The 288358-nt window shown below is 47.4% G+C and overlaps 1 protein-coding gene, 1 long non-coding RNA gene and 1 other non-coding gene across 3 annotated transcripts; 1 reads left to right on the top strand and 2 right to left on the bottom strand.

Moving 5' to 3' along the window:
- Nucleotides 1–58797: 58797 nt before the first annotated feature.
- LOC140218639 (uncharacterized) lies at nucleotides 58798–146512 on the bottom strand. The gene is made up of 4 exons (XM_072288479.1): nucleotides 146342–146512; nucleotides 144801–144866; nucleotides 137604–138870; nucleotides 58798–58877 (listed from the first exon to the last, which is right to left on the bottom strand). Exons 1-4 carry the CDS (start codon nucleotides 146510–146512, stop codon nucleotides 58798–58800), a joined length of 1584 nt encoding a protein of 527 aa, XP_072144580.1.
- Nucleotides 82093–82165, bottom strand: TRNAR-CCU (transfer RNA arginine (anticodon CCU)). Its single transcript has one exon. It is a non-coding gene; the product is annotated as a tRNA-Arg (tRNA).
- Nucleotides 146513–168070: 21558 nt separating the features above from the next.
- LOC126548459 (uncharacterized) lies at nucleotides 168071–174624 on the top strand. The gene is made up of 3 exons (XR_007602922.3): nucleotides 168071–168550; nucleotides 168906–169002; nucleotides 174551–174624. It is a non-coding gene; the product is annotated as an uncharacterized lncRNA (long non-coding RNA).
- Nucleotides 174625–288358: the final 113734 nt, after the last annotated feature.

The raw sequence follows: 288358 nt of genomic DNA, 5'->3' as shown, positions 1-288358 counted from the left end.
TAGATGGAAATTACTTAACAAAGCGAAATGTTCATGCTTGTCGTTCCCCTCTTTGTTTCAAAATGAAAGTTTAAACTTTGTCTCAGTTAATAATAGTTCACAGGCTCCACACTTGGTCTCAATTCTACAATAAATGTAACAACATTATTTAGTTATATGATTTGGCAATTGCAAGTTATAAATTTCCCGAGTATTGAATCACCAAAGTCATAACAAACTTTACACAAGTGAACAGCAATGAGCCACGGTACGCCCATTTTATGGGAACCTTCTACGCGTGCTTATTTCGCTCATTGCTCCAGGTCTTGCAGCTTTCAAATGCCTCTGCTCTTCAGCAACAGCGAAAACACTTGAAATTGCCTCTTTGGTCCGGTTCAATGCGGTGGGGTGGTGCACCAGGTTCTGTGACAGGAAGCACGGAACGTCTCTAAAATGCGTTGGGAAAACACTTAAACGGCACAATCTACCGTTTTAGTGGCATTTCTATTACCTGTAGTTTTGGAAGGCAGGCGTGTTTCGTAAGGGCTGACTGCTGTTAAACTTAGGCCTGTCACACAAGCTCATCCTGCTAAACAGAAGCTCCATAGACCGCTAACTCGGTGGTCAATGCCGCATTGTCATATAAGAACCAACTACACAGTGTGCTTGCATTACCCGCACTCCGTTAACTTCCTGGAGCAGGCCACATGAGTGTCGCCATCTGTGAGTGCGGTACTGAAATGCGACTAAAATGGCGCGACGGCGCGATTTCGAAAGAACGTTCGTGAATGTGAAAGCCTATCAGGCGAATTAAGTGGCGTGTTAAGGTTGCGGGATTTCGAAAACACGCGCGCGCACACGCACACACGCACAGCTAGATGCGTATACCACACATGTCGCAAGACTCCTTTACAAACATGTACGAACAAAGAGTTCAAAGTTTACTCAAACACTCACGTGAATGTGTTGCAGAGGCCCAGAGGGCTATGTATAAGCTTTCTCTTTAGCTTCGTGCTGGGTATACATGAGTAAATGGTGATAATTCAAACCGAGAGCATAAACAGCGTATTATACGGTGGGATATGTAGAAAACAGTGATCGAACTTCTCTAATAGCGAGCAGGAAGACAGTTAAGCAGGAGCCGCATGCAATTCGGCGGTAGCTATAACGACGGCGACAGCAGCAACATGACAACGAGAAGATGAATGACAAGGGCGATGTCACGAAGGCCACGACAGCATGACACCGACAACGAAGAAGATAGCGGCATGACAATGCAAATACTAGCGACGATAACGGTTGCACGAGAGCTACGACGGCCTTACGATGACAACGCATCGACGATACTTCGTTTACTGATATTTCAGACAACGACAAGCCGCCTTTGTAGGAGGAACGCTGATAACAAATACGTTTCAGCAACCACGTCCCGCGCTGGAAGCCACGCTGCGAACGGCCGCGCTTCACTTTGACCCACGACACCACAACCTCTCACGAGCTTGACATTTTGAAATAGTATCTCATGTGGACTCGCTATCTGCCACTATTTGTATCCGTACCTGTTTTAGCTCGGTGAGCGGTGCTCTACAGCGTGGTATCACAACGTTGTGTCCAACTCAATTTCGCATAACATACTACGGCTTTGCGCAGTAACAAAATGATTAGTTACTCGTATAGGTACCGATTCCACGCACTCTGAGTGTTGCGGGCGCAGGTTTACGTACTCTCTGAGTGCGCGGTTAGTGACAGAGGGTTTGTTTGGTTTTCTTATCTAGTTAATGAGCCCCACATACTGCAGACTTCTGCGCTCTTTGCCTAACGAGGGACTTATATCCGGCGGTAATAGCGCCATGTACACGTACAAGCTGAGCATCTAGAAGAGGATTTAACCAAACGTTTATCAATTGTAGTACGTAGCATGCCGATACAAATGCTCTGCAATCTCAGGACCTGCAATGACTGGCAGTCACAACTCCAAGGTTTGCATGGTTGCATACTTATGCACGTAAACACTGATAAGAGTATAGAGCGGAGGAAAGCCATCAACTCTGCAGCGCAACCCTTGGAGACCATGGACTCAGTGCTCGCCGGCGCACATTGCATTACATACCTTTTACCGTCTTTCGAATGCTTTGATTTATAATAAATAAATAAGTAAATAAATAAATAAATAAATAAATAAGAAAGACACATCCGCAAGAACTAGAAATGCTGTGCAGTAAAACTGCGATCCACTTAGTTAAGTTCGTTAACAGATCCCTTAAATTTAATTTACAATGCTATCTATTCTTCCTATCCTGCGTATGATTGAGACTCGAAAGAGCGCAAGGAAGACAAAGAATAAAAATAAATAAATAAATAAATAAATAAATAAATAAATAAATAAATAATGAATAAATAATGACAGAAATAAATAAATAAAGCTTTATCGTATTTTCTTTCTAGGACAAAAATAAAGCAGGCCGCATTTGTCCAATATAATGAGGCGTTCTGAGAAAAAATAATGTCAAATGGACCTTGATGTCTCTTTTTGAGTAATAACATTCATGTAAACGATCATTTTAGCTACTATTTTTGATGTCAAGTGCGGTCACATCCATAACTTTTCGCGGACCCGGAATCCGATCCTTTACGTATGAAAAAGGCTGGGAAGGACAGTTCTGGTAACGTCATTTACCGAGACGCAGCACACATTGGCTTCAAAAGCTGCGTCGACAATACCTTCCACGTCTCACCATGAACGTTGCGGCCTGCCCACAGAACGGAATAAGTCCTTGATATCACAGTGCTTACGTGCACTCGAGGTCAAAGACGAAGACATGTGCTGGTCACTTGAATAAGTTTACGCCGTACTTCTGTTTCTTGGTGTCAATCTCCTGGTACCATGGTGGCAAAAAAGTTGGCTTGAGTCGATATAAAAGAAATATCAGTAATAACTGTTCCCCAAGACAGAGAAAGGTGTACCACAGAAAACCTGGGTGTATTGCTAACATAGATCGCTCCTATGAGGGCCTCATTGAGCTTGGTTTGACTTTCGGTTTTATTCCTACAAGGAAAGGCTTCACAGGGAAACAGTTCCTCGCTCATTCCATTTTCTTCGTCGCTGACCTTTACTTCTGATTTACCCGGAAACCCTCATGCCGTCATTTCCGTTGGCAGGCCTTCTGGCTGCGCAACGCGAACGGACGCCTGCAGCGAGATTTTGAAGATGGTACCTGAGACAAGTCTTTTAATTATCTAGACATAACGTCAGGCACATATACTTTCAAGAACCTAAAACGTGCAACTGCAAGAGAGCGGCTATAGGATGAAATCTACTTACGGATGCCGCTTTGCCACCATTCAAAACGTCTAAATTTGTCCATATGTCCTACCTACGTCTTTCCACAGTGAACAGGCAACATAAAATTTACGACGCAACAAAACATGCTCGGTATTGTTACAGTTCACTGTGTGCGGCGATGAAGGAAACGGATGCCAAGCGCCTGAGACACGACGTGCTTAATCGTCGCGCTTGTCAACATGAAACGATTTTTCCGTCAGGTGCGACGGGATTATGCACCAGTGCAACTCCTACTCTTCTTTGTCCTACGTTCACCCTCTCTACGCCGGGGAGTGGTTTCTCTCCAAATTCCTGTGAGGGGGTTGACCAGTGTGTTTACAAGGCCCTCTACCAGGGAAAGAGAGAATGAGGTTGCCCGGATGACATGGCGTATGAGAAGGCCAGCGAGACACCGCGAACACATCTTCTCTGCCCTTGCGTGCAGGAGCACGCACGCCGAACGTCTCCGTTCTTTTTGTCTTGCAGCGCACCGCTCACCCGCATTGATAAATTAAACCTTCTATTATATGTTTTTACATTATCTCGTGTTCCCTGCCGGACCCTCTCCCATGGTCAGTCTGGTTCGAGCTCCAAGCAGACGCTGTTGAAGGTTGCTGAAACCCCATCCCCGTAACAACTGGAGGTACCAGCTGGTAACAATTGGTGGCAGCCGTAACAGTATACATAAACTGCTCCGAGAACTGCACGCAGAGGCAACGTGCCAACCTTCTCTGAGAGAGCAAAATAGCGGTTTTCAAGGTCGGAAACTATAGCTAGTAAGAAACTGATCGAACGAAGGTGCCGAGATCAATATTATACAATGTGCTTTAACCAGCGGAAATACCTCCTTGCAGGGAATGAGCCATCGCTTGCAGTTCCTTTCATACCACTACACTGCAAGATTTTCGGACATTTCTAATGTTTTCTAGTTTCTGGAGAGAAAAGCTTATTTGCACGTTTCTTTCGCAGGCAATATTTTCGGGAGTTTTACTTTAGCTATGACTTAGTCAAGAAACGGAGTGGAGTCAGTTATCAACCGCAATAGGGTGCACATGAGGGCTAGTTGGCTACATATTACGGCTAAGAGACAGCGTGAACGTGGGACAGCATGCAGTGGTGTCTCATTTCTCCTTAAAACGCTGTCCTCTCGTCGCGCCGTTTCTTCATCGTGATAAGTAACTTGTTATGTATCTCCTGGCGCCCCCTACACATCCGACAGCTTAATAAAGGCTAGGCCAGTCGTCGCCGCCAGAGTCGTTCCCCTCAATGGAGCCTGTCACTCGCGGCCACGGAGGAAGGAAACTAAGGAGAGGCCCTTACGTCACTCTTTGTGAAGCAAAAGTGAAGCCGGAATTTGGCGTTGCTCATGGCGATGCTCCGCCTTTTGGGCCACCCTCCTCTCTTGTTTACATCTTCCGCGAAACCACGCCGCGCTGCGCGTGGTGTCGCGCGTTCGCGCAACATCTGGCAGAGCACGGAGCAGGTAACAAAGCGCAACAAGACACGGTGACTAAAGCAAACCCGCCCACTCAGCACCTTTGCCACGGCCCGAAACCTACCAGAGCAACACGTGTGAGCGCTCAAAACCATAACAACGCCGCCATTGTGACCCAAAAGGCGTGACCATACAACAAAAAAAAATAAAAAAGCAGCAAAAAAAATGAGAACCTACTACGTCATTTCCGCCACACTTTTCTCCTAGCGCGCGGAGGGGGTAGGGCCTCTCCTTAGTTTCCTTCCTCCGTGCTCGCGGCTTCGTCAGGCCCCGCACACTCTCAAGTTCAACAAATGGCCACAGAGGGCGAAAAATCAATCGAGGCGCGTTTCAGCGTAAGCGCGCAAGTGGAGCTACTGTAATTTGGTCGAATACTTTAATTTGTGCTTTCTCTGCTAGGGGCGCTGAACATGCTGAATTTTTTTAATTTACACAAACCATTGACATGAACAATCGAGGTGTCTAAGGATGCTTTTTTATCTCAGGCAAATAGGCAGTTGATTTTTTAAAAATTTGATTGTTGAAACTGCTTTTTAGTCATAGCGTCAAGGTTTTTGTGCTCGCTTAACCACCGTCAACCGACAGCCTATTGGTATCGATGTGTTTCCTGGCCGTTGGCGTTCGAATACTACGGCGGTAAAACATTTTCGAAAGCATGCTGGTTTCGTCTGCGAGTCATTACATAGACTTGCTGTAAAAAGGTCTACTCTTGGCAAAGAATAGTGCCTCATTTTGTTTAGGCGTTGATTATCATAATGAATGCGGCGGAGGTTGAGGGAGAACGCTTGAAGGTACGTTTTTATGCCGTTGATCTCCATAACACCGCAAGTACGCAAACCGATGTCACAGAACACCCGATGCATCATTGTGTGTTCTCCGTCATCGCTTGTTTGCTGTATGCCTACTAATTCTTCATTTCTTCAAGTGTTGTATCCTCCTTTTGTCCTTGCTCTCTTGTGCTTCACTTACAGTATGTCGTTCCGTCAGCTGTAATGCGCATTTGCAAAACCAATACGTTTGATAAGACGCAGTGGTTATCATAATTTCACTACACGTGTATTAAGCTGGCACATATGGTTCAGATACAGACACCTGTATGCGAACTTGCACGACGTTGATGCGGAGATTAGGATAATTATGACACCCGTAAGGAATAGGCAGCTGACGGCCGTATAAGCTGTTGCGTTCTTTCCGCCAAACTACCCGGCCTGGTAGAGCTGTAAAGATGCTGTATAAAAGTGACACGCGGTGACAGGGAAATTATTATACTTAGCAGCCGACCGTACGTTTTGTAGCTTAGGTCTTCTTTCTTGTGCGTTTGTGCTACCCTTATTAATGAGCCATTTCTTGACTATGTTCTTGACTATGTAACCGCGTTTGTGTGGATGCGTAGACGTGTGCTTTTTGTTGTACTTGTAAAATGCAAATAAAATATTTTCAGGCTTACTCAATCTTTGGTGTCGTGTGCGTTTATTCCAATCGAGGCCATCGTGCCACCTGGAAACCGCATTCTGTCAGTAGCCCTACACGAAATGCAACAGCTGGAGCGCGGCGGCACAATTTAACTCAGAGTAACGGCGGCGTAATAAACGAAAAACCGCTCGGGATGCCCTTAAAAGTCAGTTCAGAGTGTGCCTTAACTCCATATGACTTAGCGCTACATGTATTCTGCTGCGCCTCGATCGTGCTCCCGCCAGTTTGGTTGCTGTGTGGCAAACGTAGCGCCTACATGTAGGCGCTACGTTTGCCACACAGCAACCAAACTGGCGGGAGCACGATCGAGGCGCAGCAGCCAGAAACCCAGTAAAGCCACAGAACACCTGGTAAAGCGTGTGCGAAACCCCGTTTCCGTTTCCTGTTGTACAGCGCCACCTGTGGTCGCATACTTTAGTTCACGACGCCACCGCTATGCTTATTTCCGTAGCACTGTGGAAGGTACAGTTTCCCTTCTCTAAATTTGTATAGGTGTTCTGTGGCTTCGTGTCGCCGCATCTTTAAGCCCATCGCAACTAACCGAAACATCATTACATGTTGTCAGAAGTGTAAGCAGATCGTCCCCGCAACGCCTGAAATCAACAAAATGGCCAACGTTCTCATCCAGCCCCCGGCTCACTTCGAACCTGGTGACTCTCCTCAGACCGCATGGGAAGAATGGCGGGAAGCATTCACCATATATGAACTGGCTTCTGAGTACAACACTAAGCCTAAATCAGCGCGGTAGGCATTGTTGCTTCATGTACTTGGCCCGCATGCTCGTCGCATCGCACAGACATTCCCTCCAGACCCTGCCGCCGAAAACGAAGACGCAGACCCAGCGAAATACATACTTGACAAGTTTGATGAGTTATATCGCTCGTACAAGAACGTCATACAAGCAGCGGCAGTGTTCAACTCGATGGTACAAAAGCCAGGTCAGTCAAATGACGATTTTGTTACTGACCTTCGACGACAGACGCAGAAATGCGACTTCGGTGACAAGTGCGACAGACTCATCGGCGACCGCGTGGTTGTTGGGGTCCTCGATGGAGCTCTCCGCGAACGGCTCTTTCGGGAGTGCGACGTCACTCTGGAAAAAATCGTCTCAGCGTGCAAAGCAGCGAAAATATAACAGAAACATGTGCAAGATATCGTAACCAGTTATCAGCAGCCAGAAGTGAATGCTGTTCACACGTATAATCGGAAACCCACGAAGACAACTGGTCGTCCGCTAGGTCCGCTAGGTATCAACAAGCCTCAGCAGCCTCATCGCTCGTCTCAAAAGTCTAATCGTTAATGTTCTCGCTGCGGAACCTCGCACCCTCCACAACAGTGCCCAGCTTTTGGCAAAAACTGTTACAACTGCGACAAACTTGGCCATTTCGCGCACCTGTACGAGCAGCCACGTCGGCAGACAGCAGCGCATCGACCGCGAGTCGGACTGCTTCATGAGCATCCACAACAAGACTCGCAGGAGGAATTATACTTGGGCTGCTTGACTACGTGCAGTGTTAGTGCCGACACAACAGACTGGAGCGAAACTGTCAGTGTTAATGGACACGAGGTGACATTCAAGTTAGACACCGGTTCGGACGTCAACATAATTCCAGAACATATGTTCAAGCAGTGGACGTGCAGACCAGCAACCAAACCAACCACAGCTAAACTGACTACGTACAGTGGCCACCAGCTTCCAATAGACAGTGAATGTGAACTGTCTTGTGCGGTAAACAACATGGAGTGCCGCCTGAGATTTCTTCTGGTGAAGGAGCCCCTCAAGCCGATACTAGGAGCCGCTGCATGCACAACTCTGTACTTGCTTTCCCGTGTGAAGACCCTTCAAGCAACGACAAAGTCCACTGACACAGTGCTGCAAGAACAGTTTCAGAAGGTACTGAATGATTTCCCTGACATATTTGAAGGAATCGGCCAGCTTCCGGGACGTTATAGCATCCAGCTGCGTGAAGGTGCAGTACCGACAGTTTGTGCTCCTCGCAGAGTACCTAGTGCACTCGAGGATAAGGTCAAAGCAGAGCTGAAGCGCATGGAGAAGAATGGCGTAATCACGCGAGAGTCAGGACATAGTGAATGGGTCCATCCCATAGTGGTGATAACCAAAAAAGACGGAACTGTTCGTTTGTGCCTTGATCCACGGAACCTCAATGCAGCACTAAAAAGGAAACACTACCGCATACCAGTACCAGAAGAGCTTTTTGCAAGCCTGAATGGCTCAACAGTCTTCTCTGTCCTTGATGCCAAGAGTGCTTTCTGGCAACTGACTTTGGATCAACCAAGTTCACGGCGTTGCACATTCGCAACACCATGGGGCCGTTACCGTTTTCTTCGAGTACCGTTTGGGCTTGCGACAGCCCCCGAGCTGTTCCAGCAGGCCATTGACAAGGTATTTGAAGGGCAGGCCATTGTGAAGCCGTATTTTGATGACATACTGGTTGCCTCAAGGACTTCGGAAGAACACAAAGTCCATCTCAGAACTGTCCTGACCATAGCTAGACAAAACAACCTAAAGCTTAACAAATCAAAACTGAAGTTAGGACTTTCAGCCATTAAATATCTGGGTCACCAGCTCTCCTCAGATGGGCTATCCCCAGACCCTGACAAGGTCAGATCGATTGAGGCCAGGTCACCTCCATCAAACAAGTCAGAACTGCAAATATTCTTAGAAATGGTGACATATCTCACGAAGTTCATCCCTAATTTTTCGGCAACTACCAGTCCTCTGCGTGAGCTTCTCAAGGCAGATGTAGCGTGGCACTGGACAAGCCAGCACACAAAGACTTTCAAGCTCATCAAATAGAAGCTCACAGCAGCACCTGTGTTGCGTTATTTTGACCCATCCAAGCCGATCACACTTTCAACAGATGCCAGCTCATACGGCCTGGGATCGGTTCTCTTGCAGGAAGGCAGACCAATCGCATATGCTTCTGCAGCCCTTACACCTCCCCAACAACGTTATGCACAAATAGAGAAAGAACTCCTAGGTGTGGTGTTCGCATATGAGCGGTTCCACTATACACTTTTGGAGGCTCTGTAACAATGGAAACAGACCACAAACCTCTTGTTGGACTGCAGACAAAGGACCTAACAAAAATGTCACCAAGACTGCAAAGACTTTTGCTCCGGCTACAGTGCTATAGCACTTAACTTGTGTATGTACCGGGGAAACAGCTAACTGTGGCTGATGCTTTGTCAAGATCCCCAAACCCCGAATCCAAGATGGAAACTGCAGACAGTGATCCAGGACTGTTGGTGTCCAGTCTGGTTCAAGCGTCGCCCACCAAGCTCAAGCAGATCCAAGAAGCAACAAGTCGGGATCCAGTCTTGCAACAACTAACCAAGTACATTCAACAAGGATGGCCTGATTACCCGTGTGATGTTCATCCTATAGCAAGACCATACTTTCACATAAGGAGTGAACTGTATATCACAGACGGCTTCATTTGCTGTGGTCAACGGCTTGTCATTCCAGCAGTTCTCCAGGCTGATGTTCTTGAGAAACTCCATCAGGCACATCGTGGCATTGTGGCTTGTAAAGGACTAGCAAGCCAGAGTGTTTATTGGCCCACACTCAAAAAGGACATTGCCACCCTTGTCTCAAGCTGTTACACCTGCCAATCCACCCAGAAGGCAAACCCTCAGCAACCATTGCTTGACAGAGATCTGCCAGCACGACCATGGGAAAAGCTGGCCGTTGATTTCTTTCACTGTCAAGGCAATACATATATCCTTGTTGTTGACTACTTTTCAAAGCATGTTGAAGTGAAACGTATGGAAACCACTACGGCAATTTCAGTTATTTTGGTCCTGAAGGACATCTTTTCACGTTTTGGACTCCCCAATGTACTTATCTCTGATCAGGGACCACCGTTTGACTCGCAGACATTCAGAGCATTCCTGCAAGAATGGGATATTGCTCATGAACCGTCATCACCCCACTACCCGAGGTCCAATGGGCAGGTCGAGAGAACAATACAGACTGTTAAGTCCAAGCTGATCAGGTCGCACAGCGATGGCTTTGGTTCTCCTCAACTACCGTGCCACCCCAACTATTGGAGCATCTTCCCCAGCAGAGTTGTTAATAGGCAGGAAATTAAGAACGTTCATACCGACCTTGCCCCATAACCTGAAACCACACTACCCCACAGATGCACATCAGAAGCTCCTCAAACGCAGACAGAGTGCTTAGCACAGATATGGAGACAACCACACTCGCATACTTGGACCTCTGAAGAAACATCAACCTGTATGGGTGAGGCACAGGAATGACTGGAAAAAAGCAGTCGTCACACAGGTTGGTCCTCAGCCAAGGCGCTATACAGTGCAAACCACAAGTGGAGCAATTTATGTGCGTAACTGTGTGCACCTGAGGCCACGCACTCAGGTGGTCCGTGAAGCCACTCGTACAGCAGAAGACTACACCCTGGATGAATCGGGGCCAACAAGTGCCAACGATGCTACGCCTCACAACTATCCTGAAGAAGCAAGACATGCTTCGACATACGTGACAAGGGCTGGAAGAGCTTGGGTGAGCGTGACGCCCAACCATAGTCTGCATGAAGTGGTTGCGTCTCTTCGGGGCAGTCCTGGTGGTAACCGATCGGGTATTATTCGTGTGAAGTCGGATAGTGGAAAGTGGCGTGCAAGTCTACGAAGTTGTCTTGCCGCGTCCATCCTTGAAAGAGGGATTGATATACGGTGGTTTTCCCCGTTCCTCCTTTTTTCTTCTTTTTTTTTTTTAAATTCTGACGTTTTACGTGCCAAACGCAACCGTATCACTATAAGGTACGCCGTAATGGGGCCTCCGTATTAATTTTGACCACGTGAGGTTCCTTATCGTGCACCGAATGCACGGTACACGGGCGTTCTTGCATTTCGCCCCCATCGCAATGCGACCGCCGCGGCCGGAATTTGATCCCGCGCCCTCGGACTATAGCGCAACCTTAGCCTTGCCTAATCGAGCTCCTTCATCCACACGTTAATTGCCGATAATGACACAATAACTTTGCCGCCACTGAAAAACAACCATGTCCGCATTCTCATTCAGGTGGTGTATACACGTATTGTTTCAGCAATTTCCAGTACCACTTCTTTGTGCGGTTCCCGACGCAAGGCTGAGGGAAAAGCTGTCAAGGTGGTAAGGCGGATTTGTTGGCTGTTGGAGTTTGCATTCATATCCGCAGCGCAAAATACAAGACATGCACACGAAGAAAGAAACGAAATAGGCGGACGAGAGCTCCTCCCGTTTATTTCGTTCTTGTCATTGTGTGAGTGTCGTCTTCAATTTTGTGCTGCAACGATGAATGCAAGCTAAGCGTAAACACTGGTGCGCCGCCTTCGAGTAACGGAAAATCGACTATTTGTGAAGTTGTTCGCCATCAGTAAAACGCAGCGTGACATGAAGTGCGGCAACTCCTGCAGCCATAGTCAAATGAGATTTTTTGAAATCGATCGACAACGTCATCGATCTCGTGCCCTCTGTGCAGCAAGATAAATCGATGAAACGTCTCTCTGCAGCGCTATTTCTTGACGTGAAAGGCGCTTATGACTACGTCACCCATGAAACAATTTTTAATGCGTTAGATGCTGTAGAACTGGGTGGTCGCGTTTTTCTGTAGGTACGAATTAAGCCCTCTCACACGAAGGTGTTTCTTAGTTTTCACTGAAGATGAGTATGACCTTTGTAATGCGCCACACAGGGTGCCGTTTTGAGTCGCACTTATTTCAACCTCGTCCTTGTAGGTCTAATGCCACCGCTGCCATAGTCTGTTAGCGTCAAATTACTCAGACGATATCCGCATTTGGGCATCAGGTACGTGCAGATGTTTTCACCTGCCTGCAGATAGAGTTCAGAAGGCTGCATCACAGATGTGGAAGTACATACCGTGCGAGGCAACGATTAGAAATCCCAGCGAAAGAATGCGCATTGGTAACGTTAAAGGGAAGCTGAAAGGTTTTCCAGAAAAAATGAGTGAACATCTGTACATAGTGGTTTTCAACCCTCCGAATTCGAGTATCGTATCGAAATTGAGCGAAAGAAAGCGCAAATATATTTTATTTCGACGAAAACTGCAGCAGCGGACACGCCCAGCTCGCGCGTCTCGTTTCCGCCTGTGATTGGTCGGGCGCCTCGTGACGTCAACTCTAGTAACCGACAGCTGCCGCTACACATGAAGCGCGGTGCCAGGTTGTTTGGTGCTGTTTTTCTGAGACGGTAATGGAAAATTTAGAGAGACTGCGTTTTTCTGAGGAGTTCGGCGTTACTCCCTACATGTACGAGCCGATTGCGAAGAGCCGGCCTCTCGAAGAAGCAAACGATGCTGGTGCGAGCAGTGCTTTGTCTTGGGATCTCCTCGTCTTGGGATCTCGTGTTGGAAATGCTCTTTGGTGAGTATGTTTTTTGCAAAGCGATCTAGTGATCTCGCCGATCTTTCGCCGATCTAGTGAGCTCGTTTCGGGTCAAACAACTGTAGTGTTGTGTGCCTGCATGCCTCCTCGTGGAACGTAAGCGGGGATGCGATCGTCGGCATTTGTGCGCTGTCCAAAGCTGTCGGCAATCTACAAAGACGGTTTAAACGCGTGAATAGCTTCCCGGTTCATGCAGTACGTGTAGTGACCTTCATCTGTTGACTACCACGTTGACTACCACTCACGTTGATTACCACTCACGTTGACTACCACGCACGTTGACTACCACTCTACGTACACGCAGACGTACCAACAAAGGAATGCAGGGTCGATCGAAGCAGATTACGATGGCACGCACACAGAAACAAGCGCTGTCAGGCACGGTCGCAGACGCTGCGAAGGAACGAAACACTAGAGTTGACGTCACAACACCGCGGTTTCCGGTCTCCGCTCGCATCGTCAGCGTCAGCAGCAGCGCGCGGCATTCGACGGGGGGCGGAGCTACAGCGTAATTTCAACCGACGATTACGTCGCTCCTAATTGAAAAAAACCCCCAAATTTTACCTACATTGTTTATAAGGTTCCCGCATCCGTATATGAGCGTCTTATTGAATTTGGCAGACTCTTCAGCTTCCCTTTAACGCGCAAACTTATGGCGCGCTAGAGCGTGTCTATTGATGGCCATATGATAGCCTATTAAGGAGACTCGCCGGTTTTGGGACCCGCTGTGGTTGCTTAGTGGCTTTGGCGTTGCGCTGCAAAGCGCGAGGTCGCGGGATCAAATCCCGACCTCGGCGGCCGCACTTCGATGGGCGCGAAATGCAAATACGCCCGTGCGTACCGTGCATTGGGTGCACATTAAAGAACTCCATGGGTGGTCAAAATTAATCCCCCAACTGCGGTGTGCCTCACAACCATTTCGTGGTTTTGGCACGTAAAACCACAGCTATTATTATTACCGATTTTGGCGACATTGTAGATTGCGACCTCTCCGCAGCCTTCAGGTCGCTTACGTGAAGAGGAAACTGATTTCCATTGTGCAAGAGATGGTGAAGGCCAGTGGTTTTTATATTGTAGCAGTACAGACCACTTCTTAAATAATGAGTCTCAGCTTATTGAGAAATCTGATACTTCCGGGAAAAGTTTTCTTGAACTTCTCTGTTTTTACCTTGACTCTACCTTAGTGTCTTGGCAGGGCGATTTGTTTGTTCAAGCCTCTGGTGTCTGCATAGCATCCCGAGTTGCCCCTGTTTTCAGCGATATTTTTCTAAGATCCGCCGTGGTTGCTTAGTGGCTATGGTGTTGAGCTGCTAAGCACGAGGTAGCGGAATCGTATCCCGGCCACGGCGACCGTAAACACCTGTGTACTTAGATTTCATCATCATCATCATCATCATCATAATCATCATCATCATCATCGTCGTCATCATCATCATCATCATCATCATCATCAGCCTGGTTACGCCCATTGCAGGGCAAAGGCTTCTCCCATACTTCTCCAACTACCCCGGTCATGTACTAACTGTGGCCATGTTGTCTCTGGAAACTTCTTAATCTCATCCGCCCACCTAACTTTCTGCCGCCCCCTGCTACGCTTCCCTTCCCTTGGAATCCAGTCCGTAACCCTTAATGACCATCGGTTTTCTTCCCTCCTCATCTCATGTCCTGCCCATGCCCATTTATTTTTCTTGATTTCAACTAAGATGTCATTAACTTGCGTTTGTTCCCTCACCCAATCTGCTCTTTTCTTATCCTTTAACGTTACACCGATCATTCTTCTTTCCATAGCTCGTTGCGTCGTCCTCAATTTAAGTAGAACCCTTTTCGTAAGCCTCCAGGTTTCTGCCCCGTACGTGAGTACTGGTAAGACACAGCTGTTATACACTTTTCTCTTGAGGGATAATGGCAACCTGCTGTTCATGATCTGAGAATGCCTGCCAAACGCACCCCAGCCCATTCTTATTCTTCTGATTATTTCAGTCTCGTGATCCGGATCCGCGGTCACTACCTGTCCTAAGTAGATGTATTCCCTTACCACTTCCAGTGCCTCGCTACCTATCGTAAACTGCTGTTCTCTTCCGAGACTGTTAAACATAACTTTAGTTTTCTGCAGATTAATTTTAGACCTACCCTTCTGCTTTGCCTCTCCAGGTCAGTGAGCATGCATTGTAATTGGTCCCTAAGTTACTAAACAAGGCAATATCATCAGCGAATTGCAAGTTACTAAGGTATTCTCCATTAACTCTTATCCCCAATTCTTCCCAATCCAAGTCTCTGAATACCTCCTGTAAACACGCAGTGAATAGCATTGGAGAGATCGTATCTCCTTGACTGACGCCTTTCTTTATTTAGATTTTGTTGCTTTCTTTATGGAGGATTACGGTTGCTGTGGAGCCGCTATAGATATCTTTCAGTATTTTTACATACGGCTCGTCTACACCCTGATTCCGTAATGCCTCCATGACTGCTGAGGTTTCGACTGAATCAAACGCTTTCTCGTAATCAATGAAAGCTATATATAAGGGTTGGTTATATTCCGCACATTTCTCTATCACCTGATTGATAGTGTGAATATGGTCTATTGTTGAGTAGCCTTTACGGCATCCGGCCTGGTCCTTTGGTTGACGGAAGTCTAAGGTGTTTCTGATTCTATTTGTGATTACCTTAGTAAATATTTGTAGGCAACGGACCGTAAGCCGATCGGTCTATAGTTTTTCAAGTCTTTGGCGTCCCCTTTCTTATGGATTAGGATTATGTTAGCGTTCTTCCAAGATTCCGGTACGCTCGAAGTCATGAGGCATTGCGTATACATGGTGGCCAGTTTTTCTAGAACAATCTGCCCACCATCCTTCAACAAATCTGCTGTTGCCTGATCATCCCCAGCTGCCTTCCCCCTTTGCATAGCTCCTAAGGCTTTCTTTACTTCTTCCGGCGTTACTTGTGGGATTTCAAATTCCTGTAGACTAATTCTCTCTTCGATTATCGTCGTGGGTGCCACTGGTACTGTATAAATCTCTATAGAACTCCTCAGCCACTTGAACTATCTCATTCATATTAGTAATGATATTGCCGGCTTTGTCTCCTAACGCATACATCTGATTCTTGCCTATTCCTAGTTTCTTCTTCACTGCTTTTAGGCTTCCTCTGTTCCTGAGAGCATGTTCAATTCTATCCATATTATACTTACTTATGTCAGCTGTCTTACGCTTGTTGATTAACTTGGAAAGCTCTGCCAGTTCTATTCTAGCAGTAAGGTTAGAGGCTTTCATACAGTGGCGTTTCTTGATCAGATCTTTCGTCTCCTGCGATAGCTTACTGGCATCCTGTCTAACGGAGTTATGACCGACCTCTATTGCACACTCCTTAATGATGCACATAAGATTGTCGTTCATCTCTTCAACACTAAGGTCCTCTTCCTGAGTTAAAGCCGAATACCTGTTTTGTAGCTTGATCCGGAATTCCTCTACTTTCCCTCTTACCGCTAACTCATTGATCGGCTTCTTATGTACCAGTTTCTTCCGTTCCCTCCTCAAGTCTAGGCTAATCAGAGTTCTTACTATCCTCTGGTCACTGCAGCGCACCTTGCCGAGCACGTCCACATCTTGTATGATGCCAGGGTTAGGACAGAGTATAAGGTCTATTTCATTTCTAGTCTCGCCATTCGGGCTCCTCCACGTCCACTTTCGGCTATCCTGCTTGCGGAAGAAGGTATTCATTATCCGCATATTATTCTGTTCTGCAAACTCTACTAATAACCCTCCCCTGCTATTCCGAGAGCTTATGCCATATTCGCCCACTTGCTTGTCTCCAGCCTGCTTCTTGTCTACCGTGGCATTGAAGTGGCCCATCAGTATAGTGTATTTTGTTTTGACTTTACTGATTGCCGATTCCACGTCTTCATAGAAGCTTTCGACTTCCTGGTCATCATGACTGGATGTAGGGGCGTAGACCTGTACGACCTTCAATTTGTACCTCGTATTAAGTTTCTTATTTTCTATTTCTATTAAGTTTATTATTAAGTACTTATATTTAGGTGCACGTTAAAGAATCCCAGGTGGTCCAAATTTCCGGAGTCCCCCACTACGGCGTGCCTCATAATCAGAAAGTGGTTTTGGCACGTAGAAACCCATAATTTATTTTTCTGAGCAATCTAGACTGACCTTGAATGCGACGTTGAGGGTTTGGCGGCGCCAATTTTTCGTTTTGTTGATGATTACAAAGTTTTTGTAAACAACGATAAACACACTTAGAGCAAGGTGAACGTTCTCAAAACATTTAGAGAAAGGGGCCATGGCCTCTACTTCACGTGCGTGGTTCCACAGCCTCCGAGTTACTCACTTATTCCTTCACCTTCAACTTCCTCCTGGGAGGCTGCGCTGACCAGCTCAGACCCGCAAGAGCAGCGACGGCTGATCCGGCGAGCACGCGGAGTGGCGCGAGCCAATGGGGCCCTGAACTAAGGGCTCCGCCCTACGAGGAAGTCGCCCAATCTCATTACAAATAAATGTTTTTTGTATCTCTCTTCTCGCCCTCTCTTGGTGCCGAAAAAGAACTTCAGTTCCTCGACTTGAATTTGCAATTTCAGCCCGGGCACTTTTGTTGGATGTACGCTTCAAGATCCGCAAGCCCCTGTTAAATTTTAAACCTGCGCATTCCAACCTAGTAAAAAATGGAATCGCAACATCATATTTGCGCTTGGCGATTTCGAAATCCTGCTTTCATGCCAGAGAAGCAAGCTGTTTAAAGCAGATTGGTCGCCTAAAGACTGCCGGCTTTCTCGCTTCCTTTCTTTTGACTGCTTTTGAGCGTTTGTTAAAGAAGCTGAAAAGTAAAGCGTCCTCAGATAATCAGCCTGTTGCGTCACATAATGAGCGAAGAAGAGCTGCTGTAATTCCTTGTGTGCACTCGATTTCGCACATGTTAAAGAAAGTGGCCGGTCATTATGACGTTGTTTTTTCGGGTGACAAGAAAGTTGGTGGTCTATCTGCTGCGATTGATAGGCTTGCAAGGATTGGCGCAGGAGTGAGTGATAACGCTTGCTCTGTTAAGCATTCAGTACACTGATCGTTCCTCTGGAGTGGTGTATAGGATTCCTTGCACGAATGGTAGCATCTACATTGGATAGACTGGCCGGTGTTAAAATATCAGGCTACGCGAACATGCCAATTCCTTAAAGGTAGTGGTGTCGTCGCATCTTGCCAGCCATTGTCGTGATCGCGGCTGTATGCCTTCTTCTGAGGATACTTCAATTATTATGAAACATCACGATCAGCGTACACATGAGATTGCTGAGGCGTACAACATACTCAAGAACAAGAACATGTGCATAAGTCAGCCGTCAGTTTCTCTATCAAATGAAGAGATCGCCTTTATTGATTACTCGTGAATGTGTGAAGATTTTTTTACACGACCTTAGTAATCACTCTCTATCTAATCTTTTTCTTTCAATGAAAACTTTCACTTGTTAGACCAGCGCTTGTCCTGTATGCTTCCTCGTATTTCGTATTCCTGGGCAGCGCACATACAAATACAATGGGCGCAAATACAATGGGCACATACAATTGGCGCGCCCGCTTTTCGATCCTTCCCCTGTTGGGGGGATTTCTCCGCTCTAGATTCCCTGTGTTGCCCGAACGCATGCAGGAGTAATCTCCGCGGACTACATAGCGCAGAAGCCCAATCACTCCAGTTTGTCTTGTCCTTCCGCGATGCGCTTAGCTGCAACGATTGCCATTGCCAAGAACATCCGGTGTCTACACACATAGCCATCGAGGCACTCAAAATTCATATACGCATCATTTCGCCCATGTCCGATCTCACCACCTACCCAATTACCTTGTATGTGTGGGAGGTAAATCATGCGGACATGCGTGCAAGATTGTAGGAATATGTCAGGGCCTTTTTGCATAGTGTTTGCTGTAATGAATATAATATTCGGAGCAGACGCCGTGTGACAGATATCCAACAGGCAGAACACCCACACAGCAAGGACAGAAAAACAATTATGACGTGACAAAACCAGGATTCGTTTACGTGGCAGGCAGTAGTGGGCTCCGGATTAATTTTAACCACCTGGAGCTTTCTAAGGTGCAGCCGATGCAAGGTCAGATACATCGCGCGCACACGCATGCGCACGCTGGCATGCCGCAGTGCAGCCTACCCCTCGTTCTTATAGGTCAGAAAATACGCAAAATACGATGTACACGTGAGATTTAAATACATGATGAGAAAACATAGTTCATTCACAAAGAAATTGAAAGCTAAAACCTGTGGGATGAGGGGGGGGGGCAATGGCTATTCATGTGCTAGCGGAAAAGGTCCAGACACAATATCGTTGGGAAGCAGTGGCGTAGCTAGGGGGTGGCTCACTGGGCACGTGCCCCAACCCGCGAAAAAAACGATTCTGGTTACGACACCCTTGGGACGTCCTTGACAGAATATCTAAATTGGACGTCTGGCGGAAGTCCTATTTGTCTCCGAAACGGTGCACCGATATTGGGACATGATCTGGATGATCTACGAACGCAGTGTTCTCACTGGGTAGCTGCTCTGCCCACGCGTAGACCAAGTGCTGCATTATTCAGTATTGTGACGGCTCAACCGTGCGTCACTTACATAAGGCTTTACGCACTGTTAAGAATGGCCAGCTAAAGTGCAAGTTTTGCCAGCCACTTGCGACCGGGGCGGCAACTTTCCTTGGCGTTACGTTCTAGCCTCGTCGCCGTTGTGACTGAATGAGTTCGACGACGCAGGCTTTGTGTTGCAACACGACACCGCCAACCGGGTCGGCCGCGAGCGGGGGAGATGCCGCGGGAACGTCTACTACGGCTCCTTCCCACGCGCCGTCCGAGACGCAAGACAAAGGGGCACCCGGCCGCGCTGCGGGGGTCAGCCCCGAGTTCTACGAAGTCCGTGTGACGTCGGTTCCGGACCGTGAACCTGTGTGTGCGTGTGTGCGTGTGCGTGTGTAAGCCGTCCCGGGGAGAGGCGGCGTGTTTACAATGACTGGACGAACGTTTCCATCCCCTTGGAATCGGGGGGAGGACCGAGTGTTTATAAACCGCTGTTGTGCGGCTGCTCAGGACACTCTCTCAAGCAGTCGTGTTAGACTGACGTACTTTCTCTCGCAGTCATGCTAGACTGATGAACTGCATGTAAATACTGTAAATAAACCCGTATTCCTCATTCTAGATGAGAAGCAGTCCTTCCCTTCATCAACGTCCTCAGCGTAGATAAGTTGGACGACGGCATGGGCCAGCTACCTTCTAATTCATACCGGACTCTAATCGTGACAACGGGTTACGAGCGATGGGATTGAGCCCCCAATCCTGACAGCACACGACTCGACTATCGACTGCTTTGTGTAGCCTCAGACAAACTCAGTAAGTATTCTCCCATGCCACAACATCAATGTGATCAGAACCTGCGGCCCTCTAAGGTGCTGTTGACTATATATGTCAAGAGCCACCTAACAGGAAGGCATGTCATAAGAAGCCAACAAACGCAGACACCAAGGACAACATATGGAAAATTACTTGAACTTGCTAATTGAATGAAAGAAATGATAAATTAATGGAAATGAAATTGGATGAAAAAACAACTGGCCGCAGGTGGGATACGAACCCACGCCTTCGCATTACGTTTGCGATGCTATCAAATTTCGCATCGCACGCGTAATGCGAAGACGTGGGTTCGAATCCTATCTGTGGCCAATTGTTCTTTCATCCACTTTCATTTCCATTAATTTATCATTTCTTTAATTCAATTAGTACGCGCAAGTAATTTTCCATATGTTGTCCTTGGTGTCTGTGTTTGTTGGCTTCTTATGATATGATTAATAAAAATCGGGCCCCTCGGTTCCCTTTAAGTGGAGGGCTATGTTTTGTGACTCCAAGAAGGCCCTTCAAACTATGCAGTCAAAGCTACTTCACGGCCCTCATGAACAGCTGGTATCCGAAATCATTGAATCTCGCTTCAACGCTCTTGAAACTGGGCACAATATCACATTTCTGTGACTTCTGGGTCATTGCGGCATCGTCCGCAACGAAAGAGCTGTTGAAGCAGCGCGTTCCGCGCGCATACAAGTCTAGCGTGCACCTGTGCCATTGTCAAAGCTGATGCAGCGCGGCACCTTCACCTACTTCCTCGTCGCAATGCATTGAAAATGCATTGCACTGTATTGGAAGAATACAATTCAGCCGAATGTGTCAGGTCGGGACTGCACTGCCTTGACCTATCAGCCATAGAATACCACCTGGTCTATATCGATGCAACACAAATATTTAAAAAAGAAAAATAGATTCTGTGGGTTTACGTGCCAAAAACACGAAATGGTTGTGAGGCACACCGTAGTAGGAGACTTCGGATGAATCTTGTACATTTGTGGTTCTTTAACGTGCACCGAGTGCACGGTACACGGGCATTTGTGCAATTCGCTCCCATCGAAGGAAGGAAGGAAGGAAAAAGTGGAGAAGGAAGGCAGGGAGGTTAACCAGTTTTGCCTAACCGGTTTGCTACCCTACACATGGGAGGGGGATGGGGGGGATGAAAGATGGGGAGAAGAGATAGAGGGCACATAACACGGCACACACATCGTTGGTTACAGTCTGTCACTCTTGTGTGGTACGTGACATCACTGTCACAGTCGCTTGTCCAAGCCCGTATCCTTCATAAACCGAAGTAGTCCCTTCGTCGCCTTCAGCTGCGATGTCTTCAGTCGGCGATATGTGAAAATGGTTGCAACTGACAATGGTCTACTGTCAAGGTGCGCTAGAACGGACGCCATGGACTGTCTCTGAACATTATATTCAGGACAGTCGCACAGAATGTGTTCCAGCGTCTCCTCGCAAAGACAGGCATTGCAGAGAGCGTTGTCGGCCATTCCAATGCGAAACGAGTAAGATTTCGTGAAGGCCACCCCTAGCCATAAGCGATAAAGCAGGGTGGCCTCACTTCGGCGGAGTCCGGTTGGCATACAGAGATGCATCAAGGAGGGCAGGTCGTGTTGATGATCGCTGCGGTTGGTCTGGCTGCTTGGTGTGCACCATAGAGAGAGCGTGATCTCCTGTGCAAGCACTTGAAGTCTGCTGGCTGCGTCGGAACGTGAAAGTGGTATGGCCTCTTCCTGTGTGTCTTCAAGAGCTGTCCGAGCGGCTTTATCGGCGTCTTCATTTCCGATGACGCCGCAGTGACTTGGCAGCCACTGAAATGTCACGTGATGTCCTTTCTCATGTGATGTATGAAGTAGGCATCTAATATCGAATACGAGCTGTTCAGATGGCCCGCGACGCAGAGCTGATAGTACAGATTGTAGGGCTGCCTTTGAGTCGCTGAAAATTGACCATTGTCGAGGTGGTTCCCGATTGACAAAACAAAGTGCAGCTCGAAGAGCAGCTAGTTCCGCAGATGTAGATGTCGTTGGGTGGTCAGTCCTAAAGCTGATGGTAATACCTCTTTCTGGGACGACTGCAGCACCGGACGAACACTGGATGTTTGTGGAACCGTCAGTATAAATATGTGCACTGTCTGCGTACCTCTCGTGCAGAAGAAGCAGAGACAGTTGTTTCAGCACAGGCGACGACAGCTCAGACTTTTTCCCGATTCCTGGCACGTTGAGATGGACTGTGGGGCTGACAAGGCACCAAGGGGGCATCGATGGTTTAGATGCAGCGGTGAAGCCCGAGGGAAGTTTGTCGTTGTACTTGACAATAGTTTTTGAGAATGATGCTTGGTGCCTGTCTGAAGGTAGTGTTGCAAGGTGGTGATAGGGGGCCCGTGCCAAATGTCTGATATGCGTTCTCAGGGTTTCCACCGTGATGTGAGTCTGCATTGGATGGTCCCGAGCAATCGCAATAGTTGCCTCAGTTGACGTGCATCTCGGCAAACCAAGACAAACTCTGAGTGCTTGAGCTTGCGCTGCTTGCAGAACACGAATATTTGTCTTGCAGGTGTTGTTCAGTACAGGTAGACTGTATCTTAAAAAACCGAGAAAGAGAGCTCTGTAGAGTCTCAGCATTGCGTCTACTGACATCCCCCACGTCTTTCCTGTCAGGTATTTAAACAACTGGGAGGTTGCTGTTAGGCGTCGTTTCATGTAAGCCACGTGCGGGCTCCAACAGAGGTCTCGGTCGATAATTACGCCTAGAAATCTGTAGGTTCTGACATAGGAAATGGTCCGCCCGTTGATTGAGATGACATAAGGCGTCATTGGTTTGCGAGTAAACGCCACTAGGGCGCATTTTTCTGGCGATATGCTGAGACCTTGTTCACACAAGTAGCTCGCTGTCAAAGTAGCCGCTCTCTGAAGCCGTGCACGTATCTGAGGACGTGTGACTGCCGAAGTCCAGAGACAGATGTCGTCTGCGTATACTGAAATTTTGGTGGTAGTTGGCAAGTGTTCAGCAAGCCCAATAAGAGCGAGGTTGAATAGCGTCGGGCTGAGAGCACCGCCTTGAGGAACGCCCTTGCTGGTATAGCGTCGCGTAGTTGGGCCATCGTCAGTTAATACATAGAATGATCTTGCAGATAGGTAACTTGCAATCCATAAAAATACTCGGCCACCTAGGCCAACCGTCACAAGAGCGTCGAGAATAGCCTCATGCAATACGTTATCGTATGCCCCTTTGACATCTAAGAATAAAGCTGCAGATAAACTTTTACGGGACCTTTCGTGCTGGACATATGAAACGAGATCAACTACATTGTCGATGGAAGAGCGGTCACGTCGGAAACCAGCCATGGAACTCGGATAAATCTTGTAGTGTTCAAGGTACCATTCCAGGCGGCCAAGGATCATCCGTTCCATTATCTTTCCTACACAGCTGGCCAACGCTATCGGGCGGTAAGAGCTGAGCTCTAGTGGGGATTTGCCCTGCTTCAATATTGGCACCAGGCGGCTCACTTTCCATTCGTCAGGAACATTTCCCTCCTGCCATGAGGTGTTGTAGAGACTCAATAGTGCTGTCCGTGCGGATTCTCCGAGATAGCACAAGGCTCGGTATGATATACCATCTGGACCCGGAGATGATGAGCGCCTGCAGAGAGCTAGTGCCGCCTCGAGCTCCTCCATTGTAAAAGGAAGGTCCATGCGGCAATCTCGGGAATGGGGGACATCATCTCGGGCTGGAGGATCTGGGCGTGTCGCTTGGTCTGCCATTCGCACACAAAAGTCTTCTGCGACATCGATGTCTTGCCGCCCTTGGAAAAGCGCGAGTGCCTTGAATGGAAAACGCTGTTCCGGAAGGCAACGCAGACCTTGCACCGTTTTCCAAATGTGAGACAGCGGCTTGCGGGGGTCGAGTGTTTGGCAAAACGTTGCCCAACGTTCCGACGCTAATCTATTCATTCGACGCTGAATCTTCTTTTGTATCCTCCTGGCTGCCCTAAGGTCAAGGATTGATCTTGTACGCCGATATCGACGTTCCGCCCGGCGACGAAGTGCGCGAAGTCGCTCCAATTCTATGTCGAAGTCGTTTCGCGTGTGAGAGATCGTCGCTCCCATCGAAATTCGACCGCTGCGGCCATGGAGCATTTGATCCCGCTCCCTCGGGCTTAGCAGCTCAACGCCATAGCCTGGCGAGTGCGACGTGCGACGCCACTTTGATGTGTCGCTTGTGGCTGGACGTCGCCTTAACGAACGCCTCCTATTTCCGTGTAGGTATGATGGACAGTAACGCAACATTTGTGATTTCTACAAGAGACCATAGAACACGTACATCGCTATCTACCGCTCTTCTATTCATCAAAAAAAAAAAGCCCTTGCGTGCCACTTTAAGCCGAGTGGACGACAGAGCGTTCACAGAAAAAAAAGGGTATCTTGGGATTATGGACTTGGACAGTGATCCGCGCCTGGCGCCACAAGAGTACTGCGGCCATTTTAAAGATGACTTTGTGATACCCTTCACGCGGGAAACGCTATGTGTGTGCGCAGCTATCACTTTTATCAATTTTTCTTCCTCTAGTTACTTTTTTCATTTTTCTGCCTTCTTCCCCCTACATCAGTGTATGGCTACAAACTAGGTGCAACTTGGTTGAATTCCCTGTCTATCCTTTTTTTCTTTTTGTCTCTTCTCTTTAAAATTGATGGTGGTGACTTGTTGGGATAGCAACAGCTGCCGTCGAGCTGTTCGACAGGACCGAGTCGTCGGTGTATATGTATGCAAACCCTTGTACGTGCTGATATAGCTGGAGCAGGGTAAGCTGCTTGAGAGCTGGCGATGACAACTCCGGGTTTTTCTTTCTGAATGCCAGGTATAGTGAGGCGGATCTGGCGTTTAATGAAGTATCAAGGAGGGAGCCTCGAATGTCGGGCTGCAGTCGTGAAGACAGGTGGTAAGGACTCACACTGAACGGATACCGTTCGACAGAATGAAATACGTGTTGTGTTAGTAGGTAGAAATCCTGGATGATGACAAGGTGTCCGGGGAATATTGTTATGCGTGCGTGAAATTCTATTTCTAGGTGGCGTCAACGTAAGAATCTTCTAATAATTACTCGCATCCCCCACGCCTCTTCCGTTCAGAGAAATGATCAACAAATGAAATAAATTAAAAATGCAATGAAAATCAAATGCAACCGGCACCCATTGACCCTCGTTGCAGCTATATTAGCGCATTTGGCTGCGTAAATGTATTTAAATGTATTTTATCGACTCTGTCACGCAGCTGTTATCTTTGTCGCACGCCATGTTTGATGCCCAAAGACTTACCAGTTCCGAAAGCTGTTGACAAGGCTGTAGCTGACATTATGTTTGCATGCCTTAATGCCGTTTTATCAAATACCCCTGGGTATCGGATTTGCAGCCTGTGGTCTCACGTCATAGTTCCTGTAGTATAGATTGGTATTTTGAAGCTTATCAAAATGGACATTAAAATGGCTTGATCACTGCATCATGGTAAAGGTCAGGCGATCGTTTGATTTCAGCCTCCAAATCACAATAACCCAGAGTGCAGAACTATATATATAGTAACTTGTTCTGATTTTCCGGTGCAGCGAATTCTCCGCCCACGAACATTATCAACCTGTAGTAAAGAAATGTCCAGTTTTCCGAAATTTGGAAGTTCAGTATCGTTTTTGCTCCTCTTGCGTCTACGTAAGGGAGTGAGTAAGCGACTGAGAAATATTATGAAACTGGAGATGTTGGCATAACCGTAGTTCCAGCATATTGGTTAAATTAAGGGTGAAAACCGCACCGCATTTCACTTTCACCAGAATCGTACAAGTGTACAATCGAAGATATTTGAAGAGACTCGATGGCTCCTGTGACACTAACAAGGAACACGCGGAGCGCCTTCATTACAAGCGAGGCGCCAGGGTTGGTTTTCGGCGGCCCACCAACGTATCAAAGATTCCAGCACAAGTCTTGATGCACATATAAAATAGCATTTACTGATGACAAGCAAGAAAAGCAAAAGAGTAAAGGCAAGGAGGTGAACCGCGCATACATCCAGTTTACTGCTCCATAAATTGGGAGTGCAAGAAGGGGAACTGAGGACAAAGCATAACACGGGAAGTACAGAAAATCGCGCTCAACGAAAAAGCGGTTGTGAAGGCCAATAACATGGGGTCTTGCGAGCCGGGCTCGTTGGTCAGGAGAGAAGGCAGGGACGTTAACCAGAAGTGAGTGCGTGAACTCCGCTTTAAAACCGAAAACACTTACCCAAGACCGCAAGATTTTGTCCTTTCGTCTTTTGTCATGTTCCATCTCCTGTATGCCTTGCAGTCTTCCAAGAGTTGTGGGTCTTCCTTAAGTTTCCGCCGTCTAGAATTTAAAGAAATTTACAGCAGAAACCATGCTCGCTGACTATCTAAGTGAATACTAAGCATTTCTTCCCTGCACGCGTGGTACAAAGCCCGAACGAACTCACGTCCTCCCGGGCAAACGCTCCCTTGAGGGTCGCCACATGCGCGGGTCGCGACACTGTGACGACGTACGATCAAAACCAGAGGTGGTCGCAGACGCTATATATCGCACCAAATTCGTCTTCGACGAAGTAATTTTGAAAGTACTTGTCTGCTTCCCGAAAGTGGCGGTCTTACAATCGGCGCCCTTTGGTCTCGGCCGCCTGGTCAACGGCCGTATGCTTGACATGCCACTGTCTTCGGCCGCACGTCGCTTTTCTTGTTTCTCGCGCTCTACGGCCACGCTTATCTCGTCGGTGTTATATCTCAAAACGACAATGGGCATTCCTTGGATGTTCCCCACGAAGCGACCACTTGACCAGCGCCCACCTAGATGATGACGAAGCCCGTCGCCGACTGTAGACGGGTCGACAAAGAAGCTCCCTTCGAGGTGACAGTGACCAGCACATTCTGTGGGAGCGGTAACAACCCTAAGGACAGGCTTCTGAACTTGCTGCAAGCTGACCGTCACGGAGAGCTCACTAATCGATGCAAGTGGCCAACGTCGAGGACTTCTGTGAGAAGAGCGTCGACTTCAGTTTCCCAAATGCCACGTGGTTCTGTCGTATGCGGGACGATCGCACAACATCGGAGGCGGAGTCCTGCGGAACGGTGCGACGTCATAGGTGGGATTTTGCGAACAGTCCGACAATTATGAGGGGCCGAGACACAGTCACGAGACTTCCTCGTCCATTGATTTAAAGGAGGACACCTTTGGTGAAGAGAGTGTGCTGATATGGGCGTGCTCATACATGTGGTGAGACAAGACATTTAAAGTTCTCCGACCTGGAGTGTGCTTCCATATCTGGAGCCAGTAGCGTAAATATGTAAAATAAACCCGTTTCTCGTTTCCTTCAACCTCCTGACCTCATCTCCTCAACAACAAGAAACTATCGGCGATAGTGACGGACGATTTCGTGGGTCCGGTTAGCCAGCGTAATGATACGCCCCGGTGTAGCGCAGGCCAATTACCATGTATTAGGCGCTCCGGCAGCGTAAGCAAGTGACCCTTTTAGCTACGTCTGATTCCGAAGTACAAATCCGAGAACCGGATTACAATGTCGGCCCGACGCTTTGCCTCCATGCCTCGCCGCTTCGGTACACATAGCATACCTCTGTAGTTTCTGCAGAACCTTTGCAGTTTTACGCTCCTCTACTTCTTGATACATTCGAGGGCCCGTTGTTGCATCTAAAGTAGAAGCGTACGCGCAGCATGGCGCCGCTAGCGCAACCGAGCCGTGTCTATTTTGGTAGAAATGCGGTTTCTTGCGTGGGCCGGCACCGGAGGTAGTGCACAACCGCGACCAAAAATTACATCATTTACAGATTTATGTTTTTGTTTCGAACTTTTACTATTGAAGTCTGCAAACATTTCACATAAAAGACATGCGCTGTCGGTGGTTTTCATCTACACATGTTTGTGGGCTGTCAAACAACTTTGTCAAGAATGTAAGACAAGGTACGGGCAACTCTAGTAATAGAATGGTGCGACAATGTAACCGGCATATACCGCATGTCATATAGCAAGGCGTAGCATACACACATACCTAAACATATACAAGACGGCCTCAATAGTTCGCCTCTCTGAGGTCTACTGCGTTCAGCACATGGGAGGCTTCAACTTCCAAGTCACTGTCAAGAGCATGGCTTCCATGGCTCTGATCGTCGATGCTGGCTGCCTTTCATCTGTGGCGAGCGTTATCCTGTCGTTCCCGTCGGCACGCAGGTCAACAACGTAACCTATCTCTTCTTACCGCCCTTCTATCGGAATGAAGTCCTCGTCCAGGCACTATCACCATGCCGCAAGGTTCTGAGAGAGAGAGAGAGAGAGAGAGAGAGAGAGAGAGAGAGAGAGAGAGAGAGAAAATAATGCAGAGAAAGGCAAGGAGGCTAACCAGAGGTAGTTCCGGTTGGCTACCCTGCGCAGGGGGAAGGGTTAAGGGGGATAAAAAGAGCAACAGACTGGAAGTGGGAGATAGAAAGAAAGAGTGACAAGCACGAACAAAGCGCGTACACTACAGAGCGGTAGGGGGCAGCATTCTTAGAGTCTGTCGTGAAGCCCCGTAGACCGCGTTGAAGGCCTTAATCGCGTTATTAAGGTTCCTGCAAGGTTCTGTCTGTCAACGCTGGTCTTAGGAGCGGACGACGTGGCGTGCTCACAGGCACCCACTTCGTTCGGATGAAAAAGAGCACCACGACCCCTGTCCGCAATTACCTGCGAGTCTCTGGTCATCGTGTGACGTTTGACTATCGCGGCTTGCAACGGGTGTGTCGTCGATGCGGCTCGAGCGACGACTACCGTGCACAGTGCACCGCATCGTTCTGTGGCCGTTGTGGCATCCATGGCCACGAAAGCGACGAATGTGACCATCCTTGTCGGCGATGCGGGAATGGTCACCCTACGATCGTGTGCCCTGAGCGGCGCTCATATTCAGACGCTACTACTGGACCGCAGCTGACCGCCAGTGTCAGCTGCGGTCGCGACTGCGCATGACGCCGTAACAAAAGCGATTGCCTTGACACCGCGTCGGCAAATGACAAAGAAGCAGCATGCAGCTCGAGCAATCACAACACGCCGTGTTCGCCAGCCTCCTCGACCGAAAAAGAAGACCTTGCTATTGATGACGTGACTGATGGAAGCATGCCATGTTCGCTGGCCTCCCAAGCAGCGAAGGACACGCATGTTGTGGCCGATAGCGCCTCCACTTCGGCTGCTACCATCAGTCCTGATCGCACCGAGGTTTTAAACACGGATAAAACACCTGGTCTTGTGATTTCTACGCTCGATATACCCATGAAATCTGCGTGGCTTCATCCGTGTCAGCTGCGTCACTTACAACGCCACATCCAATTTGTGGCTTTTCTGCAAAAGCCACTGCGTCGTTGCATCTGAATGAGGCCCCGGCTGCCGAAGTTGTCGGCGGAGATGACGTCGATCCCGCAGCCCCAACCGCTACCTACATCATCATCTGACATCATCGCCGACTTCAATAGCACAACCAGGTCAGTTCGGTGACACTTTTAATTAAATATGGCTGACACCCCTAATATTATTTCATTAAACGCACAGGGGTACCGAAGTTCTATAAAACAAGTCGAAATTATCAGCGTCACCAGCGCTAAATATTGTGGCGTTCTGTGTTTGCAAGAAACAAATTTTTTCGCCATTGGACATGTTCTTGCTTTCAAACGCACTTTCAACCTAGATTGTTTTTTTCTCTTTCGGGACATCCCGCTCTAGTGGAGTCGGTATTATTGTATTCAACAGAGGCTTACTGTGAGATCATGTTGTTTAATATATTGGCATTTAATGGTGGGCTATTTTCATTTAGGTTACGTATTTTGGGCAGCTATGTAGCCGCGCAGGCCACTTAGTCCAATGATTTTTTTCGTGACCTGGACGTGTCTTTTCTGGACGGTCGTCAGGTGGTTCTTGTTCAGGTTTTTAACTGCATTTTAGACACGCAAGTAGATGTGGAAGGCGCGGGCTGTGGTCGCCCTGATTGGAATGCACGAGAGTTGCGTCGCCTCGTCCAGCACTTTGCGTTGCTGGACGAATATCGACTTTTTCATGGTTCGTCCTTTTTCTGGACATTGTGGCGCGGCGCATCGTCAAGCAGGTTAGCTCAGGTGCCAAGCAATTTAGCTCAGTATGTCTCGCAACCTGATGTGATAACTTTACCTCTCCTGCTTATATTTCCGAACACAGACCAGTTATGCTTGAAGTTTGCTTCCTTGCTTTTTCATCAGCAAAACCTTGGCGCCTCGACATTCGCGTTCTACATGACGCGCACTCGCGCTATTGTTTGTCAAGAGTCTTGCGCACTTCTCCTTCTAGACTGGAACCAGAGTCATGGGACGCACTCAAGGTGCAGTGACGTCTGCATTGTTCAGTTGAAGGACGTGCACACAGACGGCGTATGTTAGAAGAACTGACGGATACTGCCACGAAGCTCCGTATTGCCCTTCGGGTCAATCAGTTGACTCCGCTGATGCGGTCATGACAGCGTGAGCTACGGAGGCGTCTCCAATACCTCATCGCAGCATTGTCTTTGTCAGCTGCTTCTTGGCGATGCAGACGTAATCCTTGTGCACACCCTGGAGTTCTGCGCTTTGTAAGAAACTCGCTTTTTAGACAGCCGAATGCATTCGGTTCTGCGGCCCCAAGAGCCTTTCCTGTTATGTCGCCTCCCGCGCGTGATTATTCGCTCTTAGTATCGCATTTTGAAAACATGGCGCGTATGACTTTGGGAATGGATCATGGTAACTTCGAAATGCTTTGTGGGCTGCCTCAGGTTACACCTGAGGTCGCTGAACGTCTTTGTGTACGACCGTCAGCTGACGAAGTGAAAGCAGCATTATCCTCCATGAAGAGTGGCTCGGCCCCAGGGCCGGACGAGTTACCCGTAGAGTTTTATCTAACATTCTGGGAAGATATTGGTGCCACTTTTGTGTTTGTTATCAGCCGCTGCTTTGAGAACTTTGAATTCCCGTCTAGTTTTCGTGACGGTTGTATTGTGCTGATACCTAAGCACGATCCATCATCAATTCGTCCAGAGGAATCGAGGCCAATCACGCTTCTCAACGTTGACTACAAAACCTTCCCAGCTGTTCTCACTCAGCGCTTGGGAAGCCTGATGCCTTCCTTAATAGGACACCATCACGCATGCTCAGTCCCTGGCAGAGAGATACATAGTCTCTCGTTCGTTACGCGTGACATAATGACATACACGGTGACCAGGTCAGCACGTGGTCCCTTAGTTTCACTAGATCAAGAAAAGGCATTCGAACACCTTGAACATAGCTACATATTTAATGTACTGACCTCGTTCGGCTTTTCGTCATATTTTGTTGAACGTATTAGGACTGCCTATTCAAATATCCGAAGTACATTGTTTCTTGATGGTCGGGAAAGTGCACCATTTCCCGTTACTCGTGGTGTTCGTCGACGGTGCCCTCTATCCCCAGTGCTCTTTGTGCTCAGCCTTGAGCGATTTCTGCGCTCAGTACTGAGAGACCCTTAGATGGTGCAATCTCCCACTGCCTGGTAGCGGTGTTCTGAAAGTGACAGCCTTCGCCGATGACATCACATTGTATCTCAGGAATGAAGATAGCTTATCTCGCCACCTTCCAATTTTCGCTGAGTACTGTTACGGTTGGCGTGCAACACCCTGGGCAAAAAGGCTGCTCAAAGACCATGCCTAATCGAAAGGTAGGATGAATTCCTAATTTGCTATTGTTGTCTCTAGTGGTTGCTGGTCTGGCAGGCGCTCCGCAGTGATGACAGGCCCTTTAATTTGTGTGTGTGCGACTCTAGGGGAGAACCCTTTTCACAAACTGTGCGACTCTAGGGGAGGACCCTTTCCGCAAACTGTGCGACCAAGGTGAGAACTTTCCGCGAATTGTCCGACTCTGGAGAAAGGATCAGCCGCCCATCCCCGATCAGACTCCGCGGGTTGCCGCCGGAGGAGGCAAGCACGTGCAACGTCGCCCAGGTGCAAACGAGCAGCCGCAAAGCAACGACGGGGACGTGCAACATCGACCAGGAGAAAAGGAGCAGCCGCAAAGCAACGAGGGAGACTCAGTACATGTCACGTGACGTTGACGTGTGCAAGATCCCGCCTACGATTTTAGTGGGCCTATTTAAGGGGCCCCGCAATGTACTTTTTCAATTACTTCATTCTCTTCTTCATATCATTCACCAGCCATTGAATAAACAGTGCAAGTTTCCCACTAGAAATCGTCTCGTCCCGGCCTGGTCGCCATGGTCTACCAGACGCCTGCAGCCCGCCGACAACGCCACGCTACCCAATAGTAACGCTGGTCGAGGTTCGAGAAACGGCGCTGGTCGAGGTTCGTGAAACTGGTTGGCAGCGATGGGATACGCTACTCTGGAGACCCCAACTTTAGACGACATCTAAGGGATCGTCTGCTCTTCGTCCTGGTGACAACTTTCGGAAGGAAGGTGTCAGGATTCATGGCTGCACATGGTGAGTGCACGGCTTTTCTTCACTAAGATATCACTTGGCTTTACGTATGTTTTTTTTTTTTTTGGGGGGGGGGAGTACAAAGCCGTGAATTTTCTTTAACCGTTGACGGAAGTTTTGAGTACGTCGAGGTTGTTACAGAGTGAAAAGTTAGCAGCACTAAGGGCAGCCATGAACTTGAAGGCGCTAAAGAAGCCGGAGTTGTTTAACTTGGCCAGAGAATCGGGCCTCCAAATTGCCGAATCAAAGAGAAAGCCGGAGATCATTGAGGCGATCGAAGCGATCGGTGCAGACGACAATGAACTGAAGGAATGCCTAGAGAGCATTGCGGATAAAGAACAAAAGGAAGAGCGTAAGCGCCTAGAAGAAAAAATCTCGTAAGCGCCTAGAACAAAAAGAGCGCGACCGTGTTGCACGCGACGAAATAGAAATCAGGCGCTTTGAGATTAAGTTTCTGAAGGCTCAAAATACTGAAAGACCTAGCACAGAGGCACGATAAAGCGAGCGCAGAATGACAGACTTGATGGCACCCTATGCAGTAGGAGGGGACATAGGTCTTTTTCTGGTGCAGTTTGAGCGCGTGTGTGAAAAGGCGGAATTCGCGAGAAACACGTGGCCGCAACGCTTGCTTACGTTGCTACCCCGTGAGGTATCTGATAACATTGCCCGCATGGGGAAAGAAGAAGCAGAGGACTTCGATGAAGTCAAAGTGAATCTGCTTAAAATGTATGGATTATTAGCAGAAACATTCAGGCGAAAATTCAGGGAGGTCGAGAAGACCAAAATTGAGTCATACTCAGATTTCGCATAATCCTTGGAGGTAAACCTGAAAGAATGGCTCAGAGAAGAGGGTGCACTCGGCGACGCCGACAAGACAATGCAGTGCGTTGCATTAGAACAGTTCTACCGCCGGCTGCCAAAAAACATCAAGTATTGGGTTCAGGATAGGCAAGGTGTGGACATTATATCGAGAGTGGCCGATCTCGCTGAGGAGTACTTAACTCGCCATGCGTTCGAAGGTAACGAAGCTCATAAGAAGGAGACAAATAAATACAGACCCGACAAGCCAGAGCGATGGTCGACGTCGAGTCGGTATAAATCAAAGGAAAGGTCAGATTCGGTGAAAATTAGTGGCGAGAACAGCAAGAGAAAGGAGGAGTCACCCGAACAGGGGGCAGAAAGGCAAAAGAAAGAAAGCTTTCGAGGCAAAGAAACCAGTAGTTTGCTACAACTGCCAGCAAACTGGGCATATCTCTGTGGGGTGCAAAAATCCCAAACAAGTGTTGATGTCGCTAAGTAGTAACGAGGAAAATCTGAAATTGCTAGAACCGTACATTCGAGACCTCGTGGTAAACGGCAAACCGTGTCGGGTGCTTCGCGACTGGGCAGCCACAATGGACGTAATGCACCCGTCGTACGTGGAGGAAGGCCAGTTCACGGGAGAATGTGCTTGGATAAGGCAAGCCGTAGAGGCCTCCAGTGTTTGTCTCCCTGTGGCAAAGATTCGCATCGAAGGCCCTTTTGGAGTACTGTACACTGAAGCCGCCGTCTCGGCACATCTCCCTCCGCAGTATCCGTATTTGTTTTCTAACAAATCCGAGGATTTGCTGCGACGCAAGGGAATCGGGTTTAGTGATGGAATAGTACAATCCCTAACTCGTTCCAAGTCAAGGGAGCTCGCGGCCAAGGCAGTGTACGAATGTCCAGTGGTGGAAGAAACAGGTTTGACGGAGGATTCGTCAACTAGCACCAAACAGGACAGCCCTATAGGGGATATTGCGGAAAGTACACTAGCTAATGAAAAGGTCAGGAAAGCACCGGAGCCTAAAGGGTCTCGAGAGGCAGAATGCAGAAGAAAGTTATTGAATGTAAGACCTGCCACATTAATTGCTGAGCAGTAAATGCGCAAGGCCCAAAGCAACGCTAAGCATTACTATGACAGACGGCTCGAAGGCGACGCTTTGAAGTTGGGGAAAAGGTAATGATTCTCAAACCCTAATTGAAAAAACAAACTACAGGTTCAATGGGAAGGACCGGTTGACATAACTAAGAAATTATCTGAAACAAACTACGTAATCACGGTACTGGGAAAACGAAGGACACTACAAGTGTACCACAGCAATATACTTAAACCCTACCGGCAGAGGGAGACCATTGTGAACATGTCCCTTAACCAACCTGAGGAGATACCTGTCGACTTTCCGGACTTAACATCAATAACAGGGGCAGAAGACATTCACGAGACCATTGACAAGCTAGTAGAGCATGAGGAGTTGAATTCCAATCAAAAGGCCGAACTGAGGGAACTCGTGTTCGAATTTAAAGAAATATTTTCAGACACACCTGGCAGGACCGCTGCGATAGTTCGCGATATCGAGTTAACCTCATTGGACACAGTTCGCTCGAAAGCTTATCGCGTTTCACCTCGTCAACGTCAAGTCATCGCCGCTGAAATAAACAAGATGTTAGAGCTAGGTGTAATCGAACCAGGAGAGAGTGATTATACCTGGCCTCTTATCTTGGTTAAGCCCCCAGGAAAGGAGCCGCGACCGTGTATCGACTACCGCAGGCTCAACTTATCACGAAGGACCAGACCTACCCAATACCGCATATCGAAGAAAGGCTTGAGAGAGTGAGCAGTGCTAATTTCATCTCTACGCTCGATTTAGTCAGAGGGTACTGGCAGGTTCCGTTGACCGAGAGGGCAAGCAGGCTTGCGGCATTTATTTCCCCGATGGGAACCTTTCGGCCGAAAGTCCTGAGCTTTGGATCGAAGAATTCTCCCTATTGTTTCTCTAGCCTTATGGACCAGGTGCTACGGGGAATGGAGGCCTTAGCACTTCCATATCTCGATGACATAGCAATCTTTTCTTCCTCATGGGCGGACCATATGCAACACTTGCGAACCGTGTTGTGTCGTCTACGAGAGGCCAACTTAACTGTCAAGGCTCCCAAATGCCAATTGGGGCGCGCGGGGGTAGCTTATCTAGGTCATGTAATAGGGCAAGGCCATCGTCGGCCTTCAGAGGTTAAACTGGCCGCAATAGAAAACTTCCCGCCGCCACGCACCAAGCGGGACATTAGGTCATTCCTTGGTTTGGCACGTTATTACCAAAGATATATCCCGCGTTATTCCGAGATTGCAAGTTCTTTAACAAATGCTCTCATAAAAACAGAACCGCGAATGGTAAAGTGGGATGACGCAAAAGAAAAGGCTTTTAGTATGCTGAAAAAAGCACTAACGAGTCAGCCCGTGTTGAACGCGCCCGACTAGTCTAAGCCATTCATTCTTCAGTGTGATGCCAGCGACCGGGGTATGGGGGTGGTGCTTTGTAAAAAAAGAGATGTCGAAATGAACACCCTGTACTGTACGCCAGCAGAAAGCTTTCAATTTGTGAGGAAGAATACTGTGCATCAGAAAAGGAATGCGCCTGCGTAGTATAGGAGGTGCAGAAGCTAGCTTGCTATATCTCTGGTTCCAGTTTCACCATAGAGACTGACCACTGTCCCCTCACATGGCTGCAGTCCATGCCTACAAAAAAACAAACAAAAAACGGCCATCTTTTGCGCTGGAGCTTGGCTCTGCAACAGTACACCTTCGATATTCGCTACAAGAAGGGTAAACTTAACGGCAATGCCGACAGTCTGAGTCGTTGCCCCTAGAGTAGCCAAAGCCTCATGCTCACTCTGGTTTCCGTGGCATTTTTACGTTGGTATTTTTTTCATGTGTTTTTTTTTTTATTATCGCGAAGTTGTAGTTGATCGTTAGCTGATTTTAGTAACCACGTCTTAACGCTTTCAAGAAATGGCTGTTTTTAGTGTTTAGGGGAGAATGACGCGCGTAAGGTATGGGAAAGCAGTAGCGGGTTTTATTTCTTTATTTTTGTAAAGCCTGGTGTGTCTTGGGGGAAGGTGGCCTTGTTCTCGCTTGCTTTTGTAGTTGTGGGTCCGGCACTGTTCTGGAGGGATTGTTTGCCCAAACAGTAGATGAATTGTTGCGAGACCGGCTTGCAAGTCCAGTTTCAGCGGACCGGACGCGGGAGAAAAGACACAAGAGCACCACGAGGACTGTTGAATGACTCCCAGGAATCAACAAGCTACGAACCATGGGTTCGTCACCCCGAAGGGAAATTCTGCTGTTGAAACGCCGATCCCTCGCTCAATGGCTGCTGGCCCCTACGCGTCGGGATCTTCCTGCCCCGCCGGAGATGCTGTTACGGTTGGCGTATAACACCCCGGGCAAAAAGGATGCTCAAAGACCATGCCTAATTGAAACGGAGGATGGATTCCAAGTTTGCTATGGTTGTCTCGAGTGGTTGCTGGTCTGGCGGGCGTCCCGCAGTGATTTCGGGACCCTTTGTGTGTGTGCGACTCTGGGGGAGAACCATTTTCACACACTGTGCAACTCTAGGGGAGGACCCTTTCCGTAAACTGTGCGACCAAGTGGAGAACTTCCCGCGAACTGTCCGACTCTGGAGAAAGGATGAGCCACCCATCCCCGACCAGACTCCGCGGGTTGCCGCCAGAGGAGTCAAGCACGTGAAACATCGCCCAGGAGCAAAGGAGCAGCCGCAAAGCAACGACGGGGACGTGCAAACATCGTCCAGAAGAGAAGGAGCAGCCGCAAAGCAACGACGGGGACGTGCAACATCACCCAGGAGAAAAGGAGTAGCCCCAAAGCAACGACGGGGACTCAGTACATGTGACGTGACGTTGACGTGTGCAAGATCCGCCCTACGATTTTAGTGGGCCTATTTAAGGGGCCCCGCAATGTACTTTTTCAATTCATTCATTCTCTTCTTCATATCCTTCACCAACCATTGAATAAACAGTGCAAGTTTTGCACTAGAAATCATCTCGTCCCTGCCTGGTCGCCATGGTCTACCGGACGCCTGCAGCTCGCCGACAATGCCACGCTACCCAATAGTAACGCTGATCGAGGTTCGAGAAACAGGCGTCGCAACAGTACGAAAATATTTGAGGTGCTGCCCTAAATTTTTCAAAATGTCGTTATTTGTTCATTGGTTCACCACAAACACGCCTAAGTCCCCTTTTCTGTCTTCAAAAGAACGATTTTCTTCGTATGTTAGACCTTGATTACACCTGTGATGGCATATCAGACTATGTGTGGTTCTCAATTCTTGAAGGTGTAAGGCGAAATATTCAGGATGTTCAAGGGTTCAAGAAAGAAGGTACTTAGCACAGTCTATATTTTGTGGCTGGATGTGTTAGGTTGGTCACGTTGTAAAGCAACCATTACGGGTTATTAGGTCTTTGCAGTCCTTTCTTGTTGCTTCTTCTGGTCGGGCAGTACAGAACTGGTCTGTCGCGCGGCGCTTGGGAAACCACTCTTTCGCGGTAGGCTCGCGTTCGCATCAGTATCTGTCCACTGCCAGCTTTTTCTTCTATGATTTCTGCTTCGCCGTTTACAGCGTGATCAGTGTCCTGCGCGTGAACTTGCCTGCTACTTCCTTGTTACAAAAATTCGTGATATGTTACCGGACGTGCACTTAAATCGCGGACCACAGGTGTTAACCGCACTTGCATTTTACTGTACGGCCGTGGAATTTTATCGCCAAATACAACAGGCGTCTCCTGATGTAGGCGTTCTCGTAAACCGTTTGTAGATACTATGTTAGCCGTACTGCTTCGTCAAGTTTCGCCAGAGCGCCGTGCACGTTCCAGTAATGTGTCGTGGGATGCGATGACGGGGTCATTTCTGCCTGGCCACCTACGCGATGTCATGTGGCGTCTAGGGTGGCAAGTGCTTCCAACTCGGGACAGGCTAGAGCGGTGGGGTGTAGTCCCATCTTCGCTGTGTCCCAATTGCCCCCCCCCCCCCCTTCAGAAATCCAATACACATCTATCTGCTGCTGCAATGCCTCGTTGCCAGGGTGTTTTGGAGGGCCGTGCATACTGGTTTCCATGGCCTTGGAGTTAACCGCTTTAGCCCTTCTGGTCGCTGCTCACGTGGCCGCTTCGCGCAACTTTTAATTACTGCGGGGCCCTTTTGTCTATGGCGTAACCGGTGCGAGGCAGTTGCCGCGGGACATCGTCGCCGCGCTCTGTTTCCACTTCTGGAGACGCTCTACTCTGAGCTACTGTCGTTTCTGTCAGAGCAGTTGTTCTTCCTTGGGGAAAAAGAATTCCTTCGACAGTGGTCATTATGTTGCCTGCCGGTGGCTGATGGACGCGTATGGCTTAATTTTCAACTAGCCTGTTCTTGTAGACAGGCCATCAAAAGTATTCATTGAATGTGCATAGAATGTAAGTTCATGTGATTTCTGTGTGGCCGTGCTCTCGTATACATGATCATTTTTGTATATACATATCTCATAGTATCACTACAAAATTATGGAAAGTGTCTCTGTGACATCATCATTGTACGTAACCATTGTGTGCACTGTATATATTGAACATCATTTTATACATGTTACAATTAGTTTATGGATAACTGTGCCTTTCGTGGATCTATGTGGTTATATGTTAGTGAGTGAGCACTCGGACACTACTTTGAAAACGTGCCGTGTGTACAATGCTTCGTTTTTTGTATATTTTATCGTCCTGGTGGAATTGTGCCGGGATTGTGACTCAGTGTTCGTATCGCCGCATGTTGAAATAAAATGTTTCTTAACACATACGGAAATTTTCGCTCACGGATAACTCCGCCGACGCCGACACCGACACCGGATATTCTGCGACACGGGCTCTTAACGCTCTCGCGTTAAAAATAGGGTTTATCGGAACTAAAATGTTTCAAGGACTGCCTGTAGGTCCTTAGGTGTTGACATAAGAAGGTGTTAGGCTGCTTAGAACAAGGTCGCGGGATCGAATCCCGGCCACGGCGGCCGCATTTCGATGGGGGCGAAATGCGAAAACACCCGTGTACTTAGATTTAGGTGCACGTTAAAGAACCCCAGGCGGTCGAAATTTCCGGAGTCCTCCACTACGGCGTGCCTCATAATCAGAAAATGGTTTTGGCACGTAAAACCCCATAATTAGTTGACATAAGAAGAGAAATAAAAGTAAACTCGAATGGCAAAGACCACGAACCTCTGAGTTTCAATATGCCCGTATTCTGCAGACTGCTTGCAGTGCTTTTCCACGTATAGGTGCTGTTACACTGACCAAATGGACCTACTGTGTTTCAGTAGGTCCATTTGCGGGAGCATAGACTCACTAAATCGGTCGGCTGTGCGTTCCATTATTAGGACATTGCCTCAGGCATGATCTCCTGTGCTTCGTGAGCAGTGCAGAATGAGTAAACCACCGCCTGCAGCGAAGACTGAAGCAATAGTGGGAAGCAGCTTCCATTGAAGTGCAAGTGTGATCCCAGGTCATGATTGTGTGTTGAGCGCGGTGATATGTTTTCGATGTAGCCAAGTTGAACTCTCAAGGCTTTGTCAACTATGTCCTGTTTATCTTTTGCGAAGCCAATCCTAATGGGTGGTCATTTCACTGGCGCCGTACATGCGTAGTGACACTGCTGTTCGACGCGAATTTGGCCCGCAAATCCCTAATCATGTGGCCAATGTCGCCTACTACAGCGACAAAGCCTTTCGCATCTGACTATCGTTCGGAAGTCGGAATCAGCATCGATCACGCGGAATGAATGGCGAAAACAAATCAAATCATCACGTTCGAATCATTCTTCAACAGCGCATCTATCGAATGGCTCATGTTTTCGGTTGCTAGTGTATCGTGAAAACGACGCGTGCTGGTTAAATTTAGAGGCTGTCGTTTTGTACTGCGCTCATTTACCGTGGACCCCACACTGTTCATGTCTCAGTACATCCAGTTATTTAGTGCAAAACGGCACTGCTTCGATTCCACTCGTTCAGTGTTTAGAGGATGCTTGTAACATCCCCGTTCACCGTTTCAAGCATTTCAGTCCTTAAGTTTTCGGCGGCACGTTGCACAAGACGTATGAACGTGCGTCGTCTAACATGAATGTCACTGCTGGCAAGTTTTTATAATCGGGAGCATGTTCACAGAAATTGGCGAGGAAGAAAAAAAGTGATTGAAGGCATGACTGGATATCACAGGCTTTGCAAATTGATTTGTTAATAGTAATCTGCTCCCTCTCCTTCTTTTCGGCCTTTTATCCCCTTTCCGCAAGGCAGGGCAGCAAACGGGAAGTGCGTATGGTTAACGTCCTTGCATTTCCTCTCTTCTGTCTCTCTCTCGCATTTATCAGCGATGAAATAACGAATACGAAATTTGGCTATTAATAATCTGGCCATCCCAAAGTCTAAGCAAGGAAAGTACAACTATAAACTAAAGGAAAAAAAATAAAAGAAGGAAAATGACAAGGACTTACGAGACAGCTGTACAGACTAAGAAAAACAAAAGACTGACAGAAACAAAAAGAAAGGAATCTCGTGCATAGGAGTTACAAGGAGCAATTACATAACATGCACACAATATGCAATCACAAGAGGTGTCCTGCACTCTACATAAAGCCAACTCAAGCTCAAAAACAACAAAAACGTCCTACATGCACGCTGGGAATGCTGCACTGGGACCCGCCCTATTCTTTCGCTACGGGGCTACGATTGAAAGCAAAGAAATCAGCTGCTTTTGTGACAGGTGTCGCTCAGCTTCATTATAGTCGCGGACAACTTTCTGTGCCAACGACGTGAAAGCTACAGAGGCAAAGTGCGTACAAGCGACAGCGCACCTGAATATAGTTCCCCATCTTGATCCACGTTAGTTTAAACTGGGGAAAGAAAACATAAACACTTTATTTAATGCAGCTACAAAAGACATGCGACACCATTGAGTGTTGAAGTTAACTTAATTTGCGGCTGTTCCCTTCCGCCGCTGGGCAATCGCGAAGCCATCGCACGTGGAAACTGCGTCGATTCAGCGTCTGTTCCGAGAGCCGAAAAGCGCTGCTGGACTACTTGACGCGGTAACACATGGGCAGGTGCTCCGCCCCCCTAGGTTTCCCTTGATTGCCACAGAATCTTGTCCGCGAGTAGAGTAAAAGTTTGCACGACACTGTAGCACATTGAACGAAGTCAGCGAAAAAACACGGTTGAAAAAAAAATACACCGGACAGAAAAGTATGTTTCCTTTCGGCCATAATTAAATAAAAATATAAATTATCGTAATTAATAAGCGCTTTCTTGCGCGACTGTGAAGTGCGTAAACGTACTGCGACACAAAACTAAGAAAATTGTAGGGACGTCTCACTTCGTGAACGCGGGTTACGATCACGTGTATGGGTGCTGTTCCGGATTTTCTTAGCTATGCCGTCTAGCCTGACACATCCGCATTGTCGCAAGCCGCCTAGCACGTTCTTCGGGAGTCTCCTGGGCCCGCCTAACCCGCGCCCTCTGCCGGTCTTGTTCAGCTCGTGCTTGGTACTTGCCGACGACTCCGGGGTCGGCCGCCGCTTGCGTGGCTGTTTCGTCCTTCTTGCTCGGCCTCTCGATCGCGAAATGAACCCGGTACATCCATAGCGCACACAGAGGCCGTAGCAACTCCCAGAGAAGGTGAGCCCAGCGCGCCTCCGCCTATACCCTCCCCGCCGCCGTATACTCCTCCGTACCTTTCACGGCCCGCGCTCCTTCTCTCCACGTCCAGGCGCCCCCCTCCTCCGCCACTTGCTTCCCTCACCGAGGTCGGTAGTCGTAGTAGTAGGATACGTTTATTCGCAAAAGAGAAAATAAATGCGGAGAAAAATATACAACGAGTGGTCGGCGGCCGCCGACTTCACAGACGGGACATGTACGCTTGCGCGTAAAAAGTCAAAGGCCTGCTCGGCGCACGAAGCACAGTCACAGAGTAAGCCGGAAGAGCGGCTCCATAGGAAACCGTCGTGAACTGCTTAAAGACAATAACTGCAAATACTGAGTATACGGAAAGTACGACCTGTAAGACACAGCCTGTGACGGCGACCTGTGGCTTGAGCTTCTCGCTGCTCTCTGCACAGCGGTCTGCTGAGCCCGAAGTTGCCTGGTTGCAGCTGTGTGTGTCGCTCTATGATTCGCTTTTTCAGCATCGATTCGTACCTTGCGAGGACGCGCCATAACCTGTACCGAATAGTAAACACACATATCGAGGCTACGAGGTGCACATGTCACATCCCTTGACACGTGGCACAATACGATCCAACTGCTGCATGTTGTGACACCTGGCGGAATACAATGCAACTGAAATTCAAAGTGTGCACGCAGCGACAGTACGCGTCGCGCATCTCACATCGCGTGGCAAGTGGCACGATGCGATGCAACTGCTACATGGCGTGCCACCTGGCGCATTAATATGTAACTGTAATGCACAGCGTGCACGAATCGACGCTGCGCGGCGCGCATCTCACATCGCGTTACTCCTTGCGTGCTAGGACACCTGGGCAGGGCATGTTTTCGCAGTAGCTAGCAGGCGCTGGCGTGGCGCCAAGGTAGCGTACAGCTGACTCCCGCGCAGAGGGCTCAGGTTCGACCCTGGCGGGAACTGGGTATCTTCTTTAAATTCCTGGGCCGATAGCTGCGACCATGGAGAAAGGGAAAAAAAAAAAAAAAACTGAGAGGCCCTACCCCTTTCGCGCCCTGGGAGAAAAGTGCGGAGGAAGTCACGTGGTATTTTTCAGCTGTAGCGTCCATGTTATCGGGGCACAATGGCGGTTTTGTTATGGTGATGTGTGCTCATGCGTGTACTGACCCGTAGGTCTCGTACCGTGGGAAAGGCGTCGTGTGTGCATGATTGTGTTAGTCTCTATGTTTTGTTCTACTGTGTTATCTAGACCGTGCTCTCCCGGCTGTTGTTGTGACCAGGTAGGACTGGAAGAAGTAAAAAGCGTGAAACAAGCACGCATGCAACGACTTACACCTCCTACCACGCCACGGACGAAGGACGATATGGGAATATATTTCCCGTCTTTGGTAGATTCATGCTAACGTGTCATCACAGACTGAAATCGCTCTGATTCAGAATATTCCTCGGGCCGCAGTCGGTGTATTTAAACGCGTAACGACGTTCTCCTCTGCGGGTCTCTTCGTCAGCGCGCTGTGGCTTCTCACATCTCCGCGGTGTGCAGCCGCTCGAAAATTGTTCAATAAAACAAAAGAGATTCCTATAAAGACACGACCTAGGGTGCTATGCAGGATGCGCCGAGTTTGTCGTTCACCCGAGTTTTACCCGAGTTTGCTCGACGGCAGTCAGTGAACGGAGATAGCGTGAAACGCGCAAAGGCTGCAGGCAAAAAAATATGTAGACAAAAAGCCGCGTATGACAACATGAGCGCACCCTGCGCGGCACGCTGCTTCCACGTTTCAAGCGCAGAGGGCTGCACAACGAAACTCGCCAGCGCCGCGTATTGTTATCAACGGATTATCGCAACTTAGCAATACCGTTACTGTCCCGCTGTCTGTCTGCAGACTTGCCGTGAGCCGCTTGCCACGCCTTTCCCGGGCGCGTCAAGGGCGTGCCTCCTCTTTCGTCAACTATCTTTATATCCTCGATCGAATGCGAACAGGGTACATGCGGCGCATTCTTGCACCTACGCTTTCGCTCAAACGAATACGTTAAAATACAACAAATAAAATAACGAACATTTTTATTTCTTTAAGTGTCTGTTTTTCGTTTTGAATGGTAGAAATTTCTGATGACAAACGGAGATCGAGCAAATTATTAAATTTTGCACTTTTTGCCGGGAGTGGCGACAGTGAGGCGAAAGCTTAGAAGCGGATACATTGAAGCGGGTCGCACGCACGAGGCAGTTCATACGGTGAGAAGTCGCCTAGGGGCGCTACAGTGCTATTCTCAATAATGTCAGTGATCACCACTCTATTAGGGGAATAGAAACGCAGCGCCGTGGTACGGCTGTTCATCGCAGGCGCCTTAAAGGGAAGCTGAAACACTTTTCGAAAAAAATCAGTTCTCTGCGGCATTCTACAGTTTTGAGTCCCCTGAACACGAATATCTGGTTCAAAAAGGGCGGAAACAAACGCAAACGGCTGTTTTTTCAAAAAAACGTGCACCAGCGCCTCAGGGCATCGCGCGAACGCCGCTGTTGCCCGTGATTGGTCGGGGCCGCTGTGACGTCATTCGCGGCAGTCGCCGGTCGGCGCCGCCGTTTCAGAGCGTAGCACCGTGTTCTGTGGTAGCATGCTGTTCTGTCGTGGCTTTATAGCTGAGTTGTAAGCATTATGGAACGTTCTCGCTGTCTCGGACAGCTTGTATTTTCGCCGTACATCTTCGAACCGACAGCCGATACGGAAAACGATGGCGGCAACGACGATGTTGAGTGTGCCAACAGTGAGAGCGATGTGTGCACCTTCTCGCGCGTTGGAAATCTGAGCTGGTACGTGTTTTCTTTTTTTCATGTAGCTGCACGTTCCAATGACGGGAGAACAAATGCGCTAAAGTATCACTGAGAACTTGCTGCTGGAAGAATGCCGAAGCACTAACTTCTCATTAGATTGGAAACATGGGTGCGATTCCGCGATGTCAAGCACCTTGCCGCTGCTTGTCTAAAGTCGCGTGGTTTTTTGAGTGTTGATACACGATCGCGAACATAAGTGCCGCGTTTCAAAGCGCGCACATGCAGTGCTGCGAGGTACATTTATGGAAGTTGCTTATCATACACATCCAGAGATGGCCAGAGGTATTATATGCGCAGTATTCATACTATGGTTCGACGACTTTGCGATTGTGGCTCGATCAAGAATCGGTATGCGTGCTCCATGCTAGTGTTGACACAAAGATATTAGGCAGTTTTAGCACCGCATTGTGGTAAACACGATAACTGCAACCGTACGTCGAACGTCACTAGGCAAGCTTATACTCCATTTCATACCTCAGGTGCAACGCTGTGGAAGCTACGCATGAAGTCCGGTCACCAAAATTTATTACTGCGCGCGTTTCCGTCCATGCTTCGCAGTGTGCCAGCGGCGTTTGCTCGCGCGAGCATGCACGTGAAGCTGCCGCGACGGGCTGCGATTAAAAAATGCCGAAAAGAAAATTGATTTAAAAGAACGTGTTAGCAGCCGTATAAGTACACGGATTGTTGCTATGGGTAAATTCTTTTTTTTTCATTCAGAACTGAGCTTATATATGGAAAATTTTCTCAAAAATCGGGTCAGGAAACACCGAACTTTTTCTAAGTGCGAACGCAGCCACTGCGAGAAGTATCTCAAGCCTCCACAGCGTTGCACCTGATGTATGAAACGGAGTATAGCAACGCTAGCAACTACGCGTTTCCGCATTTGTCGTAAGGCTATCCGGCTATCGCGGAAATGGTCCGAGCACAGCACAGTTGATTTCTTCGGCACAAACTTATCTCTCCTCACCGCACGGACCCACTGCGCTGCAAGCTTCTTGTCCTTCGGCAACCTGTGAATCGCCACATCGTCTCGCCCGCCTGTGTTCGCGCAGCCGAATGCTGCACAGAACGAGGGCATGTTGGGCGCCCTTGGCTGTAGGCACTCACGCAGCACAGAAGGAAAGAACAGTTTACGAAAATCGCAAAAGAAAACAAACGTGAGCGGCGGCGGCGGCAGATCTCTCGTAGCGTCGTTAAGTAAAGCGCAGGACGGAAAGAGGCATGCCAGCACATGCCAGCACGCCAGCACATGCCAGCAGCTCGGTCCCCGCGAATGACGTCACTCTCGCCGGTTCTCTCCTCTGGCAACCACCTCACCCGGCGCTCCGGGAAGCGATGGGGGCGTGTCCGCGGGGGTGATTTAGAAAGCGATTTCCGCCCCTTATATTAACAAAACGAAGAAAAAAATTTCGGAACCTTAATTTATTAGGTCTGTTCTTCCCAATCCCAGCAATTCATGGAAATTGAAAACCGTTTCAGCTTCCCTTTAAGGCCCCCGCTTTACCAACTACAAACGATACACTAGTCATAAATACGGGAGCAACGGCTGTCGCTGCAAAATGGTGGTACGTAGTGTCCGTAGTGACGCAGTTTAGTGAAAATGTACCAGTTTATCTTTGTGCGCGAAGCCTCGGCGATGCATTGCGAAGAAGTGCGTGCTTCCCATCGACACAATTCATCGCTTGCCCAGTGAAAGTGCCTCTGAGCGCATGTACGCAGTATTTGAGTGTTTTGTGCGCACCAAGGTGCTTGCGGATTACTTATGCTGGAGCCAGCAGCGATCGCAGAAGGATATAGTAACGACACCGCAGCAGTCGCATTTTGGCAGGTGAGGGCTCTTGTGTGCGGTTATGAAATGAGACTTCGAACTGAGGAAGGTGGTGGAACTGCTGAGTGCGCAGTGCTTGTGATGAAGAAATGCCATTGCACTGGGTCTAGAAGAGCGAGCGATTCTCGGACGCTGATCGTATTTACGACGTTGTGGCTCCGATATATCACCGATGACAGAGCAGCCATCTCAAACGACTGCTGCGATACGCACTCCTCAGCATCGTAGTCACCCTCGGCGCATCGACGCCTTGCAAGCAGTTACAGTGACGTGCCGATAATTATTAGACAGTTTTAGTTACACGTACGTACAGGCTTCACGTACGCAAACGTGAAAAGCCTACGTGCCTTACGTGCACGCCATCTGAAACGCTTTTAGCTACACGTACGCTACGCACGCCAAGAGGGACCCCGTAGCTACATCTATCGGGAAATGTGAACACGGCGGTAGCCAATTCAATCCTGTCGCCGCGTTTCGATGCAAGCCGTCTGCGCGCGCGCGGCCCGCTATCGCTTGTTCGTGATCTCGCGGAACTCCCGCGCGAAGCTGTCTACGTGCGCAAGAAACGCACGCAAAGAATTGAATCTCACGTACGTCCGTGAGACGCGCGCGCACCCGCTACGTTGTACGCATGCGCACTGCTGACACGTAGAAGCTCTACGTACGCAAAGCCTCTACGTACGTGTAACTAAAACTGTCTATTTACTGTGCGCTACGTCGCCACAATGCAGGCAGCGACAGTCAACGCTTTGTTTTTGATATTAGTGCGCAGTACATCACCGATGACAGTGTGTTGTGCGTGTTTTATGTCGGTGGTGAATATTGTTGATGCCTCTCAGCTCGGCACCGCGTCGCTGTTGCCGAAAGAAAGTTGGGCGTGGCCCAACCGTGGTGGGTGCGCGCACAAGTTACATGCCTCGCGCGGGGCGTGACCTCTGGCTTTGATTGACAGGCGAACTCGTGCTAAACTCGTACATCGCGAAACCCCCTCCGAGTTCAACTCGGGAACATGGCGGCGGCAGCAGCAGCCTGTGTTATTGCAGCCAGCGGCAGCAAGCGTCAGTATGACCGTCTGGACCCGTTCGCGTACATGACCGTCTGGACCCGTTCGCGTACATGACCGCCGTGGAGTTTCAGCGTCATTTTGGCCTGTCGAAGACATCAGGGCGCTGGCTGTGTGACGAGCTAGGCGAAGACTCTCGTCTGTGGAGACAGCGTGGCGGGCTTCATTCGCTCACCGTTGAAGGGCAAGTCCTCTGCGCCCTCCGTTTCTACGGGACTGGGAGTTTTCAGGGAAGCGTCGGCGCCGAGCGTTACATTGGACGTCATCAAACTATTGTGAGCTTCTGTGTCAGAGATGTTTGATGCGCTTATTGATGCGGCAGTGCGGAAGCGGTGGCTGGCTTTTCCGAAGACTGCGGCTGAGCGGGCATTTATAAAGAAACGCTTCTTACTTCGCGGAAACATTACGAACGTAGTCGGGTGTGTCGACGCAACGTACGTAGGAATTAAGGTGCCTTCAATGTCAGCGTTACTGTGATCAGCATTGAAGCAATGTCTAGACGCACCATATTGCCAAATTTGTCACTTCTCTGTAGCCGACTTAAATTTTGTGTTTCCGACGTCACACATGCGGCAGCCTATGATACTGACTTTTTCGCTGGTTGCTGACTTTTTACCGATTGTTCTACTTGTCTATCAGGGTGCCTTCCAAATGGCTCACTTTTTTGGGGAAAGAGGTTAACGAAGTATAAATAGATAAATGGACATCACAAATTGTGTGAAGTACATTGCGAATGCTAATCTCATAAAGAACTTGGGTTTCTTTATGAGATTACTTAGTACAAGTTACTTAGTATGCATAATGCTGAATTTTGGTCATGCGTCATCTATCGGCCACACTATGAAACAGCAAGGCATTGCACAATTTGTTGCAGTGCGAGATGCGGATGTCGCGCCAAGCCGGTTGTGCCTATGCATTTATGGCAAAATGAAAATGCATTGAGAATCTTAGTGTGCTGGCTTCTTGCATGAAGAAAATACTTCAGAGTGTTTGCTGTGTTCACTGTTGGTGCATGTGCCAGTGGTTCAGTGTATTACTTTTGGGGGGGGGAGGGGGCAGCGTTATTCTGTATGGACAAATCGTATATTTTCGTCTCATAATAGGGCTCTAATTCTTCAGCAGTAGAACAATGCAGATCCAATGCTCTGCAGAACTCGGTGTGTGTGAAGATGTCGTGAACCACCAAGGCAAAATTACATATCGGGAGAAATGTGGTGCAGATGCCAATGAAAAGTGGGTCTTTAACCCGCCATGATAAAAATAAAGATTGCAGAGCGAATAGACCTTTTGTACAGCTTTAGAGCAATGATTACACGAACTGTGACATGCTCAAACGTGTAAAAGCTTGCCGCAATGCCAAAGTAGGATGAGCGATATGCAGCATATTTTGGCATTGAACATGTCTTGTAAATGCTATTTTTATTGTAAGCCTCAAGCCTCGCTGTCACGCCTTTCCCTCCCGCGCTCCCTTTACTGAAACGCAGCACTGTCTTTCTATTGGTGTCATGATGATGATGGTAACGGCAGCAGTAAGGCTGGTTAATGCTTGCCCCTTTGATTCCTGCGAGTTTAGTGGTACAGAATATGGCACGTGCATACACCTGTGCAGCAAAATTTTATGCTTGCGGTGATTTGTTGGAGAGCTAATTCGTGTTGGGACATTTCAAAGATGTGCGCCATTGTGGCTTAATAACTAGATCATTGGTGAGGTTGAAGACTCGTTGTATCGGTATAGAAGCTTGAAGCTGAATTGCACCACAATTCGACGGGACACAAAGAAGAGAAATACACACAGCAGAACGCTCTGCTGTGTGTGTTTCTCTTCTTTATGTGCCACCCGCCGCAGTTGCTCAGTGGCTATGGTGTTAGGCTGCTGAGCACAAGACCGCGGGATCGAATCCCGGCCACGGCGACCGCATTTCGATGGGGGCGAAATGCGAAAACACCCGTGTACTTAGATTTAGGTGCACGTTAAAGAACCCCAGGTGGTCGAAATTTCCGGAGTCCTCCACTACGGCGTGCCTCATAATCAGAAAGTGGTTTTGGCACGTAAAACCCCATAATTTAATTTTTCTTTATGTGCCGTCGAATTGTTGCGCGGTCCAACTTCAAGTAGAGCATTGGGCCTCTTTGGTGCAGGACTGAGGAAGAGAAATACACACAGCAGAACGCACTGCTGTGTGTGTTACTCTTCTTTGTGTGCCGTCGAATTGTTGTGCGATCCAACTTCAAATAGAGCATTGGGCCTCTTTGGTGCAGGACCGAGGAAGTGTGAGCTATTCGACACCATGCCAGTGCCTTGCCACACAATTATGGAAGTCTGAAGGTTTGCAAACAAAGCTTTGCTTTCAAATCCACCTGCTCATGTAATACAAGCACTGATTGAAAGAACCATCATACAAAAATAATGGTGAAATGAATGCCCTTTGAAAATTTGTATGTTGACACTAATGACATAATAGGTGCCACAGCAAACTCGACAGTTGTACTGGACAGAGCACTTTGTTTCCTATGTGAAGCACAAGCTTTCATTACATGCTGTGCAGATAACCAAGCTCAGTTTGTTTTAATGTGGTACACAACATTCACTGTAATCTGTTTTTGATTCTAAAGTGCCAAACACCACCTCTTTTTCAAGGATGTCATGGGAATATTTGGCGAGAACTGTTTACAGCCCCTCATAATGGAAGTGTGGTCAGCCAGCTTTACTTGGGTGCCTTTATAGATTTCTGTTCCTGATCATTGTGTGCTATCAAGTTGCTAAAGTTTATGCAACCAGTGCAAGGCATTACGTGATTCTATAGTCGGATACAACTTTAGGAGGCCGCAGAATCTGCACTTCAACGGCAGGTGAACACAAGCCTGCACCAATGGGCACACACTCTACACTGACGTCGTGCCGCTGGACGCACTAATACCCGCTCATTGGAGACGGACTATTTCTTTAGACGTGGGGGCAATCGGCTGCTGCGCTGTGGTCATCTGGGCGGGGCCTCTCCTGTCTTGTGAAGTTGTATCCGACTAGAGGATGCCGCTTTTCATACAACACAAAAGGACAAAGTGTACAATTATTTGGCCTATGAAATGGGTACATCACAAGTGAGCTATGCATGCGCTTAAGCTGTGTGAAAATTAGTACATGCAAATATATGACATTGTTAAAGAATATGTGGTATCGAACATGCATGTAATGGCACGTTTAAATCGGGGAGTGTTGCATTCATGTGCACAGTCTATAGGTGATAGCATTATTAAGGTCATGCCGTTTCCTGTCGTTTCATTGTGAAATACACACACCGTTCATCTTGTGGCTAATCAACACCCACTGTATTCTTGCACATAGAAAGAACAAACAGCACAATGACGTATATGCTGCATTAGTGTCTTTTTCATTTACACGGTCCAGGTTGTCTTATGTGTTTGCCCATTTTGAAGAGACATCAAGTGCATGTTACAAGTGTCCCAATATGCACAGCACAATGTTTACTGCAATAATTTTATTCATGCTCTTGAATAATAAACAAAATAATAAACTTAAAGCTCCTTTATAAGGTGTGTTCTGGGGGCTCGACTGGAAAGCAGTGAGTGCACTGATCCTACTGTTGCAGAGCAGTCCTCTGGACCTTGCCACACTCTCAAGAGCACGTGCCTGGCGCTCGCCTACTGCCACCAGGCGGTTGAATGCCTCCAGCAGCAGAATGTTTTGCTGCAAAAAAAGTGGATTGTTGGAATGAATCAACCGCATATAAACCATTATTTACCAATAAAAATGCTCATTGCACTATTGGTACTAACTGCCCTTGACTGTGGAAGCCTTTAGTGTATGCATAATAAAACAATTTGTCGGGACAACATTGCTTTACTTTTCATAACGGATTGTATTTTTCAGAGCCAATTGTAATGTTTATTAGTGTGCCAACAGCTGACATGTCCTCGAACCTTCACGAGTCTCTACTGTCAGCACCACAAACCTATTTTTGTTCACTGCAAAGTCAATGGCTATCCCTACAATCCCGTCTTATGCGAGCTGATTGCATCCTATGGCTACAAACATATTTTTGTCCCATTACTCAATTTTCTACCATCCTCGGCTGCAGTTCTCTCTCCTTGACATCCATTCTGTCCGCTTATGTAATCACCTGTTATAAATTGGCAACAAGTGATTGAAGATGTGCATGGCCTGCCCACCGATTCCATTTTTTTTTCTTAATCTCAACTAGCATATCAGTTGCCACGGTTTACTACGCCACTGTCTTCCAGCCTTAATGCTATCTCCAACAATTTTTGTTACTTTGCTTTCTGCACAGTCCTCGACTTCTCAAGTTTCTTTGTTAACCTCCAGGTTTATGTCCCATATTGCATAACCGGTAGAATGCAACGATTCTAAACATTTTTCAAGGATATCGGTAACGTGGCGATCACGATTCGGTAATGCCTCCCATGTGCTGTTCAACCCATGAAATTTTTGTTTAAGTTTCCTGCTTTATATCAGTACCTGCTATTGATATTTCACCTGGATAAAGATACTCTTCCATAGATTCTGCGGGCTGAATGTCACTGATGAAATTCTGTTATATCACTAAGTTAGTGAAGGTTACCTTTATCTTTTCCATATTTTCGCGGGCCCACGTACATGTAAAAGCACGAACACTCATTGGCTCTCAATGCCTTTTTTAAACTGCAGGACATTCAGTTCGTTACTACGAAAGTGACTTAATCCGTCCACTATTATTATGCTAAATATGAAACAGTAGAAATATACTTATCTGCAGTTTGTCGATGTCTCCGTCACTGTGTTGGTTGCGAGATCCATCGTCGGCACCACCTCCTTGTCGCATCGTAGCTATATCGGCTGTCTTCCTTTTGCACACACTATGCAATATTTGTGACGCTCGCAGTCACGCAGAGTGGAGGAACTCAGCGCACTCACAGAAGCAGCACCAGATAAGTTGTTTGTTCAGGATTGTGCCATGAACAGTAAGTACCCGTTGCGATCTGTAAAATCGCCTAAGCTATTCGCAGTCTTTCGGGGTGCACGGAAAGATTGCTCACGGAGGAACAGAACTATCCAAGAAATAGTGGTCATCGTCGAGCCTGATCACTACGTCGCGCACTGCAAGCTCGTTGTACGAATTTGTTTACACTGGGCCTCTTCGATGTTTAGCCGCCATGCTCGCCCGATGAATGTATGTATGATGACGCCACCACAGCGTTCCCTCGTGGTATAATGCGAAGCGTACTAAATTACAAATTAGTCGAATACACATTCAGTGTACATCTTCTAAGCTTCAAAATGCTTTTAAACCACGTTAAACTAACTAATAATATTGTATTAAAAGCATTTGTTTTATAACTCGCTTGTGCGTGTAATGCACTCGGTGGAACGACAAACAAGTGAAAGAAGGCGCGACCATGCACCGACGGTACGATCACGTGAGCCCCAGTTTGTCGACCGCCCAGAAGGCAACGCCCAAGGAATGATAGCCACCCAGAGTGAATCTAGATAAACCAATGAAACTGGAGGCTTCTCGAAAGATAAACTGTGTCTCGGTACCGTTTGTGCTTTCATCTTGGGGTGTCGCCAGAGCTCGTGAAGATCCCGAGTTTCGCCTAACTCGGCGCATCCTGCATAGCACCCCTGCATACGTGTTTGTTCATAAACTGCAGATGGGCTAGCCATAGGTTGTCATGCGCGTAAAGTGTGCTGTCGATCATCGGCTGTACATTCTTGCAGTGCAGTGAGAATGCACAGATTTATTTTCTGAAAGAAAAAACCGGCAAAAAGACGCTCAAAGACGTCAAAAAGCACTTCCATTCCCAAGTAATGCCTTCAATGCTTACCACCAATGTTAAAAAATTTTGGCGTGCAATTATTCCTTCTTAACCGACTCTTCCGGTGTTCCAATTACTTCCGACATTTCTGCCACCATACTAAACCGTACATTTCCAGAAACTTTCACAGCCACGTCTAGCGAACATATGCCAAGTGCACATCACTTTAACTATGGTAACATGCCCTCCATAATTGTTGCTTCATCCGGTGCCAGTAAGCTTATTGATAGACTATCTATTCATTCTGCTCTCGGATACGATCGTATTAACTAAATGTTCGTAAAAAACACTTCAGATTATTCTTCCACCATACTATCCAAACTTTTCCAGCAATTCCTTGACCATTGCACGTTACCTAATGAGTGGAAAATAGGCAAGGTGATTCCAGTGTATAAATCCGGCAGCAAAGCACCCCCTAATAATTATCGTCCAATCTCTCTCACCAGTACATGCTGTAAAATGCATCGAACATATTATTTTTACCAACCTGGTTAATCCCGTGTACTTAGATTTAGGTGCACGTTAAAGAACGCCAGGTGGTCGAAATTTCCGGAGTCCCCCACTACGGCGTGCCTCATAATCAGAAAGTGGTTTTGGCACGTAAAACCCCATAATTTAATTTTTTTTAACCTGGTTAATTCCCTTGAACTGAACTCATTTTTTACGTCAGCACAACACGGTTTTCGAAAATCTTACTCTTGTGAAACCCAATTAAGATCGTTTACACATGCACTACACTAAATTCTTGACCAATCATCACCAGCTGATTGTATGTTCTTAGATTTTTCAAAAACATTCGACAAGGTGTGTCACAAACTATTGCCTCACAAACGAAAACAACTTAGCATTGACAGTAATCTTTTGAAATGGATTGAGTGTTTTCTTCTCAACCGGTCGCAATTTGTTTGTGCTAACAGCATTAACTCCGGTGTTACAGAGGTCTGTTCAGGTGTTCCACAGGGTTCCGTCTTTGTAACCTATTGTTTCTAATTTACATTAATAATTTTCCCTCGCTTATCAACTCCCATATCCATCTGTTCGCTGATGATTGCGTCATTTTTAGAGAAATTGCCAATACTAACGACATTGCATTACTTCAGTCGGACCTTACCACTATAGGGAACTGGTGCAATGAATGGTTAGTGGAGCTAAATATTAACAAATGCGAAGTCATGTGTGCGTCTAGGAAAACATCTACCATACCGTCGTACTACATTGACAACATGTCATTGGAATCAGTTTCTTCAAATAAATATCTTGGTGTTTACGTCACTTCTAACCTCTGCTGGTCTCTTCAACTAAGAAGATAATTAAAAACGCTAATCGCATGATTGGCTACCTACGTCGCAACTTTATCAACGTACCTGATAATTTGAAACTTTTCTTATATAAAACTTTAAATACGATTCAAACTCGAATACGCGACTCCGGTATGGGACCCTACTCATGAAAACCTAATCACTGATCTCGAGATGGTTCAAAATAACTCTGTACGCTTTATTCTTGCTAACTACAACCGCACAGTGAGTATAACTAACATGAAATCTAATCTTTGCCTCCCATCACTGGCATCTCGTAGAAAAGTGTTTCGTATTGCCCTCTTCCACAAGTTGAACCATCATCATACTCCACGAGATCACTTCATCCCCCATGCAATTTGTGTATCCCGTCGCATTGGTCATCACTACGAAGTCGGTATTTTGTCATGCAACACTGAAAGTTTCTCACAATCATTCCTGCCGCGAACCTCACGGGACTGGAAGCATCTTCCCGCTGAAGTTGTAGGCCTTACTAATTATGAACAGTTCCGTGAAGCCTTAGTTAATATTGTATGTACAGGTGCCATTTAACCATTCATGTAAACAACTGTATTTGTCTTCTTCATTCTTTTGTATTTAGCACTCCCCCTCTGTGATGCCCTTGGCCAGGAGGGGTATAATAAATGAAAAATCAAATGAAATGAAAAGTAGCGGGTAACCGGTCACACAGTCTAAATTGCGGAGTTTGTTATGTATTCCTTTCAACGCTAGAACACAATACTCGGACGAAATGGACATATGCAACGGTATTGCGATGGTATACACCGCGAATGGATCTATTGGTTGGATCACTACGACGCGCGCAGGTGGGCGCAGTCCGGCGTGGTTGCGCGCCGAAGGCGAGAAATGTGAACAAGAGATGAATATCTGCCCCGACAAGATGGCGGAGTAACGACAACTTCCGGCGTCAATGAGCTTCACAAAGAGTGACGTCAGCTGGGGCCTCTCAGTTTTTCCTTCCTCCATGGCTGCGACGGACACCAGCGACGGCGGCGGACATCGCCAACTGAAACGGCTATTGGATTCAGAATAACATATTACGCTGTAATAAAAAAAAAGAAGAAGAGGCTTACAATTACTGGCTAGAAACCAGGCTGAACTTCCGGGTAGTGATTAAAATTACAGAAAAATGTCACCTGTTTCATCTTGGTATGGTCGCGCGACCTCTGCGTGTATTTGTTTGCTGGCGCAGCTCGCTCGTTGCCATCGCCGACCCCGTGGACCTCTATCATGCCGATCTTGCAAAGAACGATTTCGGGCAGCGTGTAACTGAATCAGCATTTATCGTTCAGCAAACAGATGGTCCGAAGCCACAATTGCCGAGTGGGCGCAAACGAACATGGCGAGGAATCCTTCAGCAGCGCATGACATCTGAGACTTACTTCGTGGTACTTGCAGTGTTGTCTGCCAACCGGTGGAAAATGGTTCAACAGCCGTAATATGTTTCTTCGCGGCGTCCGTGACTAAATTCCCGAGTTTTGCACAACGTTCTGCTTTGAAATAGCGGCACTTGGCTCGTCTGGCGTCACCTGCAACTTCTATCAACCATTCTTTAAGCGCTGGTTCCTGCAACCATTCCTTCCTGAATGTTTGGATGTATTTCACCGGAGCTATGTAATGAGGCAAAGTCCTCTTAAGTGCGTCTGCGAAAATGGCGAAGAGTGAAACAGCTGAGAACTGCCAAAACTGCTAGAACTATAGTCCAAAGCAGGAATGAATACATGGAGGAACAACTGCGAAGTCCGCTGTTTGTTTTGGATGAAGATGATAATTCCCTCAGACTTCCAAAGGGGCGTGCATAAGATGCATGTCTGCGACACGTGAAAGACGAATTATTGTAATAAACACTGAAGTTCTTGTACTTCCAAAAAAAGAAGCTAACATTAAATGAAAGAAGCTAAAGTACCTGCCGCCCGCAAGAGAAGTTTTCCCTCTAGGCAGCGCAAAAAAATGCAAAATTTAGCGGGACAACCGTTAAATTGGCAAGATTGCTACACGGCTTAAATTTGAAAAATCGGGAAAACGCTGAGTGTAAATATAACACGTTGCGCGAAAGCGTAGTGAAGAAACAATACGACGAAGTCTAGCACAGTACAGAACCAATGCAACTGCCGCGAAACGGTGAAGGAATGCAGACGTGCGAAGTGTCTTGCCTTGAGCCGATGCGGGAAGCTCTGTCGCTCTGTCATTGAGTCGCCGAGAGAGCCTGATTTGTGTTATTTTGCACTGTGAATTCCCGCGGTCGGCAGGCAAGCTTTCATATTCAAGAGCTATCCATGTATGTTCGCATGCATGCGCAGCTTCTTAAATACTTTTTCAGAGTAAGATACTGTGATGGCATTTTGCTGTTTGCTGTTTATTAACTGCATATAAATGGAAGGTCGGATCTAGTTAAAGACCAGTTCAGAAATTAAGGCTACTCCTTTCTGCATATAACATCCGTACATATATCCCAGGCACACAAACATTCTGTCTACAAAGCGAGAGAGAGAGAGAGAGAGAGAGAGAGAGAGAGAGAGAGAGGAGAAAACGGAAACGAAAAGAAATAAAAACGAATCCCGTGTGTACACGCGTTAAGTAGGAAGAGCGTATACTCACTGTGCAATAAAAGCACTATTATACAGGCGCGCATGAATGACCATATTATTGAAGTAGTCCTGGAAACAAACACTTAATGTACGCAAAGTTATTAAAAATCTATAAATGAGATCAAATTAATGAGGTTGCTACAGACAAGGAGATGCCATAGGGCTGTCATATTTCGCCTCTACTTAGCGGGGTATTACCATGGATGAGTTAGTTTTGTTCACAAAAAAAGTCTGTCTGCCTAAGTGGTCTAAGTTATCACGCATACGAACTGGCCGTTGACCATATTGCGGGCAGTTCATGAGAAAATGTCCGAGAGAAGCGTGGGGGGTGACAAAGTAGCTGCCAATCGGAGGTGTCTCCTTTCGCACGCTGTCCAAAAAGCAAGTGTATATATGCCACGTTCAGTAGCAATGCTTGTAGAAGGGTGAGCAACATGTGGTCAATATTTATATAGTTACAGAAAACCGTAGAGTAGGGTCTACTGGACACAGCAATGTCGTCGTTCGCTCGCTGAACCACATTTCTTCAGACTGTGTCCTGTGCAGTTTGCGTTCCAGATGGGTCATCCTGTTGTTGCAAGAAGTGAGCAGCAGCCATCAGTCGATTGCCATCACTTCATTTACACGAATGTGAGCAGGGATTGAATTAAATTGAACTCGATGGCCATACGATGAAGTTATGGTAAGTCTTTGCAACCGCATATGACAGAGAGCAGGAATAAGCACAACAGGAATATTGAGCCAATGACTCCAGTGCTACTTTTGAATCAGAATATACTACCCAGTTTAATTGATTTCGTTGGCAGCAATGTATCTTGCAACTGGAGAATCCTAAACGGTTCTGCCGAAGTACATGTCATCTTGGCTGACAACGGTAACTTTTACATTCATTTTGCGCAAGGACGTGAAAACCAGACTTTACTCTCTGTAACTTGCCAGTTTACTATTTTCCTTACCCTCTGTTGTAGATCCATCAGTAACCGTGAACGTGCTGCCGTCTTTCACTCGACTAATGCGCAGGAGCGTCGGTAATTTACCCTCTAATGGATTCGATGATATTTTTTTATCAATCACTGGACTAGTGAGAGTCAAGAGAAGGTACGATACAACTGCTAATGCGCGAAATTTAGGTCCGGACAAGGTGACGGTTGTTGCTGAGAAATAACGGACAGATTGTGAAATTGCAATGCATCGCATGTTCGGCCAGATCTTTTAAGTAGATCAGCTGGCAATGGAAGGTAACAGTGCTGCGTTGTTAGCCTGATGTAATGTCGGAACGCTTCTTGAACACGTGCAGCTTGGAGAGGTGGTCTCCTGACTTCACCTGTGACAAGGCTGCTCAATGTTGAGCGAGAGAATTCAAGGCATATACTCAGGCACCGAATAATCAGGCTTAGATGGTATTTGATCACACCTCTCAGGTAGGCCATACTGTAAAGACCGTGATTAGGCGATAGTCGGGTAAACAAGAGCAGAATAAATTTTAAGCAGCAAATCTGAGGCCGAATACACGAAGATTTTCGTTCGTAAGAGCTCTTTGCCATTGGCCGGCCGCCTACGATAACAAAATATCCAGAATCAGGATTGGCTGGAATTTTCTCTTACGGACAATGTTACCGTAAGAACGTTTTGTGAATATGAGCCCTGGAGGGGTATTCCGTAAGAGTCGACCTAGTGGACTGTCCATTTCGGCCGCTGCTGATGTGCTGATTGGATGGAGTTCTACGAGCGAGGAGACGAGCGTCCCCAGCCAATCAGCAGCGGTTGAAATGGACAGTCCACTAGGTGGACTCTCACAGAATATCCCCCCCCCCCCCCCACCTGAGATCCTATTCACAAAAAGCTTTTACGATATAAGTTTTTGCAAGAACACTTTTCAGCCAATCCTAATGCTGGACATATCAATAGCGAAGGGTGCCAGCCAATGGCAAAGAGGACGTACGAACGAAGAGCTTTGTGAATTGCCCCCTGATATGCTGCACCATTCAGCACCTGCAATGCACCGTAGCACGTTGAGAGTTCTATTGGCACGCTCCTATAGGTAAGATACATGGGAACTTCAAGGAAGAATGCGGTTCAAGGCAATTCCCATAAGTTGACGTGTCCGTACAACAGGCAAATATATCAGTCTGAGTCTCAGGTTGGCGAGGTGTCTTCTTGTGAAGTGCAATACAAATGCAGTGCAACTGTTAGGTGTAACACAAGCCCCGCCGAATTCAACAAAAAAATAAAAAGAAAACCGGAGCAGGGTGCCAATGCCTTCTCAATGGAGCCTACGTATTTCAACACATTCTGAGAAGGGGCGCTATAACGTAAGGCTATTACAAACTTTTATATTCAATTTCTGCAGTCAGCACTTCACGATTGGTCAAGATCCTCCCCCCTCCCTTCGCTTGTCCGTCACGCGACGTCAGCAAAACTGCGAGACCTCCCCATTTGATATGACGTGTACACGCTTACTATGCAGATTAGGTCGAAAAAAAAAAAAGAAAGACAATGATTTCCTATTCTGTGCTTTGTCACCATAACGTGTATGGACTATGGCTCTAAGTGGCCTCATTAGAAGAAGGAAAAGGGGGGAGAGGGGGGAGGCAGTAAATGACGTAGGATTTTGCAACATACGAAAAAAATCAGGGGCCAAGTTCATAAAGCTTTCCCTATGTAAGTGGTCTTTGTCGTTGGCTGAGATGTCCAGCATCAGAATTGGCTGAAATGTTCTCTTACGAACAATTCTAGCGTCAAACGCTTTTTTGTGAATATGGGCCCATAGGACCGAATTCACATAGCTTTTGTTCGTAAGTGTTCTTTGCCATTGGCCGGCTGTCTTCTCCAGGATTGGAGCATCAGGATTGGATGGCATTTGGCACTTACTAAACATTCTAGCGTACATACCTTTTTGTGAATGCGGGCCCTGGATCCGTGTTCACAAAAAGCTCTGACGCTAACATTTTTGTAAGAGCGAATTCCAGCCCATCGTGATATTGAATATATTACTATCGCTAAAGGCCTTACTCGTGTTATTAAGGTTCCTGCGGTCTGCGGGGCTTCACGATAGACTGTAAGAACGCCGCCCCCTACCACTCTGTAATGTACGAGGTTTGGTCGTGTTCGTCTCTATTTCTTTCTATCTCCCCCTTTCGCTCTCTTTCTCTTTTTATCCACCCTTCACCCTTCCCCCCGTGCAGGGTAGCCAACAGGAACTGCCTCTGGTTAACCTCCCTGCCTTTCTATGCATCCTTTTCTCTCTCTCTCTACTATCGAAGGCGGACGGCCATTGGCAAAAAGCATTCACGAACGAGAATATCTGAATTCTGTCCCTGAGCCCGTATTCACAAAAAGTTCTTACGCTAGAATTCTTCGTATGAGCGAATTCCAGCCAACCATGGCGGTGCACATATCCTTAGCAAACGCAGCTGACAAAGGCAAGGAACGCTTACGAACTAAAGGCTTTGCGAATTTGGCTTCTGCATTTTTAAAGATAAGTTAATGTACTATGTGCAAAAAGTGTTCGAATGGAGTACTAAATAAAGAATTTACAACAGTGTCGGAGTAGGGCACAAAATATCCGGTAAAGGAATTCGTTATTTGCAAATACTTGCAAGACAAATTTTGTTCCGAAGTTAAAAATAAATGAAGTTGTGGGGTCTAACGTCTCAAGACAACACACCTGCTATGAGGGATGCCAAAGTTTCGGGTCGTGGTTAACTTCAACGGCCTGGGGTTTTTTTACCGCGCATCTGAATCCCCAAATTGAAAAGAAAGCGAAACAAAGCTATTTGCTGCCCAATGACTTCACTGGATCGCAAAAGGAGTTGCTTCCAAAAGTTGTTTTCTCAGTTCGAGCTAAACTGCGATCGTTCACACACTTTTAAATGACCCGCGCTGCATTATGCACCGCCTTCCCTTCCTCACTTTTTAAGAGAGTACCAAAACATTCGCTCACGAATCCCGCCTTCCTCGAACGAATAGTTTGACGCTGTGCAGATTTGACATTTATTTCGCTGTGGCCATTGACGGAAAGATTGATGCGTGCGACGCGATTGAATTACAAAAAGAAGCAATGCGTCTCGAGTGAAAGCCTACGCTATTTTCACTCTTAGTGTGTGTGCCATGAAGTTCACGACATAAAGGGGCTTTTGGTGATGATTGAACCATTCGTTTCTTTTCTGTCGATAGAAATCTCTCCCTTGCTGCTGGTGCAAAAGAAAAGGCTCAACAAAAAAGAAAGCAAGATGCTGCTTGGTGAGAAAGGGGGTTGAGTTGAGTTGAGTGGTTGTAGGCTACTGGTGGGATTAGCCTTGCAGTAGCTGCCGGCAATTGCTCCACCGTAGCGACACTTAAAATACATAAATCATATAAATCAGACACAGACCTCACAACTACACTACACATAGTCACACCTAAGGTCACCATGTGGAGGCCAAATCCGTGTCCTGCAGGTAATTTAAAAGAAGGCGAGAAACCTCCTTCCTATCTAACCGGTTCCCGCGCGGGAAAACAATGTCCTGTATAGAACTGTGGGGAATTCCTGTCCTCTTGAGGGACCCGAATAACACGCTCCTTTCCGCGTCATACAGAGTACAGCACATAAGGTAATGTTCTATGTCACCGCACACACCACACGTTGAACATAATGGTGACAACGCCAGGCCAGTCTTACACATCCACGCAGGGGTACGAGCAGAGCCCGTGCGAATGCGGAGCAGTAAAGTGGCTTGGTTTCTTTTGAGACCCTTAGTCACACATGGCTTGTGAGGTGAGCTCCACAAAGAGTGGAAGTGGCACGACACCGCTTCTCTGAAGAGTCTCTTGTCCTCTTGAGGCACTTTTCTCAAAGGATTCCCAGACAGCGCTCTATGGGCAAGGCTGTCCGCCATCTCGTTGCCTATGATACCTATGTGCGAGGGCACCCATTGGAATCGTATGGAGAAGCCTTTGATAAGGAGAGTGTGCACCGAGCGTAGGGAGCTTAGACATAAAGCATCAGTAGGGAACCCATACTCTAACCTTTGAAGGGCGGATTTCGAATCTGTAAGAATGACTACGGGTTGAGGCGTACAAAGCCGTAGCTTTTTTAGGGCTGCCTCAATGGCAACGCTTTCGGCCGTTGTGGAGGACACGACTGTAGTGAAGCGAACCGACCAATCATACTTTAAAGCGGGAATATGAAAAGCAGCTGCACTAGATCCTCTGACCTTGTCCACAGAGCCATCAGTAAAAATATGAAGATGACGTGCATATTCAGTTTCAAGATGTTCCAGTACGAGCGAACGTGTTGCCGCCAAAGGAGAACTCCGCTTAGCACGAACGTGAGGAATTGTCAACGAACAATCGAGGCTCGCGAAAGACCAAGGTGGATTCAACCTCTTAGTTCGACCTCTAGCGTCAAGACCCAGGTAACCAATAGTATTAAGGGCCAAGTACGCTCGGGACTCGGATCTCTTTCGAAGGCTCTGTAGAAGGGCTCGACCGGCTATCGTCTGTTTGAGGCGGCCAATTTGCATCAATAGCCTTTGTGAAGCGACTAGGCTAAGAGGTCTCGATAGAGACTCATAAAGTACTGCATTATTAGGAGCAGACTGCGGAACGCCAAGAGCCCTCCTTAGGCCCTTTCTGTGCAAAACCTCAAGTCGTTCCAGCTGTGATAGTGAGGGGGAAATTAAAGGGAGCTGGTACATTATTCGATTCGTCACTAGTGCATCGTGCAGCCTGATCATTGAAGAAGGGTGATTTCCCCATTGCTCACTTGCAACTCTACGGATCACATTGAGACGCGGAGATAGTGATGTCACAATAGAGTCCACAGCTCGTCGCCACTGTAGACGGTAGTCAATAATTACGCCCAAAAAGCGTTTGTACTTCAATTGACGAAGGCAAGATTGATCAATGTCTATCTTCAGCCACGCATACCGTCTTCCTCTACCTGGAAACATGATGAAGCCAGATTTTTCCACCGAGAGAGTCAACCCTACACCTTGAAGGTAATTTTGAACTGAAAGTAAGGCCTGTCGAGCTATCAGAGCTAAACGCTTGTGTTGATATCCGCTTAACCAAATACAAATGTCGTCCGCGTATATCGACATATGGATATGCCTGCAATGTTTTTGCACTTCAGCGGGAAGACCAGCCATTACAACATTAAACAGCGTCGGGGAAAGAACACTTCCCTGAGGTACACCTCGCGATACCGCCCTTTCGGTGCTTATGGTACTTCCTAACCGCACTTGGATTTTACGATCACTGATAAGTGAGTGAATGAAGCGCAGAAGATAGCCCTGTACGCCTATGTCCATCAAGCTATTTAGTACTGAACTTTGAAGTACGTTATCATAAGCCTTTGATACGTCTAGGAAAATAGCTAGTGTTGAGAGGCCGAAAGCTCTTTGATGTTCAATGTGGCTTATCAAGTCCAAGACGCTATCTTGCGCGCTTAGACCTGTGCGGAATCCAGTCATGCATGTTGGCAGAGCCCTTCTATCTTCAAGCCACCATGATAAACGCTTACTTGCCAGCTTCTCCATGAGCTTAGCCACACACGACGTCAATGATACAGGTCGATACGAGGCCAAGTCTGTCATTTCTTTGCCGGGTTTCAGCACTGGGACAACACAAGCCACCTTCCATGAAGGAGGGACGTCGCCAGTCTCCCATACTCGATTGAGAAAGCTTAGGAGCATCTTCCGGTGTTCTAGAGGTAGGTTCTGCATCATCTGGTTGGTAATGTCGTCAGGACCTGGTGCACATCGACGCCGCAGGCTGCTGAGTGCTGTCTGTAGCTCTCGAAGTGTGAACGGGGCGTCCATAACAGACGTAGATGTTGCAGGCCGAGCGCACTGATGAATTCCTGAGCTTGCACGTACAAATGCATCTGCAAATTCCTCTGCCAAGCAAGCGAGAGGTTTCTGCTTTAGCAGTGCAAGCGCTTCGAAAGGCTTACGAGGACGAGAATCACCAGCAAGGCTGCCAATGACTCGCCAAATTCTCGTCATTGGTGAAAAAACAGACAAGCTGGCGCAGAAGGACGCCCACTGCGACCTACAGAGCTTGTTCGTATGGCGACGAATGGCAGAGTTAAGCCTGTTATAGGTCGTCTTCAAGGATCTGTCGTCCTTCTTCCGCATCATTTGTCGCTCCGCCCTTCTGCGCGCTGCGCAAAGGTTCCTGAGTTTTAAATCTGGAGTCGGAAAATGATTAGGCAACTTGACCGCCGTGGTAGCTGCCATCTTGCCATAAATCATTTTTTCTATCACATCTCCAGAAACACGTGCAAGTTGCTCCCTGTATTTGTCCCAATTAACAACATGGCTTCTTTTAGTGCCGCGCGTATTGAAGTCGGCAGTAAACACAAAAATTGGGTAGTGATCACTTCCCATGCGGTCAGGTGCAGTTGACCACTTCACACGAATGTCAGGTGAATGCAGAGTGAGGTCTATAGATGTGGCTGAGGCGGGAGGCCGGAAGAAAGTGGGACTTCCGTCATTGGCCACGCACAGGTCCAAACTGTCGATAACTTCTACCAGTTCGCGTCCGCGGGAGTCTGTGTTCCTGTCACCCCAGACCGAGTGATGGGCGTTGAAGTCACCGCAGATAATTCGGGGCGCTGGGCAACGGTCACAAAGCTGCTGGAGAAACAAATCCATTGCTACCTTCTTCCGCGGAGACACGTATACGGATGCAACTGAAAGAGTTCGAAAGCCGAGCCGTATCTTCACAGCCGCTACCTCAATGCTATCGGTGCAAAGATCGGTAACGTTCACAGCCACATGAGGAATCTCTCTTCGTACGTAAAGGGCGGCACTTCCTGTGGGAAATGACTTTATGCTGCAATTCTTGTGCGCAACATATCCAGTCAAAGATCTCCCCCTTGGTAGGCCAGCCTCCGAGAGCGCCAATACTGGAACACAAGTTTCTTTCAAAAATAATTTCAGTTCTGCTAATCGACTTAGAATCCCAGCGCAGTTCCATTGCATAATAAACGGCACTTTTCGGTGATTTTTGGTTGCACGAGGTTGAAGAAAACTAGCCATATTATAAGGCAAAGTTCGCTGCGAAGGCGGTAATCATGGACTCAAACGAAAGAACGAGCTGTAGAAAGGTCTTCAGGGTGCCAGCCTGCATCGCTTGAACATAGGAGCGGAGGACTTCAAACAGAACTCGCAGAAGGTCGGACAGATCCCGATTTTTGAGCTCCTTATTTTGTTGAACGCACTGCCTCACCACTTCAACAAAAGATGCGGACTGGGACTCACTCTTCGTCGCTGCAGCTGGTTTCTTCGTCTCTTTTGAGGCAAGGGAATGTCCTCCTTGGCTTCGAGTCTGGTTGTGATCTGGTCGCTGAGGAACTTGGACAGTTTTGGTTGAAGCAGATCGAACAACCGACTCACTCACAGAGGACTTTGCCGTCTTGCTAGGGTCTGGTCGCTCACTGACGTCGCTTGTTACCAAGCCACGAACTTCCGACTCTAACGCAGGGAACTCAACTTCCGACTCTAACGCAGGGAACTTGTCACTTCCAGGTGTCGGCTTCTCAGTAGGTCGTGGTTTGGGACCACTAATGAAGGACACTCGACGGTGTAAGGCGCTTACACGGAAGGGGCAGCCACCGAAACTCGCTGGATGGTCGCCCCCACAATTAGCGCAAGCAAAATCTGCCTTGCAGGCTTTGTAATCGTGGGCGCCACCACATCGTTTGCAACGTTGATCTTTGATGCAAACTTTGGCGCATCATACGTGAAACGTATGATGCGCCGGGTGGAAACTCAAGAAAAAGAATGGGCAGCGAAGCCTACTACCTCTGTTGTGCTAACGTTTGCTCCCAACACCGAGCGCCCAGAGAAAATTAACCTCGGTTTCACCAAGCATGCAGTCAAAGAATTCGTTGAAACTCCTCCCCGATGCTTTAAGTGCCAACGCTTTGGTGAGAAAGGAACACACCTTATTTTATTACGAGCCAACTCTGGTGCAGCTTGCACGGCCGCTCCTGCGAATAACTGTGCGCGGGCACATGGCAAAACTATCCTGTTTCTTCTTGCTCGCGCACTCTCAGAATGAAACCACTGAGGCGAGTTATTGCCGTGGCGCGTGATCCTCGCATCTAAGCAAAGGCACAGGTGGGACGGCCAGAGCAGGTGCGTTGGGCGCCGGCTTTAAAGGGCCTCATCCTTCGCGGGAGTCTCACAGGGCGCGCCAGCGAGGAAGGACGGACGTTACATCTCCTCGTGCGCGCTCCATGCACTGATTTAACGCGGGCGTTGTTGACTGCTGCTACGGTGCCAAGTGGCGTCTTATGCTCTGCTGTCGTATAGAAGCAGAAAAAAGTTAATAAAGAAGCAGGCTAAGTCATGTAGCTGTCGTTCTATGTTGAATGTTTCCACAAATACAAATTATATTAACAAATTTGCCAGCTGTTGTATCCGTGAAAGGTGCAACGTACAATATCATATGTCCTCGTTGCATGCAGATGTTATACCACGAATGCCTAGAGGCACAGTCTTTATTCATCGCTACATACCTTTAGCAGAAAGGAAATTCACTCTCAGAACATCTTCCCATAGTTTGTATTGTGGCGTTCGATTGTAATATACTGATTAGTTAGCAGTAATTAGTAATAAGGTCATGTTAACGGCATCTGGTTAAATAAGCCTCATAGGCTATGCCATTTGGAGTAGTATAGGAAACAGAGGCCTCGTTTTTCGCACCAATTCAAACTTCACTTGCTCAAAATTCTGTACCCGCGCTGATAACAACAGTTGTTTAGGAGCTAGCATAACTGGACATTTTGTGAGTGTTTCAGCACGCCGAACACCTGGTAATGGTTGTAGCGGCACAACCATCAACAGCACGGCATCCAAAAAAGACGATAATAAAAACGAACAGCTGTCACAGCAGCTCGAGCATCGTCACCACGTCCAGCCCGCCTCACTAAGGTTCACCGGACGACCATGGCCTGACGCCTTCGCGCTGAACGACGTCTGCCGCCGCGCATGAATTTACAAAGACAATCTCCTACACGATGTTGGAATATTTTCAGGCATTGGATGCTCAGCTGCGCACATCACTGTCGCGTCTTATTCCTTTTTTTTCTAGCTGTCAAACTTTCTCTTCTTTCTTCTACCGCGAACCTCCATCCATACACCCGCGCAGATGATGGATAGATTAACTGAATGATTGATGTTCTCATTCATTTCTTCAATCAGCCGGTTACTGACCGACAGCGAAGAAAGAATATCGGGAGAATTGCAGCGAAAAAGAAAACACAAAGGCGCACTGCGTTGAGGACAAGTTGGTTCACATTAAAAAAATAATGTACAGCGCAATATTCTACAAGAAAGTGGAGAGGAGAGATAGGATAGGACCGATCAGTTTGCGTTCTTTCCGATCCTATCTCTCTTTTTTATATCCTATCTCAGTTTTCGCCCTTCCTGTTGCATTTATCGCATTACAGTTAGTCACGCTTCACTTACGTATGCAATAAGAAGGAAGCTCCGAACGGAGAGGCTAACGCAGGTACAGTAAAACTTAAGTTAAAGTCGACCGGTTGTCCCTAAAATCCTTGCGCTGTCGTCGCGCTTCTCTGCAGCCAGCAATTTTTGCTGCTTTCGGTTATGCCTGCTACTTGCCTGGGTTCGCACAAAATTGCAGATCACTCTTCTGTTTGGCTGCACTTTCGGAAGCAGTTCTCGAGAGTGCCGTGCGCTGTGCCGTACACACTCACGTTGTTGAGTGTGCAGTGCGCCACCTGCGGGCCTCGGCGGCTCTTGTACTAGCCCAAAAACGTGCTAGCCAATCACGTTCCCTCATGTAGTTGGCGTCACGGTGGAGGCGAACGTCTCTCAATGTGGGTGTCTCTCAGGAACTGTCTTGGAGAGCAGAGGCACAGAGGGCAGGTGAAATGCAGTTTTGTGGACAGAGCTTGAGTTAAATTCGTATGTTGTATCGGTAGGATAGCACACCACCGATCACTGTACGTCTTTGCCCATCAGTCTACTTGAGACGAGCGGTTGGCAAAACGAAAGCTTCTGCCAGCTGCTATGCCTGCAGCGCTCATTTCTGCCTTTATCACTCTGCGCCACTAGCTGCCTTTTAACGCGACAGCGTTAAGGGCCCCGTGTCGCAGAAAATCCAATGCCGGCGTCGGCGTCCGGCGCCAGCGTCCCCGTGAGCGAGAATTCCCATATAGATTTAGGTGTATGTATAAGCCACGACTTGCTATATATGACATGAGGTATATGCGGGTTATATTGCCACACCATTCTATCACTAAAGTTGCTCATACCTTGTCTGAAATTATTGACAAAGTTATTACTCGGAATTTTGAGAATGACAGCCCGCAAACAAATTTCATGAAACAAGACGCTAACAGCGGATATCTATTATGTTAAATTTTCTCACGCTGAAATATTAAAAAATGCAAAAAAAAACCAACAATGACCTCAAAATGATGGAATTTTTTTGGCGCGGCTGTGCGTGGAATCGGCCCACGCAAGAGGCCACGTTTCTACCAGAAAACTCACCTTCGTGCATGGGGTTCGCTAGCAGCGTTTCTTGGTAAACATTACGTTTACATAAGCTACAGTTGCCGGGAATCGTCAGAAGCAGTCAGGAATCTTTAAATGCTATCGCGTTCCACTCGTAAAGGCGAAGCTTAAGCGTCCTTGAAATTTTTTATTTGTCTTGGCCATTAAGACTAGACAAGTCACCATTTTTGGTTACTTTAATCCTAGCACTATGGAATTTTGTACATTTGTTCGGAAAGGCAAGCAAAGTTAATTCTGCAATGTCGCGTCCTTGGTTGTGTCTTAACATTGCGGAATAAAATGAACCAACTAGCCCAACAACAAGTATTGAAATAAAGTTAATTTAGTTGCATGTACTCGTATCAGTGAAGTTTGTTTGCAGTTATTGTTAAACACTGTGCCAAAATAATGCAAGAGGGTATGCAGAGATCCGCTTGAACTTGTTGCATGATATCACCTATTAGCACTCTTATAGATGTGCCATTTGGTGATTGACTGCAAGTAATGCGCCGCAAGTTCAGGATATTTAGTACACTAAAACCAATCTGAACCGGGATAGTAGAGAGTGCAGTTGAGCGCCGTTAGTTGAGTTAGTCAGGGGATTGGTTATTGCTCAGAGCAAGAAACAAAGTTACCCTCTGAACTAATGGTCGTGTGGGCTCACAATAAACTGACGTTGCCCTATTTCAACGTCCATGTCTTTTCTTTTCAATTCATAGAGGCAGTCTTTGGGCTATAAGTGTGGGTACAAAGCCTTGTCTAAGAACGGGTGCTTTAGTTCGACGTTTTTGCATGCGGTTTTTGTTCTCATGATTCAAATTTGACATATGCGCACGCACTCTGAAAACTTCTACACCCTTTGGGACTATCCGGTCCCCAAGCAATGTTCGTCATCTCTCTCGCCTGCATTTGTTTGTTTTACCATTCTGCACTGACTACTTTCCTGCCAAGAACGCTATGTTACGCTGATACGCGCGTGCTGATCGTGACCAGCATGTACCAGTATAGCGCTGCGCTAAAGCAAGAAAATGCACCCAAGATAGATGAATATTATTGTTTGGGGACAAGATAAACCCCAAAGGTGCATACTTTTCTCAGAGTGTAAGACTACTCTTGCGGCTTGTGAAATACCAAGGCGCCTGAATGTGATGAAGGTTCGTGACGTAAAACTTAACAACTGCGCTCAGCAGCTGTAAGATTATTTTTCATTGTTATTTTACCCGTTTAAACACAAGTAACATTCAAAACGTATTTCCTACATAGTAATTTCATAGGATATTGCACCTCGTTTAGTATAACCTGGCTCCGGGAACAGTATACATCGAAGCTGGCGTAATGACGCGCGGGATTATGGCTCCGAATTGCGCACCTCTTAATTACAGACGTCGTAGGGGCGGCTATCAGCTCGCAGCGCTGTGCCAAAACACGCTTGGGTTAGATTTTGAAAGGTCGGTTCGCGCGAAGCAACAACGCATGGCTTCAGGTTGGCTTTCGAGGTTGAAACAGTAAGGCTTGTCGCATTTATTGAATTTAACTAACCCGCGGTGAACAGCGCTATATTTGTCGGTGGCACGCTTACCAAAACAACAACATGGCATATCAAAGCTTCACAACGCTGAATCAACCAGGAAAGGGCGCCTTTCACCGCACAGCCGACTTCGCCATACCGCTAGCAATACACAAGGGATGCAATTCGATTAGAAGCCTAGGCGTGGCTTGCATCCTGCACTCCACTAGACAACCGGCGGTGTGGTTATTATCAGAAGCGAGCGGCGGGAATCACATTAGCGAGGCGCAGCTGCCCTTGACCCGCGGAAAACTATCCGTTCTATACGATTCGTCAGGTTGCTTCCATCACGGCGCAGGGCGTGTACGACCGCATGTATCGGACGTGCTTGTTGACAACGGCTGGGGGATGCGCATGAAAGCGCACACTATGAGAGGTGCACTGCACACACCGCAATAGCCCCCTTTCTCTCTCGCGACTTCACAGAAAGGTCTGAGCCTCGTCCCTTTCTCTGGAAAAGCAATGCTCATGCCAGCCGGGAAAGCAAATTGGGTTTAGGAATAGGGAGATCACGACACTGGCACGAAAAATGTTCCAGATGATGAATGCAGTGGAACTGACCATACTTCTTGTTGTCATTCATCGCATCACAAATTGCCTCTGCAGAAAGCTTGACAGAATGAAAAGTGCGAAAAGCGTTACGCAGTGTGAAAGCAAGCATACATCAATGGGAACAACGGCTTCAGTGAGCAGGACGACGGGGCCAGGGTCATTTCAAAGATAACGAGTAGAACACGTAGACGGAGAAGACGATCTGTGGTGGTCGTGGCTTCATCAAAGTTGGGCACAAGCGATGACCATCTTCCTATATATTTTTTTAGCTTGTGTACCCGTTTACTCAAAATACTATGCATTCTAATGCGTTTGTTGATTGCAGCCCATTTTAAAAGGTCTTACAAACGGCTTTATCTAATAAGCTATAGAATAACGAAGAAGAAAAGGCCATAAATTAATTTTATGTTTTAAAAGATTCCGTAAAGAAGTCTCGATTCACTGTGTCCGCCACTAAAAGAGGGTCTGCTAACCCTATGTGGAACACGGAGTGATCACGTGGTTGCAGGATAAGAAAAGCAACGCTGCGAAAAGTAGTTCAGAACCAGTGTCCTAGCAACTGGAAAGTGTATAAGTTCGTGGCAGCAACACACATCTAAAAAAACAGTTGAAATACGAAATACAGCTTTGATTGTAAGCTATTGAACTTTAGTTCAATGTCCACCAACAGAAAAGCTTTCTTTCGATTTTTGAGAAGTTAAAAAGGTCATTCCGTCACAAATAAAAGTTGTCTCTGTGGTCCAAACACCCTGCGGATTGGCCAAATTACTGAAAGATATTGTTTTTTATTGATATGATATAAGGAGATGTTGACGCACAATTTAAGGTGCCGGCTGCTCCTTATCTCTTGAATGGTTCCAGCATACAACATACAGGGTTGAAGATTACATATGGAATAACCTTTTCACACAAGCACCAGGACTTATCACGCAACCATTTCACAGGAAGACTATGACGTAAGAAACACATGGTCCATACAATATACAAGTTAAATGACGCCACAGTTCTTTAGAAGAATGTCTCAAAAATACAAATGATACTGTCGCCTAATAACACAGTGTCTAGTCTGCGGGTGGTACATACATCATGTAAATGCCTTATCACATATAGTCACAACAGTACAATCAACATAACATAATTCACAAACACTTGCATATATACAGTGACATTGAAATGAAGGGAACAATAAAAGCGTTAATAACGTCCAACAATGCCGCTGTCTTCAAGAAAAGTCTTTAGTGCTTTTAAAGCGCTCTTCTGCAAGGACGTTGTTGGCCAAGGACCCGATACTTTCTTTAAACTAAAAGGTTTGCGGTCTAATTTAATTAGGGCTGACTTAAGTCGGCATCTCGGTGTGTCGTGATGTGGGCGATCTAGAAGGAGGTGATATATATCTTCGTCTACAAATCCACAATCACATTCGGGGGTTTCCGCACTGCCAATTCTGTGTAAGAAATGCTTTGTGTAGGCAGTACCTAGCCTTAATCGATCAATAAGGGTTTCCATAGTTCTGTCTAATGACAATGAAAATTTGAATTCAATAAACGGATCAATATGGTATGAGTCCGAGCTCTTAGAATTCTGGTCAAACCAAGTGTTTCTACACATTTTGAAAGCCGTTGTCCTTATAATGCAGCGTAATTCATTATTTGGTATTGGGAGCGGAACCGCATCATCTTTGAGGGGCAGATGTGCTTGTCTTGCTGCTTCATCGGCTGCTCTGTTGCCAGGAATGTTACAATGCCCTGGTATCCACTGGAATGCTATTGTATGTTTCGCTTCGCTTGCCTTTGTGAGGTGTTTAAGTGTTTCATATATTATACTATCACTGAATGTTTTCCCTTTTGTGCTGCAGAGTGATGTTAGAGCCGCCTGTGAATCGCTGAAAATTACCCGTTTTTGTGCATCTCTTACTGGCAACGTAAATTTTATCGCACATAGGATTGCGAACCGTTCAGCCGTTATGGACGAAGTCGGACGAAATAACTTAAATGATTCTTGTTTGTTGAGGTGCGGTACAATGAATGATGAAGTTGAAGAGGTTGCTGTACTGGAGCCGTCAGTATAGACGTGTGTCTATCCTGAATACTACCGCATATATACCTGATAAAGTGCTAGTTGTTGAGCAGCTTAAATGAACATGTCTCTTTTTCTGAATATCCCATCTACTGACAATTCGATTTTTGGAACTGTAAGCAGCCATGGAGAATTTTCGAGGTCTGAGTTCCAAAATTCATTTCTTCGCAATATGTGAAGATTTTCTCGAATGTCTATATGAACATAACTTCTATCTCGTTTCATTATGTCGAGAGCCAATGGGTGGCTTTTATGCTGTGTTTGAAGACGGAAATAATGTCGGCATGTTTCTGTAGTTCGCATACCTGGAAATAGTGATTGGCGAGCCTCAGCTATTACAAGAGAGCTAGAAGTCGCTCGTGGAACTCCTAGACATATGCGTAGTCCTCTAGCTAAAAGTCTTTGAAGTCGCTCTTCTGACGTGTGGGAAAGTCCGTGTAAGATGGGCGCGGAATACGCAATTTTTTGTCATATTAATGCATTGTAAACAGTCAGCATGGACCATACTGATCCGCCCCATGATGTGCCTGCAAGTCTGCGAACTACAGTCACTACGGAATTGACCTCGTTTTCGAGTTTTTTTATTTGGGGTGCCCCGTATAGCTGCCTATCAAGTATTATGCCAAGAAATCGATGCTTTGTGACAATCATTAGAGGGTGCCCTTCCAGATTAAGAGTTAAATTTGTTAACTGCCTCCGAGTGAAGGGCAATACAGCTGTCTTTGCGTGTGATAAAACTATTCCTCTCTATCTCTCTCTTGGTTAATGATAACTTAATGAATATAATTAATGATAATAATTAAATTGGTTAATGATATTTATGCCGTCTTGCAATGCCATCTGAAGTAGTTGAGCCCCTGATGTCACTCAGATGTCCAAATACACACATCATCTGCATACAGTAAAAACTTTAACTGTGATAGCAGTCTTCTTGTTAAATCAGCCATGACGCAGTTAAAAAGAAAGGGGCTGAGCACGCTTCCCTGTGGTACTCCCTGTTTGACAACATGTTCAGCACTCTTTCCTTCACCCGTCTGAACAAATATATTGCGACCTGATAAAAATTCAGGAATCCATCGCAAGGACCTGCCAGACAGTCCAAGTTCCAACATACTTAGCAGAACATGAACGTGACTAACAGTGTCAAATGCCCTCTTGATGTCTAGGAATACTGCCATCATCATGTTTCCACGTACACGCTCGTGTTCCACACAGGTTACTGTATCTAATATTGCATCCAATGTGCATCTATGTTTTCTAAAACCTACTAAGTAGTTGGACAACACATCCGTTTCATTACACCACCATTGAAGTCGCGCGTCAATCATTTTCTCCATTACTTTGCATAAACAACTTGTCAAACTGACTGGGCGGAAGGATTCAAGGCACAAGGGCGTCTTACCCGGTGTTAAAATTGGTTTGATTTGAGCGACTTTCCAAGAGTCAGGTACAGTTTCTTCTATCCATAAATTATTATAGATGTCTAAGAGAGCATTTGTACCTGTTGGTCCGAGGTTTCTTAGCATATTGTACGTAATGTCGTCCGGCCCAGCGGTGGACTTTTGGCGACATGATGCAATTGCACATTGAAGCTCGCTTAATGTGAAAGTATGATCTAACTGAGGATGTTGGGCCCAGTAGCAAGCAGTAATTTTCTGCTTAGCTAACACTACTGAAATATCAAATTGTACACATCGCGATGAAAAAGCAGGTCTGGAAATAAGCTCACAAAATTCGTCTGCAACTATTATCTCACACGTGTCTCGAGCTACAGCGAGAGCACGAAATGGGAAGCTCTGTGTTACAGGTCCGCTTAAAGAACGAATTACTAGAAAAATTCGTGGGACAGACGTGTGAGGAGACACCGTGCCGCAGAAATCGCGCCAGCGCCGTTTGCCTAAGTTTTCCATTCGTCTGCGCATTACATTGCGTATTTTCTGAGCGTTTCTGTATGCTTCTAAACTTCCGCTCCGTCGGTACGCTCTTTCGGATCGGCGTGTGACAGCTCTTAGGTGGTCATACTCTCCGTCAACTGCAGCATATTTTTTTCGAATTGAGACCTTATTTGTGCATATGCTCATATTATCCTGCAAAAATTCTGTAAATCTTTCCACTGTTGCATGTTGATTAGTTTGATCCGTTAGGCCGTACCGAAAAGCTTGCCAGTTGGTTAGTCTGCTGTAACGCCTGATATCATAGTGCATGCTAGGGTGATTTACAAGGATGGGAAAATGATCATTTCCGCGCGTTTCCATATCTGTTGTCCATCCCACACCATTCACTGGATCATGTGAACACAGGGTAACATCTATGCAGCTTGAATAATTATATCCACGAAGAAATGTTGGCGACCCATCGTTTAAAACAGTGAAGTTGCATTTATCTATGGCGCACTCAATAACGTTACCACGTGCATCCCAATGACTACTGCCCCAGATGATGTGTCCATTGAAGTCACCACATATAAATACATTAGAATGACCTATTTTGAAGATATCCACTAGTGCTTCTACTGAAATCTGGTTTGAAGGTTGTAGATATAGATTAATCACTGTTACGCAGAGCTTGCCAAAGGATATTTTACATGCGATGAATTCCGGGAAGTCTGAATCACTGGACTGAATTTGATAAGATGGCAGGTCCTTTCTCACGCACAGGAGCATTCTGCTAACAGCACCTTGACGAGAAGTCTTGTATATCGCACAATTCGAGAGGCGAAAGTCGTCATTGATTCCCGCTTCTTGAATGCAAAGTATTGGAAAGTTGTATTGCACAAGCAGTTTACGAAAGTCAGCACACTTCCTTCGAAGACAGCATTTCACTGAAATATGGAGACATTTTTGTAACGGTTATTCATGTACTGCCTGCCGCAGTTTCGTCCCGGGTTGTTGACACAATAGTGCTTCCAGAGGAAACAAGGCTTTCACTTCTGGTAGGTTGTTTGCTTCCGGCAGAGCAGATAGGATTGCCTTAAGAGCTGCCAAAAGCATTGGCAAAATCAGTTGTGTCATCGATGCGGTGGTATGTTCGCTATTAGCTGGCGTTACTTCTGCAGTAGGTGCGTTAAGGTCACTGAGAAAAATGTGTGCGAATATGGGACCTTTCTTGTGTATTACATTCTGACTGTTGTCGTCTGGGTTTCCGTAGCATTGATGCATAAGACTGGGCGCTTGACTGTGATCTCCTTGATTGGTCTCTTGATTGCACTGTTGGTTGTTCTCTTGAGGAGGAATAGCTTGTTGGTTCTTTTGGCTGTGGTGGTTCCGGTGCCCGCTGATGTGGGTGATCTTGCACTGGATGAACAATCTCAAGGTTTGGGGCGGGTTCATTGCGTCGCGGTTGTCTTCCATGGATAAGTTCATGTCGACGCATTTGTGCCGCTGCCTTTTTCTGAGGGCAGCCTGAGGAGGAGGCGGCATGGTTCCCCGCACAGTTCGCACATTTAGGTTGAAGAAGTGACTTGCACTCCTTGTGGCCATGATCTTCTGAGCAGATTTTGCATCGTCGTGTGCTGCGGCAGGTTTTTGCCATGTGCCCAAATCTCTGGCAATTATAGCAGCGAAGTGCTGGTCCTAGGTATTCCTCGACAGGGTGACTGGTGAAATCTAAGTAAATTCTTCCTGGAATAGGGCGATCGTCTCTGCAAGTCAGAATTACCGTGTGAAGTGGATGTGACTTTACTGCTCCATCTTCTTGGCGGGAATACCTTATCTGTCTGCGTGCCGATATAACTCCTGCGTCTTTCAAGAAGTATAGGTGTTATTCGTCTGTATACTGCAGAGGTACATGTCTTACTTTCCCAACGTTTCGCGTGTATGACTCTGGGGTGATGGGCTTGAATTCCAGGCCGCCTAACTTGAGAGCATCAAAAGTCGTTTTGCGGATGCCAAGAAAGCAACGCTCACACTGAACCTTCCATCTCTGGTCGTCCTGAAAGACTGTACTTTTTCTTTGGCAGCGCGATCTATTTCGGCAGACATTCGGTTTGGATTTACTTGCCAAAAAGTAGTACCTTCACTTGCTGGGCGAAAGACAACCGGAATGCCTCCGGCTCGCTTTTTCTTGTACGTGACCAAAGTAAATGGTGCATCTTCCCCCATCTCTTCTTCATCAATTAGCTCATAATTCGATGTTGTATCATCATACTTACTGTCTTCTAGGCGAGGTTTCTTGCTCTCGGCTTCACCGTCAGCCATTATTCCTGAATTCGCCGAAGTTAGTTCCGAGTTGTGGAGAACCAAACGTGCCGGCTTTATGAAGCTTTGTGGCGCTTGCAAAGCCCCAGGCTTTTCATTACGGCCTGTAGCATCATTCATATGGCTTGCTACACTTGGACGAGCATACGGCTCGTGACGATGTTCTCTATTTCCAACCACCATAGTGGCAGGGTAATAGCCAGGTCCTCAAAGAAGAAACAGCGTACCTGCAAGGCGCCTGGCTCGCTGAATCTTCACCCGACGTCTTGTTAATCAATCGTCGTCAATGGTAACCGTAAATGTCCAAAAAACCAGAAAAATCAGAGAACGGACAAAGACAGTGACCGAACAGATACACTTCTTCCAAAAGATATTGTTAAAGGTCTAGAAAGCCGCTCTAAGTGTATTTTGCTCTATCACATTACGCTGCCTACTCATGGTGAAGACTTTGAAGAATTTACAGTTTCGCAGCTGGCAAATGTCGTAAGCCAGCTGCCCAATTCAGCGCCAGGTCCCGATGGCATTACTACGCCAATAATTAAAACTTTAAGATATTTCCTGATGGATTGCTTACCATGGCAAACCATGCTATTGAATATTCGTGCATTTCTCCTGAATAAGGACTTGAAAAAGCAATGCCTATATTCAAACAAGTTGCTGGTTAAGTCTTGGATAAAATTAGGCAATTCTGTCTTACATCTAGCCTAATAAAACTAATCGGAAGAATCTTACATGACCGCATAGATAATTGGCTGATAGAGAACATGATTTTGAGCCCATGCCAAATTGGTTTTAGACGTTGGTTCTCGATCTCTTGTGCCCATGTCGACCTAGAAAGTCGAAATCAACTTGAACGATGTTAGAAAAAAATATGCTGCCTTAGTCATTTTGGATATCACTAAGGCGTATGACAGTGTAGAGCTTGTAAGCCTAATAAACGCACTTCAGAATGCAAATCTGCCAAATTATTTTGTCGGGTGTGTTTGTGAATTTCGAAATCGCTGGGAATTTTATTTCTCTCAATAAGGATTGTCTTTATTAAAGTATACACGGTCAAGCGGTCTACCCCAAGGATCAGTCCTATCGCCATTGCTGTTTAATGTTTTACGAAATACTGTTCTTTTGCAACAGGATGTGCATGTGTACGTATACGCCGATGGCATCGCATTTCTTGCTGCATCGGTAGATATACATGCTTTGAACCAAACTCTACAATCCTATATATGAGTAGCCTAGAATTGCGGCTTGATGGCATCAACCTCTCTCTTAATATAAAGAGAACCGCCATCCTAGTTTTCTCTCGAAGCGTTCTTGTGCAACTTTCAATTCTTTATCGACTAGAGAATATCCCGTAGGTGAATTCACTTAAAGATTTGGCTGTAATATACACCGAAAAGCTTAAATGGAGTCCGCATATAGCGCATATTACCTCTAACGGAGCACGCTCAGTAGGAATGTTGCGTATATTTCATAATAATAATAATAATAATAATAATAATAATAATAATAATAATAATCCTGCTTTATGTCCCCTGCAGGACGACGGCCTCTCCCTGCGATCTCCAATTACCCCTGTCCTGCGCCAACCGATTCCAACTAGCGCCCGCAAATTTCCTAATTTCATCGCTCCACCTAGTCTTCTGCCGTCCTCGACTGCGTTTCCCTTCTCTTGGTACCCATTCTGTAACCCTAATGGTCCAACGGTTATTTAACCGGCACATTACTTAACCGGCACATTACTTACCGGCACATTAAATTACTGCCGAGCTCCATTTTTTTCTCTTAATGTCAATTAGAATATCGTCTATACCCGTTTGCTCTCTGATCCAAACCGCTCTCTTTCTGTCTGTTAAAGTTATGCGTAGCATTCTTCGTTCTATCGCTCTTTGCGCGGTCATTAACTTGTTATCAAGCTTCTTTGTAAGTCTCCAAGTCTCTGCCCCATGTGTCAGCACTGGTAAAATGCACTGATTGAAAACCTTCCTTTTCAATGATAATGGTAAGTTTCCATTCAGGAACTGGCAATGTCTGCCGTATGCGATCCAACCTACTTTTATTCTTCTATGAATTTCCTTCTCATGATCAGGGTTCCCTTTGGTTAATTGACCTAGGTAAACGTACTCCTTCACAGACTCTAGAGGCTGACTGGAGATCCTGAACTCTTATTCCTTTGCCCGGCTATTCCTCATTATCTTTGTCTTCTGCATATTAATCTTCAACGCCACTCTTACACTCTCTGTGTTAAGGTACTCAATCGTTTGTTGTAACTCGTCTGCATTGTTGCTGAATAGAACAATGTCATCGGCAAACCGAAGGTTGCTGAGATATTCACCGTCGATCCTTACTCCTAAGCCTTCCCAGTTTAATAGCTTGAATACTTCTTCCAAGCACGCAGTGAATAGTATTGGAGAGATTATGTCTCCCTGCCTGACCCTTTTCTTTATAGGTATCTTCCTGCTTTTCTTGTGTAGAATTAATGTAGCTGTAGAACCTCTGTAGATATTTTCCAATGTATTTACGTAAGCGTTCTGTACTCCTTGATTACGTAATGCCGCTATAACTGCTGGTATTTCTACTGAATCAAATGCCTTTTCGTAATCTATGAAAGCCATATAGAAAGGCTTACTGCACTCTGCGGATTTCTCGATTACCTGATTAATGACATGGATGTGATCCATTGCAGAGTATCCCTTCCTGAAGCCAGCCTGTTCCCGTGGTTGAATAAAGTCCAGTGTTGCTCTTATTCTATTAGAGATTATTTTGGTGAATATTTTATATAATACTGGGAGTAAGCTAATGGGCCTATAATTTTTCAACTCTTTAACGTCTCCCTTATTGTGGATTAGTATAATATTTGCGTTCTTCCTGTTTTCTGGGACCCTCGCAGTAGATAGACACTTCGTATACAGAGCCGCCAGTTTTCCAAGCAATATGTTTCCTCCATATTTGATTAAATCGACTGTTATTCCATCTTCTGCTGCCGCTCTTCCTCATTTCATGTCTTTCAAGGCCCTTCTGACCTCATCGCTAGTTATAGGAGGAGTTTCTGTATCCTGTTCATTGCTGTTTCTAGTGGAAGTATCCTGACTCATCTGGGTATTGTGCAGGTCCGTATAGAATTATTCCGCTTCTTTTGCTATATTTTCGAGATTGCGGATGATATTACCCTGCTTATCTTTCAGTGCGTACATCTTGGTTTGTCCTATGCCAAGTTTCTGTCTCATTGATTTCAGGCCGTGTCCAATATTACGGCTTCTTCAGTCTTTCTGACGTTATAGTTTCGAATATCACTTATTTTCGCCTTGTTGATCAGTTTTGGCAGTTCCGTGAGTTCTATCTTATCTTTTGAGTTTGGCACTTTCATTCTCTGTCGTTTCTTTATCAAGTCTTTTGTTACTTGGGAGAGCTTGCCTACTGGTTGCCTTGGTGCCTTGCCTCCCACTTCAATTGCTGCCTCTGAAGCTAGCCTAGCCTACTTACGATTTCATTCATTAGCTCTATGTCATCATAATCGCTCTGCTCTAAGGCTGCATATTTGTTTGCAAGTACCAGCCTGAATTTGTCTGCTTTTATCCTTACTGCCTCTAAATTGGCCTGTTTCTTCTTGACTAATTTTGCTCTATCTATCTTCGAATTGGGGTGAATCCTAGCCCTCACTAACCTACGATCACTGCGTAGATTTAGCAGCAGCGAATCACGATTGCGCCGGCATGCCCTCATTATGATCTATTGCATGTATTTCTCCCGATAAATGTTCGGGCGTATTGTTTTCTGGCAGGCCTGCATGCGAAATTCGGCCTCTGGTCCTATTAGAACGTTACGTTTATGTCATGGGCTTCCTAAATTTGTCGCGAATAATATATCAAGAAGCACGCCTGCCTTCTCTTCTCATGCGATTTCATATCCTAACAGTACAAAGTTTCTTAGTTATATGCATCTCCACAGAGAAGGTCAATATACGTTTTCATTATTGAATCGGCCTCATTTTTTAACCATCAGGGGTCTCGTTCACGTTGCGCTGAAGTTGTTTTCGTACAAAAACTATTGGACCCTGTAAGTGTTCACCTGTGCGAGGTGGTCTTACGATATCAAATTAAATTATGCCGTTTTACGTACGAAAACTACGATCTCATTACGAGGCACGCCGTAGTGGTGGACTCCGCAAATTTATATAGGCCACCTGGGGTTCTTTAACGTGCACCTAAATCTAACTACAGGGGTGTCTTCGCATTTAACCCCATCGAAATGCAGCCGCCGTGGTCGTGACCTCGTACTTAGCGGTCTTACAAATTCCTTTGTTTCAGTCGCTAAAATTGAATTTGATTATATTTTTCCAAACAATGCTAAGCATTTGCCCTTTCAATATCTGAATGGTACTTTGGAAGACCGCCGTGTGCACCTAGATAAAAGACCGTGATAACGACTGATGCTCCCGTCTGAGAAGGCAGGTGTCGGAATTGTATCACTATATCTAAATTCGAGAAGAAAGGGGGTCAACCGAGGGGCCCGATTTTTATTAATCATATCATGAGAAGCCAATAGACAAAGACACCAAGGAAAACATAGGGGAAATTACTTGTACTTACTAATTGAATTAAATAAACGATAAATTAAGGGCAATGAAAGTGGATGAAAAAACAACTAGCCGCCGGTGGGGAACGATCCCACGTCTTCGCATTAGGCGTGCGATGCTCTAACCAATTGAGCTACCACGGCGCGGTTACCCCACCCAATTTCCTGGGTATTTATGTGCTACTACAAGCACTAACCTAGGGAGTGTTAGCCAGCGCCAACGCCCACAAACCTTGGCGGCGGATGTTCCACATCCGCCGCCAAAGAGGACGAGCAAATAGCTCGTTGCTCGGCCTCCTCCTTATAGAATTTGTCGAGGGATCAAATACATGAATAATAACTGCATTGTGATTGCGAAAGATGCTGCAAACGAAGTCTGGAACGCTGCAGACTGTCAAGACAAGTAAAATATGTATTTTTTCATAAATGAATACACTCGTATGTCCCAAAAATTTTGTCCGGAATAACTGATATCAATGCTTCCATGTTCTTTGTCTATTTAATAAGCAAGGAAAATATCACATGAACTTTAGAACTATATCAGTTCGAAACCAGCAAAGCAGTGCATGCCGCTGATATGAAAGATGTAAACGCCATGAAATGAACAAGTTGAGGACAATTGTTTCAATGAAACTTTGTCAGTTAAGAACCTTGTTTACATTTTTGTACATATACAACGGCCAGGGAAAAATCTCAATGACGCTGTAATTTGTTCCAATCTATTGTTCAGGAGCAGCTGCCACTGGTTGTGGATTGTGAGTAATTACACCGAAATTATAGTCGCAATAGAGAGCACATATAAAAAGCCGTAGTTCCGCAAAATATACGAGGACGAGTCAAATGAAAGTGACCCAATGCGAATATATGACAAGCGGGGTACTTTAGTTAAAAGTAGTCTCCATGAGCATTTAGACATTTGTCCTACTGACTAACGAGTCACGTGATTCCCGTCTCATAAAATTCATTGGGTTGCTGCTCCAAAAAGTCTGTAACTGACCTTTCACGTCATCGTCCGACACGAATCTGGTTCTCTTGAGCTTTTTTTTTTTTTAATTGCCCCAACATGAAGAAGTCGCAAGGCGACAGGCCTGGGCTGTATGGCAGATGTTGCAGCGTTTTCCACTTGAACTTTGCCAGTTTTATATAAACCACATCAGCATTGTCGTGGAGCAAGATGATCCCGATCGTCAATTTTCCGCGTCGTTTGTTCTTGATTGCGACACGCAGCCGATCCGGCGTTTCACAATATCGGAAACGATTGATAGTCTCTCCAGGTTTAGCAAATTTTATCAGTAATGGCGCCTGACGATCGAAAAAAAAAAGTGAACAACATCTTTCCGGCGGAAATGACGGCCTTTGCTTTCTTTGGGAGTGGTGAATTTGAATGTTTCCACTGTAAGCTTTGCCGTCGTGTTTCAGGCTTGTAGTAGTGGCACCATGATTCGTTCCCGGTCACAAGTGCAGAGAAGTCGTCACCCTCATTGCGATACCGGTTCAGATGAGTCAAGGCAGCGCCGAGCTTCTCCGTCTTCTGGCGGTGGTTCAAAATCTTGGGCATCCATTGCGCACACGAGAACCGATAACAGAGATGTTAATAAATTATAGTGTGAACTATACCGTGACTGATGTCCACATACTCTGCCTGTTCATCGATGCTTATCCTCCGTTCTTGTCTAATCAGCTCATCAACCTTTGCAATTGTGTTGAGGGTGATTGCACGGTGGCTTTGGCCGCGGTCTTCGATCGTCTTTGCAACTTTCACGTCCTTCTTTGAACCGTTTATTCCAGCACTTCTCAGTGGGCAATGAAATGCAATGTTAAACGTACACGGCAGTCATACGGCGACTAATTTCTTTTTGGGAAACGCCTTCAGCTGTCAAAAACCTCACGACACCACGCTGTTCAACTTTTGGAGCGTCCATTATAGTCACGCAACCATGTTCAACCCAGTGTAGGAGAGAATTAAAGAACCTTTATCCTCACACCTGCATCTCACGTTTGTAAATGAAAGATGCCTGTGTGCAACGTGCATGCCTCGCAGATAACGGACCGAGCCATTATTGCGCGGGGTGGGTTGGCTCACTTTCATTTGACTCGCCTTCGTACATAGAAATGTGAAGACACAATGGAATGTACAAATGCGAAGAGACAGCTTGATAAAGGGCAAAAAAGTCTCACTGGAAACAAAGTTCATGGCCCGTATGCACAAAACCTCGCAATAAGATATTTAAATATACGTATAAGTATCCAATAAATCTACGTATCTAAGAAAGAGTCACGGTACATAATGCGTCAACCAGGGCAAATAAAGATGTTGCGCAATCACAGATTCACAGATCACAGAATCCTGAGGCGCACCCATGCTCCATCCGCTCACCTCAATGTATCGCGCGTGGCGGAAGGCTCCCCCCCCCCCCCCTCCCCCACCGCTTTTCTCCCTTGCGCATGCAAGACTGAGACCCAAACAATGAAACGTTTATTTCCTTCGAGCGCTTCCTAACCATACGTGAGACCTCCTTACAGCGAAGGACCGATGCGTACTCTGACAGCTCCTTTCGCCCGTCCCCACGTAAGGAGTGGTTGCCTACGAGTTCTTCATAAATTCAAACTACGGCCTTCTGACTAATCCAGGCGTACCTACCATCCCGGCAACTCGATCTCATGCACCGGACCTCAATTGGTGACTCGGTCCTGGATCTCCTACATGAGTGACTGAGCCAGACGCGCGGGAAAGTGACCACTAACCCGCATTCATTGGCATACATACTAAATACACGAAGAAACTCCGTCGCAAAATACGGGTAACTGATTGGGGCAAGGTCAGTGCCGATGACACAGGCATTTGTTGCAACGACTGCTTTCTCCACCTTAGAAACAATTTTACACGACTCAACGATTTCTGCGACAGTGAATGAGGACCAACCGACCCCTGACCTAAACCTTCTCAACCTATGGGCGCAGCGCCACCAGGTGGAACATCTGGCTAATAGTAGCCATTTGCAACACGAAGCCCACGATTTGGCTAACCGCATCAGTGCGCGTGCTCGGCGCTACAAATAGCAACTTTCACGAAGCGGCTGGCGTGATTGGTGCGAGCACCTAGGCTCGGTAGCAGGAAACAAGAAATTATGGCGCACTTATCGAGCCACGGAGCGCGGTGGTTATCATGCAGACCCATCGTCAGGAATCCGACTGGCTCTCAACCTTACGCCGGAAGATTTTGCTAAGCAAGCAGCTGTCAGCTTTTTATGCGAAGCATACTAGCCGCACAACCACGCTCTTCCTTGCAGCGCCGCGCGCGGCCGCGTAGCTACCATATGACGTCATAACAGCTGCAAAAGCGGAGGCTCAACTCGTGCGCTCGCTTGCGGCCGCGTAGCTACATAGCCGGGTCTCAGCTCGTGCGCTCGCCTGCATGAGTTGTTTCTTCGTCTAGCCGAACCAAATATAGCCAAGCAACAGCAGTTCACCAGGCTAAACAGTGGTTCAACAACTAAAATAAAGGCTAGTATGCTTCGCATCCTGGGCTTAACCTTAGCTAAGCCACAGCCATTTTTTTTCCTAATTACTAGCAACAACCAGCAACTCCTTCAATTGATACGAATGATGCACTTTGGACATTACGATGCCTTTCACAAAAGCCAAGATATTCGCTGCAATTGAAGACGCAAAGCAACATTCAATGTTTGGACATGACCCTGCCCCGTATGGGCTTTTAAGATTTTGGCAGGTGAGGCAATTGACACTTTCCTCCAGGTTATGACTAGCATATGCATCGAGGGATCTCTCCCACCTGAGTGGAAACACTCTGTACTGGTGCCCATACCTGAACTAGGAAAACCTGCAAGAAGTCTTTAAGCCCTCCGGCCAATTTGTCTGACACGAACCATGTGCAAATCGTTTGAGCGAATGCTGGCTACTCGACTTTCCTGGTAGCTCGAACACAACCATAAATACCATCCGGCCCAGATCGGATTCAGGCCCTACATAGGTACGGAGGATGGCCTAGCTATAATGACAGATGAAGTCCTACACGTCTCACCTTGCACTCATTTGGTGCGCACTGTGGTGGCTACTGACATAGCCAAAGCGTGCGATAAGGCAATCACGAGACCATTCTACGAAACATGGACACGCTTCGCTTGCCGCTTCAGGTGAAGAAATTAGTGCACTCGTTCCTGACCCGCCAAACATTTTCTGTACATGTAGGAATTTGGTTTTGTTAGATCAAACCATGGGGTACCACAAGGCTCCGTTCTGGCACCGTTATTATTTGATATTGTCTTCTTGCCTCTAGCGCATAAACTACAGGACGTTGATAATATAAAATTTCTAATTTATGCTGACGATGTCACACTGTCACGAAATGCACTGGCCTTCCAGTTACATTTTTAACGAAAACGCGGTTTATTCACACATGCACAAAAGTAACTGGAACACCAGTGCATTTCGTCGGACACCTTGAAAATTAATATCTTGAAACTCGTCCCAAGTGAATACGCCTTGCGAACTCACCGGCTATAATTCGTCGATTGAAATAATGGCCGTAATGTTAATAGTTAAAGAGCTAAGTAACCTAAGTATGTTACTTATTCAATTAATTATTTTGGTTTATCATAGATGTAATGGCCACCTGATCGGGTAATATAGATCAAGGATTTCAATTGTGCTATCTGCCACAGGCAATGTTTAAAAATATGGTGCAGCTAAAAAAAGCACCCTGTATACACGGTGCTTCAACGTACACTTTCAAAAATATTTTAGACTTGCCTGTCGCAGATAGCACAATTATAGTGCATCGGCTGGTGTACTCGAAGAGGCGGACATTATGTGCACAAAAATTTGAAATGCATACTTGACCAATTAACGAAAACTTACTAATGAAGTTTTAACTAATTACCTTATGGCACATATTGCAATTTACAAATTCTAGCGGGTGAGACTGTACGGCGCATTCACTTGAAGAGAACTGTATGGATGACACCATTTACGAAATATGAGCCGTCAAACTTGGGGTAATAATGCGCTGTCGTTCCACTTACTTTCTAACAAAACGTCGTTTTAAGCATCGAAGCACAAAAGTAATCGGAAGGCCAATGCACTTCACAGCTATCTTCACGAATTAATATCTCGAAACCGGCGTCATCCTGAGAAATTGTTCCAACTGGATCCGCATATTGAACTCCCCGGCTAAAATTTGTAAATTTCAATAAGTGCCATAAGGTAAATAGCTAAAGTTTAATTGTAAATGTTTTTTAGCTTTTCAATTATTCATTTCATTTCTTTGTGCAAGTAATGTCCGCCTCTTCGAGTAGACCAGCTCATGCACTAGAATTGTGCTATCTGCCACAGACAATTAAAACAAATTTGGTTCGCTGAAACACCCATATCAAGCGCAGTTCCTACGACTGACTGCTCAACAGTGGGAAAAACTTAGGTTATCAACAGAAGTGCCACGAGGGCAATTACGACCCTCCATCGTCTAACACCTATACCGGCGCTACAAGAGCACGCACAGCTTTACACCATTTCTTTTGTGCTTCTTAAGGACGACGGGCTTGTGCGACCAACTGTGACTATTAATGCAATTTCTGTAAGGCCACACACGTCAGCGAACTCACTGCAATTTCCTTCTTTCCTTCCCTCCTCTCTCTCCCTGTTATCCTTGTTTTCCCCCTTTCCCTTTCCCCCGGTGTAGGGTAGCCAACCGGACATGATTCTGGTTAACCTCCCTGCCTTCTTCTTATCTCTTTTCCTCTCTCCTTACACAATTTCTGAGCTTGTTGAGCTGCGACTGCAAGCAAGAAATCTTAAACGATGCCACATACCGAGAGTAGCGACGCTCCATTCCTATTTGTAGGGAGATTATGCCATGACTACGAACTTGGAGAGTCTTCCACCGCGGAAGAAGACATCACTAACCAATAACAAGATGACAAAGCTCCGCAGGCGGATTCAACCGATTGCAACAACTGAAACGACCGTACCAACGGGATGCTGTGTGATATGCACGGACGCGGCGATTAACTCGAAAGGAGGACAAATAGCATTTTCAAGTCCCACCCACCCTGAGATCCAAGCCACTGGCAGCTATGCAATGGACTTTTCAGACCAGTTATTATTTGAGCCGCAGTCTGTACATGTAGGATGCGATAGAAACCCTTGTCAACTTGCCTAACAACAACGAAGCCCACATCTATACTGACAGCCTCGGCGCAGTTAAGCATCTTAAACAATTAAGGAAAAGATTGCATATTTGTGAGCATATCGAAAAAATTCACAATTTTATACGTGTGAACATTACTGTCCACTGGGTGCAAGCACGTGGTCATGACCGCAACAATGACCTTGCGGACCGCATTGCTCACACACGTCACTACTCCTCTTTCCCTTCACTTTGACCCCCGCTCTGTCTTCACTGCCCGAAAATCCATCCTACGGCGTAACATGCATGCCCTCATCCCCACGCGTGTCCGCACCCTTCCCCAGAATCTTTCTCGGGGGAAATCCCTCTCCGGCGACTTCGGGCCGGGGCGGCCCTTACAACAGCCGTCACTTGTGCTTGGGGTCAATCATACGAAGGCATTGTCCAGTGTCCGAAGTGTTCCGCTCCTGCGTCTGCAGCGGATGCCCGCCATCTACTTAGGAAGCGCCCTGGGACAAAGACAATTGGCGAACGTGAACTTCAAGGTGTGAATTAAAACTGGCCTGCATGCTTATATTTAGTTTCATACTGACGTTATGCCGCGTGTCAGCGCAAGCGAAAAAAAAAAAAACGCGTACAGCACGCTCGGGTAGAAGAATGCTGCTAGCTTTTTCGGCATAGTATTCTTCTGCTGCACAATAACATCACCGAATATCAAGTGCGACATCACAGCACATTTGACGAGGCTTTTAGACGAGCGTAGCGTAGAAATTTTATCCTATGAATCGTTTTCTCTCGGGAAAATACAATTTGAAGAGTGCCGGCACGTAAATGTCTCTTCCCTCTCAGTCCTCACAGCAGCTTCCGACTTATTTTGGTCTGCACCGAATGTGTACAGCGCACATCACCTTGTATGCGAGAGAAAACGCACTAAATTGGCGAGGACAGTCTTCCATGCTAACACAGAATTGTAAAAGAACTGTTACGCTGCTACATCACCTGTAGGCAGCCTTTAGTAATATTTGGCCTGTCGTAAGTGTGACAGGTTAGGAAAGTTGCAGGAGCAGGATGGGGTCACGTGACGCAGGCCAGAGGTAAGGGCGATTTCATCTAACTAACTGATAAACTGATAATGCTGCCGGCGATGAGAATGACGACGACGAAGCGTATCAGTATCTGAAGATTAATGTTGGTTTTGCAGTCACAAGTTGGATCTAGAGAACAATGCGTGCAGAAGAATACGCATGCAACGTGTTCTGTGTCATTAGATTTGTAGCAATACATATCGAAGCAGTCAAAAGAGTCTTACGCAGGAAAATAATATTCTGTATTTTGCGTATGCGCCATGCATAGCTTGATCTGATAGTCCCACAGTGTTAGAGTGCCCTCTAGGTTTAAAGTATATCCTCCGGTTAACCTCAGACTGCCAGCCATTCCAATACGAGGTGCGCTACGAGGTGCGCTACTAGGACGTCATCGAGCCCTTGTTGTGCACCTGTCCTCGGTACGACGTCTAATGCCGCTCTCTCTACTGGCCGGACGCGAAATTATTTTCTGAGCAAGAATATTAGGATCGTGGGCGCGTACTTCGCCAGCGCAAAAAGTTACTCGCGCACTAGTGTAGTTCTTGAAGTGCACCAGCGACCACTTATAGAACTCATATGCAGCCTCCTGCGTGCAGGACTACTTCTCTTCTTCCTTTTTTATTGCGATAGCAATTATGTAGACACCCCTGGCGCATTTCTGCCATGGGCGTTGCTGTCTCCGTGAGGTTCCGTATAAAGTCCAAGTGCGATAAAATCGGCGCCGCGCGCCGTATGCTGTATATGCGAGTGAAAGCGCGCGAGGGTCAGCCGGCGATCGAGGCTCATTCTCGCGCACACAACAGAGAAAAGCGGGGAGGAAATGCGCCGTCTTCCGTCGGGCGGAAGGCCCCGGGGGGAGTGTAGGCGGGGGGGGGGGGGGGGGGGGCGTTCTGCTCCGGGCGACCCGGACGCGTATTAACAATTGCTAGTAGGTACAGCGGGGCGTGGCACTTGCAGAGACGCCGGACGTTTGCGCGTATGCGCGGGTAACAGCGGGTACGAGAGAAGAAATGTGGGGACTTTTGCTCCTTGAATATATGACTCTGCATAGGCATTACGGAGGAGTTTCTTAGCGCGTGTTGCATGTGTTTGTACCTAGGCTTGCCGGCAGAAGTCGCGGGGCACGGTGTTAAACTTATCGTCGCAAGTTGGCGGCTGGACGTAGCTATATTTATTCAATCGTGTTTTTTACTAATTGAAACAACGTGTCATTATTTCGTGTCATTTGCGGCGCCTCCAGGACACCAAAGCGGCAACAGGGACACAAAAGCCAGAACCCGGACTGGTCCGTGGGTAGGGGCTCGCCGAGGCCTGCGCGTGCCAGGGGTGTATAAGATCGGCTGTCCGCTTTCGCGGACAGACAATTTTTTATGCCAACACCCACTGGTACGCTTCGGACGCCGCGCGGCCCCAGGCCACGGGCCGCCCTGCTTCCAGCTTTGATCCCCCCGCTACCCCTTGGGCGCCCCGGAGATCCTGCGCCGCTTGCTTTATTATAACCTCAGGTGTTCTCCTGAGGCCTCCGTTTGCCGGTTTGCCGGTTTGCCGGTACGAGAGGACAGCTAAGCTCTCCTTTCTGCTTTCTTGTACAGCTTGCTGTTTTCGGCCCATGGTTGTTACCGTCTACCACGTGTGCTACGTCTACATCTATATCGAATTTCCTGCTGGATACACCGTTACAAGCTCCTGACAACAGCCTTGATTATCTGAGCATGGAAGACATCATCTTCACGTCCGTACCAAGTGAGACGTGGACACTGCACCGGCAGCAGCACTGCAGCGCTCAGGTTTAGGCCACTGGGCGTTTGATTCAGTCGAAACCTCAGCAGTCATGGAGGCATTACGGAATCAGGGTGTAGACGAGCCGTATGTAAAAATACTGAAAGATATCTATAGCGCCGATCCACAGCCACCGTAATCCTCTATAAAGAAAGCAACAAAATCCCAATAAAGAAAGGCTTTAGGCAGGAAGATACGATCTCTCCGACGCTGTTCACAGCGTGTTTACAGGAGGTATTCAGAGACCTGGATTGGGGAGAATTGGGGATAAGATTTAATGGAGAATACCTTAGTAACTTGCGATTCGCTGATGATATTGCTTTGCTTAGTAACTCGGGGGACCAATTGCAATGCATGCTCACTGACCTGGAGAGGCAAAGCAGAAGGGTGGGTCTAAAAATTTATCTGCAGAAAACTAAAGTAATGCTTAACAGACTCGGAAGAGAACAGCAGTTTACTATAAGTAGCGAGGCACTGGAAGTGGTAAGGGAATACATCTACTTAGGACAGGTAGTGACCGCGGATCCGGATCATGAGACTGAAATAATCAGAAGAATAAGAATGGGTTGAGGTGCGTTTGGCAGGCATTCTCTGATTATGAACAGCAGGTTGCCATTATCCCTCAAGAGAAAAGTGTATAACAGCTGTGTCTTACCAGTAGCAGCGCTCAAAAGTAGCTTCAAAAGTAGCAGCGTTCATGACGCACCTTGTCTTACCAATACTCACGTACGGGGCAGAAACCTGGAGGCTTACGAAAAAGGTTCTACTTAAATTGAGGACGACGCAACGAGCTATGGAAAGAAGAATGATGGGTGTAACGTTAAGGGATAAGAAAAGAGCAGATTGGGTGAGGGAACAAACGCGAGTTAATGACATCTTAGTTGAAATCAAGAAAAAGAAATGGGCGTGGGCAGGACATCTAATGAGGAGGGAAAAAAATTGGAGGACGCTTAAGCTTCGCCTTTAAGAGTGAAACGCGACAGCGTTCCCGTCGGCCCGCCAAGGGGTGTAAGACAATACGCTACGGCGCAGCGATCACTTACGAGGCGCCCCGCATCGGACTTTGCACCCACCAATCACGCGGTGAGCGTCGAGCAACGCAGCGTTCGGCGCGGCAACGAAACGTGCGCCTGAGCAAGCGGAACGAACCAAAGAACTCGGTGTCTCGGAGTGGGAAACGATCTACGCCGGCCAAACGTCGTGATCGGCACGGGCAGAGAGATATATAGATAGTGATCTAAAGAAAGGAAGGACGCTTGATTCTGCAACCCGTGAGAGAGCACGGCGAAGCGTCGTCAGGGGAGAGGGACTCGGGGCCGCGACGCGCCTCGCACCGGTCCCCGCACAGCCCCAATGCGCGCGTGGCGCGCCACCTGTCGGGGCAGCGCCGTACATTGAGAGGAGGGGGTCTTCTGTGTTTGCCGCAAGATGGCTCTGCGTGTGCGGAAAGCGCAGAAGAAATGTAGCGGAAACGTACTTCGCTACTCGTGCAACTGCAACTTCTGTAAGTTACATGCTCATAATTACCGATATACACCGCAGTACAACTTTCTACGGCACGTTTCTAAGACAACACCGCATTCACTAGAGGCGCTTTTGTACCGCTTTGAAGCATCGAACTTGTGGCTGAGTGGTAGCGTCTCCGCTTCACAGTCCGGAGACCCTGGTTCGATTCCCACGCAGCCCATGTGGCAAGTTATTTTTATTTATGAAGTGCCTGCCGGGATTTTTCGCTCACGGCCAACGCCGCGGACGCCGACACCGATGCCGACGCCGACGACACCGGCTTTTCTGCGACACGAGCTCCTTAACGCTGTCGCGTTAATAACTGATGGTCATTAAGGTTTACGGACTGGGTTCCAAGGGAAGGGAAGCGTTAGCAGGGGGCGGCAGACAGTTAGGTGGGCGGATGAGATTAAGAAGTTTGCAGGGACAACATGGCCACAATTAGTACATCACCGGTGTAGTTGGAGAAGTGTGGGAGAGGCCTTTGTCCTGCAGTGGGCGTAACCAGGCTGATGACGATGATTCTTTCGATGTTGTTTCCTTTCTGGAAGACAACCATTCAGTAGCTGACATTTTTTCTGTTGACATCGAAGATCTTTACTATTCGATACCGCATGATGAGCTATTTCGCAGTGTGATGACGTGCATCGAAGAAAGTGGCGAGGTAGATTTTCGCAATGTGACCGGGTTGTCTTCGGAAAGTTTCATGTCCCTTCTTGAATTTTATTTAAGTGCAACTTTTATCCGGTTCGAAAACAACCTTTTTATCCAGAAAAATGGTGTGTGTATTGGTTCATGTGTGGCGCCTGCTCTTTGTAATATCTTTTTATCGTTTGTCGACCGCGCTCTTAAGAGTGCCTTAAACAATGACTCAGTTCAAATTTTTAGATATGTTGACGATTTTCTTGTTGTGATGAAACAGACTAACAATGACTGCTCCGTGACGGTAGCTGATATTTTAACTCTGTTCAATGACAATGGCAAAGGATTAACTTTCACACATGAGCTATCTAGGGACGGAAAACTCCAGTTTTTAGATTTGCAGCTTTCCTTACAAACAGGCCACGCCTGTTGGATGTATTCGCCACGTGCACGTAAGGAACTTTTACCTTACGCGTCTGCGCACTCAAAGACTGTGAAACGCGCCATTGCTTTGATGTGTTTAGAATCTTCCTTAATGAAATCTTGTCATCACTCTGCGAAAATGAGTTTCATTGCTCAGTTAAATAGGCTGCAGGCTGCTGGTTACCCAAGTGTGGTGGTGACGTCAGTCTCGGAGGTATTGCTTCAGAAACTGAAAGGGAAGCGGCACAAAAGTAACCGCATCATACAAAAGAAGAGGCCTGAAGTTGTGCCGTATTGCCACAGAGTGGCTCACAATCTAAAGAATGTCGCCACTAGATATCAAATTCCGGTAGTGTTTTCCGCTCCTCAGAAACTGTCAATGTTGTGCAGCCGTATTTCTAAAACAAGTAAAAAACCTGATTGTGAAAAGAACCACGTGAAGTTTGTAGATTGCAGAGTCGGTGTGGTTTATAAGATTCCCTTGTCATGTGGCAAAGTGTATGTAGGGCAGTCAGGCCGCTGTGTTAACGAGCGCCTTAGAGAACATGAGCGATCCATACCAACAGGCACAGGTTCCCATTTGGCTCAGCATTGTAAAACATGCAAGTGCAAACCCATGTTTCGTGATACCACGATTTTGAAAAAGAGCCGTGACACCACCGCCCGAGAGTTATCGGAAGCTTTTTTCATTCAGTCATTGGGGTCACAGTGCATTAGTGTGCCTTCTTTAACCTTGTACAGCGCTGAATTTGGTTTTTTGGACTCTGTCGCATGAGTGCGCTCTTGGGATCGGATGTTGGTGGCTCCACCGCATGGTGCTCACTGCGCATGTTCCTCTGGTTTGAGCGGTCTATAAAGGAGTGACGCAATAAAATGATGTCAGTTGAGAGTAGCGCCTTGTCCTGTCGTCTTTCTTGTCTCTGTCGCTTTGCGCTAAACAAAGTATTCAAAACGGTGTTCCCTCCCTTAAGCAGTCATTTTCCGAGTGCACCCATTTTTTAAACATCTGCGCCGATTTTAATCTAACCCAGCTGATTCATGAACCCACACGCATACCGGCACTTCCTCCAATACTTTAGATCTCTTTTCTACAACTGCTCCAGATTTGGTTTCTCCTCCAACATACCTTAAAGGAATCAGTGACCACTCGCTTCTTCACTTAACACTTAAGAAGAAAGAAAACCGTTAAAACTATATGGGATTACAATGCCACCGATACCACATCCATTACAAATGAACTAGAATCATTCATTACTGACCGCACAGTCAACTTTTTTGAACGTACCGTTGAAGAGAACTGGTCATTGTACAAGAACAAAATAATAGATCGTTATGTGCCTAAAAGAAAAATTGTTTCGAATCCTGCCTCGCCATAGTTTACTGGAAGTCTACGCTGTCTACGCAACAAAAATAAGCGTATTTTTCGTCGCGCCAAAGCTACCTTCCCGAACGCTGGGCAGCATATCATTGCATTCACGCGGAATATATACTATCACTATTACAAATGCAAAAAAGATTTTCTTCGATAACACCCTCCCCTCACTTTTGCAGTCTAATCCACGTAAATTCTGGAATATTGTTGGTGGCAAAGCAAGCAAAACAATCCAACTAGCCCGTTCTGACAATGTCGCGATCCCTCTGAACCAGTGCTGTTCCGTTTTGAATGATGTATTTGCTTCCGTTTTTCACAAATGTGCTCCTGCCACTCTACCGTCGGTAACTAAATGATCTTATTTACCAATGAACTCCATTTATATAGATTGGGTCGGCATACAAAAGTTGATTGAAAACGTGCTTTCGATGCTCTTTTCCCAGTCTCTAGGTTCCTCGGTACTTCCAAGCGATTGGAGGGTTGGCAAGGTTGTTCCGGTTCCTAAATCAGGTAACACTCATTTCCCCGATAACTATCGTCCTATATCACTGACAAGTATACTATGCAAAATATTGGAGCATATTATACATTCTCATCTGATTGATTTCCTTGAGTCTAATTTCTTCTTTTCGACTGAACAATACGGTTTCAGGAAAACATTTTCATGTGAACCGCAACTCAGATGTTTTACTAATGACCTACTTGCCCATACTGACATGGGCTTCGATGTATACTGCGTGTTTTTGGACTTTACAAAAGCTTTCGACACTGTTTCACATGATCTCCTCATTCTTAAACTTAGCATGCTTAACATTGACCCTAATGTACTAAACTGGATTAAAAGCTTTCTGTCTAATTGAACTCAGTACGTTTCGGCTAATGAATGTTCATTCTCTCGCACTTCCGTAACATCGGGTGTACCACAGGGATCGGTACTGCGACCTCTGCTTTTCCTGATTTACATAAACGACCTTCCTAAATGCATTTCCCATTCATCTATCAGACTTTTCACAGATGACTGCGTCATTTATCGCAAAATAACTAACCACACTGATTCTGATAAGCTTCAAGACAATCTTAGAAGCATATCCAACTAGGGCCATAAATGGTTCATGCGACTCAACGTTAATAAATGTAAAACAATGCATGTATCGGGCCGCACTAACGCTGACAACACGCATGTTTACTTACTTCACGATACTTCTCTTGAATCCGTCAACTCGTACAAATACCTAGGTGTTCATATTTCACGTAACTTATCATGGCATACGCACATCAAACACGTCACTAATAACGCTAACCGGGTTCTTAGATACTTGCGTCGAAATTTCTCTGCTGCGTCTATGCCGATAAAGCTTACCCTCTACAAAACATTAACGCGACCAAAGCTAGAATATGCATCCATAGTATGGTATCCCTATCAAATCACACTGATAAACACACTAGAATCTATCCAGAATCGCGCAGCACGTTTCATCTTATCTAACTATTACCGTTACGCCAACATTACTTCCATGAAAAACACACTTACTTTACCGGACCTTTCGTTGCACCGTAAATGTTTTAGACTGTGTCTTTTCCACAGGCTGTATCACACAACCCACTATTAAAGGATCATCTTACTCGCCCTTCAGACATTTCATCCCGTTTCGATCACATGTTTAAAGTTGGTGTTCCATCTTTTAGAACAAAAATGTGTCATGGTTCTTTTATTCCTAAGAGCAGCGCCGACTGGAACGACCTTCCTCCGTTGACGTTTCCTGGTGCTGAGCTATAGTGAAGTTGTGCTGACTTTAGAACAAGGAACTTGGAACGATGTGTACGCGTTTTCACTGGACGCGGAAGACATATTATGCGATTTCTCATGAGGGAGTGCTCCGCGCCATTAGGAAGCAAGATCGAATGCTTTGGTGAAGTTAGGTTCAATTGTGCAACCGGAGTGAATAGTGACCAGCTTCTAGAACTTTCGAACTTTTACCTTCATTCCACCGCTATTAGTTTCGAAAACCAACAGTATGTACAGCGCAAGGGTATTTGCATTGGATCGTCGCTTGCGCCCATTCTATCGTTTATCTTTCTTATAGCGCCTTTAACAAGTGTGTAAATAGCATTCTGGTTCAGTCGTGGGCTCCTACCACATTGAGGTATGTCGATGACTACCTGGTGGTTGTTAACGTGTTACCAGGGTCGAGGCTAGATGGCACTGTAGAATCGGTAATTAACACTTTTAGAAACGCATCGGAGGCTCTAAACTTCACGTGCGAAAGGCCAAGTGATAATTGTATTCGTTTCCTGGACCTGAATCTCACTTTAATGAACACGCGTGTTTGTCTGGAATACCAGCCAAGGTTGAACAAGCAGCTGATTTCACATGACAGTACCCACTCGAAGTTAGTAAAACGAGGAGCTGCAAAGACTTTAAATAAATCTTGCATCCACAAAGGCCTAACCGGCTTCCCTTCTTATTTAGTTTCTAGCGTCTGTGATAAGCTTCTTCAAAACATCAAACAGGTGAGGGAGGGCATCAACGAAGAAAACGCAGTTGATAGGAAGAGCAAGTGATCCCATATTGGCACAGGGTGTCCCACAACCTCAAAAAGGTTGCGTAAAGGCGCAATGTTAATCTTGTCTTCAGCGCACCACGTAAATTGGCCAAGCTATGCCCTATACTGACAAAAGCAAAACCAAAACCATTCTCTAATAAACATGCAGCGCAGTACACGGAATTCACTAGAAATTTCGTATATTAGGTACTCGATCCTAGTTGCAACCAGGTTTATATTAGGCAAACGGGACGGTCTTACAATGAAAGGGCGCAAGAGCACAATTGAGCCGTAAATAACATCGCGGGGGGGTCATCTGGCTGAACATTGTAACCGTCACAAATGCCGTCCCTATTTTCCCTGTAGAACAAGTACAGCTCCTTCTGCTCAACTCGCGCCCATGTGTTTATATTAAGGCCGTCCCTGAAAGCAAAGACAATGTTTCGAAAACCTGATCGGCCTCGTGATCACCTGTGATCGGCCTCGTGATCGGCAAATGTGATCGGCCTCGCTATGGGGGACATTTGGCAGAAAAGAAGACCGTCAATGTAATGTGGCAAGAGAATGTTTCTGTACCGAAGAAGTTTGAGCTAGACGAAGAGCCGCTCATTCATAGAGCGGAGATTACATTTCTCTAAACATTTCACAGATCTTTTAAGTTTCACTGTTTACAGGTATTCAATTCACTGCAGCGCTAAATCACGCTTCAGTGGCGTCGCCAGGTGCACATGTCGCACAAATTACTTTCTTTTTATTGCGATAGCAATTATAAGGACACTTCAGGCGCATTTCTGCCGTCGGCGTCGCCGTGTGCTGTATGTGCGAGTGAATGCGTGCGAAGGTGAGCCGGCGCTCGAGGCTCATTTTCGCACACGCAAGCGAGGAAAGCGGTGGGGGTGAGAGGGGAGTGGAAGCGCACCATCTTTCGTCGCTCGCAAGGATCCTGGGGCAGGGGAGGGAAGGAGGGGGCGCACGTTCAACTCCGGGCGGCCCGGGACGCTGTATCTAGAAAGCCATTTGCGACGGGGACAGAGCCCGGCCGCGCGCTGTATTTTCGCGGCTTAGTTAGCGTTCGGGGGGGGGGGGGGGGGGGAGGCGAGACGCACCACGAAGGTCAATTCACTCGCTGCTGCTTCAGCGCTTCCTCACTTCGCCGTATTGACAGCGAGATTCCGAAGTCATCAAGTAGATGGGTCCATGTTTGCTTGTGCGTGCGGGACACCTTGCTTGTTAATTTAGTTGGTATGCCTATGTTTACAAGTTTATACGGCAGATAAAATAACTATCCTTACTTCGCATAGTTAACTGTCCACTAATTTGCTATCGCAATTGATGTTTGCGAGACTGCGACATATTTAATCTATTTTACTACCCCCCCCCCTCCCAAGACACAAGTTGCGCAATAAAAACAGTTCGTAAAATTTATAAACGCTAATGTATTGCAACGCGCATACAGATACACCATGGAGCGCTCGCTAACCAGGCATGTCTTCACATAGAAACTTCAGCGTGGAAATTAGACGAGAATGGACTGAAGACCACATGACACCCACGTCCTTGTTACTTTTCCTGCTTGTCAATAGATGACGCTGCGGACAGCGTGCATCTGCAGCTGCATACAGGCTACGTTCTGCATCAAATATAGGGCAGCATCTTAGCGTTTTCCGGCAGTTTGCATTTTTTTTTTTTGCCGAAAGTGCCGGGTAGATCTTCTCAAGATCAAGTGGGAGTTCCTAGCTGTATTGAGGACTCAGAAGCACGTGACTGCTGTTCCCAAAAATTGGGTTAATGAAATCGAACAGTGTATGAACTATACGGAGATTTATGGCGTTAATTTTTAGAGGGCCTGCTGTATGTATTTATCTGAAGACAAAATTTTCGCTTTAATTGGAATGAAGCCATGACAGTGCGAGACAGTGCAGAGTTATTGTTATACATGAAAATGATGTTTGCAGGAGCATACACGTCGCTATCATACTCAAGTGATCAAGACAGTGGATTTCCAAGCGGCCGCAAAGTGTTTCGATAGGAATACGAAAAATTATTTTGTTGATTTTTCATAATTTCTCATCCCGTTCTACGTTCACCTCTAAATTACAACCATTCTATGTATTAAGAGAGTACCTTCTCTAACTTTCCAGCTCTTTTATTATGTGCATACGCGATAGGACAGACGTATAGACAGGCACTTTTTTGTATTCTATAGGTTGGCGTAGAAAGCATGCTGCCTTATTAATTGTTTTCCCGCGCTGTCGCCCACCATTTTCTCCGTGCAACATCTGCGCTACACGTAGAATTCACTGAGACGCAGCACGGCGCAATGGCGAGGAACCGATCTGTGGGCGAGGGGGTCATTAATGCTTCCGCTGCGAGCTTTTTGGAACAAATGGGGCAGCGGACGAGCGAAACCCGCAAAGCCGAGCTATAAGCTTGACACTGCGGAAAAAATGAACCCTTATTAAGGTAACGACCGCAAAACGCGCCGCTGTAGGCGTGCGTAGCCAGGCGCCTCACATTAGTGAACTTCTCTGCGTCTGCCCGCGTGCCATTATGACAGCAAAACTTTTTCCTTGACCTGTGTGAGGAAACATTCCCGGTCACGTGTTTCGCGAGAGACAGGCACTAGATCACGGCGCGCCTCGTCGTGCAGTCCTGTCACCCCCTGGGAACGACGAAATGTGTCTCACTCAGTGAGCTTGTTGCCGTTGTTCTCCGGGAGGCAGGCGGTGGGCAGCGGTCCACTGTGGAGTAGGGCCCCATCGATCGCATCTGTCGAGGGTCCTGACCATCCTGTGTTTTTTTTTTGTTTTTACTACGGGCACTAGCTCTTTGTTGCCGGCCGGCCCACGTGCCCATCGCCACCGTACGGTCACTGGCTTTCCCAGGGAACAAAGTCAGCACATGGGTTCTATAAAGAATCCGGCGTGATACTTTGGTTCCTCCTTCGCTCGGCCCGCGCACTTATTTTTCGCGTGTGGGTGCGAATGAGTGCCGACGTCATCCAAGCATATTGCCCGGCATTCGTGGCTCCGTGCACCGGGTGCGCGGTGTGCTGCTCGCGCGCACCAATCACAGACGCGGGGGAGAGCTGGAAGGGACCGCGTGGGAGACACCGGAGCAGGAGGCCTCAAGGGGGGCTCTACAACGACTGCGCTCCGCGAGAATCCGGATCACCTTTATGTAACCATCTGCGAGCGAACGACGTCCTCGGCGGGCGCTGTTCTTCGCGGAACGAATGGCTCGCGTACGCGCTTCCAGATTGGCCGCAGCAGCCCTAGCGGCTAATTACATCCAAGCACAGGTCGTTTCCCCTTTGGCTGGAACGTGCAGTGGTTTATTGAGTCGTCATTAGATGATTGTTTGGAGAAGCGTAAAGCCCGCCTGGTTATTCTGGTAATGAACTATCTGCCGCTTTGGAAATGAGCTTCCTTCCTTTATTTTTTTTCCATACCCGTCGGGGTGGCTCAGTGGCTATGACGTTTTGCTGCTGAGAACAATGGCGCGTCTTTGATTTCCGGACGCATCTCGACGGAGGTGAAAAAAAAAAACCGCTCGTGTTACTTATATTTAGGAGCATGATCTTAATAGAACCCAAGGCAGTCAAAATTAATCCGCAGCCCTCCACTATACAACGTTCCTCGTAATCCACTGTGCAGTTTCGGGATGTTAAACCCTACAATTTAATAACTTTTTACATGTGCCATGTGAATTGCAATGTTTACTAAACGGTCAGCTAGTTTGCTGGTTATTACTGAACTCAAATGTATGTACGACAAGGATTCCTGTTCCCGTGAAAAAAATTAACCCGTCAGTAAAGCAGTAATGGGTCCAATCAGTCGTGCTGCCGTCAACTTTTCACCATGGCTAAAGAAAGGCAGGCTCCCGTTCACGCTAACTTTCGTGATACGGCTTTTATTGGAATGACGGTACTGTGTTTAGTTCTGTTGAAAGTAGTTGATTCGCGTGCTGGTACGAAAGAGTGTTTTTTTTTAGCCGTCTTTTGAACTATATCTTGTTCAAGAAAAGCTACACGAATACTTTGACAATGCTCCAAAATATTCAAAATGCGAATAATGCTTACAGTGAATTTGATGACATTAACATTTTAATGCTGGTTCTCAGTGTGTCTTACCCGACTTGATGGAAAGAGTGTGGTCGTCTACTTAAAAGAAAGAGGACTGGACAGCGACCGAAATGGTTTAAAATAGTTATTTACGTTTCGGCTCCGAAACGTCAATAACTATTTTAAACCATTTTCTTCGGTGTCCAGACCTCTTCCTTTTAAGTATGCATCATCCCGACCAGACGGGCTTCCCTCATACTCTCAACTTCAGTGTTGTCGTCGTTGAGCAGTGACAACGTTTTCTTCTGGTATTCGATTTATTACGAAACTGCGATTTGTAGTGGCATTAATTACACTCAGCAATCCTTATGTTACTTACAGAACAGTAAGTTGTTTAACTTTGATCATCTGCATAAGTGACACAAGCTCACTTTTTTTCTTCTTTACCATCGCCGACAGTTGTCCATTCGTCAACGCTGGCGATGCTACACTGCTTTGCGCCGCGTTACGATAGCCTCGGATATGCGATGCATCTTATATGAAAATTTATTGGACAGGTATTCTGGGCCCACAATAAGTTTTTCTTCCCTCGAAAGGAGCACAGAATGTGACTGGAGGCAGAATGGTTTCTGTCAATGCTAACGCATGTGAAATAAAAGAAACATTCGCCTTGCATGAGTGCAAAGTACCCAACATAACTATAGTCCTCGAAAAGCATCAACGATTACGTTGGGAAATTTCCTTCTACCAAGTACTTCCCACGAGTGAAAAATTATCGTGAGCAAGTGGAGATGCCGACACGACATGCGCAGCCTGGCTACCCTTACGCGGCAATGCCCGCCTACGCGCTTCCAACGTTCAAGACACCCAGAAGCAGTTCTGTCGCGCACTCCCGCATATTGCAATCCATCGTAACGTTTCTCCGATTCTGTAAAGTCGGTATGCATTCTTTAGCGTCAGTGAAGATGGAGGTCACCATTGGCAAGTTTTCTTCTACGAGAGAAGAGAATGCGTTCACAGCGTCGAAAAAAAAAAGTAGAGATATGCGACAGCGCAGGCAAAAAAAAGGCGCGACATAGTTGCGCAGGACTGGCGGAGCACTTGTGTTGTTGCACGTTCTGCCGCTTGACCACCGTAGGAGGAGGAGGAGGAAAAAACTTTATTTTGCAAAGGAATTTGGGACCTCCCAGGTCCCCTGGATCCCCGCACGACCCCACTGCCCTCAAACGTTCATGTTTAACATGTCCATGACGCTGGCAGCCCGGTTGGCGGCGATCTTCTGCCTTGCCAGGTCGGTCGAGCGTAGTGAGGTCTCCCAGTCCTCCCAGGTTTGGAGTGGTACCGGCCCGCCGGGGGGAGGAGAAGCCGGGCAGGCCAGGAGTATATGGGTGAGGTTTGCTTTCGGCGCATTGCACAGAGGGCAAGAAGGGGGTATGGGTCGGTAGTGGGATAGGAGGGATGGAGTATAGGTAGCGTGCGCGTTTGCAGGCGGCGCCATAAGTGTTCCTCCCTGGTAGTGAGGGAAGAGTTGGGGGTGGGTATATTTGCCTCTCGGCACGAGCATTCGCGATTAAGTCAGCGAAGGTACGCGCACGCTCCCTCGAGAAAACCCCCACGAGGTCCGCTTGTGCCCGGTTTCTCGACCCTCGGGCTAAAGAATCGGCGGCCTCATTGCCAGGGTTTCCCGAGTGCGCGGGCACCCAGATGAGCTCAGCGCTGCGGGAGAAGGGAGGGTTCTGGGTCAGTATGTGGAAGGTGGCAGAGTGAACTCTGCCCCTAGCATAATTTAGCAGTGCAGTTTTAGAATCACTCAGGATGTAGGTAGCACTGGAGCTGCCGAGCGCTAGCGCTATAGCGATCTCTTCCGCATCCTCTGAGTCTGTTCCCGGGGGTAGTTCCTGTATTAAGGGAGGGGTGTTCGGTGTGTAAGCAACCGCTGTGGCTCCATGCTGATCACATGCAGCATCTACCCATATTGCATTTTGTTCATCGCCGTACCGTTTATGAAGGGCTGCTGCTCTGGCTTTTCGTCGCTCGCGCTTTTGGTCGGGGCGCATGTTACGGGGGAGCGGTCGAATGCGTAGCGTTTGACGAATTGCCATGGGAAGGGCTTTTAGGGAGTTATGATTAGCAGGAATGCTAATTTGAAATTTAGGAAGTTAGTCTTCCGGTAGGGGTGCTGGCTAATCGGAGATATTGTGCCTGTAGGTGTGCTTCGGTTAGTTCTTGTATGGTATTATGCACACCTAACTCCGCCAGGCGTTCATTACTGGTGTTTTTGGGCAGACGGAGCGCTGCCTTGGTAGCTTGCCTGATTCTAGAATTTATTTTTTGGGTTTCGGTTGCATTGAGGCTAAGATAGGGGGCAGAATACAATACTTTACTCATGGTAAAAGCTTGTACCACTTGCAGAGTATCTGATTCACGCAGACCGTGAGCTTTATTTGTTACTCTGCGTATTAGCTGCGTGGTGGCTGCTAGTGTGCTCTTTAAACGTTTGATTGTTTCGGTATTTCTGCCATCTTGTTGCAGGTAGAGGCCCAGGATTCGAATAGTGTGGACCTGTGGGACCTCTCTATTGTGCACGTAGATTCTGATAGGAGTATGATACGTTTTACCCTTTGGCGGGATCAAGAAAAGCTCAGATTTTTACGTTGAGCAGGTGAGGCCTACCTTGGTGACTTCGTCCTGTATTAGCATTGTGGCTGTTTGCAGTGTTTCTTCGATTTGGGCGCCTGATCCATCTGTAGTCCAAGGGTGATATCCGCGTACAGAGTATGGTCAAGATGGGGAACTTGCTGCAGTTTCCGTGCGAGCGGAATAAGTACTGCATTGAAAAGGAAAGGGGACAGCACGGAGCCTTGCGGTGTGCCCACATTCGTTAGAGTGTAGCGCCGTGTACGAAGGTTATCTACGCCCATGCTGGCCGTTCGGTTCTGCAGGAAAGCCCTTATGTAGTTGTATGCTCGTTGGCCAACGCTTAGGTATAACATAGCTTTTAGGATGGCCTCGTGGGGGACGTTGTCGAAGGCCTTCTTGAGGTCAATCGCCAGTACCGCTTTGGTGTGCTTGGGTATGAGGGGGTCCAGTATAGCTGTCGTGAGTTGAAGTATGGCATCTTGTGTGGATAGGCCAGATCGGAATCCAATCATTGAGTGCGGGTATTGACCGGTGTCTTCCATGTGGCTGTTGTTAGGATCGGCCTGCAGGGGTACTGCTGCAGGTGCGTCCGCTGCAGGTGCGTCGATCGATCCGGGGTGGTGGCGCCCTTCAGAGAACCAGCGAGGACAGCGCAAACCAACCGTGAACTTCCTTTGGAGAACTGCGGAATACGGCAGCTCTGGAATTTAGGGGCGCCGGCTGGGTTTGGGCGTGACCACCTGACTATGGGGACGCAAGACAATGGATACCACGACGACTGCGCTGCAAAGGTCGTCGGCCCTCGAGAGAGCACTGAAACCTGTGCGGCACGTGTGTGTGAGTCCTCCTCCTCCAAAAAGGCGTGTAGCCTGCGATGACGTCGAACGGAGTGCTCGTCGTCGTGCTCGTTGTTGTGCTCAAAATGTACTCGTGAGCTGTGTGCTCGTTTGCTGTATGCTTCGTCTTGCGGGCTCCATTTGGGAGCCACGCTAGACTGCCGATGTATGTCTTGTTTAAACTGTAAATAATGTAAATAAACCATGCTCGCCTAGTCCTGTCGCCCCAAGTTCCTCCAATCGTCCTACAAGCCCGACTCCAAATCTTACACTGTGCAGTCTTGCTAGGATGACTTGCTCAAAGAGTTTGCCTAAGCTAGAGGTAAGGGAGATGGGGCGCATATTTTCTGGTGTAACTGGTTTGGGAGGTTTGGGTATTAGAATAACCCTTCCATGCGTCCACTCCTCTGGCAGTGTGCCACTCTGCCAATGCTTGTTGAAGATACTGGTAAATTCTCGTAGGGAGTTGTCATCGAGGTTGCTAAGAGCGGCGTTTGTTATGCGATCTTCGCCTGGCGTGGTGTTGCGGAGTCTATGAAGTGCTGCTCGGACTTCTTGTATAGTTATGTCCCTGTCCAGTTCAGTATTTGGTGGGCCGGCGAACTCCGGTAAGGGATTTGAAAGGCCCGGCGAGGCGTGTAGGTTCCTGAGTGTCTCTAGTAGCGCCTGCGTGCCGTATTTATGGTTGTGTATTAGTCGGGCGACGATATTTCTAGTATGTTGTTGACCTTTCATGGGATCAATTAGATGTTTTAAAAGATGCCATGCTCGAGCGGTACTGAGATTGCCTCTGAGACCTTCGAATATCTGCTGCCAATTCTGCCTACAAAGTTGTTGGCTATAATCCTGAATTTGTTTTGAAAGCTCAGATCTCTTGTTTTGGAGCTTCTTATTGCATTTTTGCTGAACGTATCGTTTCATTAGACTTTCATGTGCTTCTATCATATGGGCCAATTTTGAGTCCATAACTGGGACTTATTGTTCTGGGCTATATTCCTTGGTACACGCCGCTTGGTCCTCGAGGACCTGTGCTGTCCAGGTTCGCGCGTCCACCGGCCTAGTTTCTTGGTTTGATTCCCGTTGTTTTCTGAATTTGTCCCAGTTGATTAGCTTATGCTTTATTCTTGTACGAGACGCTTGGGAACCTGAGACTTGAACTTCGATAATATAGTGGTCACTGCCTAAAGTATGTGTTGTTCCATTCCATTCCAAATTCTTGATGCGTCTGCCCATCGTGAGGTCCGGACTTGTGTCCATCATTCCTGTTGTACCTTGTCTGGTGGGGCAATCGAAATCATTGTACACCGTGAGCTGAGACTGTTGAGTTTGTGTCATAAGAACCTCCCCTCTGCCGGAAGTTTTCTGGTATCTCCAGTCGATGTGTGCGTAGTTAAAGTCTCTGACCACTATGGTTGTTGTTTTATTTGCCGCTGCGGTTATTCGCGCTATTAGGTTAGCGCAGCGCGTTGCTGGCATGCTCGGTGGATTATAGATATTGGCGATGAGCAAGGAATCCTGTTGAATGTCGACTGGGATTACTCCAAGGACTACGTTTTGGACTTTGTGTGGGAATGTAAGTTGTGTGTGCCTTATGAATCGCTTGATAAAGGTGGGCACAACTGGAGCACTATTATTTGGTGAGTGATAAGCAGTATATCCCGGGAGCGAAACACTAATTTTATGGTCCTGTAGCAGAATTATGTCTGGTGGGTGTTCCTCATTTAGTATGAGTTGGATTAGCGCTTCTCGTTTACGACGTATGCTACGACAGTTCCAATGCCAGAGTTTTAAAAAGGGAGGAGTAGTCTTAAATTTAGGTGAATCGCCTGCCATATTGCTGGCCAGAAGTTTTGGAAGTGGAAGGGGATGGGTGATTTGGGGTAGGGACGCCGCCTGCATTAGGTTGGTTGCCTCCACCACCATTAAGCTCATTTGTGTGCTGAGCTGGGTACAGAAGGTATCTAGTTTGTTCTCTAAAATTTTGAAGCGTTCGTCAATGAGACAGTCCATACGAGTTTCAAGTGTTGGAAATCGAGCCTCGAGTGTTTGTAGGCGATTTTCTAGGAATTGCTGAAATTGATCGCGCATCTGCTGTTGGAAGTCTGCTAGTCTCGCTGTTAATTTTGCCTCAAGTTTGGCTTCAAACTGAGCCTCCATCTCAGTTGTTTTGTCTGATGGTTCAATCTCAGCTGTTTCGTCTGACAACGGAAGAACTTCTTTTCTTTTTTGTAGGTGGTGTGGAGGTTGAGGTTTCTGCGGGATATGAACTCTAAGTGTCTAGGGATAAAGGGTGACCAGGAAGTGGGTGCGAGGGCTGGGTGATGGTTTGGGTAATGGGTTAGGTTGGGTGATGGGCCTGTCGTAAGCCTCTTACCTCCTCTCGAAGGCGGGCCAACTCCTCGTTCCGGGGCTCTGATTTGCGGGCGATTCGCTCTGCCCATGTGAGCTCCTCGGGGGCCTTCGTGGGGGCTGATGGATTCCACTGTGGGAAATCTTCGGGATGTAGCTGCCATCTTCCGGTTGTGCTCTTAACTGAAGGCTTCGTTGCTTGTTGTCGCTGTGTTGCTTTGCACCATCCTGTTCCTGTAAGGTGCTCGCCGCCGCACAGGATGCATCGGGGCACGCACTGACGCCTTCTGTCTTTGCCGTGATCTTCGCCGCATCTTGGACATCTCGGTATTTTCCCTTGTGGGCACACATCATATATGTGTCCTGGGGCGCGACAGTTCGTGCAGGCCTCTAGTCGCGCCCTATATGGCGTGCACAGGTGCACTCCCCCAAAGTAAATAATTCTACGGGGGATGGGTTCCTGAGCAAAGGTTATAAGGATGGACTTAGACTTGCCCATGCGTCTTGCTAGTCGGATCTCTGCTTCTGGATTTCTCGCTTGTAGATCTTATAGAAGCTCTTCTTCCGTTTCATACCAAAAAGCATTGGCAATCACGCCTCGTACTGTGTCCGCCGAAGGGACTATGTACGCTGCAACCCCATACGCTTTTGCGTTTAGGGTAATGTTTCTGATTTTAACCAGGTTAAGGGCTATTTCCTGGTTAGTGGTGGCTACTGTGCACGTGTTGTTCGTTGGGTGCACGCGTAGTTGCACTTCTGCGCCTATCGGTGTTTTAGCCGCTTCGCAGAGGCAGCGGAGCAGCAGCTGCGGCTGTATCTTGGGTAAGAAGAGGCCTCTCTGCGAGCGGAAAACTACCTTTATTGCATGTTGTGGCAATGGGGCCATTTGGCGACTTCTGCGCGTGACTTGCTGCGTCGCACGCATCTGCGTCGGGTCCGGGCGGTAACTCGGACGCCACGTCGACGCGGGGAGCGTTTCGGTGCGTTCCTCACATGCGTTCTGTTTTCCGCGTACCCCGTTCATATCCCCCCTTGGGGATTTTGATTGAGACTTGCCTTCATAGGTTCCGATGATAGTGGTCCAGTCTGCTGGGATGTAGTCCTCCTCCGGGAGGGTAGTTCCTTCGACTTGTACATCCGTCATTCTGGGCTCTCGGCGCCTGGCTTGGCGCGGCTTGTACGGTGTGTCGGTCTTCTCTGGCTGATAAGTCGGGTTTGCTCGGCGATAGGGTCACTAAACTTGCAGAGTGGCCTCCACGCACCTTTCGGTAGCTGTATAGCAAGATTGAAGAAACTAGGTGAAGATTCACTAAGCACTGGTTTTATGGAGCCGCTAGCCGTTTCATGAAGCGTCTCCCCGAAGCGACGAGGACCCAGCGGCCAGTCCCGGGAGTAAGGCGGTCGGTGGGAAATAGCGAGAAGGCCACTTCCCATATGACTCCCGGCGAAAGCGGCCCGGGCAAGGGCGGTCGGTGAAGGTTGCGTCGACTCGGGTGGTTGCGGAGCGCGCCGACAACACGTCCGTTCACTTCGGCCGACCGATTGGAACTTGGAGGTCATATAAAAGAAACTTCTACAGTGGCCGTCCCCGCAGGTGACGCCGTGGGAAAGCGTATTTGCCCACACTGGGCAGCACACACACAAACGAAACACGAGAAAGAAGACACGGGAAGCGTTGGTCTAAAAGCTGGAAGTTCTTACTTGAAGAAAAATATTATATACCCAGTAATCATGAGTCATCTGTTTACATCAAAACGTCATCATAAGCTCACGAGGGATCAATGAACGAGATCTCTTCGTTTGCCAAGGAAACTGACGGCTGAGTTATACGAATGTTCTTGTCCTAGACAATGTTGTATGCATGAGCAATATCACGTGTACGCTGATCGTGATGTTTCATAATAATTTAGGTATCCTCAAAAGAAGGCACGCAGCCGCAGTCACGACAATGGCTGGCAAAAGGCGAGGACAACACTCCCTTTAAGGAATTGTCGTGTTCACGCAGCCTGATATTTAAACACCGGCCGGCCTGTCCGATGTAGACGTTGCCACACTCGCAAGGTATATTATACACCACTCCTGAAGTACAATCAGTATACTTATACTTATCTACAAGTACATATATTAAGTATATAATAAGTACCTTATTATACTTATTAGTGTACTTTTTCGTGTAATCCACATGACTTATGATTACTCGCTTGCTCTTCAATCGTTAAGCGTATTTGTATGGAAGAAAGAAAGCAGCAGCAGCGGGAGTCCATCTGCGGCCGAAGCGCGTTTAGGATCAGAAAACATGCTCTATCTTGGCAAGAACGTAAAACAAATAAAGACTATTCTTATTTATTTTTTTATTAAACTGTGCATTAGAGGCCTTGTGATAGAAAGTTCATGTCTATCTTGCACACGGTGTCGCCGACGTACGTGATACGGCTCCTCGATTGCTCCTCCAGGGCCATGATGACGAACTTGCGCTGCAAGTGACAGATACTGCGCGCCTTGCGCTCAAGCCTCTGTATTTGGCTGCGACGTGGTATTCTGAGGCCATCTTTAACACGCACTCAGCGATCGGCGGCTGTTGCCTCTGAAATTTCTATGCACACATTCACAGCGTATTCTGCCTTTTATAATTTTTGCGTGACTAGACATATGACACAGAAACAGTTTCAGACAAGACGGCATGAACAAGCGCAAACGTCTCACTTGCTATTGCTAGTCATGCTCGTTGATGACACGGAAACAAATTCGGAAGATATGCGAAGTATGTGAAAGACGAGTAAAACTTGTGGAGGAGAGAAGGGTCTTCCGCGTTTGCACTAAGGTTTCACAGATATCCAGTCGCGTAAAATTGTATGCTGCAACGTTTCACTTCATGCCCACGACAAGCACATGCGCCGGGCTTTATATTCTGAGCGTGCTTAATAACCAAAGTTCAAGAAAGCCCAAGCAAGTCTATCTAAAACTTCATTGGGCTCGTCTATATGCTCTCCATCGCAATTACAATGGGCAGGGCAGTGCGAGGGCCCCACAGAGAAACTATACCACTCTAAAAAGGCGTCTTAGGGCCAGCTTTATTAAATAAATAAATAAATAAATAAATAAATAAATAAATAAACGCAAACATTGTTCCTTTGCACGACAGCAGACGGCCTTACCACGTGAGACGCGCCACTAATTTTTAATAGTACCATGGCTGTGGTTCGGGGCGCCTTGCAGCTGACACCGTGTCGACGGTGACAGCGGAAGCACAGAACGCCATCTTAAGAGAAGGGACTAAAGACCACTATTAGATCTTGCCGTTGAGTGCGGGATTTGGCCGACGTTGAGGAGGATTTCGAGAAATGAATGTTTATTTACATTACTTACAGTAATAACAGAGAGTAATGAACAATTATAACGTCATCGACGGCCGGCAGAAAATCGGACGCTCCGGCCCGTGGCAAGAAAAACGAAAAAAAAAAAGATACTCTTCTCCTTATCTCTCACTTTTAACCCCTTCGGTCTCTCGGTCTCTCGACCAATCGCCGAGCCAGCTTAGGTGTCCTCATTTTGCTCCAATGGTAGGCGCCCGTGCCAGTGCCGTCACATTCGGCCAATGGGGACGCGCCAAGGGCTCCATTGTCCGAGGGTTGACTTGCCTCCGGCGTCGCCTCCTCGCCTGGAAGCGCTCAGCTGGAGGAGACGTATTGTTCTCGAACGACCTTCCAGAGCTGCAACACAGCTTTGCTCGGGACCAAGATCAACTACCTGGAACCGTGCCAGCCTTCCGTTGCATTTTCGGGAAGAGTCAAGCAGGGGGCGAGACAATAGCTCGACGTGCGGCGCATGAGGTGGGGGTCGCCAACCTGTCTGACGGGCCCGGTAACGTGGTAGACGCGCCCCGGCGCACCATAATTGGAATACGACGGTGATTGGATGTGGTCGGGGAACTTGAGTGGTGCCAGCAAAACGGTCCATATCCAACAGCTCGACCTCGGCCCGGAAGTTCGGAATGGCCGGTGAACTCAATTCGCTGGCAATGAGGAACGCTGATGGAAGATGTAGTGTACTGGTGACGAGCCTCGTTTGAAGAATTTCTGGATCCCGGGCCCTAGAGAACGTACGCAAAACAAACGAAAATCATAGCGCTGCACCACGTGCAAGCGCAGGCTCTTCACCCCTGACTCGCCAGGCTGTTACTATGTCAAAATCAACCCTGTTTTTTTTTCCTTCTCCCAATTTTGATAACGCAGTTCCAACCACCTTTCTAAACAGCTTTCCATATCTCCCTGAATGGCGACAAGGCCAGAATGACATTGTCATTGCAAAAGAAACGGGTGAAAGTTAAGCAAATAATGAAAACAACTTTTATAAATGTTCACAAGCAAAGTTTTGAAACTACAAGTATGACTTCCCGTCCATAATAACACTTCCTATCTCATTAGTCAAAGGAAGGAAGGTAATGCGTCGCTTTACCGAAAGAACCGGCTCAAACCATCCGCGTTTCCATTTAACTTACCCCTTTTGTAACGGACGGTGAAGTTATATTCCTGGAGAATTAGACTCCATCTGAGCAAGCGTCCGTTCTTAGGGGACATGTGTCTGAGCCAGGTTCAGAGGACAGTGGGCGGTCTCTAAAGTGAATTTCGCTCCGTACAGATAACAAGGTAATTTCTGGACTGCCCAAACTAAGCAGGCGCATTCTTTATGGGAAGCGCTGTACGCCTCCTCTCTGCACGTTAATTTTCGGCTAGCATACAGTACCGGATGCTCCTCTGCGTCTTCGCCCACCTGGTTGAGGACGACTCCCAACCCTCTGTCACTAGCGTCACACTGCACGATAAATTCCTTAGAATAATCTGGGGTCCAAAGCACTGGTCCTGAACTCAGAACCTCTTTCAGGTGCTGAAATGCGCTTTCTTTGGCCTGATTCTATCGAACTTTTTCGGGCTCTCCCTTTCGAAGGGTGTCTTTCAGGGGGTTTGCTACCTGTGAGAAATTTGGAATGCACCGCTGCTAATATCCCACGAGCCCCAGAAAGGCTCTGAGATCCGTCTTAGTTCGCGATTCAGGAAAGTTATTGATAGGCCCTATCTTTAGTTCGGAGGGCCGCCGCGTTCCTTGTCCAACGACAAGCCCTAGATAGGCTACTTGCGAAAACCCGAAGTTGCACTTTTCGGCCTTTATCGTGAGACCCGCGTCTCGTAGACGTGGCACTTCCTTAAGTGCTCCATGTGATCGTTCCAGCTGTTAGAAAAGATGGCCACATCATCTAAGTAGGGGATCGCGTAATCATGTAGGTCTTTCACAACAATATCCATCAGCTTGGAAAAGCTAAACGGTGCGTTCTTAAGCCCGAAACTTAACATTAGTAGTCGAAATGTGCCAAGCGGGGAAGTGAATGCTGCATAGCGACTTGAGCTTTCTGACATGGGCCCCTGCCAGTACCCCCTAACTAAGTGAATTGTTGAAATGTACTGGGCTCCACCCACCGGTTCAACTCGTTCTTCTATGTTAGGTATAGGTTAAAGTTGGTCCCTTGTAATCGCATTCAATTTCCTATAGTCCACACATGGACGCGGCTCTTTCCCGCTCGCCTCTACGAGAATCATCGGGGAAGTGTAATCACTGTCTGCAGGCTCATCATCATCATCATCAGCCTGGTTACGCCCACTGCAGGGCGAAGGCCTCTCCCATACTTCTCCAACTGCCCCGGTCATGTACTAATTGTGGCCATGTTGACCCTCCAAACTTCCTAATCTCATCTGCCCACCTAACTTTCTGTCGCCCCCTGCTACGCTTCCCTTCCCTCGGAATCCAGTCCGTAACCCTTAATGACCATCGGTTATCTTCCCTCCTCATTACATGTCCTGCCCATGTCCATTTCTCTTTCTTGATTTCAACTAAGATGTCATTAACGCGCGTTTGTTCCCTCACCCAATCTGCTCTTTTCTTATCCCTTAATGTTACACCTATCATTCTTCTTTCCATAGCTCGTTGCGTCGTCCTCAATTTAAGTAGAACCCTTTTCGTAAGCCTCCAGGTTTCTGCCCCGTACGTGAGTACTGGTAACACACAGCTGTTATATACTTTTCTCTTGAGGGATAATGGCAACCTGCTGTTCATGATCTGCGAATGCCTGCCAAACGCACCCCAGCCCATTCTTATTCTTCTGATTATTTCACTCTCATGATCCGGATCAGCAGTCACTACCTGTCCTAAGTAGATGTATTCCCTTACCTCTTCCAGTGCCTCGCTACCTATCGTGAACTGCTGTTCCCTTCCGAGACTGTTAAACATTACTTTAGTTTTCTGCAGATTAATTTTTAGTCCCACCCTTCTGCTCTGCCTCTCCAGGTCAGTGAGCATGCATTGCAGTTGGTCCCCTGAGTTACTAAGCAAGGCAATATCATCAGCGAAGCGCAAGTTACTAAGGTATTCTCCATTTACTCTTATCCCCAATTCTTCCCAATCCAGGTCTCTGAATACCTCCTGTAAACATGCTGTGAATAGCATTGGAGAGATCGTATTTCCCTGCCTGACGCCTTTCTTTATAGGGATGTTGTTGCTTTCTTTATGGAGGACTACAGTGACGGTGGAGCCGCTATAGATATCTTTCAGTATTTTTACGTACGGCTCGTCTACACCCTGATTCCGCAATGCCTCCATGACTGCTGAGGTTTTGACTGAATCAAACGCTTTCTCATAATCAATGAAAGCTATATATAATGGTTGGTTATATTCCGCACATTTCTCTATCACCTGATTGATAGTATGAATATGATCTATTGTTGAGTAGCCTTTACGGAATCCTGCCTGGTCCTTTGGTTGACGGAAGTCTAAGGTGTTCCTGATTCTATTTGCAATTACCTTAGCAGATACTTTGTAGGCAACGGACAGTAAGCTAATCTGTCTATAATTTTTCAAGTCTTTGGCGTCCCCTTTCTTATGGATTAGGATTATGTTAGCGTTCTTCCAAGATTCCGGTACGCTCGAGGTCATGAGGCATTGTGTATACAGGGTGGCCAGTTTTTCTAGGACAATCTGCCCACCGTCCTTCAACAAATCTGCTGTTACCTGATCCTCCCCAGCTGCCTTCCCCATTTGCATAGCTCCCAAGGCTTTCCTTACTTCTTCCGGCGTTACTTGTGGTATTTCAAATTCCTCTGGTCTATTCTCTCTTCAATTATCGTCGTGGCTGGCACTGGTACTGTATAAATCTATATAGAACTCCTCAGCCACTTGAACGACCTCATCCATATTAGTAATGATATTGCCGGCTTTGTCTCTTAACGTATACATCTGGTTCTTGCCTATTCCTAGTTTCTTCTTCACTGCTTTTAGGCTTCCTCCGTTCCTTAGAGCATGTTCAATGCTATCCATATTATACTTCCTTATGTCAGCTGTCTTAGGCTTGTTGATTAACTTGGAAAGTTCTGCCAGTTCTATTCTAGCTGTAGGGTCAGAGGGTTTCATACATTGGCGTTTCTTGATCAGATCTTTCGTCTCCTGCGATAGCTTACTGGTATCCTGTCTAACGGAGTTGCCACCGACTTCTATTGCAGACTCCTTAAAGGGACACTAAAGTGAAAAATGATTTCTTCTGCATCAATAAGTTACCGTTATACAACACCAAAAACACCACTCTTATAACGATAAGACGTTTGGTAAGCCAGAAAAAGCGCTAGCACGAAGTACGAGTGGCGACGCCTACTTAAGTTCCCGCAACTGGGGGCTGTGACGTCTTGGATTTCGATGGCATCTTCTAGGGCCTACTAATTATATATAGCGGTACAGATTGACTACATTGTGTTCTAAAGGAAGTAAATATTAAACATGGCAAGTTTCGGGAACCTTTATTCAGCCAACGCGGGCCAAATGCGAAAACATACTTCGGAATCCCTGACGTCACGCTGACGTACCGGCGCTGGGGTTTCGGCGCAAAATTCAAATAGCGACACTTGGACCTCCATTTTCTCATCTAATAATCAAACTATTTTTTTGAAACGACTGCCTGCAGGCTTCTCCAACGATGCTTCATTTGTCTAAACTGATTTATTGTTTCGGTTTAGTATCCCTTTAATGATGCCCATAAGATTGTCGTTCATTGCTTCAACACTAAGGTCTTCTTCCTGTGATAAAGTCGAATACCTGTTCTGTAGCTTGATCCGGAATTCCTCTATTTTCCCTCTTACCGCTAAACTCATTTATCGGCTTCTTATATACCAGTTTCTTCCGTTCCCTCCTCAAGTCTCGGCTAATTCGAGTTCTTACCATCCTATGGTCACTGCAGCGCACCTTGCCTAGCACGTCCACATCTTGTATGATGCCAGGGTCAGTGCAGAGTATAAGGTCTATTTCATTTCTAGTCTCGTCATTCGGGCTCCTCCACGTCCACTTTCGGCTATCCCGCTTGCGGAAGAAGGTATTCATTATCCGCATCTTATTCTGTTCTGCAAGATCTACTAATAACTCTCCCCTGGTATTCCTAGTGCCTATGCCATATTCCCCCACTGCCTTGTCTCCAGCCTGCTTCTTACCTACCTTGGCATTGAAGTCGCACATCAGTACAGTGTATTTTGTTTTGACCTTACCCATCGCCGATTCCACGTCTTCATAGAAGCTTTCGACTTCCTCGTCATCATGACTGGATGTAGGGGCATACACCTGTACGACCTTCAATTTGTACCTCTTATTAAGGTTCACAACAAGACCTGCCACCCTCTCGTTAATGCTATGGAATTTCTGTACGTTACCAGCTATATTCTTATTAATCAGGAATCGGACTCCTTAGTTCTCGCCTTTCCGCTAAGCCCCGGTAGCACAGGACGCGCCCGCTTTTTAGCACTGTATATGCTTCATTTGTTCTCCTAACTTCACTGAGCCCCATTATATCCCATTTACTGCCCTCTATTTCCTCCAATAGCACTGCTAAAATCGCCTCACTAGATAACGTTCTAGCGTTAAACGTTGCCAGGTTCAGATTCCAATGGCGGCCTGTCCGGATCCAGGGATTCTTAGCACCCTCTGCTGCGTTGCAGGTCTGACCGCCGCCGTGGTCAGTTGCGAAGCTGCTGGGGACTGAGGGCAGGGGTTTGATTGTTGTGTTCATATGGGAGGTTGTGGCCAAGTACTGCACCAGGGTGGCCAATCCTGCTCTGGTGAGGGAGTGCGTCACCGGTTTTGGTCACCGGGATCAGACCGCACTCCAGGCCTGTTTGTGCAATTTTATCAACACGCGGATTTTTTTTTTTTTTAATCCGGTGGAAAATTGCGCGGCACCGGGATTCGAACCACGGTCCTCTTATACGCGAGGCGGATGCTCTACCTCTACGCTACCGCTGCAGTCTGTTCCCTCCCACATTTCTCTTAACATTCTGAAGGGGGAACGGATCGTCCGACCGTACAGCTCGGAAGGAGTGAACCCCATTGTCTTATGTGGGACCGTTCTCAACGCAAACAGGGTTGCAGGTAAACAGTCCTCCCAGTCTGCTTTGTGTTCATGGCACAATGCACGTAATACAGACTCTCTTAAGCACGAAGTGCATCTTCTCAACGCTGTTTGATTGTGGATGGTACATGGAACTATGTATCAGCCGCACACCACACCTGTCTAGAAACGTCGTGGTTAAAGCACTTGTAAATACCGTCCCCTGGTCAGCCTGAATCTCTGCAGAAAAACCGATTCGCGCAAACGCGGACAACAGAGCGTCGACTATCTCGGTGGAGCTCAGTTCCTTCAAAGGAATCGCTTCAGGAATCTTTGTCGCGGGACAGAGCATGCTCAAAAGGTACTTGCACCCTGATCGGCTCGGCGGCAAAGGCCCGACTTTGTCGATCACCAGCCGACGTAATGGCTCCGTGATTAAGGGAACCAACTTTAAAGGTGCCTTGCGTTTATCTTCCGGCTTCCCAACTCGTTGACACGCGTCACAGGACCTTACATATTTTTTCACATCCTTAAAGCATCCTGGCCAGTAATATTCTAACGAGAGCCTCTCTTTCGTTTCGTTGATTCCTATAGATCGCCCGACCAGCCATTTCCGTGACAGAAAGTCAGGAGATGCGCCCGATACCTCTCTGGAACGATTAACTGATCGAGGATACGGCTCCTACGATCTCGGCAGTGTCTTTACAGCAGTCCTGCCTTTTCGTGGATGGTAACGCTGCGCCTAGTTATGCCCTCTTTCGCGTTGTAGTGTAAAGGTGTCAGAGCCTGGTCCCTCTGTTGCTCCGCGCTGAGCGACTCCCTGTCCACCTGGAGAAGCCTGTCAAAGCCCCCAGAGGCAAGTGAAAGTACAAAGCTGCTCTCGCTTTTTGTTACTTCCACTGACGACCTTTCTTCGCTAGGCGAGTTTTCTACGGGGATTCTTTTAATTGGCACCTCTGCTGTCACACTGTTTTCTTTTTGTTCCATTGTCGGAGGTTTTACTAGGGAATGCGCTTCCTCGCGTTTCGCCACCTCTGCGCTGGGGTCCTCGGTCATCTGAGCGGCGATTTGGCGTGCTCGCGAGTGGGTTAATGGCTGTACCCTTCCTTCTCCGTACTCTTGACCGCGATCCCGTAACAAACGCTCCGAATGGTTTGAAAAGAGATACAGGTAGTCTATTGGTAGCGCCTTCGAAACGCCTGCCTCTGTCTCTAGTTCTCCGAAAGGACCGGACATTGTCACTCGTGCTATTGGCAGACACACGCTGTGTTCCTCTAGCAATGACTTGATCCAAGTTACCTTCCCTGTATAGTCCGCGGCGTTTACATAATAAGGGTGAACTAGGTCCATGGTTGCTCCATTGTCCCTTAATACCTTACAGGTTTTTCCGCTAATCCGTAGCTCCTGGAGGTATGGACGGCGAAGCTCCAAGCTTTCGTCGCTTCCGCCCTCGTAGAAAAGCACTACCGGCTTTTTTTTTTTTTTTTGCAATCCGAGGCATAGTGACCTAGGCCCTGGCACTGTTAACCATCGGACCGGTCGCCTCTTCTCGAACTCTCGCGTATCAACGTTCTTTGTCCCCTCCTCCGGACGGCTGCTAGCTCCTTTATCGTTGTTCCTTCCCGAATTTTTTTTTCATCAACTCGGCCCTCTCGGTAGCTTTTACCTGTGTCTGTTTTTCGTGGTGGATATACCTTCTCGGATTATCCCTTCCATTTGAACGCTCGTCGTCGGTAGTGAGTTTTCGTCGCATCACGCATCGCTAGCCAAGCCGCCTTATCTACCGTGTCTACGGCATCTCTATCCTGCACCCAAAACCTCACTGACTGTGGAATGCTGCGGTGGAATTGTTCGAAACAAATACCCTCTATAATTTTGTCTCTACTTTCGTAGATTTCGGCACCCTTAAGCCACTCAACAAGGTTTGTTTTCAAACCGTACGCAAACTCTGAGTAGCCCTCATCGCTCTTCTTGCTCGCTTCTCTGAATCGCTTCCTAAATGCTTCCGGGGAAATTCGGCACCTCCTCAACAGCGCTGCCTTTACTTTCCCATAGTCTTCCGCGTCATTCGCCGGTAATCTTGCGTCTACATTCGCTGCCTCACAAGGCAACAAAGTCACCAACCGCTGTGACCGGGTGCCCTGAGCGAAATTACACCTTTCACAAGTTCTCTCAAAATGAACCAAGAATAAGGCAATGTCCTCTCCAACCTCGTACGGCTTCATCCACTGGTCCGTCCGACATGGCTCGACCTCGCTTGACCTGCTACGGTTGTCCCCTTCACTGCCCGCCACTCGACGCGATTTCTGAAGTTCAACCTGTAGCTCTGCCATCTGTTTCTCGTGCTTTTCCCGTTCTCGCTCACGCTCACTCTCACGTTCTTGACGCTCACGCTCCCGTGTTTCTTGTATCACCTCCCAAGCAATCTTAATGCTTTCATCATCATTGCCACTATCTTGAATTGCCTTTTGGATAGCTGGCTTTTTCATCTTTTTGTCCGCCTGAACTCCCAACTCGTCGCACAATAACAACAAGTCTGACCTCGTTAACCTTCTAAGATCCATGGCAGCTGCACCGACTGGTGGTTAGAACTGTTTTCCTTAAAGGGGTTGGGACACCAAATTTTGAGGCTATAAAAAGCATGTTGTAGGCTGCTTCCGTATGCAAGGACACCCAGAACGAGGTATTGGACGCTGCAAACATTTCAAAATAATTTTAATTCAGCTCCAAAAAGTCATTAAAAACTCCTTCTCGTAGTCGAGACCCATCGCTAGCGCGGCAGTTACTACGTCACAGAGGAGGAACGAAAATATTGACGTCATAGCAGACTTGCACAAAAACTTGACGTATGATGAGTAGCGATGAAATGCCGATTACGGAGCCTGCTGAGCCGGGCGACCGAGCATAGGCTCCACTATGACCGAGCTACAGGCATATAGAAATCCTTTCTTAATGCAAAGGGGCAAGGCATGCAGACACAGACACAAGAGGAGAGAAGTGGACAACACGAACGACGCATGGCGGCCCGCGAATGGCAAACTGCGTGCAGCGAGTTGCCGTGCGGACGGGCCTTTTACACGTTTGAGTGTAACACTAGCCGGCAGACTCCGAAAGGGACCAGGATATGCGGCGTTCGTGTTGTCCACTTCTCTCCTGCATAGTCGCATAGTTCGGCAGCTCGGAGCGGTCCCTCGTTCGCTTGGTCTTTCTCAATGTGAGGGCCCGTCCACGTTACCGGCACGGAAACTCGCCGCACGCCGTTTGCCGTTCGCGGGCCCCCGTGCGACGGTGGTTTTGCTCGCGAACGGCGAGATTTCCTTGCCGTAGAGAGGACGGGCCCGGGACCCATTTGTGCGGCAGCCGTACGGCAAAGCGGCCAATCAGCGACCGAGGAGTGGTCACTCTGGCACCGACGGCAACTTCACCGCCTCTGATCGTTCGGCGCCGCCGATAACGTCGCTAGGCCTTTTCCGGTTCACTTCAACGCTAAAGCTTACGGCGCTTCGGACTGAATCACCGACTCTCACAAGCCGCAATATTTTCTTACCGCTGTTGTCGTTCTTCGCAATAATTATAATAATCGCGACATGCAATTCGAATCGCCAGTTGTTGCCCTCTGCTGGCAGAGCACGCGTATGCGCGAGCAGACGACGCAGCATAGCTTTATGTCAATATTTTTTGTGGCCCACGTGACCAAGCCATGTTGCGTTTCCTCCTCTGTGACGTCATAGCATCCCCCGGAGCCCAGAAACCGAAACCGAAATCACTCGGTATAATAATGCTATTATTAAATTATTTATCGGATATATATGAATCCCGGTGTGTGTATCGCGCTCCCTGAAGCATGACGCAACGTTTGAATCAACAAACGCATGAACGAAAATTTTGATGTCTCCACCCCTAAAAAGGAGTAAAAAGAAACAAGCAAAGTTGTGAAAAAAGTAGAAATCACGGGAAAAGCTGTATACAGGAGTGTGCAGGTGAATTTTTGGGATTTATTGTTGGCTTGCTTGCCAACTGCGTTGCTTAGCTTGAAGGGAACATTTCATGGCTCCGATAATTTGCTCAGCGCAGCAAATTGCAACGCCGCAATGCTTAGACGACCTATAAATAAATGAAACATAAATACCTTAATATAGGTCGCAACATCCAAAGAATCGCGACATCAAAAGATTTTAAAAAATTAATTCGCCACCAATCTTCTCCTGTGAAGGTGGTTGGTCAGCGACGCTGTAGATATGTTGCGCCTAATGTTGGGCATTTTGTCAAACACCGACCCCATGATGCGAGCCTCTTTCGCAGATTGCTATTCAAAGTGATATATGACACAAACACACGTTTAAATGCAGTTTACAAAACATTTATTTTGTTTATTACATTGAAGTTACTGCTATAACTGTGTTGGTATGTCGGTTTAGCGGAGGCAATACACGTTTTGGCAGCTTGAAAACTGAAAGTCGACTGACAGCAGATGTAATCGTAGCGTCTTCTCTGTCAGCAGGAGTAGGAGCAGCGTCGTCCGTGGCAGTATATAGAAAAAACGTAAATGTCCTGGGTTACCACTTGTGGGGAGCTCGGTTTAGCGGAGGCAAGTAATACGTTTTAACAGGTGGAGAACGGAGAGTCCGACTGGCTTTACTCCACAATAAAAGCAAGTTTGCCCTGTGGCTGTGGTGGAGCCCCTGTCGGGTAGCCACCTCCCTTCCAAGAAAGGGCAGAGGGCAATGACCCCCACGTGGATGCCAGGCGAGGTAACTGGGTTTCCTAGAAGCGGTGACATGGCTGACGGTCGCTACAGTTGCTTTGTGGTCTCTGTGATACACACTGATGTTTTCCGTTCTTAGTTGAGAAATCTTTTTGGCCAAAATTAAGTTGATGTGTGACGCGTGTGCGGTAGTCGGTTGCCTCGGATTGTTGAAGTAACGGAGGCGAAACTCTTCCATGAAGTGGGTGACCTATTGTTTTTTTTTTTTTAGGTTTTGAGATGTCTTCGTTAAATCCTCCGACAACGACCACCGGCGAGCGACCGGCGGCAACGTACGTTGATGAACGTGGAAGTGCGTGCGCCTAGTCATCGATCGTGTGGTTTGACGGCTGTTTTATTTGTACGTTTCGTATTGAAACGAAAGTTATGCTGCATGTTCGCTTCGAGCCTCTGCCTTGCGGGGTCTTGAGCCATTGCTCATGGCCCTGCACTGCCACCGGGAACGGCCCACCGGAGTTTTCTGTCAACGTGACGGACGTGAAAAAATCCCGGGATCCGAGGCATACACAGCTTCACTGTAAAAGTAAATTCTGCTGTTTTGCGCCCCAGAACCAGAATAAGATTGTGAGGCACGCCGTAGTGGAGGACTCCGGAAATTTCGACCACCTGGGGTTCTTTAACGTGCACCTCTATCTAAATTCACGGGTGTTTACGCATTTTGCCCCCATCGAAATGCGGCCGCCGTGGCCGGGATTCGATCCCGCGACGTCGTGCTCAGCAGACTAACACCGTAGCCACTAAGAAACCACGGCGGGTGACTAATTTTGACCACCTGGAGTTCTTTAACGTGCACACAATGTACGGTACACGGGGATTTTTGCATTTCGCACCCATCAAAATGCTGCCGCCGTGGCCAGGATTTGATCCCGCGTCCTCGGGCTTAGCAGCTCAACGCCGAAGCCACCACGGCGGGCCATCAAAAGACTGTTGTGAATAGATGAAATCAACACAATTCCAAGTCAAAAGCACATTATAACTACTGCCGGGCAAAGGCAATATTCTGCTGACAGGCTAACCAACCCATGCAGGATTGTACTGCATTGCCGGGATATGATGAAAAATGAATCACGTTAGTAGAACCAGCTTGCATGGAATACCAAGCTATCGTAGGTCGTAAAAGAAAACATACGAGTTCAATGTGTAGAAGTCTGAGATTTGCTGCACAACATTTGATAGTTCTTTTTTTAATTTGGTTGTTGGATCCTGCGGCATAAATGGGGAGGTGCATCTCATATATACATATTCATATGGTCTTCATTATTCAACTACACGTACGACTAAACGACCGAATGACAGACGCTGGCATAAATTTCAGAGCAGAGCACGGTGTATTTTCATTTTGACGGCATGGATGGAATAGCCGCGTCTGAGGAAGCAAGAAGCGTGTGTTATATAGACAAGTATACTGCCGGTTTTGGGCTGCCACGGGGTCTGTCAATACAGCTGGGAGGTAGCGTAGTTATAAATGAGAGAGCGACGTTAAAGAAAAGAGAAAGCGAGTCAGTAGGGTGAGTCAATAATACGTTTTCCAAGTGTAATGTGCCATTGTACTGAAGGTACTTCTTTTTCTTTCTTTCTTTATTAGAACGTAAGATATACAAATAAAATATTTCGTCAGCCCGCCAAAGCAATGGTGCTATGGAGCGGGACTGGGCAGCGCTACGGGCCGAAGGATACAGTTCTGTGCTCTCAGAGGGAACAATAGGGGAAAAAAGTAGAATAGCAAAATTAAATTTCTTATATGTGCTACAAACATGTAACCTGCAGTCCGCGAAAGCATAGATGATTTTATGGGAATCACTGTATAATTGCCTTCAACAAGGCATAATACAAGTATACAATTTATTTATTTCCTCCCAATTTTTCTCTTTCCCTTTTCCTCCATCGCTTGGCTAAATTTTAGTATTTGTTCCTGCATGAGAAAGAGTGTAAGCAATGACATATTCAAGCAGTCAAAATATATGTACACCACAACCCTCTATTTCATCGTATACAGTAGTAAATGTTTTGGGAAAGTAGCGGTCACCAAACACAAATAGAAAGAACGCAACAGTCTTATACTGACGCGTGTACTTGTTTATCTTTATTGTGTGACCGCGTTTCACCGTCTAAGAAATGTTATCGCTCAGCGCAGCACGCGCCTGCATGTATCGGAAGTTTCTCGAGTGTTATCGTGAGTTCTATCCGCTGTCTGTTGTCACTGAACCTTGTCTAATCTGCTTGTAAGCGAGGCGCGAATTGTGTAGAATTTTCTGAAAGACACGCAGGCGCTAGCGATTATTCTGGAACCTTCTATGACTCATGTATAAAAGCCGACGCGATTGCCCCGCAGATGAGATTTCGTCGTTCGCCGACCGTGTTCGCAGCTATCGCTGTGCTTTGAGTGCAACTTGCTTTTGTGGGCACAAGTTCGCCCAATAAAAGTTAGTTTCGTCATTCACTGGTTTGCCGCTGTATTCACTGTCACTACTATGTGACGATACAATAGTTATACAAACTTCGTTAGAAAAACTACGGTCGCATGGTTTTCTATAATTATTCCCAGCCATTTGTCAGAACCGTGCAGTGTACAAAGTCTTTTTATTTTCCTGAATGACAATACGTTGGGAACTTGTACTTTGTCAAAGTAGAACGGTAAATAAAATGATCTCGTTCTTTTACTATAGTTCTTGAACGCTTTAGCCCGGACGAATGCCTTAGACTTGCGCAGATCACGAGTTTTTACATTTTTTGTTTTAAAGGATTCATCAATATAATGCTTCGTAAGTACCACCGACAGAAAAAATTATTTAACATCAAATATACTATGTTCTGCTATCAGCTCACTGTGACTGACGGAGTTTCAGTTTGTTGCGTAAGTTATGTTATTCGTTATTTTTTTATTATTCTATTCAACACGTTTAGCCCATATGGCGAAGCAAGTCTGTAGATCGTAATGCCATACCGTAATAGAGTTTCACCTAGAACCTTATATATACACGAGTTTTCTTAACCTAACATCAGATACTGATCTGATTTTGTACATGGCTGCGCATACTGCTCGGAGTCTTTTAGCTACATGCGGTATGTGATAGACAAATGAGAAATATTCATAGAAAATAACGCCAAGGAACTTTACTTTGGTGGCATGCTGCATACTTTGGCAAGAGTACCCATTGCAACGCTCACTATATGTGAGTATAGACGTTCAGTTAGCTGCACTTTTTTGTACGGGCTGTGAAAGCAGATTAACTGTTTTTACAGCGAAGCTGTATACTTCTACCGACCAAGAAAATTTTCGTGTCGTTGGAGTGGTAAGCAAAAAAATAAAAAAAAAAGACTCCCCATACGTGGGCCGATCCCGGAGATAGTGCGATGCCAGGCCGAGCCACGGCGGAGGTGAAGCAGGCGTTAAGCACTCCCCATACTTGGGCCGATCCCGGAGATAGTGCAATGCCGTGCCGAGCCGCGGTAGAGGTGCAGTTCGCCATTAAGGGGTCCACATACACAGCTTCGCTAGTCATCCTTATTCACAGAGTGGAAGGGCACATATCTTTTGCTTTGTTCACAAATATGTAGTTGTTCTCAAACCATGCCATTATTTTGTATATATCTTCCTGTAACAAAGTAATGCATTCATTAAAATTTTCATTGGGTAATATTAAAGCAGCATCATCAGCAATTGGTATAGCTTTGAGTGCAGCGATAGATGGGCCAAATCGTTGACATACAAATTAAAAAGCAGTGGCCTAGTACGGATCCTTGTGGTACTCCATGCTTTATGTGAATTAACTCGCTGTCCATATTTTCAATTCGAACGACCTGATATCGATTTTTGAAGTAGTCTTTAAAAGCTTCTATGATAGGCCCGCGGAACCCTGTTTGAGCTAATTTTCCAAGGAGTATTTCATGATCCAACGTGTTGAACACTTCTTTCATATCTAAAAAAAGTCCAATTACTATCTTATTTTTATCTATTTCACTGTTAACTACGTTTGCAAAGTCTTCTAGTAGTGTCATTGTGCTTCTCTTGTAAAGAAACCCGTATTGTGAATTAAACAACAGATGAAACTTTTCGCAAAAGGAAACCATTTTCTTGTGCATAAGCTTTTCTAGAACATACGACAATGCGGGTAAGATTGCTTTAGGTGTATAGTTTTCGCACTGTTGCCTTTTACCGTTCTTGTAAATTGGTCTAATTAAGGCTATTTTCATTGCATTGGAATCTGACACGTCCTAAATACTTCTGAGTAAATATATAGCAGCAGTCTTCAAACAAGCAAAGTTGAATAATATCTCACGAAATCGAATCCCATCATATCCTGGCATTCTAGTAATAGAAAATGGCCTTATTACATCCCTAACATCGAGATAAGTTAACGCACTCAAATATGCAGAGCTGATGTTTGATTTTATTGTTATGTCATATGCAGCCCTAGGGAAACGTCCCCAAAGTTGCTTAACAGTATTGGCAAAGCAGTTATTAAATTCGTTTGCTATTTCATCCATTTGTCTTCTGGGGAAATTATTTCTTATGCTTTCGTCTGTGTTGCGTTTCGTTTGTCTGCCTATTAGCGAATTTACTTTGTTCCACAATTTTCTCAAATTAAATCTACACTCATTTAGCTTGCTACTATAGTTTTTATTCCTTGCTAGCCTTAGTGAACCTGTTAGCTTATTTCTTGTTTGCCTAAATTCTTCTCTTAAGTTGGGGGGGGGGGGGGGAGGTATTCTGTGAGAGTTCACCTAGTGGACTGTCCATTTCGGTCGGTGCTGATTGGCTGCAGCTATACGAGCAAGGAGGAGACGAGCTGCCCCAGCCACTCAGCAGCGACCGAAATGGTTAGTCCACTAGATGGACTCCTACAGAATACCACCCCTATATACGTCTGATTGAATATCCCTACTTCGACGCTACAGCTTTTCTTTGATGTAACTTAACCCTTTCATTTCATCGGTAATCCATGGTTCTTCGACTTTCCTTTTTTTAAAGTAATTACCCTTCGGCATTTATCGTAAATTGATTTCAATGTGCCAGTTATCTTCTCGTATGCTTGTAAATGATCTGGTGTTAATAAGCTATCCTAATGATATCCTTAAATAATCTATCAATCTGATTATCGAAGATATCGAACTCTTGTTTAGCTTCCCCACATGAGTTGGTGATGTCTTCAGTGAACATTGTGAGAGTAATAAAATAATGGCCAGGAACCTTATCTTTTACAAGACTTGTTACTGGTTGCGCGCTACAAACACGCCTTAGTATGTGGTCAATACATGACGTCGTAAGTTTGTTCCCCCAAAATTCTTCTCGCGTAAATCATGTGATGTTGTTTTCCGAACCATAACTTGATCATCACCATCACATCATCCCCATTAGCCTATCTTATGTCCACTGCAGGACGAAGGCCTCTTCCTGCGATCTCCAATTACCCCTGTCCTGCTCCAACCGATTCCAACTAGCACCTGCAAACTTGTTAATCTCATCCCCCCACCTAGTCTTCTGCCGTCCTCGACTGCGCTTCCCTTCTATTGGCACCCTTTCTGTAACCATAATGGTCCATTGGTTATCTAACCTACGCATTACGTGACCTGTCCAGTTCCATTTCTTTCTCTTAATGTCAATTAGAATACCGGCTATTCCTGTTTGCTCTCTGACCCACACCGCTCTCTTCCTGTCTCCTAACGTTATGCCTAACATTCTTCGTTCCATCGCTCTTTGCGCGGTCCTTAACTTGTTCTCGAGCTTCTTCGTCAGTCTCCAAGTTTCTTCCCCCTATGTCAGCACCGGTAGAATGCATTGATTGTACACCTTTCTTTTTAACGATAATGGTAAGCTTCCAGTCAGGATCTGACAATGTCTGCCGAATGCGCTCCAGCACATTTTTATTCTTCTGTAAATTTCCTTCTCATGATCAGAGTCCCCTGTGAGTAATTGACCGAGGTAAAGGTACTCCTTCACAGACTGTAGAGGCTGTGAACAGTGAGCTAGCCCCCATTGCTACTTGTTTTGCTTAGTATAAACAACTTACCTTTCTGTTACAAACGATAAGGGCCGAGGTCACGCCGGCATTCGTAGCGGATAACACGCCCTAAGTAGCAGTTTTTAAATTATGAGGCTTATTGTCCCGAAACTGCACAGTGGGTTATCGGAGGTACGCTGTAGTGGAGAGCTCCCGATTTACTCTCACTATCTGGGGTTCTTTACGCGCACCCTACGCATGGTAAGCGAGCGTTTTTGCATTCCTCTCCCACGTACTGGAGTGCGACAGCCGCGGCCAGGAATCGAACCTGTGACCTCGTGCTTAGCAACGTAACGCCATAGCTACTGAGCCACCGCGGCGGCTAAAGAGATTCAACTAGATGAATTGAAAGATAATACAACATTATGCCATATAGGAGAATAATTAAGGTTTGCAGAAAGAGACGTAAATGAGGAACAACTGGATGTGAGTGCACGTCGAGAGCTGCCGCTTTTTCAAGTGTATATGAGGTGTGTGAAAATTCAGGCTGATCCTGAACATAGGAGAAATAAGGCCACCGAGCGAGAGAAGGAGGAGGAATGTTGTTTGCTTCAGGCGGACCTGGCCTTGCAAACGTTTCCGGCAATAGCTCCGCCTAAGCGCCACCTACGCGGTAGCGTATGTGGCGCAGTTCACCTGGTAATATGACCCCCCCCCCCCGGTAACACAAGGAACTTGACGCGGAGTGATGGTTTGATCCACTTTGCGCTTGCTCGCCTTCTTCGTTTGTATTGTACAGTTCCCGTTAGAGTAAGCTTTAGCTCGGGGCCAACCTCCAATTTCCCTGTTCTCCAATTTTCCTATTCAAGTAGATGCAAAACACAAAAATTCCTTCATGAGACAACCGCTGGACCGATTTGAAAGAAATTTGTTGCTCTTGAGGGGGAAAGATAAATTATAGCAACTCCAGGAAGCAGAATCCTAATTTAGGATCTCGAATTTATTAAAGTGATTGCCAAAAGCCGGCAAGTTGCAAACAACAAAAGAAGCATGAAGTTTACAAACCCGTAACTCTGTACCAAAAAAACAAAAAAAACAAGATCAAATTTCACGGTTCTGTAAACTGCATCTATACAATATTTAATTACTTTTGTAAAAAGGTTCAGGCGTGAATTGAATATCCGCTTCATGGAGTTGTTAGATTTTAACTTTTCCTTTTAAAAGCAACCAACCTCATCGAAATCGGTATCATGGTTGCGGAGAAAAACGATTTCTCCGTTCTGATATACTCAAAGAGAAACTCCTAAGCGAAAGTTTCCTCTTGTCCTGATACGCAACTGTGCGGACACCATCGCATCATCTGTAAAAAATTCAGGCAGGAATCATCTCGCGATGACCATCGATGTTATCGCGATTCGCATTAAAGCGCATTAAGCACATTAGGATTAGCGCCGACCGTGTATTTCCACCGCCGAAACGCGTCATCGGTTGGGCGTGTTCTGCAGTCAAGCTCCTCCCTCGCGCCTTGGATGGATGGATGTTATGAGCGTCCCCTTTGGAACGGGGCGGTGGGTTGCGCCACCAAGCTCTTGCTACTATGCTGCCTAATATCCTACCTAGGTTAACCAATGAAAAAAAAAAAACACTATGAACTACCACGTCCAAATTTTCTGATCCCCTATTGCGAACTGTGCTTTTGTACGTCTCCGTCTTTTGTCGTTTCCCTACTTTTCCTCCACCAATCCTCCAATCGCCTCTTACTAATGTCTATGCGGACCTGTTTGCTTTACCACTGCTCCCGCTGAACCCAAGGGCTTCAAGGAGGCCAGTGGTGCCTAAATCGACCGCTGGGTAGACATATTCACATTCCAATAAAATATGCTCCGTCGTTTCCCTAGCTTTACCGCAGCAAGCACATGCTTCTTCTTCCTTCTTATATCTTCCTTCTATGCTTACAAACAATCTGAAGGAAATGTGTAACAAATATGAGTATTACGTATCAACCACGACCTTAGAAATGATTTCATTTATTTTGTAACGAAGAAGAAGCTAGCGCCGGTTAGCCCGGCGCATCTCCAGCGTATGAAATGTAAGGAAGAAGTGCCGGTCAGTCAGGTGCATCACCAGCGCTTTACGCACGGGGCCAGTTCGGACTGCTTGCAGGGTTTTTGGCTACCGCACCAGTTAATGATAGCTGCGATGCTACTGCCCTAAAATGTCCTAATTGCGCCGGTCCACATGAAGCGTCATCAAAAGGCTGCCAGAAAATCAAGGACGAAATGTCAGTGCTTCGAAAGATGGTGCGGGACAACTCCACTCACAGACAGGCTGCTACATCGATACGCCGCCGCAGACGTCGATCGCGACACAGGCGACAGCAAGACAAGAGTACTTTCCGTACAGATGGACCATCGGCCGCATGGCAAACTCCTCGCTTGCCAAGTTTGCTTCTGCGATCAAGATGCGGGCCCGACGTACCTTCTTCGGCAGCAGCACGTGGAACGCATGCACTGCATAAAACGACGCTTCCGCCGACCGACTCTGACATTGACTGGCCGTCGCTCCCACCCAAACAAACAAGCTTAAATGCGTCGGGTGATGTGTCTGCAAAGGTGGTTGAGAATGATAAGACAGAAAATGAAAATGTACGAAATATGCTGAAACACCTGATAACTACGATGCGTTCACTTCTCTGCGGACTACAGACACCGGTTGCTAAGACCGCGCTACATGTTCTAGATGCTTTGGAACCGCTCCTCGCGGCTCTACAATAAGGCATCATGGCGCTCTCTTTTGAAAACCAGTTACGAAGATCTGCAATAATGCAGTGGAATGCCAGAGGCCTACGAGGCCGCCTCGCAGACTTTCGGCAATGGATGTTCAAATACCAGTTTCCCGTGGCTGTAATATGTGAACCAAACATGACGTCTTTACTACGCGTATATGGATATGTGCCACTGTGGTCAAGGAATGACCACAATTTAAGCAAAGTGCTCACTTTTGTTCGTCGGAATTTAACGTGCCTTCGTAAAGACATTCCTGCACACGCTTCCAACGAGTACGTTTGCATAACGCTGAAGTACAAGCGGCGTACACTCTCAGTAATTGGCGGGTATATACCCCCAACCTCGAGCGTAGACTGTTCATATTTGCTGTCCATACTGAAAGCTTGTCCGGGTCCCCACATAGTCATCGGTGACTTTAATGCCCACCATCCCATGTGGGGCTCTGCTTCGACGAACGCCCGCGGTAGAGACTTGGCTGACTTCATGCTTAGTCAAGGCTTGATGGTGATCAATGATGGCTCGCCAACATACCTCCGAGGCTCTTACTACAGCAGTTGTCTTGACATTGCGTTTGTTTCAAAAAGCCTGCTGTCTGCTACACGATGGTGTACTGATCTCGACACCCATGGAAGTGACCATCTACCAACATATGTTCAGTTGAAATGGTTACATCCCCCAGCTCCGCACACTGTGCGTTCTATCGATTGGCCAACATTTCGAGAATCTGTGACCACCACATGTCAAGCCATCCAAGCACCATGCAATATTGAAGATGTCATCGCGGCAACTTTACGTGACACAACAAAACACCTCAGCGCACCTTCACCTAGATCATCTATTGATGACCAGTACGAGCGACTTCGCGCGATACGGCGTCGAGCAGAACGGAAGTACAGTAGGACCAAATCACCATTAGACGTCACTGCAGCACGCCGGGCTCAGCGTCATGTCCTGCGCCACCTTGACAAGCTTGACAAACAACGCTGGAGATCATTCTGTGGCTCTCTGGATCCGAGAAAACCTCTCTCTAGAATTGGGAAAATTGTACGAAGCCTTCGCTCGCCTCCACAACAGCTTCACCCGTTCAGCGCTGTGGCCATACGGCAAGGCCGGCGTGAAGTTGAGGTCGCCGATGACTTCTGCAAATTACTCGTGGGCTCCTCGAATGATATACCAACCCATTCACGACTGACTTTCCCGTCGTCTAGTGATCACCGTTTGGACGCGCCTTTTACTATGCACGAGCTCGACGCTGCGATATCTTCTTCCCGCCGGTCAACTTGTCCAGGACCAGACGGAATTACATACTCCGCGATTTGTCATCTTGGAGTAGAAGCTCGAGAAATTCTCCTGGCGCTCTACAACTCTACGTGGGACACAGCAACTGTGCCTAATCACTGGAAGTGCAGTCGTCTTGTGGCTTTGCTAAAACCTGGGAAATGCCCACATGATCTCTCACATTATCGGCCGATATAGCCTTGGCAAGCTGTGTCGGTAAAGTGATGGAGCGGATGGTACTGAGCAGACTGGAATGGCTACTCGAGAAAAGTTGTGGACTTCCTCATTTCATCAATGGATTCAGAATAGGCCGATCATCCATTGACGGTGTGATCGACCTAGTATCTTCTGTTCAACAGGAAAAGAGACGCCGTCGTCTGGTATGCGCAATATTTCTGGATATCAAAAGTGCCTACGACAACGTCTTCCACCATTCGATTCTTCAGGCGCTTGAGGATATTGGTGTTGGTGGCCGAATGTATGCATGGCTGCAGAGTTACCTCAGTGGCCGCACCATTTTCATGTCCACTTCGGATGGCGAGACTGATAGACATGACGTTCGCAGGGGTGTTCCGCAGGGTGGTGTCCTTAGCCCAATACGCGTAGTGCACGCCGATGGCCAGTGGCGGCCTTGCGCAGAACGCACGGGAGAGGAGCGAGCCGCGCGCCGTAGCACGCCGTAGTTTGTTGTGTCGCTGATAGTGCTTCTCCGTCTTATTCGTGTTTTCAGAGCAAAATAGGCAATACCCTTCGCATGTGTGGGATGGCCAAAGTTTCAAGGAATGTCGAAGAAGAATTGTTGCATGGTGGGGGGCTCAAATACCGGCGAAAACGTGCCGGCGATACGGTTCTAATCATTCCCCGCAAAGCCTCATCAGAAGGAGCAACGGTAGCAATGGATTGTCGCTTCGGCGGGAAATTTCTTGTTCTCATCCTTTCCTTTGTCGCTTCGGTGTTTTTTCTTTTACTCGATCGTAGTTAGACGCGTAAGCGACGAAGTTCGTCTGCAGTGCAGCATGCGGCTTAAAGGCATTTCGCTAAAGTTCGGAATGCTGTTTGCCGCTTATATTGTTCTCCGCTTCTTTACCGCGTTGGGCTAGCTAGGCAGCACGACTGCATGAGCGCATTGTGTTGTATGTTAAAGCTACAGAAGTTTGCAAGAACTGAAATTGTTAGTTTTATGTGGCCCGGTAAATCCTCGCACCAGCTGTCGCGCACTTCATGTTTTTACATCTATTTTATGCGTGGCTTCCCACATGTTTAACTGTTGCGAGTTGCTTCATGCATAACTCTTGTTGATTCTTTTGAGCTGCGAGGTTTTCACCCTGCCTCGTTTGTAAAGGGTATAATACACGCTGTGTCTTATCGGAATGACACCAAGCAAGTGCTTCTTTAACAGCTTTATTCATTTCGCCCGAGGGCATCTTAGATATTGTGGTTTTTTGGGAAATTTGTTTAGAATATAGATAGCTCAGGGCGAGAATGGCTAATAGTTGCTGCATATGGTATTTTTGTTCCATTTTTCGCTGAATACTTCGCGTCACGTTTGGTAACTCATCACACCTTGATGCTGCCTGAGCAGACTTAAAACGTCCAGTGATTTGTTTGTTTCACAACGTAGTCGCTTCTTGCAAGTGAATTTAGTACTCAACTGAATTATTCCTTATTATGCTTACGCCGCAGAGGACTAAACCCGGCCTTGCTGCCAGCGCTCATCTACACTGACTGGCGCTGCTCTGACTTTAAATATATCACGTGGCACCTCTCTCTAGTAACATTAAAAAAAAGTACTGAAAGCGTAGTCAGACTTTAGCTTTGTACGTTTCCAAGCAGCTCCCTTGGGGAATTTAAAATTGCAAAAACTGCAGCGCGAACGGCAGTTCATCGGCGGTACAGCGCTAACACGCGCTTTTATTAAACCGTGCGTTTGGTGACTTCGTTGACTAGTGTACGCGTTTCTATCAATAAATTCGCAATTACTCTTTTTCAGGCGACTTTGACTACACTTATTTGACGACGTCACATGTATTCATCGGCAGAAAAATCACAACGGCATATGCAAACATCGCACCGTGCGTATTTGTTTTCTAAGTCTGCACTAACGATGGGTGCTTATTATTGAGGTACAGAAGCAGCATTACGGCAAGGCTAGAATTAAAACAAAACATGGTCGAGACATCGCATTAGTCAACAAAATTTGTCAGCTAGTTCACATGAGCTCCACTTCATGCAAATATTCTTCATGGCGTTTGTCTGCGCGGGACGCACCTGGCACGTATGTGGACCATGTTGTCCCAAACGCCGGTAACATCGTGTTCATACCCGCTCCCACAGAGGTCTGCGTCTTCCCTATAGCTGTCACCGAAGAAGAAGCAGTCTGGCGCCCGAACAAAGGACAAATCGCAGCCGCGTACTTCAGCCACCCTTGCTGCAAAGCGTTGTCGTCTGCTACTGCTCCCGCGCGTACCGTTGGAAGCGCCCGCTAGGTGGCTATCAGTGGCGCCTCTATAGGCGGTGCACGGGACGTATATTGTGCAATATCATACTGGTGGGCTTTGCAGACGAGCTACCTGAAACAGCGCGTATCAGTACGTACGCGGATGATATCTGTATTTGGTCATCTGGGGTCACACGTCCACAAGTGCGTGCAAGGCTCCAATGTGCGGCTACCATAACGGCGAAGTACTTGCGCCGTAGAGGCCTGCAACTCTCAGCAACTAAGTGTGCAGTCATGGCATTCACGCGCAAATCAATGTCACATTATCCAATCGTTGTCGACAGAACGGCGCTCCCTTTAGTCACCCACCAGAGGTATCTTGGCGTGATAATAGACCGCAGTCTTTCTTGGACCAAACATGTTACTGCGCTTAGGGCTAAACTGACCAACTGCATACACGTTCTTCGTGTAATATCAGGACTGAGATGGGGCCCCTCTGAGCGAAGTTTGCTCCAAGTGTACCAGGCACTTTTTGTGGGCTACATACGCTACAGCATGCTTGTGTTATCTAACATGGGGTCATCTTGTATACGCACGCTGGAGAGCCTTCAGGCACAAGCACTACGGATATGTCTTGGCTTGCCACGCTGCACGTCAACTAAGGGCACAATAGCGGAAGCACGGGCTTGTCCTATCGACATATACAGGTCTTGTGAACCTGTGCGAACCTATCTTCGCCTGCTAACCAGACACTCACACCATCCACTGTCAACACTTCCAAGCACCAACCTTGACTGTGCTTTTTCTAAAGCTATTGCATGTCACGCAAGCATTGTACCTGCAAGATTCCAGGCCACCGACATCCCAGCGACACCTCCATGGACATTGCCAAGACCACTAGTGAGGCTTCAGATACCCAGAATTAGGAAGAAATCTCACGTTTGCTCCATTGGCTTGAAGCAGCTCACCCTGTCCCATATATTTACATTATATAGTGGGACTGGACAAGTATGATGGTTCGGTCACGCCATCTGCCACAACGGTCGCATTTGTCATCCCACAACTTGGAATTACTCGACGATTTCGATTAGACCACAAATCGACATCTACGGCTGCGGAACTTGCGGGAATACGGGAGGCTGTCCGTTTTATGAGAACGCAGACACCCCATAAATGGACGATATTGTGCGATACCAAATCAGCGCTACAGGCGCTAAAATACTTTTTAAAGAAAGGACCATACTATCTGCTCGTGCTGGAAATCGTCGAACTTTATCACAGTGCCGAGTTAAGTGGCCACGTGATCACCTTTCAATGGGTGCCTAGCCATTGTGGTGTTTTTGGTAATGAACTCGCTGACAGTGAGGCAAGATCGGCCTCCTCTTCCTCTTATGAAATACGGATTGCCCACTCGCGACCTGACACCAACTCCATGATCAAGGCACTCATGCAGGACCTTACAAAGGCTTACAGAGCCCACTCTGATAACATTCACAGACGTCTACATACGATTGACCCAGACGGTAAATTCTGTTTGCCCCCGAAGCTTACACGGAGCAAAACATCATTGCTACACAGGATTCGGCTCGGCGTTGCTTTCACCCGTCGCTACGCACACCTCATCGGCCAATCGAACAGCCCTGATTGTGTACACTGCCAGATGCCCGAAACACTGCAACACGTACTTTGCGACTGCCCAGCATATATGCTGGAGCGAAGGACGTTAGACAGTTTCCTAGCCAGCGTTGGCAGACAACTACTGACAACTACTGTCGGAGGAAGCTATCCTCGGCCCATGGCCTGACACTGCAATTTCAATGCGTGCAACAAAAGTATTGTTGAAGTTCCTGCAGGACACCAAGCTCGACGAGCGGCTCTAGCGAGGCAACTGTCTCATGTACATAAGCACTCACCACCTCTCTTATCATCATCATCCATCCCAATACTTTCACTCCCCTTCCCTCTTCCCCAGTGCAGAGTAGCAGTCTAGAGCGCACTAGCTCAGGTCGACCTCTCTGTCTTTCCTATCAATAAATTCTATTCATTCATTGCACCGAGTTCGACCTCTCTCTCCTCGCGTACCCTGTCAATAAACACCTTGACAATTTAAATGATCCTTTGATCTCATTGTCAATCAAATTATTAAAATTAGCCGGCACGTAGAAAGCACGAGTCCTCTTGCCGTTGTTGGTGTACACACGAGGTACAACATATTTTTCTATCTGACGTAAGCAGCGGGATTTCACGTAAGGGTTCTTGAAATTAGTAGAAAAACAATTCTTACACATGGCGTCAAACAGCACTTGCTCCTCGACAAACAACATGTCCGACTTGAAGTTGAGAGTATGACGGAAGCCCGTCTGGTCGGGATGATGCATACTTAAAAGGAAGAGGTCTGGACACCGACCAAAAATGGTTTAAAAGAGTTATTTACGTTTCGGCTCCCCCACGGGAGCCTTGTTCACAATGAAAGAAGCGGCAGAGCTGGCGCCCCTTTTTATGTGCGTCTCAAAACATGATTAAGGCACCTGGCATACATGGGCGGCAGATTGCCTTCGTTGCGATTAAGAGTGTGCGCCGTGGTTTGGATGATTAGGGACTCAAGATAAAGACGCGAAGAATGATTTCGCTCCTTGGCAATCACACGAGATTTCTCCCAGTTAATCTTATGTGATGTGGCTGCGCAGTGTTCGGCCAAGGCATTTGATGCAACGTGTCGTTTCTGGACGTCATTCATGTGTTGCTTAAGTCTTGTTTTGAAGTTGCCGGTTTCACCTACGTAGACGTACCGACAATCCGCACACGGAATGACATACACCACGCCTGGGAACTTGTCCTTTTCCAAAGGGTCTTTCACATGCACGAGCTCGTGTCTAAGTTTCCGGGAGGGCACGTGCGCAGCCTGCACGTCATATGACCGCAGGACGCGTGCAAGAGTCTCGCTTATGCCGGGGACATACGGAATCGAAGCCCGTCTTTTTGGGGGTCCAGACTGCGTGGGTGCTGTGCGAGCCAGCTGGCGCCCTACTGAGTCAATGACGTACTCAGGGTATCCACAAGCCATTAATTCCCTCCGCACAAGTGCATTGTCCGCCATGTGGTCTTCGGCTGTTGTGCACACGTTTTTTGCCCGACGAAGAAGAGAGCCGACAACAGACCTCTTTTGCGAAGCAGGGTGCACCGATCTGTAGTTTAGGTAGCGGCCCGTGTGAGTGTGCTTCCTAAACACCTTGAATAACAGGTTTGGCCCATCTCGCTGCACAAGGGTGTCCAGAAACGGCAGTTGCCCTTCAGATTCCACTTCAACGGTGAACTTGATTGCTGCTTGTATATTGTTTAGGTGAGCCGTGAAAGGGTCAAGGTTCTTCCTTTGCAAAATGCTGAAACAGTCGTCGACATATCTGAGGAAGACTTTAGGTGCCGGTGTAAACGACGACAACGCTTGAGCTTCGATAGCCTCCATTGTTAGGTTGGCTACTGTGACCGAAATCGACGCACCCATTGCTGCTCCGTGTACTTGGCGATAAAATTTCTTCTGGAACGTGAAATACGTATTTGATAGGCAAAAATTTAGTAGCCTACCTAGGTCAGGCACATCGATGGGGGATCTGTCAGGCAACGTCGGGTCTTCGTCAAGGGCGGCGACGCAAACTTCCACGGCCATGTCTATTGGTACGCTTGTAAACAGTGAGACCACGTCAAAAGAAACTAAGACTTCATCGGGGTGGACGCTTGTCCCTTTAACCTTTTCAATGAAGTCGTACGTGTTGCGTATGTGCGTGGCACGTTTTCCAACGAGTGGCGAAATGATTCTGTGAAGAAAATTTGACAGCTTGTGGAGCGGCGAACGTGTGAAGTCCACAATGGGGCGCAGGGGAACATCGGGCTTGTGCACTTTCGGTAGGCCGTATATTGCTGGGGCAGATCCATTGTGGCAAATCAGTCTGTAGTACAAATGCTTGTGCTGAGGCGGCACCATACGGAAGACGTCGGCGAGCAGTTTCTGCAGATCCCTCTGAAGCTTGGGTGTCGGGTCTCTTGCGACGCTGGCGTACGTGTGAACGTCACTCAATAGCAAGCACATTTTTTCGATGTATTTGCTCTTGTCTAGAAGGACAGTAGCGTTCCCCTTGTCGGCGGGAAGTACGACAATATCCCGGTTCTCCTGCAACCTCTTGACGGCATCACGTTCTTGCTTGCACAAGGTGTCCACGGTGGGTTGGGCGTGCAACTTCGACAATACGTTTACAACGCGTGTGCGAGCCTCGTCACGGCGGGATTGGTCGACCAAGTTGACAGCGCGCTCAGCGGCGCATATTACTTTCTTCGTGTCCGTTGCAGGTCCCGTGTTGAAGTTGAGACCAAGACTTAGAACTGCCATTTCGTAGCCGTCAGGCTGGTATGAGGACAAGTTGTACACAGAGTTTTTGAGGGCATTTGGTGGACGTGCTGTGCGGCACTGCTTCAGCCTTTCGAATTTCCTGTCGTGGCATTGCTCATCTTTCCGAGCGCGAAGATTGGCTTGAAAATTTGCATGCAATTGTATGCGCGCCATCTCTTCTGGGCAGTGATCCTCGAGACGCCGCCGAGAAAAGAAAGCATCATTCCTAAGTCTTCGTACTTGGTCCCTGCAGTCCATGATCCTCGCTTGCAACAGATGCCGTTCTGCCTTGGAAACCACGCTTAGTCCAAATCTCGTCGACACGGGTCTGTGAAGACGTAGCGAGCGCGGGATCAAACCCTGGGACTTGCAGGCAAGGTTGAACGTCAGATGCCCGTTGAATGCCAGAATGCGCGTAGTCAGTGAGACGAACCGGCGAATTTCAGTGATCACTTGCTGGCCGTACGCCTGTCGCAAATGGATGAAGTTGAGAGTATGACGGAAGCCTGTCTGGTCGGGATGATGCATACTTAAAAGGAAGAGGTCTGGACACCGACCAAAAATGGTTTAAAAGAGTTATTTACGTTTCGGCTCCCCCACGGGAGCCTTGTTCACAATGAAAGAAGCGGCAGAGCTGGCGCCCCTTTTTCTGCCCCAGCAATATACGGCCTACCGAAAGTGCACAAGCCCGATGTTCCCCTGCGCCCCATTGTGGACTTCACACGTTCGCCGCTCCACAAGCTGTCAAATTTTCTTCACAGAATCATTTCGCCACTCGTTGGAAAACGTGCCACGCACATACGCAACACGTACGACTTCATTGAAAAGGTTAAAGGGACAAGCGTCCACCCCGATGAAGTCTTAGTTTCTTTTGACGTGGTCTCACTGTTTACAAGCGTACCAATAGACATGGCCGTGGAAGTTTGCGTCGCCGCCCTTGACGAAGACCCGACGTTGCCTGACAGATCCCCCATCGATGTGCCTGACCTAGGTAGGCTACTAAATTTTTGCCTATCAAATACGTATTTCACGTTCCAGAAGAAATTTTATCGCCAAGTACACGGAGCAGCAATGGGTGCGTCGATTTCGGTCACAGTAGCCAACCTAACAATGGAGGCTATCGAAGCTCAAGCGTTGTCGTCGTTTACACCGGCACCTAAAGTCTTCCTCAGATATGTCGACGACTGTTTCAGCATTTTGCAAAGGAAGAACCTTGACCCTTTCACGGCTCACCTAAACAATATACAAGCAGCAATCAAGTTCACCGTTGAAGTGGAATCTGAAGGGCAACTGCCGTTTCTGGACACCCTTGTGCAGCGAGATGGGCCAAACCTGTTATTCAAGGTGTTTAGGAAGCACACTCACACGGGCCGCTACCTAAACTACAGATCGGTGCACCCTGCTTCGCAAAAGAGGTCTGTTGTCGGCTCTCTTCTTCGTCGGGCAAAAAACGTGTGCACAACAGCCGAAGACCACATGGCGGACAATGCACTTGTGCGGAGGGAATTAATGGCTTGTGGATACCCTGAGTACGTCATTGACTCAGTAGGGCGCCAGCTGGCTCGCACAGCACCCACGCAGTCTGGACCCCCAAAAAGACGGGCTTCGATTCCGTATGTCCCCGGCATAAGCGAGACTCTTGCACGCGTCCTGCGGTCATATGACGTGCAGGCTGCGCACGTGCCCTCCCGGAAACTTAGACACGAGCTCGTGCATGTGAAAGACCCTTTGGAAAAGGACAAGTTCCCAGGCGTGGTGTATGTCATTCCGTGTGCGGATTGTCGGTACGTCTACGTAGGTGAAACCGGCAACTTCAAAACAAGACTTAAGCAACACATGAATGACGTCCAGAAACGACACGTTGCATCAAATGCCTTGGCCGAACACTGCGCAGCCACATCACATAAGATTAACTGGGAGAAATCTCGTGTGATTGCCAAGGAGCGAAATCATTCTTCGCGTCTTTATCTTGAGTCCCTAATCATCCAAACCACGGCGCACACTCTTAATCGCAACGAAGGCAATCTGCCGCCCATGTATGCCAGGTGCCTTAATCATGTTTTGAGACGCACATAAAAAGGGGCGCCAGCTCTGCCGCTTCTTTCATTGTGAACAAGGCTCCCGTGGGGGAGCCGAAACGTAAATAACTCTTTTAAACCATTTTTGGTCGGTGTCCAGACCTCTTCCTTTTAAGTATACATGTCCGACTTGTACATGCTTAACAAGACATCCTCCCCATGACCAAGTGTGCCATAAGAGAGGCTATAGGCTATTTTTTTAGGATGCGGTTAATTATCTTCTATCTACTAGAAGAGGCAAATACGTCATTTGTTATCCCGTACTTTATGATAGATTCACCAAGTGATCTGTAAACAATTTTAGGAACATTTGCCTCGCACAAGGATTTCAGAGCATACAAATGAGCGCTGACATCACGTAAACATCTTGCGAGTTCTTCAATGTGAACATTCCATGACAGCGTTTCGTCGAAGTGTAAAACCAGGTATTTTGTGTTTTTTACCAAACAGAAGCATGCAACGCAGCCACTAGTGTGGAGACAAATAGGGGAACTATCAGCCACTACTTTATATGGACTATGAAAACATATCATGTTAGTCTTCGATTTATTAATAAACATTTTCTTGTCAACGAAGCAATCAAGTAGTTTAGACACATCATACTGTACTGCTCTAGCGACTTCATCCAAAAATTTGTTCGCTCTAACCAAAACCGTGTCATCAACGTAAAAATATTTTTTTGATTTTGGTGGTAAACGAGCAAGATCATTCAAATAAATATTGAACAAGCGCGGTCCCAAAATGGACCCTTGCTTTACGCCTTATTTAACGCACAACAAAGAACTATATGACTCCGCCACACGGACACATTACTGTCTGCCTGTTAAATAATTCTTTTAAAAATGTGTAATGCGGGCCTCTGAAACCACAGCGTCTTAGTTTTGAGAGTAAGCGTTCATAATTTAGTATGTCAAGTTCTCTTTGTAAGTCAACGAAGAGAGTCAATACAACATTGTTTTTACCGATTTAGTTACAAATATGGTCGTTAAAATATTCTAACAGGCCTATGGTACTCTGTCCTGTGGGAGAACCAAACTTTGCTGGGTTAATAACGCTAAACTTTTCACAGAAAGAAGCCATATTAACATGGTCTATTTTTTCTAATATGTCTGCCAATGACGAAATAATTGAAATTGCTCGGCAATTCTCGTAAAGCTTTCGCGATCCTTTCTTATCAAGATGTCTGACAATGCTAACTTTCATGTTTTAGTGTATCTGGCCAGTTCTTAATGTTTCATTTAAGATGTAAAGCAATGTTGATTTTAGCACATCAAAGTTCGCAGCTATATCTCTCATGCTAATTTTATCAAAACTTGGAGATTTTGTTAAGCTAACTGACCGTATTATATCCCAGAATCCGCCTTTTTTGGACGCCAAACTGCGCATGCGCATGCGCAGCGTCCTAGCGGCTGAGGACCGAAGATATTTGGCAGGCGCACGGGCGAGCGGCCGGAGTCGACTTTCTCCTCCGAGTGAGTGGTGTACCACCGTGGCAGGCGCTGCACTTGCCAGTGGAATAGGGCGCCAGCCGTTTCTCTTAGACTCTTACGGACCGGCACGTATCCGTGTCCTACCGTTCTACACGGTTTGCTCCGACGTATATCGCGACGACGCCTGCCCGTCCAGCGGGCAGAGCACCACTCTAGCACACATGCTCCGGGAGTGCGGGTCGAGAAGTTCAGCAAGGAGGAGTGGGGCTCGCGTTTGCGTGGTCGCGCTCTAGACGAGCAAATCCTGGCTGTGCGGCGTGCCCGCGACCGGGCCGGTGGGCTAGACCTGCCAGTCGCGACGTGGGACTAGCGGGGTGCGCGACGAGTTCGCGTCCTCGCTGGAACTCCAATACAGTTCTTTCACTCACTTGTCAGCCTTGCCATTGTCGCTGCCGCGCGCACGGAACGCCTTACGAACATTATTGACATCCAAATTTGGCGCCATGCCATGCCGTCGGTAAAACGCGATCGACAGCGCCGAGAAGCCTGGATTAGCGCTGCACTTTGTGACGGGTATGTATTGGCATATAGTTTACCCCTGTTTTTGTCATTACTGACTCGTACGAATAATCTCGACGAAGACGCAAATATATGTTTGAGCTAGCGAAGCGAACGATTTCTGAGCTCGCGCGTCCTGGTTGAGTGAAAACCGAAGTGTTCTTTTTTTTTTTATGGTCTCTGTGCGTCCGTCGCTAGAACGCCGTCATTTCGCAACTTCACACCGTGCACATTTGCAGCTTTATAAATACTTGGCGAATGCTCGTGATGTCGGCGTAGTTATCTGTCGGAGCCAAGTTCACCTGCACTGCCGGGCTGCCGTAAGAAACAGCGTGCACTGTGGAAGTAGCTGATAGTGCTAGTCAGCAATCGTTGCTAGTTGTCGTTTCGTAATTCTTGTCGGCAGCAAGTAATATTTACTTGCAGAAGGCTTTTATGTTCGTTTAGCGAATCGGGGATATAGTACGGTATGTACTAAGTCTGATTTTCCTGTGCGGCATCTTCTGGAGTCGAGTGGCGTGTCTTACTGTGTGACTGACACATTTCAGGGGAGCCTTCGCTGTCGCCCAGACATCTGGACTTCATACTGACACGTGTGCTTGTTTATCTTTTTCGGGTTACGGCTTTTCACCGTCAAACGAATGTTATCGCTCAGCGCGGGACGCACCCGCATGTATCGGAAGTTTCTCGAACGTTATCGATCGTTCTATCCGCTGTCTGTCGTCGCCGAGCCTTGTGTAATCTGATTGCATATATGCGCGACGCGAATGATGTAGAAGTTTCTGGAAGGCACGCGGGCACCAGCGATTACTCGCGAACGTTCGATGGCTCGTGTATAAAAGCCGACGCGCGACCGGCAGATCAGATTTTCGGCGATCGCCGACTGTGTTCGCCGCTATAGTTGTGCTTTGTCTAGCCTGCTTTTGTGGGCACAGGTTCGGCAAATAAAAGTTAGTCTCGTCATTCACAGTAATGCTGCTGTGTTCTTTGCCGTCACTACTAATGACAATAACGACGCTGTTTGTGTACACGCACCAGTTCAAAAAAAGGACGTGGTCGGCCGCTATGTTCGTACCGCGGCGCGGTCTCAGAGGAAGACAGGCACCCCTAGGGGGTATCATCGACTTTGGTCATTCTGACCATTTTTTTGGCATTTTTGTAGATGTACACACACTTTATGTGGATAAATAACGTATGCAACTTGGCATTCTGTGTATGTAGTACATACCTACGCCTAGCACATGCCACACCATAAAGCAAGACATGCAGTGGTGAAACGTGCTAATCGCCCTAAGAACTACACCTCGTGCCTTATTCTAGTCATGCGGTTTTGTGCGTACTCATACTGTTTTATTACTTATTCACTTTATGCCACAGGCCGGTGAAGCGGTTTCAGGCCAAGGATGAGCTTGTAAAGCGTTGCCGAAGCTCTTCTTCGAGCCATTCGCCAAGCTGAAGAAACCTCTGGTTACCAAGTATTCACCAGCGGGTTCGATGGCTAGCTGACGATGACAAAATATGACGGCGCGTACATGTTGTTTCGGTCTTGTCTCACACGCTGCTTGTTAGGTCACGAGTCTCGCGTGGGGCGGCTGTCGCGGCGCGCAGCGGCGCCTGCCAAATTGTTTCTTGTGGCCATCGCACGATGTCGCCACAATGCATCGCAAAAGACTGATTCGGCTGCACCAACTGTAGGCAGTAAAGCAGAATCACCGTTAGAGAATGAAATGTTTCTGAGATTTGCTGCATGGAAAGATGCATGGGAAGTACGGTGACCGCGGCATAGTGTGGTGCCGTATGAAAAAAAAAGTACGATTTCATAACGTATGCAGCCCATGTGTTCAGCCCATGCATGCAGCCTAAACAGCTTCGCTGGTAATCCGTCTCCATATAAATGTTGTGGCACCACGAATTTTTCTTTCCTTCAGCGCATTAGGTGAATCCACTAACGCTACCAGCAGCTGCGACATAATGCATGAGCAGCAAAGGTTCACGGCGGCAAGTTACAATAAAGTGACAAATATTGTCAAGAGAGCTGGCTGCTGGTATATATTACCGTGAGTAAATCTTCATTAACTTACCTTAAGAAGGTGATTTGGATAAGGCTTCATTATGATGGATGATAAAACAGAACCCACGACCTGAGAGACTGAACTTAGCCCACCTTGTGATCAAAGTTACTGCACTTGCTCCCTTTTAAGTCCGGTGCTTCGGTGGTCTATTTTGTCAGCCATCCGAATTAAGCTTTATTCAAATCATCCTTCTAATGCTATCTCGCGACATGGTATATTTCTTTATGCAGATTACTCGGTCGTTTTTTTTTTCTAGTCACCTTCTTTACACGGTTGCGATGCACAGACTCTTCAGACCGATCCAGCAGCACTGCAGTCATGAACCTCTACGCGATGAATGTACAGTAGCACAACACATTATTATTCTGGTACAGCTAGTCTACGTCATACTTAACCTTAACATGCCGTAAGCGCCTTTTTGCTGCTCCTGCGGAGGGTGCTAGAGATTTCTAGTTTGGGTACTCTAAATGTGCTAGCTTAAGTAATGCGTCTTAGCAATTTAAGCCTTCAATGTTTGCTCATTGCAGGTTATAGGGGTATTACTCAGGCTCGCGCGTGCGCACCTGACCCTTCTCTGGATCGCACAGCGCCGATGGAGCGGCAGTCGCTCGCTAGCACTTTCGCAGCAGCCCTAGCAGTCAGAGCTGTGACCCCTAACCCGCGGTTCGCAGTGAGTTGCGACCACGGCGGGTTCAGGCCAGGGGGGACAGGGTGAGTCTCGACCTAAGGTGTTTATTCACCTTAGAGTACATGTATACCAACTGGCAACAACAGCCACAACACATACAAATACAACACAAAACAAAACCTCAGTGGCGGAGCATTCCGCACGTCTGGGGTGAAACAAACCGCACAATGTGGGAACCACAAAAGAGGCTGATAAGGGTTCAGCTCACCCAGAGTGGATCCGCGCTCGGGCCCTGGGGCGGTCAGTCGCACACAAAGGCCGGGCGCAACAGGGGGACGGCGTGCGGCGGTCTCAGCGGCTGAGTTGAGATGCGGCCTGTCGCAAGCTCTTCAGCCGAAAGACAACGGTGCATCGGGGGAATAGCGCTTCTCCCCGAGCGGCGGAGAGGGAGTCTCCCCGGTTCCAAGAAAGGGAAAGGAGGGAACGGGGTGGGGTGCCTTGGGCTGCGGCGTCGCTGCCAGGCGCGAAGAGCAGCGGGAGCGGCGAAGGTGCCCTCTCCCCGCTACCCTCCGCGAGCGAGCACGTGATTATCGCGTGATAACCGCGTGGCCGCTCCGGAGATATCGGGATGCGCGTGCGATCCCCACATCCCCCCCTCCTTAAAATAACCCTTTAGCCGCTAAGAGGCCGCCGTCACCTGAGGCTTTCCTGCGAGAGGGACGTGCTACTCCGACAGCAACACGGTTTGAGTCCATGTTGGTGAAGGAGCAGCTCTAGCTGCAGACCGTCGTTGTCGCCGTGTAGGTACTCGCGAGCCAGGCCGGAACGTTGAAGGATGTCACGGAGCAGCTTGACAGTAACGGGATGTAGTAGGAGGCAAGAAGGCCGCTGGGTCCGGGTCACCTTGCGTCTCGGCGGCGTCACCTCCCTAGTCAGACGTGCCGGGTCCGTGGTGGCGAAAGGGTCCCTGGATTTCTTTTGGCTGCCTCGACCAGACTGACGCGATCCCCGAACCAGCCTCGATATGGCGCAGGACAGCTGTCTTTTGGTGTTCCCGGGGTTCGTTGTCCTCTGGTATTGGCGAACGCGTTTCTTTCTGTTCGTTCCGCCACAGCTCTCTCTGTTGTTGCGCCCCCTCGCGGGTGTCGGCACGCAAGATCGGCATAGGCGTACCGACTCACCCCTGACGATGGCTTGCACCTCGCTGCGCAGCAGGGGTCCACTCTGTCCTTGCGGGCGAAGTCTTTCGCTCGGCCTTGAGGCTGGGTGCTTGGTTGCGGGGCTCGCAACTCGGTCGCGGAGTTCTGCGGCGCGGTTCGGCGAATTCTGCGCCGCTGCGACCATTCCGGACCGGAAGTCGCCCGCCGTACCTCTCACCTCGCTGTTAGCCGCCGGAGGATCTTTTCTCGCCGCCTGTTGCCTGCACTGCGCTGCTGACTGCTTGCGGCCTGCTCGTTCGTACCAACAGTGAAGACGGTCTTTTCTTCTTGCTTGAAGGTTGTGGTGGTGGTAGAAACATTTATTGCCAATGATATGAATGGTGGGGGCGAAGCCCCCTACATGGCACTTGAGTGCTCCCTTACTATGAGGGGGCACCCTTAAAAAGCGAAGGAGAGTCCTTGAAGCGCAATCCTTCTTATTGCACTGGAGATGATCCGGCACTGGTCTTGAGCGGAAGTGCAGGTCAGAAGAGTCTCCCAGTAAGACACCGCCACGGCAGGTGATGGGGGATGAGGGAAGGTGGGGCATGTGAGGAGGGTGTGCAGGAAGTCTCCTGGTTTGCCGCAAAGTTTGCATGTTGAGAGGAATTGGTCTGGGTATCTGGCATGTAGTAGTATGGGGTATGGAGCAGTCCGAGTTTGTAGTCGACGCCAGTGTGAGGCCTGCTCTATGGTGAGGGATGGGGCTGGGGGTGTGTATTCCCTTCGTTTGTCCCGGTAGTACGAGAGAATATCACGGAAGGAGAGCAGGCACTCCCCGGCCCGTAGAGGGGGCTCGGCTCCCACTGCCCGGAATGTGAGACCTCGGGCGAAGGAGTGAGCCTCCTCGTTGCCGGGGAGGCCAGCATGTGCTGGCGTCCAGATTAGGGTTATGCGGCGCCGGGGCTGCCAGAAGCGTAGTAAGCGCGCAGCGGTGCGGGATATGTAGCCATTGGCATAGTTGAGAATGGCGCATTTGGAGTCAGCGATAACTTTGGTGGCAGATGAAGAGATGAGAGCAAGCGCGATGGCTGCCTCTTCTGCCTCTGTGGTGGAATTGGTGATGATTGAAATGGAGGTTAGAAGCTTTGCTCGATTGTCGGCTACCGCCAGGGCCATACGGGCGCCTGACGTATATTCCGCTGCGTCCACGTAGACCACCTCATGGTCCTCGCCATACTGTTTGTGGAGGGCCCGAGCCCTTGCTATTCGGCGGTTCCCGTCTCGCTCAGGGTTCATGTTCTTGGGGACAGGGGGTATGTTAAGGTTAGAGCGGAGGATAGGAGAAAGGGGGACCCTCTCGGTAGGGTGTGTAATTGGGGTTAGGCTTAATTGGGATAACAGAGTGCGGCCAGGCTCTGAGTTAGACAGACGGGATATTTGTGCCGTAAAGGTAGCTTCTCTGAGTTCCTCAAAGGTGTTGTGGACACCGAGTTTGAGGAGTCGGTCGTTGGATGTGCTGGGAGGAAGGCGTAGAGCTGCTTTCGTGCAACTCCGTAGGAGCGCGTTTACTCGATCTCTCTCCTTCTGTCGAAGGGGTAGGTAAGGAAGAGCATATGCGGTGCGGCTTATTATGTAAGCCTGGGTGAGGCGAAGCGTGTTTTCCTCGCGTAAGCCAGCCCGGTGGTTCGCTATGCGGCGAATCAGTCGGGTGGTATGTTGAGCGTGTGTTTGGAGAGTTTTTATGACTTCTCCGTGCGCGCCATGAGAGTGGATGACTAGCCCTAGCACTCGGATTTTTGATACTAGTGGGATGGGGTGAGTACCTAGAGTAAGGGTGATGGGAGGAACGACTGAATCGTGTTGCTTGTGGCGGTATAGAAAGAGCTCCGATTTTGATGGGGAGCAGGTCAGGCCACGCTCTCGTACATATGTGTCGATGGTGGTTAGTGCCAATTGTAGGTGTTGTTCTATTTCGGCGTTACTGCCTCGGTTTGTCCAGACAGTGATGTCGTCGGCGTAGAGGCTAAAATGGATGTCGGGGATTTGAGCTAGTTGTTGGGGTAGGTGAAGGAGTGCTATATTGAATAATATAGAGGAAAGGACGGCTCCCTGGGGCGTACCTCGTGCCCCGAGTGTGATACCTGGGAGGCTGTGGTCACCGAAAGTAAGTGTGGCTGTGCGGTGGCTGAGGAAGTCTCGGATGTAGTTGTACATCCTGGCTCCGACTCCCAAGGTTGTAAGGTTTTGTAGGATAGCAGAGTGTGTAACGTTGTCAAATGCCTTAGTAAGATCCACACCTAGAATAGCTTTGGTGTCATTGGTTTGGGAATCTAGAATGTGATGTTTTAGCTGTAGGAAGACGTCCTGTGTGGAAAGTCCAGGACGAAATCCATACATGCAGGTGGGCATCAGATCATTGCTTTCTAGGTAACGGCAGAGCCTGGTCTGGAGTACGTGTTCCATCAGTTTGCCCACCGAAGATGTCAGAGAGATGGGTCTGAGGTTAGAGGTGAGCAGAGGTTTCCCGGGTTTAGGTATGAAGACGACTTTGGCCTCTTTCCATTGCGATGGGAGGGTGCCCTTTTGCCAGCACCCGTTAAAGTATTCGGTAAGGGCCGCAATGGATTCAGCGTCGAGATTCCGGAGTGCCTTGTTATCTACCCCGTCCGGACCGGGGGTTGAGCACGTGTTAAGTCTCTGGAGTTCAGCCTGAACTTCTGCTTCTGTAATGGGTTGGTCGAGGAAGTCGTTAGGGGGGCCTGCATAGTCGGTGTGTGTTAAAGGAGGGTGTGTGGGGAAGTACAGATTTCGAAGTTCTTGGAGGAGTTCCATTGGAGGTGTATCGGAAGTATGTATGAGTTTGGTGAGGTTGTGTCTTTGTGTAGTCTTAGACTGTGTGGAGTCTATTAAGTGTCTAAAGAGGTTCCAAGTCTGAGGTAAACTCATATTGCCATCTAGCTTGTTGCATAGTGACTCCCAGTTTTGTCGTGAAAGAGTCGCTGCGTGTGTCTCTATCTCTTTGTTGAGACGGGCGAGGCGGCGTCTAAGTGTCCGGTTCCAACGCTGCCTTTGCCAGCGTCGTTCTAGGCTTGCTTTAGCTTCCCATAAATGTAGGAGGTGGGAGTCAACTGTGTCGCTGGTGTAGTCCTCCCATAGGGGACGAGTTACGAGTCGGACATCACTTTGTAGTTGTTTGGTCCATTCGGTGATGTCCTTGATGGGGGTGGAGGTGCGGGCTGCTCTATATGATCGGAAAGAGTCCCACTTCGTGAAAGTGGAGCCTCTGGGAGGTCTGCGGGGTAGTTGAATGTTTAAGAGAATTTCGATGATGCAATGGTCACTACCCAAATTCTCTTGTGTGTTGCACCATGTGGCGTGAGGGAGGCGATGTGCGAACGTAAGGTCTGGCGTAGTGTCTCTACAGACGCTGGTTCCCGTGCGTGTAGGAGAGGTAGGGTCGGTGAGTAGAGAGAGACCGGCTTGTTGCGCTGCTAACCACACACGACGGCCTTTCGGTGTGTCATGCGGGTAACCCCAGGCCGTATGCGGGGCATTAAAGTCTCCTACGACGAGTAAGGGGCACTTGTTTGCTATGCGCTTCGCAAGTGTAAAGAGGCGTTCGAAGTTGCTTTGTAGGCACTTTGGGTGGCTATATACATTTAAGATGAAGAGACTGTTCGCTCGAGCGTGTTGCGGCACAAGCTCAATTAGAAGGTGATCAATGTCTTGAATCGGTAGGGTATGGGAGATGGTGGTGATTGAGCGACTAACTAGAAACGCTACCCGAGAGGGTAGGGGGGATGTGGGCAGAATAGGAGTATAGCCAGGAAGGGTAAGTGGGTTGGAGGGCTCCTGCAGGGCAAGGATGTCGGGCCCCGTTGCGCAGGACAGCAGTTGGTGGACCACATGACGCTTCTGGCGAAAGCCCCGGCAGTTCCACTGCCAGAGTGTAAGATTATGGTTTGGAGCTGCCATCATGAGAGTCGATAGCAGGGGAAGGAATAACAGGGGGGTGGGGGTCGTGAGCTATGACAGGCGTAGGGTTGTCGTTTCCCTCCGTTGCTTTAGCCTTCTTGCGTCTATTTGGGGTGGGGTCCCGCTTCGGGAGGGCGATTGAGTAAGAATTGAGCTGGGACTCAAGATCGCTACATCGGTCAGAGAAGCATTGGGTTAGCACGTCTAATCGTTGGTTAAAAGCAGTATTGTCTTGTGTTATGTGGATTACCGCGTTTTTGAGGGTTGCACATTCCTGGTTGATGTGAGTAATAGCGGCCTGCAATTTTGCCTCAAAGCGAGCAGCGAAGGACTCAAGCAGGGTTGGGATGTCGTCTCGTAAGGTAGCGGTGGAGGGAGTGGGTGCTGTGCATGGAGTTGAATTTGCGGAGGGTTCGGTGTCAGCTTCCATTGCTAGCAAATCAGGAGAGGAAGTAGGGTTGGAGTGACTGGGTAAGGTATGGGCGATGGGTGGGTTGGGGGTGGGAGGCTGGGATGCGGCAGGAGCGGGGGCAGGTGGAATGGGAGATCCAGAGGCAAGAGCACTTATCTGGGTTTCCAGTTTGGCGATATGTTGATGAAGGGCGGCGGTTTCTTTCCGGGCTGCTGTAGCTTCTGCTTTGGCCGCCGCTGCCTCCTCCTGGGATTTTGCAAGGGCGTGTTGTAGATTGGGAGTCGCTGTCATGGATGGCATGTGCTTGTGAGAAGAGAGGGGAGTGTCCCAGGCTTGCTTCAACGGCGCTGTCCAGGCTTGCTTGTGTTGGTTGGGCGACAACTGGGGAAAATTGTCCCCGGATGTGATCAATTCTTGATGCCGCGTTTGTGGGTGGCTCGGCTGTTTCCGTGTCTGGTGAAGGTTTCGTCCCTTGCAGGATCCCGTGCCGGTAAGATGAGGGCCCTCGCACAGAATGCAATTAGGCGTGCAAGGAGGTTCTTGTTGCGGATGTTGTATTCCACAGCGGGGACAAAGATTGGTCTTGGGGCTTGGGCATACGTCATGACGGTGACCCGGTTGTCTGCAATTTGTGCAGGCTTCCGGACTGCCGCGGTATTGGGTGCAGCGGTGGATGGCTCCCATGTATTTGATGGAGTTCGGGACTGCGCTTGCGTCGAAGGTGATTAGGATGGAGTGCGTCTTTCCCATGCGTCGGGCTGCTAATATGGTGTGCTCTGGATTTCTTCTGACCAGGTCTTGGTAGAGTTGCGTTGGGGTCTCGTCGTCATAGGCGTTTGTGATGACTCCTCTGGTAGCCCCAGGTGGGGCTGCCACGTAAGCTGCGCACGGGTAGGTTCGGTCTCCAATGGTGAGGGAGGTCAGCGTCTTCAGAGTCTCGGCTGTTGGGGAATGTGTTGTTGCCATGGTGAAAGTATTGTTGGTCGGGTGGATGCGAAGGCAGAAGTCGTCCGGTAGAGTGATTTGGAGCTGGGTCTGCACTGCCTTACTGAGTCGAGGTGTTGGGATGTCTAGGAGTCGTACTTCACCTCGCGGGCGAACGACCACTCTAATAGCGTTGGGTGGGAGTGGCGGCAGTTGCTTGCTGCGTTGCACTGTGAGGCGAGCCTCCTTGGTCGCAGGTGGTAGGCGGGCCGGCATCTTGCTGCTGCTAGTTGCGGCTGCTGCGTCGGGCGCCGCGTTTCTGGCGTTCGGGTTTGCTGCCTCGGAGGTAGCGTTGTCTGAGCGTTGAGGTGGTTTCGACGAATTGGCCGGTCGGGAGGCATAGGCTTTATATAGAACTGGTGTCCAATCGTCTGACTGGAGCTCTTGTGCGGTTACGGTGTGGCCTTCAACCGTTACTTCCATGTTAACGGCTGGCGTCGCCGGCGGAGTCCGAGTGAGGCTTAGCTCGACGGCTGAGCGTCTCTCCGGAGCTGGGGAGCCGGAGTCGTCGGGGTGTCGGGGCGAGCCGTGCCGCTCGCGGTGCCTCGGGGGCCCCCGGCTGGGGGCGGTGGTTCGGGCCGACGTACGTGCTGTGGAGCAGTGTTTAGGCACGTCTGACCTCGACGAGCGCGCGTGGTGTTCTCTCCTTGAAGGTTGTTGCACGGCTCCCGACGGGCGGTCTGCTGCTGCGACAATTCTGTTAGCCCCTCTCGCTTCTTCCGAAGAGAAAGCGCGTGCTCGCTCTGGAAGCCTGCATGCTAGACATCGGAGGAGCATTCCGTCCAATATCGCGCGCAATAAAATAGCCTCAGCGAACCGGACAGAGTTAGTTCTGCCGAGATCGCAAGTTATAACGCCGCACTGGGCTCGAACGTCGAGCTGTGCCACCCGATGCCGCTGCCTGCGGGCGCGGGAGAGCGTTCTCCTCGGGCCACTCGTTCCCTCTGTTGTAGTAGGGTTTGAGATCACAGACATGCACCGGTCGGCTGATCGGTCTTAATTTCAAGTCCGCCAGCCTGTACACGAGCGAAGAGACAGTCTCTCGCACCCGGTACGGTCCTGTCCATTTCGGCGCCAGAGAAGCTGAGAATTTCTTACTGGCGTCGCTCAGGACGTGATTCCGTCTCAACACCAGGTCGTCCACTTTGTAGTGAACTTCCCGATGAGAGCGGTCGTACTGCGCTTTCTGCTCGGCACGTGCAGTGCTCAGGTTCCGTCGCGCTTTTCGTAAAGCCTCCGTTACCTTCGCGCGCAGCCCAGTCGCATAATCGGCGCGTGCCGACGAAACAACCAGTTCCGTGCTGCTTCGTTCCTGTAGAGTAAGTTCTACCGGATTCAACAGCTCCCTCCCAAGGTTGAGGGTGGCGGGTGTATACCCAGTCGATCGATTCACTGTCGACCTGATAGCAAATCCAATTTCAGGAAGACAAGCGTCCCACTCATTGTGCGTCCCCGCAAATGCAACGAGCATGTGCTTGATGTTGCGGTTCACACGCTCAGTGGGATTCGCCTGGGCATGGTACGTGGTTGTTCTCCTGTGCTTAATGCCGAGAGCTGCACAAGAGTCCACGAAGAGTTTGGCAGTGAAGTAGGACGCATTGTCCGTTATCAACTGCTCAGGATAGCCGAATCGTGTAAACACCTCGATCAGCTTTCCCATGATCACGCGTGCCGTCAGCTTCCGCTAGGGGGAACAGTTCCACCCACTTGCTGAAATGGTCTGTGACTACGAGAAGGAATCGGTTCCCGCTCGGTGTCCTGGGGTAAGGCCCCATGACGTCACATGCCGCAATTTGCCACGGTGTTCGGCTATTGATCGGCTGCATGAGCCCGGGTGGGCGTCCACCACGCGGCTTCACGCGTTGGCACACGTTGCAAGAGCGGGCGTAGCGCATCACATCCCGCTTCATTCCAGGCCAGGTAGCAAAGCGGCACAACTTCAGATAAGTCTTAGGGCCACTTGCATGCTCAGCCAGGCACGTATCGTGAAAGTAGCGTAAAAGTGCTCCTCTCAGCGTGCGTGGAATCACCGCTTTGAAGGACTCATGTGTATCCTTCTCCGCGGGGATGTATCTCAGCAGGACGCCGTCAGAGTCTAGCAGGTAGGAATCCAACGCGCTCACAGCAATACCAGCTGTTTCGGAGCGCCGCGCACCCACAGCAATACCAGCTGCGTCCATGTGCGCCGCGGCCGCGCCGCCGGGCTCCCGGAGCCCCTCAAACACTTTCTTACAAAACGGATCCTCCCGCTGTGCCTCTAACAGCTCCTTTCTGCCGAACACGCTCCCCACTGAACTGACGCAGTCCAAGTGGTTCACGCTTTCGTCCTGCGAAGGGGGTTCGTCTGCCCTTCCTTCGGGACCAGCGCCGTCGAGCATTGTAGCAGTTACTTTGCTCTTAGGCTGAGTCACTGAGGAGTCACGATGGGTATTAATGTTACCCCTCCTGACACCCTCAATCGTCGCAGCGGTTAGTCCGCTCTCAAGCTCAGTTTCGGGCGGGGTGAGTTGAGTAGTAATGTTACTCTTCTCACAGTCAACGGGCGCGCGCGAAAGTGCGTCCGCCACAACGTTGTTCTTTCCTCTCCTGTAGCGAACGGTAAAATCGTATCGCTGCAGGAGAAGTGCCCATCGCGCGAGCCGGCCGCTCGGCTCTCCTAAGCGCCTAAGCCAAGTTAGTGCCATATGATCGGTCTCAATTATGAATGGGACTCCATCAACATAGTAGTCAAACTTTTTGACAGCGAAAATGATCGCCAGACATTCCTTTTCGGTCACGGAGTAATTTTTCTCTGCGGGAGTCAAAGAGCGGCTGGCAAAAGCTACCGGGCGCAAGCTACCTTCGTGCTGTTGGAGCAAAACCGCTCCTAGGCCAAGGTCGCTGGCGTCCGTATGAATGACAAATTCTTTGTTCAAGTCTGGTAGCCTTAACTCGGTGGTTTCCACGAGCGCTTTTACGAGGTTGCGCAGTGCCTCCTCTTGCTCGGGACCCCACCTCCACTGCTCACCTTTCCTCAACAGCATTGTCAAGGGGGCTTGCAGTGCAGCGCAGTTTGGGATGAACTGTCGATAGAAGTTCGCCAGCCCCAAAAAGCGTCTCAGTCCGCCTATGTCTGCCGGTGACGGGAAGTTCAATAATGCCTGAACCTTGTCATCACACGGCAGAAGGCGTCCGTTATCAAGTTTAAAACCCAGTAGCGTTACTCGGGTTGCTGCGATCTGGGTCTTGGTCGGGTTTAGCGTTATCCCCGCAGACCTCAGACGCTCCAACACGTCCCTGAGATGGCGTAAGTGCCCATCAAAGGTACGCGAGTATACCACAACATCGTCCAGGTAAGCAAGAGCATGGTGCCACCTTGCGTCACCCAAGACACGGTCCATCAGGCGCTGGTAAGTCGCAGGCGCACCGACAAGTCCGAATGGCATACGGGTAAACTGGAAAAGTCCCCTGTGACAAGTGAAGGCAGTCTTCTCTCGGTCACAGGGATCTACCTCCACCTGAAAGCATCCTCTGCTTGCATCGAGCGTAGTGAAGTGCTTCGCTCCGCCAACGTTGGATACGATCGAGGGAATGCTAGGAAGCGGATATGCGTCCTTGCGTGTCACCTCGTTCAGGCGGCGATAGTCAACACAAAGGCGGGGCGTCCCATCCTTTTTAGGAACCAACACCACAGGAAAACCCCATGGGCTGTCCGACCTTTCAACAACGCCTGTATCGAGCAGTTCGTCCAGAGCGCTGTCTAGTGCTTTCCTTTTAGCCAAACTCACCGGCCGAGGATTACACTTCCACGGAGAGGCGTCGCCTGTCTCAATTTTGTGCCTGTATAGCGTAGTGCAACCAGGCCGCTCTGTGAATACGGCGTCATATTCAGTCAGAAGCGATGAGAGGCGAGCCTTTTCTTCCCCCGACAAACTGCTTGAGTCGTCCAGCAGCGGGTGGTATCGTTCGCCCCTCACTGCGGCACAGTCTGCCACCGCAGCGGGGGTTATGGGCTGTGCGGGAGGGGAGCAGTTCCCCTCCGCGCCTCTTTTCTCAGTGCGGTTGGCCGGACGGCATTTCGACCCGGCCGCAACCGTTCTGAGGGACCTTTTCGGGCAATCGTTTGGTCGGTCTGCGCGCGAAGCATCATCGAACGAAGTTGTCTCTGACGCTTTTTGAAATGAAACGAAAGGTTTCAGGGTGCCACATGCTCGCTCCCTATATCCTCCGTTGCAGACGTCAATAACAATGCCCGTCTTGGCGAGGAAGTCTCTACCAAGAATTATAGGAACCGACAGGCCGGGAAGGTGAGCGAGGCGCTGTCGCCTCACCCGTTTCTCCCACCGCACCACAAGCCTGGCAGCACAGCTCGCGTGTGCCGTGCCGCTGGCCAGTCGGAAGGTCACATTACTCTCTCTCAGTCGGATAGCGTTCCGACGGAGATGTTCACACACCTCGTCGCCAAATAGTGAAGCGCTTGCTCCTGTGTCTAACAGCGCAAAAAACCTGCGCCGGGCGACTGTAACCTCTATGAGCGGCGCTGGCGTGTCGCTGGGTAATCCAAAACGACAAGCCAGCGGGGCAAGGAGTTCATGTGTCTCACTTCGCACCGCTGTAACCGCCGCCGGCCATGCAGCGTTGCTTACCGGTGGCCCCGCTCGTTTCCCGAAAGCGCGTGCTCTCGGTTCGCAGGCTGTCTGCAATCCCGGGCGAAGTGCCCCGGCTGGTTGCACCGATAACAGAGGAGAGCCGGCCTTTGTCGGGCTTGGCGTCCAGTGCCTCGCGCCGTTTGACCGTTGTTCCTCTCTATCGACTGCTCCCTTGCAGGCACGCTCTGCTCTGGCATCATCGAGCCAGCATGTCGACCACGATTCTGCATACCTCGACCATCGGCAGCGCGTGCTGCACGCATGGCATAAGTGTACGGGTCGAGAGCCCGGTCAGATAAGTCCCAACCGTTTCTCAGTTGTCCGTCACTGAAAGCAACCGCACCATCTCCACCGGAACGAGTGCGAAAAGTGTCCCCGTTCCACGCGCATCGCGGCTCAAGTGCCCTCGACGCTGGGGGTGGAGGTCGGTATGAGCGCGAGGCGAGTATGTCCGCCTGTATGCGCTTTGCCTCCGAGGCCAGCTCATCCAAATCCCTGAACTTGCTGCCTCTTAGGTACGCTGCGAAGGTGGGATGAGCTTGTCGCGTGACTCTCTCCACCTTATCGCAGTTCGGAGCAGTAGGGTCAGCGGTACGATAGAGTTCGTCCATCGCCCTTACGTACTCGAGCAAGGATTCGTCCGGATGCTTAGTGCGTAGCTCCAACTCGCGCCGCAGACGACGCTCGTAATCTGTGGGCAGGAATTCCTCGCGTAAGGTCGCTCGGAACTCGGCCAGCGTGCTAGACCGGTAGCCAGTAAGCCGGAACCAGCGGGCAGCGTGATCAGTTAACGACACTGGTACGACGTGTTCCAGTATCTCGCCATCGGACAGCCCCGTTGCGCGCTGGTAAGTCAGCACGCGATCGAGGTATTCGTTGACGCTAACTGAATCATGATACCCGCTGTAGGTGGGTAAGTCCACCCTCACTCTCGGTCTAGCAGCTGCGGCAGATGTCAGCAGAGTGTTCTGCACGGCACCTGTCAACCTCTCAATCAAGCGCATCGCATCGTGCAACAGTGCCTGCTGAGGCTCGCTCTGGCCAGTAATGCCTGGCACAGGAGCGGAACGCGTTGAGCAAGTGTGCCGCAGTGGCTCCATGCTCTCCGCAAACTCTGGTGAAGGGTTCGGCGTAATGTGCCTCACGCCTCCAAGGGTACATCCTGCCGGAGAGAGCGCCTCGTGTGTAGCGCTACCCTCTTCGAAGCTTATCAAATTCCCAGGGCTAATGTTCGCCGCAGGGCATGACTGAGCGGTAGCAGTTACCGCCGCTTCGAATTGTTGCCTGTTGGTAGCAACCTGCGACAGCGTATACAACGGCTGTAAATCAGCCCCGTATGCTGCCATGGTTCGTTCGTGTAGTGGCAATCACTCACACAAACAGACTCATCTGTCACACCTCTGGCCCCACGTTGGGCGCCAAATATAGGGGTATTACTCAGGCTCGCGCGTGCGCACCTGACCCTTCTCTGGATCGCACAGCGCCGATGGAGCGGCAGTCGCTCGCTAGCACTTTCGCAGCAGCCCTAGCAGTCAGAGCTGTGACCCCTAACCCGCGGTTCGCAGTGAGTTGCGACCACGGCGGGTTCAGGCCAGGGGGGACAGGGTGAGTCTCGACCTAAGGTGTTTATTCACCTTAGAGTACATGTATACCAACTGGCAACAACAGCCACAACACATACAAATACAACACAAAACAAAACCTCAGTGGCGGAGCATTCCGCACGTCTGGGGTGAAACAAACCGCACAATGTGGGAACCACAAAAGAGGCTGATAAGGGTTCAGCTCACCCAGAGTGGATCCGCGCTCGGGCCCTGGGGCGGTCAGTCGCACACAAAGGCCGGGCGCAACAGGGGGACGGCGTGCGGCGGTCTCAGCGGCTGAGTTGAGATGCGGCCTGTCGCAAGCTCTTCAGCCGAAAGACAACGGTGCATCGGGGGAATAGCGCTTCTCCCCGAGCGGCGGAGAGGGAGTCTCCCCGGTTCCAAGAAAGGGAAAGGAGGGAACGGGGTGGGGTGCCTTGGGCTGCGGCGTCGCTGCCAGGCGCGAAGAGCAGCGGGAGCGGCGAAGGTGCCCTCTCCCCGCTACCCTCCGCGAGCGAGCACGTGATTATCGCGTGATAACCGCGTGGCCGCTCAGGAGATATCGGGATGCGCGTGCGATCCCCACAAGGTCATGTTTGTTCATGACAAAAGTAGTTACAGATGCCACTTCATCGTTCGAGTTAGTCCTGACGCCGCCGGCTTTAGATCCCGTTCGCATAAATGGAACTAAAGAAATAGTTAAATTATGAGGTTTTACGTTCCGTAATCGAGGCCTGGAAATTTCCTCCGAGAAATGCGCACTAGTGCCCTTTACGCGCAAACCCATGGCAAACTACAGTGTAATGATAAATGGCCAAATAATACGACGGGTGCGATCATACAAGTTTCTAGGTGTCATAATCGACAGGGGCTTGTCATGGAGCCCACACATATCATACGTGAAAAAGCGGTTGACAGGCATCTGCCACCTGTTCAAGTTTTTCGCTGGCAAGACGCTAGTCGCCTAGTGCCATGTCGCCTAATGTCGCCTAGTGCCATGTTACAACTGTACAGGGTGCTTTTTCTAGGATTTCTGCGATACAGCTTGCCAGCAACAAACAACACAGGCAAACCGAATCTACGTACAATACAAAGTCTTCAGGGTCAAGTGCTCCGGATCTGTCTAGGCCTGCCTCAGAGTGCTTTAACAGTGGCTGCGATAGCAATCGCTAGAGACCACCTTGTCAAGACCCACATTGAAATTGAAGTACTCAGGACCCATATAAGGCATCTAGCCAGGAATCCTCGTCACCATTTAGCCTCTCTACCAACGGACAGGCCACACACATCTTTCAGCCAAACGATAACTGCATATGATGAATCATTGGCAGCTTGTTTCACTCCGGCTGCGAGACCTTCGATCCCTCCATGGTGCCTCGCTCAGCCAAAAATCAACCTCGCAATACCTGGTATCTCGAAAAAAGCTGATCTGTCATCACCAGCCCTTAGACAGCTCACGCTACTATATTTGTACGAGAACTACCGTGACTCTACGCATATTTACACTGATGGATCTGTCCTTCCAAGCAGCTCCGCGGCGGCAATCGTCATACCAGCGAAAGCTACAACAATCAAATTTAAGACGACCCACGCGACAACATCGACGGTAGCAGAGCTCGCAGCGCTCTTTACTGCCCTTTATCACATTGGTGATGAACCGCCACACAAATGGACAATATTCTGCGATTCGAAGGCGGCACTGCAGTCTCTACTGTCACCTTTACGACGCGGACCGCACGAACAACTAATATTCCATATTACAGAGAGGTTACACCATATAAGTGATGTAGGCCATGAAATAACCTTCCAGTGGCTTCCAAGTCACTGCGGGATTATCGGCAATGAACGGGCGGATCACGCTGCCCGCTCAGCCCATACTGAGGAGCGCCACGTCCCAATTCCGCTTTCTAGAATTGACGCGGCACGGAAGCTCCGCCTACTTGCTCGGCAGTGCACCGCGTCGCAATGGAATGAGCCACATTTAAGAAATACGCGACTGTACTCACTTGATCCAACATTAAGTCTTCCAGCGCCATCACAGCTTCGCCGTAGAGACGCCACGCTTTTATATCGACTTTGGTTGGGCGTTGCCTTTACTAAAGCCTATGCCTTCCGCATAGGGATGACCGACACCCCAACCTGTGACCACTGCGGCCATGAAGAATCAATTGGCCATATTTTGTGCGCCTGCCCGCAGTACAGTCCACAGAGGGCATGCCTTAGCCACGAACTTGACCAACTGGACGACCAACCGCTATCCGAAAAAAGAATTCTACAACATCGAAAGGACCTACCGTCGCAGAAGAAGGCCGTGCAAGCGCTTTTGCGCTTCTTGCGATCTACCGGCCTGTGTGAACGACTTTAACTGGAACGCCTTTTGTGTGTGTGTCTCCATGTGTGCGCGTTCCTTTTTCTTTTTTTGGCGTTTTCCTCTCTGTCATCTTTCTAACCCCTATCCCCCATCCCCAGTGTAGGGTAGCAAACCGGAGACTCATATCTGGTTAACCTCCCTGCCTTTCCTCTTCATTCTCTCTCTTACGTTCCAAAGCCACGATCTAATTTTGTGGCACGCTTTAGTGAGGGGCTCCAGAATGATATGGACGACCTGGTGTTCTTAAACGTGCAGCTAAATATAAGTACACGGGTGCTTTCGCATTTCGCCCCCATCGAAATGCGGCCGCCGTGGCCGGAATTTGATCCCGCGGCCTCGTGCTTAGCAGCGCAACACCAAAGCCACGAAGCAACCACGGCTGCTGTATAAACGGTATGATGTACTACAGTCGGATACATGAAGTCCCCCCCCCCCCCCTCCCCCAACGCCCTTACAACCGCCAGCCGCTTTTCCTCCGCGAGACTGCAAATAGTTCGGACTATCCCTGTCACCTAAATAAGGCGGTAACCACAAGAATAAAATTATTAGCGCGCAATTTTGTACGTTTTCACTCGTTTATTATAGTGGAACGGTGAAAGCTTAATTCTTTATTGAACTGGAATAAAATGCATGCTTCACTGCAACAATTTATTGTCAAGTTTCACTTCAGTTGGCAGTTCAGTTTCATGAGTAAAACGGGGTCAGCAGTGAAACGAACTGTGCCGTCGACTTTTGAAGAGTGAAAAGCTCAGACTTCATAAACTTTGTCCGTGTCTCTTGCACACCTCGGCGCTTCCGCCGATGGAAAGACTTCAAGAACAGCAGTGACTCCGGAGGTATCAAATACGACGTCATTTTGAAATGGTCTCATGACGAAGATTTTCTTTGCTTCTGTGATTGGCTGGTCAATGGGCTGGCGCAGTAACAATCCCGCGCGGTCCACGTGCCGTGGTTGCCAACTGCTGCTTCTTAAAGTTGTATCCTACTATAGGAAAGATCATCGGCTCAACTCGCCGGGCGTGGGTATAACGAGAGGATGTAGTCGCCTTCTCTCGTTTTATTTGGAATTCATATGCAAGAGGCTGGCGCATCGCATCGAGAGGAAGATCCGGCATGCCATGTGTGCTGTTCTCTGTGTGCGCATGCGCTTGATGTAGAGGCGGTGCGAGCTTGTGTCGAGACAACTGACGCGGGCAACAACACAACGACCGTGCGAAGCAGTCCGTAAAAGCTGCCCTTTCAGGCTAAGATAACGCTATGGAGAAAATGTGGTGAGCTACAGTCATGCACACGGCTGTGGATTGATATTAAAGAAGCAAAATTAAACTAGGCTGCGTATGTGGTACGACGCTAAGAAAAATACATTAAAAGTCTAGTTTCTTCGATATTGTCACCCGTAGATTGTTTCGCTTTTTGCCGGTGACCGTTAAGACTCCACCTAGTGGACTGTCCATTTCGGCCGCTGCTGATTGGATGCAGCTGTACGAGCGAGGAGGAGACGAGCAGCCCTAGCCAATCAGCAGCGGCCGAAATGGACAGTCCACTAGGTGGACTCTTACAAAATACCGCCCCTGGTCTTTCTGGGCACAAGTTTGCCCGATAGAGAATTTTTCAACTCATACTTCTGGTAGTATTTCTTGTTTGTCGCTGTATATATCAATGCAATGTGACAGTATCATTGCAGCAGTACCAAGTAAACATGCGCTTCTATTCCTTGCTCTAGAACTATGACGAAAGCGGGCGCTGCTAATGACCAAAATTTGGCAAGATATGTGCGTTTAAGCATTTCTGTAAAGGTCTTGATGGTTTCGTGCATTTTGTATAATTCGCATTTTTAATGCCATTTGCAGTGAAAACCCATTTGGTCCTCTCATCCATATCGTCATCAGGACTGGTACTGAAATACCTTATAGTCTTTAATTTATCCAGAAAGCGAATATAAACGTAATTTTAACACATAACAGAGAGATAAAAGGAAAGACGTAAACGTGAACGCTGCTTTCGTGCCTGTCAAGGATTGGTGGTGGGCAATTCGCACTCTCCGAACCGGAGGGGATGGGGCGACAACAAACCCACCCCGCGTGCGTTTATTGAGGGTTCGACTGATCGACCGTGAACCAGAGGCATGAGACGGGAGGCGACGTACAACCCACACGTTCAATTTAATAAAATAAAATCACGTCCGAGACATAATGGGAAAAAACAACAACATACAAACTACCAGTAGTGGGTCCTAGCTCGCGGAAGGCGTGCGGGTCACACCACTCACGCCCTGACGCCACTCGCGCGACACTAAGCCCACCACGTGGGAAATCCTACTCTCGCGAAATAACAAACAAAATACGCGACACAAATGAAAAATACACGCGACAATAAATACGGCATGCACTACACTAACAGAACATAAAAGAATTAACACGCGATGGATAAATAAATGAAAGATTGAACGCGATTGAAAAATACAGTCCGGCGGAAAGTTCTGAGAGCGGGCCGGAACACGAGGCTTAACTGTGGCGTGCTTGCCGAGATCGCGGTCTGAAGAGCGTCGGGCTGCTGGTACCTCGCTGCCGAAGATCCTGACGGACTTGCACCGTCTGTCGGTCGAATGGCGAAGACTTCGGCCTGGAGGTTTCAGCCTGCCGACCACATCTTCAACTGTCTCCCGGTGCACGACCACCCTGCTCCGTCTTCCAAGCCGCTCTGCCGCTCCCCGAGCCGCCTCGTCCCTCCGTCGCGCTCAGGCGACCCACGTGACCAAAGTGTCGGGCGAGACGGGAACAATGGGGACCGCTCTCCCCCCATCGCCGTGCAAGCGGCGCTGTAGCTGGGGCGGCACTGGCGGCCATCCCGAGAGGGACGCGGGCATGCACTCTGTGAAGGTACGGACACACTGGCGTCAAAACGCGCGCGGCACGCAGCCGGTGGCAAGAACGCCGCGCGGCAGGGAGGCCACATCGGTTGTGTGCGCGGCGGCCGCCGCGGAGTCACGTGACAGCGCTGATCTCGCCAGGGGGGGGACACTCCGTATACATCCCATTGGCCGTTTTCGAGCAGACGCTCTTTCGACGCTAGCGCCAAGGTCCCCTTCAGTTACGGCCCTAACCAATGGGCGACGCATTAAGCAAAATGGCGGCGCACATGATTGTTTACGTTGTCATGGCAACAGCAACAGCAGCCGCGCGGCACCTCCTCTCCCAAACGTTTTTCTTTCCTTTTTGTTTTTATTATGCCGACCCGCTCCACTCCCTTTCCCCCATGCCGCGCGCGCCGCTCACTTTTTTTTGTTTTTACCCGTAAGCGGCGCGTTTTTTCTTCTTTTTTATAGCGCGCTTGTTAACGCGCGCCACGCGCCAGCTCGCAAGCAATGCGCGCGCTACGCCGCGCATTGGCATTGCTTGCGAGCTGGCGCGTGGTGCGCCGTGGGCTATGCGTTGGCACGCTCGCAGTCTTGCCCATACTTATATTATACCAGCATGTGCCGGGACATAAAAAAAAATTCCACTTCCAACACAACAGATGTTTAGTCTCTCTTTATTCACTTCGTTTCCAAAAAGAGATTTTTCTTACAACGTGGTGTGATACACGCTCAAAAAATGAGCAAAAGTGAGAGGTGCATGACATTACAAGAGTACTAAAGACAAAAGTTCACAGATGGTGAAATAACAAAAGAAAGTGCTAGAAAACGCGAAGGCCATTTCATGTACACACATATAAATACAAGATTTTATATAACGTCCTCAAGACCTAAATGTAGACGAGCTCCTGATATGTGCACTAAGATATTGCACAAAATTGGACGACGTGTATGACATAGTCATGACAACTATAAAAAGGGAAAACTCACTAGTAATGGCAAAAACAATGACACGCAAAACACCTGAAAGATAGAATAAAATGCTAACATTGTTTGATTGAGAGCCATACCAAAAGAAAGCTTACTTATAAATCTGCACGAAAGTATATGAAATGCTTGACATGTTCATTACTGCTGAACAAATTGAAAAAAACATGGCAGAAAAAAATAACATTGTACTAAAAACTGAAACACGCATTATCACATTATTTTGCACTTGGCCACAACTTGAGTAACGGTGGCAAAGGGAACAGAAGATAGTCGGCTTTTGCAGCAGCACACAGAAAACATTCGCAGAAAGGCTTATTCCTCAATCAAAGACCAGGTAAAACAAGCCAACACGACTTTTCGTTCTACCCGAATGCAATGCTTAGCAATAAAATTACGTCGCTTAAGGCACTAAGTCGTACCTACTGGGCTCTCCCTTGCATAATAAACACGAACTGCAAAAGTCTGCATGTAGGACACTTGCAATGCTCATGCTTTCCAGAGGAAAAAAAGAGCGTATCATGCCTACACATGAAGGTTGTTCGCGCGGTTTTCCCATCGGGGGTTACTGAGATAGTACACAAACACTAACAGTAATTTATCAGCTGTTAGTTGGTTTGTAGAACGTGATACACAGAAAAAGCACTGAGGGCGGTTTGGAAAGCTGGGCAAGTTACTGAAGTTGCAGAATGAGACTTGGCACAGAAAAACACAAGTCACAGACCAGGTGACAATGAGGAGGAACATCTATTTGTCAGCTTTCTCTACCGGGAAGAGGCAAGTGTAGCACAATCAAGGCGCAACGACGTCCGGAGCCTCATGGAGTACACAAATGGACAGGGCTATGTTCGTGTACATGCGCCTTCTGATGTCCTTGGGTCTGAGCGCTCACCTGTTGTCTTTAGGCACCCGGAACAACCTTGCAGGACTTCTTTTTGAGGTATTTGTGCACCACTGCACGATGCACGAGCGGTACGAGTCGTGAAACAGGTGAAACATCGCGGAGCACAAGCAGACAGCTATCGAGGACCACAGAACTGACGAAACTAGCCACGTCGGTCAACGCACAGCAGCGCACGCATCTCGATGACAGTAGATAACAAAAATAAAGCGTTACGTAGTGGACTAAGCAGCAGCCGGGCCGGCGGGGATGGCACGGCGGCGCGGGCGCGTAGACAGTCGAAAGTGAGGGAGTTGAGAGGGTATTACGAGAGAGGGCGTAGGGAGAGGAGTTGAGCGGGGGGAAGGGCTTGGCCACCAGGATCGGCGCGCGTGCGCGCGACGATCTACGAGGCCATGCAAGGGAAACGGATTTTTGCGTCGCCCATTACAGAGATGGCGCCAATTTCCTGTGCCACCGGAACCGGGGAGTGTCCTCCCCCTGATCTCGCCTTGTCTCGAACTGCGCGAGCATAGGCGCGATATCGCGGTTGTCGCGCGCTTTTTCCTTGCTTGGTTATACCAGCTCCTGGACCCTCGTCATCTACCGCGCTGCTCGCGTTGATTCCTGCAATGGCAGATGCAGACGACGATGTTCTGACGACGATAAGCGTTTTGGTCATTGTGTGTTCTCTGCTGTTGCGACGACGGCGCGCGCAAGAGGCACGCAGACGAAGGTTTTGGGTGCACCCCTGCTGGCGCTACCGAGACGTTGAGGGGCAAAGCGAATGTTTTGCTTCCCCGGCTGCGCGCCCGAGATGAAGGCTTCTTCCGAGAGTGAGTGATTATAACCTTTTTAAACGCGTAGTGTGCCGTGTGTGTGACGTGATAGTGATGTTGTCTTTGATTCTTGATTATAGCTTCCTTCGGATGCCGCCGAGCTCGTTCGACACACTGCTCCACCTAGTTCGGCCTGTGATTGAGCGGCAGGACACTCCGTTCAGGCGGTCGATATCCGCACACGATCGACTTGCCATGACAGTAAGGTAAGTCCGAAAGTCCGTGACCCGGTACTGTCCCGTCACAGTGCCTGATCAGCAGTCCCTCGGAAAATATTGTGTAAAACATACCGCATGAGCACTGTGTGATGCAACTCACCCTCTCTCCTCCTCATTTATCCTTTGAGACGTATGTGATGAGAATACGCTTTTCAGATTTCTCGCAAATGGCGACACAATGAGAAGTTTGTCGTTCAACTTCCTGAAAGGACGATCAACGGCAGGAATGATCGTAAGAGAAACTTGTGCTGCATTATGGGAAATACTTCAGCCAATCTATGTAAGATTTCCACAAACAGCAGAAGAATGGAAAAAAGTAAGTGCACTGCAGTCCGTTTTGTTACTGCGGAGAGAGTTTATAGTGTTGACAAGCGTCCAGCTTGCCTTTCTTTACCCCATTTGTTATGCTACTGACTTTCCCAATGCCCCTCCGTACCGACTTTTCAAATGTGTTGAACTCCGGCATCTCATAACGCATAAGACAACTAAAGGTTACCTTATGCATTACTACGCTATTGTTTTGTCACAGTCTCATATCATATTGCCTCCCGATCACTCTTTCAGATTGCCACAGACATGCTTGTCGACTGGAATTTTCCCAACTGCATTGGATGTATTGATGGAAAGCATGTGAGCATTGAATGTCCTGCAAATTCAGGGTCACGAAACTTGAATTACAAGAAGTCGTTCAGCACAGTCCTCATGGCAACATGCGATGCCCATTATAGGTATGGTGCATTCATGGCAAAACAAAACTTTTGTTAAACTACTCGTTAATGGTGCATTTTTCTTGTGAATCATTAAAAGAGTGTATTATATTCATTGAAAGAGAGTGCTATTGTATGCACTGAAAGAAAAGAGGACAGTTCAATGGTGTAAGTTACATGACTAATTAAGGAGCATAGCGTAGACAGGTGTATGATTACAATGGTTTGCTCACGCAGGTTGACAGTAAACATATTTGGTTCTGCACAAATAGCAGCAGATGTTAAGATGGTAATCTGGGTTGTGATTGTGTGTGGCATGTATATTTAGTCAAAATATAATGCAGCGCAGATATCACTTTTACGAGACTTGAACGCAGTAGTGACTTCAGCAGGAGCAAGGTGAAAGTCATGTGCTACATCAGATGCTAAATGGGCTACACTGAAACTTCTTGCTTTATTTCAGATTTGTATATGTGGACGTTGGCCACTACGGTGGAGAAAGCGATGGAGGAGTTTTCTTAAGAACGGAGTTGATGCGCATATTGGGCGAACGCAGATTTGGGATCCCCCCAGCAGCAACAGTTGGCTCAGCGGGACTGATACCGTACTTGATGGTGGGCGACGAGGCCTTTCCATTGAAGCCTTACCTCATGCGGCCTTATCCTCGACGTGGCAAGTCGCTTCAATTACTTTTAACGCTGACATGTTCCTCTGATTGCCGAGATGAAATATCAATGCAGCTGTACTGTGTTACTGCTGCCACTGTTTTCCATAGCAGATACAGTTTCGTGCAATGCATGCATACGGTAAAAATGGTCAAACAATTTCTACAAAACATTTACAAATGCAGTCTAGCCTGCATGCATGTACATAGAAAGTCTTACAAGGAAAGGTTGTTTCTTCATGGAAAAAGAAATGGTGCAGAGGACTAAATTTCGTGTATGCAGTGCAATAAGAGTGTATTAAAATACTTTTATTACTGATAATTTACACGTTATGTTGCATTTTGTGTGAAAGCAATAGTATGATGCAGTAATAAAATGTAATGCTGACATACAAGGTTTAATTGCATGATCGTAAGCAAATGCATGAGCACTTTTAACCTGTTTTTCTGACAGGATAATATACTGAAAATCACAAGTTGTGCAATGCAGCCAAAGGTGGCCCTATGTAGCATTTCTTTAGCGCAACTTAAGCATGCAAAAAATGAATAAGAACCCGTATAATATCAGTTTATGTAGCATTGCAAATTGGCTGCACTGGAAAGAGGCACCCAGAGGACATTAGATGTAGGAACAGTATTTTTCTTTTCAAGTTGTATTCAGCGGGTGCCACAGCTGCCAGTTATTTCAATGATTTGAAATTAGTGCCATTGCATTTTTCATCTAAGTATGTACATGTATGCTGTAATTTTAATGCCCTGACCTTTTGTTTTTTCTAGCTCTTCATGCCTACAGGGAGTACTTGAGCCAGTACAGCGAGTACTTGAAGAGGGCAGTGTTCAATTACCGGCTGAGTCGTGCAAGGAGGCTCATAGAAAACAGTTTTGGTATCCTGGCAAGTAGGTGGCGAATACTGAAGAGACCTTTTCGAGCGTCAGAAGAAACCACTGAGAACATTGTAAGGGCATGTGTGGCGCTTCACAATTTTCTGATGAAAGATTCAGCGTTCTCAAGGACAACGTACAACCCTCCTGGATTTGTTGACCATGAAGACTGGGAGGGAAATGTCACAAATGGGGCATGGAGGAACGACAGTAGTGCCCTTCCTGGATGGACAGACCAGGGGTACCACTCTGCTCGGTAATTATTATTTCCATGAAGGCATGAAATCAGTAATAGTTTGCATTTCCTGCTTTATTTACATTAAAGCAATTGAAGCTCATCAATAACAAACAGCGAAACCTTCAAAACATTTCATTTAACTTGATCATTTAACACATGACATGAAAATGTCATGTGTTAAATCTTGTTCATTAGACTTTGCGTTAAGAGTTGTAACAGTGCAAAAATACATGCGTAGTGCATGTTTTCAACAAAGTCAGTGGGTACAGCTAACGACGAGGAGTAAAACACCCATTAGAACTGTGACCTCAGTCAGACAGGCAGAATAAGCTGAAGGAAAAGGTTGAACATCTCGTGCTTTTCTCTGTTACAGGGCTGCATTGGAAGTAAGGGATAGACTGGCATCCTACTTCATGAGTGACGGCCAGGTGCCATGGCAGGAAAGTGTCGTGACCCGTGCAGGACGGCAGGTAATTTCCGATAACAGGCAACTACTTGTCAGCATGCACAAACACTATCACGTCAAAAGAAAGCCCAAATTGCTTGCACTTTACATTTCATTTATTCATACTGCTCCATTTCGGCTTCATACAGCAGCTTGTGGATCTTGAATGTTACCTCGCATCTTTTTTTGTGTGGTAGCATCCGCAGCTTAGCAGTGTTACGTTTCGCCTACAACGCGCGGTAATGCCGGCGCGGATGCAACGGACGCCGGGGCTTCGTTCAAAGCGGCGGACATTTTGGCCCGTTCGACGCCGCCGCAACGCCTCCCCGCCAAGCGTGTCCAGGCGTGTTTCAGTGCCACGTGTCTTCGTATGTGCGTGTGTGTGTGCGTGCCCACGCTTGTCAAAGCGCGGCAGCCGGGGAGCGGAGCTCCCCAAGTGAGGTGCCAGGAGGTCTGTCCGTCGGCGGGTTGGCGATGCGTCACTACACTCGGCTCACCATGTCTCTCGGCTCGACCGTGCGCGCCGTCGTGGGCTCATGCTCCGCCGTCGCGTGGGCTCATCCCGTGACCTTCCTTCTGGCCCGCGACGCCGAGAGGATAAGAGCAGCTGCCCCCGGACGCCAGGAGAGAGGCTCCGATTTGTACTGTTGAGTTACGTGCTCTCCCGTCTCTCCACTTCGGTCGACCTGACCGGCCGCTCTTTTGCTATGTTAGAATAAACAAGTTGTTCTGTTACCAGTCTTCTCTTGCTTTGCCGGGACCTTCGGATGCTTCCAGTGCCCCAGGCCGCCAGGCCAACGCTACCCTTGGGGCTTGCGACCCATTCGCAATAACGGGCGCCAGCACCGAGACCCCAACAGCTGGTTGCCAGCGGTGAGATCGCGACAACGGAGGCCAGCAGCGAAGAGATGCGGTTGAATGTATGCTGAGCAGCACAACGACCATCCGGGAGCAGTGCAACGAGCCCTGTGTGATGACTGGTTGCGTGCAGCGGAACGACTGCGCTGAATTCTTGGCTGCGAGGTTTGGTGAGTGCGGGACTTTCTTCTTCTGAGTTTTGCCAGGCTTTTGTTAGTGTCAGAAACAGAGCTGGTAATTGTGGTTGTCGTTGCTGCCGGGTTAGTTGCGGCAAGACAATAGTAGGCAGTAGAGAAAGCAGCATTCAGAGCAGCCATGGATTTGAAGTCGTTGCGCAAACCGAAATTGCTGGAGCTTGCAAGAGAGTTGGGTCTGGATGTCTCAGACAAACTCAGAAAACCAGAACTGCTAAGGGCTATTCTTGAGTTAGAAGCTGAGGATGACGAGCTGTCGGAATGCCTTGAGACCATTGAGGAGAGGGAGACGGCAAAAAGACAGGAGCGCGAACTTAAAGAGCAAAAAGAGAGACAGGAGCGTGAACTTAAAGAACAAAAAGAGAAAGAAAAAGAAGAGCGCGACCGTCAACACGCATTGGAAATGAAGCGTCTCGAGTTAGAGATGGAACGCGCTCGTAATGGAAGTCAGGCACACGGTGCAGGAGAACGAGTATTGTTCAAAATGACTGACCTGATGCGGCCGTTTAAGCTTGGAGAGGACATTGGTTTGTTCCTGGTTAACTTTGAGCGAACGTGCGAGAAGCAGGGGTTCTCTCGGGAAACGTGGCCACAGCGCTTGCTCACTTTGCTACCCGGCGAGGCGGCCGACGTAGTCGCTCGCTTGAATAGAGAGGAGGCAGAGGATTTCGACAAAGTGAAATCGAGTCTGCTAAAAAAGTACCGGCTGTCAGCGGAGGCGTTCCGTCGGAAGTTTCGGGAAAACGAGAAAGGCAGAAGTGAGTCATATACAGAGTTTGCGTACAGGCTTATGTCAAACATGCAGGAGTGGCTCAAAGAAGAGAAAGCGTTTGGTGAACACGAGAAAGTTCTGCAGTGTTTCGGGCTAGAACAGTTTTATAGTCGGTTACCTGAGAACGTGCGGTACTGGGTCTTGGATAGGCCAGACGTTAGTACGGTGGCTAGAGCCGCTGAGTTAGCCGAGGAGTTTGTGAGGCGTCGGGCTCGTGGAGCTAAGGACGGTCAAAAGGGTGAATTTGGCTCCAAGTTTGAGAGGCCGAAGTTCACGCCCATGAGAAAGCGGTTCGAGACGAGGCGAGCGCGCGTTTGTTATACGTGCCAGAAGCCGGGTCACTTTTCGGCGCAGTGTCCAGAAACAAAAACAAAAGTCGTGTTTTTGTCTTTATGCAGCACTGACGAGAACATGAAGCTTCTCGAGCCTTACATGCGAGACCTCCTCGTGAACGGGAAAGAGTGCCGAGTGCTTCGCGATTCCGCAGCTACAATGGATGTAGTTCACCCCTCTTACGTAGAACCCGATATGTTCACGGGCGAGTGCGCATGGATCAAGCAAGCAGTGGAAGCTCATAGCGTGTGTCTGCCGGTAGCAAAAGTGCTTATTGAAGGACCTTTCGGAGCACTTGAGACGGAGGCCGCAGTGTCATCTATGCTGCCCCCCCAGTACCCGTACTTATTTTCGAACAGGTCCGATCACCTCCTGCGCGAGAAGGGGCTTTTGTTTGGTGAGGCTAGCGTTCAGGCCTTAACCAGATCGAAGGTTCGGGAGCTCGCTGCAAAGGCGGTAGTTGCGGGGCCGACGTTGTTGAACGATGAAAAAGGGTCAGAGGCGCAGCAAGCTGGTATTCAGAGCACGCCCGAACGGAATAAAATTGAGCCTGTAGCGTTAAAGGCACCAGATACTGGAGAGGAAATTCCCGATGCGGGAAAGTTAGAAGAGCTTCCGGTCGAGCTTCCGGGACTAGGCTCAGTGACGAACAGGAAAGACACCGATCAAGTCATTAGTGACTTAATAAGTAAATCATCGCTGTCGCCTGAGCAGAAAACCGAACTACACCAGCTCTTACAAGAGTTTCAAGGTCTGTTCTCTGAGAGGCCTGGTAGGACTTCTGTCCTTACTCATGACATAGAACTTACCTCCCCAGAGCCAGTACGATCCAAGGCGTACCGGGTGTCACCCCGCCAGAGCGATATTATGGAGGCTGAGGTAAAGAAAATGCTACAGCTCGGTGTTATTGAGGCGGGTGAGAGTGATTATACCTCCCCTTTGATTTTAGTTGAGGTACCGGGCAAGGAACCTCGTCCTTGCGTCGACTACCGCAGGCTTAATTCCATCACTAAGGATCAAATTTATCCGATCCCTAACATCGAGGAGCGCCTTGAGAGAGTGAGTAGCGCTCAATTTATTTCCACCCTAGATCTTGTCAGGGGTTATTGGCAGGTTCCACTTACAGAAGAGGCTAGTAGGTATGCGGCGTTCATTTCACCAATGGGGACATTCCGTCCTAAAGTTTTGAGTTTTGGTTTGAAGAACGCGCCATACTGCTTTTCAAGCCTCATGGATAAAGTGTTGCGGGGACAGCAAGAATTCGCTTTACCGTATCTAGACGACGTAACGATATTCTCCGCAGCCTGGCCTGAGCATATGGCGCACTTGCGGGCAGTGCTAACCCGCCTGCGCGATGCGGGCTTGACAGTCAAGGCTCCCAAGTGCCAGTTAGCACAGGCCGAGGTTGTCTACCTCGGACACGTGATTGGTCGGGGTCGTCGCCGCCCCTCTGAAATAAAGGTGGCCGCTGTGCGAGACTTCCCGCAACCGCGCACGAAGACCGATATTCGGTCGTTCTTAGGTGTCGCCGGCTACTATCAGAGGTACATCCCCAGGTACTCTGATATCGCGGCTCCCCTAACGGATGCTCTAAGAAAGACAGAGCCGCAAACAGTCGTCAGGGATGAGACAAAGGAAAGAGCTTTTAGCGCCCTAAAGAGCGCCCTAACAAGCCAGCCTGTGCTACGATCGCCCGACTACTCAAAAGGGTTCGTTGTTCAGTGTGATGCTAGTGAGCGAGGCATGGGCGTTGTACTGTGCCAACGGGAAAATGGAGAAGTAGAACACCCCGTCCTGTATGCTAGTCGTAAGCTGACGAGTCGTGAGCAGGCGTATAGCGCCACCGAAAAAGAGTGTGCGTGTATCGTGTGGGCCGTTCAGAAATTGTCATGTTACCTAGCTGGCTCGAGGTTTATCATTGAGACGGATCACTGCCCTCTCCAATGGCTGCAGACCATCTCTCCCAAAAATGGCCGCCTCCTGCGCTGGAGCCTCGCTTTGCAACAATATTCCTTTGAGGTACGTTACAAAAAGGGGAGTCTCAACGGTAACGCCGATGGCTTAAGTCGAAGCCCCTAACGTGGGAATCAGCCTCAAAATTGCTTGTTACTGATGTTTTTCTTCCTGAGGCAGGATTTTTAACCTATTGCTTTCGTGTAGTGTTTCAAAGTGATGATGTGCTTTCTAGTGCAATTTTCCGATTTGTGGACGCGTTCTGAGTGCTGCTAAACTACTGTAAGGAACTAGGCAGCAGTATAAAAGGGGAAAGAGCCTGGCAGGGCTTAGTGAGGGTTGTGCCGTGCTTGCTGACTGAGCGGTTGACTTTCGGCGTAGTTCTAACGCTTGCCGGAAACGAGAACAAAAATGTCAACTCTCCCGAAGTCACTTTGCAGTGTCCTGTGTGCACCTGAACGTGAGAACGAGGCCTTCTCTGTGCGCTGCGCTCAAGAAACGCCAAAGGACGCCCGACTTCGGTTATGAGCATCATCGAGCGACATCCCTCCGGACAGCGGATGCAGTCCCCTGACCATCGGGATCTCCTTCCCCCGGCGGGGCGGTCTGTTACGTTTCGCCTACAACGCGCGGTAATGCCGGCGCGGATGCAACGGACGCCGGGGCTTCGTTCAAAGCGGCGGACATTTTGGCCCGTTCGACGCCGCCGCAACGCCTCCCCGCCAAGCGTGTCCAGGCGTGTTTCAGTGCCACGTGTCTTCGTATGTGCGTGTGTGTGTGTGTGCCCACGCTTGTCAAAGCGCGGCAGCCGGGGAGCGGAGCTCCCCAAGTGAGGTGCCAGGAGGTCTGTCCGTCGGCGGGTTGGCGATGCGTCACTACACTCGGCTCACCATGTCTCTCGGCTCGACCGTGCGCGCCGCCGTGGGCTCATGCTCCGCCGTCGCGTGGGCTCATCCCGTGACCTTCCTTCTGGCCCGCGACGCCGAGAGGATAAGAGCAGCTGCCCCCGGACGCCAGGAGAGAGGCTCCGATTTGTACTGTTGAGTTACGTGCTCTCCCGTCTCTCCACTTCGGTCGACCTGACCGGCCGCTCTTTTGCTATGTTAGAATAAACAAGTTGTTCTGTTACCAGTCTTCTCTTGCTTTGTCGGGACCTTCGGATGCTTCCAGTGCCCCAGGCCGCCAGGCCAACGCTACCCTTGGGGCTTGCGACCCATTCGCAATAACGGGCGCCAGCACCGAGACCCCAACAGCAGCTATCCAGTTTGCTGCCTCATGGCTGTCATCTGTCGGTGCAGGCATTTCATGTTTTTTTTTTAGTTCTAACAGCGTAGCTGAGCAGCTGCCCAAGACATCTTTCACCGCTTCGTCGAAGCTGTCAGACTGCCTTCTTTTGGTCCTGCATATAAATATATCAGCGCAATGTTTTCATTCAATGACTGATTATCATTCAAATACTGCAGGAAATGTGAACCATGCCAGTACCGAGAGGAAGGTCCCTTGGATGCTCGCCTTTTGGCAGACCTGCAGGACAGGCCACATCATTAGACTCAAGAAGTGCACTGGAAAAGTATGTCTGCTTCCAATCAACGAAAGTGCGCACAGCTTTCTTACCCTGGATCTGGGACAGCGGCTCCTGCTTGTGAAGTTGACAACCTGCCTCAAAAAAATGTTTGTTATGGTGTCATATTCCGACACAAGGAAGTGAACACTAACTTACCCTGAAGAGCCAGCAGCAGATGCCGCACTTTCTGATGTGCTGGGGAGCCTGTAGAAAAAATAAATATGCCGCCATTTATGCCGTGCAAAAAACATGTTGTCTACTTGCAATGCTGTGAAAAAGGAGCAAGACACATCACACTCATCTAGTACCCGAAAGCTTGGTTTCACACCTTGTTGCAGTTTTTAGACGTGCAGTCATTAAATAGGACACTTAAACGTTTTTCCCAGCACATTGCAATGCAGTGTTGAGCGTGTGATTCACTTGAAACTGCACACCAGCGGCGAGTCATGACAGCAACTAAGCCAAGATCTGTATGCACATAAAACTAATCCATTTCTATGGGAGTGTTATAATAGAGTGGACCCACTCTTATATGTGAAAGGCCTGTGGAAAGGGTGTGTTGATATGAAACCTGTGATGCACCACAGCTAGGAAAACTGAAAATCACCACCCACCTCAAATCGTCTTCATCAGTGAAGTCATTGGGGCTGTCAGAGTACCTGCATTATATAAAGACATAGGATGTTACTACTATTGGTGGATAATGACACCACAATTAGTACAGCTTACATTTCTTGAAAAACCGTAGCAGCCGGGCTTGATATACAGCTGCACAGGTGAATGAAATGACAATGTTGTACATAAACTGTTTCACTGCAGTAACCGTTATGGTAAGCAAACAATGAGGTGCACACCTTGCCACCAGTCCCGGACTGGAAGGGCTGTTGGTTGACAGTGGAGATGGCAGAATGGAGCTGCACAAATGCACACATGCATAACAAGTTAAATCACCTGAAGCTTTATAAACTGAAGTTACACTTATGGAAACAAGACTTAACGTACACGTCCTCTTCTGGGGGCGCATTTGATGAAGACCTGAAATGTAAAATTTGAGGTGTTTTGATGCAATCCCTGCAGATTTCTCGCCAGGAAAAAGGTAATGTGAAAATTACAATAGCGAAGCTACCCAGCGCAGCTGAAGGGAATAAACTCTTAAAAACACAGACGCTTGGGCAGTCAAAGCAGGTAAAAAGATGTTAAACACAAAGAAAGCGGCTTAAAAAAGAGTGGTAGGACAGGTGAGAGTAAAGTTATCAATGCCAGGCTTGAGTTGGCGCAGATGGCTGCGCAACAAAGTTGCCCTTTTTTTTTTACCTTTCCGCATAATGTGGTGTGTGCCTCAGCATGCCATCCACGATGTCGAAAAGTGTCCACTTCGTGTGGACCTTTCTGGCCTCTCCTCCGGCGCCACTTTTCCAGGCCCCCTCCGACGCCGACACAATTTTGAGCCAACGATCCTTAACATTTTTAAATTTTGCGGCTGCTTGCGGTCCTACAGAAATGCCACTGTTTATCAGCAAGAAAGGTTGCAAAATGAAAAGATGAGCAACTTGTTTGAGTGCTCAAGCGGCGCTGTACAAAGCGCGCAGCCTGATACGACATGCGAACCGCTCAGGCAAAATCACCATGCCCGTAGGAAACCGAGATTCCATCTCATTTGCTGCGCAGCACACCGCTAGAGCACTCTAAACAAGTGTTCTCACCCCCGCACATTCCTGCCGACGTGAACATTCAGCGGAAGCTCAGATAAAGAATGAAAACAACTCACCAGTCAGATCGAATGTTCTGCCGATGATCGCCCACTGGTTCATTTTGGCGTCCTTATCTTTGTACTCCGGGTGAGTTTTATCATATAGAAAGGGGAACAAGCGAACAGTCTCCAGAAATTGTTCCATCATGTTCTGTCGGCTCACATTCATTTTTCAACGTGGATGCACACGAGCACGTGGATGCAGCGCTCGGTCGTCGATCGTGGTTCCGCCGCCGCCGCTGGAAGTTAACTTCGGCAGTAGCCAAGAGGTGGCGCTTAGGAGAAAGCACGGACGTCTCTCATTGGTTCGCGGCACGCGGCAAGCCGTCGAAAATGGCTCCTCGACCCATCCTCTGCGCGGCAGACCAAACCGGTTCCGCGGCAGGTTTCGCGGCACGCGGCGCGCCGCCGGCGGCGTGCCGCGTGCGTTTTTTGTCGCTAGTGTGGACGTACCTTGACAGTGCCCGTTTGGCTAGCCTGCAATATAAGGTAAACATAATCGTAAGCATGGAGCTTGTAATGTGAGAATTCCCTGCGACAAGATGATTTATCCGATTTTGTTAAGCTGTCGCTTTTTGATGTCCTATTATTCGGTGGAATAATATAGCAGGATTTCTAGTGATTTTCCAGTCCTTAATATAATATATAACAATATAGCATAATAAAAAAAATTGCCGATCCCATGCCTTGGGGGAACCCATGTTGTGCGAAGCATTTTGCAGGCACCTGGCTATCCAGCATTGTTTGGGCATAAAAAAAAAAAGGCGATGACATTTGTAGTCCAGCGAATAAATGTTAAAGCATGATTAACTTGGGCAATCATGAAGTCAGTATAACGTCGCACAGTTTTTACGTAGCGTGCTACGATTGCAGTACTGATGATGGCGGGCCGATCCCGGAGATACTGTAGTCTAACACGGCGCCTCAACGAGCTGGCACAAAGAAAGATGACGAGTTGGTGGCAGAGCTGGCGCTTTATCTGGCGCGGCCAGCATGCGACAGCGTGATACCTTGGCATTGATAAGGAAAGAGTGCGCGTACTAACTCCTGTGGAGCGTGTTTGATGACGCTGCTTTTTGATGCGGGCGGGCAATTAGTCACGTGATATCTTTCATTTATAGCAGGCTTTCTTTCTCAGCCGGAAAAAAAAAATTAACGGGCAAGAAGTACCTGGCTGAAATCGTGCCAGTTTTAAGCTTCTTTCAATTTTCTACAAATTCTTCATTGAGTGCACGACGATGAGCAAAACGAGAACAAGGTGAAAGCAGGAGCCAACATTTCGACAAGTGGACTTGTCTTCCACAAGTCCACTTGCCGGAACGTTGGCTCCCGCTTTCACCTTGTTCTCGTTTTGTTCATCGTCTTGAATTTTCATCTCCCACCTTCCCCGTGTTTTCATTGAGCGCATGTCATTCAGAGCTGTAATTAAAACAAATTAGCTCATTGCGATTACCTAATAGCTGGAATGGCATCGACAACAAAATTACTGGAGGCTGCCCTACTAGACTGTGAACAATATGCACTTGGTTATCTTCGCGTAGAATGACTCGTATTTTGTAATAACACGTTATATGATAGCTCGGACACCCTGTATATAATATAATATATTATAATATAATATAATATAATATTATATACCGCGCGTCCATTGAACAAGGCCCAAACACAGTCGTACCGTGCACGAAGACGACGACGAATAGGACCTCGTGTAAGCCATCAGCTAGATTGGTCAGCGTTGCCATCCGTTTTGTAATGATACCTTATAAATAGTCTTCCATGCAATTAGTGATTAATTCGCAAAACAATATTATTACGCGCCAACTAGAGCACGACGCTTGTTACCGATAGATGTCTCAACTATTGGTGGATTTAATTACAACGAGGTTTTATCTCCCAGGCACATTCAAGACCCTTTCTAGTGATAAGTTTTTTTGGTTAATAGTAGACACAGTAGATTATAGTATTTGCAGAAATATTCTCATAAAAATTCTCCTAATTTACAGAAAACAAAGCCTTGTTTTATATGAGAAAGGCTTTGTAATCAATAATATATACAATCTGTTAATTATTATGTTAGCTTTATGTATGCATTACTAAGTTCCCGATTTTGCCGAAACTTGTTTGTTATTTCTCTGACGCCAGCTGTTGTTTTGCAGGTTTATATTAACAATATAGCGTAACATACGCTTCTGAGACTTCCTGCTGTTCGCAGCCCTACAAGCCGCTGTGCCTTGGGCTGACTTGTGAAACTTAAGTTATGAGTTACCCGTAGATAAGGTTATAAGACTGGGAATAAGATCAAACGAATAGGATATACGGAAATGTAGAACTTGGGAAATATTGCCTAGGAATATCGCAGGTAAGCTGCCTGTTGAACGGCAGAGGAAAACTCATCCGTATAGGGTGCAACAGCTTAATTCTTTTGAAACTTTAGAACAGTGACGAAACACGTTAGGCCGGCAGAAAACTGTACTAAAATTGTCGTGGACAGGTGGGGAAGATGCCATGGCGATTGCGCCCCGAGCCAGCAGTGCTAGGACGGGGTAAAAATAAAAAAAAAAATAAAAAAATTCGCCAGCAAGTCCTGCCTCGTTTCTGCGACCGATAAGAACACCGAGAGTACGGCGTTCGACAAAAAAAAAAAAAAAAGCTTTGCGAAATGTCAATCCCCCTGCTTTATATACCATACAAAGTCACTGGATAAGACGTCGCCAGCGCACAAAATGTCCAGCTAGCGTTGTACAGGGCGAAGGATATCTTGCCGAAGCACCGAGCTGTAATTTCGGCTGGCGGCGTCGAATCTCCGAGGATCAAGGGATAACACGGGGAGCAGCCGTTCGCGACGAGTTGGATTGCGACAGCGAATTCCCGACGGCTGCGCACCACTGCACCGCGGCTCCATCGGTGGCGGAAATAAAGCAGAGACAGAAGAGGACCGAAAGAAACGCGAAATATCTAAAGGAGCGAGTGTAGAGAACATGCTTCACGATATGCATCCCGTGCTGCTGCGCCACGTGTAGAATAAAAACGGCTGCATCCACCTCCTTCCCTTTTCCTCCCCTTATTTAGTTTCGCGTCCGGCTTTTGTATTCTGGCTTCTGTGAAAATTCCATGCTTGGGAATGTTATCAATAAAGATAACGCCGGAGTGTTACACTGCATTAGAACTTGATGAATACAAAGGAGCGGCGCTCTGTAATGTAATAAACGTCGTCTCGCGTACACTAAGTGACAAAGACGGAATAAGAGTAATTACATCGAAACGCAAGAATACAATTTAAAATCGGAATTACACTACAGCAAATAAGGGCAGTGGAAAATCCAAGTTACTAGAAGCGTAGAAACGGCAGCTTTCAATGTGCATAAATGCAAGCAAGCGATGAAAGTGCGAAGAACAAGTACACGACGAAACTACAGGCTGCAATAGTTTGCCTGGTTGCAGTGTATATTTGGTAGCAAGAAATAAAGCTAAGAAAGGAAAGGAGAGAGCACAAAAGGGAAGAGGGGAAACCCCCTCCCCTCTTCGTATGATCGAGAGGTACTTGCTGCTTGGGAGTCTGTTAGGATTACTGCTAGTTCAGGGCAAGTTATTGCCAGAGCGATGGCCGTTTCCTCTGCAGTATCGGGGGCTCTTGCTCGGATGGTGACGGCTGCAAGTTCTTTTCCTTGGTGATCCGTGACGCTTAGGACAAAGGCGTTTCGTTTAATATACCGGGCAGCATCGGTGTACCTCGTATCAGGGTCTCTCCCGTATTTCTTGCTGAGTGCGCGGATTTTGCTTTGCCGACGCTCCTTATGATAAGTTGGATGCATATTGCTCGGTATACTTGCAACGCTGATAGAGTCTCGTACTGCAGGTGGGATTCTTGCTTTGTGGTCTGTGTCTGCAATGAAGCTTTGACTGTAGTTGAGGTAGCGCAAAACTGCACGTCCGGTGGCTGTGAGCTTGAGCCGCTCTAGTTGGCTGATCTTATGAGCCTCGACAAGCTCTTCCCACGTATTGTGGACGCCGAGTTTGAGGAGCTTCTCCGTTGATGCCATGGGTGGGAGGGTCAAGGCTACGTTGATTGCCTTTCGAATGACAACATTGAGTTTCTTGATTTCTGCCGGCTTGAGCGTCCAGTAGGGAGTTCCGTAGGTCATACGGCTTGTTAGGAGAGCTTGAATTATGCTTAGTGTGTCGCGCTCCTTGAGTCCGCTTCTTTGGTGTGTGATCCTCTTGACGAGGTGCGTAACTTGTGACAGTGTGCGCTGGAGACGCGGGAGAGTGGCCGCCCCTGATCCGTCCTTGTGGATGTGAAGTCCGAGTACGCGAAGAGAGTCGACTATAGGGATCTTGGTTCCGTGGCGCGAGACGCTAGGATCGGGTTCGATATAGTTAGGTGGTCTTCCTCGTGTCCGTGCTCTCAGGACGAGAAGCTCCGACTTTTCGGGTGCGCATTGAAGACCGCAGTCTCGGAGGTATCTTTCGATAGCATCAACGGCTTCTTGTAGATTGTGTTCTTGTTGTCCAGTAGTGGGTGCTTTGTTCCAGAGTGTGACGTCGTTGGCGTAACGGGCATGGCATAGGTTCATGGTGACCTCTGAATGCTTCCAGGCTGCTGGTAGGTCTCCTTTTCCCAGCAGTCGTTGTAGTACTGTAGCAGTGCTGTAGTGGCAGATTGCGGGAGGTTACGTAGGAGCTTATTAGTTATTGTGTCCTTGCCAGGACTAGTGTTTCTAGTGAGTTTGGCTAAGGCTGCGTGGAGCTCTGCCTGGGTGAATGGCCGATCGAGATCTGGGTTTGGTGCACCGTCGTACGTCTTTCCGCTCACTGATGAAGTGGGCTTGTCGCTGCTAAGTTTTTGCTGAAGCTCACGAAGCAGATCATGCTCCGATCCAGCATAATTGTGGATCAGTCTGCGCAGATCTAGACTCTGTTGCGTTTTGGTGCGATCGGTAGCTAAGAGAGTGCGTATGAGATGTCAGGTTTTCTTGGTGCTGAGTGTCCTTTGTATGCTGTCACAAAAGGTGTGCCAATTTTGCCTGCTAAGTTGCTCCGCGTAATCTTGGGCCTGTATGGTGAGAAGGGCGGTTCGTTGCTTAAGTTTTCTATTGAGCTTTTGTCTCTTCCACCTCTTCAGGAGGCTTCTTTTGGCCTGACAGAGATGAAGGAGATGCGGGTCGACTGCGGGGGTGTTGGTGCTTAGCTGGATGCTCTTGGTTTGGTTTTCTGCGGTGATGAGAAGGCCCTTGAGCCAATGGTCGATGTCGTCGATTGTTGTGTTGCCGCTCAGGTTGTCTCTGAAGGACTTCCAGTCTGTTAGTCGAGTAATTCCAGTCTTGGTTGGTTTCCGGTTATGCGCGATGTCAAGTTGGATAATGTGGTGGTCGCTTCCGAGCGTCTCTGAGAGTCGACTCCACTCGGTCCAGTGGACGTTCGCTGTGAACGTAAGGACCGGGTTTGTGTGTTCCCGACTCTCGTGGCCTGCAATGGGTCGTTCCAGAGGGTCAGCTTGTGTTGTTGAGCAGTGTCGTGCAATCCCGCTCCCTTCTTGGTGATGTTTGGATAAGCCCATGCTGTATGTGGGGCGTTGAAATCTCCCGTTATGACAACTTGATGTCCTTTCGTGCGTTTCCTGAGTTCACGGACAAAGTGGTCGAATTCCGGAAGTTGATCACGAGGAGGGCTGTATATGCTGGCGATAAAGAGGCTTTGGTGAGTTTTTCTGTCTGGTATGATCTCCACTAGGGTGTGCTCGATGGGGATGTCTTCTATTTCGTGTTCCTGCGTTGTGAGAGTTTTCTTGGTAAGGATGGCTGTGCGTTGAGTTTGTGCATGAGTGGTGTATCCTTGAAGTCGGACGTTGTGGGTATTGGTTTCCTGTGGGGCGATTACATGAGGGTGGTCCAGTTTGACGAGTTCTTGTAGGTTTGCATACCGGAGACGGAATGATCGACAGTTCCATTGCTAGATGCGCAGAGTATTTTGCGGGCTCTTTGTTGTGGTTTTAGGTGTCGCCATCATGAGGCTCTTCAGCTTCACAGGCAGCTTCATGGTTGGGTGAAATTGAGCGGGAGGCATTGCGACTGTTCGTGCGAGCCTTGTTTCTACCCTGCTCGGTCGTGGGGAGAAGGCTGTCAAGGTAGGACTTGGTGACATAATTGTTCTGTGCGTGTGCTATGAAATTGTTGACCTGGGCTGTTAGGCCGGTAACCTGGCTTGTGATAGTGGCGACTTGATTTGCGAGGGTGGTGACTTGGGTGTTAAGGGTCGTAATCTTCTCGAAGATAGGCTTCGTGATGTTTTTCAATCAGGGCGAGGATGTTCTTTGTGAAGACGTCCTCGAAAGCCTGGAGGTGCTTTTGAACTCTAGCTTCGATCGCGGAATCAACTGCGTCCGTGGTTAGCGCTGTATATGGTTGCTTGCTTCCATGTTCGTATTCTTTGCATCTTTGGAATAGTCTGGCTATGAGACTTTGTTGATTTTGTAGCTTGCTCTCGAGGGCTCTTACGGCTACCGCTTCTGCTGATCCGACGCTGGCACTGCCTGAGCTGCCGGCCACTTCAGCGTAATTCACGCGTTTTCGGGAACGCGATCGCGATCTTGATCGTGATCTTGACATGGGTCTGCTACTTGTTGCGGTGCTACTGCAAGTACGGAAAAATACTTTGAAATCCATGACGTCACACTGAAGTACTGGCGTAAGGGTTTGGACACGAAATTAAAAAGCAGAACTTTGCCCTCCCTTTTTTGTTCTAATTATCAACGTGTTATCGCGAATTTAACGACAGTAGAGTTCTCAAACAATACATTATGTCTGCACTGATTTAATGTCTTGGTTTAGGGTCCCTTTAGAGAACCCCGGGTGGCCAAAATTAATTCGGAGTCTCCCATTACGGTGTGCCTCATCAGAATATGGTAGTTTTGGCACTTAAATACCTAGAATTTAATTTTTTTAGTGTTCCTCGTGAACAGCAAATTTTCTAAGTCTTGCAGCAGTAATATATGCCGAAGGTCGTAGAACACCTAAGGCCGGGCCTTTCAACGGCACGTGACCACGTTTGGCTATTTTAAACAAACAAGCGCAGCGCTTGATTCACACGCTGACAATCGGGTCTGCGAAGTATTACAGCGCCGTGCCAAGCGTAAGTGTTGGCGGATAGACGATAAAATTCTCGGAGAACGTTAGATGAATTTGGCACTGACAGAGAAGAACAAACAGACATGATAACAGTCATGATAACAGCTAAAGAAATAGACCTGGGGATTTTCGTAGGGCTAGAATAAGCGCTAAGAACTCAGCCTAAAATATTGGTGCGAAGTGGGGCAGCAGAAGTGAAAAAGAACAGTTAATTGATAATGAAAAAATGACCACTTCTGCCTTTCCTTCTCTGACAAAAGCACCTCAATCACACTATTTATTTAGAGGCTCTAAAAGTGTTCTTTCAACATGCCCTTAAGACGTTGGCTTTAGTTTAGAACCTTATTCATATTTATTAAATGTGAATTATGGGAAGTTTAGCCACAAGTACGAGCAGCTATATCAACATCACAGGTAGTACAAATAACAGAAACAAAAAAAAGATAATAACAATATAAAACACTGGCAAAGGGCTAAACAGAATGGCCAAATACTGACAGAGCAAGAGAAAGGATCACGGATAAAATGCAGAAAAAAAAGAAGGTGAGTGAGTGAGTGAGTGAAACAACTTCATTTGGTCCACTATAGACGTAAGCAAACTCCACGTCACCTGGCTAGGCCCACTCGGGGACCATCAGGTGAAACCTGACGGCCCTCTCGCGAGCCCTCTGGACTGCCAGAATTTGAGAGGTCTGATCCTGGGCCCTAATTAGCCTCATCATTTCCTCTTGGGTGAAAGGGATACCGGCAGAGGCGCAGCCCCACAGGACATGTTCAAAGTCCGCATAATCACCACACAGAGGGCAGTCCAGGATTGGGAAGCGTTCGGGGTACATTGTGTGCAGCGCCGCGGGGCTCGGGTAAGTGCTTGTTTGCAGAAGTCTGAGAGTGACTGCCTGGGCCCCGCACAGCGAGGAGTGCGGCAAAGGTAGGAGTCTTCTTTACAGATAATTATATTTGCAGATTTCGTTGTACGAGCAGAGAGGCTCGGGTCGCCCAGGAGAGGACGGGTTGCCCAGCGCACGGTCAGTCAAACCTCGTGCAGCCGAGTGCGCCTCCTGGTTGGGGTTGATCGAGGCACCCTCAATGGTTCCAAGGTGCGCAGGGAACCAGGCCAAAGATTGATGTTTCATGTCTTTGGCACTTTGGATGATACGTAGGGCCTGGGGAGCCACCATTCCCATTTGAAAGGCCCTGACAGCGGCCTTAGAATCCGAATAAATCGTGTCATGTACACTGTCCGTCAATGCAAGAGCAATAGAAACCTGCTCTGCAACGCTGGAATTAAAGTGCGGATGGTAGCGCAGCTAAGGATTTTAGAATCACAGTCGATGACCACTGAGGAGAAGGCCTCTTCTTGAACGTACGAAGCAGCGTCTACGAAGCATGTTCGGTCCTTGTTCAAGCGGGCACTGGCGAGCAGAGCTTTACCCCTGGCTCGTCTTCATCCTTTGTTGTAGGTGGGATGCATATTTCGTGGCATCTGGTGTATGTAAATCTTAGATCTTACGTCGCTGGGCAGCTTCAAAGCTTCGAGACTGACGACCGTGGGGTTACGTCCCAGCTTGCCAAGTATGGCTCGGCCCGCTGGGGTACCGGACAGTCTGGCAAACTGAGAAAATTCTGGGGCTTCAATGATTTCTTCGAACGTGTTGTCAATTCCCAAATTGAGGAGGTCTTTTGGGTACGTTCGGATGGGAAGACCGAGGGCAAGCTTGAAGACTCTTCTGATTCGGGCATCGATCTTGTTGCGCTCCGATACGAGCCAGTAGTGCATAGCCCCTGAATAAGCGAGGTGGCATAGCACGAAAGCGTGGATAATCCGGATCAGATTGTCTTCCCTGATTCCGCGGTACCTGTTGGCTATTCTTCGGATCAGGCCGAGGGCGCTTTCGGTCTTGGAACAAATGCGTTTGAGGGCGGCTCCATTGGCCCCGTTCGACTCGATAAACATTTCTAGGACCCTGATAGTGTCTACCCGCGGTACTGGGGAGCCCTTACCGGTGAATAATGTAATGTGGCTCTCTGTTGCTGGCTTCCAGGACCGGTGTGAACCGCCTCTGGGCCTCTTCTTGTAGAGCAAGAGCTCGGATTTAGCGGGCGAGCACCTTAGCACCTTCGACCTGACCCTCACATCCGCTGGAGCACCAGATGGTGATGTCATCCGCGTAGATCGTATGGTTGATGTTCGGGATTTTGTTCAAGGCCCTCGACAGGTTGATCAGGGAGATGTTGAACAGCGTCGGGGAGATCACCGCCCCCTGAGGTGTTCCTTTTGGCCCAAGCTGGATTTCGTGGGTCAAAAACTCGTGAATCTTGAGTCTAGTGGACCTTGAGGAAAGGAAGGAGCGCACGAAATTGTACGCCCGTTTGCCGACGTTACACTCTGTCAGGCTCTTGAGAATAAAGGCGTGCGATATGTTGTCAAAAGCCTTTTCCAGATCCAAGCCGAGAATTGCCTTAGTGTCGGCGGAGGTAGAGTCAATGATCTGGTGCTTGATCAGTCTCATGGCGTCCTGAGTCGAAAGCCCTTACCGAAAGCCAATCATGTTGTGTGTATAGCATTCGTTAGACTCGAAATGGTCAGTGAGACGGTTAAACATGGCGTGCTCGGCCATCTTCCCAACACACGACGTCAGGGAGATGGGCCTTAGATTGTCAATGCTCGGCGCCTTACCTGGCTTCGGTATGAGTACTGTGTAGGCTGCTTTCCAGCTCATACGACTATGAGAACAAGATAAGCATGGGTAGGCCTCGGGGAACATAAAGAAAATTAAAAATGCACATTAGCTATTGTTCATCAGAAATTGATAAACTCGCTGTCCATGAGAAAATTTCGTAGAGCCTTGAGAGCTGATCTCTGTTTGTTGGGGAACGAGCAGAGTTTGAGCACTTTTTTCGCATAAAGAGTGTTCAGACCGCTGTGAAATGTCCCTAGCTGCAGGTCAGGTTGTGGACATTGCTTGAAGCTTTAATGGTGGTTCATCGGTTATGGCGTCCTGCTGATGAGTACCACTGCGGTGTCTGTCATAGCCAGTGTGCCACTTTAACCCGTTAATCAATCAATCAATCAATCAATCAATCAATCAATCAATCAATCAATCAATCAATCAATCAATCAATCAATCAATCAATCAATCAATCAATCAATCAATCAATCAATCAATCAATCAATGTTTCGATGGAATTTCCACTGCTTTCGTGATATACAGCCCTAGTCACTGCTGTCTAGAGCGCGGCAGCGGTGCGCTTATGTGTGCGTTCGTGCCTTCTGCCGGAGGCGCCACTGGTTCTAGAGTAGATGTGTTTCGTAGTATGCGCTGCCAATGGGCAAGCCACTGGCATTTTCGACCTTCTCGCCGGTTACGCGGTGACGGCGCGAGCAGGGATCGATAGATCACACGTGTCAAAAAAAAAAAAAAATATAGCAGACTTTAACAATTCCTCCGGCTCTGAAACTCATTCAGTGGTAGAGCAGCAGGCTCTAACATCGGAGAGAGTGAGAGAGAGGGAGGAAAGGCAGAGAGGTTAACCAGAGGCGAGTTTCCGGTTTGCTACTATGCACTGTGGTGGAGGATACACAAGTTGGAAAGAGGGCAAATAGAGAGACAGAGAGAAAATACACAGGAACAGGAACAGGTAACAGAAAAGGCGTTCCAATCACAGGCGTTCACACAGGCTGGTCGAGCTCAAGAAGCACAGTAGCGCTTGCACGGCCTTCTGATGCGATGTAAAGTCGCGTGGATGTTTCAAAATGCTTTCTTCCGGCAGAGGCTGGTCTTCCAACTGGTTCAGCACGACGGAAAGCGGTCGTCTCTGCACACTGTACTGCGGGCACTCGCAGAGAACATGTCGAATTGTTGCCGCTTCGCCGCAATCGCCACATGCTGCGGTGTCGGCCATCCTTATGTGGAACGCGTAGGCATTGGTGAACGCGAAGCCCAACCATAGCCTTCACAAAAGTGTCGGGCTGCTTCGGAAAAATCTTGGTGGAAGTCGAAGGCTCACAGCGGACGTGGCATCGTAGTTGTGACCTCAAAACATGACTCTCATACCCACGACAGGAATAAGCCACACGAGATTAGTTGCCACATGACGAAAAAGAAAGAAGTAAATAAAAGAAAGAAAGAAAAACAGATAGAAAGAAAGAAGGGAAGAGAGAAAACATTGTGAGAGACAATAAGGGTATAACTTGATAGCATGCTATAGGTTCGAGATCTGCATGTATAGGTACACGCGATGCGTGCCCACTTCCCGCAGCGCACTTCCTCGCAGGACGTAGCGGCCCACATCCTTCCCATTATATGACATTTCACTTTGGCGATGTTGACAACGCGGCCTCTGTCAGTGAGCAATACATTCATTGACATCCGAGCGCATTTATTTTAGTAACATTTACAAAACTTGCTTAGTACATCTCCAAAGAATGATCATGGTATAATCAGTCATAGTCAGCGACTCTGTTCTTAAGCTTAGCTGCCATGTTTTCGTAGAGATTGAATTCGAACGTATATGTGTAAACAATTTCATGTATTTAGTTCTGTACATACTGTTGCGGGAGCATTCCAACTGGTTAAAACGAACAGTAAGTAGTATACTTTGGCTTTGAACTGCAACACGTGTGTATGTTTACCTCTTTTTCATCAGGCCTGCGTACTACGGAAATACGCGAAAAGCGAGCACGCGAGATTTCGGAGGCGTACACCATTGAATAAGAGTGTTTCCGCGTACATAAGCGTACCTTTGATTTTATTATATACCACGGATATTACATATCTAGACTGCATTTATATGGTTATTGCGCATATTCTCACCCGCCTTCTCTTTTTTACCACCGTCACCTTTACTTTCGTTGTTGTTGTTGCCTTTTTGGTTGTTAGCGATTTACAAGATTTTTCTGTTATCCTTGTTAGCTTGCTTTGTAGCTTGTTTACCAAATACTATCGATTCATCCGCCTGATAGACCGTACTTCGCTTTGCCACTTTCGCCCTTTCTTTCCTTCTTTATGTTTTATTTGTTGACACGCAAATCTGGCGTTCACTATTCATAATACCTTTCCTACATGTATGCATGCAAGTCATTCCTATGAATAAACCCTCATTTGATCGTCAATCTGTCTTGAGGTTTTTTGATAATTGACATCGTGATCTTATTGACGCCTTATACAGGCATCCCTTAAGTGTAAAAAAAAAAAAGAATGCTCGGTTCCTGGTCGTGTCCTTTAAACAAAGAGAAGCTGTGAAATCATTGCGCGATTTTCTTGATAACAGTGGCCTCATTAGTTGATTGTGAAAAATGCTATTTGAGTGACGTAATTTTTACCTCCCGGTAACGTCATGATGCCTTTGTCGTACCATCTACATTTCGTGTACTTTCCCGTGTTAGTGACTTGTGCGCTTTGCTTGGAACTCCTCTATTTAAACATGAGCAGAGACTACTCGTGTGTATCACAAGTGATACGCTAGCTTTGCATTACGCGTGACTTGCATGGATTTGCAATTTTAGATCAAGTTCTTTGTATATTTGCAGAGCGCATGTAGAGGGTTTCTTTCTCTCCAAGTCATTGTGAGAGCTTTTGATTACTTCTATTTGTTTTCTTTTTATACCTTTCCCTCGTGTGGTGCTTTATTTTTATATGTGTGTGTGTGTGTTTAGGTACAATTTATGGATAGCGGGCTCTTCAGTAGCCAAAATTTTCCCGCTATCCCATTTAATAAACAAATTGGTAGTCAGCGCCTGTGTTTTACTTTGTCTTTCAGTGCTCCTGTTGCTGCGCTGTTTTCTACGGAATGTTGTTCAACCAGTTAACCCAAATATGCACTCTTGTGCAAGCAGCGGACAACAGGACATGGCGTTTGGTAATACCTGCCTGTCTGTTGCTCGCGTATAATTTTCGGGCCGGACATATACAGCATGGCGTCAAAGCGCCTACCCTCGCAAAAAGTTGTGATGACTGCCACATGATTTAGTTGGCACTATTTTTTTTTACAAAAACTAATATAGTCTCCTATTATATGCTTAACGAATGCCTAGAGCGTATCTAGTTAAGAAATAGCCTCCTTAAATTTTGCTTTACGTTCGGCATGAACCCAGCCAGCATAGTATGGGTACACTAGAACCACGGGAGTAAAACTGTTTTCATCTGAAGCCAGAAGCACGCTTACCCTGTACGCGAGGTGTGTTTTGCAACAAAGCAAATACACGCCGTGCGACTATTGAGCTTGCCGCGTCAGGACGCGCGGAGAATAACTTGCAGGTTTGTTTTCGCTGGTCACCGTGACCTCCCGACTGCGCGTTCTTGATAGTCGGAGAAACATGGCGAACGTATCTTGCATACAGAAAAAAAAAAGAAGAAAACGAGCGTGCGCTTTACCGTGCATTTTTCACTAGAGCTCGAAAACCGCGGCTAGTTTTCCAGGCTGTTATCGCCCCCATGGGTATCGTTTCCGTTATCTCTGTGGTGGCGCCGATCTTTCCCAGGGTCGAAAACAACGCCATAAAAGCATGCTCGCAATCGAGACGGGCGCTGTTTGGGGTCCACCTCGCCGAACATGGGCTGCAGTCGATGCTCGTAACGCGATCGACAGCGTTGATGGGCCGCTGAGTGTCCCGCCGGGAGATGCACTGCCCGCTTTTAGCGCGGCGCGCGAGCAAGAAATGACACGAAAAGCTCCTCTAGGCGCAGAAGGAGTGTCGTACGCGCGATTTTCGGTATTGTATAGGCGAACTGCCTCGCCACTTCTTTCTCGCTTTCCCTGCTTATCGACCGGCTCAACGCGTGCCGGTCGGTGGGTGCCAGCTGCGCGACGACTGCCTGTGGCTTGCGTGGCGTACACGTGCGCACTCCAGCGCACACGCTCTCTCGCTTGCTTGCGCTAAGTTTCTTGTTCATTGTTATCAATATGAAAAAAAGCCTTGCGTGACCTAGTAAACAAATGAAAAGTAGAAGATAAAGCTCCTCAGGAAGGAAGCCAAGTAAGTGCAAACATTGCGAGTCAGCTTCTAAACGTGGCATTTCGTTCCTTTCCGCCCTATATAAGCGCTCGCGGCCAGCATACATATATGGAGTAGGCAACGACGTCATCGCAGCCGCCGTTTCACAGTGCACACATAGCACTGTGAAACGACGCGCTTTATATCGACTTGCTGATCAACACAAGCATTGCAGAAGCTGTGAATACGGCAGTATGACGCCCGTGACGTCATGGTAATACACGGTGTAGTACAATGGGTTCATGAGTGGCATTCACGTGGCTGCGATAAAGTAAACGAAACTGGCACACCGCTAGTCGAGGATCATGAGTACGTACGGCTCGCTGTGCTACGGCAGCGCAGCGTGGTCTCAACACCGCGTGAGTCTGAATGTTCTCTCCCCCGTATGTATATATATATATATATATATATATATATATATATATATATATATATATATATATATATATATATATATAGGTACCTGAGCTGGGAATGTCCCATTGAGCTCCGTCTACAAACCGCTCAATCTTTCGCATGTTATGGCATCGACGCCACCACGCTCTTTAAGCTGCCGTCGATTATGTGCTTCAACTACCACCTAATCGATGGCCAATTTTTTGTGATTCTAAGGCTGCACTAACGCTGCCGTTCGCCTTCCGTCATAACTCTCATGAGCAGACAGTATATGAAATTGTACATGATCACCACCAAGCTTTAGAGGACGGCCATGACATTATATTTCAGTGTCTGTCGAACCACTGCGGAATTACTAGCCGCGACAGTGCATACGAAGCTGCGCGCTCGGCTCACCAGCAAGATCAGTGCTTACCAATACCGCTGTCGAGAACCAATGCAGCGCGGCAACTTTACCCACTTGCTCGTATTGGAACTTCGACATTGGAAATAGCCGAATTTCACCGATTCGTGATTGCACTTACTGAATCCTGACTGAACAATCCTTACTTAATCCTGAATTGCTATTCCGTCTACCACCCGGGCTGTCCGGTCTTGAAATGACTTTAGTGTAATGCAAGTGGTTGGGCATAGCATTCACGGACGCTTCACGAATTGATTCGCATTCACGAATGGCCAAAAATGGCGCACGCTACTCTTGTGGACGTGATGAAACTATAGAACATGTTCTGTGCAGCTGTCTAACCTAGGACTCTCAGCGACACTGCTGAGACAACAGACCGTTTTCGGAAGCAAAGATCCTGGGACCTTGGCCGCAGACCTCTAGTATGCACAAAATAGAGAGACACAGAAGAAAAGGGTAGGGAGGTTAACTGGAAGAGAAAATCCGGTTTTCTACCCTACACTGGGGAACGGGGGAGATAGAGGTAGTAAGATAAGGAGAAACAGAGAGAGAGAGAGAGAGAGAGAGAGAGAGAGAGAGAGAGAGAGAGAGAGTGAGATAGAGATCGCAGACACACGATCACAGCCGCTCACTATCACCGCAGACTATCACGGCACAGATCACTTTTAGCGCAGCGAACACTAATTTAGGCTACAGCCGCCTGTGCAAGTCTGTTGTCCTTAAAAGCTAGTATGCACTAGGCCACTAAAGCGCTTGCGCTTCTTGAAGAAGACCGTACTAGACAAGTGCTTGTGCCTATATACGTGAGTGAACGTTCATATATATATACGGGTGCGCGCACACTGACCATTCTGTCCTCCCTCCTCGTCTTTCCTTCCACCCTTTTTTCTGCTCCACGAGTAGGGTAGCCAAGCGGACGCGACCTTGGTTAACCTCCCTGTATTTCCTTTTTATCGGTATCTTTCTTGTAGTGATGGGGAATAACCAGACAGTGCCAAAATTGTGCGTTAACAATCTAACCGTATATTGGGTGAACTTGCGCCCAGAGAAGCAAGCAACACCCAAATCACCACGATAGCGGCGAGCAGGGTAGTCGGATCTCTGAACTGACAAGTCAAGTGCGTCTCCTTTTTGTGCATGACTCATCGTATACGTTCCAGTGTAATCACTGGCGCTCGCGTGCATTGGAGAATGTACAACACTGTTCGCGATGCGCGCACAATCTGATTAAAGGCAGTGTTTATGAAACTTTACACTCGACCACTGGATCCATCTAGCCCAACGTCACAGCGTCTGCATAAGTGTGAATTGAATTCTTGGGTTTTACGTGCCAAAGCCACGATTTGATTATGAAGCACGCCGTATTGGGGGACTCCGGAATAATTTTGACCACCAAGGGATCTTTAACGTGTCCCCAATGCACGTGACACGGACACTTGCATTTCGCTTCCATCGAAATGCTGCCGCAGCGGCCGGGGTTTGATCCCGCGACTTTGTGCTTACTAGCGGAACACCATAGCCTCTAAACCAGCGCGGCGGGTTGCATAAGTATGACCCAGAATGAAATTCGATGTGCCTGTCAAGCTCAAACGCAGCAAGCCTACTTAGCTTAAGAAGGATGTGTGGCGCAAGGTTAAAATGAATGGAGTAAGTAAGAGGAGGCAGAAAGAAAGTCAATCTTAAGAATGCTTAGGATTTTTTTGCGGGCAGTGACAGACAGCGACGAACAAGTGTACACACAAACGCGCTAACTTGGACAAATGCTTTATTAGACACAGGTGCACATATTTATACGCATGCATCCCACACTCATGCGGAAGCAAGGATGCGATGGGTGCACTATATCACATTAAAAAAAGATGATTATTTTCTGCACAGAGGTAGTGGAGGCATGCTCACACACTTGGTCTTTAAGCTTACTACTTTTGCTGCTTTGAGTTCATCTCTGTGTCACGACACGGCAAAACGTTTCGGAAACAATTGCTCACAATAACACGTGTTACAATACAGAGCCAGTCAGCCATTACGTCTTTTCTTTACATTCTTGCTATGTTCTCCTAATCTGCCAATCAGACAACGTACCATAGGCCTAGGTAGAACATTCCGCGTAGAAGAGGAAGTACACAATATCTGCGGTTAAGAAAGTGCGTTCTGAGACGGTTTGCTGTAGCCACCACCTCTGTCAGCGGCACGATTACTGATTCTACATAACTTTTATAACTTGCAAGGCGCGAAAAAGGCAGCACAGCCTTGACATTTGCGCGTTCTTGTAGCTTATTGAAATTGTGTGTGTGTGTGTGAGAGAGAGAGAGAGAGAGAGAGAGAGAGAGAGAGAGAGAGAGCAAGAGAGAGGAGGGCAAAGGAAAGACAAGGAGAATAACCAGAGATTATCTCCGGTTCGCTATCCTGTACCGAGGGAGGGGCAAAGGGATACGATAGGTGTGAGAGAGAAGAAAAATAAAAAAATGAAAAAAAAAAACACACACAGGTACACATGATACACACGAACTGTTTCTGTGGCCACTGTCACGCAGTCTGCGAAGGCGTTCCTAGTGTTACGCAGTGTCACCGTCGAATCCTTCGTAACACAGTGTACAGTCACTATTTGTCAGAAAGTCCCTTCTCCTTTAAGTACCGCAGCAACGCCTTCATAGCGGATCGCGCTGATGTTCGCGTAGGCCAGTTTCCAAGGATCTTGTTTTCCATTATTGGGCGCTTGTCTAGTTGGTCTAGGGTGGCTGAGAGGGCTGCTCTTGGCGGGTTGAAATGAGGTCACTCACAAAGAAGATGCGCGATTGTTTCGTTGAACCCACAGAAGTCACAAAGTGGGCTGTTGGCCATTCCGATAAGAAAGGAGTATGCACTTGAAAATGCTACTCCAAGCCATAGACGGACTACAAGGGTGCAGTTATGTCATGAAAGGTCGGGGCGGAATACGGAGCTGCAAGTTAGTGTCCAGAGCATGAAGGCGTGCATTTGTGGACTCGGATGAATTCCATTGAGCTAATGTTAGGCCACGCGCAAGTGCGGAAAGTTTTTTCGCTGCGTCGGCTGTCGAAAGAGGAATAGCAACGCAGTAGAAAGAAAGATGTTTATTTTTTTCTCCAGATTATTGTACACAAGTAACAATCACTTGTCGGACCTGTAGCCGAAGGCTAGTTGAAGGTCCGATAAAAAATATAAAGGAAATCCTAGCATAGCAGGAATAAAAAAAGAGCAAATGTAATTCTATATACAAAGGGGTTGGTTGTTAATTCACAAGTCAACTAAAAGGAAGTGAATCCATCAGAATACCAAAGAACAGTGTAAGGGGCGCAGTTCAAATACAGGAGAATACATATCGAAATGTAAGGATGTGTGCTATGACGTCAATTTCTTTTACGTATCCCACAAAGAATTGCAAACCATATCGATTAGTACTGAACTGGTTGATAAAGCATACAATTTATGAACATAATGAACATAATGAGCATATAAACATAATTTATTTACATAATGAGAAAAACCAGAGCAATCTGACATTTCAATGCCTAACAAAACAACACAATCGCGTCACACTAATCACATAGAATAAGCGCAAAATAGTCTGAAAAATATAATTCTTCTTGCTTTGTAACGATCTATCAAGAAATCGATCATTTACTCTGTCTTTAACAAAGAAAGAAAATATTGTTTCAGGGCACTAGGGAAGTTCGAGGAATTAATGACTCCCGCTGGGAGTCCGTTCCAGGTTTTAATGCCTGTGAACTGTAGCATACGCTCTCCGTATATATTGCTACGCGGTGCGAGATTAAGATCACCTGCAGTTACATTTCTTGTACATCGCGAAGACGAGTAAAATATGGATAAGCTGAATGGGTGGTTGAATCTAACAACCCTATAAACACACAATGAAATCCTCTGCTGACGTAAATAGTCAAATGGTAATATGCGATATTGGTGGAACAATGGGGCCGTCTGATCGTAATTCTTAGAATGAGACATAATTCTATTGCGCGTTTTTGTAGCCTAATAATCGGATTTAATATGGTTTTATGCGTCCATTCCCACGAGTCAATGCAATACCTTACATGACTTTCAATAAAAGCAAAATACATGTCGTAAAACTGGTGTGTCAAAGTACTCGCTGGCTAGAATGAAGCCGTAGCAACCAGATGCCAATCTAAAGCAGACACTGTTTATGTGATATTCCCATTGCAGGTACTTATAAAAAATTACCCAAGGTATTTGGAAGAACTTGTCTGATCCAATGGGATGCTATATATACGTATGTTTAAAGGTGTAGTATCTACTATTTTGAAGCGTGACTGAAAAACAATATATTTTGTTTTCTTTGTGATAATTGTTAATCTGTTAGCCAAGAATTAGTCGGAAATTCTATTTAACTCTACATTTACCTTATGACTAAGTTCTGCAATATTATCCGCAGTTACTATAGTACATGTGTCATCTGTGTACATCAATATTTCCGCAGAGTCTATAATTTGTTGCAGGTCATTTATATTCAAAGAAAAAAGAAGCGGACCTAATATGGAGCCTTGAGGGACTCTAGTAACAATATATTTTTTAAGAAGTTATGTTATTGATTGTCACGACCTGAGATCGGTCGTGCATATAACTTGATAAAAAGTCAAATACTTTGCCTCGAAACGCACAATGTTTAAGTTTGTCCAATAATATGCAATGATCCACTGTGTCGAATGCTTTCTTTAAATCTAAAAAGACGACAGCTACTAGTTTATTTAGTTGTAAAGCCATATTTATCTTTTGCGTTAACGTGAAGACTGCAGTAGCTGTTGAGAAACGAGGTCTGAAGCCATGTTGCTGATGGCAGAGCACATTGTAGTTATCAAGAAATATTTTCATCCGATTCGATAAAATTTTTACAAAAACGGTATTGATTATGCTTGAAACAGAGCTTGGCCTATAATTTGAAGGGTCAGACGGATCACCTTTTTTATGGATTGGAATGACTTAGGCAATTTTCAAAGAATTTGGATATATTGCTTGAGTAACAGAGTGATTGAACATTAGACACAAAACTGGGCTTAATATATCAATATTTTCCCTTAACACCCTTACAGAAATGCCATCGGGTCCTGACGCTTTATTGTTTGGTGTATTCAATATGTTTGAAACGATGTCACTGAGCTCTATCTCTTCTAGAATAAACGAATTTACTACTGGATTAGGAGCGGGAGGAGCTTCACTATTTAGCTGTGGTAGTTGAGCGGCTAGTGCTGGACCTACAGTAGTAAAATACGTGTTGAAGTATTCGACAGTGTCTGCATTGACAGTGGGAGGATAACCACACTTTTTGTCTTTTTACCAGTAACCTCATTTAATATTGGCCACAGTTGTTTGGAGTCGCCAGCAGCTTGACTGATACGTTTCGAATTAAAATATCTCTTTCGGACCCTCATCATGGACACCGCTTTGTTGCGAAATTTCCTGTAATGACCTAAGTAGTAAGCGTTACTCCTATTATGCCTCCATTTGTTATACCAGTATTCTTTTGTTTTCAGTATTTCCAAAATTTGTGTCGTCATCCATGGACAGATAGGCTGATTATAAGTACTTCGAGTACATGTACTGCTACACTCATTTATCAAATGGCTAATTAAGTTAATTAAACTGGAAAACTCTATGTGTACATTATCATTGTACACTTGTTCAAAGTCGGCCTCAAAGATTTTATCTCTAAACTTCCTATAATCTAATCTCATTATAAGCCTCCCGTCATGTTTGTTCTTTAAACTTTGGCTGCTAAATGCCGTGAAGATAGGCAAATGGTCTGAACGAGGTAGACTGTACACTCCACTATCAATTCCAGACTTGATGTTCGTCAATGCGTGATCCATTAGAGTAGCCGCAGTGCTTGTTACACGCGTCGGTTGACATATCAAATTTCGGAAATTGAATGATTTAAGGAGATAAGAATAATCCTTGTGTATTGGATTAAGTACATCAATTTTCACGTCACCACTGATTACAACCTGCGTAGCTCGGCACTTTCGTAAGCAAGATAAAATTGATTCCATTTTATCGAGAAAACTTACAAGGCTCGCGTTGGGAGGTCGATAGACCACGCCTGCAATATAACCGGTTTCTATTTTCACAAACAGTACTTGGATATCGCAGGAAGAGAATGTAATCGAAGGCAGTATTGTAAAGTTGAGATTATTTCTCAGAAAAAGGGCGACACCGTCCCCTCGATAACGTGACACACGAGGGCGGGGTATTAATCTCTACCCTGGCATATCTACGATTTCATCATTCAAACGCCAAGTTTCAGTTGTTGCTATGACGTCATACAGGAAATTATGCACTGACAAAAATGAGGTCAACAGGTTTACGTTTTTTCTTAAACTGCGTATGTTACAATGAAAAGTGGTCGCATTTTTGTTCAAACAAAGGTTATCAATTTGCTTTGATGTGTAAGCCATCCTGATTTAATGATTGCATCTGTCAGGCAGTCCAAATATATGGAATCACACTATTTGTGCTCAATCTTCTTCACTTGTAAGGCTGATGACCCTAGAATTATCTGTCTTCCACATAAGTACTTTGCCATCCGATACCCAGGCGAGTTTCCACTTTTGCTCTCGCTTCATTTGGATGGCCTTGGCGAGTAGTGCCTTATATTCGGGGCATACATGTTCGTTCACGTACAGCGGTTGAGATTTTTCCGCGCCAAGCATTGCTGTTGTTGGTGTTTTTTTTTTCTTGCGGCATGTAGGATCATGTCGCGCTTTCGGCGCGAATTAAACCTGACAATGACGTTGGCTGGTCCATCACCCTTTGTGCGCACACGATGAATGGCATCAATGTCTCCATCAACAAGATCAACGTTCAAGAATGTTGCAATCTTTTGCATAGTTTCGTCAAGAACCTCATTTTCAGTGCAGGGGATGCCTTTGAATTCAAGATTATTTCTACGACTGTACTGTTTCAATCCAGTCAGTTGCCGTCGAGTTTCTTTAAGTTCTTTGTCCAGCCGCTTGTTTTCTGTTTGACAAATCAGGCTTTGTTTCTGCACATGAGAAAGTTATTGTCGAAGATTTACAATTTCTTGCTTGAACTCTTCAAAGTTACTATTGATAAAGCCCATTGAAGCTGCAACTGATTTGAGCTCTGCTTTTATGCTGTTTTTTGGCTGGTCGATATTTTTCATTTCTGATTTTACTTCTGACAAAACTTCAGCAAATTTCGCGGTAATTTTCACCATAGTCTTAACAACCTTCTTAATAGATCTAGGTGGTTTGTCTCCAATACACTTAGTGAATTGTTCGAGAGCGTCACTCTTTCCACTTTCCATGATGCAAAGCATTATATCAACTATACATCAACGAAAAGCGCACATTGAACAAGGGCGTAATAGGGCAACAGAGAGCAGTTCAGCAGCCGCAATATTCTAAGTAGAAACAGTAAAAAAAATGGCCGTTGGCCCACCTGATGCGGTGAAAAAACGGTGGTTTTAGCACGTCGTGCTGTTGACACACCGTCATTGGCAGATCGGGCAGCTCCGTCCGCTCGATCGTTGCCATGCATGGCCCAGTGACTAGGCAACCACTGATATATTATATCGTGTCCTTCGTCAACTATGCGATGGTGAACGTCTCTGAATTCTGCGACGAGCTGCTCATGTAATCGATGGCGCAGTGCTTAGAGTACACTCTGCCGGGTTGCCTTGGAATCACAGAAGATTGACCATGCATGGGGTGGTTCCTCCTGAATTAAATGAAGAGCCGCACGCAGGGCTACCAGTTCAGCAGTTGCCAAAACAACTGTCTGACTATGAGGGCACGCTGTGGTGGAGGGCTCCGGTTTAATTTTGGCCATCTAGGGCTCTTAAACGTGAACCTAAATCCAAGTACGCCAGCGCTTTTTTTTTTTTTTTTGCATTTCGTCCCAATCGAAACGCGGTTGCTGTCGCCGAGACTGGACCTGCGAACTCGAGCTCAGCAGCGCAACGCCATAGCCACTATAACTACCGCGACGGGTAACGTTCGGCGAGCAACAAAGTGTGTATCCACTGTAGCGTTATGCACACCTCTTTTGTCGCAGTGATATTGATGCCATATGTGAGCATCGTCAAGTGTACGCAACGCTTGCTCATACGTTTTGCGTGTGTCCCACGTACGCGTGAGAACGGCATGAGCTGGTGGTCTCTTCAGTTGAACACGTTGATAGCCGAGCAATATTAGAAGGTTGTTTTGGGCACTTAAATTTACCTGACGAAAGCTCCGCAAGAGTGATTATAAGGGCAGATCTAGTCTTTTTATGAGACTGTGAGCTAGAGCAGAGATGGATTTACGGGTCGGTCTAGAAGGGGACGGAGGGAGCCCATGGAAGGAACAGCTTATTTTTGTCACTGCAACAGTTTGTGTGACTCACGTAATGCGGAGGTTGTGGCTTCGGCTCCCACCGGCGGTAAGTTGTTTTTTTTTCGTCCACTTGCATTTACATTTAATTTATAATTTATACACTTCAATTAAAACGGCAAATAGCATTCGCTATATTTTCCTTGGCTTCATTACCTGTTGTCTTCTTATGGTTGACATTACGCCAATGCGTTTTGGTGACACGCGAGTCGAGAAGTTACATACCCTTACAAATGCTAAACAAGTTGTCACCGTATATTGAATCGGAAGAAGAAGAAAAAAGAAGAGGAATAGTGGGAACCTAATTCTGAATTTGGTAGAACTGTGCACTGTATACGAATAGCTAAAACTTACTTTGTGCCACCGAAAAAAACGAAAAGCCACTGACTTACTTGCAAAGTATTGTTCGTATAGGCCGTTCCCTGCATAATTTTTCTCAGAAGTACAATATAATTAAGTGTTTGCAACTGCGATTGTTACAGGAAGAATGACTGCAACGAACACAAGTAACTAACTCAATGGGTTGGACAAACTACAGCCATATATATGTGATTGAAAAGAACCGTTCATGATGAAAAAGGCGCCACAAATAGCCAAGAGAAAAATGTAGCTATTCGTCGCACATTCGTGCAAACCAATCTTCAAAGCTACCATAGTCACTCCAAATTCTGTTCCTTGTCATTTAGACGTACAGGCACAATATCCAGAACGCTCCGCCCCCGCGTCTGCAGCAGATTCTTGTTGTCTGCTGTGGCGGTGTCAAGGCGTAAAGACACAAGAGAGAAAGGGCTTAGTGATGCAGAACAACCTACAGACTACGACCGGTTAATAATGGACAACAGTTCCTACTGGCCACGTATGCACCTAGTTTATGAAGAAGGTCTGCATGCATTTATTTAACTATAATAACTATAATATGCCTCGGGGCAAACCGTGTAGATAATAAAAAAAAAGAAGGTTAAATCCCTACGTTGACCGACGTGCGCTCTGAAGCGACGGTGATGCCACTGAGAAAAAAATTTGCTCCTTATTTTATTTATTTATTTCAGTACTACCGACCTGACCTTCACGCCTTAGCCAAGAGTGAGTTGCATTACAAAAAGGAAAGCCACTACAAAATAAGGAACGCATATAGAAAATACACCATGCTCCAGAAAAAAAAAAGAATTTGCAGTGTATGAACTTAAAATGGGCTCAGTACAACGGACGGTAAAAAATTCATGAAAAAGTCAATATTTCAATAATGGAAAGTACAAATACAAGATAAAGTCAATAACTCAAGGTCTTAAGCCATCGACTGCGTGCATGAAATAAGGCACTGTTAGACATTCAACAACAACACGGAACTAAGGGGGTTGCAGCCTCGGGCACCGGACTTTGGGAGTAGGTATCGCGAAGGTAACGCGAATGTATACAGCCGCCTTCCGTAAGCTCCATTAGACCCGGGCCTACCATTTCCTGATATGGGTTGGGGGGAAGTGCAGAGTTGAGCACGAATGCGAGCATGCGTACGCCCGGCAGCACGCAATAGGAAGAAGGAAAGGCGAGCCTATCGAGCCCATCTCGGTCGGACGTTGGTTCAAGACGCCCACAGTCAGTCGCGAAACGCGGTGAGGTATTCATCGTGCGGCAGGTAAACTTATGGGATGCGGGAGATGCGACTGTTGTCACGGCCGTCAGAATCAGGGGCCTTGCTGCTTGGCTGTGGTCCAAACCGAAGCTCACGCATCTCGGTGGATCGCCGCAGGAAGCGTAATGGCGAACCCCGACTTGAAAGAGACCAAACGAAAGCATGTTTTGGTTGGCGCTTTCCCTCAGCGAAAAGAACCGTCCACTAGATTTATAGGTTCAGTTGTGAGAACACACATATATATATATATATATATATATATATATATATCATAAGAAGCCACCAAACACTGACACCAAGGACAACATAGGGGGACTTTACTTGTGCTTAATAAATGAAATAAAGAAACGATAAATTAATGGAAATTAAAGTGGAGGAAAAAACAACTTGCCGTAGGTGGGAACCGTGGGAACCGTGGTGTGGGTTCGATTCCCACCTACGGCAAGTTGTCACATGTTATCTATATATATATATATATATATATATATATATATATATATATATATATATACATATATATATATATATTGTGGGCATTTATAAGCTATTCTTTGACATCTGTACATGATCATCATCATGTGGAATTCATATGGAGTTCTTCATCATCGCTTGTGGGGTTTGCTCTTGTGTGTGATCCGTGCTGTGGGCGTGGTCGGTTTGCCTCATCTTCGACGCGGAATCAACGTCTTGATGATTGCTGCGTCACAAGTGATGGAGTGTGCTCTTCGGTCCTCCGTCCTCTGACTCTCTGCTCAACCTCCTGGAGCTTCGATCGGGTCGCCGATTGTGCCAGCTGTTCGCCAGCATGTCGCAGGACTAGCCAACAGGCACTTCTACTTCCACAATCTCGGCCTCGGCTACCCCAGCCTCTCCGTATTGGATTGTCAGTTGGCACCAGCGGGATCCCCATCTGTTTGCTGGACTACGCGGTGAAGACGTCGAGGATTGGCTGGATGACTACGACCGATTGAGTTCGGCTAACCGTTGGGACGATGCGTCCAAGCTAAATCACGTCGCCTTTTATCTGACAGGAGTAGCGAAGACTTGGTTTTTCAACCATGAGGTTCATTTCACGAATTGGGGCGCTTTCAAACAGCAGCTCCGCCAAATCTTCGGCACACCAGCTGTTCGTTCCGCCCTTGCAAAAAAGGCGCTCGACACTCGCAAGCAACAACTCGAAGAATCTTGTACGTCGTACATCGAGGATGTGCTTGCTCTTTGTCGACGCGTGAACACGGCCATGACTGAATCACACAGGGTGCGCCACATTCTCAAAGGCATTGGAGCTATTGCTTTCAATGCTTTAGCAATCCAGAACCCCGCTACCGTCGCTGATATTGTCGCTACTTGCCAGCGCCTTGACGAACTCGAATCAGTACGGTTGCAGCCAGACACCACTTCAGACACTACCGCCGACGACCCCAGGTTACGAGCAATGATCCGCGCAATTATTCGAGAAGAGCTACAGTATCTTGGCTTCGCCGTAGGGCCTATGCCTTCTCATGCCTCGGATACCAATCTGCGAGACCTTGTCAAGGAGGAATTGGCGTCCATGGCTGGTGCAGCGTACACGGACCCTCTAACCCCTAGGACCGCACCAACGTACGCACAAGTAGCCGCAGTTACTCTACTCATCGTTCCACCGATGCCTCCAAAACCAACTCCGGCCCACATGGCTTCCATGACTACCAGCGCACCTACCCAAACCATCTATCCGCAGTGGCGTCCTCCTCGTCCCATCTACTACTACTGCGGCTATCGTGGCCACATAGCACGTTTTTGCCGCAAGCGCCAGCAAGACGAGCGTCGCGGATATGACGTATACGAACGGGATGACCTTTCATCCGGAGCTACTTTCCATCGTCTAGGGAGGAATTGGTGTAACTTGCTCCATGATCAACGCCGTCCTTATGAGGAAGCTTTATCTCGGGCCCAACTCCGACGCGGCCTATTCAAATACATGTAAAACGCAAAAACGTTTTTATGAGATAACCGCTGGACCACTTTTGATGAAATCTGTTGCATTTGAGAGAGAAAGCTAAATTCTAGTGACTGTTGAAAGCGGAATTTTTATTCAGGGCTTGAATTTTGTTACAAGGATTTTCAAAAATGCGGAAGCTTGAAAAAAAAAATTAAAGCACGAAGTTTAAAAATTCATAGCTCTGCATCAAGAACAGATATCGCGGTTCTGTTAACGGCATCCATTAGATCATTGAAAGCGGACAAATTCGATATGTCTTTTTAGATTTTACGTGAATTTTATACGTTGTGTACAAGGGTTCTGCAAAAGCTGTATTTCCATGTTAATAAATTTTTTTGAGATTCATGTGTAACATATCAATTTTGTCTGTTTTGTATATACTATTAGATGCATTTCACAGAATTGTATTGTCATTTTTCGTTGTTGAGTTAGAGAGTTGTAAACGTGATAGTTTTGTCATTTGAAAATAAATTTTTGATTTTTGCCAATTTTTATAATTGACGACCTAAATCAAAAATTCGAAACAGACAGTCACTAGATTTTACGTTTTCCTTTTAAATGCAACAAACCTCGTCATATATTGTGCAGTGGTTGCCGAGAAAAACGAGTTCTCCTTTTACATGTATTTATATAGGAGCACGCGAGCTAAAGCTTCCTCTTGCTCCACCGCGCGGCCGCTCTCCATCGCCTACTGTAGCATCCGAGACGGCCCCGACGTACCGTCCTGCGCGCGAGAGAGTAAAGCATCTTTATTAATAATATTTGAATGGCGAGAGCAGTGTGGGAGGAACCCTCAGTCCAGGGTCCCTAAGATGATTCCGGCGATGTTTCGAGCCCGTTGTATCACACCTCGGAGGACCTCGGGAGGTCCGTCGCGGAGGGCATCGTCCCACAGCTCTTTGTTGCGTAGGGGGTAAAGGAGAGTTGGCAAGGGATCAAAGAGGTTTGCAGTGCACTCAATCGTGACGTGGAAGATTGTGGGCAAGCTGCCACAACCAGGGCAATGATCTGCATAACAGTGTGGGTAGAATTTATTGAGAGAGACAAGATTTGGAAAAGTTGCGGTTTGTAACTAGCGTAATGCCACTGCTTCCTCCCGCGAGAAGGACGGCGGTGGTGCGGCGTGGCTGCGACGAATGCGTGTATAATGACGGAGTATGTCTTTGTAACGGAGCAAGGGATCCCCCCCACTCTGAACTAGTCGCCTCACCACGCCGAGTCGCCCGGAGGGAAATTTCTCGGGCAACCGCATGTGCGCATTCGTTACCCGGCAGCGAGGTATGACCAGGGGTCCAGAGTAAGTGGATGCGGGGAGGTGTGGTTCGTGTATTTTGCGGGATCTGTTTGAGAATTTGGTGCGCCGCTCCCGGGATGTCATGTCCTGATAGGAACACCGGGCATGCCTGTTGCGAGTCCGTCAATATATACACTTCCTCAGGAACACGGATGGCGTATCGAATTGCAAGAGCAACACTGAGAATTTCTCCGTAAGCGGCATTTGTTCCACGCATTGCAGCAGAGTCTCTCAGGGATTCGGTGCCATCCAAAACTACCGAGGTATAGCCCTCTTGAGTGCGTGATGTGTCCGTGTATAAAGTATGTGTTTCCGGGATGTTTGCAAGCATGCGGTCAATGTATCGTACACGGGCTTTGCGCCGCCCTTTGTCATGCTCGGCGTGAATATTACGTGGCAATGGATGAATACTTAGTGCTTGGCGTATCGCTGACGACAAGATCGTTGGACGGGTTTCAGACTAAAGGGGTGGGACAGAGTATCCTAGCCGTGTGAGAAGATGGCGGCCAGTAGGAGTGAGTAGGAGGCGCTGGCGATGGCTGACCCAATGTGCCTCTAGCAGCTCGCCTAGTGTGTTATGTGTCCCTAAGTTAAGGAGACGGCGTGTGGAAGTATAATTCGGGAGGCTGGGCCAGCTTCGTCGCTTTGCGAATCATTGCGTCTATGCGAAGTTGTTGCGCTTGGGTCAATCGCTGAAATGGGAGATGGTATGTAAGGCGGCTGATCTCGCATGCCTCCACCAAGAGCAGCAGGTCCTCTTCTCGAAGGCCCGAGCGCCTGTTGGAGACCCTCCGGATCATGGCCAGAATTTGCTCAATCTGTCTGGATAGAAGGGAAACAGTGTAGTTTGACCTGCCATCCGCTTGGACGTGTAGGCCGAGGATAAGAGCACGATTAACCTGTGATATCGGCGTGCCATCCACGTGCACAGTGATAGGGGGAGTAGAGGAACGCCTCCGGGGGCGAATGATTATGAGCTCCGACTTTTCCGGAGCACATCTTAAGCCGCATTTTCTCGCGTACTCGGAAACTGTATCGACTGCTTGCTGCAGTCGGTCCTGGATGGCTCCGTCGGAACCCGGTGTCGACCAGATAGTAATGTCGTCCGCATAAATAGCGTGGGCGACATCAGGGATCTTCTGGTCGAGTAGCCGGGGGAGCCCTCCGAGCGCGATATTGAATATAGTAGGGGAAAGAACTGAGCCCTGGGGTGTCCCACGTCCTACAAGGCGAATCGTACCGGATCGATGCGGTCCCATTCCTACGGTGGCTGTGCGATCTCGAAGAAATGCGCGGATATAGTTGTACATACGAATTCCACAGTATGAATGTGCAACATTGCGAAGGACGAGGTCATGTTCAACATTATCGAATGCCCCTTTTAGGTCTAAGGCGATGAGTGCTCTCGTTTGGGCGGACGACGGAGGTCCTATGACTTCCTCCCGCAATTGTAAAAGCACATCTTTGGCAGACAGATGAGCCCGATATCCGAATTGAGAGTTAGAAAAGAATAATTTTTCTTCGAGGAAGCGCTGCAGACGCCGCAAGAGTACATGCTCCATGAGCTTACCAATGCAGGATGTTAGGGAGATGGGTCGTAAGTTCTCAACCTTAACAGGCTTGCCCGGTTTGGGGATCAGTGTGATGTCGGCGTGTCGCCATGCTTGGGGAAGCATGCCCTTGCGCCAGCAATCATTGAAGATATGGGTGAGGTGGTTAATATCCGCGTCACTGAGGTTACGAAGGGTGGCGAATCGGATGTGGTCGGCTCCCGGTGCCGTGTTGCGGCGTAGGCCTTGTAGGACCACCCGCACCTCGTCAGATGTGATGTCTGCATCGAGCAATTCGTTCGCCTCGCCTACATAAGGATAGTCAGGGTACTGCGGCGGCGGGCCTGTGGGTATGAAATGCTTCTCTAGCTCTCTGAGGAGTGTCGAGACATCGTCCCTGTACTCGTGCATTAGGATGTGCAGCTGTTGAATTGTTTTTCCCTTTGTTGTGGTGGGATCTGTGAGTGAGCGAAGAAACGACCGCGTTTTTGCTGTGCTCAATGTTCCTGAGAGGCGATCGGAAAATCCTCGCCAGTTATTCCTCGTAAGGATGTCTGCATACTCCTGAGATTCCCGTGTAATTTGATCTATACGTTTCCGAAGTTTGCGGTTGAGGCGTTGTCGTTTCCATCGTCGTGTCAACCCTCTGCGGGCGTTCCAAAGATGAAGTAAATGCGGGTCTATGTCTGGTGTCTCGGTTGTGGTGCGTAGTGTGCTCGTGGTGGCCTCTAGATCTTGTGCGAGAGAGTCAAGCCAGCGTTCGTACCCTTGGCGCTCAGGTGGGTCCTGGCGACGTTCCCTGAATTTCGCCCAATCCGTTATACGCACATTTCGCTCGGGCCTGCGCGCACCTCGTAATGACAAAGTGGTCGCCATAATGTAGTGGTCACTACCAAGGTGCTCCTCTAAAGGCCCGTGCGCAACGACTGGGCCAGTATTGCGCACGAAGGTAAGGTCAGGGCAGGTGTCACGAGATACGCTGTTGCCTATCCGAGTGGGGTGCTCTGGATCGGTAAGCAGTGTGTATCTCATGTTACAGATGGCATTCCATAAGCGGGTCCCTTTAGCCTGCGATTTAACGTAACCCCATGCAGTATGCGGAGCGTTAAAGTCGCCGGCCACCACACAAACCCGTCCAAACCTACCAAATTCTGTTAGTAGGTGCTGAAAACAGTGCGTTCGCGAACGGGGGGAACTGTATGCATTGAGTATAAACAGACTCTCGCTGCGTTTACCTTGCGTAATTATTTCCAATATTTGGTGAGGAATGTCAATGTTAGTGGTATGCATGCGACATGTAGCATGTTTCGAAACTAAGGCTCCCACAAGAGGAGAGACACCCGAGAGTGCGCTGTAGCCGGATAAAGAAGGGGTGCAATTGACTTCCTGTAAGAGGATGACATCGGGAGGGTTCGTGGATGTGGCGATATACTGCTGTAGGGAACCTCGTTTTCGGCGGAATCCCCTACAATTCCACTGCCACACCACTAGTTGCTCCGCGTTACGCGGCGCCATCATCATCGCGAGAGGAAGCAGGCGGTCGTGCATAGGGATGCGGCGCCGGGTGCCCACATTTGAAGGTTGCGGCCGAGAGCCTTGATCGGAAAGCGCGCTTTCGTTGTTACCGCTAAGCTCAGGAACTTGCATGCGTGCGGAAGTGCACTCTATACATGATTTCACTTGCTCCGTAATCCCTATTTGAAGGGCCTCCATTTGGCGTTCTATCCTGTCCAGAGCCGCCTGCATACTAGTGCTCATGTCTGCCACCAGCGCGTCCATTTGTTTTTGCAGGCGCTCACAGCGCGTCTCCATGTGACGACGTAGGCGGGCTATTTCTATTAGAGGATCGGGATTTGATAACGAATTGGTAATAGGGGAAGGGGTAGGGAGAGATTTACGGGGGGGAGCGAGCTGTGGGAGACCCTCCGCCCGACCTACCTCCCGAGGCGCCTGCATTGCTGTTTTCTTCTCCGGGGTCTGCTGCACCCTTGAAGGGACCAGGGTCACCTTGGCTGGGGCGTTGGTCTGCAGGGCCTTCTTGTAGGCTTGTTGGGAAGATGGGGAAGGAGGGCGCCTCTCTGGGAGGCGCACCGATGCCTCGCGGGACCGGGACCGAGACTTGGAGCGGGTCCGGAACTTGCGACGGGATCTCGAACGGGTCTCCGACCGGTCTTGTCTAGTCTCCTTCGTTGAGGCGCGTGACGTTCGGGTCTCCGCCGTATCTGTGGTAGTGGTCGGGTCGCTGAAGGGTTGAAGTTCACGCTGCTCTTTCTCGACAGCTTTCCGCACCCAAGCTTTGTTCAGTGTCTGCCTAGCACGCCGCGGGTAGTTTGGATCCGCTTTAGGGTGGGTCCCGTCACAGGAACTGCAGTGTGGGGTGCACGGATGTGACGGGGTACGGTTGTCAGTCCCGCACGTCGCGCAAATGACCATGTGCGGCGTAGGACAGTAATCAGCCCAATGGCCGAGCTTGTGACATACCTTGCAGACCAGTTGGCGGGGTCGATGGGGGCAGCAGCGGAGTTCTGCACCATAGAAACGCACGTAGCGAGGCACTTTAAGTCCTTCAAATGTTACCAACGCAGCGTTGGTTTGACCTATCATTCGTGCATGAAGTATTTGAGTTACAGGAGCCAAAAGCTCATCTACTAACTTGGAAGACGGTGTACCGGGCAAAAGACCAGGAACAATTGCCTTGCATGAGTTGTCTGGGGCCGCAAAATATGTTGTGATGGGATAGACCCGCTGACCAACGTTCAGCTCCCTCACCTTGTACAATGCGTCGGCTACGTGTGACTGAGGTGTGCTGATGATTGCCAAGTTCTGCTGAGGTCGCAGTCGGAATATGATGTCCTGACGATCGTCGGTGGTCAAGCCGGCTGCACTCCATAGAGCACTGGCGAGTTCTGGGCGCGTCCACTTATCGAGACAAAGTCCTCCGTGAGGCCGCAGAATTATCTTTTCATCGTGCAAAGGAAGTTGAGGCAGGTTCTGATTCCGACTGCGCTTGCGTACGGTAGGCTGGGAGGCTTCCGGAATGCCCAAGATGTTCTCGGAGTGTTGCGTCTTAGCGTGCGTTTGACGGATGCATCGCTTATGTATGACTGTCTTCCAACAGCCACCTGTGTCGTCGTCAGTTTTTTCGTCGTAAATGTTCGGGGTAGCATCTTCCTCCATCCTTTCCCCGGTCGGAGTGTCTACCTCTCGTTGTTGGGAGGGAAAATTGGCGAGGATGGGATCGGCGGCCACTCCCGCAGTATCCACCTCGGGCGTCTTCGTTGTTGTCGAGGAACGCTCGGCGGCGTTCTCCGTCGCCGATTGCGTCTTCTGCTCGTTGGAAAATGACGTTGCGGTGGATAAATGCTCCATCGAAACAGAGCGGTGAATTGGCCGAAGGCTCTTTGCACGCCCGTTTAGAACATGGGCCTCGGAAGAGCTGGTCGCTTGGCGCTCTTGGTTCATGGTGTAGAAAACATGCCAAGGGAGCTATGGCGCCGGCAGGGGCAGCCGCGTTGGAACTGCTTCAGAGCTACAGAGGCGCAGGGAGCGGCAAAAAAGTACAATTTGCAGTGCTAAGTTCGTGTGCCCAGCAGCTCATATTGGGATGGGATTTTCTTTCTACGGTCTCCGACTCTATCTGCTTCGGGCAACGCGTTCTCCACATGACCGACACGACCTATTCACTTCATGCAAATGACGCACCACTTCACTTGCTTGCTGCAGAAGATACCGCGCTACCTCCTCGCCATCAAAGCATTGTTAGTATCACGTCTGATGTCATTGACTGCGGCGACGTGCTCGTATTACCATCTGCACGCTGTCTCGCGAGAGGGATAGCCTTTGCATCAGGGCTGGTTCGGTTTGATCATGACTCAGCACTTCTCTACGCTACAAACCCGACATCCGAAAAGATTCTCATCCCTGAAGGTACTACATTGGCTTGCGCCACTGAATCGGAGTCTATCTCTGTTGTTTCCTTTAAACCAACTTCCTCTGAAGTTCCTTGTAATAGACGGGCCGCATCTCCCTCAGCTCTTGCAGCTGCCATCAGTTGCTTGCTTTGCTCCAAAAAACATGAAGCTTCGTTTCACGCGCATTCAGCTTCGTTGGGAAAGACTTCGATTATGACGCATCGGATAGAGACAGATGTACCATCCATCGTGCGCCGTAGACCGTATCGCGTATCGCTAGCCGAGAAAAAAGTCACTGACGAGAACGTCACCGACATGGTCCAACGGGACATAATACGCCCCTCTGCTAGCCCTTGGTCTTCCCCCGTTGTTTTGGTTCGCAAAAAAGACGGCTTTGTTCGATTTTGTGTCGACTACCGAGCACTTAACAAGATCACACGCAAGGATGTATACCCTATGCCACGAATAGACGATGCCTTGGATTCCCTGCAGGCTGCCGAGTACTTCTCCAGTCTCGATCTGCGTTCCGGCTACTGGCAGATACCGATGACGATAAAGAGAAAACAGCGTTTTCAACACTGGGTGGGCTCTACGAGTTTAATGTCATGCCATTCGGCCTCTGCAATGCGCCCGCGACGTTCGAGCGCATGATTGACACCGTACTTCGTGGCCTGAAGTGGAAGACATGCTTGTGCTATCTGGGCGATATTGTTGTTTTCTCGTCAACCTTCTCTCAGCACCTACAACGTCTGGATGAAGTTCTCACGTGCCTTGCCAACCCTAGACTTAAGCGAAACACCAAGAAATGCCATTTTTCGAGCAAGACGATCAAGGTATTAGGTCACATTGTGAGCAAAGACGGCATTCGTCCTGATCCTGACAAGGTTTTGGCAGTTCGGCACTTCCCTCGTCCCGAAAAGACCAAAGATTTGCGTAGTTTCCTAGGCCGCGCTTCCTATTTTCGCCGATTCATACAAGGCTTCGCCTCAATAGCGTCACCTCTGCACAAATTACTGGGTTCTAATGTTCCCTTTGTGTGGTCTCCCGAATGTGAATCAGCGTTCGCCCTTCTGAAGCGCGCTCTCACATCTGAACCAGTACGTCGCCATTTTGATGAAGCTGCTCCTACACTCCTGCATACGGATGCTAGTGGTCACGGCATTGGTGGCATTCTCCTACAGCGAGACGACACTTTAGGTGGGAGGGTCGTCGCGTACGCAAGCCGCGTTCTGACAAACGCCGAAAAGAATTACACCATCACGGAGCAGGAATGCCTAGCTATCGTTTGGTCTGTGCAGAAGTTTCGACGTTATCTTCACGGCCGCCATTTTACCATCGTTACAGATCATCATGCATTATGCTGGCTTTCAACGCTGAAGAACTTGTCTGGACGACTTGGTCGGTGGATCCTTCGTCTGCAAGAATACGACTTTACTATTACTTATAAGTGCGGGGAAAAACACCAAGATGCAGACGCGCTTTCTCGCTGTCCGCTTCCTACGACACCATACAATGGACCTCCAACTACCATCCGTGACAAGCTTTCGCACGCTACCTCTTCACATGCTTTCTTGTTGGCCCCTGTCGACGAGATGCCTCCGCACGACAACAGATTCTTCCAATCTCATCAACTTGCCGACTCTTACTCTCGGCGCATCATAGACCACCTTCAAGGAGCTTCGCGCCCGTCTAACGCCCGCCTTCGTCGACAGCTGACGCAATTTAAGATTGAATCCCGGCCACGGCGGCCGCATTTCGATGGGGGCGAAATGCGAAAACACCGTGTACTTAGACTTAGGTGCACGGTAAAGAACCCCAGGTGGTCGAAATTTCCGGAGTCCTCCACTACGGCGTGCCTCATAATCAGAAAGTGGTTTTGGCAGGTAAAACCACATAATTTTTTTTAAATTTAAGATTGACAACCACGTCTTGTACCGTCATGTCTATCACCCTGACGGTCAACGCTGTGTTCCTGTCCTGCCACGCTCTCTACGTGCTCATGTCCTACAGGCTTCTCACGACGACATGACTGCTGGTCACCTTGGGTTCTAGAACACCTATGACCGCATCAAAGGTCGCTTCTACTGTCCTGGCTTGTCCGCCAGTGTAGCGAGGTATGTCGCTTCCTGCGCCCTATGTCAGCATCGAAAGCTCCCTACATCAGCTACAAGCGGACAACTGTAACCGGTTCTGTGTCCGTCGCAACCATTTGAAGTTGTTGGCATTGACCTGTATGGTCCTCTTCCTGTGACTTTCATCGGTAAACGATGGATTGTGACAGCCGTTGACCGCTTGACACGCTACGCCGAAACAGCTTGTGTGAGTTCTGCTTCAGTCTCTGAAGTTGCTGCATTCATACTTCAAGCCTTAATACTGCGTCACGGTGCTCCTCGCGTCCTCCTGAGTGACCGTGCAAAAGCATTCCTCTCGCAACTACTAGACGAACTACTCAGAGCTTCCGGAACCACCCACAAGACTACCTCCAGTTACCATCCGCAAACCAGCGTCCTAACAGAGCAATTTCATCGCACGCTGTCAGACATGCTAGCCATGTACATCGAATCGGATCACAGAAACTGGGACGCAATTTCGCCATTCGTGACTTTTGCGTATAATACCACCGTTCAACGCACAACCGGTTACTCGCCATTCTACCTCGCCTATGGTCGTTCGCCCTCTTCCTGTCTTGACGTCTCTTTCTTCGCGCTAACTGTCAATCGATGTCCATTTTCCTGTGAAGATATTCCAAAAGGACTTCTCCTTGGGTAAGTTGGTGCTTAGATTTCCTAGGTATACCTTGTGGCGCAAAATACATTTCTTGAAAAGGGACAGAAGAAATGTATTTTGCGCCACGAAGTATACCTAGGAACTCCTGCGAAGAATATGTGTCCCTCATTCTGCGTTGCCGCCAGCTCGCCCACATCAACACCGAAGCACGGCAACAGAACCGCAAGCAGCATTACAACGCCTCTCATCGCGTCGTGTGCTTCCGCCCTGGCGAGGAAGTGCTACTCCAGACACCAGTTCGTACTCCTGGCTTGTGTGACAAGTTTCAGCTTCGGTTCATCAGCCCCTACAAAGTCTTGGAGCAGACCTCTCCGGTTAACTATCGCGTGGCACCAGTTATTGTCCCAAATGACCGCCGCTGCCGCGCTGCTGAGGTTGTCCACGTTTCCTGTATGAAGCCTTTCACGAGGCGTTCGCCGCCGCTTTGAATTGCGGCCAGGATGGCTGCTTTCGCGCGAGCGGACATTAGTGTGGGCATTTATAAGGTATTCTTTGTCATCTGTGTATGATCATCATCATGTGTGGTTCGTATGGGGTTCTTCTTCGTCATCGCTTGTGGGGCTTGCTCTTGAGTGTGATCCGTGCTGTGGGCGTGGTCGCTTCGCCGCATCTTCGACGCGGATTAAACGTCATGATAACTGCTGCGTCACAATATATATATATATATATATATATATATATATATATATATATATATATATATATATATATATATCATCAGCCTATTTTATGTTCACTGCAGGACGAAGGCCTCTCCCTGCGATCTCCAATTACCCATGTCGTGCGCCAACCGATTCCAACTCGCACGCGCAAATTTCTAATTTCTTAATTTCGTAGCACCACCTAGTCTTCTGCCGTCCTCTACTGCGCTTCCCTTCTCTTGCTACCCATTCTGTCACCCTAATGGTCTAACGGTTATCTAATCTGCGCATTCCATCACCTGCCCAGCTCAATCTTTTTCTCTTAATGTCTATTAGAATATCGTGTATACCCGTTTGGTCTCTGATCCAAACCGCTCTCTTTCTTCATTCTTCCATTCATAGCATTCTTCATTCCATCGCTCTTTTCGCGGTCCTTAACTTGTTCTCAAGCTTCTTTGTCGGTCTCTAAGTCTCTGCCCCATATGTCAGCACCGGTAAAATGCACTGATCGTACACTTTCTTTTTCAATGATAACGGTAAGCTCCCAGTCAGGAGCTTACGATGCCTGCCGTATGCGATCCAACTAATTTTTATTCTTCTGTGAATTCCCTTCTGTTGGTCAGGGTTCTCTGTGATTAGTTGACCTAGGTAAACGTACTCCTTCACAGACTCTAGAGGCTGACTTGCAGTCTTGAACTCATGTTCCTTTGTCCGGTTATCTATTATTATCTTTGTCTTCTGCATATTAATCTTCAGCCCCACTCTTACACCGTCCCTGTTAAGGTCCTCAATCATTTATTGTAACTCGTCGGCAGTGTTGCTGAATAGAACAATGTCATCGGCAAACCGAAGGTTGCTGAGGTATTCGCCGTCGATCCTTACTCCTAGACCTACCCAGTTTAATAGCTTGAATATTTCTTCCAAGCACGCGCTGAACAGCATTGGAGGGATTGTGTCTCCTTGTCTGACCCCTTTCTTTATAGGTACCTTCCTACTTTTTTGTGTAGAATTAAGGTGGTTGTGGAATCTCTGTAGATATTTTCCAGGGTATTTACGGAAGCGGTCTGTACTCCTTGATTACGCAATGCCTCTATGACTGCTGGTATCTCTACTGAATCAAACGCTTTTTCGTAATCATTGAAAGCCATATAGAGAGGCCTATTGTACTCTGCGGATTTCTCGATAACCTCGCAGCCGGAGTAAAACAAGCTGGCAACGATTCATCATATGCCGTTATCGTTGGGCTGAAAGATGTGTGTGGTCTGTCCACCGTTAGGGAGGCCAAGTGGTGACGAGGAGTCCTGGCCAGATGCCTTATATGGGTCCTGAGTACTTCAATTTCAATGTGGGTCCTGACAAAGTGGTCTCCAGCGATTGCTATCGTAGCCACTGTTGAAGCACTCTGAGGCCGGCCTAGACAGATCCGGAGCACTTGACCCTGAGGAATTTGTATTGTGCATAGATTTGTTTTACCTGTGTTGTTTATTGCTGGCAAACTGTATCGCAGAAATCCCAGAAAAAGCACCCTGTACAGTTGCAACATGGCACTTGGCGACATTCCCCAGGTCTTGCCAGCGAAAAACTTGAACAGGTGACAGATGCCTGTCAACCGTTTTTTCACGTATGATACGTGTGGGCTCCATGACAAGTCCCGGTCGATTATGACACCTAGAAACTTGTACGATCGCACCCGTCGTATTATTTGGCCATTTATCATTACACTGTAGTTTGCCATGGGTTTGCGCGTAAATGGCATTAGTGCGCATTTCTCGGAGAAAATTTCCAGGCCTCGATTACGGAGGTAGATAACAGTTTGTGTGGCGGCTCTCTGAATTCTCGCTCGCAACTGTAGGCGTGTTACAGCAGACGTCCATATGCAGATGTCATCCGCGTACATTGATAGCCTGACTGTAGTTGGCACGTGCTCAAGGAGAGCAATTAGTGTTAGATTAAATAACACAGGGCTAAGTACACCGCCCTGGGGGACGCCGCGGTAGCTATAAACTCTGCTATAATGTAGGCAAGTATGGCCTTCCTCGGTGCTTACAAAAAAGGATCGCATGGATAGATAGCTCCGAATCCATTGAAACATCCGACCACCCACTCCTACCTCTGCGAGAGCAGAGAGGATGGCTTCATGCGTAACGTTGTCATACGCCCCTTTAACGTCGAGGAATAAAGAAGCGCAGATACGCTTACGGTATTTCTCATGTTGAATGTAGGTGACCAGCCCGACGACGTTATCGATCGATGATCGACCGCGTCGAAAGCCCGCCATGGCATCTGGGTAGGTGTTGTGGTACTCCAAGTACCACTCCAGGCGTCCTAGGATCATCCTCTCCATTACTTTGCCCACACAGCTCGCCAAAGCGATCGGGCGATATGATGAGAGTTCCAACGGCGACTTGCCAGGCTTCAGCAGTGGAACAAGACGACTTGTATTCCAGGTTGTTGGTAGTGTGCCATCTCTCCAAGATTCATTGTACACCTCAAGGAGAACTCCTCTCGCTCGCTCCCCCAGGTGACACAGAGCTCGGTAGGAAATTCCGTCAGGTCCTGGCGCTGACGTGCGGCTACACAAAGCTAATGCTGCCTTAAGTTCGTGGGTCGAGAATGGTAGATCCATCCGGTGATTACGTGGTGGCGGACAGCTACTCGAAGGCGATGGAATGTTGGTAGCTGTGAGTTGGCCGGATAATCTGGCGCAGAAATCCTCTGCCACGCCAATCTCCGATCTCTTTTGAGAGAGGGCAAGCGCCTTGAATGGGAATCGCTGTACGGGGAGTGTCCGGAGACCACGCACCGTTCTCCATAGTTGCGATAAAGGCTTCCATGGTGCCTCGCTCAGCCAAAAATCAACCTCTCAATACCTGGTATTTCGAAAAAAGCTGATCTATCATCGCCAGCCCTTAGACAGCTCACGCTACTATATTTGTACGAGAACTACCGTGACTCTACGCATATTTACACTGATGGATCTGTCCTTCCAAGCAGCTCCGCGGCGGCAATCGTCATACCAGCGAAAGCTACAACAATCAAATTTAAGACGACCCACGTGACAACATCGACGGCAGCAGAGCTCGCAGCGCTCTTTACTGCCCTTCATCACATTGGTGATGAACCACCACACAAGTGGACAATATTCTGCGATTCGAAGGCGGCACTGCAGTCTCTACTGTCACCTTTACGACGCGGACCGCACGAACAACTAATATTCCATATTACAGAGACGTTACAACATATAAGTGATGCAGGCCATGAAATAACCTTTCAGTGGCTTCCAAGTCAATGCGGGATTATCGGCAATGAACGGGCGGATCACGCTGCCCGCTCAGCCCATACTGAAGAGCGCCACGTCCCAATTCCTCTTTCTAGAACTGACGCAGCACGGAAGCTCCGCCTACTTGCTCGGCAGTGCACCGCGTCGCCATGGAATGAGCCACATTTAAGAAATACGCGACTGTACTCACTTGATCCCACACTAAGTCTTCGAGCGCCATCACAACTTCGCCGTAGAGACGCCACGCTTTTATATCGACTTTGGTTGGGCGTTGCCTTTATCAAAGCCTATGCATTCCGCATAGGGATGACCGACAGCTCAACCTGTGACCACTGCGGCCATGAAGAATCAATTGGCCATATGCTATATGCCTGCCCGCAGTACAGTCCACAAAGGGCATGCCTTCGCCACGAACTTGACCAACTGGACGACCAACCGCTATCCGAAAAAAGAATTCTACAACATCGAAAGGACCTACCGTCACAGAAGAAGGCCGTGCAACTGTTATTGCGCTTTTTGCGATCTACCGGCCTGTGTGAACGACTTTAACTGGAACGCCTTTTGTGTGTGTTTGTCTCCACGTGTGCGTGTTCTTTTTCCCTTTTTTTTAGCGTTTTCCTCTCTGTCATCTTTCTAACCCCTATCCCCCATCCCCAGTGTAGAGTAGCAAACCGGAGACTCATATCTGGTTAACTTCCCTGCCTTTCCTCTTCTTCCTCTCTCTCTCTCGATAACCTGATTGATGACATAGATGTGATCCATTGTATATCCCTTCCCGAAGCCAGCCTGTTCCCTTGGTTGTCTAAAGTCCAGTGTTGCCCTTATTCTATTAGAGATTATTTGGGTAAATATTTTATACAATACTGGGAGTAAGCTAATGGGCCTATACTTTTTTAGTTCTTTAACGTCTCTCTTTTAGTGGATTAGTATAATGTTTGCATTCTTCCAGTTTTCTGGGACCCTTGCAGTCGATAGACACTTTGTATAGAGAGCCGCCAGCTTTCCTAGCATTTTGTCCCCCCCATGTTTGATAAAATCGGCTGTTATTCCATCCTCTCCTGCCGCGTTTTCCCGTTTCATGCCTTGCAAGGCCCTTCTGACCTCTTCTCTAGCTATAGTTGTTTCTGTATACTGTTCATTATTTTTTCGAATAGAGTACTCCTAAGTCCTCTGGGTACTGTACAGGTCAGTATAGAATTCTTACGCTGCTTTTATCATACCTTCGAGATTGCTGATGATATTACCCTGCTTATCTTTCAGTGCATAAATCTTGGTTTATCCTATTCCAAGTTTCTTTCTCACTGATTTCAGGCTGAGTCCATTTTTTACGGCTTCTTCAGTCTTTCTCACGTTATAATTTCTAATTTCACTTATTTTCGCTTTGTTGATCAGTTTTGATAGCTCTTCCAATTCTATCCTTGCTCTTGAGTTGGCACGTTCATTCCTTGTCGTTTCTTTATTAGGTGCTTTGTTACTTGGGAGAGCTTGCCTACTGGTTGCCTTGGTGCTTTGCCTCCCACTTTACTTGCTGCCTCTGAAGCCAGCCTCGTTACGGTTTCAATAATTACTTCTATGCCATCATCATCATCTCTCTGTTCTAAGGCTGCATATTTGTTTGCAAGCCCCAGTCTAAATTTGTCTGCTTTTACCCTTACTGCCTCTAAGTTGACCTGTTCTTTCTTGACCAATTTTACTCTTTCTCTGTTCAAATTGAGGTGAATCCTAGCCGTCACTAACATATGATCACTGTACTTTACCCTACCTATCACTTGTACATCCTGGACTATGCTGGGATCGACAGAAAGTATGAAATCAATTTCGTTTCATGTTTCATCATTAGGGCTTTTCCAGGTCCAGTTTTTGTTGCTATGTTTCCTGAATAAGATGTTCATTATTCTCAGCTTATTCCTGTCTACGAATTCTACTAGCATCTCTCTTCTAGCGTTTCTAGAATCAACGCCGTAGTTTCCAACTACCTGTTAACGCGCCTGCTTTTTCGCCACTTTTGCATTGAAGTCCCCCATTACTACTGCATACCGAGTTTGCACTTTTCTCATCGCTAATTCAACATCTTCATAAAGCTGATCTACTTCCCCATCGTCGTAACTGGATGTTGGAGCGTAGGCTTGTACTACCTTTAATATATACTTCTTATTAAGTTTGATTAAGACTAATCCTATTCTCTGGTAATTGCTGTAGAATTCGTCAATGTTGCCCGCTATGTCCTTGTGGATTAGGAATCCTACCCCGTATTGCTTCTTATCAGGGAGACCTCTATAGCAGAGGACATGGCCGTTATTTAGCAATGTGTAAGCCTCACCAGTTCTTCTAATCTCACTAAGGCCGATAATATCCAAAACAATGTCTGATAGTTCCACAAAGAGTCCTGATAAGCTAGCCTCACTCGAGGGGGTTCGGGTGTTAAACGTTGCAAGGGTGAGTTTCCATTGCCGGCCTGTCCGGACCCAAAGATTCTTAGCACCTTCTGCTGCTTTACAGGTCTGACCGCCGCCTTGGTCAGGTGGTCCGCCGCTGCTGGGTACTGAGGGCCATTGGTGAATTGTAGATATCCTCAGGGAGGTTGTGGCCGAATACTGCACCAGGGAGGCCAATTCTTGTTCTGGTGAGGGAGTGTCTTTGTTCAAGCGTAGTGGGCCTTCCTAATTTGGTTGTAACTGGATTAGGTAGCCCCACTCGCGCTTGGCATCTTTCGCCGGTGTCCGGTGTCTCTCCAACCTGCAAATGTAGTGCATTGGAGAAAGTAAAACAATATATATGTATATATATATATATTCGCACTTGGGGTTCTTGTGCTATACACACGGCTAGTGAGACGCATTAAAGTGGTAAGCTTTTGTTGAACTTCCTTCCCTTCATCTTCTTCACTAATCATCCGTTTCCTTCCTTGTCCTTCTTCCCTAGTGGAGAGAAGCAGACCACAGCATGCAAGCTATAACGCAAGCCGACCTCTCTGCTTTTCAGTCAGCAAACGCCCTCTTTCTTTCTCTCTCTGACGTAGAAAGAAGGAAAAGAGATAAAGTCGGCCGGTAAATGGTGTACACGCGAAGTGGACTTATGGTACGTGATTTATACCACGTGTATAACGCGGCCCAACCTGTTTAAAAGAAAAAGGGGGTGGGGTAGGTGATACGACGATGAGTCCAACGTTGTTTCGTTAGCAATCGCCTTGCACACGCTGGTAATTTTTTTCTATCATTGATTAGCGAATTAGTCAGAATTAAAAAGATGAAATGTTTAATTGCGACATTATTGCGAATGCTCAAACGTCAAATTGTGCATTGCATTCGAAAACATATTCACAGTCTCCAGCTCGCTACATTTCCCCAATTATATTTCTCACGTTCCGAACGCAAAAACGAATGCGGAGTTTAAGTTAACTTATGGGGTTTTACGTGCCAAAACCACTTTCTGATTATGAGGCACACCGTAGGGGAGGACTCCGGAAATTTTGACCAACTGGGGTTCTTTAATGCGCACCTAAATCTAAGTACACGGGTGTTTTCGCATTTCGCCCCCACCGAAATGCGGCCGCCGTGGCCGTGATTCCATCCCGCGAACTCGTGCTCAGCAGCCGAACACCATAACCACTGAGCAACCACGCTACGTAAGAAGAATGCGAAATAAACGCGGGACAGCGCTCGCAAAAGGGGCTTTAAGAAATTAACACCTAACGTAGCGTCTGATCTGAAAGTGTGACTTGGCGGTGGAGTAGCGGTTGACTACTAGAAGCAAGCAGCCAAGCGCTAGTATTTTCAGATCACCAAGTGAGTCATGTGATTCGCAGAAACCCTCTTTCGATAGCGCTGCTGTCGCGCGCCCGCTTTCACTCGCCTTTTTTTCTTTTCTCTTCTTTTTTTTTCCGTAATGAGTCACAACTTTGAAACGCGGGAAACATAACTGGGGACAATGTAGCGAACTGAAAACTGTTGAACTTGACGTTTCTTGAAGGCGATCCGCAATTTTGACATATTGAGCTTACGCAATTATGCAGGTATTAAAATTTTAGGCAATTAATTTTGTCTAACTACTTAATCAGTGATAAGGCAAAATAATCAACCGTGTGGGCAATGCGATTGCTAGCACAGCAATGTTAGTCCCGTCGTCGAATCTCGTACACCTTTCTTTTTTTCTTTTGAACAGCTTGGCCCGCATTAGCTCAAACACGTGGTGTACGTATAGTTGCAACGCAAAAAAAGACCTTTACTTATTCATTTTTAATTATGAATGGCATATATCTTAGCTCCATACCTCTAGGGAATACGTGAAAAATAAATTTTCAGCTGCAAATAATACCACGAAGAAGATTTAATAAGAAGCATATAGTAATAGACCGGAGCGGATGCATGTGAGCTTGGGGGCCTTTGTCGTGTAGGCCATAGAGTTTTCTATAAAAATGTGGAACTCGCGCTGAGATCGTCCAGCTAGCATGAGAATAATGGTTGGTGCATGGATTGGTCTAATCATCGTGCTCGTGCCTTCAAACGCTATAGACGTTATTTATTACTCTTTATCTTGCTACGTTTCCAAGCACTCACAGTTTCTTCAAAATAGCAAGGCGCACGTGCGTATTCATTGTGAATTATTTCATTAACTTATAATACAATATTTTGTTGAAAATGATCTTACTGCAATGTCGCAAAGTAGCTGAAAGCCGGAGAAACAAAGTTTAGGCGAATCCACGCATCGACCATCATTACCATGCTGTCTGAAACGTCATGCTTGCAGCTCCCGTACACAATAGCGCCAAACTTCCTTCGCACACTTTTTGTAGAAAACTGTATAGTATAAGCATACCTTCGTGGATCTCGGGGAGTGAAACCTGGGGCGGGGGAGGGGGGGGGGCGAGGAAGCGGAGGGTCAAGTGACGTCCTCTAAGGGTCCTCTATGACAAAGTTGTCGGCGAAATTGAGCGCCAAAACAAAGGTACTATCGAAATCATTTTCGACCCGCCGTGGTGGCATAGTGGCTTTGGCGTTGCGCTTCTAAGCCCGAGGGCGCAGAATCTAATCCCGGCCGTGGCGGCAGCGTTTCAATGGGGGCGAAATGGAAAAACGCCCGTGTACCGTGCATTGGGTGCACGTTAAAGAACCCCAGGCGCTCAAAATATAACCCGGATCCCCGCACCACGGCGTGCCTCATATTCATATCGTGGTTTTGGCATGTAAAACCCCGAAATTGTTTTAATAACTTTCGCGAATGATAACAGAGCCATCGTATTAAAGCCATGTTTAAGCGAGGCTACAGTGTGGTGGCAGGCGCATTACAACGTGTGTAAGTGCGCAAGCGGGCTTCTATTGCCAGGTGGTACAGCTTGGGCTCCAAGGGGAAGAGAGCTAATGTCCGGCTTGCGTTTAAGAAGAAGCGGAGTTCAGTTGCCCTTCATCTCACTCGCGTTCCTATACCTTGCTTGTTGTACACGTATTTCACGCCTTGTATGCATACTTGGAGTGCGAGCAGTGCCATCTACTACCACATGCTTTCTCTGCCGTGTGAAGAAGCCAGCTTGCGGGATATCACAGAAATGGTCTGTTATGTGGGATGTGCCCACATGGATGAATACAGCTAGTGCTTGATTTAGTGTCGTTAACGAAGAGATAGAGAGAGACCGCATTAGTTATAATTTCATTGGTCTAATCATTGGCGTTTATAGCGTCTGTCAAAACAACTAAATAACCTGCTGGCTAATAAAGTATTTCACGACATCATCATATTGAACTGATCATTAAATTTCTCCACCCTGGAGCGCAGTGATGATCGCTACTGCTAAGTAGACCTGAGGTCTACTGCTGAATTATGTTTTTATTTAAGAAAACCGTCTAAACAGTGTTGGTGGTCACAGATACTCGAAGAGCTTGAAAGCGGGTCTGCACTGATTTCTGTCGCTCGCCGTTGCTATGACCGATGTGTATAGCTTCACGGCGTACCCTGGGAGAAAGCACGAGGGAGGATGATCACAACGTGGACTTCTGTACTGAATAAGTGCTACATGCGCTTAATATGTCGAAGCTTCCTATTTGTCTCTGATATCATGCTGAAAAATTGCAAGAACGCATGGTGAATCAGTGTCTTACTGACCTGCTTCGCAGGAATAACTTCTTTCCGGAATTATCTGCGGTGTTCGCCAAAATTACTGCGCAGCAGACTCTATTCCAGAATAGTAGCTAGCCGGGCTTGTTGGTATGAACACATACTTTAGCGAACAGCGCAAATAACGGGTCACAGAAAAGGGGCACACGACACAGGCGCTGACTTCCAACAGGTATGTTTATTGCGCGAGCGCGGAATATATATACAGAGAAGCGAGAGTGGAAACATAAATAGCGTGAAAAACATGAAAAAAATGACATGAGGTTGCAGGTGGGAGGAGATGTGTTAAGTCTGCAGATACGTGATTTACTTGTCTAATTACTGGATCGATGGTGAACTGATGCATGAATGACTACGTTGGATGATGGCCAATACCTCGATAATTTCACGCGTGCGCTGGTCAACGTGCTTTTGTATGATGGTAACCTTTCTAAAGTAGGGTACGCATTTACACGACCTGCAATGCAGAGCGAAATTGCTGCTGTATTTTTGTTTTATGTTGTTGGCGTGCTCCCAGAGGCGATCAGTGAGGCAGCGTCCCGTTTGTCCTACGTAGGAGCACCCGCACTTCAACGGTATTTCATAAACGACTCCAGTGATTCAGCTCCGGAGGGGCGCCTGATGCTTCTTGTCGCAAGCTTTTTTTTTTTTTTTTTTTTGGGGGGGGGGGGGGGTCGTCTCGGTTGACCCTTATACGTAGGGCGTTCAGCTTGCCTGAGGCTGAAAACCAACCGAAACACCCGCCTCTTCCCGCGGCCTTCGTCAATCTATGCGACAACCCGTGCACTTAGGGAATGGCAGCCGTTTTCGAAGTATTTATCTCTGTTTTGTGTGGCTTCTTCCTTTAGTGCGTTTCCACTAACATGTCTCCCGCTAGCAGTACCATGATGACGCTCGGAAAACCAGCCCGCAAAAGCCGCTGTTCTTGGCCTTCAAAGGCCATTTCAATCTTGTGTATGCACGATATTTGCAGTGCATTACGGAAGGCGGCTTTTGCGATTTCCGTCTTCACTAACGTTGAGTGGAGAAGGAGGAGGAAGAAGAAGAAGAAAAGGAAGGAAAGGTAGGGAGCTCCACCAGACGCACGTCCGGTTTGTTACCCTACACATGGGAATGGGTTTTAGGGAAGAAAAGAAAGGAGATATAGTTAATTAGGAAGGCACTATCACACTCTCCAAAAAGTTTACACCCTCTGGGGTGTATATTTGCCACACAACAACTGTCTTGCCATCGGTCATCTGTCTTGCCTGCATTTCTTTTCTTGAAAATGCTGCGCTCGTTACTTTCCTGTCGAGAATGCTCTGTCATGCTGGTAACGCGCATGCCGTTCGTGACTTGAAAGTATCGGGCTCGCAGCGTTAAGGAAAGGAAATGCGGGAAAGACAGATGGCGATTATTGTTGTGTGTCAAATATACACCCCAAGGAGTGCAACTGTTATTGTAGTGTAGTGTGAATACATGCGGTTGTCCGTAACTTCACGGCCGTAACTTCACGGTCACTGAGGCCCGTCGGTTTCATGAATCGTAGCAGTACTCGCGTCGCTTTGTGCGCCTGTGACGCGTGGGGCCATGGTCCGAGAAGCTCACCCCGTATTCATAAATGCATCTTAACTTGAAGCCCACGCTTGGCTATATTTAAATGACGCCTGTTGTCAACGGACCAAAGGAAACGCAATGAGCGTCTTGTGCGCGTTCACACCGGGCGTCGTTTATATCAAGTCAAGCACGGACTTCAAGTCAAGATGAATTTCTGAATACGCGGGTAACCCCCGTATTCAGAAATGCAACTTGACTTGAAGCCCATGCTTGACTTGATATAAGTGACGCCTGTCGTGAACACGCCGAAGGAAATGCAGTGAGCGTCTTTGGGCCCGTTAACGCCAGGTGTAATTTAAATCAAGTCAAGCATGGGCTTGAACTTAAGTTACATTTCTGAATACGGGGGTAAGTCTCTGAAAATGGTCGGCTATCTAGCCGCTTTAACACCCTCGGACGATGGTCGCATTTGATCTTATAGAGATTACAAAAGCAAAACACGTGCTCGATTGCCTCTTCACATTTGCACTAGTCACAAATCGGTCTGTCGGACATTCCAATAAGGAATTAGCAGGCTTTCCTAAAAGCCACTTCTAACCGGAGGCGGCACAGTAAAGTTGCGTCATAGCGGGAGAAGTTCGATTGATACTGCACCTTCATTGTAGGATCCAGCTGGTGGAGAGGGCAGTTGGAGAAAAGCGGGTTGTTCAACAAAGTTTCAGGCTTGGTTTGAGCATGTAAACGAAGGCCCGTCCCAGCGTCTGTCCTTGATAAGGGCATATGGAGTGTCAGGGTTTCTTTATGGGCTGACCGGGCGCCATTATCAGCACGGTCATTTCCGACGATGCCACAGTGCCCCGGAAGCCACAGGAAGATGATGCATTGTCCGTTTATTAGGGCTTAATGGAGAACCTCTCTGGTCTCAAACACCAGTTGTTCATGGGCCTTGTGTCGTAAGGCTGACTGGAGCCTCTGAAGGGCTGCCTTGGAGTCACAAAAAGCGACCCACTTTCGAGGTTTGGCTTGTGCGATGTAATTAACAGCGGCACGTAGAGCGGCAAGTTCTGTTGCCGTAGAGGTCATTATATGGCACACTTTGAACGTAATTGTAACTTGTAAGGCCAGTATAATAAAAGTGCCTGTGGAGCTGGTCGCTGAGACAGATACATCGGTGTAAATGTGCGTTCTTTGTTCATATGCCACGTTCAGTAACGGCAGTGTGAACTGACCTAGAGCCACTGCTGAATGGCGGGTCTTCTTCGTAATTACCGGAATCGTGAGGCGTACTTGTGGCTGTCGTAGGCGCCAGAGGGGTAACAGTGGTCTAGCTTCTGGTGTAAAGCCTGACGGAATTAAGGTATAGCCTTGGGTGTCGTAACAAGTTTGGAAAATGTGACTTGAGGTCTTTGTGCTGGCAAAGCAGCAATATCGTGACTGGGTACGCGACACAGGTGTCGAATGTGTGCTCTGAGATTGTCAATCGTTGTATATGTTGGAACCAAGTAGTCTCTAGCAATCATGATAGTTGCGTGTGTCGAGGCGCATCGTGGTAGTCCAAGACATGTCCTTGAGTGAGCCGACGAAAAAGGCAAGATGCTTTTTGCTGTGTGGAGTGCATACCTCCAGCATACATGGTCTCTCTTGAACAAAAGGAGAAAGTCCAGAAAACGCAAGTTGTCCTCCGGTAGCTCCTTCGTGAGCGTGAGATCTTTCATAGTATCTAGAAAGCTCTTGTAGACGATTTGTAGCGCCAAAACAAGATCGCGTTCAGTCGCCTCAGTGAAGACGAGGTAGTGGCCGACGTACCTGCACACCTTCTGGGCGTGGACCGTTGGGCGGTTCTTTTCGATGTCATGGTCGTTGCAAGCTAGCAACAGGCCACTTAGTACAGGTACAAGACATGAGCTAATGCACGCTCCTTCGTTTTGGAGCAACATTTTTCCTGCAAACTGGACCACCGTGGAGCGCAGGTACAGCACTAGTAAGTCGAGGAACCTATCTACACTTGATCCGCACTCGTTTTGGAAGCACACATGCCTCAATGCCTTCGTTTACGATTTCAAGTAGAGCTGAGTGGGGCAACGAGTAAAAAAGATCCTTTACATCGATGGATAAAGCTAACATCCCGGATGTGCTGCGGGAGTTCAAGCACTCAGATACAGCTGCTGAGCTGCGAACTAAGAAAGGGTCGGTCGCCTAGCGTAGGCCAATGTATTTTGTAACAAGATAGGAAGCGGCTTCTGCCAAGCGCTTCGTTCTGACACTCTCTGAACGCGTGCAGTCAGGCTTGTGCGTTTTTGCCGAGAAAAAGGCTTCAAGGTTCTGTCCACCTTTCTGTTTGATCGCGAAACAAAATTTTCCAGTCCGGCTTTTTCTCACATCATCATTGCTTTTCTTCGCCCTACTTGGAAGCTCCCCTTCAACTTGATGGAAATAGGCTCTAATGCATGCGGCCTTAGCTTTTGTCTTGTAAACGCCCGAAGGCATGACGGCGAAGCCACTTTTCTTGTAGGATACAAGGAGCTTCAGCTGTGCCTTCCTGAGGGTAACAGCCAGTTGTGCGGGTTTTACAAGTCGATCTATGTTGGATCGAGCTGGCAACGCTTCGAGCCTTTCCAGAATGCACCTAGTCGCCTTGTGTGGTTCTGCTTTTGATGCGGTTCTCCGGATAAGGGTGATCAATTCAGACTTCTCGAGCTTCGTATGCGCACAGAACTTAGGACCTAATTTTAGGGCCACCTGTGTTTCTTGCGACACAATGGCTTCTTTGAAAAGGTGCTGCTCTTGGTCGGCCTTTTCCCTGGGCGGCCTCCTGCAACCTCAAGTCATTCTTCTCACGGTGTTCACGCCATTTACGTTTTCACTCTTGCTTCTCTGCCTATATATTCTGCATTCGCGCAACAAACATACTTGTTGGAAGTCAGCGCCTGTGCCGTGTGGCGCCTTTCTGTGTCCCGTTACTTGCCCTGCTTGCTAGAGTATCTATTCCAGACCTTGCATCATCGCTGGAGTCTGCAGGCTACAATCGTCTCTGTACGATTTCTGGTTTTCTGGACATCCAGCAAGCCTTTGACTCTCTCCCATACATGACCATTCTCGAAGCCCTGAATTATGCTACAGTTGAATGTCAAACACTTAAGACTACATATTGCACGGAAAAATGAAGGTACGCGTCGGTCATGTGACATCCAAACTTCGCCCTGTTACTCGTGGAGCACCTGAAGGCAGCGCTTAGTCGCCACTTTTCTTCAACTATGCGCTTGCTGGCCTATCTCGTTACTTACTTGAGCGGAATAACAATCTCGTAGGCGTCTCAATCTACGCGGGCGATATGGCCCAATCAATTACTGGCCCTTTAAGCTCTGGACCGAAAAAGTGCAACAATGCAAGCTGCGCTGGATACAATGGTGGAGTATCTTGATGAAATCGGTTTTCAGATTTCTCCGCCAAAGTCACCATCAACAGCGAGTACGACCGTCTATGAAACGTTTCTGACTGAACGACTCTTCTATACCAAAGGTAAAACAACATCGTCGCCTTGCTTTAATCATTGATGACACCATCAGCTGACGACATGCTGTTAACGCTGTGCGTACGTCATCCCGTTCTCTCCTAAAATATGTGAGAACCCTGACAGCTCGCCGCTACGGCGACGATAAGCCAACTGCTCTGCGAGTTCAGCGAGCAACATTGCTGTCGAGAGTACTTTTCGCTTTGCCTTTGGTCACTGTTCCACCTCGGCTGATGGATCGGCTGGCAAAATATCATTGTGTGGCTGTCAGAGCACTACAAGGCAGCTTTCACGATTCGCACAATCAAACGCTTTACTTGTCGAAGCCAGACAGCTACTCCCGAAGAAACAAGTTGATCAACAGGCTTTACATCCCATAGGTTGTTCCTGTCGTGCCCACGACGGCAGGAAGCTTTTTGAGCGGCTCCTGAGCAGACCGGAGTAGCGCATGGGGAAAATGAGGTCTGCCTTCCTTGAGATTGTGAAGGTCGGAGATGACGCGGCCCTTGAGAGAGCTTGATGCATATGTTGTATATTAGAACGACTCTTCGTTTTACCTTCGTTTTGCCTTTCGTCATTGGTAAACCAGAGGCCGCGCTCCCTGTACCTGCGAGATCGGCCACTCAGCGGCACGGATGGTAAGAAATCAATAGGATGAGAGGAAACTAACCCCTACAAAATAAGGTGCCTGGACCTGTATTCACAAAGTCGGTGGCACGCACAAGTGTTTAGTGAAAAAGAAACGCAAGCGAATTAAGCTACTGATTATGACCGAGGGCGGCCAGCTTACGACAAAGCACACCTGCACTGAAACAGTAAAATGTGGCAGGATATATTGAAAGACATCAGAGCGGTAGCTTTTCACGCATTTTGTTCTTGGTTTCTGAAACAAAAAGGAAAAGTCGGAGACCGTTTTGCTATTCCTTCCCCGCACGAATATGAGCTTTTACATGATCAAAGCCAGAAGCCACTGCGTAGCCTGTCGAAGCGCGCTACACAGGCATCTCTGTCGTCTAGATGGGGCTCCACCAGAAGGACGGCGGCACTACAGATTTACATTGGCCGCAGAAGTATTCACACAGCTGTTCTAACCAGACCTAAGCGTCCGACTGAAGAGCTGCGTAAACTTCGCCGAGAGGAGCCACAATTATTTTTGTACACTTGAACACACAAAAGCAGTCTAAAAAACATACTACCACGGTCATTGAGCTCTAACGTTCCTGCCGTTTCACCATTCAAAATACCATTTCAAAGACCGAAGGCTTCTGAAGTCTCTGCGGCGCTACTGATACCATGGAGAATAATAAATCGCCACCGTTCTGTCTACGCTGAAGCCATTTCCGTACGAAACAGGAGCCATTTGCGTCTCGTTCCCGCGCGGCTGACGCAGACACGGCCGAGTATACCGCTGTGTGTTCAGTCCTTTCAGCGACGCCACTACTTTTTTGTGCTGGGGAAATCTTATCCCTTCGCTTCCTGGCCAGCAAGATATCGGGTTATTGTGCACAGAAAAAGCCCGAACCATGCAGTGTCAATCGCCTAAACTCGCAAGAGGTTGCAAAGTGTTCCATACAAGTATGAAGAAAGCTTTTTTTAATTGAGAAAGTGTGTACCAAACTTACGTGCAGTGTCTATAGAATATTACAGACAACGATAAACGTAGTGTAAGTGCTCGCTGGTAAAACGAAATGATCAAAGAAAGCTTAGTTGTAAGCCCGTTCACTCGTATTAACGTTCGTGCTTTGTGGCCGCCACTGATTGTAAAGTGCAACCTCGGCACAACGACAGAACTGCAGTAGAATCTCGGAAAACGAAAGCGCGATTGCAACTCAATGTGAAGAAAAATAAGCCACGACTACAAGAATGCAAGTGAAGAGTATCATATATGTTCTTTCTACCGGGTCATCCAAGTAACTTGAGCCAAACTTAAAAAAAATATGCAATTTCCACGTAGCTGGACAGAACCAAGGTAATGTTGTTTGCCTCTCAGATACTCAGATTATTTTTTACGTTCCGTCTAATTATATAATTCGTCTTAATTATTAAGTCAACTTCTAAAATACTCTAATCTGATCAAAAGTGTCAACGAGAAAACTGTAGAGCAACATGAAAAACTCCCGATACAGCTTCTTTCTGTTGCTCAATACGTGCTATGCAAAAGTTTTTCCAAGCATGAGAGAAGTCCGCGAATACACGCAAAGTGCCTCGAGTGGCCTGTCGCATGGCAGTTTTTCGTGTATTCGCTGGCTTCTTTCATGCTTGGAAAAACACTTCACGCATTTAGCAACAGAAAGCTGCATCGGGAATTGTTCCTGTTGCTCTGCAATTTTCTAATTGCCGCTTTCATTCAATTATAATATTTGAATGAGGATTAATTATGTATTTAGGCAGAACGCAATAAATAATCTGAGTATCTCCAAGCGACGGCAAACAACATTATATTGGTTCTGTCCAGCTACATGGCATCTGCGTATATTTAAGGTTCATAGGACACCTTATATAGTTCAACGCATCCGTGTAAAAGGGATAATCCCATACGGATGGCACGTTGGATTAATTTGCGAGGAAGGAGTAGATTGAGCGGAACAAGTCGCCCTCAGCAATTCAAGTAAATGGCTGCCGCATTGCGTCAAAATAGGTAATGCGGGCGCTATACTTTAATTGCATCGCACCAAGCACCGCCATCTTCGCGCGGGACTTACCGGCAAATGGAGGTGGGCCGCGCCGCTGACAAAAGGCGATTCACTTCGATCATGTGGACGCTGCTATAATATGCTGACAGCTTCATTTTTTATGAGAGAGAGATAGAGAGAGAGAGGAAATAAAGTTTAATCAGAACCACTCGCGAGTGTGGGTAGCTCCTCCGTTCTGCGGTGGGTGGTCCCCTCAGTCCAGTGGCCTTCGCCCTTCTCGGTCGGTCGACCAGTTCGACCTGGTACGTTGAATCGGATCTGGACAGCGCTGCTTCCCAGTGTCGTGTGGTTGCTGTTATTCGTTGTTTTATTGAACGATGAGCAGTGGGAAAATAGGCCACCTAAGTGCCGGCTATCCTAATCATCAAAAATAAACTCGAGCCATTATGGAATGTGTGAAATAAACAAAACAAACGAAAAAAAAAAACATTCACCGACGATTACGATACTCCCTAATGCGAAATTTGAGCGCAGCTCCAGACGTCTTCACATTTCGCGATATATTGGCTGGCGCGGACAGTTTGTCTCGTGCGACGCGTTGCAAATGGAGCGAAGTGCGGCGTGACTGCCTCGCTAATCTGGAGATCGCGAGAGCCAGCGCGTGAGTGACACGCGCTACTCTGGCGCTGTCTCGTAGCTGTGGTCGCAGCACTTCGCTTTTCTTCTCACGCTTTCACCATACTCTCCTCCGCTTTCCGCCTCATGGTTCCGCTGCACCCTCATCTCCGCTTTGCTCCTTGCGTCTTTCATCCCCGCTGCGCTCTGCGTTCGCTTTCATCTTTCGCTGTGCTCGTTCACTCGGTTAAGCCGAGGTACGACGCCTTTCACGTCGACGCTTGCCGCAAGAACGGCCGCCTAAGAGCTGCGCCTTAAAAGGTGGAAAATGAAAAAAAAAAGTAAAGAAGGAAAGAGCGGGTTGTCCTATAAGTATGAGCTCGGGTGTGCTCGCGCATACCCACTTATATCATGTGGTGGAGAGTTGCGCATTCATCGCAGTGCGGCCATTTTAAGAGTACAGGCTGTATTGTGCACGATATGGTTTTGCTTGTTGTTTCCGCCACGCTACGGCTTGCTCTCGCGCGAGAGGGGGTTGTGCGGCGGCGGTAGTGTTCTTCGTGACAGGTGGTATTGCTATAGAATGTGTGCATAGATTAGCGCTATCATCTCGGTATGGTATTCCTCGCGTTCCTCTCGCGGCACCAGGTGTGCCTGCTCTCAGGCGCACGCGTTTGCTTGCTGATCGCCGCGTAAAGACTCGTCCCCGGAGGTACTCTATTTCACTCAATCTCCCAAGCCAAGCCCCTCGCTCGCGAGAGTTAGGCATAAAGCCACATGATGGCGCTGTGGTTACTGGCGCTGGTGTACTTTCAGGACGTAGCGTCGTTCACTGTGGGAGACCGCAGGATATGACATGGCTTTACGTCCGGTAGTTCGGCGAGCGCTTTTGCATGGGACATTTTGTGGCAGAAGTGCACCTTCGTCTCACACCCTGGAAACTGCTCGGACATCACTTTCGTATGGAGTGACGTTTTTGACAAGGAGGAGCTGTGAAATGAGAAGATGGGACAATCGAAGCTGCGCGTGCAAGCCACTATATGCATGCCAGCTTCCGATAGACTATACGAAGGTGCTCTCCGGAGTATACCGCTCCAGCGCTCTATACAAGTATCTTGCCGGTATCTGGTACTAGTTAAGATATGCAGGGTGCCCCAGCTAACATAGGGCAATATATTAGATATGAAATCAGGCTACGAGATATGAAGATGAACCAACGGTGTTCCGTCACTGACCGTTCACCGCGAACTGCGGAATTTTTTTCTTAGCAAGTAAGGCCAAATTTAATAACGAAATTAATAATGCCTGGTCTAATGGCACAAAGTGAGTTGTGCTGCGCGTTGGAAAAGATCATATTCCAAATTTTCTAGCGTGCTACATTTTTCTTAGATATTTTCACCGCTTTCCAAATTTGTTCCATAAATGCGAAAGACCTGCAGAGTGGGCGCCCGCGAACCTCACCTTCGCGATACCAGCGCTCTCGATGGAGGTTGCGAGGAAGCAGCTCGACTAAATGACTGACTTGGAAACCGCGTAAAAGTGACGAAGCGTCGACGCAACTGTTGGCCGTTGCAAAGAATAACCGTACATATTAGTGTCCACTGTGAGGATGCGCGACTCTCACGCGTACCCTGATACGTTGTTTTCCCGCATAGCTCCCGTCTGCTGTAATCAGGCTTCGCCGCGTGGCCTGGGGCCCGCGGCGGTTGGTGTGGTTGAAGCGCAGTACGAGAGATAGCGCGAGTGGTGCGCTGCTAACGCCGCCTCACGGCGGGGTTACTTGCGCGCGAAAAGGAGAAGGCTCGTTCTCTTTGGCTGCGGGTCGGCGAACGCCGCGGACGTCCCGCGCGTGCGCCGTCCATGTTTCTGCAAGACCGTCTCGTGAGGCCTCGTGCGAACGCGCCACCGTCCGCGTGACCGTACACGCGAACGACCAGGCGTTGTGATCCAGCATGGGGCGAACATATTCTCTCGCTATCCGGTCGCGGTGAGTCGGATTTTCGCGATTCGTCGCGCGCCCATCGGCATGTTTTGTGGATAGCAACTCGGCTAGCAGGTATTGATCTATGAAAGGTGCAATAAGTGCCCTTGTGATTGTTTGCACTACTGTGTTGTCGTTCCTTTGTCCCAAGAGCATGGGTGTGAGAATCGCACACCACCTAAGCCGTCGGTATCCTGCTTCCGCTGGCACCTCCTAGAACCGTTTTCTGGCGTCCGCGTCTCGTGGCATGACGTCGGCCACGTCACGGCCCGCCGGCTGACCGGTGCATTCTGCACATATGAATAGGAAATCACCTTGAAGGCGTCGACCTTAGGTATTGAAGAGATCGTGAATATGTCACGGTGAGTTTGCGCCACGAAACGCCGCAATGCCACCTGATTAATACAGGTTGGGGCATTCATCGGCTAGTGCCCATTCTTCAGGTGGACGAGACACTAGAAACTGCTCCCTATTTTTAAAAGTTGACGTGGCAATAAAAGAAAGATTTAGTCACCTGTGATGGTAACGGCTACTCTTCTTCACGTAATAATAATAATAATAATAATAATAATAATAATAATAATAATAATAATAATAATAATAATAATAATAATAATAATAATAATAATAATAATAATAACCAAACTGTTATTATACACTCAGAAACAGCTACAGAGCTTTCGAACTGGTTTACTTAGAGTAACATGCGAGACAAAATGTACAGAGAAGGCAAATGTGGTAGACAAAACAATGTGAGATAGGGAAACAGAAACAAATAAACATAAAACGAGGAGGCAGACGTAAAGAGGAGCTTATTATACAACATGATTATTTACATACATTGCAAAACACAGCACTTTAACTCTGAAATATGTCAAAACAGGCAGAATATTTATTACATGTTTTTTGGAGTCAAGTCATCGGACAGTTTCTAATGCAACAGGGCCACGCCGAAAATGCGGAATGTTGCCTGGTATACTCTTGCGGCGCTGAAAATTGCGCATCATTATTAAGCTTTAAACAATGCATAATGCCATGGACCACCTTATAGAGTAGCAGAAGGTCTGATTTAATACGTTTTCATTTTAGAGGTGTTCGTTGAGGTGTATTTGAGAGGGCCCAAATATGGTCGCCAGAACGGCAAAATCAGTTCTTAAAAATAGATATCAATTCATTCTGGGTGCGTTCACTGAGGCACATGGCACATGGTGTGTTTTCCGCGTGTAAGTTAATACTGTGGTTTGGAAGCCTTTAAGAGCCGCTTATAGTCTCTGCACCAGTTTGAGAACGAAAAAAATGTATTTTTTTGGGGTAAATGCAGTTCTGAACATTGTTGACACTCCTAAATAGCTTTAAGTCGTTAGAATATAGAAGCAATGTAGAGTGTTAAATTGCTGACGAAATGTCATTTATGAACAGCAGTAATAGAAGAGGGCCAAGAACGGATCCTTGAGGAACTCCACTAGACACCTCATAGCTAACAGAGCTCTTTCTATAAATGCCACCGAAGCACGGTCTATTTGTTATGTAAGTTGATACCAGGGCAGTGATGCAAGAAGGTATGTTCATTTGCGTGAGCTTTGTAATGAGGGGCTCATGACAAACCACACCAAATTATTTGCTTAGGTCCCAGTAAATAGCATATAATTGGCCCCTATAATAGTAATAGTAATAATAATAAATACATATTGTGCGCTAAGAAAAAGAATGGCACAGGGTTGGAAAATGTAGGGCGGGTTTAGCTAAAAAGACGAAATGTAGGCCGCGTGTAGTCCAGACACCCTGAAATATACAAGCAAAAGACGAGGAAAAGCCTCGCCACGCACTATACCGAATCTGGTCTAATAATCAACCTATTACCGCTAAATTAGCGAGAAGACAGCTTTGAAAGAGTCTTATGTATCAGGATAAACTTATGTAGTGTTTCTCTTTGGTATCTTTTTAAAACTCAAGGCATTCGACAGAGTGACTACACAATCATCCACCTCTATGCGGGTACTTTGACATTGTAACAGAACATGCTCAATAGTTCCTGCGATATTTCCAGACGCTACAGACGAGTAGTCGTTATGAGCAATTTTTCAATAATGGGTTTTTACGTGCCAAAACCACTTTCTGATTATGAGGCACGCCGTAGTGGAGGACTCCGGAAATTTTGACCACCTGGGGTTCTTTAACGTGCACATAAATCTAAGTACAGGGGTGTTTTCGCATTTCGCCCCCATCGAAATGCGGCCACCACGGCCGGGATTCGATCCCGCGACCTCGTGCTCAGCAGCCCAACACCATAGCCACTGAGAAACCACGGCGGGTGTGGGAAATTTTTCTCCTAAAGCACCGCCGGTCAGATGATTATACACCATCATATGGGTTAGGACAGCAATGCTGCAGCGCTCTGAATTATCATAAAACTTCTGTGTTCTGATTTCATTCATTGGTGTTCAATATAGTTCCATGGCTGGCTTCCTCTCTATCACCCCAATATCTATTGTGCTGTTTCTCGGTCTAGCCTTTTCCCCCGCTGTCGACGCGTCCGTTTATCTAATATTTGCTGGCTTGCTGATCATATTTCGTACGCCGTGTGTGAATGTTTTTTAAAATGTTGCGGACATTTTGCCATATTTTGATGCGAAATCGCTCTCAGAAGCCTGCGTTGTTTGTGCATTCGTTGTGCGCGGATGCTCTCGCCTGCGCTCTAACTTCTCCTCGGTAGTCGCTATAAAAATTAATGAATAGAAAAGCAGAATGAATTCGAAAGAAAAAACGTTGACGGTAGCGAATTTCGAGCCTACGACCCCACGGTCAAAAGCCGAATATTTTACCCACTGGGCTAAACCAGCGCCTCCTGGGTAATGGGCCTGTGCACTCTGCTTTATGACATCATGCTACTTGGACCGACATTTTCATGGCCAAGCCCGGCGTGACGAAAGCGGTGATGTCAAGATCACCGCGGCTTACTCGGGAGCATCTCCATTAGATTCTATGGCAGTAGGGCAAGGTAGCATGACGTCACGGATCCAAGTGCACCGACGTGGTTGAGACGTTTGGCCAGGAGGCTCTGGCCAAACGTCTCAACGCGCTCGCTTGTCCGCGAAGAGTTCGTAAGGACCGCTCAGCGGCGTTCAATTGGACATCAGTGCTTTCGCATTACCAACTCATAAGAAGTGCTTAGGTGTCCTCGGATTTTTTTCGACACCCTTTAATGGGAATGAGAAAGATTAGTCTGCTGCCAATGCGGGCGATCGCAGAGATCTCCAGCACCTGTTTCAGAGCACATTCTGTGAAAGCTCCTAATGAAAAGCTGAGCGCTGCTAATGAAAGTCGGTATCTTGAACATTATCTGCTGCGTCATGGTCTACCGTTTCTTAATCTGACTGCTACAAAGTCAAATTAGGATCATTTTACAAGTATATTATTAGCGGCGTGTACTACTCCAGCTTGAGCTTCAGCCTTCACTTAAAGTAACGCACACTTTGAACGTTGCCACAAACTCATTACGCAGTTGCTATGATAACGATGATGATGATGATGACTACGATCATGATGATGATGCTGACGATGATGGGGATGATGCGAGCATCCACTTTTAAAGTGGCCGGGGTGCAAATCTCAGCAAGCGTCTTTTAACTTCCTAGTGTGTTTATATCTTTAAATACCTTCATACCATATAAGCTATATTTACTGTCATTTCCTGACGCCGAGAAACAAAGTCTATACAACGCGGTGTATTGTTTGTAAGCGTTGTTATCTCCATATAACACATGCAGCCGGTTAATTGCATAATATGCAGATTAAGCACGGAAACTTAATGTGGCACAATTGTAAAACTATACAAACGAACACGTTCCAATACAAGACACTGAACCTCCTTACGAATGGACCGCAAAGCAGTGCACAGTACGATGATAAAAGCGCTATGAAAGAATTCCTGATTGCGCAGCGTATTTGCACCGACTGCTGCACGTCCGACCGGACAGTTATTTGAAAATGTGAGCCCAATGTTTATTTGCCTGGTAGAAATGCGTTAGCGAACAAGCAAAACTAGCAAGTGAAAGGAAACATTTATTTCAACCAACTCTTAAAATATATGCAAAACAAAGCCTACGCACACCTCTGCAGAGGTGAATCAGAAAAATAAATTCGCCAGTAAGCACCTGATAACTATTTCTGAAAACACGTGATAATTATTCTGTAATTAGCCATGACTAGCTACAGAATACATGATCTGTGCCCAGCTAGAGCAACACAACATGGGACGAACACAGCGACATGCACGTCTCGCGTCGCCTATTCTCTGGCTCTAAAAGGCACGAGGGTCCGACGGGTGCCCAGGGAGCGATGATGATATGTACTGCGTTGCGTTGGAAGTGGAGCACTGGCAATTTCACTTCCGCAGCCCTCTGGATCGGCGGATCAGTGTGTGGTGTCTTCTGCTCCAAACACGAGGCGGCAAAATGAACAGCGCCCACCTGTGCAAAAGCACGACACGTGTGGAAAGTGAGCAGATAGTTCACATGGTTAACACCGTCGCTATCGCTATTACTACTTTTTCGAAGCAACGCGTGCTCTTTCAAGCACCGAAATGTATTTTGGCCCAAATACCCAAGCGGTGTCAGCGATATTCAACAGAGTACTACGAGTGGTAACTATAACATGGTGCTGGTGGTGGTGTTGCAGCAGCCAGGGTTAGTCTGGCGTGTTTTGGCGGCAATTGTTCGCCTGAGCACCTCCTACTAGGTTAGCACGGGTGTTTCCCCAAAAGTTCACCAACTCTTTAGAATACAATGTAGTCCATATTTACCAATAAAATGCTAACTAGGCGGCAGCAGACACGGTCAAAATTCATGACGTCACGGTTCGCTGGGACGAAAACATGAACGCGGTGAAGCCAACCATCCTTCATTTTGGTGTCTTCTCTGCAGGGTATAGAGCCGAAACTGAACCGAAAACCTAGAAAAGAAAGAAGAACGTTACTTTTGCCCAAACCAGAACTGAACCGAAATTTTACGATTTCTTTTTCACTGCAGAGCGAAACCGAAAAAAAGGACTTTCTCGGTTCAGATTGGCCATAATTTCTAGAACTTTTCATCCAGGCATTGCCTGCACTTATAGCTATGCTCACATCATCTTTCCGCGATTTCAAAAGTAGCAGCACCGTTTGTACGGTTTTCACCGTTCTACGTCAGGGGGGCAGACTAGGTGTTGCGTTAGCGCGAGAATATTTGCATCACATCCGACGCGCAGGCTCGCCAGACTGTTATGCGTGCAAAGTACCTGAGCAATGGAGAGCATCTACTTGGTCGCTTGTCTCGAGTATGACTGTGAACAGCAGGCATTGATCTCTTTTTTAGCATTAATTAACAAGGTACCGTTCAGTGAAATAATGTTACTGAGTCATTGAGCGGACGTATCAACGAAGCGAGTGATAATGGCTCTTTCATCAGAATATTTAATTAACAGAGACCTAAATTCAAGGCTGGGAACGGGTTGTTTTGTAGCTACGTGAGGCCTGAAGAACAAACAATAGGCGCAATCTTTCAGTGCAGGTTAGCAGCAGCGTAGACTTCTTGCACAAAATAAATTTGTACTGTTTTCCAGTAATTATTTTTCAGCTATGGAAAATAACTTCAACTGGTTCGAACCAACTCAAACCGTTATACTGAGCCGTAACTGAACCGTTTTCGGTGAACCGAAACGCAAACCGGCACGAAAAAAATTTCGGTTCGGCACACTGCTTCTCTGGCTTATCAAGCTTCTTCCGCAGTAAAGTGTTGCGTTTTTGGTATTGTATAAGGCTAATTTTTCACAGCTCGAGTAATTTTTGTCTTTAGTGTGTCTTTGAATAAAGAAGCCTGCATGTAGGCGGAGCTTGCAGTAAAATGGTGTAAGCAAGTCCTTTATTCACACACGGCTGATGGGGAGTTTTGTGAAGCGTCTTAAAATTGTACCTGATTGCGTCCTTTGTGTGCTGCAAGTTCTTCGGTGCTCAATGTTTTTGGACAAATGGCACATAATCACATGCAATAAGACTGGTGTTATTGTGTGGTATAACTTACAGAAAACACTGGAAGTGGTACGCGAACTATCTGCGCATCACTGTTCGCCCGAAATGGGCGTTTGCAATGCTCGTCAAATACGACGGCACTTCGGTTCAGGACCATCCGAAGCCCTGCTTAAGTATAGTCGAATGGCTTGCGGCCGACCCACAAACCAGGTCATCAACAGGCCTCAAACAACAGACAAACAACAAAGACTGTGCTGCGTTACGCCATAGACAGGCCGCACAAGATGTTACGCCACAAGCTATAACGGTTCCCCTCCCCGCAGTTTTTCATCCGCGCCAGTACGACAATGCTATTATTTTGTTCACGTTTGGAAAACCAAGGCTTTCGTTGTTGTTTTTGTGCCTTTCACGAACGAACCGCAGACCTTGCCACTTCCTATCGCGTATTCTACTTCAGTTTTTCTTCTTTACCTTAACTCCTTTGACAGCCGGAAGCTAGTTTAACCTCGGGCTAGTTCCGGGCTGCCCTTTGTATAGAGTGGGCGCTACAATGGCTGTTTTGTGGGGCAGTGCTGCGCACACAGCTCATCGATAAAAAGACGAAAAAACAAAGATGTTGAAAGAGCAAAGGTTGTCGTGACGTATGTTGTTCGAATGTGTTTTTCAAAGGTGAAAGTCCATGTTTCAAAATCGGCTTAGGTGCCTTCATTTTTTTTGCACAATATTGCGATCTCTGTGTAAATGAATAATTAAATAAATAAATAAATAAATAAATAAATAAATAAATAAATCATTCGTCGACAATATTATTTATTTGCCATGCTCAAGAGCAATCCTACACTGTAAAAAAAGCTGCTAATTTAAAGAAAATTTACACAGATTTTCTGTACCGCAAAAGAAATTTTCTGTGAATGCTCGATGACAGAAACCTGTTAAAAGAAAAAAAAACAGAAATTGTCGGTTCTTCTTGATATCTAGCCTATAAATCGAGTCAAAACTAAAATATAACCGTTTTAAATTATTGTGACTGCACAAAAGCTATAAAATAAAATGTTAGTTTTTTTTTCTTTTTATACAGGCCGTTTTTTGCATATATCGCGCACGACGCGCTGTTTGCGCTACTGCTTTGATGCCCCGTGCCATAATCAACATTGCTGCTCTTCGAGTCAAGGCATGTCGGCAGTGCCCCGTTTCGGTTTTCGAAAATCCTAAGAGGTGAGTGGTTTTCTTTTCAAGTACATTGCAAACAGTGCACGACATATCCTTTTACCCAATATTTTCCGCGTGTTCATGACATAGAACAAGACTACAATGTAGCCCCCAAAGAAAATTCAGGCAGGCAGTGACAAAATTTAGCAACTACGTGCTCCGACATTTCAGCGTACGTTGCGCTTTGTGAGGTAACGTTGGATTTGGGTATTAAATTTAGCTTTAGTTTTTTTGTTATATATCATACGTAAGGGCTAGCCAGTGGGCTTGACAAATGTATTATTGCCTATTCTTGCCTTTTCGGAATGTACTTTTTTTTTCTGTGGCTGCGAGAAAAAAAAGCATGCGTGAGCTCTCAACAAAGCTCACACACCGACGTTAGCTCTTAGCTACGATCAATTGTTTAGTTTATTGAAGTAACCGCAAAGTGCAACTTTTTTTCTGTTGTGTAATATTTTATTTGTTTTGATTCTCGCATATGAATCCGCCGCATATGAGGGCACATGGTATCCAGTATTAATTTTGTTGCTTCATTAGCTGCGGTTCGAGTGCTTTAGTGCGTTACCATCGGGAAATGATTTTGCCTGCCAACTGACTAAGTCGCTTCATTTTGAAAATAGTTAGAGAGCCGGTGGCACAATAAGTGGTCAGCGTTCTCCTCGTATACGCAAACATCACATGTAGTACTATCAGCAATTCCAATTAGTGCTGAATAAGCTTTCGTGAAGGCAACTCCCAGCCGCAACCGACACAGGAGAGACGCTTCGCGTCGGTGCAGTCCGGCGGGAGGTCTGAGTTGCGGTGAAGGGTTTAGCCAGTGTAGTCTGGTGTTCCTTGTATGTGCTGTATTCCACTCTGCTAAGGAGAGCGTTCGTGCTAGAATGCGAAGTTGTGTCGCAGCGTCGGTCCTTGAGAGAGGAATGGGGACGCAGCGGTTTTCTTGGTTTGATGTGGTTTGATGATGTGGTTCTTGGTTTTCGTGGTTTGATGAGCTGCCTTATCTGCGCCATCATTTCCAATGATACCGCAATGGCCTCGTATCCACTGAAAAGAGATATCATCGCATTTTTCTCTCAAGTGATGGATACGTTCCACAATTTTGCACGTGAACTGATCGTGAGTTCCATGTCGTTGAAACGACGGCACACATTGCAAGGTCGGCCTCGAATCGCAGAAGTCTGCTCATTTTCGAGGAATTTTAGCATTTATCACATGAGGCGCGTCGCGGAGATCCGCGAGCTCTGCAGCTGTAGGCGTAGTGATATGGGAAGTCTTGAACCGCTGGGTTATTCCCATTGTTGGTATAACTACAGCGCCACCGCAACTGGTTGACGTAGTTGAGCCATCAGTATATAGACGTGTGGGTATAGTCGCTGTATTTCTCGTTGGTCGCTAAGTTGCAACTAAGTTGCTTGAGTGCAGATAGCGGTAAGTTCGACTTTTTTTGAAGTCCTGGGATTGATAGCTTTGCTTGAGTACGGCTCACACACCATGGAGCAATCGAAGGTTTTTCCGCATGTGCGTAACATGGCCTGAAAGAGGCACGGTGCGCGAAGGCAGTTGCACTGAATGTCATGTGGGGCCTTTCTACTGGGAGACTTGCGAGGTGGTGGGTAGGGGTCTGGGAGAAGTGTATTATCCGCACCGGCATTGTTTCAATGGAATGTGTCTTCTAATAGTGTAATCTTGAGCGACTGCAATAACTTCAGTCGTTGACGCACGGTAGACCACGGTAGATCAAGACATAACTTGAGGGCTTGGGCTTGGATGCCTTGGATTGTATTCAGGTTAGTTCTGCAGGTGTTGGAGATGAGCGGTAGGCTGTACTGCAGGAATCCAATAAAGAGGACTCTGTACAGTTTTAGCGTAGATTGTATTGACACTCTCCAGGTATTTCCTGCTAGGAACTTAAGTATATAGCAAGTTCCCGTCATACGTTTTCTGACATAATTCACATGAGGGGTTCAGGATAAATTTCTGTCAATGACCACCCCAAAAATCTGTGACTTGTGCTGTACGAGATAAGCTGACCGTAGACGGATATCACGTATGGAGACATTGGTTTTATGGTAAATGCCATCACTGCACACTTTTCACATGATATTTGAAGTCTTTGTTCTCGAAGGTAGGATGATGTTAAAGTGCCTGCCTTCTGAAGCTGCGCGCGAAGCTGCAGTCGCGTCACACTCGACGTCCAAACAAAAATGTCGTCCGTATAGATGAAGAGCCTAACGGTGCAGGGAAGGATGTCGGCGAGTCCAATGAGTCACAGATTGAAGAGCGTTGGGTTCAGCACTCCGCCCTGAGGCACCCCATGGTTACTGTAATGCTGGGAGGCTGGGAAATCCTCGGGAAGTATGAAAAATGATCTGTTATGTAGATAGCTACTAATAGCTACTAAAGAACATGGTGCAAGATACGATTTTAAGACCTACCGTGTTCTGTCGCCAGACCTTTAACTACCGAACACCGCAGGTCTTATAGTTATATCTTACATGGTGTTCTTTAAGTCTTTTTTTTTCATTGAACAGCTTGGCTAATGTTAGCTGGGACACACAATATAAGAGATCAAGAGGCGAACCCGAAGGATGACGGAAGACTCCCATTATATCCTATTTATTTTCAAGGTAAACCTTGCATCAAGCACATTCAAGTTCGGCCGAAGCTTGAATCATAGAATATTTCAGATTTCAGTAAAATCTCTAAACCAACTCCTCGGAAGTGCTTCTTGTCAACTTTTAACCCGCCTTTATACTCCGACCTTTTCGGCGTGCAGGCAAGCGTCGCTTGTCGCCAGTCACGCTACGACGCTCGCTCTGCGCCAGCCGAAATGACTTCCCCTCTGCGCGTGCGCCATCGGCTGCTCTCTTCGGAGCGTGCTCAGAACGAGTCCCGACCCGCGCGCCGCTTTGAGCGGCTGTCTGTGACCGTCGGCGAAGCGGCGTGGGTGCGCTGTTTTATTGCGATAGCAATTATATGGACACTCCAGGCGAATTTCTGCCGTCATCGTCGCTGTGAGGTTCCGTATGACGTCTAAGGGCGATAAAATCGTCGCCGCGCGCCATATGCTGTAAGTGCTAGTGAAAGCTTGCGAGGGTGAGCCGGCGATCGCGAAGGAGGAAAGAGGAGAGCAAACACGCCGTCTTCCGTCGCGCGAAAGGACGTGGGGGGATGGACGGGAGGGAGGGTGGTTGGCCCGGTACCCACTGCGCATTTCGTCACCGCGCGCAAGGGGAACTGACGATCGCGGCTGAATCAGCGAGGAGGCAGAGCGCGGGAGGGAGGGGCGGCTTTGGCTCCGCCAACAAGTGCGTACTTTGCACCGTCGCGCGCGCCGTACCTTGAAAGGGTTTTGCAGACGGCTCATACCTTTGTGCGCGCTGTTGTAACGCGATAGGGTTACGGAGCCCGTGTCGGACGTTGCATCGGCAAAACGATTTTCGAACCAGATATACACAGGCCTTTCATATCATGCGAGAAATTGACTGAACTAATTCAATTTCTCACGCTGAAACACGTAGAAAAATCGTTAACTACGACTTGCACACAACCTACAGACGTGATACCTCTAGGATTGTAATTTGACTATACGAGAAAACACAATTCTGTTACGGGAAAACTCAAGGAAACCCCTTCAGACACACAAACCGGCCGCAGCGTTCACAGACCGACCGCAACGTCCGCCATATTGCGCGAACCAGTGCGATGGGTGTCTTGGGGGCCACGGATCATCGCGCCCAGATCCTTGCATTAACTCCAGCTGGCGCTCGCCTCCGCCGCTTTCTAAAGCCGCATTGCGACCCACGCAAGACGCCGTGGTTCCACCACAAAGCTCGCCTTGGTGCATAGCGTTCGCGGCGAGAATTTCTAGGTAAACATTACTGTTGCATACGCTCCAGTTGCCGGGAAGCGTGAGAAGCAGTCAGGGATCTTTGAATGCTATCGCGTTGCACTTTTGAAGGCGAAGTTTAAGCGTCCTCCAAATTTTTTCTAGCCGCTCTTGCGTTGAAGCGATAGACATCACAAAGGTCACTTCGCTCGCTGCTGCTGCCGCGCTAGCTCGCACCAGCGTTTTGACAGCGAGTGTGCGCGCTCATCGATTGTGATGTGTTCATGTTTGCTTGTGCGCGCTGACACCATCCTTGTTAATTCAGTCAGTAAGCAAATGTTTCCGAGTTTATAAGGCTGATAAAACTACTACCCTTACTTCGTATAGCCATCTACTAATTTGCTATCGCAATCGATGCTTCGCTTCTCGGTCGAATCTGTGACTTTTTTTTCCCGCGCAAGGCTTATTGCGTCGGCGCAGTCGGCGCGACCAACGCGCGGATGGAGCAAGCGCCATCTCGACGTCGGACACGTCGGAACGCGTTGGCTATGTCTGGTTACGTTGGCTGCGCCAGTGCGTCGCACTACTTAGAGTGTACTAGAACACGGTTGAGTGGGACGAGCGGCTGGGGCGGCGCATGCTTTGCAATGAGGCGCACGACGACGAAAAATATCGAAGTGGATTGGGCCGCATCAAGGTCGCGCCGTTGTAAACTGCTGGCGATACTTTTCGGTAGGATCATTCGTACTACTTCACGCGCTTCTATATGCCTTCAGACCGCTCAAACGGTGTTTATAATTACATATGACATGTATTTGTGCCTTAGGAATATGCACCTTTTTTTCTCTTCCTTTCAGTTTATTCTGCTTTTTTTTTTTAAATGTCGCTGGGTGATTACGCGTGCATTGCGGGCGCAGTGTCGGCTTTCATTCTACTCTGTTATTTAACGGTTCCCTTTGGACAACAAATATTTTTCTTGTTCTTCAAACAGCATGTATCTCTCGTGTGTATTTTTGCGCATATAGTTTTCCATCAGTAGGTCTTGCGAAACACAGACGGAAAAACATATGTAAGCTTCCTGCTTACCACTTCAAACAAATAAAACATATCACACTGATCCCCCACCCTGTACTCAAATTTACTGCAAGTATTTTTATAGAAAAAGAAGCTGCAGTGCAACATTTCATTCATGTTTCTGTCTTCCTCGCGTAACAGAATGCAGAGTAATTGGTACGGGTTCTTTTATTGCGGTCAGACTTCGGGCGCCAAAAACAGTTTTAGGCAGCCAATATATACGCGGATCTTTGGCCAGTACGCCGTGCGAAATGTTTTGTCCAGTCCATGCTGAACAAAAAAAGAAAGCGGTGAGGTACCCTAATTAGTGGCTACATAGTGGATATGGCGTCGCGCTGCTAAACTCGAGCTCACGGGTTCAAACCACGTCGCGGTATTCTATGAGAACGAAATGGGAAAACACTTGTGTACTTGTTGGTTGGTTGGTTAGTGTTGGAAATTTAATGGCACAAATCCGACTATTATAAGGCCATGCTGCGCCAGTCACAAGACAAGACTTGTGTAGTTGTGTTTAGATACACGTTAAAGAACCCCAGGTGGTGAGCACTGAACAGGATGCCTCATAATTCTATCGTCAGACGTAAAACGCCAGAATTTGTTTAATTAAAGAACAAACAAAAATAACGGGAGAGGGTAGCTGCGTTCTTCGGCTTTTTTCTAGGGGTGTAAACGAAATAAAATATTCTCGAGTCCGGTTACTGAGAAAAACATGTTACGCTTATCTTATATTTCATACCTAAATGTAATGCCGTTCCCAACTACGTCTGCTCAACTAAGCAACGTCTGTATTATAAACGGCTGCTTTCAGTTATTCGGCGTGCTATCATAAACAGAATAATGAAGCAATTAAAGGAACGGCATGCCTCACATACGCGTAGAGTTATTTGTAGATTTGCTGTGTTCGTTGAAGAAGATAATTGGGGTACCACATTGGGCACCCATGAGGTTTGAATGAGTCGCAGACATGGTGAGACTGTAAAAAGAAAGTTTTTCTTGCCTGAATCAAGTAGCAGATTTACAGACTGCTCCAAAATGGGGAGTTTATATCGAATGACAGACGGGAACTTCTTCAGCAGAATCGATTAGCACCCGTGAGTTAATTCTCTCAGAAAGTAGTGCGCCTCTGCGCAACAGCCACGACTCTCCAGCAGCCTAATCATTCGGAGTAGGAGTCCTCCCTTCGAGACTTCAACAGTGCTGTTATACGTTACATTCGAACGGAAACGGCTATTCGATAATTTTTAATAGTGAATTATGAAGTCGAATACGACCTGAACAGCAAATACCATTCATTAGAGTATTTGTTTCTACTTCATTTCTCCTGCTGGCACGTTGAAGGAGATCGCAAACCAAGCCGCGGAGATTACATTGGTAAAGACTTCCTGGTCTCCACTATTCAGTCTGAGTACGTAAGCAATATCTTTTCCCTAACACTGTTGTTCATATTATAGTCAAATAATTGCCTTGATTCCTTTTCGCCGAAAGTCGATTGGCTTAATTGGTGCTGGTGCAGCTTTTAAAAGAAACACGCTTATTCCGGTCGGGAGTTATCACTCTTTCAATCAGTGCACTTAGAATATTTGATAATTTTTCTCTTACATGTATGTTTTTGATATATATGTATACCCTTACATTTACCCACAAGTGCATTGGTCATATGCATCTCCTCGCGCCACACAATTAATAAACCTGGTTTATTTCACTATAATATTGTTTTCTTTGATCATTGTCCCTGATAAATACTCCACCAAGAAAAGCACGCGTAAAATGACACGATACCAATAAAATTTTCCTACGTAGCTTCATGTTGCATATAGGCGGCTTCTTGTGGCAAAAATTACGTGTTACCTTTAGAAAACAGTGCTAAAAATAGCAGTTCACCTGGCTAAAACTACAATTGGTGCCGGCCGACATGGGTCGCGGTGCACCAAAGCAAGTAAAAGCATAAAGAATTTTACTGCACAAACTTTCCGCGAGAAAAAGTGGGCGTCCGCCAGCGTCCGCGCAACGAACGAGCGCTCGCTGGCAGACCACGCACCTCACAACGACAGCAAAACTGAAGACGTCATGTTGTATAACCCCTGCCTCAAATATGTATACGTAGCAAAAAGGTGTCCATATAAATTTGCAGTTGAAATAAAGCACCATTATAAGAGCGTACGGGCGCAATTGGTCCCAGCGCCCGCGGCCAAATTACGTTGAATATGCCGCGAAGCTCGTGGACGCCCAAATACAGTTCGCTCGCAGCGCCCTCGCTAAATTTTTCCACACGCGCCGCCTCAGCGGGAGAGCGCGATTCGTCCAACTCGACCATTCCCTTTCAGTTTCAGTTTGGTATTCTTTAAATACAATGAATTGGTAAGATACAATATACAGACGAGGGTCCCAAAGTACACTCTACACTACATATTAGCCCCGAATGGAAGGATGTTATGAGCGTTCCCTTTGGAACTGGGCGGTGGGTTGCGCCACCAAGCTGTTGCTATTATACTGCCTAATGACCTACCCAGGTTAAACAAGAAAAAAAAAAGAAACACTATGAACTGCCACCACCAAATTTTCTGATCCCTTATTGCGAACTTTGCTTTTGTGTGTCTCCGTTTTTTGTCGTTTCCCAATTTTTCTTCCACCAATCCTCCAATCGCCTCTTACTAATGCCTATTGCGGACTTGTTTACTTTTCCACTGCTCCCGCTGAACCCAATGGCTTAAAGCAGGCCAGTGGTGCCTAAATCGACCGCTGGGAAGATGTCTTCACATTTTAATAAAACATGCTAAATCGTTTCCCTAGCTTTACCGCAGCAAGCACATGCTTCTTCTTCCTTCTTATATCCCGCTTTACAGGTGCGCATTCTAAGGCACCCTGATGTCGCTTCGAAAAGTAATGAGCTTCCCTTTAAGTTATCATAAATTGTTCCTTTCCTGATTTTGTTTTTTCCTCCTAAGTAGTTACTCATGGCAGGCTTCATTTCCATTGCCGTCACCCATGATATTATTTCAGCCTCTTTGACTTTCCGCTTGACGTTATTTGTTGCTGTGCTGCCCACCCTACAGGTCGTATACTTGCTAGTAAGCTTCCTAGTTCTTTTCCTCAAGTGTGAATCAATGTTTTTCCGGTACAAATACCTCAACACTCTCCCAGCCCATTTATTTTCTTCCATATTCCTCAGTCGTTCTTCATAATCAATTTGACTGTGAGCTTCCCTCACTTCAAAGCTTGTCGAGCCCATATCACCCTGCACAGCTTCATTTGTAGTCTTCCCGTGAGCGCCCAATGCGAGGCGTCCCACTGACCTTTGGTTCCCCTCGAGTCCTGATTGTAGCCCTGATTTCAAGCAAACTACCGCATTTCCAAAAGTAAATCCTGGAACCATTACACCTTTCCACATACCCCGGAGCACCTTGTGCCCATTGTATCCCCATAGCGCTCTGTACTTTATTATGGCTGCGTTTCTTTTCCCCTTTACGGTTGTTTTTTCCTGTGTTTCCATATATCCATTGCCTTGGTTCATCCATATAGCAAGGTACATTCGTTTACCCCTAGGTATTTCCGGGCCCAGTATTGCCACTGCATGTTCACTGTTTTCATTGAATACTGTAACACCTAATTTTCTAACGCTAAATTTCAAGCTTAACTTCTCGCCTTCCTGTCCACAGATATTAGCCAAGCGTTGCAAATCACTTTGGTTGTTAGCTAGCAACACAATGTCGTCCGCATGAAATAAACCTGAAAGCTACTGCTCTACTACTGTACCCACCTGTCTGTATGAGAGATTAAACCCGGTATTACTGCCTTCTCCATCCTCACCATGTACATCATAAACAGCAGTGGGGATAAAGGGCACCCCTGCCTCAGTCCCTTGTTGATATGAGCTTTCTCCTGGCTCCTCATCCCTTCCCATTCAATGCAAACGGTATTTTCTAGGTAAATGTCTCCCAAAAGCTGTAGACAATCGTCACCTAAGCCTTCCCCTTCCAGAATATTCTAGAAAATGTTGCGGTCTATTGTCATACGCTACTGTAATGTCTAAAAAGGCCACATATAACAGTCTCCTTTCTACTCTTGATATTTCAATACACTGAGTAAGAACAAATAAGTTATCATCTAAACGCCTACCTATTCTGAAGCCATTCTGAAGTTCTCAAAAAATGTCATTATTCTCTGCCCATGCTTGCAGCTTCGATTTGATCGCCTGTATTGCTAACCTGTATATTACCGATGTAATGGTCAACGGTCTATACGAGTGAATTCTATATTTCTCCTCCTTACCTCACAAAATAAATTCATTCTACTTTTTCGCCAACTGTATGGTATTCGTCTATCTTTTAAAGTTCTTTCCACAGCTTTCACCAGAGCTTCCTTAAATTTTGGTGCTAGTTCATTAACCAGCCTAACGGGCCCTGCTGCTGTGGGCTTAGAAATGTTCTCTTCGGCTTTCTCCCAGTTGAAGTTTGAATTGTCAACACCAGCTCCTTTTCCATCTGGTTCTCTTTCATGCTCTTTGTTTTTTAAATACAACCTCGTCATTCCCTTGGAAAGATCCAGCTGTTATTTTTCGGATGCAATTTAATGCCGCTTCTTCTTCCAGGTTGTTTTCATCTTCGTCTAAGACATGTTGTTTGTCTGTTCTCTTGCTGCTTAATAATTGTACGTGGTTCCAAAAGATTCTAGGTGCGGCCTTTTTTTTTATTGAAATGAATATTAGAAGAGGTAGGCGCCTTTATGGTGGCACCGGCTAATCCTTGTCGCTTGGCAAAGGAAAAAAAGATTGCGTAAAAAGGGAGAATAGTGACACAAAATATCACACCTTTTTTAACTCACGTATTTCTGACAACCAATGTTCGCTTTCACCTTTTCTTGCACCAGTATTTCAACCATAGACATTTTCTCCCGGTATATTTTCCATTTACTGGCTACTTCATCCTGCGGCAACTGCGCCTTCTTTGCCTGCCTGTGCTCTCGGAATGCTTTCTGTCCTTCGCTTCTTGTATCTCCCCGTTCTTTCAGCTTTTCGGTTTCTCTTTAATTTAATAGAGGGTTTTACATGCCAAAACCACTTTTTGATTATGAGGCACGCCGTAGTGGAGGACTCCAGAGATTTCGACCAGCTGGGGTTATTTAACGTGCACCTAAATCTAAGTACATGGGTGTTTTCCCATTTCGCTCCCATCGAAATGCGGCCGCCTTGGCCGGGATTCGATCCCGTGACCTCGGGCTCAGCAGCCCAACACCATAGCCACTGAGCAACCACGGCTTGCTTTTTTCCTTTCCAACGAACATGTTGTTTCTTTTTCCGTATTTCTGTCATTATTACACTTAGAAGCTCACTATATTTCCACTCTTTACTTGGCCATTTGCCAAGTTCTTCCTCGACTCTTGTGCTTATATTTGTTATTTGTTCAGCGTTCAAATTTGGACTGGCCATTTTGTACTCCCTGCTCTTTTTCCCAAATGCATATCCGATTTTCCAAATGATGCGTTTATGGTCACTCCCTATCCTGCTATACGCTTCCTTGTCAATGACCATATTTTTGAACTCATCATGAATTCTTTCTGTCATCAGACACTAATCAATGGTCGATTGCCAGTTTCCCACTTCCCATGTGATCTGCCCTTCACACTTGGGCCCTGTATTCACGATAACGAGGTTATGTAGCTCACAAAGATCTAGCATTGACTTCCCGTTGTAGTCGGTACTGCCATCTAGATCCTGTATGTGGACATTCATGTCACCTAATAGGATAATTTCGGCATCATTTGCGAAACGCTTAATATCAGCACTTATGCATTCCACTAACTCTTGATTCTTCTCTGTGCAAATATTGCCGGTCCACAAATACGTTACGCCCACCCACGTTTCTTCCCACTTATTGTACCTGATAACAAAGATGCTCTTACCATTTTGAATTTACTCTTTTCCATTTGGCGCTCTGATGGATGAGCATTCCGACTCCCCCACACTTTCTTTCCGACTTAGTTCTGTTGCACCCTTCCCAAGCATAATTCTCAATCGCTAGAGGCTCTTCCGAGTCTCTAAGGGGCGTTTCTGTAACTGCGTACACCCTTATCTGTTCTCTATTTAATTGCTCCTCAATCTCTGAGTGGTGCCCTCTTGCGTATGACGTCAATGGTAGGACTCAACTGGCGCGCCGCGCGCGCGCTCGCTACATGAAGGTGACTTGAAACTGTCGGCCGACCTGCTCTGTTCAAGTTTTAACGCGATAACGCTTAGTGCCGCGTGTCACAGAAGATGAAAAGAAGGAACGAAAAGTAGGGAGGTCGACCAGATGCACGTCCGGTTTGCTACCCTACATGGGGGAAGGGGTTTAAGGCATGGAAAGAAAAGAAGGAGGGGAGGATGTACTCTCATTGTGAACACGAGCGGTTGTCCACCGCTTTACGCCTACAATCAATCACTCAGGCCAGTCGATATGAATTGTAGCAGTGCCCGCGTCGCGTTGTAAGCCTGCGATGGCATGGTAAGCCTGCGATGGCATGGTAAGCCTGCGAGTGATGGTCCGAGAATCTTAGCCTCTGAAAATAGTCTTCTGTATAATCGATTCAACACCCTCAGAGAATGTCCAGTTCGATGTAACAGACATTACAGAAATACAACACGTGCTCGACCGTCTCTTCACACTTGCATGCGTCACAGATCGGTGTGTCGGACATTCCAATAAGGAATGAGTAAGCTTTCGTAAAAGCAGAAAATCCAGTGTCGACGTCGGCGTCGGCGGAGTTGTCCGTGAGCGAAAATTGCCGTATGTGTTTAGAAGAAGTTTATTTAAACAAGGGACGATACGAACACTGAGTCACAATCACGGCACAATTCCACCAGGACGAAAACATATACAAGAAACGAAGGATTGTACACACGACACGTTCTCAAAGTAGTGTCCGAGTCCTCATTCACTAACATATAAAACATAGACCCACGGAAAAGCATAGTTAAATATAAACTAATTGTCACATGTATAAAATGATGGCCCACATATAAAGTGTACACAATGGTTATGTACAATGATGATATACCAGAGACACTTTACATAATTTTAATGTGATGCTATGAGATGTGCATATACAAAAATTATCATGTATAAGAAAGCACGCACACACAGCAGCTACGGGCACCTACATTCTGTGCACATTCAATGAACACTTCTGATGTCCTGGCTACACGAACCAGGCTGGTCGAAAATTAAGCTGTACGCGTCCATCAGCAACCGAAAGGAAACGGCATTGCCACTGTCGAAGGAACTCTTCTTCCCTAAGGAAGAACAACTCCTCTGACAGAAACGACAGTAGCTCAGAGTAGAGCGTCCCCAGAAGTAGAAACAGAGCGCGGCGACGATGCTCCACGGCAATTGCCTCGCACCGGTTATGCCATAGACAAAAGGCCACCGCAGCGATTAAAAGTCGCTCAAAGCGGCCATGTGAGCAGCGACCAGATGCGATAAAGTGGTTAACTCCAAGGCCATAAAACCCAGTATGCACGGCCCTACAAAACACCTTGGCAACGACGCATTACAGCAGCACATGTGTATTGGATTTCTGAAGTGGGCGATTGGGACACGGCGAAGATGGGACTACACCCCACCGCTCTAGCCTGTCCCGAGTTGGAAGCCCTTGCCCCCCTAGACGCCACATGACATCGCGTAGGTGGCCAGACAAAAATGATACCGTTATTGCATCTCACGACACATTACTGAACGTGCGCGGCGCGCTGGGGGAACTAGAGGAAGCAGTAAGGCTGACATTGTATCCACAACACGGTTTTCAAGGACGTCTACATCACGACATACCTGTTGTATGTGGCAATAATATGCCATGGCCGTAGAGTAAAATACAGGTGCGTTTAACACTTGTGGTGCGCGATTTAAGTGCACGCCCGGTAACATGTACCGAATTTTTGTGCCAGGAAAATAGCAAGCGAGTTCACGCTCAGGACATTGATCACACTTTAACCGGCGGAGCAGAAATCGCAGAGCAAGCAGCCGGTAGCGGACAGACACGGATGGGAAGGCGAACCCACCGCAAGAGCGTGCACATGGTTGCCCAAGTGCCGCGCGACAGACCAGTTCTGTACTGCCCAACCAGAAGAAGGAAACAAAAGGGACTGCAAGGACCTAGGAACCGGTAACGGTGGCTGTACGATGTGACAAACGCACCACACTTGGCCGCAAATACAGACTGTGCTAAGTACCTTCTTTCTAATAGGGGCAAATCATACCTTTGAACATCTCGAATATTTAGTCTTACATCTTCAAGGATTGAGAGCTACACAGACTCTGATATGCCATCATAGGTGTAATCGAGGCCTATTATAGGAATAGAGTCACTCTTTTGAAGACGGAAAACGGGACTTAGGCGTGTCTGTGGTGAACCAATGAACAAATAACGACATTTAGAAAAATTTTGCGCAGCACCTGAAATAATTGTGTACTCAGTGAAAATTTGAAGGCTACGGGATAAGCTGCCTTCATTCCTGAGATACAATGGGATGTCATCGGCGGACGCTGTCACCTTCACAACACCGCCACCAGGCAGTGGGAGACCACACACGTAAATGTCTCTCAATAATGAATGCAGAAATGGCTCAAGGCTGAGTACAAAGAGTACTGGGGATAGAGGGCACCCTTGACGAACACCACGAGTAACGGGAAGTGGTGCACTTTCCTGACTGTCAAGAAACAATGTATTTCGGATATTTTAATAGGCAGTCCTAATAAGTTAAACAAAATTTGACGAAAAGCCGAACGGGGTCAGTACATTAAATATGTAGCTATGTTCAAGGCGATCGAATGCCTTTTCTTGCTCTAGTGAAACTAATAGACCACGTGCTGACCTGGTCAGCGTGCATGCCATTATGTCACGCGTGACGAACGAGAGACTCGTGTATCTCTCTGCCAGGGACTGATCATGCCTGATGGTGTCCTATTAAGGAAGGCATCAGGCTTCCCAAACGTCCGGTGAGAACAGCTGCGAAGGTTTTGTAGTCAACGTTGTGAAGCGTGATTGGCCTCCATTATTCTGGACGAACTGATGATGGATTGTGCTTAGGTATCAGCACAATACGACCATTGCGAAAACTAGACGGGAATTCAAAGTTCTCAAAGCAGCGGCTGATAACAGACACGAAAGTGGTACGAATATCTTCCCAGAATGCTAGATAAAACTCTATGGGTAACCCGTCCGGCCCTGGGGCCGAGTCACGCTTCATACAAAATAATGCTGCTTTCACACCTGAGGAACCTGAGGCACCTCACTAAGCATTTAGACGTTACCATGATCCATTCGCATATTCGTACGCACCATGTTTTCAATACGCGATACAAAGAGCGAATAATCACGCGGGGGAGCCAACATAACAGGAAGTGCTCTTGGGGCCACAGAACCGAATTCTTTCGGCTGTCTAAAAAAAGGGCTTCTTGCAAAGCGCAGAAGTTCAGGGTGTGCACACGGATTACGTCTGCATCGCCAAGCAGCTGCTGACAAAGACGGCGCTGCTATCAGGCGTTGGAAACGCCTCTTTAGCTTACGCCGCCATGACCGCATCAGCGGAGTCAGTTCATTGACCCGAAGGGCAATACAGAGCTTCATGGCAGTATCCGCCAATTCTTCTGACGTGCGTCGTCTGAGTGCACGACCTTCAACTGAACAATGCAGACGCCACTGCACCTTGAGCGCGTCCCGTGACTCTGGGTCAGATCTAGAAAGGGGCACGAGGCTGCTGCAAGAATGCCGCGCTCATCATTTCGATTTTTCCAGGCCGCGCTGCTCTGGGGTTGCGTCACCTGGCTCCCCACATGGTGGTCTCCCATTCCCGAGGGTTTGCATCGGAATTCGTCTTCACTGTCTACCGCTTGGCCATGTTTGGGGTCAACCGGATTAATCATCTGGCAACTCGGGTCGTCGCAGGAAGATACGGCTATCTGCCTCACAAGCGGCCTATTTAAACGCCCACCGGTGGACTTCACATTCGGGCACGACGTTGCTGCAAGAATGCCACTCTCATCATTTCGCTTTCGAAATGCGAAAACACCCGTGTACTTAGATTTAGGTGCACGTTAAAGAACCCCAGGTGGTCTAAATTTCCGGAGTCCCCCACTACGGCGTGCCTCATAATCAGAAAGTGGTTTTGGCACGTAAAGCCCCATAATTTAATTTTTTTTTTATCATTTCGCTTTTTCCAGGTTAGTTACCTGAGCCATGCTTCCTGCGTAAGGAGCAGTAACTACTGTTTATTTGCAGTGTCGCGCCCCTTAGAAATGTACGTTAAGGCCAAGCGGTTTTTGTTGCAGTCACCATGTTTATGTGTTCGGTTATTCTGACTGCTGTTGTTACTTTCCGGTGATGTGGAAGAGAATCCGTGCTCTCAGGAGGAAATTATGACTTCACTTCTAGAATCCATGCGTAGACTTGAGACCCGGCAGGCGACGATTTTGAGCGAATTGAAAGGAGTGAAGGAAAAGCAGGAAGCAGCTGACGGCGAAATTAAAGGCCTAAGTACGAGGGTTGTAAAGTTAGAAACAACCATTGCGTCGCTCAGTGGCGCCGAACCTTTTGGAACTTCTACGTCAGTGAATGCTGTTCGATATGAGGAGGGTCAATTGCGGAATATATCGGCCAGATGCGAAGATAGAGAAAACAGGCTTAGGCGGTCAAATCTTTTATTCTTTGGCTTAGAGGACGATGAAAGGGAAGATTGGGCGGCGTCCGAGCAAAAGGTGATTGGTTTCTGCTCTGAGCACCTCGAAGTATCACTTAGTAGTGATAGGTTCGAGCGTGTGCATCGTCTCGGTAGGTTCTCGGATAACAAAACCAGACCGATAATAGCTAAAATGGCTGCATTCAAGGCAAACAGTTAATTTTGTCATCTGACCTAAGCTGAAAGATACGAGATACTCAATCGGGGAAGATTTTTCGCTGCGTATGCGGCAAGCACGGAAGAAGCTGTTAGACTTCGCGCGACCGCTCAAAAAACCATTAAAACTTTCTGTCGATAAGCTGGAGATAGGGAAAACAACCTATATTTATGACCATGTTACGGATTCTGTCGTAGAGTATAAAACATAGCCACAAAAGAAGTATCTGCTAGATCACGCTCAACCCTCCCCCACTACATCAGTTTCACGCCTCTCAATAACTCTAACATCCGCAGTTTGATGCCAAAACGGGAATACCTTTGTTCTTTTCTTGAAGACAATGACTAAGATGTCATTTTGACAGAAACTTGGCTACACCCCGACACGCTCGATAGGGAAATTTTTTACAGAATACAACAACTGCAACGTCTATCAGCAAGATCGTGTGGCATGACGGGGAGGCGTTGTGCTGATAGGCATTAAGAAATCTCTTCGTTTTCCATCCCTACAAACTCATCTCTTGAGATAGTCTGGGCAGCAGGCTTGACCCCAACGAAGAAAATATTGATTGGTGTTTGCTACCACCCACCGGTGACAGATCAAAATTTTTCAAACCTTCGTGACAGTATTCAAAAAGCTATGCACATCTTCGCTTCAGATCACGTATACCTTCTCGGTGATTTTAACTTTCCGCAAATAGACTGGCTTTCCTTGTCTTCATCATGCCGCCACTCAACAGATTTTCTCAACCTTACTTTAGATTTCAATTTGTTCTAGGTTGTAAGCGAGCCTACTCGAGAATCAAATATACTTGATATTGTATTAACGAGTACCCCCGAAACCGTAGAAACAATATGAAGTTGAAGTTGAAGTTTATTTCACCACCAACAGTACAGTGTGTTTTACACATAACGTGTTGTGGAGTGGAAAGGGGTAAAAAAGCTGCGCTGATGCAGCTTGACTAGCCCCACCTCTCTTCCGTACAAGGCAGCAGAACGACAGCACAGCAAACTTCATGCAGTCTTAACGTATGATAGAAAAAGAAACAAAATAAATAAATAAAACTTGTACGATAATTGTCAAGTAGACATAATTATATGCGCCATTGGGTGCCTAAAAGTACATCAATCATTTACGCACAAAAACCAAAACCAATGACAAAAAATTATTGCAAGGTAACATAACAGTAAGACATACTGTAAGCAGAAATGAGTGCTTTATTTCGACAGAATTTTTCTAGGCTTGTAGCGGATTATGTGAGTATGTTGAATAGTTCCTTTCCTGAAAGGATATGCAAGTGATTTTCTGTAAGCTTCAACGTATTGAGTACGTGTGGAATCGTGAATTTTAACATTTGGAGACCGTAATTCGTTCGTGTTCGGGGAATGTGCCAGTGTTCAGAATTTCTGACGGGACCCAATGAAAGGTTCGGCTGTAAATGCACTAAACCTCTTCAGTTAAGGCTATTTCTGCGAATTTCAGACCTCAACGACAACAACAATTGATGTTCATAGGCAACACTGAATTTTAAAACCTTAAACTTCATAAATAAATGAGATGTATGATCTCTATAGCCTAAATCTGCAACAGCCCGTAAAGCACACTTCTGAAGTGTATAGAACTTTTTCTTTGATGTTTGAGTTCCAGATGCCCATACCAACTGCCTACCTAGATGGCTTCAGTGATCACAACTTGCTTCAGATAGCACTTAACGTCCCCCTAGCCCATACATGATCAATCACCAAAAAAATTCGTGACTTCAGCAGGGCTAATTACGTTGATATGAAGTCTGATCTGGAACACTTTTTTAATGACACACTTTTACTTAATTTTACTGATCGCATAACCGAAGAAAACTGGACACTGTATAGGAACCAAATGTCAGCTGCGATTGATCTCTACGTTCCATTAATAATGATTACTAACGACAGGACAAATCCTTGGTTCAATCGATCGCTACGTAGACTAGGAAACACAAAAAAGCGCTTGTACCACGCCATGAAACATGGGTGTGATCCTTCGGCGTTCAAAAAATACAAAGAATTCCTTAAAACGTATACTAAAGCAATATGCGATGCTAAAAAAAAAGTATTACGGCAACGACCTGCCCTCTCTCCTTCAACACAATCCTAAAAAGTTCTGGAGAACTGTCCCCTGACCACGACTCTGATCATACTTATTTCATTGCACGACGCTAACCCAACACCAGTATCGGACAGCGAATGCCCACTCATATTTAAAAATTTTTTCTCTTCAGTGTTTACACGGGAAGGTAATTCCAACATATCATTTGTACCTGAATATGACTGGCGCTTTATGGAACCCATTACTGCTGATGGCATTTCACGCCTCATTGCTAATCTAAAGGTATCTACATGGGCCGGTATAGATAATAGCAATTCTAAAATATTACAAAATACCTCGTCATTTTCTAGTTAGATATTATCCTATTTATTCAACCAATCCTTAGCGACCTGAAAGCTACCAGCTGACTGGAAGGTTTCGAAAATCGTCCCTGTGTTCAAAAGCGGCAACAGCCATTCACCCGATAATTATCGTCCGATCGCGCTTACATGCATTTGTTGCAAGCTACTGGAACATATTATCGCGTCTCATGTTTTCAGTCATCTAGAATCAAGCAACTTTTTCTTCTGTAATCAACACGGATTCAGAAAATATTTTTTTTTGCGACACGCAATTATTGGAATTTACCACCGACTTACACTTCAGCATGGATGCCAATAAACAAACTGATTGCATGTTCCTTGATTTTTCTAAAGTTTTTGATCGCGTAGCTCATGGTCGACTAATATCCAAATTAGCAGCCCTTAGACTAGACTCACTTACATTAACTTGGATCCGGAATTTCCTTTTTCGCCGTCAACAGTTCACAGTGGTTAATAACTTCTCCCCCCGTTGCCATGTATCTTCTGGTGTTCCTCAGGGAAGTGTTCTAGGGCCCCTTTTATTTTTGATGTATATTAATGACCTACCGCTTAACATATCATCATGGATCCGCTTATTTGCGGATGCTTCTATCATATATCGTACAATTAAGGAAGTCGAAGACCACGTCGCTCTGCAAAATGACCTTAACATTATTTCCCATTGGTGCAAAATCTGGCTTATGTCCCTTAACCTATCCAAATGCAGGCTCATAAGCTTCAGTCGCAAACGCAATAATTCTTACTTTACATATGTCTTGGATACTATACCTGTATCCCAAGTTCCATCATATAAGTACCTAGGCGTGCATCTAACACGTGGTCTTTTCTGGGCCTTGCACATCACCACTATTTGCGCCAAGACTTCCAGAACTTTGGGTTACTTACGTCGTAATTTACGAAACTGCCCGACCAATGTCCGTAAACTCGCCTACCTAACATACGTCCGTCCTCAGCTAGAGTTCGCATCATCAATCTGGTCTCCTCATCAAAAATATCTAACTTCCATGATCGAAGCGATACAAAACCGTGCTGCTCGTTTCATCTCTCAAAAATACAGCCGTCATCTCAGCAACTCCAATAAAAACTGATAATACTCTCGAATCCTTAGACACCCGTCGTTCTGTCGCTATCGTTTGTTTGCTACACAAGTATATAAACTGCGCTTACCTTTCACCTCTACCCCTGGAATCCCCCATGCACATGTTCAACCCATTAAACAACAGACACGTGTACTTATCTTTATCGGGCGACCACGTTTCGCCGCCTAACAAATGTTATCGCTGTCAGAGTTGTCGGACGATCCCACCGCTGACACCATTTGAAGGAGTTGAAGGTCGTAGAGAGGAACTCGGTGAACAGGATTTATTTACATTATTTACATCTTAGACATACATCGACAGTCTAGCGTGACTCCCATATGGAGCCCGCAAGACTAACATACAGCAAGCAGCTTACGAGCACACAGCTCACGAGTACATTTCGAGCATGACAACGAGCACGCAGCTCACTAGTACATTTCTAGCACGACAACGAGCACGACGACGAGCACACACTAGCAACCGGCAATCGCTGCTTATAAGCAGTTGGTCCTCCCCTTGATTCCAAGCGGACGGAAACGTTCGTCCAGTCACCGTTCGACGTCACCGTAGACCAGCCCTTTTGGAGGAGGATGAGGGCTGTCGACTTGGAGGAGGATGAGGGCTGTTGGAGGAGGATGAGGACTCACATATACGGGCCGCACATACACACAGGTGTAATGGTCCGGAGCCGACGTCAGAGGGGCTTCGTAGAACTCTTGAGCCGTTCCGGGTAGCACATTGTCTTGCGTCTTGGTCGGAACGCGGGAAGGAGCCCCTGTCGGCGTTCCCGCGGCAACTCCCCCACTCATAGCAGAACAGGGCGGCGTTGTCGTGTTGCGCACAAAGCCTGCTTTGTCGAACTCCTTCACTCGCAACGGCGACGAGGCTAGAGGTTGGCGGCGGCGTTCCAAGATGAGGTTACCACCGCTGGCGTAAATGGCTGGCAAACTTGCACTGCAGCTGGCCGTTCTTAACATCGCACAGCGCGGGACGCGCCTGCATGTATCCGAAGTTTCTGGAAAGTTATCGATGCTTCTGTCCGCTGTCTGTTGTCGCCGAACCTTATGTTATCTGATTTCATCGTCTGACGCGAATGCTGTAGAACTTTGTGGAAGGCACGTGGGTCCCAACGATTAGTCTGGAACATTCGACGATTGATGTATAAAAGCCGACGCGCTTGACCTGTTGATCAGATTTTCGACGCTCGCCGACCGTGTTTGCCGCTATACTTGTGCGATAAATGTAGCCTGTCTTGTGGGCACCGGTTCGCCCAATAAAAGTTTGTTTTGTCGTTCACAGTATTTCTACTGTGTTCTTCAACGTCACCACCACGTGACAGAACCATCGCTCTTTCAAACGCATCTACGGCCACACGCAAGCATTCAACTCATCGACACTGCCCAGAGCAACAACATTATGGAATGATCTTCCCAACGAAATCGTTTTACTAACCGATCACGCATCGTTCCGCAACCAAGTGTATGAACTTTATACATCTTAAATACTGTAACTATGTTTCGTTGTGATTACGTGGGTGTGTATTGTCGCCATTTTTTAAAGCGTACCAGCTGTTGCCGTGCGCTTATTGCCTTACCATTGAACAGGCTGTCTCCACCCCTTGTGTATTTTACATTCTTGCGTTATCGCGCCTTTGCGAACAATAACCTTTTTGTAACTATAGTGTACTTGTGTCATGTTAACCTTTTTTTAAATTTATTCGTACTATGTAACCACATTGTATTATTGGATACTGCGTTGATTCTGTTAAACTTGTGTTTCATTCAATCGCCCCCCTTACTCAATGTTCCTGAGGGAACCTGTAAGAAAACCTGAATAAATTAAAAAAAGAAGCGCGCAAGACAAGAGCGCGAGTGCGCGTCATGTAGAACGCGGATGTCGAGGCGCCAAGGTTTTGCTGATGAAGAAGCTGGGAAGCACACTTCAAGCATAACTGGTCTGTGATCGGAAATATAGACAGGAGATGAAGGCAGTGGTATTACATCAGATTGGGAGACATACTGAGCTAAATTGCATGGCACATAGGCACCATCTAACCTGCTTGACGACGTGCCACGTCCAGACAAATGAAGAACCATGAAAAAGTCGATATGTATCTAGCAACGAAAAGTGCTGGACGAGGCGACGCAACAGTCGCGCGTTCCAATCAAGGCGACCACAAGCCGGGACAACCGTCCAGGAAACAAGAACCACGTGACAACCGTCCAGGAAATACACGTCCATGTCACGAAAAAAATCATTGGACTTAGTGGCTTGAGTGGGCCCGCAGATGCACAAAATACGAAACTTAAATGAGGATAGCACACAATCAAATGCCAATATCCGCCCTGTGCCATCATAAAAAACATGATCTCGCAAGAGAGCTCTTTTGAAAATAATAGTACCGACTCCACTAGAGCGTGATGTCGTGAAATAGAAAGAACAATCCAGCTTGAAAGTGCGTTTGAATGCAAGAACATGTCCAATGGTGAAAAAAGTTGTTTCTTGCACACACAGAATGTCACAAATTTTAGCGCGGGACTCGCTGATAATTTCGGCTTGTTTTATAGGATTTCGGAACCCCTGTCTGTTTAATGAAATAATATTCAGGGTGTCAGTTATATTTAATTAAATGTGTCACCGAACTGACCTGGTCGTGTTGTTCAAGTCGGCGCTCCGGGAACAAGTCCAGAGACATGCAGTGCACACGTCACTTCTTCGACCCTCTCGAAGAAGGCCGAGGTTTCTTTGGCCGCTGTAACTAGGCGTGGCGATCCGAGACGCCGTCCGAGCCATAGGCTGACGCGTGGGCACGCTTTACGTCTCGTGGGACTGCCATTTCTACGTCTATCCGATCCAGGCTTGGTGAGAGTCCAACGCTACTATCAACTCCGAGGCTGAAGCTATTTTCAGATGATGATGATGCTGGTAGCGGTTGGACTTCGGGATCGATATCATCGCCGCCGATAACTTCGGCAGCCGGGGCTCATTCAGATGCAACGGCGCAGTGGCTTTTCCAGAAGAGCCACAAATACGATGTGGCGTTGTAAGCGACGCAACGGAGGCGCATGAAGCCATCGCGGACTTAGCGTAGCGAGCGCAGAAATTGCAGGGTCAGGTGTTCTAGCCGCGTCCGAAACTTCCGTGCGATCAGGACTGATGGTAGCAGCCGAAGCGGTGGCACCCTCGCTGCCTGGGAAACCAGTGAACATGGCGTACTGCGATCGGCCACGTCACCAATAGCATTGTCCTCCCTTTCGGCCGACGAGGCCGGCGAACATGGCGTGTTGTGAATGCTCGAGCTGTATACTTCTTTGTCGTTTGCCGGTGCTGGTTGATGCGGTGTCAAGGCAATCTCTTTGGTTACGGCATAACACGCAGTCGCGACGGCAGCTGACGTCGGCAGTAAGGGAGGAAAGGCACCAGCAGTAGCGTCTGAGTATGAATGCCGCACATGGCACACGACTGTAGGATGACCATCTCCGCAACGCCGACAAGGACGGTCACATCCGTCTATTTCGTGGCCATGGATACCACAACGGCCATAGAACGCTGCGGTGCACTGTGCACGGTAGTGGTCGCTGGAGCCGCACCGACGACACGCGTTGCAAGCCACGATAGTCAAGCGTCACACTATGACCAGATACTCGCAGATAATTGGGGCAGGGGTTGTGGTACTCATTTCCATTCGAACGAAGCACTTGCCCGTGAGCACGCCACATCGTCCGCTCATAACACCAGCGTTGACAGACAGACCCTTGCCGTATGGTGATAGTGCCTAGTAGTTGGAGAAGTACGGGAGAGGCCTTTGCCCTGCAGTGGGCGTAACCAGGCTGATGATGATCATGATAGTGCCTGGACGAGGACTTCGTTCGGAACGAAGGACGACAAGAAGAGGTAGGTTACGTTGGTCACCTGCGGGCCGACGGGAACGACAGGATAACGCTCGCCACCGATGACAAGGCAGCCAGCGTCGACGATTAGAGCCATGGAATCCACGCTCTTGACAGTGACTTGGAAGTGGAAGTCTTCCATGTGCTGAACGCAATAAACTTTAGAGAGGCGAACTATTGAGGCCGTCGCGTCGACGACGGTCTCGGGACCATTCCCCGCAGGGACAACATCAAAGAGCTGGGCTTTCGAAGAAGTACACAGCACTGTAGGTGTCATGGCGTGAGAGGTAGACTCCACTGACGTGAAACACGCAGGGACGTCAACAGAAACACTCCTTCTTCTACGGAAAAAACAACGGATGATCTTAGCCGACAGGCCGAGAAGCGATTGCCGTATATATTTAAGTATATGTATATCCCACGCCTTGCTATATGACAGGCGGTGTATGCGGATTATATTGCCACTCCATTCTATCACTAATGTTCCTCATACTTTGTCTTACATTCTTGACAAAATTAATCCTCGGAATTTCGAGAGTGGCAGCCTACGAACATCTTTCATGAATCCAAACACCGACAGCGCATGCTTTTTATGCTAAATCTTCACAGACTTAATCGTTAAAAGTGCGAAACAAAACAGAAACCTGAAAATGATGAAATTATTTTTGCCGCGGCAGTGCACTACCTCCAGGATCGGCCCACGCAAGAGGTCTGGTTTCTCCCAGAAACCGCGTCTTCGTGCAGAGCTTTTGTCGCCAGCGCTTCCCGGTAAACCTTACGGTTACATAAGCTGCAGTTGCCGGGAAGGGTGTTTCTATTTACGCCTGAGTCCAGTGCTCGACTGCTGCGCCGACTTGCGCCACGCTGCACCGAAACGCCACGGCGAGCTCCCCAGATCCTTCTAGTTACTTACTTGGTGCGACTAGGAAAATGTTATGTCTGGGTGAACAGCAGGTGTCGCTAAGAGAAAATAGGTTTTTCAAGAACGCCGCCTAGGCAATTTCAAAATAAAAGTTGCGTGCGGAAGCTGAGTAACAGTGGACGAAAATTTTCAGTCTGGATAAGGGGATAAAGGGATGTGATAAGAAGTTGGTCGTGGTGTGGGAGGCGCTTCGATCTACAAAATCTGGGGTAATCGTGGGGCATGGGGGGTTTATCGCACCACGAGCCATATCATCGCTGCAATCAAGCGTCCTTTGTTTCTTCACATCACTCTCTATCTTCCAGCCGAAACAATAACAAGGCGCAGGGCCACACACGACGCATATTAAACAAACTATCGCGTGACGTCCAGGAAGAAGAACAAAAAAGCACGCAGAAACTCCTCTAGGAGTTAGACTAAGCATGCTTAAGCCACATAAGCATTGTGCCAATCGCTCACCTCCACGCAGCCCGGTGTCATTACCAATGTTATGTAACTTGATTAGGCCAGTACTAACGATAGCGCAGTGGCCACACAAACTGGTGCCGAGGTGGCGCAAGGAGCATTATTGACGCAAGCAAATTACTGCAGGTGGAGGCGCCAGGTGCGCTGATGACGTTCCTATCATTGTCAGCCGTTATCGCTCTTTAGCACCTTATCCATCCGCGTCGAATTATTATGAACCATGAACGTGCTCAGGCGGCGGCTGCGTATGGCACCGCCGCGCGGGCCGCACCTTGAAAGCGATCTGCGATGCCCATAAAGAATGCTGACTGCTCATCGCTTCGCGCGCTGTTCTCGCCGCTTACTTAGAGTTGAAGAGACGCACGCGCCCGTAACTTGAAAGCGATCTGCGGAAGTGGCAGAGTGAGGCGTTCGCTGAGAGCACCATGAGCGCTGTTTTCACGCCGCTTCTTTAGCGTTGAACCGAGACGGAGCGCAAAGGCAAATTCGCTCGCTGCTGCAGGCGCCATCTCGAAAGCGTTCGTCTTATTACTGGAAGGACGGAGGGACGGTTTATCTCGTTGGGTAAGCATGCAAATGCTTACGCATTTGAAATATAAAACTTACCTACACCGCTTAAAACCTGAGAACGTACGCTCGGCCAAGCAGACTGCGCGCCCAGGCACAACCAGGGACGCAAACCATTACTTAGAAGGATCTAGGGCGTGTGCCGTAGCGATTCGGCGAAAAAGTACGTAGAAACGTGGTACGTGTGGGCGCCGCATGGCGGCACAGCGGTCGAATGCTGAGCTTGGGCGTAAATAGAAACACGCTGCCAGGAAGCGTGAGAAGCAGTCAGGGATATTTGAATGTTATCGCGTTCCGCTCGAAACTTAAGCGTCCTCCAAGTTTTTCGAAATGTGATTTTGCAGGTTTTTCTCGACCAGTGTATACGAAATGTTCCAGGACTCTATTCCCTGCTAAATCGAGCGGAGTAGTCGTCATCACGCTCAATGTGGATTGCTCCTGGCGTAGTCTGCTAGTCATCAGTGCGTACACGTGCGTGTACGGCGTTGGCTTTTCGCCATAGCTGTTCCATTTTCATGGAGCACTCATAATGGTATGTCGGCCCTGTTTTCGCCATGAACTGCAGGATTTGGCCTTCAGCTACCGTGCCTGGGCTGTACTAGTGTGTTTGTCTGTTTAGCGCTTGCTGAGTGTTCAGTCGCCCTCTCTGTTTGCCACAGACATTCCGATTTTGTTGCTGCCCAACGCGTTCAGCATATCACGAATGAAGTTTGGTGGCATTTTCATAGGTGGTCAAGAAACTGTGTGTGTGTGTGTGTGTGTGTGTGTGTGTGTGTGTGTGTGTGTGTGTGTGTGTGTGTGTGTGTGTGTGTGTGTGTGTGTGTGTGTGTGTGTGTGTGTGTGTGTGCGTGTGTGCGTGTGTGCGTGCGTGCGTGCGTGCGTGCGTGCGTGCGTGCGTGCGTGCGTGCGTGCGTGCGTGCGTGCGTGCGTGCGTGCGTGCGTGCGTGCGTGCGTGCGTGCGTGCGTGCAAACTTTTATTGAAATGAGGTCCGGAGGCATGACTTTTTCAGCGGGTAAAAAAGGTGACAGTTTTTTACTGCAGTACTGACTTTCGCATTATTTTGAATTAAAATCGATTACCTCCACCGTAACCGTGACAGCTAGCACCTGCATGTTAGCTCAGGGTAACCCCTTTTTTTCTTGCTCCTACCATGGCTAGCATGTTCATTTCCTGCAGGCTAGATTCGTCCAGCGATGATAATTTGTCCTACCGCGCAACAAAAACAGGCGACAACCTTGCCTTAGATCACCGTTTCCAATATAGTTTGCTCTGTAAGCGGGCCATACCTATTCAGAACTAAAACAATAAGATTGGTAAATTTAGGTTCGCAGGAACTTGACCGAATAAGTTGCTTGAGCGCTAAACAGACACAGAAAAAGAAGGGAGGGGGCGACGTATGAAGGCGAAATGTTCACAGGCTTTTCTGCGTCTTTTTAACATAATATTTTTTATTATTACTCTCACAAATAATGTTTACCGGGTGGCTTCCGGTAGGCGAAAGTAGTATTTCGCTAACCTAAACAAACATAATTTTTATTCTGCATTAGAAAGTGGTAGTGAGGTTTACTTGCAAGAAAATAGTGCAGAGCACGCTTGACAATTGGGAACGTTAGCGCGCGGTGCCCCGCTAATGTTCAAGGTAAACCGCTTCTTAATAAAATAACGATAGTTTTGTTCTCAGAAAAAGTTTTATATTTGCAAAACCAAGTGACTGGAGTTACGAGCGTACTGTAAACTTTTCATTCAACTAGAATGCTCACTAGTTGTTCACTATTCACTAGTTGACATGAGAAGTGCATTAATTCACTAATAGCTTCCTTTTGAAAGCAGCGTTTATGTATTTTTCTTATCTTGCTGCGATTAATTTCTGTTTCTTTTTTTTTTACTTTTATGGTGTGTTTTTCTATATTTAGGCTTTGTTCACAAACTCATGTATATACGAGATGTCTTTGCCCTTGTTAAATAGCCAGAGCAATACCATGTCATTTACACTGTGCGTTGTCGCTGTATGCCTAGTACAGGGGGGCCCGGGCGTCCCTCAAGTGATAGTGTTCACTTTTTGCCCGGGCCTACCCGCATCGTTAGTTTTTGGCGATGTAAATAAACTCCACTTTGACTTTGACTTTGAATGTCGCTTTGTCAACGTGAAATTGTGCGCATGAGCCCTGCGATCAGGCTTTGTTTCCAAAGCTGCGTAGACACTCATTTGCTCGCTCTGCGCGATGTTTTATGACTGATTCACGAGATCGGGTCCCTACCCGGAGAGATGGGGTCATATAAAAAAAAAAAAAACATATGTTTAAAAAATTCACGCAGGGTCTTCTGTGGGAGTTGTCTAAGTATGCATAAGCATTGTGCCACTTGCTTATCTCCACGCAGCCCGGTTTTATTATCAATTTTATGAAACTTGATTCGACTAGCATAAACCGTTATCAACCTTATCGAACACGATCCAACCCTTACCAACTCTTACCGGTCCTTATCAACCTGGATGTCCAGCGAAGCTGTTGCAAAACCCCCACTACAATTGCTGAAAGGGGCATGCAATGCTTTATTGATAGTTCAGATGCTTGTTTTGAGCTTGTTCTTTATTAAAGCGTGTGATGTTCTATGTGTTGCATGGGGGATTTCAATGAATGTATGCACTGTTCGCTTCACTTTGCTGAGCGCTGATAGCCTCTGCCTTACGTGAATATGAGCCACATTTTTTGCTTGCAATCCAAACGAATCCTCAAGCGTCTATGGTTAGTACGGATCGAGAGGACATGGACCTATAGGAGGGGATCGACGTGGGATCATGCTCTATATCACGATCCAAATGCAACTTCCGGAACCTCTCCAGCTCTAGAGAGGCAACCGAGGAAATGACCATGTGGCAGCCCTACAATTGCAACAACTACTTGAAGAACATGAATAAGAAGAGCTAGAAGACGTAGCAGCAGCAGCAGCAACAGCAGCATAAAAGGAGGGTAAGGTGGGCAGCAGCAGCCTCCCAACCCCCTCCGCACCAAACGCAAACAACTACACACACACACCACTCTCACGGCTAGAGCAAAAATTAGAGTTAATGTGTGTAAGGATTGGGGATTTGGAAGGAAAAATAGGCAACTTAGAAGCCAATAGAAGCAGCAACAAAAACTGCAAGAGAAATCCACTCGAACCTCCCTGGCAGGGCAGCAGCAGCAGCAACAACATAACGCATCAGGATCGAGTGAAGACACTACTGGCACGATAGCGATTCTGAAAGAAGCCATAAACGAAATAGTTCCCTCCGTCTACGAACAAGTCATGGCGCAAGTAGACAGAAAAGTTGAAGCTGTGGAAAGGAAAATCCAAGCGCAAGAAATAGAATTCACAAAGGCGTTGAGAAAGCATACCAATGGTAGCCGCATAAGGGAAAGAGCAGAGAAATCATACAACAGGCAGGGCCTAGTGAGCATGAGACAAGAATCAACCGAAAATGCTTATCCTACCAGCAAAAACTAGAGAAGAGTGCGAGATTGGGCAATGGAACTGCCGGGGATTCCGACAGAAGAAGGCACAGCTTGTGCAGCTAGTGGCCACACAACAGAGGCCACCAGCTGTCATAGCCATCCAAGAGGTTGGAGTTAAGCCAAGCCTACAGGTTTACGAGACTCACGGTGAAGACTTCAATACCAACAGTAAATGAAAGGTAGCAACATTTGTCCACAAATACATAACGGCAATACCGCATAATCCACTGAAGGAATCGAACCATTACCACATACCATTACAGAAATCTTATGTAAAGGCAAGCAAAAGAACAGTGCCTTCATACTAAACATCTATATCCCCCCCCTCCACCCAAACAGAGAAGGATAGCCTTCTACCAACTCTCTGGAGACACTAAAACTAGCCAAACACAACTCCCCAATAGTGGGGCGACTTTCATGCAAGAGATCCAAGCTGGGGATACCTAACGCAGGAAGAACATTGCAAAAGAAATAGAAGTGACAGGCATGGCACTTCTAACGTATCCAGCAATCCCAACAATAGGAAACAGTAAATACAATGACACAAGTTCGGATTGTAATGTTGTAAAATAACTATTGTAATATAGTAAAAGTTGGGGTCGGGCATGTCAAAAGTGTTAGCTGGCCCATGCCGTTGTCCCTCACCCAGGTTGAGGAGGTTGTTGAAGTGAGGAACAGGTTGTAATCGAAAACGAAGAGTACTGGGTTTATTTAAAATATCTACATGAGGAGTACAGAACGTTATGTCTCAACAGTCTAGCATGACTGAATTGAAGCACTCCTGAGGAGGTGAAGGAGCCCGTTTAAAACGCCTCCGTCTTCCCTAGGGAAATCTGCCGGCACACCTTCGTCCAATCGAAGCGTCCAAAGTTGCCAAGGATCCGCCTTGAGGGCGAGGGTGCGCAAAATAACTCCGGCACCTTTGTCCTCTGAACACAAGCGGAGAAATACCCTCAAGGTACCCGGGTCACTGCCCCAGAGAAAGGATGGGGGGAGGCCGTCGCAGAGGGGTCATCACAGAGGTCTGGTAGACGCAGCGCTGTGGCGGATGGACGTTTTTTTCCAAGGCTCCTTGGCGACGACGAAATCATAAGTTATTTGTGCTTGCTTTGAGCTTGCTTCTTTTTTTGAGTTGCTGATTTCTTTAGCCTTTAAATAATAATTGGGCAGTCTTCTTTTTTTTCTTTTTTTTTTCGTGTGCGCGGATGTGTTTCGTGCATATTTGCTTTTGCAGGATAGTAAGAGCGTCCTGTCGCGCCACGTGCTTCAACACATGCAACCGTGTGGGACGTTTAGTCTTTATAGCCTTTAAATACTAGCTTGGAAGTGGCAAGACTAATAGCTATTAGTGGTTTTACAGTGTGTGCTTTGGTATCGGGATTATTGCTTGGGTAGGAAAGTGAGAGCGTGGCCGCATGGTTGGACACGTGCGAACACGTGTCATATCTTAAGTCTGTGCGGCATTTGATTGATTTTAAAACGTTTGTGAGAATTACCTTGCGGCATTTTAAGGACTTAGATTCTGTGTGTATCGGTTTTTGCTAGAAGGCATGTGCTTTGAAAGCTTCGGTATTTGCATTCGAAATAGCCGTGCAATACATGGTAAGAAAGCCAGGAAAGCGTGCAGTGTGCGGGGGGTGCCTCAAGGTAGACGAGGGGAAGGATTAGAATGGAGAGGAAATCGAGCCAATCGGTGGACACTGAGATTTCGATGCTAGACTGAAGAAAATGGAGGCTTTCCATTATGAGCTTGTCAAACAGGCTGAAGAGCTCAAAAATGAGCTAAATATGGAGTGTGATGCACAGAAGGTAGTGAGAAAAAAGACTTCAAGCAGCCAAGAAAAAGCTGAACAGGGCCGCCATTATGAACGAGAATGGTCGTGATAATGGAACGCAGTCTCCCGATGTGACAGGAGAGGGAGCGTCAGCAAAGCATGTGGAATGCGTGAAACGTGGGGAGGGGGTAGCTGGAAGAAGTGGCACCTACCTTGAAGCCGCCACATAAAAAAAGCAGAAGTGCAGGGGTCAATGCCCCTTGTCAAGTCCGAATCACGCGGAAAAGGACAAAGGGAAGCAGGGAGAGGTACGAAAGAGTGAAATTGTGATTATCGCCGGGGACTCAAACCTCGTTAGGTGCTCAGAAGCAATTATGGAGAGGGTGGAAGGCGATAAAAGAGTGGCGGTAGGGACATTTCCCGCGCGGACACTGAGTTCTGTCATGGAGCGAGCAAAAGCAATGCTCGCGAAAAATGACCACGTGCGCAACCTTATCAGAGCAGTAGGTAGACTAAATGATGTCCTAACCAAGAAATTGACAGGACTAGCCCAGCGCTTGGCGAAGGGGGTAGACGACTTGCGCGAGCTGTCCCCTCAGGTGCAGATCATGGTGTGCACGGTGCCGGAGGTGCGTGTACATTACAGTCACGTACAAAGAGCCGTAGTGCCTGCTAATGAGGGAATATGGGAAATGAGCCGAGCGAAAGGTTTCGAGGTTGTCGAAGTTGTCGAAGTAAACAGTGAAGTGAGAAGTTGTGATGATTTTGAACGTGATGGGATGCACTTCAATTACAGGCCTGGACGTGAAGTGGGCTGGTGACTTGCTGGTTGCGCTGTTCCTTTTTTTAAGTGCTGATATTAAGGGTTCCGGGAATGATGCCGAAATTATCCTATTAGGTGACAAGAATGCCCACATACAGGATCTAGATGGCTATACCGACGACAACGGAAAGTCAATGCTAGTTCTTTGTGAGTAACATAACCTCGTTATTGTGAATACAGGGCCCAAGTGTGAAGGGCAGATCACGTGGGAAGTGGGAAACCTGCAATCGACCATTGATTACTGTCTGATGACAGAAGAAATGCATGATAAGTTGAGAGAAATGGTAATTGATGAGGAAGGGTATAGCAGCATAAGGAGTGACCATAAACGCATCATTCTGAAAATGGAATATGTAGTTGGGAAAGAGAGCAAGCAGTGCGATATGGCCAGTTCAAGTTTGAACGCTGAACAAATAACGAATATCGGCACAAGAGTCGAGGAAGAACTTGGCAAATTGCCAAGTAAAAAGTGGGAATATAATGAGCTTCTAAGTGTAGTAACTACAGAAATACGGAACGAGAAACAACATGTTCGTTGGAAAGGAAAAAAGAACAGGGAGATACGAGAAGCGATCGCCGAACGACAGAAAGCATCCCGAAAGCACAGACAGGCAAAAAAAAAGCGCAGTTGCCACAGGATCAAGTGGCCAGTAAATGGGAAATATACCGGGAGAAATAAATCTATGGTGCAAATATCGGTGCAAGCAAAGATAAAAGGTGAAAGTGAACGTTGGTTGTCAGAAATACGTGAGAAAAAGAAGGCCACACCTAGAATATTTTGGAACTACATCAAATAATTAGGCAGGAAGTCAACAACAATACAACATACCCTAGACGAAGATGGAAACAAACTGGAAGGGGAAGTGGCATTAAATTACACCCGATAATTAACAGAGGAATATTTCAAAGGCAATGACGAGGTTGTATCTGAAGAAAAAAAAGAGCATGAAAGAGAACCAGATGGAAAAGGAATTGGTGCTGACCAATTTCAACTGGAAGAAAGCCGAAGAGAAAATTCCTAAGCGCACAGCCACAGGGCTAGACAAGGTTTTCGTTAGGCTGATTAATGAACTGGGACCAACAAGTAAGGAAGCTCAGGTGAAAGCAGTGGAAGAAACTTTAAAAGATAAATGAATACCAGACAGTTGACGACAAAGTAGAATTACATCGGTAATATACAGGTTAGCAATGCAGGCAATGAAATTAAAGCTGCAAGCATGGGCAGAGAATAATAGCATTTTGCGAGAACTTCAGAATGGCTTCAGAATAGGTAGGTGTTTGGATGATAACCTACTTGTTCTTACTCAGTCTATTGAAATATCAAGAGTAGAAAGCAGACCGTTATATGTGGCCCTTTTCGACGTTACAGGAGCGTACGACAACGCAAACCACAACATGTTGTGGGATGTACTGGAAGGTGAAGGCTTAGGAAACGATTGTCTAGAGCTTTTGAGAAATATTTACCTAGAAAATACCGTTTGCGTTGAATGGGACGGGATGAGGAGCGAGGAGGAAGTTGGTATCTACAAGGGACTCGAGGCAGGGGTGCCCTTTATCCCCACTGCTGTTTATGTGTACATGGTGAGCATGGAGAGGGCGCTAGAAGGAAGTAATATCAAGTAGTATCATCAGCCTGTTTTATTCCCACTGCAGGGCGAAGACCTCTCCCTGGGATAACCAATTACCCCTGTCCTGCTCCAACTAATTCCAACTAGCGCCCGCGAATTTCCTAATTTCATCGCTCCACCTAGTCTTCTGCCGTCCTCGACTGCGTTTCCCTTCTCTTAGTGCCCATTCTGTAACCCTTATGGTTCAACGGTTATATAAACCTGCGCATTACATGACCTGCCTAGCATCATTTTTTTCTCTTACTGTCAATTAGAATATCAGCTATACCCATTTGTTCTCTGATCCAAGCCGCTCTCTTTCTGTCTCCTATTGTCATGCCTAGCATTTTTCGTTCCGTCGCTCTATGCGCGGTCCTTAACTTGATCTCAAGCTTCTTTCTCAGTCTCCAAGTCTCTGCCCCATATATCAGCAATGGTAAAATGCACTGATTGTACACCTTCCTCTTTCATGATAATGGTGAGCTTCCAGTCAGGAGCTGACAATGTCTGCCATATGCGATATCCAACCCATTTTTATTCTTCTATGAATTTATTTCTCATGATCAGGGTTCCCTGTGATTAGTTGACCTAGGTAAACGTACTCCTTCACAGGCTCTAGAGGCTGACTGGCTATCCTCAACTCTTGTTTCCTTGCCAATATATTCATCATTATCTTTGTCCTTTCGCATAATAATCTTGAACCCTACTCTTACACTCTCTATATGTGGCGTTTTTAACATTACAGTAGCGTAGGACAACGTAGACCGCAACATTTTGTAGGATATTCTGGAAGGGGAAGGCTTAGGTGACGATTGTCTACAGCTTTTGGGAGACATTTACCTAGAAAATACAGTTTGCATTGAATGGGAAGGGATGAGGAGCCAGGAGAAAGTTCATATCAACAAGGGACTGAGGCAGGGGTGCCCTTTATCCCCACTGCTGTTTATGATGTACATGGTGAGGATGGAGAAGGCAGTAATACCGGGTTTAATCTCTCATACAAATAGGCGGGTACAGTAGTAGAGCAGCAGCTTCCAGGTTTATTTCATGCGGACGACATTGTGTTGCTAGCTAACAAGCAAAGTGATTTGCAACGCCTGGCTAATATCTGTGGACAGGAAGGCGAGAATTTAAGCTTGAAATTTAGCGTTAGAAAATTAGGTGTTACAGTATTCAATGAAAACAGTGAATAGGCAGTGGCAATACCGGGCCCGGAAATACCTAGGGGTAAACGAATATATCTTGCTATATGGATGAACCAAGGCAATAAACATATGGAAACACAGGAAAAAACAATAACCGTAAAGGGGAGAGAAACGCAGCCATAATGAAGCACAGAGCGCTATGGGGATACAATAGGCACGAGGTGCTCCGGGGTATGTGGAAAGGTGTAATGGTTCCAGGATTTACTTTTGGGAATGCGGTAGTTTGCTTGAAATCAGGGGTACAATCAGGACTCGACGGGAACCAAAGGTCAGTGGGACGCCTCGCATTGGGCGCTCACGGGAAAACTACAAATGAAGCTGTGCAGGGTGATATGGGCTCGGCAAGCTTTGAAGTGAGGGAAGCTCACAGTCAAATTGATTATTAATAACGACTGAGGAATATGAAAGAAAATAAATGGGCTGGGAGAGTGTTGAGGTATCTGTACAGGAAAAACATTGATTCAGTGTGGAGGAAAAGAACTAAGAAGCTTACCAGCAAGTATGTGGCCTGTAAGGTGAGCAACACAGCAACAAAGAGCCTCAAGTGGAAAGTCAGAGCGGCTGAAATAATCTCATGGGTGGTGGCAATGGAAATGAAACCTGCCATGAGTAAATACTTAAGAGGAAAAAACGAAATCAGGAAAGAAATAATTAATGGTAACTCAAAGGGAAGCTCATTACTTTTCGAAGCGAGATCAGGATGCCTTAGAGTACGCACCTGTAAAGCGGGATATAAGAAGGAAGAAGAAGCATGTGCTTGCTGCGGTAAAGCTAGGGAAACGATTTAGCTTGTTTTATTAGAATGTGAAGACATCTTCCCAGCGGTCGATTTAGGCACCATTGGCCTGCTTTAAGCCCTTGTGTTCAGCGAGAGCAGGGGGAAAGTAAACATGTCTGCAATAGAGATTAGTAAGAGGTGATAGGAAAATTGGTGTAAGTAGGGAAATGACAAAAAACAGAGGCGTACAAAAACAAAATTCATAATAGATGGTCAGAAAATTTGGTTGTGGGAATTCATCATGGTTTCTTTGTCTTCTCTTTCTTTTTTTTTGTCTTCTTTAACCTAGGTAGGACATTGAGCAGTATAGTAGGAAGGGTTTGGAGGCGCAACCAACCGCCCCGTTCCAATGGGGACGCTCATAACATCCATCCATCCATCACGCTTCACTCAACTGGCGCGTTTTGGTTCTTGGGATGGCCCTGCAATTTGCTGGTGCGTCTGTCGAATGACATTGAGGGCTAGCAGTGACCATGAGGAAGCGGCGTATAACTTCCTTTTCCAGGAGTTTCTTGCTCCCAGCGTATGGGTCGGCGGCAGTGTGGCATCCATCAACACCCTGTTCGCCAAACGTGGCTCGCCTTGGTGTCGCCGCTGGTCTGTCCGAGGGGACGCACTGTTAGCTTCACAAGGCAATCCGTCGCAGTAGGGCAGGAGAGTCCGGAAATTCTCTTTCCCACACTGGCCGATCGTAACACGATGTGCAAAAATTGTCAATGCATGGAGTGATGCAACACCTGAGAAAATCCAGGAAGTTACCATTATATCACATGCCCCATGATACACACAAACCAGATCCGTAAAAAGATTGGCGCAGCCAAATTAACGGACTGGCATTCGTTTAGAATATCACTGGAAGAAAGGATAACCGGCACAGACAGCAAATTTAAATTAATGGTGTGAAGGAATAAGACATCAAAAACAAAGGCACACAAAAGAAATGACAAGAGCAAGCCAGGCCCCTGAGGTGGACTTCCACCTATTACATCTCTGGGAAGCAAGGAGATGCCTTACAAAAAGCTGGAAAAGGCTGAAGCGAAAGAACAAATTAAAGGCAAAAATCAGAGATATCACCCAGCGTGCAGAAGAATATGCCAATCAGCTAGCCTCAACCAACTTTTCCAGATTCTGTGATTCACTCAATGGAACCCTGTGCACCGCCAAAACGTGGAACATTCTTAAAGCCATGATTGACCCAACAAAGTCGAAAAGGAAAAACAGTAAAGCCATCAAAAGATTAATACACTCGTACTATGGCACAAAAGTGGACCTCATTTAAGCCATCCATAAAAATGCTTTGGGCAAGACGGGACGATACCTCCATACCATGGAAGGTATAAAGGATCACCGCAACCAGTGCTAGACAAGCCTTTCACGGAGGCAGAAGTCAGAGAAGCCATCTCTAGTGCAAAAAAAGAACACGGCTGCGGGTGCAGATCGAATCACTAATGGTATGATCAGAAACGTAAATGACAAAGCCATTGTAGTTCTCACAAAATGCATAGACAAACATCGGCTTGGAGGCACTGTGCCACGACAATGGAAACACGTGATTGTAGTCATGGTGCCTAAACCAGGAAAAAGCTAAGCATTGAGAACTTGAGACCGACGTCGCTCACGTTCTGCTTAGGAAAAATATTTGAAAGACTGGTTAACACCAGGCTCCTCAATCATCTTGACATCAATAGACTGATGCCCAACACAATGTTTGGCTTTCGCCCACACCTTTCAACACAAGATATCGTACTACTCCTAAAAGAAGTACTAACGGAAATCTCAAAGGTGAGGGAAAATATAATCATGACCGCTGACATAAAAGGAGCCTTCGATAACACCAGTCACAAAGGAATACTCGAATTAAGGGCAGGAAGAAACTAACTGTGAACAGAGAATATTTCAACAGATCCAAGGTTCCCTAAATCAGAGAAGTGCAATAATGAAGACAGAGGATTATTAATTCGACGCCATTCGCCCACCAAACAAAGGAACATCACAAGGCGCGGTAACTTAACCCGCAGTTTTCAATGTTGCCATAATATGCCTTGCAAAGAAACTCAAAGAAATCGCAGGTCTACAACCTACGATATATGCAGACGACATAACCGTATGGGCAACTACAGGCAGCCTAGCGAAGAAAAAAGATAGACTGCAACAAGCAGCTACCACCATACAAGAGTACACGAGACTGCGAGGACTACAGTGCTCAGCGGAAAAGTTGGAACTTATCCACTTTACAAAGAGAAAAGTATAAAGGACGGACCCGAGTCCAAAGCTAGAAGTCAAGCTAGAAGAAAAAACCATTCCAGAGAAATATACCATAAGAATACTGAGTATGTGGCAGCAAGCTAATCAGAGATGCCTGTACACACTAAATACACTCAAAACATCGGTACAACAGATCTCACGCATTATCGCTTGAATAACACACAACTGTACGGGGATGAGAGAACAAGATACCTTCCGACTGGTAAAATGTTTGGTCATCAGTCGCATCACACATCCACTACCCTATCATAATATGAACAGGAAATAGAAAGAAAAAGCAAACCAAATAATAAGAATGTCCTACAAGACAGCCTGAAGGTTACCTCGGAATACTTCAAACGACACTCTACTGGCGCTTGGTCTACACAACAAGATTGAAGAATTAACCGAAGCACAGTTACAGACACAAGAAAATTGCCTGCTCCAAACTCCAACAGGCAGATAAGTCTTAAGCAAGTTGTTAGGGCGCGACGCACTAATACAAAAACATCAAGAAACTAAAGAGGTACACCAGCGCACTTAGAGAACAGTACACGGTATCCATAATACCAAAGAACATGGATCCTACCCTGCATGCTGGGAGAAGAAAGGCTAGGGCAGAAGACATAGACAAAATGACAAAATATATGAATACGGCGAGGTTCACTGACGCTGCGCCTTATCAGACAGATGCAGCGAGGGCGGTGGCAGTGGTCACGGACCGTGGAGGGAAAATTACAGTTTGGCTTCAATAGATCGTGCCTCCGCAACAGAAGCGGAAGACGTTGCGACTCGCAATAAAGGAGGGCTAAACGCGAAAAGCTTCATTAGCAATAATCACAGACTCACAGAAAGCTTGCAGAAACTATCTAAGGGGCAAAATTGGAGCACACGCGCTCCGAATACTTGTCAGGACTGGATGGGACTCCACGGTTGAATACATCCAAATTGTCACCTGGGCACCGTTGCATGAGAGCGTCATCGGAAACCTGCATACGGACGAGGTGGCTCAAGGCTTTACAAATCACCAAGCCACCCCGAGCTCTGCATTAGAGAACCCTACACCCCTAGACCCCTGCTGCGCAACATTCAGAAATACTATAGAGAAAATAGAAAAATCTATCCACTCGCGGGGGCATGGCAAACTCAGTGCTGCGGAGGCAACCGCGTATTGCCAAGATTAAAGACGAACATTTACATAAATATGCACACTCTCCACCTGATCTGCCCCATGGCATATAGACACATGTGCCCGTGGTGTGGAGCAATACCAACACTCTTTCGCATCCCGTGGGAGTGTGCAGAACACGGAGAACACGAAAAAAAACGGCACATGGAACGAATGGGGGGCGCTGCTGTCTAGCCCGGCCCTGCAATATCAGCTACGACTGATCCAACGAGCTAAGCGGATGGCCCGTGACAGTGGGGCCTTGAAATAGGAGCACCGGCATGCCGGACAAACTCCGTTTTTCATCCCCCCCTACCCGCTCTGGAGAATTGGGGTAGGAGCCCATCCGATTTCTGTATATAATAAATTTTTTCTACTACTTCTACTAAGGGTTGATCTTCAGGACATTAAATAAAGTTCCTCATACCATACTACTTCTACTGCTTACGGGGGTAAGAGTCATTGTTTAAGGGGGTATGAGCCATTGCATTCATCTTACGTGACGGACGGACACATTTCTCGTTGGGCAGACATAGAAGTGCTTACGCATGTAAAATAAATTCTGAGATTTTACGTGCCAAAACCACCATATGATTCATCTTAATCATCATTAGCCGGTTTTATGTCCACTGCAGGACGAGGGCCTCTCCCCGCGATCTCCAATTACCCCTGTCCTGCGCCAACAGATTCCAACTTATGCCTACGAATTTTATAATTTTGCCACCCCACCTAGTTTTCTGCCGTCCTCGACTGCGCTTCCCTTTTTTGGCACCCATTCTGTAACTCTAATGGTCCACCGGTTATCTAACCTACGCGTTATGTGTCCTGCCCAGCTCCACTTTTTTCTCTTAATGTCTATTAGAATATCGGCTATCCTCGTTTGCCCTCTGATGCACGCCGCTGTCTTCCTGTCTCTTAACGTTACGGCTAACATTCTTCGTTCCATCGCTCTTTGCGTGCTCCTCAACTTGTGCTCGAGCTTCTTTGTGAGTCTCCAAGTTTCTGCCCCATATGTTAGCTCCCGTAGAATACATTGATTGTACACCTTTCTTTTCAATGATAGCGATAAGCTTCAAGTCAGGATCTGACAATGTCTGCCGTATGCACTCCAACCCATTTTTATTCTTTCCTTAAATTTCGTTCTCATGATCAGGGTCCCCTGTGAGTAATTGACCTAGGGAAACGTACTCCTTCACAGACTCTGGAGACTGACTGGCAATCCTGAACTCTTGTTCCCTTGCCTGGCTATTGATCATTATCTTTGTCTTCTGCATATTAATCTTCTACCCCATTCTTACACTTTCTCTGTTAAGGTCCTCAATAATTTGTTGTAACTCGTCCCCAGTGTTGCTGAACAGGACAATGTCCTTCGGAAACCGAAGGCTGTTTAGATATTCGCTGTTGAACCTCACTCCTAAAGCTGTCCAGTTTAATAGCTTGATTACTTCTTCCAAGCATGCAGTGAATAGAATTGGAGAGATTGTCTCCTTGCCTGACGCCTTTCTTTATAGGTATCTTTCTACTTTTCTTGCGATATACGAGAAGGGGTTAACCAAGTGGCCCGATTTTTATTAGTCATATCATAAGAACCCAACCAACACTGACACCAAGGACAACATACGACAACTTCCTTTCACTCCACCTGCAGTTCACGGTTATAAACCATTTCCAATCCTCCCTTTCTCACGTAGCTTCAGGCGTACCACAGGAGTGCGGTCTCGGCCCCCTATTGTTTTTAATCTATATAAATGACTTGCCAGAAAACATTTCTTCCTGCATGCGAATATTCGCTGATGATTGCATCATATATTCTCCAATAACCTGTGCCGACGACCACCTAACGCTGCAAAACGACGTTTACCGCCGCATTAACAACTGGTGTAAAAAATGGCTCATACAGAAAAATGCAAAATAATCTACTTCACACGCAAGCAAAACATATACAATTACTGCTACACCATTAACAATTACCAACTGTAGCAGGCATCACCTTGGTATTCATTTCACACCCAGCCTCTCCTGGTCTCACCATATTACCACAATATGCGCAAAAGCTTCAAAATATTTAGGATGTTTACGTCGAAATTTACAGAACTGTCCCCCTCACGTTCGTCAACTAGCTTATCAGACCTTCGTTCGCCCACAGCTTGAATTCGCCGCATCTATCTGGTCCCCCTACCACAATTATTTAATTAACATGCCCGAATCGGTTAAGAATAGGGCCGCCCGTTTCATTTCACGTAATTATGACAACCATAACAGCATAACGCAAATTAAGCTCAAGCTTTCACTTCAACCGCTTAGTTTTCGTTTCGACATTGCCCTTTTATGCCTTTTTCACAAATACGCATACAGCAACAGACCATTCCCACTTCACCTTGATGCTCCTTCCATTACATCACAAAAAAAATTAAATTATGGGGTTTTACGTGCCAAAACCACTTTCTGGTTATGAGGGACGCCGTAGTGGAGGACTCCGGAAATTTCGACCACCTGGGGTTCTTCAACGTGTACTTAAATCTAAGCACACGGGTGTTTTCGCATTTTGCCCCCATCGAAATGCGGCCAAATGCGGAAGTGTTGTCCTTCTTCTATAGGAAATTAGCTTGGTGAATATTATATATAATACTGGAAGTAAGCTAAGGGGCCTATAATATTTTAATTCACCAACGTCGCCCTTTTTGTGGTTTGGTATAATGTTGGTATTCCTCCAGTTCTCTGGGATCCTTGAAGTCGATAGACATTTCGTATATAGGGCTGCAAGCTTTTCAAGCCTGATATCTCCTCCATATTTGATTAAATCGACTGTTATTTCATCCTCTCTTGTCGCTTTTCCCCGTTTCATGTCTTGGAAAGCCCTTCTAACTTCATCGCTAGTTGCAGAAGGAGTCTCTGTAAACTGTTCATTACTACTTCAAATGGAGGTATCGTGACTGCCCTGTGTACTGTACAGGTCAGTACAGGATTCTTCCGCTGCTTTTACTATATTTTCGAAATTGCTGATGATATTACCCTGCTTACCTTTCAGTGAATACATCTTGGCTTGTCCTATGCCAAGCTTTCTTCTCACTGATTTCATGCTGCGTCCACTTTTTACTGCTTGCTTAGTCTTTCTCACGTAATAATTTCGAATATCCCTTATTTTCTCCTTGTTGATCAGTTTTGACAGTTCCGCGAACTCTATCGTATCGCTTGAGTTGGACACTTTCATCATGTATTGTTTCCTTATTAGGTCCCTTGTTACTTGGGAGAGTTTACCTGCTGGTTGCATTGATGCCTTAACTCCCATTTCAATTGCTGCTTCTGAAGTCAACCTAGTTACGGTTTCAGTCATTACCTCTATGTCATCTTCATCTCTCTGTTGTAAGATTGCATATTTGTTTGCAAGTAGCCGCCTGAATTGGTCTACTTTTACCCTTACTGCGTCTAGGTTGGCCTGTTTCTTCTCGACCAATTTTACTCTTTCTTTCTTCATATTGAAGTAAATCCTAGACCTCACTAACCTATGATCACTGCACTTTACCTTACCTAACACTTCTACATCCTGTAATATGCTGGGATCAGCAGAAAGTATGAAATAAACTTCAGTTCTTGTTTATCCATTAGGGCTTTTACAGGTCCACTTTCTGTTGCTACGCTTCCTGAAGAAGCTGTTGATTATTAAGAACTTCTTCGTTTCCGCAAATTCTACCAATATCTCTCTTCGAGTGTTCCTAGAATCGATGCCGTAGTTTCCAATTGCCTGTTCACCAGCCTGCTTTCCCCCTACTTTTGAATTGGTGTCGCCCATTACTACAGCATACTGAGTTTGCAATTTTCTCAACGCTAATTTAACATCTTCATAAAACTTCTATTTCTTCATCATCGTGACTGGAGATTGGAGCATAGGCTAGTATTATCTTTATTCTATACCTCTTATTGAGTTTTATTACCACTACTGCTACCCTCTCGTTAATACTGTAGAATTCGTCAATGTTGCCCACTATGTCCTTATGAATTAGGAATCCTACCCCGTATTGCTTCTTATCTGGGAGTCTTCTGTAGCAGATGAGGTGGGCGTTAGTCAGCCCTGTATAAGCCTCACTAGTTCTTCTAACCTCACTAAGGCCAATGATATCCTACAGAATGCCTGATACTTCCTCAAAGAGTATCAGGCACATAGTGGAGGACTCCGGATTAATTTTGGCCACCTGGGGTTGTTTACAGTGGGCCTAAATCTAAGTACACACGAGCGTGTTTGCATTTCGCCCCCGTCAAAATGCGGACATTGTGGAAGAGAGAGAAAACATTTATTTCAGCCATCGAGCTCGTTGCTCTTGAGGTCGAGTGAAGGTCGAATCAGCGACGTCGAGCTAAGCAGCGCAACGCCAGAGCCACTAGATTATCACATCGGGCGGGTTTATGGAAAATACATTTAATATATAAGGTTTGTTGCCCTCATAATGCTGGAAGTAATAAAAATAACACTTAGGAAAAATACAAATGGTGATTGAAGAGCGCCGTGCAACTCGAGCACGCAGTCACAGCGCGAGCAACCGCATGAAAATGAAGCTATTCCAGCCGGAGCGTAGCAGACAACAAAGTCGAGTCCTCCCTCTCACGTCGTGGGAGTGCCGTTCGCAGCGCCGCCGTCGGTAGCGCTCGAGGCGTTCTCGCCAACGCGACGTAGCGTGTGTGTGTGCGCGCGCGCTCACGCTACGTCGGTCTACAGGTATATACGCGCCTTTACTAAGTTAGAACCAGCGGGTAACCCATCGTGTAGCCATGTCTCGGTCACGCCTGTAGTATGAGGAGAGTGACATGAAATGAAGACAAAAAAGCCAGTAAGTTTGTTCAGCAAGCTTCTAGAATTGATAGTGAGAACTTGTAGATTGATATGGCACATAATAAGGTTTCATCAAGTATTACGAGAGGGACGAGAAGCGGAAGCGCCTAGCGCGCGCACGGACGATTTGACATGTGTGCTAATAGATTCATCCCGTTATAACATACATTGTCAATAAACGCATGGTCAAAGCGTATCCGTTCAGGAGAGCCATTATTACTAAAGGATGTGGCCGGTTCCCACAACTTCATAAGAATTGTGCGAACATGGTTCGAGAAATCTTTCCTAATGGTGTACTCAGTGTCTTTCAGTATGGATAACTTCTTAAGTTCCTGTTATTTGTCATCAAAATCTAGAAATTTGATGATCACGAGACGTGCGTTAGTTTCACGGTTATTACCAATTCTATGCAACTTCTGCAATACGTGGACAATGCATTTTAACGACATCTGAGAACAAGATCGACACGTTTGACAACATTATGTAATTATTTTCATCTGGTACTTCTGGAAATGCATGTAAGATGATTTTTATACGCGACCAATTTTCTAAATCATCCATGCTCAAAACAAGCCTTGAGACAGTCGCGTTAACTTTCTCAGCCAAAGAACGCATTTCACATTGTACTTGCGCAGAGTTATCTTTTGAGAGAGCTGATTCAACAGCCTTCACACGAGATTCCAGCGCCTCAAAACGTGCATCAAACGATCGCTGGAGTAATCTTACATCAGCAACCATATTTTCTTGACCAGCAGGCACTTTAGCAAATATCTCACTAATTGAAAGTTTGTCGCTGTCGCAGTACTTGTTCCTGTGGCATCTGCTCGAGCAGGGTTCTGGTTTTTGCAAAGTCATGCACTATGGTACTGCTAGGAGTGCGAAGGCCCGGATTTGGCTGAATATCCCCACTCAAAAGGAGGCTGCTGAAGCTATGTAGCAGAAGAGAACAAAAAAAAAAAAGTTGGAAGGCGATTTAACCTCCAGTTGAAGTCGATGAAAGACAGTTTTCCTGAGCGAGGGGGGATGAGTTAGGAGCGGAGTCACGTTGCGCCGCACTTTATCGCGTCACTCCTCGCGTGATGAGAGAAGGAGGAGCGTCGGACTCAAACATTTTTACTGCACAACCTTCGGGACTGGTCCCCATTTGGATGTGTCATTGCGTGTAAATTCATTTTAAACAATTTCCGGGATTTAACATGTCAAAACTACGACCCGATTATGAGGCCCGTCATTATGGGGAAAACGCGTCCGTGGCGTAATGGTTACAGTATCAGGCTTCTGTGCTAGCTGCCTTCTATTCGAATCCGGCCCTCGGACAATTTTATTGATTTATTTGCTTAGTAAATCACAATTTCGCCACAAGGACGAAACAATGATTGCGATAGCCACGTCTGTGTTAGAATATTACACGAAGTAAGGCTCATAACTTTAGTGGCACTATGAATTGCAGTAAGCATAAGCTGGCTAAGTAAACACGTGCGGCGTGTCGTGCGCAGACACACATGGACAGAAATAACTCGAGGACCGCGAGCAGCATCGGCTAGAACAATGGGATCTTGTCCGGGTTGTCGCCTTGTGTCGACCTCGCGTTCCCGCACTAGGACATGCTCTCGGCGGGCACGATGTGTGCGTCTGCTTCGCGCTTTTGAACTGCAGGGTTCTGTCGACGCTGCCGCTCAGCCTCGGCCTCCTGTTTCCACAGCCCCACTCCTGGGCGCCTCAGGCGTTGAGCTGCCGCGTGCGCCGCACACGCAGCAGCATATTAGAGAGTTTTAGGTTAGGGGACGCGAGCCGCACCCAAACTCCATTGTGGGCCGTTCGCACTCTTTTGTGCTCGCTTTGGGTTCTATTGTACGGCCAGCGCTTTGCGTCCCCCAACGCTTGGGCGCAGATTGCGTCCCCTAATCTGAAGCTTTCTATTGTATTCTTTTTTTTCGTCTGAACTAGCTGAATGGTCCTTGCGCGTATGTGGGCCCCCCTTGATTCATTGCGATTAGCGATCCAGAGGAGCTTCTGGGCAGGCGCTCTGACAATACCACGCGGAGGCGTGTTTGCGTGATGTCAGGGACGCGGCGCTTCGCTGCAGGAACCCCGCGCCGACAGGTACTGTCATAGCTACGACGGATGGGAGAACGACGCCACATGCTGCAAAGGTTCGCATAGCCGCCGTTCCAAGTCGTTTCAGCAAGCAAAGCTGTCTAACACCTGAGGTCTTAGAATACAGGTGTTTCTGTGCACTAGTGTGTGCGACCGGAATACAAACACGCGAAGAAATATTTGGCCACGTGTTGTTCTAATTTTTATGCAAAGGGAAAGCGTGCAGTTAAAGTGAAAAATGTACTTCAGAAAACGTGTTAATACGAAAGAAATCAGTGTTTTTATGTGCGATTATCGACAATGGATAAAGATCGCATGGAGTGTTCATATAATTGATATTGCCATAAAACACGCCACGCTCTTCAACGAGCTCACTTGCACGCGGGAAATGCTTAAGGGCGTTCTATTCCCTCTGCTGGGGCTTTCGCTGGTGGTATAATGGTTGGGGCATCAGGCTCCTGTGCTAGGGTTCTCTGTTCAAAGCCTGCAGTCGGACAATGTTATTTCTTTATTTATTAATGTATGTTATTATCATTGCTATTATATATAGGAAGGAAGGAAAAAGTGGAGAAGGAAGGCAGGGAGGTTAACCAGTTTTGCCTAACCGGTTTGCTACCCTACACATGGGAGCGGGATGGGGGGATGAAAGAGGGGGAGCTATTATATATAATAATGCATGTATTACATGTAATGGAATAGGTGGCTTATAGCGGCTATGGTGTTGGCGTTGCCAAGCACGAGGTCGCGGGATCAAATCCCGGCCGTGGCGACCGCATTTCGATGGGGGTTAAATGCAAAAACGCCCGTGGTCCCGTGGATTTGAGGGCACGTTCAAATCAAATCATAGTTTCGGCAGGTAAAACACCAAAATTCAGTGCGTGTATTATATATATATATAGTAGGCGCACATATCGGCCCACGTTTGTAGGCTGCACGATCTCCGTGATTGGCCCCACCATATGAGGCTAGAAGCGTACCCGATGCGGAAAGGTGGTGGTAACTCGCTTTAAGAATTGAAGGTCGTAGCTTCACGGGCGGGGCAACAGCAGCAGGCAACGGTTATCGGAGCGAATACAATAAGCATCTTTGAGGTAACATACCAGCGCAGCCGGCGTGAGTATCAGAAGACGGTTCAGCATCGTGAAAACGCTGCTGCTGCCTCGCCCACTCTTCCCCGCCGTGGTTCCTTCGTGACTGTGGCGTTGGGCTACTAAGCACGGGGTCGCGGGATCGAATCCCGGCGACGGCGGCCGCATTTCGATGGAGGCGAAATATTTAAATTAAATTATGGGGTTTTACGTGCCAGAACCACTTTCTGATTATGAGGCACGCCGTAGTGGAGGACTCCGGAAATTTTGACCACCTGGGGTTCTTTAACGTGCACCTAAATCTAAGTACACGGGTGTTTTCGCATTTCGGCCCCATCGAAATGCGGCCGCCGTGGCCGGGATTCGATCCCGCGACCTCGTGCTCAGCAGCCGAACACCATAGCCACTGAGCAACCACGGCGGGTGGAGGCGAAATATGAAAACAATCGTGTACCAAGATTTAGGCGCACGCTAAAGAACCCCAGGTGGTCTAAATTTCCGGAGTCCCCCGCTACGGCCTGCCTCATAACCAGATCGTGATTTTCGTACGTAAAATCCCATCATTTAATTAATCTTTTTTTACCTCACCCACTCTTTGCAAGTCTTCAGCTACAATTCATGCAACGTAACGCCCACGCCTTACGCTGCATTTCTTCAGTGTATGGAATCAAAAGCAATAATTTTTTATACTGGGATGAAAATTTAGATTAAGCGCAGGGATTACAAATAATCTTAGCTTCAGTCCGTGGGCACCACTTTCTTGGTCTCTAAAGATTAAAGGAGTACTAATACATATTTTAGAAGTTTCAGAAATTCTATCACACGCGTTTTTCACGCACAAAGGCGACACTTAGCAAATGTGAAGACTGCGGAACCTTTATAAGATATTTGAATTTAATACTACAGTCGGTTTCGAAACACCAGGTGTCATGACACAGAATGAAATTTGGTGGCGTTGTGTAGCAATAAGGCAAGGCTCAATGTTCATTTCAAGGCTATATAGGCTTAATTAATGGTGCTCAACATTCACAATTATTTAGGACAAATCGAATTGCGAAGTTCATCATAAAAATCAAGGTCAGTCACAATAGAGAAACAGTCATACGCAAATTACCACGTAGCTAGCACTGCCTACACAAAGTGCTTCTTAAAGAACACAGGACATGAAGAGCTAATCGTTCAATTTATTCTAGTGATGAATACGATGAACCTGTAGCGAACACTCCCCTACATTTGTGGCACATGTTCAGCCAGCCGGAAAATATCTGTAAAGAAATCTGCAAATACTTGATAAAGACCGCCGTCTTTGGAAATAATATTGGATGCATAGCCAAAAGAAACATCCCAAAATGCGGGCAGTGCGTGTATTGGTAGAATTACTTGAAAAGTTGTTAGATGTTTTATAAGTTATTTGGAACATGTTCGTCTTTCTATTAACAAAATTGAGGGCTTAAAGATCCCGAAATCAGCGCAGTCGGTTATGAAGGCACAGTAGTGGGGGACCCTGAGTTAATTTTGACCACCTGGAGTTCACTAACCTGCGCCTACATATATATATATATATATATATATATATATATATATATATGTATATATATATATATATATATATATATATATATATATATATATATATATATATATATATATATATATATATATATATATACATATATATATGTGGAATTAATTTAGGCGCAAATAAGGAGCCCGCAAATGCGCGCAAAATTGCCGTGCGACTG

The sequence above is a fragment of the Dermacentor andersoni genome, chromosome 1 (genome assembly GCF_023375885.2).
Source record: "Dermacentor andersoni chromosome 1, qqDerAnde1_hic_scaffold, whole genome shotgun sequence".
NCBI lineage: Eukaryota > Metazoa > Arthropoda > Arachnida > Ixodida > Ixodidae > Dermacentor > Dermacentor andersoni.
Note: the sequence above shows the minus strand (reverse complement) of the source record. Positions and strands in the feature narration are given on the sequence as shown.

Excerpts from the sequence above, each read along its gene's own strand:
- LOC140218639 (XM_072288479.1), bottom strand. The coding sequence starts at position 146,512 with ATGGTCGCAGCGGCGCAGAATTCGCCGAACCGCGCCGCAGAACTCCGC. Across the intron at positions 138,871-144,800 it reads ATCGCAACCGTGTAAAGAAG|GCGTACGGCCAGCAAGTGAT; the intron begins GTGACTAGAAAA and ends CATTTGCGACAG. Across the intron at positions 58,878-137,603 it reads CATCGATGTGCCTGACCTAG|CCTTGTCACAGGTGAAGTCA; the intron begins GTAGGCTACTAA and ends AACATTGAGCAG.